We start from the raw sequence: 285,731 nt of genomic DNA on the forward strand, positions 1-285,731 counted from the left end.
TTGTGATCACAGCACATCACACTTCAAAAGAAAAAAACAAAACAAAACAAAAAACTACAAAAGCGTGTGAGCAGGGGAATGTCTGACACCATCTTATTAATCTTCAACCTCAGTGGAAAAAATAGAACCTTTTTCTTGGTGCCATTTTCATCACAACAGTTGTAGTTAGTGTGTGTGTATACGCATATACACACACACATTGTTTTATTGGTTAGTTGGTTTTGAAGTGCAGCAAGAGACCAATACCGCATTGCAGTCAATCAAAGAAAAGAACAGAAGGCCAAGCAGTTTCCAAATGGTTATTTTATCAGATCGTTCAACATTAAATTTTCGTCATTTGCAATTCAAAATAGTTACCTGAAGTTTGCGGTTTTGAGTGCGTTATTTACTTTTATTGTACATTTGTTTTCTAAACTCTTTGGCACAGTGTTCTGGGGCATTCAGACTGCCACAATATAAGTCAGGAGAGAGCTTGTTTGTGATGCCAATTTTCAAGCCTTTAAATTTTAGTTGGGTTGTGGCATTTTCTGTCTTTGAAGTCTGCGTTTTATTTGTAACAACCGTACTTTTATTTTTCTATATCCTCTAACTCCAGAGTTTTCTTTTTTGCCCCCCTCCCCCCCCACAGCTACATTCACAGCTGAACCATATTATCAGGAAAGGCGCCTTGATGAAAAGATCAGGACAGGAGCTCTGACCATTCGTCAGTGTTTTCCCTAGAATAATTAAAAATGAAACCAAACCAAACCTAAAAAGCATCTTTCCTCTTTTAAAAAAAAAAAAAAAAAAAAAAGAAAGAAAGAAAGAAAACAACTCGTCTCTTGTGCTGCATCAGTAGCCCGAACTTCAGTTAGTTTATGAAATGCAACATCAAACCCCTTTGTTTTCTGGGAAAAAGAAACTGCAATGACTGAAGTTGAGAATGTGGGTACCGCCTCACTCACACACACTCATTCTCAGACTGTGAAATCCCCCACGCGCCTTCTCGCCGGCACAGACAGTACCAAGTGCAAAGGTACCGTTAAGGTGGGCTCAAGACCCGGGCTCCATCTTTCTCCTCAGTAGCAGGGGCCAGGCTGCCTTTCACAACATAGCTCCGCAGCTGAACCCAGGTCCTCCTCTCCCAAACCAGTCATCCCATTCGGCACCGGCCAAGACAGGAAAGCTAGTTCTAGCCTTCCCTGGGAAGAGACAGCTTTTTTTTTCTTTTTTAATAAGTAAGTAAATCCATTGTTTCTCTGTTCCAAGATGGCTGATGTTATGTTTTTCTACAAAGTCAGTGCTTACTTAGCTCGCTAACAGCGCTGCTGTTGTTGGCTGTGGCAGGATTTTCAATGTGGTGTGTTTTCAAGCCTCACTCACTCATCCTCTCATTCCCAAACATTCAGCATCCGTGCACACTCCTCACTTCCGGGTTTTTTCAAAAGATTGGAGATTTCCAGTGGGGGTCTCAGGTCATCATCCCAATGGTACCAGATCTAAAAACAAACAGATGAAGAGGTCAAGTCCTGAGCTCACTTGCACCCCCAACTCCCACAACCAAGAGCCCCTAAAGTTAGAATGGGATTCGCACCCTCTACCTGCTGCCATAAATAAGCCTCTATTGTAGTTCAGCAGTAAAAGTGCTTACTTGCCTATGTGAGGTCCTAGGTTAAATTCCCAGCAATCCAAGCAAATAAATGGATACTTAAGGCCATACATGGTGGTACATGCTTTTAACCCAAGCACTTGGGAGGCAGAGGCAAAGGCAGATAGACTTCTGTGAGTCTGAGGTCAGCCTAGTCTACAAAGTAAGATCTAGGCTAGCCAGGCTACACAGAGGCCCCAAACCCCTGCCAAAGTTTTGATTCTCAGCACAAAGGGGCATGAAGAAGGGAACAAAAGCAGAAAAAAATTTGCTATGTTCCAAAAATATTTTCAGTATTCTGGTTAATGAGTTCTGTTGTTCTTCACGAGAACTCAAATGCCTGGCTTACAAAGATTAAGGCTGCCTGCTCAGAAGCAGGTACAGAAAAGTGTACGCAAAATACCAGTAGGCATAATCAGAAATCCTATAGAAAATGTCCCCTTCACAAGACCTAAGGGAGTAAAGACAAGATCTTACTTACCAGGCTTGGTTCTTCAGTTTCCTCAGTTCCTTTGTTGCCCACGTAGCAAGGGTCTTCGCTTTGTTAGTCTTCGATCTCCGTCCTTCAGTTAAGAGTTCATGGATCATGGGCCTAGCTTCTACTAACTTCAGTACATCCTTCCCAAATGCTGTACACAAGTCCCTGCGCAAAGCAAACACACCCAAGAATAACTTCCTCAACACACCAGTACCACAGTTGCTGCCGCCAAACCAGGCTGAGGCAAAGATCCGTTCTTTAGCATTCATTCACTTCTTAAAACTGTAAGAGATTTCCGGAGAATAAAACTGAAGGACTCACTCAAAGTTAATAGCTAATTGAGTGTGATGGCACAACCCTGTAATACTACTAACCAAGAAAGAAGCTGACAAGGATGAGTTCAATGTCAACCCTGGCCATATAGCAAGACCTTTAAGTTAAAAAAAAAAAAAAAAAAAAAAAGGAACCAGGTCTTTGAGCTGTGAACTGCCTCAGGGTCTCAGAAGAGGCTTAGGCTAAGTGGGTAAAGCTGTCGGCTGTTGGGCTGGAGGGATGGCTCAGAGCTTAAGAACACCGACTGTTCCCACAGAGGTCCTGAGTTCTATTCACAGCCATCTAGAACATGATCTGATGCCCTCTTTTGGCCTGCAGGTGTACTTGCAGGCAGAGCACTGTATAATAATAATAAATAAAAGCTGGGAAGTGGTAGTACATGCCTTTAAACCCAGCACTCAGAAAGCAAAGGCAGGTGGAATCCTATCTCGAAAAACCAAAAAAGCCTCTGAGGATGCTCAAACAAAAAGCAATGTGTTGCAGTTAGCAAGACATTACAGCTCTAGGTCTACATCACCTGGAGCAAACCACACAGACTCTGTGAGGGCCTGAGGGGCTGTGACGCCACTTCCTGAGAGATAGAGGGCTACACTGTGAGACCCTGGGCTTTTGTCACCAGCACTGCAAAACAAAAACTCCTGGCTTTCCCGCACACATCCCCCGTTCTGTGGAAGGAGCACTAACTTACCCTATCAATCCAGCAGCACAGGCTACAACTCCATCTGTGTGATCCTCATCTCCAGCAATGTGATCAATAAAAGACAAAATAAACTCTACTCTGGGCTGTACCAGCATTACATCCGCTATAAAGGAAAGAGGAGGTCTGTTATACCGTCCGGTGTTAGACAGGACATAGCATCTTCTCACTAAGGCCATGCTATTCTACCCCCATAGCAAGGCTTCAGTTGGATAACCAGCTACACAGCATGGTACCAAAATCATTCTTCCGTTTAGAAGAACCCACAGAGGAGATAAATATCCCTTCTGTAATCATGTGGCACATAGAACTTTTTTGTGGTACTGAAGAACAGAATGGATCTAGGCCCTACACACAGTGGGGAAGTGCTCCCACACCACTGAACTGCATCCCACAAGTGGAGCTTAGAATGAGCAACCTCCACTGTGGCCTTGAGCTACTCAACACCTGCTGCTCTGGCTGCTGGGCGCAAATCAATAGAGAGTACCCGTACTTCTGCACGTTCCCCAGTGGCTTCATTAGATCCCAGAGAAGACAAAGCTAGCAGTGTGGCTCAGTGGTAGAGCATTGCTACTAAGCCTTGCTGCCTGAGTCTGATCCCCTTCACCACACCCATGAGAAAAAAAAGCACAGAAATGTAGAAGGGTACAGAAATGCCAAATGTCTATATATTGCCTCCCCCAAACCACTCTCGTCATTTGTCTTTTCTTTCTTCCTGTATGTAGCAGGTGATAGTCCACCAGTGAACCACAAAGGAAAGACAGAGCTTGTCTGCCCCTGTGCGCCCTGGTCAGTGCATTTTGGGAGCTGGGCTGTATACTCAACGGTGTACGTTTTCCTGGTCTCCCTTCAATCCCTGGACGATTCCCGTGTAAGCTTCCAAGCAGCTTTCTCTTAGCTCGTTCAGATAATCCACCATGTCAAAGTCTGACTGGAAGAGACAAAGAATAAAACCTCCATCATATTGGCCATCTTAAAAACAAAAACAAAAACAAACAAACAAACAAAAAAAACCCCACCCATAATCAGTCCTCCTACTTCCATTAGAGCTGTACTTAGAAGAACCATCAGGACAGTTCCTAGCTTACCTTGTCCACCTGGGCTTGGGAGGCCTGCTGCAGAGTATTCAATACGACCTCTAGGTATTTCTTAAACTCTCCGCCAATGGCAAGAGCAATGTCACCAAACACAGACAGAATCTGTGGCTTCACAGACCTGTGGACATTCTCATTCTAACAAGAGAAAAAGAAAAAGGAACTTTATAAACACCAAATCTTGTCTAGTCTGAAGACCCAAGAAATTTGAGACACAGAACTTAATGAGTTACTGTTGCAAAGAGAAAGTATGTATTCACCTAACCACTTCCTCCAGGTAGAACACACATTTCCTTTAATTAACTTTGCAACTTAGATCTACGAAAATAAACAACTGTATTCTTCCCAAGCCCATGGACAAGTGTTCTGGAGTTCCTGGACATGGGCCTTCAGGCTTGATTTTTTTGAGACAGGGTTTCTCTGTGTAGCCTTGGCTATCCTGGACTAACTTTGTAGACCAGGCTGGTCAAACTCAGAGATCCGCCTGCCTCTGCCTCCCGAGTGCTGGGATCAAAGGCGTGCGCCACCACGCCCGGCGGAAGTTTAAATTTCTTTCCAATCTGTAACTTCTGCAAAATGCTCACCCCCAAGTTCTCCAGGAGCAGCTGCATAACCTCATCACAGAAAGGTAAGATGTTAGACTGCAGGGCTCGGCACAAGTCTCCAACTAAGCCAACAGCTGCCAAACATACCTGCAAAGAACCAAGGAAATGACTTCCCAAAGAGAAAAGGTTTCCAGCAGGGCACAGCATTAATTTCACTTAGCCAATGGTCCCTCATCATGTGAACCAGAATCAAAGAAGGAAACAACATCCTTCCTTTGTGGAGCTTCAGCCAGATTCAGCAAGAGAGCTAGGGCTGCCTGAGCACCACAGCAAGGGACGGTGGCAGAATACACAAATAGCCCTGCTCTTGAGGGCAGTGATAGCATAACTTGGCAGCTGCACTTTCATTAGGACTGTGCAGGCAGGCATCTTGTGATCTCTATCTGGCAGATCCAATGTCCTGGTTTTCACAGTGCAGATGCTAAGGCTACAAATAATGCAAAAGGGAAAACCTGATTTTGTCTGCTGTATTCTACCCTATATTAATGAGAGTATATGATTTCGGGGGTTGGGCTGGAGCTTAGTGTTCAAGTGTTTGCCTAGCAGTAGCAGGGACCAGGCTCCAAATCTGATTCACATTAATTGAAAACAAACAAAAACCAAAGACACTATTTTGAACAACATATCCTACCTGGTACTCTGCATAATTTTTCAATCCAATGCCCAGGAATGGTTTAAAAGCTTCCATATACTTGAGAAATTCACCACCCAACACTGTCAATGAAACAGACATTAGCTAATCATAGCAACACAGGACACAACAGGAGTTAAGGAACCCAACACACTCACTACTCAACAGGCTAAACAGAGTGTGTGTTGACTAGTATTTCCATCATGAATACAATCAAACTGTCCCATGTTAGCTACATTTTGCAGCCACTGGGAGGACCAAATTCCTATGAGATTTTACTGTAGCTAATAGAACAAAGTAGCATGGACCTCAAGGAAAGAATACTTTTTAATCGTCAAAGTCAGCAATGCGGCTTCACATTCCTTCCTCCATCAGAAGCCACCTTCAAAACAAGGACTTCTATTCAATCATAGCAAGGACATAAGCCACAGCAGGAGAAAGGTGGGGGTGCAGCTCGGTGGTAGAGCGCTTGCCTAACATAGGCAAGGCCCTAGGTTCAATCCACAGTACAGAGACTGGAGAAAGCAGAAGCAGCTGTAGCCCACACAGCTGGAGTGGGCTTCACCCAAGCCCTAGTGGGCTCCACTTTGGTTTAGTCCATCACTTAGCTAATTTTACTTAAGTTTGAAGTGTTTCTGTGTAAGGCTCTCCATTTTTGTTATCTTCAGGTCTCATTCTGTAGCAGAGGTGTCACTGAACTCAAAGTACTCTTGTCTCGGCTTCCTAAGCACCAGGCTCTACTTGGCTTCTTCCCTCTCAAAAAGATTCATGTATTCCAGGCTGGCCTTGAATGTCTATGTAGCCTAGTGCGGCGACGGTGAGAGCTGGGGTAACAGGTGTCATCCCAACTGGCTTTAGTAATGTACTTAAAGATAACCTCTGACAAAGCCTTCCAGAGTTCCAACATGCTGCTTTCATATATTTCAAACGCCTTTAAAAACAGTCTTTAGAGTATTTTCCAAAGCAATTTTGTATGGTCAGACATTTAACTATAATAAAAATCAATTTCAACTGGGCGTGGTGGCATACACCTTCAATCCCAGCACGTGGGAGGCAAAGGCAGGCGGATTGCTGTGAGTTCGAGGCCAGCCTCGTCTACAAAGTGAGTCCAGGACAGCCAAGGCTACAGAGAGACACTGTCTTGAAAAACCAAAATCAATTTCAGCCGGGTGTAGTAGCACAGGCCTATAATCCCACCACTCCGAAAGGCAAAGGCAGGTGGATCTCTCATGAGTTCACTGTCAGCCTGGTCTACAAAGCAAGTTCCAGGACAGCTAAACCCTGTCTTGAAAAACAAGCCAAAACACCAAACTAAAAATCAATTTCTAAAACTCAGGTAATAGTTCATCCACAGCACACCAAGACCCACAATCTATTAGGCAAAGTCTAAAGCATCCAAAGCATTATAATTCATACCTGAAAGTACCAAAGGCAGGAATGAAACCAGAATGTTTCTTCTGTTTCCTTTCCCATCAACAAGAAAAAAAACCGTAATAAAGCAAACTGATGGTCAAGGGAAGTAGGAACCTGATGAGCTTCTGACGAGTCCTAACCATCCTGGGAGGATGCCAATCTGACTCAGGTGCTAAACCTAGCTGGCTATTACCTTAAGGAGGGGATATAATTTACATGTGTCAATGTGACTGTCACCCTCTCTCCTACACCCTGAAGATACAAGCCTGCTTCCAGTGCTCACTGACCTTCCACCAGTGTGCTAACTGCCATCAGGGCATCTTCTTGCACTCCCCCAGACCCAGCTGTGCTTTGGAACATTCTTAACAGGGAGGCCATGACCACATCAGAGATCTGCAAAGCATCTTGATGCTGCACTTTCCGGAGAACATTCTGTGAAATGAACAAGAATTCAGGATCGGTTAATTCCAAATCCTCAAATCAGAATACTATGCCTTTTCTCTAAGATAAATAGTTACTTAAGTCCCACACTTTTTTTTTCCAAAAGACAAATAACATTTTTCTCAAGATGTTTTATGCAGCAAATCATCTGCAATCAAACATTAATTTTAATGATCTCTTCTACTTTTCAATTCACTGGCACTACTATGGAAATCCTATGATGCAAAGCATCACCTCTGCCTGACACCAGTTGGACCCTCTATACACCAGTCTCGCTAGAGCAACACATTATTTTACTTAGAAAAATGTTATGTCATTGTAACCACTCTAACACAATAAAAAGCCTCCAGCTGAAGTTCTGAGGTGACGGTCAAGAACGAGACCCAAACACCTTCCAGTTCCAGGCTCTCTCCAGCTGCTCTCCTCACACCTGCATATGTACTGCCACTGGGTCATTCTAGGGTCTCGTCTGCTGACAAAGTTCTAGCAGCCTTCAAGTATGACAGCAACAAGAAAGAAAGGGAGCTCCCAGGCACAGCAACCAGTGCTAGTGAACACTCAAATCCACTTATCTATGCATGTTTCAGGGAAGCCTCAGAACTCTCCTTTTGTTCTCTAATGGCAAAGGTATAAGCAGACAGTGACATTTTATTTCAGTTTTTCCAGTCACTATTTGAAAAAGACTGTTCTTGGGGGCCTGGAGAGATGGCTCAGAGGTTAAGAGCACTGGCTGCTCTTGCAAAGGTCCTGAGTTCAATTCCCAGCAACCACATGGTAATGAGATCTGGTGCCCTCTACTGGTGTGAAGATATATATGCAGGCAGAACACTATATATGTAATAAATAAATCTTTTAAAAAAAAAAAAAGACTGTTCTCAATAAAAGGCATATCAGGTAATGTTACCTGACACAGCATCAAGCAGTGTTTCAAAGATGATGGCCAAGTTTAAGCCTTTTTGCCTTATGTAGGGACTGAGCCAGGGGCCCCGCATATGTCAGTGCCTGACTCAAGTTACAACACCCTAGCGCCCAGGGCCGTATTTTTAACTAAATGAGCCATTATCTGACCCAGCTAGGTCTGGACAGAAACCAAGAGTCAAAGCTCGAGGCACATGAGGCGCACAGGTGGAAGTGACCATTCTTCTAAAGCGTTTCCACCTCCACAAGAGAAAAGTTACATCTCTCAGGATGGACACAAAGGTGAGAAATTACTCTCTAGTCACAGATAAGAACTATCACACTACTTCAGGGCTCTGTGTGCCCATGCATCTGTCACAGTAATAAAACGAGTCTCTTCCTTTACGGTATTAAGGGAGGAAGTTAGGGATTTGAGAGAAGGTCCAGGTGTTAGGAGCACTGTCTGGATAAACCCAGCACTGACATGACAGCCTAAACACTCAGTGCCAAGAGACCCAGCACCCTTTTCTGGCCTTCCTGGGCGCTTTATACACACAGTGCAGACATACACGCAGGCAAACACCTACACATATAAAAAGGGAAGGAAGGAGGAGGCAATGGCACTGTCATACCTGGAGAGTGGCGCAGAGCAGAGACTGGAGGTCATTGAATTGAATTCTATCCGATGTACTCTGGATATGAGACTGAAGAAAAAGAAACCATGTTCTAGTGAACACGCTGCAACTTCCAGGACCTTCCAGGACCATCAGCTAAGCCGTTTGCAATGCCAACAGTGAATAGCACAACCAGGAAGCAGAAGCTCTGCCACCTTGCCCAGGACAGACTGCTCGGCCGGCTCACCTCCATCTGAAGCACCTGCTGCAGCCGCTCCATAATGACCAGGGTGGTCTTCTGCACTGCAGGGTAACAATCCTTGGCACTGTTTTTTACAATTTCCATGAGAGACTCATATGCAGAGCTTCTCAGGTTGTTCTGGTGTCCATCTGGCCTGCAGGGACAGAACACAAAAGCCTTGGGCCTCCACAGAAAAGGGACAGGAGCTGGAAAAGCAGTGTTTTTCCAGAAACAAGAAACCAGAGGTTGGGGATGCAGCTCACTCAACCTCTACTACGTTAAAATAGGAAGCCATAAAACAATACAAAAGCAGCTGGGTGTGCTAACACACACCTTTAATCACCTCAAGGCCAGTCTAAGCTATAAAGTAAGTTGCAGGACAGCCAGGGCTATACAGTGAAACCCTGTCTCAAAACACCAAAAAAGAAAAAAAAACAAAACAAAACAAACAAAAATTCACCACTGCCACAAAAATCCCCAAGTTCCCTTTAGTCAGTCCCATGCTCCCAGTCTCTGACTTGGCTGTATTTATAACGGGCACTAGTGGGACCTTGGAGACTGAAGGTACTTGCTGTGCAGGCCCGCTGACCCACTCCACAAAGTAGCCCTCCCCACCTTCATGTCTGTAACATAGCACATGTCTATTCTCACTCTAATAATAAGCAAACACTTAGAATGGAAGAGAGAGAAGGCTAAAATTAAAGGGGCAAATAATGGCTTGAGATGGAACGGAACAAATTCAGCTAACTCAAGAAGCTGCTCCAACAAAGCAATTTCACACATAGTAAACACATAAATGACAGTGACTGACTAGGTGAGGTAATTAAAATCCTCACAGGGCATCTCTGTTATCAACTACTCAATAAAAATAGCTGGGCGGTGGTGAAGCACGCCTGTAATCCCAGCACTCATGAGGCAGAGGCAGATGGAGCTCTGTGCGTTTGAGACCACCTTAGTCTGCAAAGTGAGTTCAGGACAGCCAAAGCTACATAGACAACCCATGTCTTGAAAAATGAAAAACAAAATGCCCCCAAAGATTTTTATTTTGCTTTTGAAATATTTATTATTAAATATACAGTGCTCTGCCTGCATGTACACCTACAGACCAGAAGAGGGCATCAGATCACAATCTTGATGGTTGTGAGCCACCATGTAGTTGCTGGGAACTAGACTCAGGGCTCTCTCCACCCCCTTGTTTAGGTTTTTTGAGTCTCCCATATAGCCTCAGTTGACTCTGAACTTGCAACTCTGCTTCAGCCTCTGCAGGCATGGAACCTTAACTGTCATCTCATCAGTTCTAAAGGGAGCAGTCTTCATTATTTTGTTTCTCCATCTTTCATTTAAACACTTAAAATCTACTACAGATGTCATACTTTTAATTTCTTCTGGCATGTCCCACTGTTCTTATCCTCTACACAGGAGTCAGATGTGCTATCTCCAGCTTCAATGGACTATCACTTACCTGTCGGTGGTCTCCAGCAGTTTCTGAACTATAAGTTCAAAGGAAGAAGACAAACAATAGGTGGCTGGTTCTTCTTGATCCTCAGCTATATCTGCAGCTTCATAAGCAGCTTCAGCCAGACTGGAGAAAGCCTGCCAACAAAGATTCCTTTAAGTGGGGCCAGGTGGTGACTGCTCAAACCTCTAAGCCCAGCACTCAGGAGGCAGAGGCAGGCGGATCTACGAGTTTGAGGCCAGCCTGGTCTATCGAGAGAGTTCTAGGACAGCCAGGGCTACACAAGGGCTACAGTGTTTTCCCTTCAAGGTCATCAAGAAAAGTTCATTTCTCAGCACCTCTATCAGGTGGTACAAAATTGAATCTAACTGCAGCTTCAGGGGGCCTGACACTCTCTAAAGGGAGTGCACACATCCTTCAACAGGTTCCTGGGATAATTCATAATGCAATGCTGTCTACCAGGGAAATCATTAGAAACTCCATACCTTGGAATCCATTAGGAACTGGTCATGTATTTGACTAGATATATTAAAATTTTTATATGGAAGTATCTGCTTTAATAAACTTCTTAAACATGTGCACATAATAAGCACATGCTCATAATTTTAAAAAGAAAAGCAACCTGAAAGCTTAATTATGGAGGGCCAGGTTTGATGGTGAATGAGTTTATTTAATCCCAGCACTCAGCAAACAGGCCGGTCGATCTCTCTGAGTATGAGGTTACATTGTAGGACTCTGTCTCAAAATAAGTAACGATGGAAAGTTAAGTATGAGAGAACACTTGTCCTGCAATGGATCCAGGTTCAGCTCCCAGCACGGATGAGGTGGCTGACAAGTATCCCTAACTTCAGTTCTAAGGAACCTGGTTTTTTTTTTTAAAAAAAAACCTCTGTAGACACCAGGCACACACAAGGTACATATAAATTCAGACAAAACATTTACACAGAAAATAGTGTGCCCGGCATGGTGGTGCACACCTTTAATCCCAGCACTCGGGAAGCAGAGGCAGGTAGATCTACAGAGTGAGTCCAGGACAGCCAAGGCTACACAGAGAAACCTTGTCTCCAAAACACAACAAAACAAGAAAAGAATGTTTAAAAAAAAAAATTCAAATGAAACCCTAAATCATTATAGACTGTCTAGTAATCTGCCCACAGGATTCCCACCCCCGCCCCCCTTTCTCTTTTTCTTTTGGTGTTTTGAGACAGGATTCTCTCTGTAGCGTTGGCGGTCCTGGACTCCTTTGTAGATCAGGGAACCTTGAACTCACAGTGATCCTCCTGCCTCTGCCTTCCTGAATGCCAGGATTACAGGCCTGCACCACTGTGCCAGGATCCTTTTTTCCACTCTTAAAGAGTTTTAGTTGGGTGGTGGGGGCAGAGGCAGGCGGATCTGTGAGTTTGAGGCCAATCTGATCTATAGCAGGAAACACTGTCTCGAAAGACTCTCCTCTTTTCCTACACTAGGCCCCTAGTCAACCTCTAAGGCCACACAATCACTGCCTCCCTCCTTTGCTTTCATGCCCTACTAAGCTGTTATAGTTAAAAAAAAAAAAACCTCCATTTTAGGCTGGAGAGATGGCTCAGAGGGTAAGAGCACTGACTGCTCTTCCAAAGGTCCTGAGTTCAATCCCAGCAACCACATGGTGGCTCACAACCATCTATGAGAGCTGGTGCTCTCTTCTGGCTTACAGGCCAGAACACTGCATACATAATAAATAAATAAATAAATAAATGCAAAACAAAACAAAACCTCCATTTTAATCAAAACTTCACAGTTGCTCAGCTGCATGATTGCTTTGGGAACCCATGGGCTAAGTCAACAGCTCCCCCTGGCTTCTGCAGCTGCCACACATTTTGTAATGAAGCTATCAGGAGACAGAATTCTGATCAAGTCTTCCAATAAGGTAGGTACCTTTCTCTCCCACACCTCCTCCTCTCTTCCCCATGGCTCAGGACAAGCTCCTGTCTTCACCAGGAAGAAAATCTCTTACCCAGCACACATTTGAAGCCACTCTGGGTTCAGCACTGAGGCCTTCAATCAGACACTGCAGCAGGGGTGCCAAGTAGACATCATTGATGGCAGCTTCAGGAAGCAGCTCACAGATCCTGCCCACGGTCCAAGCTGTTGTGTCTCGAACAACTACACTGGGGTCTTTCATTAATTCTATTAGAGTAGGCATAGCCTGGAAATGTAATAAAGCCAAACAACTTGAAATTCATGCAGAGTACTATTTAAAAGAGCTACGTACTCATGAGCATTAATGGCACGTGGAGATGAAGGCAGGAGCGTGTGGATTCAAGACCATGCTTGGCTATTCTATGTGGCAAGTCTGATGCAGGCCTGGGTTACAAAGACCCCATCTGAAACATCACAAACTTAAAATATGACCAAGATATTTTGAAAATAAACATTTCTAGAACAAAATAGTAACAAAAACAAACTGTCAAAGGTTCTTTTCCCAGGCTGGAGAGAAGGCTCAGCGGTTAAGAGCACTGTCTGTTCCTCCAGAGGTCCTGAGTTCAATTCCCAGCAACCACATGGTGGCTCCCAATCTTCTATAATGTAATATGATGCCCTCTTCTGGCCTGTGGATATATATGCAGGCAGAGAACTGTATACATAATAATAAATTTGGGGGGAAAAGTTCTTTTCCCTTCACCAAATCCCAACACAGGATTCTATTAGAGTTCTCAGGCGGCGGAGGCAGGGAGATCTGGAATTCAAGGCCAATCATCTCAGCCACATAGCTAATTTGAGGCGAGTCTGACATACGACACGTGGTGTCACACGACTATAATCCTGGCACTCATGAACCAGAGGCAGGCAGATCTCTGCAGAGTGTGAGGCCAAGCTGGTCTACAGAGTTCCAGGTCAGGCAAGGCTAGAGAGAAACCCTGTCTCAAAAACCCAAGTTAAATACACAGAGCACGGGATGGTCTACTTGCTGCCTCCATGAGAATGTGTATTTTGGGTTTGAGGCCTATGCTACCTACCATTCAAGCGTTTGGAAATAACCTTTGTGATTACTCAGTCTCACCGGTCCATACATTCCAGCACCTGCCCAGGCTTTACCTGTATAACTAATGGTTTGAGCTGATTGGGCTCCGGTCCTTCCAGGATACTGCCAAAAGCCATGACTGCTGCATCCCGGTACCGCCAGTCAGGGTTCTTGATGTGCTCTTTAATAAAGGGAAGGACGTGTGGCACGATGTCGTCCTCACAGCAGGTGGACAGAAGCATGAGGCACACCCCAGCTGCCTTGCACGGGTTCCAGTCGTCGTCGTCATCGCTTTCATCCTGGCGGAAGAGCGCGGCACTAGGTTAGCTTTCTGCCTCATGAACTCACTCCAAAGGCTCTCTACACACTCCTAAGAACGTGGCACTAGGTTAGCTTTCTGCCTCATGAACTCACTCCGAAGGCTTTCTACACACTCCTAAGAACGTGGCACTAGGTTAGCTTTCTGCCATGAACTCACTCCGAAGGCTCTCTACATACTCCTCAACATCATTAGAGCACCATGTTCAGGGAATAAAAGCATATAGAAAATTTTTAAAAAGCTGGGCAGTGGTGGCGCACACCTTTAATCCCAGCACGTGGGAGGTAGAGGTAGGCAGAGCTCTGAGTTTGAGGCCAGCCTGGTCTACAGAGCAAGCTCAGGACAGCCAAGGCTACACAGAGAAACCCTGTGTCTCTCACATTTATTTTTCATTTCAGCATAGCCCATGTCAACCTAAGAAACAGGTAGAAGATGACTCAACTTAATTATTATATATAACAAGAATGAAGAGCCTTCAGCCACATACAAGAATGACTGCCTGCCCAAACTGGTAGGACATCCGGGCCTGAGGAAGGAGGGCTGCCTTAAGTTTGAGACCACCAGTGTACAAAGACCCTGTCTCAAAACAATAGGAGCTTGGAATGTAACTCAGTTTGTAGAATGCTTGCAAAGTCCTGCGACTGGTTGTCAATACATTAAGCAGCCATGTTACAACATGCCTCTAATCCCAACACTGATAGGTGGAAGAATGACCAAAAGTTCAAAGCCATCCTGCTATGTATAGCAAGTTTGAGATAAGCCTGCACTACAGACAACCCTGTCTTACGAAAGAAGGAAAGAGGGACTGGTGAGATGGCTCAGAGGTTAAGAGCATTGTCTGCTTTCCCAAAGGTTCCGAGTTCAATTCTCTGCAAAACCACATGGTGGCTCACAACCATCTACAATGAGATCTGGTGCCCTCTTCTGGCCTGCAGGTGTTACATGCAGGCAGAACACTGTATACATAATAAATCAATCTCCTTTTTTTAAAAAAGGAAAGAAAAAAATCTGTTTCAGAGAAAAATAAATATAGCAAATATACGTAGTGACACTAAAGATGCTATTGCAACCTGGGCGTGGTAGCCCATGCCTTTAATCCTAGGCAGAGGCAGGCGAATCTCTGTGAGTTCAAAGCCAGCCTGGTCTACAGAACAAGTGAGGATAGCCAGGGATACAGAGAAACCCTATCCTGAAAAATCAAGATACTATTGTAGGTGCTGAAGAGATGCACATTGGTCTCTTCAATATCCAGATCGGATCTGATGCCCTCTTCTGGCCTCCAAGACTAAATAAAAGGCACCCAGTGGTGTACAGATATATAGAGGCAAAGCACACACACACACACACACACACCTCTTAAAAAAAGATATAAAGCTGTGAAAGCAAACACATGCCTGAGTTACACTCTGAGACTGCTGTGCAGAGATAAACATGTCCATTCCTAAAAGCAATTATATTCCTGCACACAGTATTTCTAGTGCTCAGAGTTCGTTTCAGGAACACCCAGAACCCTGCCAGATCCTTAACAATGTTTCATATACACTATACTATGAAATACCATGAAAAGGAAACAATGGATAATAGCTACAGTGCTCATAAAAGAACTTCTGACATGCCTTTACTCCCAACACTCGGAAGGCAGAGGTGGACCTGAGTTAAACCAGCCTGGTCTACAGAATAGAGTAGAGCACCAGACAGCCAAGGCTACACAGAGAAATCCTGCCTTGGAATAACTTGAAAAGGGAAGGCACCTGCATGTACCCATCCACTAAAACTTCATGACACTTTTTTAAATGTATGCTGGTGCACACCTTAATCTCTGTGAGTTTCAGGCCAGTCTGGTCTACAGAGCATATCTCAGGATAGCCCAGATACACAGAAACCAACAACTACATGACTGTATGTGTGTGGGTTCATGTGAGAGCATGTCTGTGACGGCTAGAACCATCAGGTCTTCCTGGAGCTATAGTTGTAGGCAGCTGAAAGCCTTCCAGGACCTGGCAGTGTCCTGGGCGTTCTCGTGGGTGAGCACTAGATGTATTTTGGGCAGGAATATAATTGCTTTTAGGGAGGGACATTTTTATCTCTGCATAGCAGTCTCAGAGTATAGGTTTGCTCTGACAGCTGCTTTGTGGTACTTGGAAGTGAAACCGGGTCCTTGCCAAGAGCAGTACTGATTGTGCACTCCTCAGTGACCATACTTATCCCTTGTAATGAGAAACAGTAACTGATTTGGATTAGGTTCAGTTGTTTTGACAGAGGATTTCACGTAGCTTCAATTTCTGATCCTCCTTCCTCACCTTCTGAGTGTTGGACCAGACACACCAACACACGTGGTTTTATGTGGAGAAGACAAGCATTCTACCAACTGAGCTAAAATTCCTAGTCCCTAGGGGGTATTTTTCATCAGTTAAATCCTTTATTAAGATGTGAATGAAAGCCGGGCGTGGTGGCGCACCCCTTTAATCCCAGCACTCAGGAGGCAGAGGCAGGTGGATTGCTGTGAGTTCGAGACCAGCCTGGTCTACAAAGTGAGTCCAGGACAGCCAAGGCTACACAGAGAAACCCTGTCTCAAAAAACCAAAAAAGATGTAAATGATTTGCATGCAATCCGGCTTTTAAAGATACATATATCCGGGGGCTGGAGAGATGGCTCAGAGGTTAAGAGCACTGGCTGTTGTTCCTCCAAAGGTCCTGAGTTCAATTCCCAGCAACCACATGGTGGCTCCAACCATCTATTTGTTCTGACGGGCAGGCATACATGCAGGCAGAACATTGTACACATAGTAAATAAATAAATAAATCTTTAAAAAATATATATCCAATTATTTAAAGAAGATATTACAGATACTAGAACTGATATTCAAGTGCCCTATAGGGAGTATATAAAGTCTACATTTCCCTTTTCTTCTTTGAGCCTCAAAATGGCAGGACCTGTGTGTCCGGCAAGCTCCCTACTACTTTGAGATGTTCCACTACCTATAAACTGTCTTTACTGCAATTTGTAGAAAACACAAGTCCCAATAGTGTACTACAGCATTCGAAAATCAGAGCAGCATGAGACTTGCTCACAACCAAGACATCTAAGATACTCAGGCACAGTTTTTCTCAGACAACTCAGTGCCTCAGCTCAGCTACTCCTGCGTCATCTACAACAGAGCATCAGACAGCTGCCCTTGTCCTTGGCTGGAAGCACAATCAAGAGGCTCACCTGTTTAGTCAGTGTCTGTGTGAGAATGGGCACCAGGTACTGCAGTGCTCCCTTGGCGTAAAACTTGCTGGTGTGCTCTGGGGGCCGGCCTTGTTCTGCTGCCTAAGGAGAAACACAAAGCAAACGAGCAGTTACGGATGCTACAGCACACAGCGAGAACGCCAACAGGTATAGAAGGCTGATAGTAATGTTTGTGGTGATATTTGGAGATGCTGCTTACACTTTTATGAACTTCAGTGAGATTTATGTAGCATATATGCAGAACCATGTTATCATATGCATATATATTAAAGGACCAAGTCAGCCTGTAGAATTACAGCCTTGGACTGGGGATGGCTCTCAGCTGCTGGAGTGCTTGTCTAGCATGTGCAAAGCCCTTGCTTTAATCCCTAACACTGCATAAACAGGCATGGCGGTGATACACCTATAATCCCAGCACTGGAGAGACTGGGAAAGAGGATCAGGGAATTCAGCGTCATACTCTGATACATGAAAACAAACAAACAAAACCCTCAAGGGCTAAAGAGGTAACTCAGTTTAGTAAAATGCTTGACTTAGGGTTGGAGAGTTCTACCTTGAGAATCCACAGGGGGAAAACCAAACAAACAAAAACAAAAAAACCTGCCAGGTGATGGTGGTGCACGCCTTTAATCCCAGCAGTCGGGAGGCAGGTGGATCTCTGTGAGTTTGAGGCCAGGCTGGTCTGCAAAGAGAGACCAGGACAGCCAAGGCTACACAGAGAAACCCTGTCTTGAAAAAAACAAACAAACAAACAAACAAACAAACAAACAAAAAAACCAAACCAAACCAAACAAACAAACAAAACCCACCCTAAATATAAAAAACTGTGTGTAGCTAGACATAGTGGTGCTTGCCTTTAATTACACCACTTGGGAGGCAGAGGAATCTATGACTGCCAGGAAAGCTAGAGCTACCCTACTTCAAAAACAAAACAAAGCAAACACACATAAAACAACCAGGTGTGCAGGAAAGGAAAGATGTTTTCTTCAAGGCTGCCAGATACAAATAGTCAAAACACTAAGAATGTAACATTTATATACCAGCACTTGGGGGACAGAGGCAGGTGGATCGCTGTGAGTTCAAGGCCAGCCTGGTCTACAAAGCGAGTCCAAGACAGCCAAGGCTACAAAAAGAAAAACCCTGTCTCATTACAAGGTGGATCGCCCCTGAGGTTATTCTCTCATCTCTTCCCAGTATTCTTTGGCTCAAGAGCTGCACACAAGTTATATAAAGGTGGCATGGGCTGGGGGCTATACTGGCTGGCACACACTGGCAGTGCTGAGCTTCGACCTCAAAGATACCATTTCCCATATCTGACTCCTCCAGAGCTAGTAAGTCGTTAACTGCGCATCTTGGGCTTGCACTAAGACTTCAAAAGGGAAAAACTCCTCATCAGCTGCTACTTCACTAAGCTGACAACTGCTGCCTCCTTGCGTGTACAGCAGAATCATCCATGTGAATACCTGCAGGTGGCAAAACCAGGAGAGGTCCAGAACAGAACCCTCCAGAAGATCAACACCCACAAAGGAAGAGTGTAAAGTTGGCCAAACAGCAGCTCTTCTCAGACAAGCTCATCCCAGGCTCACCTCTGAAGCCTCAATAGCCAAATCCATTTCTTCATCACAGACGTTGGACCAAAATTCTATCCCTTGGAGAGCCACTTCATCAATATCACTTTTCATTGCTTCAATTGTGATCTTAAAGGGGAGGGGAAAAAAGACCCCATGAGCTCAAGGAAGTACAAATTCAAGTCAGACATCCCTTTAACCAGACATTCAAGATTAAAAATATTTAATTTTATGGTAATTTTAGTCAGCACACATTTTCTTGGCTCATAAGCTTAATTCTACCATTCACGGTAGAGATCACAACTGTACTCCCAGCCCTCAACAGGACTGCTGAGTCTGAGACCATCCTAGCCTACACAGTGCAGTCCAGTCCAAATGGAATTACTGTGTAAAACAATGCCTCACAAAAATAAACAAGCGTAACACCTATACTCAAGAACTTCTCTTGACTTTATACAATTATGTTTTAAGCCGGGCGTAGTGGCACACATCTGTAATCCCAGCACTCAGGGAGGCATAGGCAGAAGCAGGTGGATTGCTGTGAGTTTGTGGCCAGCCTGGTCTACAAAGAAGAGTCCAAGATAGCCAAGGCTACACAGAGAAAGCCCGCCTCAAAAAAAAAAAAAAAAAAAAAAAAAACCAAAATAATAGCACTGTCTGCTCTTCAGAGGTCCTGAGTTCAAGTCCCAGCACCCACATGGTGGCTCACCGTTGTCTATACTGGGATCTTCTGTCATACAGATGCACAGGCAGATACATACAAGCACTCATACATAAAAAACAACAAAACCTTTAAGTTTTAAAAAACCCACAGAATTACAAAATAACAATTAAAAATAATGAACACTCCAACTAACTACAAATTCAAATTACACAAAATACTTACTGCAAAAAGGGCAGGACCCATATATGTCTCCATGTACTGGTAATACAGTGACATTATCTTCACTAGATTCTGTAAAGCAGCCACTCGGACCTTTTAAGAACAGATAAAGAGCCACTAAGTAAACAGCTGGCAAAGATAGGCTTACTGACTAAAGGCACCTGAGTAATGCTATCATCTGCCTGAAATCAACCTACCCCTCCATTTTCACTATCTCAGAATCTTTCCAGTCTGTCCCCACCATGCCCCAGTACCAGAAAGCCCACAGGAGGATCAAACCCACCAGTGCTGCCTAGACTGCGATGTTCCTTTCACCAACTGCCATTTCAGTGTTTACAATGAAGAGAATCACTGCAGCAGCTCAAAGCACTAAGTCATTAGCAAAGGAGGTAAGAACAGTCTCAGCATTTAGGGGGGTAGTAGTCTCCATGACATATGTTGTAGAAACTTTCATTAGTAAGATCAGTCAAACCTTGTTTAATTCATTGAGTCCCTAAATTTCACTGGGAGACAGCATTTCCTAGGAAGATAGGGAAAGATAATTTTCAAACATCAACAAACTTACCCTTGTATCCGGACACTGTGTAGCTTCACAGACCACTTGCATGATAAAGTGCCGTTCTGACTGCAGAAAGGTAAAGAGCATTAGGAATGCATTAAATGCAAGTAGTAAAGTTTCAAGACTCTAAAAAGAAAACCGGTCACCCTGTCATGATCCTGTAACCCTCACAATCTAGCATCCTTTCCCGAAGTAGCAAGGATCATCAGCAGTTTGTCTGCCAGACCCTCACTATAGCCCTTCCCTCTAAGGAGGTCTTTTATCTTTTATTTCCCAAGGTGACCTTCCCAAACAAGGTATCAGGAGACAGAAGGCACAGGTCACCCAGTTTAAACTACAGCTAGTGAACCAGGCGTGGTGGGTCCCACATTTAATCCCAGCACTCGTGAGGCAGAGGCATCACTGTGAGTTTGAGGCCAGGTTGGTCTACAAAGCGAGTCTAGGACAGCCAAGGCTACACAGAGAAACCCTGTCTCAAAAAAAAACAAAAAACAAAAAAACCAAAACAAAACCCCAAAACCAAAACCCTCCATGTAGGAAAACTACTTTCCTTATATGTACAGGCAGGGCATGGTGGTGGTACATCCATGGAGGGCAGAGGCAGGAGGCTGGGGAATCTCTTTTGAATTGGAAGCTAGCATGTTCTATAGTGAACATAGGGCTACATAGTGAGACCCTGTCCCTCAAAATAAAAAATTTAAGACTATTTGGCACATGAGACTTCAGAGATAAAATTTGTTTTCTGTGAACTGACAAATTCACATCAAACAATGAAAAGGGAGAACACACTAGTGAACCTCACTGTTAGCCTTACTAAATTATTTGTGATCTAAAAGGAAAATTCCATTTCTGAACCAATTAAAATTTACTCTGAAGCCGGGCATGGTAGCACACTTCTTTCATTGCAGCACTAAGGAGACAGGTGGCTCTGAGCTGCAGGCCAACTTGGCCTACACAGTGAGACCCCATCTCAAACAAAACAGCACACAGAAACACGAGGGGGCATGGCAAGGTGGCGCAAGCCTTTAATCCCAGTACTTTGGGATACAGAGGCAGGACTCTTTCGGGTTTGCTGTGGTACCCTAGATCTCACTAACCAGAGGCCAAGAAATGACAAAACTGAGCCAAAGTGTCAACCAACATAAATCCAAAAATTCTTTCAGACCATATGGTTCAGTAATTCACCTGAGCACAGGCTAAAGAGAACTGCAATCAGCTTTCAGGGATAGCACACAATCATGTTCACAACAGCAGTGTTCACTCACAGCATCCAACAGCTGGAAGCAGCCCAAAATGGATGGTTTGACACACAACATACAGCACATACATAAAGGATTACTATCAATATCCAGCTTCAAAAAGAAAATACTCATGCATGGATGAGTCTTAAAGACACTATGCTAAAACCTTGTCTCAAAACAACAACAACAAAAATACTATGCTAAGTAAAAAAACAAAACAAAAAACAAATAACCGTTCCTCAACAAACCTAATTACAAAAAGTCAGGTATAGAGAGCCGGGCATAATGGCGCACGCCTTTAATCCCAGCACTCGGGAGGCAGAGGTAGGGAGATCACTGTGAGTTCGAGGCCAGCCTGGTCTACAAAGTGAGGAATCCAGCACAGGCTAAACAGAGAAAGCTTCTCTCACAACAACAAAAAGCAAGAATAAGGTGGTAAGATGGCTCAGTGGCCAGGTATGGAGGCGCATGCCTTTAATTCCAGCACTTGAGAGGCAGACAGAGGCAGGCGGATCGCTGTGAGTTCAAGGCCAGCCTGGTCTAAAGCAAGTCCAGGACATCCAAAGCTACACAGAGAAACCCTGTCTCCAAAAAAAGACAACAACAACAACAATAATAATAATAATAATAATAATAATAATAGTAATAATAATAGTAATAATAGTACTAAGGCTCAGCGAGTAATGGCAAGCCTGGTGACTAGAGTTCAACCCTGAAACCCGGGTGAAGGTGAAGAGGGGAAACAAGCTCTAAAGTTGTCCATTCTCTGACTGCTATACTGTGTGTACCACTCCTCACATACCATGCACATATACAATAAATGGTAATAACCCAAAACTTTAAAAGGGTAAATGAAGTCTGATTCCATTTTTGAGTTTATATGAGTTACCTGGAATAATCAAATTCACAGGAAGAGAAAAGTGGAGATTATGATGTCAGTTTTGCCAGATGAGACACTGTGACAAATGCCTCCAAAGCAGATGGATTGACCTTACACTGACAAATGGTCACCATGGCAAAGCTGCCACTTCATCAAGTTCATGAAGGTACCTAACAAGAAACCTCACCTAGCCTGGAGAGGAAAGCTTTCTAATCTTAAAAATAAAGCCAATGCTTTAAGGCTTTCATTCCTCATCCTCTGACCAGGCTAGCATGCCCCAGAGAAACGTACCTCTTTGTCAAAGTTTGCCTTGGTGAACTCCAGCGAGTTCAGGAGTGCGTTGGTCGCGGCCAGCTTCACATTGTTACTAGGCTCTTCCTTCCTCATGCCCTGTATTATAGCCGTCAGGATCTCATTGGATTTATCCTGTAGCTGCTCCGGGTCCTAGAACAAGTAGAGAAATATAAACCCATAGCAACATGTGCTGACTGATCAGCAGCCTTTTTAGTTATAAAATCTACTTACAGGAGCCCACGACCCTTTTCTCACACATTTCCATTTGGGATAGTTCTGCAAAGCAGCCATAAAATGGCTCCAGACTAGCACAATACCGATACAACAAATCAGGCTCGTCTCTCCACCAAACGCACCCTTCTCTGCTTCTTCTTTCTATGCACACAGAGAGGCAGCAGTCTATCTACCGGTTTTCCCCACCTGTGCCAAACAAGGTAAAGCTTTACCACAGCCAGGGACCTGGGTACAGCAACTAAGGCCGTCTAAGCTTAGGTCAAATGTTACGGGCGTGTAGTAAGTCAATGCTGAGCAGACAACAAGAGGAGTACACCTCAGCAGCAGCAGTCCAAGGGGCTGCATCTAAGACTCCTACAGTTCCAGTGGCTAACCAACTAAAGAAAAAGACACCAGAACATTCAGTACCCGAAGAACCCAGTCAGCTCTTAAGAGGACTCTAACTCAGCCCCATTTTGAGTTTGTAAACCTCAAGTTCCTTCAGAGCATTGTTACTTTGAGAATATAGGTCCAAAGTAAATATTCCTATTTTTTAAATATTTATTTATGTCTATGTGTGCTCTAGCTACGTGTACACCTGCATGCCAGACAGAAGAAGGCATCAAGGCCAGGTGTAGTGGCACATACCTTTAATCCCAGCACTCGGGAGGCAGACAAATGGAGCTCTGTGTGTTCAAGGCCAGCCTGGTCAACAAAGTGAGTCCAGGACAGCCAAGGCTACACAGAGAAACTCTGTCTCAAAAAGCCAAAAACCAAAACTAAACAGACAGAAAAGGGCATCAGATCCCAGTATAGATGGTTGTGACCCACCATGTAGTCCCTGGGCATTGAACTCTGGACCTCTGGAACAGCAGCTCGTAACCACTGACCCACCTCTCCAACCTTTTGAGTATTCTCATCTTAAAGGTACTATAGCAATTTGGTGTTTCCATCTTCTGAGAAAGAATCCCACCCAAATGACAGCTAAAAGAATCAAAGTATATAAATTAGAAATAATAGGCAACTACTTACTATGTCTTGGCAAATGTAACCAATAGCTTCCAATGTGGACTCTTTCATGTGCTCTGTGCTGTTGGGGTTCGTGACATTGGCAACCAGCTGAGGAATGAGTTCTGGCCACTGATTTACTGGGATCTCAGCACAAGCAATACCAGCCACACACTGTGAGGCTGAGCTAGGCCGGTATGTCTCTGTGCCCAAAGTCTGCAAAACCTGAGGGGGCAGAGGAGCAGGAAAGGAGAAGGGACACAACAGGCAGAACAACAAGCTGTTAACGTTCTTTGAGAATATTGTACCCACTACCCCCACTTCATCATGTCTCATTTTTGTTACATCATCCCACAAAAAAGACCACTGTAGCAGTATCAATACCAGTCTCCAGAAGCTTTAAGCAAAACCATCCCTCCCCTAGAGCCAAATGGACTTCTTCCCAACTCATCTCACTGCAAAAACATGTCAGAGATTCAAAGTGAGAAGTAGCACTGAAAGGCAAGGCAGGAGCTGAGAACAAAATACATTTTCTAAAAAGAGCAGGCCCACCATGACTTGTAGACAGGAAGGTGGGCTGTGTAATGAGGGGCTGGGAAGCACCAGGTGAGTATAATTCCCGGTACATTTAATCTACTCTGACTCAAGGAAGTGATTTTTCTCACCAATGACACAAACAATCCTCCTTTCCATTCACTGATAATCCAGTTCTGATTTATTTATTTATTTGGTTTTTCAAGACAGAGTTTCTCTGTGTAACCTCGGCTGTCCTAGACTCATTTTGTAGACCAGGCTGGCCTCGAACTCACAGCGATTCCAGTACTGAGATATATATATATATAAATAAACAAACTTGGGGTTAAGAGACACCATCACTTAAATGTTACCAAAATCTAAAAGCAAGCCATTATATAAGTTGCACTCACTCTGACAAGATTAATTCTGTATGCCTAGGAACCAAAATACTGTTCTCAGGCATCACAGAAGTAGTCACTGATGCCAAATGGGAATCTGCCACTAAGCATGTCTCACTGGAAATAGTAGCCACACAGCATTTATACTGGGTAATGGCATAGACTCAGATAAAGGACAAAGCCAGAATTTACCCAGGGTTAACCATTACCATGATCAGCTTATTCAGACCATGAACCCACTAAGAACCATCAGTACACTCAAAGGCAAACAGTTCTTGGCATGAACACAGGACAAAGAAAAGCTGCCAGACATTCAGGACAGCTCTGCTGACTAGGTCAGGTCACTTAGTGACCTGCGGTGTAGCTATTAGCTACACTGTAGATCACTTTTACCCAATAACAAATAATTCTGATCTTAAATGAAAATTTTGCTCTCTAGGAACAGTAGGACTAAAAGGGTTGTCAATAAAAATTGCACATCAAACACATAAAGTGGTAGACACACTGGCCTGTGCCTACTATCACAGCACTCAGAAAGCTGAGGCAGGAAAAATAACTTGAGTCCAAGGCCAGTCTGGGCTACACAGTGAGATCTTTTCTCAAAACCACAGAGGAAAAATGAGGTAAACTCTCTAAAACCTCAGGAGCAAAATGGGAGTCACCCAATCTGACTCAGGTCCCAGCCTAGGGTGCAGACACCCAGCCCAGCACCAGGGAGCGAAAGGTAAGAGGATTACCCCATGTATGGTAGTAGTCAGCCCGGTAACACAGTGTTTGGTGACCACTAGCCCCAAATTATTATTTAAAAAAAAAAAATAGCTAGGCGTGAAGGCAGAGGCAAGGCGAATGGCTGTGAGTTCTAGGCCAGCCTGGTCTACAAAATGAGTCCAGGACAGCCAAGACTACACAGAGAAACCCTGTCTCAAAAAGCCAAAATAAATAAATTAAATTTTTAACAAAGAGAGTTTTAGTGACAAAATATATTTAATTCGTGCACAACAGCTAAGAAGAGGAAGGGATTAAAATGTAATTATCTGTGGCTGGAACGATGGCTCAGCCATTAAAATGCACACATCATTTAGAGAGAACTCAAGCTTGGCTCCTACATGGAGCAGCTCATAACTACCTATAACCCCAGCTCCAGGGGAGAATCTAACCTTCGTCCTCTAGAGGTACTTACACTGAAGTGCACACACCCACACACATATGTATTAACTAAAATAACTCAATCGCTAGACACAGTGGTGCACGCCTTTAATTCCAGCACTAGAGAAGCACAAGCAGGTGGATCTCTGTGCGTCTGAGGCCATCCTGGTCTACACTGTGAGTCTAAGGCCAGCCTGGTCTTCACTGTGAGTCTGAGGCCAGCTAGAGCTACATAGTGAGACTCTATCTAAAGACAATACTTTATAAAAATGTCATTTCATCTGAGCACAATGGCACACATGTATAATCCCAGCACTCAAGAAGGCAGAGACAAGCAGATCTGACTGAAACTGACTAAGAAAAAAATAAATAAAACCTGCCTATGTTTGAGTCTTAGGTTTTCAACAACAACAACAAAACCTCACAAAAATGCCAATGTAAAAACAGCAAAGAGCACTGTATTGTCCTTAAAAATTCATTATCTCTCTCACAATGCTAAGATCTCAAGAAGTTTTTCATAATTAGGTTAAGTACATAAAAGAACCTTTAATAGGACCAGGTGTACTGGCACACACCTTAGATCCTGGCACACAGGAGGCAGAGGCAAGTAGATTGTGATTTTGGGGCCAGCCCAGTCTATATAGTGAGACATGGACCAAAAAAAAAAAAAAAAAAAGAAAAGAAAAGAAAAGAAAAGAAAAGAAAAACAACAACATCATTAATGTTGTACTCAAAATCACTTAATTATCCCTCTGACTTTACAGAGTATCATGTGAAAAAAAAGAACAAGAACTGGCCACCACCGAAGCCATTTGACTGTGCTGGAGAGACAGCTCAGCAGGCAGTAACACTTCCAGCTCACCCAAATGGCCTGAGAGTTCAATTCCCAGCACCCTTTGTGTGATGGCTCACAATGGCACACAATCCCAACTCCAGGGGACCCAACATCATCACCTTTGGCTTCCAAAGGTACCCAAACATGTATAAATAAGATATCTCTGAAAATCCAGGCATGTGGCAAACACCACACTCCAGGCTTCAAGGCAAATGTAGAAAGGCTCAATTCAAGGCTGGGCTGAGCTACTTACTACACCTTGTCACACACACAAATATCAGAGTGCAGTGTGGTGGCAAATGCCTATGATCCCAGTCCTTGACAAGTGAAGACAGGATAACCTGGAATTTGATGCTAGCCTGGGCTACATGAGACTATGTGGAAAACAAACTGCCCTGCTTCAGTCTAGAGACCCCAAATACACTTTCTCTTCCCGGGTGCTAAGAAGAACCTGATGCTTTGTGATTCTAGACATCTCCATCACTAAGATACACTCACACACTAGAAGACACAGTTTCAGTGAACTTTCTTAGGTGGCTATGATACATAGCATCAAAGCCTCTATTTCTCCAATCCTATCTAGGGACCCAACTAAAGTTTCCCAAACTGCTACAGGTCACCTTAGCCAGCTGAACCCAAACTGAACCAAACACCTACAGCCACACTGAGAATTTAATCAAAGTAAATCTTTACCTTCAGGTAAAGTTTAGGTCACAGAAACATATCTGTCAAGCACTACACCACGTAATGACAGAGACCTGGGTCATAGTCCTTAGGCCACATGGCACCAAGATGACAGTCACTTACATAGTTCTTGACTTCCCGCCGAGCGTTTGCATCGATGGCCAGCCACCTCTGCTGGTGCTGTGCCTTGATATCTGGATCTTTCGATGTCAAAGAGTTCTTGATCTGTAGACCAGCTGCAACTCTGGCAACCTGACTGTTTCCTGGATTTGCCAGCACTCTGGACAGTTCCACAAGGAAAGTTGGCTGTGGAAAAGAAAGATTTGTGAATGAGTAGCTCATCAGTTTCCACCTGCTTGTAAACTACTGAGACTCGCACACAAGACACTGGGAAATATTTACTTTAAGGATGCCTGGCTAGATTCAACATTCAAGGTTTCCTTGGGTTCAAAAATTTAAGGCCAGACTAAGCAATGTAGTAAGAACCCACTTCAAAGCAAGTCCTGTAAAAAATACTATTTACTGTATGAAGAGATGCTATCTTCCTACTAAGATCATGCTGTCTAATTAGCCCCCCAGAATTAAAACCCATTTTGACAACCTGGAGGTGGGTTATCCTAGGTACAAGTTTCCCCAAGCACGCACAGGAATGCCCAGTACTACAAATTTGCTGAATAAAAACTTTGTATACTTAACAAAAAAATTTTAAAAATTAAAAAACTAGCCTAAAAACAACAGTCAAGGCAGCCCTCTGATCTCATAGAAGTGATCTTTTCTAACAGATAGATGTGTAAAAATGTAAAACAGAATAAAAGGACCACATGCTCTGCATTTTTAGTTCTGAATCTTCAGCAAAAGGGATTTATAAGTAAAACTGGTAACTAGTACTCAGAAATGGAAAAAAAATAAAATAAAAAATGACACTTCTCAAGATGTACCTGAGGCCCTCAGAGGCCCTACTGTGTGTTGGACCTACTATCAACCAAACAATGCATCTTCCTAATGTCTTGCAATACAGTCCCAAAGCCAGTGTCTTAGGACTCCTAACACATTCATTCCTCTACCAAAGCACTCTCTCTGGGAGTAAGGGGGAAGGAGTCCCAAACAGGGAAGTTAAAAAAGCCAAAACTAGACGCTTTCTCTTACAGCTCTCAAACCTTACAAACATACAAGATAATTGCCCAAGTTCTCTTATGTGCCACTGAAGAGTTTTAGGAGCAAGATAAACAGCTTCTTGCAAATTAGCAAAAGCATAAGTAATACACCATGAACGGAATTATCAGTCTATACTAACAAGGAAATACTTGAAATGCCGTGGTCAGTTAGAGACAAAAGGTTGCTTACCTCTGCACCAAAAAGTGGTCTGTACAAACCAGGTTTGTCCCTTTATGGATGTTACTATTTTGTCAAGCTATCACAAGAGACTACACTTGGTTACAGTGTTTTGTTTTGACTTAATACCTTTAAGAGACTTTCAATACCATCCACCCTGCCCTCCATTCCTCATCCTCCTAAAAGGCAAGGAGAAACATTCTAGCACCAGGCTATTTCAGTTATGCCTCATTTTCCTATACAAAGGTCACTCTTTTGGTAAACATACTTCTTAAATCCGAAAATATGAAAAAAGGGGTTATTCCTCTGTGATTTCATCAGGAACGGGCTCAATCTCAGGAATGAGTTATGTTCAGCCTCAGATCCTTAAGGATGAGGTCTCTGATAATCCAAGTCCAAACATAACATACGTGCACACTTAGCCCAGGAGAGGGATAATAGGGCACGAAAAGGAAAAACTAGTGGCAATGGTTCATAGGTGGTCGGTCGGGGGGCCAGGCGTGGCCATGAGGACAGACCAAGGGAGCTAGGAAATGATAAGTAGTTGCAGGCGACCACAAGAGTCGTGGGACAGGAAGGAGAAGACGGCCCCAGCCAGTACAAGGCAGGCGGCCCAGCGCAGAGATTCCACATGGCCCCTAGGCCCGGCTCCCCAACCCCCACCCTTGCTGAACACGCAGCGCCATGCAACCTAACTTCCCTTCCCTCCCTCTTTCTCCCTCCCGCTGCACCGCCGCCCTCAGGCCGCACGGCGATTGGCCAGCGATCACCCCGGCGCGCCTCGCCATTGGGCAGAAGCAGGGCCCGGGGCGGGACACACCCACCGGCTTCCCGATGGCGGGGTTAGGTTGGACCGGGTTGGGGGGGGAGGGGGAACGAGATGGGGCGGGGTGGGTTCCTGAGGCCTGGGCCTCCAGGAGGGCGGGAAGGGCCGCACGCAGGGATGGGGACGCGGCGGGATGGGGCGCGGCGGGCAGCACGCACCAGGTTCTCCACGGCCGCACGCTCAAGGAACTTCTGCGCCGCTTCCAGCTCCAGCCGATCTGCCGGGAGGAACGGGGTGGGGGAGAAGGCAGCGGGGTCAGAGGGGCCACCCCCCCTCCCCCACCCCAATCACCTCAGCCCGACCCCCCGGCCCTGAGTCCTACCCGGAGATACGGTCTTCTCGAGGATGGTGATCAGCTCCATGGCGGAGGTGAAGGCGGCTCCTCCCAAGACGACGGCCCGGGCCTCTCTGGCGGCGGCTCCGACTGGGGATGGGGGTTGGGGGTCGGGTGGGAAGGGAGGGTGGGGTGGGGGGTGGGGGTCACCACAAGCCCATTCACCGGCTGCCTCTGGACAGGCGCTCCGGCTCCCCTTCCTCCCCTCTCTCTCTCTATCCTTCCGCCTTCCTAATATGCTAGGCGGCGGCAGCTGCTCCTACTGGCGGCGGGGGAGGGACCCCGGGGGCAGCTCAGAGCGCGGCTGGTGCTCGGGCGGCGGAGGGAGAAAGAAGGAAGGGCGGCAGTAAGTGAGAGGCGGATCGCCAGGGAGGGAGACTGACTGAGGGAGGGAGGGGGGGGAGCGGAGGGATATTCCTGCCGGACCTCTCCGCGGCGGCACCGCGCTGCACGGGGATTGGCTACTGCCGCGGCCACGCGGAGCTTCCTATTGGCTGGAAGGTTAGCGTTGAAGGGCCGCCGCGAGCCTATTCGTCCGCGGCCTTCAAGGCCCGGTTAGCTGGGCAGGCGGCTGGATGGGGAGTGCTGATTGGCTGGGGGGGGCGGGACATCGGGGTGGGGCAGGTGAGAGCCGGCCGCTGATTGGGCTGGCCTGGTAAAGGCCTTCGGGCTCCGACGGACTGTGCTCGGGGAGGAGGGTGGGCGGAAGGTAAGTCTCCGAGCGCGCCCGATTGGTTGGGAGACTGGACGTTTGATAGGACGCGGCGCCGGGAGAGCTGGGGGAGAAGGAGTTCGGGGTCGCCGCGAGTAAAGGCGGGAGGTGCCAGGGCGCTTAAAGAGTCTAGCGCGGAGCACGCCGGGATGCCTCCGGCGTGGGCGGAGCCGCGCACGAGCGGCTCGGACCGGGCTCCGCGGAGAGCGGTCACTTGCCGGAGTGTGTGCACTGTGGGTTTCGCGGGCCTCGGAGGGGGCGGGGAGGAGGTGTGGGGGGGGGGGAACCGTTAAAAGTCCTGCGCCGCGCCCACAGGAAGCTGCAGAAATGGCGAGAGGTCGGCTGGCTGCCGAGGGCAGGACCGTGAGGACCACGTGTTTCACCTTCCAACTTTGCGGATTTGAAAACTGTGGAGCCCAGAGTGAGCATGAAGCGTGTCCAAGGTCACACAGCCTATTAAAGACTGGATCGAAGCTGGCCTTCGGGCGCGCCTCGTTGCCGTCCGAGGCTCTACCAGGGACCCGTGCTCTTAAAAAGTTTCGCGGACTGTTCAACACTTGTTAGAATAAACCTTTGGTGCTCAAACTTACTCCGTAGAGATGTGTGTAAGAACATAGTGACCATGTGGATTGACTAGGCGTGGCGACACACCTGCCATATCAATATTCCTAAACCTGAGTTACAGTCCGAGATCCTGTTACAAAAATAAAATAAAATATGGTAGATGTAGTTGCTTGACATTCCCTTCCCCTCCCCAATTGAATACCTGGGCTGCAAGTCAGGATTTAGAAGCAGATGGGTCCAGAATTGCAAGTAGGTAAAGAAACTGCCCTACACTAGCCACACTGAAAACCCAAGAGGATTTACTGTGCTCTGGAAGGGCAGACAGGCTACGTATGGTTTCGTGTTTTGTTGTATTTTTTCAATTTGTTTTTTGACAGCTTCGGGTATGCACAATGCACGTTCTTTCATGATTCACCCTAACTTTGATTTTGAAAACATTTTTTGGTTAGTATGAAAGCATGGATTTGGTTTGGGTGTTTGTTTCGATTTTGGTTTTTCGAGACAGGGTTTTTCTGTGTAGCCCTGGCTATTCTGGAATTTGGTCTGTCTATCAGACTGGCCTCGAGCTCTGAGAGATCTGTCTGCCTCCCCAGTCCTGGCATTAAAGGCGACTGCTTTCTGTTCACAGCCCTGCTTTGGTTGTTGTTAGGACAGAGTCTTACTTGGGAAGCAGAGTCAGGTGGATCTCTGGAGTCCAGCTTGGTCTACATAAAGCAAAGAAACCATGTGTCCACCCTACACACACACACCCAAAAGAAGAAAAGACAGAGTCTCATGCAGCTCTGTCTGGCCTGGAACAAAGTAGGTTGGACCAGGCTGGCCTTGAACTCAGAGATCCACCAAGATCACCCAGGAAATGAGTTTTATTGTATACATATGTATTCTGTTTTGTGTGGTGAGCAGGGGTTATTCTTTTTTTGCCTCTGAGACAGCTAGCCTAGAACTTACTGTGTAGCTCATGCTGGCTTCAGTATTCCCTCAGAGTCCTAAAGGCTAGGATTGCCCCTGCTGCCCTCTCGTCGCTGAAGGCATGTGCACACCTACACACACACCCCTCACTGTACAAATGGTGCACACACCTATACACACACCCCTCACTGTGCAAGTATGCACACACCTACACTCACACCCCTCACTGTACAAGCCTTTGCACACGCCTACACACACACACCCTCACTGTGCAAGCATGTGCACACACCTACACACACACACCCCTCACTGTGCAAGCATGTGCACACGCCTACACACACACCCCTCACTGTGCAAGCATGTGCACACACACACACACACACACACCCCTCACTGTGTAAGCATGTGCACACGCCTACACACACACACCCCTCACTGTGCAAGCATGTGCACACGCCTACACACACACACCCCTCACTGTGCAAGCATGTGCACACCCCTACACACACACACCCCTCACTGTGCAAGCATGTGCACACCCCTACACACCTCACTGTGCAAGCATGTGCACATGCCTACACACACACCCCTCACTGTGCAAGCATGTGCACACGCCTACACACACACCCCTCACTGTACAAGCATGTGCACACGCCTACATACACACACCCCTCACTGTACAAGCATGTGCACACGCCTACACACACCCCTCACTGTGCAAGCATGTGCACATGCCTACACACACACACCCCTCACTGTGCAAGCATGTGCACACCCCTACACACCTCACTGTGCAAGCATGTGCACACGCCTACACACACACCCCTCACTGTACAAGCATGTGCACATGCCTACATACACACACCCCTCACTGTACAAGCATGTGCACACGCCTACATACACACACCCCTCACTGTACAAGCATGTGCACACGCCTACATACACACACCCCTCACTGTACAAGCATGTGCACACGCCTACACACACCCCTCACTGTGCAAGCATGTGCACATGCCTACACACACACACCTCTCACTGTGCAAGCATGTGCACATGCCTACACACATCCCTCACTGTGCAAGCATGTGCACATGCCCACACACACACACCCCTCACTGTGCAAGCATGTGCACATGCCCACACACACACACCCCTCACTGTGCAAGCATGTGCACATGCCTACACACACACACCCCTTTGCCAGTCCTGCGCCTCGGTAACTTTGATTCCTAAGTCAGGGGAAAGACAAAGGGAGCTGTGGCAAGAAGTCCAGGCCGTGGCTGCCAGCACAGTCTTGGAACTGGTTGATTTCCCTAACCCCCAGCTTCTTGCTCTTATCAGCGAGAAGGGCTTTTGTTTTGTTTGGTTTGTTTTGTTTTTTTGAGACAGGGCTTCTCTTGTAGTCCTAGACTCCCTTTGTAGACTCACAAAGATCTGCCTGCATCTACCTCCCGTGTTGGGATTAAAGGCGTGAGCCACCACACCCAGTTGAAGGGCTCTTTTATGTATGGCTTTAAACTGGTGTCAGGTTGTAGATCAGCTGGTGTAGGGTTTTCCTAGTGCGCTAGTGTTCCCCAGTAGCGTTTTCAGTCCACAGGGCTGGGTGGCTTAAGTCTCAAACTGGTGCTGACAGCCTGGAGGACTCCTGGAGAGCTAGCTGCAACTCTTCAATCCATGTTGGAAAACCATAGACGCTGTTGTTTGTTTGTTTGAGACAGGGTCTCTCTGTGTAGCCTTGGCTGTCCTGGACTTGCTTTGTAGACCAGGTTGGCCTCGAACTCACAGAGATCCGCCTGCCTCTGCCTCCCAAGTGCTGGGATTAAAGGCGTGCACCACCACGCCGGCTAGAAGCTTGTTTTAGTATCAGTGGAAGGTGGCAGCGGCTACCTGATAGACTGACCAGCAGCGCACAGAGCTTTCCCCTTTTTGCTACCACTGAAAAGTCTTCACTCTAGGGAGAGTCTATCCAGGAAATATCCTTACAAGCCTGTCCAGAATTTCCATCTCCTCATTGACCTCAGATCTAATCAAGTTGACAGCCAAGGTCAGATTGAGTCCAGGATTGGTTTAGTTGGTGTTTTTGGGTTTTCCAGACAGGGTTTCTCTGTGCAGCCCTGGCTGTCCTGAACTCACTTGTGTAGACTAGGCTGGCCTTGAACTCACAGAGATCTACCTCTCTGCCTCTGCTAGGATTAAAGACATGCACCACCACCACCTGGCATTTTATGTTTTTGTATTTCATGTGTATTGGTGTTTAGTACGCATGTATATCTGTGAGTGTCAGATCTTGGAGTTGCAGATAGTTGTGAGCTGCCATGTGAGGTCTGGGAATTGAACCTGGGTCCTCTGGAAGAGCAGTTAGTGCTCTTAACCTCTGAGCCATCTGTCCAGCCCCCTAGGTTTATGGTTTTTTCCTGCATGTGTGTATGTGCACAGTCTGCATGGATAGTGCCAAAGGGGTCAGAAGAGAGTGTTGGGTCCCTTTGAACTGGAGTTACAAATGATTGTAAGCCACCAAGTGGGTTCCAGAGACTGAGCCTAGATCCTCTAAAAAGAGCAGAAAGTGAGCTTGACCGCTGAGCCATCTCTCCAGGCCCTGATTCTTAGTCTTACACTGCAGCTCCGGCGGATTGGTCTGAACACTGCCTAACCGTTGGCATCTGTAAAATGGGAGGAATCTGCTCCTCTGGAAAGTCTCCATGGAGGGGTATAGCACGTCTTCATGCTAGTGCTGGATTCTTCTGTGAAGCAAAGCTCACCGCTCTCCCACCCACTGCTCCAAGTGACTGGAGGAGAGGTTACTGTCAGTCTCATGGGTGCTAAGAAAGGACGGCCAAGAACTGCCTGCCCTTCCACCGTTAGCTTCCAGAAGCAGAAAGACTTGACTTTAAAAACAAAACACAAGCTGGGCAGTAGTGGTGTGCACAACTTTAATCTCAGCACTTGGGAGGCAGAGGCAGGTGGATCTCTGTGAGTTCGAGGCCAGCCTGGTGTACAGAGTGAGTTCCAGGACAGCCAAGGCTACGCAGAGAAACCCTGTCTTGAAAAACCAAAATAGGGGCTAGAGAGGTGGCTCATTGGTTAAGAACACTGTCTGCTCTTCCAAAGGACCCAGGTTCAATTCCCAGCAACCACATGGCAGCTCATGACTGTCTGTAACTCCCATTCCAGGGATTCTGACACCTTCATACCAATGCAAATAGAATAAAATTAAATTCTTTTTTAAAAAAAGAAAAACAAATAAATAATAAAATCAAAATACGTCTCCATGAGCAGGAGAGGGTTTAGCAGTTAAGCACACTGACCTCTCTTCTAGAGGACTTGAGTTTGATTCCCAGCACCCATACATAGATGTGGGCAAAATACCTATCACATGGAATAGAAACTTAGAGAAAAAAACCCAAAGCACTCTAGCCCCACCTCTTGCCTTTGCTCACTAGGCTGTTCCTTGAATGACCCTGACTTGCTGCATTCCTTTGATTACCACCTACCTGGCAGGGTCCTTTCTATCACTCCAGATGTCAAGTGACATTGGCCCTGACCTCCTTCTCTCATGTGAGCCCCAGATACTGTGAATTGACTGTACTGGACTACATTGCCAGCCCTTGGTTTTTCAAGACAGGCTTTTAGAGGCTGGAGAGATGGCTCAGAGGTTAAGAGCACTGTCTGCTCTTCCAGAGGTCCTGAGTTCAATTTGCATCAACCACGTGGTGGCTCACAACCATTTATAATGTGATCTTATGCCCTCTTCTGGCCTGCAGGTGTACATGCAGGTAGAGCACTGTATACATAATAATACATAAATCTTTAAAAAAAAAAAAAAAAGAGGCCAGGCAGCGGTGGTGATGCATGCCTTTAATCCCAGCACTCAGGAGGCAGAGGCAGGCAGATCTCTGTGAGTTTGAGGCCAGCCTCGTCTACAAAGGGAGTCCAGGACAGCCAGGGCGACACAGAATAACCCTGTCTCAAAAAAAGAAAGGAAGAAAAGAAAAAGAAAGAAAGAAAGAAAAGAACTCAGGATGCTCTTACCTTGAGCCTCCTGAGTCACAGACGACAGGCTTATGCTTCCATGTAGGAAGCAGGTGGTCCAGCTGACAGGCCCTGTTCTTGCTACCTATGAGGATCATTTCTTGTCTCTGCTGCCGACCTCTAAATGACAAGTTGTACGAGGCAAGGACCACGCATTTCACTGTTTAAAGCGGTGCCGGGCACATAGTAGGTCTTCAATGTGCTAAATGCATCAAACAGACATAATTGAACCAGCAGCATGAGCTTGTGACTAGCAGGAAGAGACTTCTTCGTCAAGGATGCCTTACACTTAGCTCGGCACTCCTTTCCATCTTTCAGCTTAGCCCACAGGGATGGGGATCACCTCCTACACTCCTCAGCCTCCCCTTACCTGAGTTCTCTCCTTCAGTTAATTGTACATTAATTGTAATTAAGCAATACTGTACCTGGTACAATCAACTACGTTAATGTAGTTTGATGACTCCCCAAGCCTCCGGGCATTTGAAATGTATTTGAGAGGGCCCAGGCTTTGGAGCAGTAACGTGAGGATCCGAGCTCGGATCTCCAGAACCCAGAATGAGCTACATAGCGTGACTGGCTGTAATCCCAGGGCCCCTGAGGGGAGATGGGAAGTGGAGAAGATACAGAGCAGCTGCGGAGGACGTGATGAGGACACAACACCAAGACTGTCTGGAATGAGCTGGAAGCCAAGGTCCTTTATCTCCACGTGTGTGCTTTAACACACATGTATATATGTTCAGGTATGTGCACATGGTGCAAGGGTATTGGAGATGGAGTCATATGCAGTTGTGAGCTGCCCAATATGGGTGCAGGGAATTAAACTTGGGCCCTCTAGAATAGCCCATGCTCTTTGTTTATTTGTTTGTTTGTTTTTGGAGACAGGGTCTCTCTGTGTACCCCTGGCTGTCCTAGACTCCCTTTGTAGACCAGGCTGACCTTGAACTCACAGCGATCCACCTGCCTCTGCCTCCCGAATGCTGGGATTAAAGAATAGCACTTGCTCTTAACCACCGAGCCATCTCTACAGCTCCCCACACAAAGAGAACAGGAGAGTGTGATGAAAAAGTTATAAACAGACAAACTGGGCCCACCAGCTGCCCCAGCGAGTAAAGGCCCTCGCCTCAAGGCCTGAGAACCTAAGAGTGGACGCTAGGGCCCTCTTGGTGGAGGAAAGAAGTGGCCCATACAAGTTGATCTCTGATCTCCGCAGACTTGATGTCTTACAATCACACACCGTTTTTGTTTTTTTTTCAAGGCACAAACCAGTTGCTGTGTGCTGCTAAAGTCGGCTGAAGGAAATCAGCGCCTCCTCTGAGGATTGGAGAACTTTGCAAACAAAGACATCGCTCAGCGGGCAGAGGCAGGACATTGCAATTGGAAGCCCAGAGCCACACAGTACACAAAGGTGACCCTGGGACTCAGTAGCCAGAAGCAGGAGGATTGTTGTGAACGCTAGGCCAACTGGACTACATGGTGCGTTTGAAGTCAGCCCGGGCTGTAGACTGAGACTCTCCCCATCCCCAAGTGAAAAGGAACGAGGAGATGGCTTTGTTGGTAGAGTGCTTGCTGCACTAGCAATACTTAGAATTCAGTCCCACCCAACACCCACGTCCACCTGCCACGTGCAGCGGTGCACCCGTAACCCAGCACTGAGGACCTGGACGCAGGAGGGGTTCCAGAGGCCCAACTTCAAGGGCTCAGAGAGCAGCCAGTGCTGCTGGCCTTGAACTCACGGTGTTCCACCTGCCTCTGCCTCCCAAGTGCTGGGATTACAGGGATGTGTCATCATGCCGGACTTCCAGCCAGTGCTCTTAACCTCTGAGCCATCTCTCCAGCCCGGAGGAAGACATCTTGACATAGCAGATCTCTGGCCTCCACTTGTGCCCACATGGTTAAAGCACACCTGAATTGATCACACACATACACACACAGACACACACACATACACACACAGACACACACAGAGACACACACACACATACACACACAGACACACATACACACACACACACATACACACGGGAGTGATTAAGACGTGTAGTGGCACATGACTAACTCCAGCACTCAGGAGCTGACACAAAGAGGCTCGCTATGAGTTCAAGGCCTGCCTGGGCTCCATAGTGAGTCTGAAGCAAGCCAGGGCAACTCAGGGAGATCCTGTCCAAACACCAATGGGAAAAAAAAAGGTAGCACAGTTGCTCCAGTATTCAGAGAACTGCCAAGAGGAATGAAGGAGGGAAAGCTGTCCTTGCCAGAAGAATTCAAGAAACTATGTCAAGAATCACAGATCTCCAGAACGGAAGGCTTCTGGAACACAATCCAGAGGATGAAAAGGATCCATAAGCAGTAAGCAGCAGCATGACATTTCTGAACCATGAGGACCCCAAAATGCAGAGGCAAAGAGCTGGAAGATCATGGGCAGCCTCTAGAGACCCTTTCCTGGCCATCTGTCCTGCCACTCATGACCAGTCATCACAGAGATCAGCTGCATAGCGATTCATTTTCAGATGTACCAAAGGAAAACACAAACTCTCTTCCTGGCTATGCATCAGTTCTCAGAAGACAGCCAAGGGATGTCACACATTCAGGCCAGAAAATAAAGCAAACCAGAAAGGCAGCCAGACATGGTGGCTGGGTCCAGTAACAGCAGCATTAGGGAGGCTGAAATAGGGTTCCTGTCATGAGTTTGAACCGGCCTGGGCTACACAGTGAGTTACAGGATCAGCCTGAGCTACCAAGTGAGACCCTTTAGAACAAAAGCGCCGGGCGTGGTGGCACACGCCTTTAATCCCAGCACTCGGGAGGCAGAGGCAGGCAGATCTCTGTGAGTTTGAGGCCAGCCTGGTCTACAAAGTGAGTCCAGGATGGCCAAGGCTACACAGAGAAACCCTGTCTCGAAAAACAAAAAACAAAAACAAAAACAAAAAAAAAGATTTAGAACAAAAGCAAAACCACACTTTAAAAGAAGAAAAAGACAGCTGGGCGGTGGTGGCGCACACCCTTAATCCCAGAACTTGGGAGGCAGAGGCAGGTGGATCTCTGTGAGTTCTAGGCCAGCCTGGTCTACAAAGTGACTCCAGGTTGGCCAAGACTACACAGAGAAACCCTGCCTCTGAAAAAGAAAAAAAAAAAAAAAGACATTTGGTTCAGGAAATAGGATATGTGGGTCAGAATAAAGGTCTCCAAGATAACAATGAAGGAAAGTCCCCAGGGTAGTAGCTTGCCAGGCAGGAGGCCTAGAGAACAGTTAGGACAGGGATGATGTTTCCAGCCAGGAGGGCTCATAGGGGAAAGGTGACTGCCACCCAGTCTAACAGCCTGCGTCCAATCCCTGGAACCAACACAGTGGGAGGAAAGACCCAGCTCCTTCAGTTTGTCCCCAGACAACCACAAACACACAAATAAACAAAGTTAATAATAAAAGGAGGTGATGTAGCCAAGAAACAAGATAAAATAACTATTAGAAGATGGACGCAAAGCAGAGGCAGGCGGATCGATATGAGTTCAAGACCAGCCTGGTCTACAAATGAGTCCAGGATGTCCAAGGCTACACAGAGGAACCCTGTCTCCAAAACAACACAAATATTGTCAAGTCTAGTGTGCTGGCGTATGCCTGTAATCTCAGCTACTCAGGGAGGCTGAGGTAAGAGGATCACTTCAGCCAACAAATTCAAGAAATGCCTAGGCAACATGATATCTCAAAAATAAAACAACAGAGCAGGGCATGGTGGCGCACACCTTTAATCCCAGCACTTGGGAGGCAGAAGCAGCTGGAAGGGCTGTGAGTTCGAGGCCAGCCTAGTCTACAAAGTGAATCCAGGACAGCCAAGGCTACACAGAGAAAAACCCTGTCTTGAAAAACCAAAAAAAAAAAAAAAAAAAAAAAAAAAAAAAACCAACCAACCAACCAAACAAACAAAAAAACCAACCAAACAGATTTGTGTTCAGGATAGCCAGGACTGTTACATAGAAAAACCCTGCCTCGAAAAACCAAAAGTAAAAGAATAAAATAAAACAACAGGCTGAATGTGGTAGTATACGCCTATAATCCCAGCGCTCAGGAAGCAGTGGCAGGAAAGAAGCTAAGTGTGAGGCCAGCTTGATGTTCTACACAGTAGGCACAAAGCCAGCTCTGTGAGTTTGAGGCCAGCCTGATCTACAGATTGAATTCCAGGAACAGCCATCTCAAAAACCTGAGGGAAAAAGTGGCCTGGAGAGATTGCTCAGTGGTTAAGAGCACTGGCTACTCTTCAACAGGACCTGGGTTTGACTTCCAGTTTCTGCATGGCTGCTTACAACTATCTGCAACACCGGTTCCTAGGGAATCTGATGCCCTCTTCTCACCTCCCTGGGAACTGCATTCATGTGGTACACAGGCATAAATGCAGGAAAAACACCTGTACACATTAAATTAAAAATACAGAAGAAAAGCCGGCCGGGCATGGTGGCTCATGACTTTATTAATCCCAGCACTCAGGAGGCAGAGGCAGGTGGATCGCTGTGAGTTTGAGGCCAGCCTGGTCTACAAAGTGAGTTCAGGACAGCCAAGGTTAACACAGAGAAACCCTGTCTCGGGGGAAAAGAGAGAGAGAGAGAGAGAGAGAGAGAGAGAGAGAGAGAGAGAGAGAGGGAGAAGCAAAATATCCAAACAGTTACAGACAAAAGTGTGCACACAAACACATCACATTTTTTTAATTTAATTAATTAATTAATTTTATTTTTTATTTTTTAATTTATTTATTTTTGAGACAGGGTTTCTCTGTGTAGTCTTGGCTGTTCTGGACTTGCTTTGTAGACCAGGCTGGCCTGGAACTCACAGTGATCCGCCTGCCTCTGCCTCCCAATTGCTGGGATTAAAGGTGTGTGCCACTACGCCTGGCTTTGATTTTTTTAAATATTAAATACCTAATGCATTAAACATGTGCTTCAATAGTTGGATACCTTTTGATTGAAATAGTTTGTCCAAGTTTAGAACCAATTTTCATCCCATCACAGGGAAGGGTGGTTGGGTATTTCTGAAGCCAGCCTACAGTAGACTGACCCTTAATCCGCTTATATTGTACATTTTTGTAGGCCTGTGTTTATTTTTCCCACTGGATTGTGAACGATTTGGAGGTGAACCTTTATTCTTTCATCTTAACATGTTGGCACTAAAGAGAACTTGTCCACTCTCCCCCCAGGGCCCAGCTGTTTTGAAATCTAAGCTATATTGAGTCACTACAGAAATGGCAATTTGAGGTGTGATGACCACACCTAAAATTTGAACTGCTTACATTCATTTCACACTGTCTGCCCTGCCATCCCTGCTCTACCTGCAGGATAATGGGAAAGGGCATGTTCCAGCCAGTGCACTGCCGAAGGTCAGAGTCAGCAGAGCCCTCTCAAAATCCAGCTTGCTGCCCAGGCTGGCCTTGAACTCCAGAGCCCAAGTGATGCTGCTGCCTTGGCTTCTGGGATAGCAGGGACTGCAGGTGCTCACCACCTGTCTAGTAATGTTGCTTTTAACCCTCCCTCTCATTTCAAAAATGACTTAAAAAGCCAGGTGTGATAGTGCTTACCTTTAGTCCTAGCACCCGGGAGGAATAGGCAGGTGAATCTCTGAGTTCGAGGCCAGCCTGGTCTACCAAGACACAGAGAAACCCTGTCTTAGAAACAAAACAAAACAAAAAACAAAAACCGAGCCGGGCGTGGTGGCACACGCCTGTAATCCCAGCACTCAGGAGGCAGAGGCAGGTGGATTGCTGTGAGTTCGAGGCCAGCCTGGTCTACAAAGTGTCTCCAGGACAGCCAAGGCTAACACAGAGAGACCTTGTCTCAAAAAACCAAAAAAAAAAAAACAACCCTCTGTTGGCTAGGCAGTGGTGACACACACCTTTAATCTCAGCACTCAGGAGGAAGAGGCCAGCCAATCTCTATGAGGCCATCCTGGTCTGCAGAATGAGTTCTGGGACAGCCAGGGCTAAAACAGAGAAACCTTGTCTTAAAAAACAAAAACAAACAAATAAATAATAAAAAAAAAAGTCAATTGTCATTTGGGGCCACGTGTGGTGGCACGGGACTGTAATCCCAGAACTCAGGAGGCAGAGGCAGGTGGATCACTGTGAGTTCAAGGCCAGCCTGGTCTACAAAGCGAGTCCAGGGCAGCCAGGATGACAGAGAAATCTCAAAACAAATAAATAACAAACAGAGAAGCTGTCATTTGAAGCCAACAGCTTTGTTGTTGTTTTTATAAGAACTGATAGTGTGGCTCAGTGTATCATATTAGCCTAGCGTAGATCGCAAGGCCCTAGGTTAACCCTCAATAGTACAAAAAAAAGGTGTCATGCAGGTCAAGGGGGGGGGGAAATGCAAGTTTGCAGCCTCTACTGCACTGTGTAGAGTTTTTCCACAGTCAGTGGCCTCTGGTAGCTGGCGGGTAGGGATGGGGCACTTGGGTCTGCTGCTTTTTCCTCAGAGCTGGTGAGGAGTGGCAGAGACAGGAGCTGGGTCAAATGTCACCATCTATACCGGAGCACTGAAATGGCCCAGAATGAGGCCAGGAGAGCAGTGTCTTATAGCGAGCTAAGTCCCAGCTCTCTCCTGCATCCCAGACTTGACTAGTTAAAGGTACCTTCTGAGGCATCCTAAGTGTTGACTCACAGAACATTGCCTCTATCTTAATGGCGATGAACCGCTCGAGGGACGCAAGGACAGGGGAACGGGACCGTTTGGGGGACTGCAACACCTTGGAACGACCGCAACGTGTTTAAGCTGGTAGGACGTTGGGAACCAGCTTTGGCTGGAGGAAACTCGGATGACAGGGTGCGCGAGTGGGTCTGCCCAACAGGGTTAAGGCCGAGGAGGGAGTGTTGATCTCTTCTGGGAGTCGTGTTGCGGGACTGGAGTGGAGAAGTGCACATGGCCATAAATGGTCAGGTCCTGCTCAAAGCAGCTGAGCTCACCCCCCTGGGCTTCCGGACCTCACACTGGAAGTTTCAAGTGAAGTATGTTTCCTGCCTTTGCGTCAGCTCCCTGGAGGAACAGGTCAGGAGTTTCCCATTACGGGGAGGAGAAGTGAACCCCTGGGCACTGCCCCTTTAGATAGCAAAGTGACCACTAGTCAATTATATTAGTAATGTTGCTAGAATGTTTTACTTTTCATTTTAAAGTGATTTTTATTATTTTATGTGCATGGGTGTTTCGCCTGCTTGTAACCTGTGCACCATGTACATGCAGTGCCTCTAAAAGCCAGAAGAGGGCATCGGGTTTCCCGGAGTTTTGCCTGCTTGGCAGCTGCAATTGGGCACTAGGAATCAAACCTGGATGCTCTTTGACAGCAGCCCAAGCTAGCAGCCCGAGCTCTTACCTGCTGAGCCGGCTCGCCCACCTGCTTGTCACATCTTTCAGGTCATGCTTTGACATCGTGTCTTCGAGAGGACTCTTCCTGAACACTAAGGCTATGGAATTCGCCAGCGGTGCCCTCAGCAGGATGACCTGAGCTTCCCCGCCCAAAGGGTTAGTGGTGTGGAACAGCGGCTCGGGTGCTTACCTGCCTTACCCGGCAAGCCCCGGGTTCCATCTCCAACACTGCAGGAGAAGAGGACTCACTTGGTGCCTCTTGGCCAGGCTACCTCCCTCAGCTTCGTGCAGACAGAGGCCATGCCTGCTGTCTACACCCCAGGGCCAGATCTAATGCATTCTGGCCTGCGCTTTGGACACCACCATCACGGACAATTTGGTGGGACTCTTCTGACATGATTTCTCTGGTGTCTCAGTGACTGACCATGATCACGATCGGCACCATATGCATGCAGGTACCCTCAGAAGGCAGAAAAGGACATTGGATTCCCTAGAACTGGAGGTCCTGGAAGCTCCTTCCTATGGGTGTGCACTGGAAACTGAACCTAGTAGCTAGGTCCTCCGCAAGTGCAGTACATGCTGTTGACTGCTGAGCCCTTCCTCCAGCCTCCCCGTCGATAACCAGGACTTACCATAGACTTACCGTGTAGCCCAGACTGCTCCTAAACTCACAGAGATCCGATTGCCTCCGCCTCCAAGTGCTAGGATCAGCTGAGGTCTTTTAATCAGTGACTAAAATGTGCATCCACGGAAGGAAATGCCATGTGATTGCACAACGCCATTCTGTCCTCACTAGATTCCTGCTTCTGTGATGTTCACAAGCCCGCCAGCAAGAAACTGTGTCCAGCACACACGGGGTGTGGTCAAGGATGGACCACAAATGACAGTCTTTTAAAACTACCCACATTGCCAGGAGTAGTGGAATAAGCCTTTCATCCCAGCACTCAGGAGGCAGAGGCAGGCAGATCTCCATGAGTCCAAGGCCAGGCTGGTCTACACCAGCTAGTCAGAGCTACATAGTGAGAGGCTGTCTCAAAAACAAAACCTTCCAACACTATTCCTATCTGAGGTCCTTCCTGTCCTGTATGCCCTTTACCCCCGTCTCTCATGCTGAAACTGAATCCAGGAAGTTGCACGTGACAACCAGTGAGCTACACCCCTAACACCAGCCTGTCTTCCTTGCCGGAAGAAGAAGGCAGTCACTGGATTAATGAGGCGAGCAGAAGAGTGGAAGCAGTGGAGTTGCCCTGGACAGGCGTGGCCCACAATCAGCAGGTGAGCATGCGCTTTGAGAGGAACCTGGGCCTCCTTAACAGCTTTGGGGAGTTGCAGTCTCTGCAGTTTGGGACTGTGAAAACAGGTTCTAGTGGTTTCCTTAGCCAGCGATATTTCTCCCTGCAAAAGCTTTCTAAAATCCATCCCTATACAGCTTTCTAATCCAGTTAGTGGTGAAATTAGCCAGATATTTTGGCTGAAGATGGTGTTGACAGTGGTAGGAGGGAGCGTGGGAGGCCTTGGAGTGCTCAGTCTGCATTGTTTAAAATTGTCTAGAAATAAACTTTTTTTTAAATGGAACTGAGGCTGGGCGTGGTGGCGCACACCTTTAATCCCAGCACTGGGGAGGTCAGAAGCAGATGGATCTCTGTGAGTTGGAGGCCAGCCTGGTCTACAAAGTGAGTCCAGGACTGCCAAGGCCACACAAAGAAACCCTGTCTCAGAAAAACAAAACAAAACAACAAAAGAACCACTTAGAACTAACAAACCCAGATGTGCTAAACCTCACTCCTCATTTGTGGGAACTACACCAAACTGACACTCAATACCAGGACGGCAGGCTGCAACAGGTGGCCTTGACTCCAGTTGGAGGGAGACGCACTTCTCCAGGTGTGCCTGCCGAGCACATTGTCGTGTTGCATGTGTGGAGCTTGGAACCTCAAAGTCAGCAAAGGTGTGGCATACTGGGTTGCAGAGGGGACAGGAAAAGGGGGCACAGCCTGTCTCTCTCCCTACAAACACTTGACGTGTTCTAACTAGTGCAGAGAAGCACAGGCAGGGTGGGTGTGGTGGTGCTTGTCCCAGGACTTGACAGAAGGAACTAAGCTAGCCGGCCTTGTCTTGGCTATAAGAGAACGTCTTAAAAGGAGGGGTGGGGTGGGGTGGGCGGGGCAGAGCTGGAGAGACGGCTCAGAGATTAAAAACACCAGCTGTTCTCCCAAAGGTCCTGAGCTCAATTCCCAGCAACCGTACAGTGGCTCATAACCGTCTATAATGAGATCTGATGCCCTCTTCTGGCCTGCATGTGTGTGTGTAGGCAGAACACTGTATACATAATAAATAAATTTTTTTTTAAAGGGAGTTGGCTGATTGTAACTGAGCCAAATCTTTTTTAAAAAGAAAGAAAGAAAAATAGAAAAAAGAAAAGAAAGAAAAAGGCCTGGAAGAATATCTTCTAAATTTACTTGTTAAACAAGGCTGTTCCACAAACACCTTTGTTTTTTGCTTAATAACTTATTTATTTTTATTTTATGTACATTGGTGGTTTTCCTGCATGTATGTCTGTGTGAGAGTGTCAGATTTTGGCGTTACAGACAGTTGTGAGCTGCCATGTGGGTGCTGGGAATTGAACCCTGCTAAATGTGCTTAATCTCTGAGCCATCTCTCCAGCCCTGTGACAAACACCTTTAATCACAGAGGCAGATCTAGTTCCAGGATGGCCAGGGCTACACAGAGAAAACCTGTCTTGAAGTGAGACGGGGGAAACTGCTCCTGAGAGATGGGCTTACTAAGAACTCTCCCTTTCTCCCCTCGAGATCTCTACTTGGGATTACACCCAGGGCCTTATGCATGCTAGGCAAGTACTTTACCACTGAGAAGAAAAAGTATATAGCTCAGGCTAGCTTCAAACAGAATCCTGCCTCTGTATTCCAAGTCCTGGGATTATGAGAATTCACTGCATGTTGCCCCCCCCCCCACTTTGGAGGCAGCGTCTTGTGTCCCCCGAGGACAACACTGAAGTTTTTATCTTCTTCTCCAGAGGTGTTGGGGATTGAACTCAGGACTTTGTGCATGAGAGACAGGCAAGGACTCTACTGACTGAGACACATCTCCCAACCCTTGCCCACCCCACTCCCCACGTACCCACGCCCAGCTTGTTTGTTCTTGTTTGAGATGGGTTCTGTAGCCCAGGCTGGTCTGAAACTCATGAGCTAAGTAATTCTCATGCAGAATCCTGCTATCCTCCGAGGTAGGACACCATTACCTGGTCCTCCCATTCCCCCCACCCCGGAAAAAATGGGGGAAATAAATATATATCATTATCATGTATACAGTAGACTGAACCCAGAACTGTGCCATACTAAACTAATTCTCTACCACCAAGCTCCATTTCTGGTCTTGTGTCACAGTTCAAACAGGAAATAGTTTCGCATGGGCAGAGGTTAGTAACACAATGATCTAAGATGAATTGTTACAATTTGGGGGAAAGAAAATAGTTGTGCACGAATTTTCTATTATCTATCAAAACTACACTTACAGATATCAGGTGTAGAAAAGGGTGGACTTCTAGAAGCTTCTTCAGATTGGACATGATGCCTGTTTCTATTTTGTTCTTTTCTGCTTTTGAGACTATGGCTCATCTTGTAGCCCAGGTTAGCCTCAAAACTTGCCATCCTTGTTTCTCTCAGGCAGCTGCAGTGAAAATTGCCTGTAATCTCCTGATCTGGGGAATTGAGTCCAGAGGATTGCCATGAATTCAAGGCCAGCCTGGGCTACAGAGTAAAAACTTGTCTAAAAGCAAATGAGATCTGTGTAGCCGGGTGTGGTGGCGCACGCCTGTAATCCCAGCACTCGGGAGGCAGAGGCAGGTAGATCGCTGTGAGTTCCAGGCCAGCCTGATCTACAAAGTGAGTCCAGGACAGCCAAGATTACACAGAGAAACCCTGTCTTAAAAAATGAAAACAAACAAACAAAAACAACGAAAAAAGCCAAAAACCCAAGCCCAGGAGGGAGACTAGCCACACAAAGAACAGAGTATGCAGACGAGGACAAGCGAAGCCAGGTCATCAGTGCTCTGGTTTGCAAAGCTGAGGACTGAGGTTGTTGAAGGTGGGAGTGAAGGCCGAGGCAGGAGGATTCTAAGCTTGAGGTCAGTCCCAAAAGCACTGGGGTTACAGTACTCAGCCGAGGTGTTAGTGGGACATAGAACATGCTTAAACACAGGTGCACTTCATATAAGGACTCTTTACAGATACATGGGCAGAGCTCACCAGAGCCAACAAGGAATGAGTAACGCAGAGCGAGCAGAAGAGAAGTGTCCTTTCTATGTCCGCATGTGCAAGGCAGGGTCTTTAGTAGATGGACACCGAGGACTCTCAGGATCTGACAATGAAAGCCAGGGGGTAACAGTGACGTCACTTCTTCATCTTTTTCAAGTTTTAAAAAAATGAGGAGGGGGCGGGGCTAGAGAGATAGCTTAGTGGATAAGAGCACTGTCTGTTCTTCCAAAGGTCCCGAGTTCAATTCTCAGCAACCACATGGTGGCTCACAACCTTCTATACTGGGATCTGATGCCCTCATCTGGCGTACAGGAGCACATGCAGATAGAGCACTCATACATAAAACAAATAAAAATAATCTTTTTTTAAAAATGTGGAGGTCAGCTTGGCACACCTTTAATTCCAGTACGCAGAGGCAGCTGGCTCTCTGTGAGTTCAAGGCCAGCCTGGTCTAGAGTGAGTTCCAGGACAGCCAGTGCTACACAGAGAAACCCTGTCTTGAAAAACAAACAAAAATGTGGAAGGTAAAGTTGTTGGGGTAGGTCCTCTTCTTCCACTGTGTCCCTGGGGGCGGAACTGAGGCTATCAGGTTTGGTGGTAGGTGCTGGGACATTTAGCTATTGGCTTTTTTGTTTCGATACATAGTGTTTTCCAAACAGAAGAGCTCAGGCTGGCCAGGAACTTACTGTACAGTCAGAAAGGTTCTCTCCTGCAGCTCTCTGGTGCCGGAACTTGTGGAGACACCATGCTGGCCTTGCAGTTATAGCAACCCTGCTTCTCCTTTCATGAGCTGGCTGATGAGACCACCCCAGGAAATCTCCCTGTCCGTCCCCTCCCCGAGAGCTAGCTTTACAGATAGATGTACATATGGTCACCTTGTTTTCTTTCCCCCAAACATGGTCTCATTGTGTAACCCTGGCTACCCTGGAACTCTGAGATCTACCTGCCTCTGCCTCCTGAGATTAAAGGCAAGCACTACCACACCTGGCCACATGGCTTCTCAAAATGTTGTTAGGGATCTAAACTCAGGTCTTCGTTTGCAGAGCAGCTTACCCAGGGAGCCATCCTGCCAGACCCTATTTTCTTTATTGTGGCTAGGAACTGAACTCAGGCATTGTAGAAGATAGGCAAATGCTCTTTTCTGAGGTCTATCCCAGCCCTTCGTGTGTGTGGGTGTTGGTATTTGATACAGGGTCTTGCTGTGCAGCCCGTATTACTCTTGAAATGCTCAACCTTCAGAATGCTTAAATTACAGACACAATCATACCTGCTTTGAATTTTCTTAAAACCCAAACAAATCCAAATACCCAAAATAAAACCCTGTGGTAATAATGCTGTGCCTGGTAGTTAGCTCATGCCAATCCCCCTCACTGTGAAGGCTGAGGCAGGATGGCTTTGAATTTGAGGACAGCCTGGGCTGCTCACGGTCTAGTCTAGCAGGGCTTCAGAAGCTTCTGCCTCAGCAACACAAATGGGAGTGGCAAGATGGCTGGCGTAAGGGCTCTTCCTACAAATCCAGATGATCCGAGTTCAACCCCCAGAACTCAAATGTAGAGGGGGTCACAGCTGTCCTCTGACCGACCTACACACACACACACACACACACACACACACACACCACAACACGTGTGTGTGTGTGTGTGTGTGTGTGTGTGTGTGTGTGTGTGTATGTCCAGACATGTAAAGTTATATAAGTTTTCAAAAATCCTATGGTCGTCCAGTTGTTGGTGATGAACATTTTTAATCCCAGTACTTGGGAGGCAGAGGCACCAAGATCTCCGTGAGTTCAAGGCCAGCCTGGTCTACAGAGAGAGTTCCAGGACAACCAAAGTGACAGAGAAACCCTGTCTCAAAAAAACCAAAAAAGAAACAACAAAGATCCTGTGGTGATCAGACTTCTTGTAACTCTACTGAGGCACAGGGAGTTTTAGTTCTTTTCAAGGAGGCTGAAAGAATGAGGACATCAACTTCACATTGACATTTTTATTAACGCCAACTGGTTTTTAATTATTATTTTTAAAAACAATAGCACAAAAATGTTTCAAGGAAGCAATCTCACAATCTGATGACCTTCTGAAATACATTAAGCCACACCAAATATGAATTTCTGTTAACACACACACACACACAAAAAAAAAAAAATTCAGAAAAATAAAAGGAACAGAAAGAGGGGGGAAAAAGGTGGGGGGAGGAAGGAAGGGGCTGAGACTTAGTAAAAACACACTGGGCTAGGTGGCGAGGCTCGTTAGTGGGCACACTGGGGATGCAGTGGGCGGACACCTGGCTCCACGGCAGTCCCTACTGGCCCCTCATCCGTACAAACTGTCGAGCCAGAGCTCACTGATACTGTTCGGAAGGCGCAGCATTTGGCCTGTCAGGTAACTGGGACCATTTTGAGCAGAATCACTCCAGCAGAAAGGCTTGGCTGATAGCCTTTATTTCTACTTTCTCACCTATTATGCGTTTCAGGGTTCTTAAAGGTTATCTTGAAGAAAATAAAAGTATATCAATGCCTCTTATTTAATGTGGCTGTCAAGATGTTTCTCGTTATCTCTAAGGAGAGGGTCAAGGTTGGGGTAGAACTAAAGGGAGAACTCAGGATGGGGGAGGGGCAGGGGGTGGTCGTTTTATTATTTTTTTTAAAAGCTTTTCATTACTTCTTTTAGGTGGGTGGGGAATCACACAGAAGGGAAGCAAGGAAGTAACTACAATCCTTGGTTCAGATTGAGTTTTGCAGGAAAAGATACCTTCCTGGTTAGTTCCCACGCCAAAAAGGACAAAGAAAACCCACTTGGAATTATGCACAAACTGCACACTGTGTGAGCCAGGATTAGCCTCTGGTCAGCATCCCCAGCAATGGACATACCCGGCTTGTCAGGCAGCATGGAGAACCCACTTCACAGAAACCCTCTTCTGGTAGGCTATAAGACAATATCCGTCACTAACAGGAGAGTGTTCAACACTTGGAACCATGACAGGCTTCAGGAAGTTTCACAGTTTCGTTATGCTCTAGTTTATTACTATCATATTTACATTTTTATTTTATTTTATTTTTTGCTGAATTGCTGATTTTCCTTTTTCAATAGATTTTAATTCTGGAGTGTGAGCAGGAACCAGTTAACTACATTCATTGTCCAACCCCCACTGGTGTACGACTCCAAATTCTTGGCATGTGAATCAGCTGTTTGGTAGCTCCACCTCATCCGTGCAGAGAGGCAGCGAGACATGGTGTGGAGGCTTCACACTGAGGGTGGGGAAGCCTTCCGCTGAAGGAGGTACTCGTGAACGCTCTCAGCGTCTCGCTTTAGCCAAGCAGCATTCAGCAGGATATTTTCACAACACTGCTGGATGGTACGCTCAGCTGAAGGAGCTGGGTGACTCTCGAAGAAAGCCTGGTATAAAACAACCCAGAATGCAGAACCACTGTTAGCAACAGTGAGAAGTTCATCATGAGAACTGACTACTGCCATCACAGGCTGGAATAAACAACTCCTTGGGCCTACAATACAGGAATCCTTCCTTAACAAATGAATGCATTAAACCCAATCAAAACCTGAAAGAGATGGAACCTGCTGATTTTTAAAATGCTAACTGTCTTCCAGTGTGTCCACTTCATGGCCCCCGCACAAGCTACAAGCAGCCAAAGACAGCTATAAGCAGAGTCCAGTATGCAATCACAAACCTACTGAAAACATCGACCTTATTCAATAACTTGATTATGCAGTTCTTTCTTTCTCAATAAAATGATTTATTTAACTAGACATAAAAAACATTACTCCAAATATATTTAAAATTTTACATTTTTATATTCTATTTCTCACATAGTCTCCAAAATCTGTTTTATACTTACACACCAGCTGTATTTCCGGCTCTCAGCTGCCACCCGTGGCCCCAGTAGGCTTTTCTCTGCAGAGAAGCACAGCTTTGGAAGGCAAAGGCAGCCCCTCCGGAGCGTGGCTGCCCAGACCCGCTGTGCTCCTCAGGTCTATTCAGCTGCCCTTCCTCTCACTTCATTCACAACATGTGCCTATGTATGTGGAACTCTGTTTCCACACATGTCTGCATGTGAGAAGAGGGCATGGGAGCTCATGGGACTGCAGTTCTAGACAGTTGTGAGCCATCATGTGGTTGCTGGGACTTGAACAAGGCCTCTGCAAGAGCAGTCAGAGTTCTTAATTGCTAAACCATCTCTCTAGGCCCTACATTTGTTTTGTTTTTTTGAAACAGGGTCTCTCTATGTAGCCCTGGCTGTCTTGAACTCCTTTTGTAGACTAGGCTGTGTTTTTGGTTTTTTGAGACAGGGTTTCTCTGTGTTATCTTGGCTGTTCTGAACTCGCTTTGCAGATCCGCCTGCCTCTGCCTCCCAAGTGCTGGGATTAAAGGCATGCGTGCCACCATGTCCGGCCTTGTTTTGTTTTTTGAAGATTCTATATATTTATCTATTTATGCGTACACACACACACACACACACACACACACACACCTTTCTCTGTGTAGCCCTGGCTGTGCAGGAACTTGCTCTAGACCGGGGTGGCTTTAAACTCACAAGCGATCCACCTGCCTCTGTCACCCAAGCTAGGATTAAACGTGTGGCCCAGCTTTGAAGATTTAACTTTATTTAAGTATACATGTGTGTGTGCACATGCATTTTGGAGGCCAGGAACACTGGGTGACCTAGGGTTGGAGGTGTAAGTGGTTGTGACTCAGCCGGCATGGGTGCAGCAAGAGTTCTTAAACCCAGAGATACTATGCTACCTCCAATATATTTAAGGGCTTGGTGTGTCGCAGTGAGACGCAGGTCAGATGGACAACCCTCAGGAGTTACAGCTCACCTTCCACCATATGGATCCTGGGGAATCCAAATTACCATCAGGTTTGGCATGAAGCACTTTTTCTCTGGCCCTAAGCAAGACTCAAAAAGCCCTGACTTGGTTGTCCTTTTCAACAGCCTGCTGCTGGCACTGGAGGGGTCCCCCACCCCTACACTTCATTTCCTGGGAACCTAGTTCTCAGAGTTGTATCTTTTGGTCGCAGGCCCTCCGTGTGTGTAGAACTGAGCTCAAGCTGGCCGACAGAAGGATTTCTGGTGACGAAAGCCAGCATTTCTCAGGATGTTGTGAACTAGGCTCACATACTTGAATGTTTAGCCATGAGGGGGTAGAAGGGTTAGGAGGTGATCTTGCTGGAGGATGTCTATCACTGGGAGAAGAGTTGTGAGGTTTCAGAAGCCCGAGCCAGGCCCAGTGCTGTGCTCCTTCTGCCTAGCGTCAGGCTGCGACTCTCAGCTACAGTTCCATGTTCCCCGCCATGGTACTGGACCAGACCCCTGATACAGCACGTCTCTGTCTTTTATAAGCTGCCTTGGTCATCCCTGTCTTCACAGCAATAGAACAGGGACTAAAACTGCATATTAAAGCATATGTGGTCTCCAGGATCCTTTAATTGCCACTCAAAAGTCAACATTTCAAAGCCTCTAGGCTAGAATCCTAGCCCTTCCCAGCTCTCTAGGCTTCCCTCTGCCTAGACACCCTTTGTTCTCTACATGAGGACAAGGCTTCCCCACCCACGGCTGGGCTCCCCTGCTGCCCCCACTGTGCCCCCTCCCATCTCATCCCTGCACACAGCCCTGGCCATGCCCAGCCTACTGTTTCTCTCTGTTCTGACTCAGCCGAATATCTCTGGGTATTTTCTCCCTCTTACTCAGAATAAAACATTCACCCTAACCATGTGGTGGGTTCTTTACTGCACCCTCTCCTATACAATATGTTAATGGGATTTGGAAGGTGAGGCTTTTGAACAGGGACCGCTTCTGAGTTCATGGCTCTTAAGCATGAATTTTTGTGGTGACCATGCCAAGTCCCAGTGTTAAAGACCTTGAATGACATATGGCACACAGAGAAGCTGAGGGCAGGTTGGTCACACTTAACTGCTCTAAGCTTCAGTTACTTGTCTATGAGAAATATTTGCAGGATAAGAAAACAAACGAGCAGCCGGGCGTGGTGGCGCATGCCTTTAATCCCAGCACTCAGGAGGCAAGGCAGGCGGATCGCTGTGAGTTCAAGGCCAGCCTTGTTTACAAAGTGAGTCTAGGACAGCCAAAGCTACACAGAGAAACCCTGTCTTGAACCTCCCCCACCAAAAACAAACAAACAAACAAAACAAACAAAAAACCAACTTATCCCTAACAACAGCTCCTACAATGAGTCATGGTGAGATCATAGCTCTCAATATTGTCTGGAAGAAGGGCTGAAGAGACGGCTCAAAGGTTAAGAGCACTGTCTGTTCTTCCAAAGGTCCCGAGTTCAATTCCCAGCAACCACATGGTGGCTCACAACCATCTATAATGAGATCTGGTGCCCTCTTCTGGTGTGTAGGTACACACGTGGGCAGAATACTGTATAAATAATGAAAAAGAGCCAGGCAGATCGCTGAGTTTGAGGTCAGCCTGGTCTACAAAGTGAGTCCAGGACAGCCAAGGATACAGAAAGAAACCCTGTCTCAAAAAACCTAAATAAATAAATAAAGTAGATCTTTAAAAAAAATTTTTTTTAGGGACTGGTGAGATGGCTCAGAGGTTAAAAGTACCAGCTGCTATTCCAAAGGTCCTGAGTTCAAGTCCCAGCAACCACATGGTGGCTCACAGCCATCTATACTGGGATCTGATGCCCTCTTCTGCTATGCCGTTGTACATGCAGACAGAGCACTCACACATAAAATAAGTAATAAATTCTTTTTTAAAAATGACATTATGAGCAGGACATAGTGGCACACACCTTTAATCGCAGTACTCAAGGGGCAGAGGCAGGTGGATATTGCTCTGAGTTCGAGGCTAGTCTGGTCTACAAAGTGAGTACAGGACAGCTAAGGCTACACAGAGAAACTCTGTCTCAAAAAAACCAAAAAAATTAAAAAAGATATAATGAAGTTTAAAGTATAATGGACTTAAAATACTGATGTTTACTAGGTCCAGGGTCTACCCCAAACTGATTATCTCTCTAAAGTCTTCAGATATTGAAGACAAAGTCACATCTGTTTTCTTTCTTCCTTTCTAAGATTTATTCATTTATTATGTACAGTGTTCTGCCTACATGTACACCTGCATGCCAGAAGAGGGCATAAGATCACATTATAGATGGTCGTGAGCCACCATGTGGTTGCTGGGACTTGAACTCAGGACCTCTGTGGGAACAGCCAGAGCTCTTAACCTCTGAGCCATCTCTCCAGCCCCACATCTTTCTTTTTCTATGCAACAAGGACACACAAAAGCAGATCATCCCAACACTCATTAAATGAGGTTCAAGGGGGTGAAGAGCTTCAGGTGACAGGCACTTGCTGCCCGAGCAGAGAACCTCGATTTCTAGCATCCAAATGGTGGCTCAACTTCCTAGAACTCTAGATGCAGGGGATCTGATGTCCTCTTCTGATATCCATGGGTACCAAGCAAGCACATGGTACACACACACATGCAAGTAAAACATTCATACACACAAAATAAAGTAAGTTTTAAAGAAAAAAAAGAAAAAAAAAAAAAAAAAAAAAGAAAAGAAAAGAAAGCAAGAAGGAAAACTAGGTTCACTTATGTTCTGGATTGAAAAGTAAAAAGTAAACAGCACCCCAATGGACAGGACATTCTTCACAGTTGAGTGGAGAATGGGGTCTGACTTTCACACAAACTCTGGTGACCCATATTTGACCATGTCCCCTGGATGGGGAGACCTGGTGGCACTCAGAGGAAGGATAGCAGGATACCAAGAAGAGACTTGATACACTATGAGCATATACAGGGGGAGGAGGTCCCCCTCAGTCACAGTCATAGGGGAGGGGAGTAAGGGAAAATGGGAGGGAGGGAGGAATGGGAGGATAGAAGGGAGGGGATAACTGAGATGTAATATGAAAAAGTAAACAGCACTTTCCTTACCTTAACTTCTCCAGCCATTTTATCAACTGCAAATCCCTCAACTGACAGCTAAAAACAAAACCAAAGGTTTTAAAAGGTTTAGAGAAACAACAAAGAGACTAGGAACAAACTTCCACTTCCCTTAAAGACAAACCATCTGTTCTCTCCCACGCTGGTTTGCAGAGATGATAAGGTGAGCCTGCACACTCACAAAACAAATCTTCTTGGCTTGGGCTTGAACTCAGCGCCTAGTCCAGAGCCGGCCTATGACTGAGATGCACCCGAAGCCCTTGAGGACCTCTTGATTCGAGGGCAGGTGTAGGGGTTTGGGTCTTATTATATAGTCCTGGCTAGTTACAAACTCACAGCAATCCTTCTGCCTCAGCTTACAGTGCTGAGTTATAAGCATGGTTCACCATACCTGGCTGAAGAACCTTTTACAGAGCAAAGACCCTAACTGTTGGGTGTAAGACAGAGGGTCCCAGCTTGTGGGTCACAACCGTCACAGGAGTCACATATCAGATGTTTACATTACAGCGGACAACAGCAGCAAAGTTAGCTATGAAGTATCAATTCAATACTACAGCTGGAATCACAACATGAGGAGCTGTACTAAAGAGCTGGCATTAGGGAAGTTGAGAACCACTGTCTAACAGATCGTATTTGTTTGTTTTTTGCGACAGGGTTTCTCTGTGTAGCCTTGGCTGGCCTGGACTTGCTTTGTAGACCAGGCTGGTCTTGAACTCACAGTGATCCGCCTGCCTCTGACCCCCACTCCCACCCCCAGTGCTGGGATTAAAGGTGTGCGCCACCACCGCCCAGCCTTAATGGATCATAATTACTCAATAATTTGAGATTAGCAAGCTCCTCAAGACTCCCACATACCTTTATTAGTCTGGATATTAAGAACCCTCCCTGGTATCGGTTATAAAGCTCTTCCCAGTTGTCCTTTATGAATTTCCAAGCAGCTTTCCTCCCATGCTTGCTGCCTCCAGCTACTCCACCAATTACAGACACAGTGTCCTGTGGACGTACCTCTTCCTAAAAATCAAACAAAGAACAAAAAAGAATTAGAAGTCTGGCTATCAAGAGACTGCTCAGTGGTTAACACTGGCTGTGGGGCTGGAGAGATGGTTCAGAGGTTAAGAGCACTGTCTGCGCTTCCAGAAGTCCTGAAATCAATTCCCAGCAACCACATGGTGGCTCAAGACCATCTAGAATGTGATCTGGTGCCCTCTTCTGGCCTGTAGGTGCATATGCAGGCAGAGCACTGTATACATTATAATAAATAAATAAATCTTTAAAAAAAAAAAAAGGCTACCTTCTGGTACCAGGGAAGACACTCATTTCCAGGGAAGTGAAAGGTATTCTAAAGGCACACTTCCTCCTCAACCTATTTAATTCTCACTCCTAGTGGGAGCTAAAGGGCCAGCACAGCAGCCAAGCCTCCCAGCCTGACTCAATCTCTGGAAACCATAGATGAAGGGAAGAACCACTCAGCTCCTCTTGTACCACCCCAATCCTGCTACAGATGAAATAAAGCCATAAAAAACTGAAAACAGAACCGAAAGCTCACACCAGCACACCCTTTCTTCTCCCTCTCTGGCCTCACTATGCAGCCCCTGCTGTCCCATGGCTCTGTAGACCACACTGCCATGAAATAAGATATCTGCCTGCCCCTGCCTCGTAAGCGCTGGGATTGAGAGTGTACGCTGCTGCTTTTAATCTGAACACCACTTATCTTGAAATGTAACTTATAACTTACTGAAAGTGCAAAAGTGAGGACTTTTTGAATCAGTTCAGGTGAAAGAGTAGCCCCAAGAACTCTTTCAATTCGGTTTTTCTCTTCTTGCATATCAGCTTGTTTGTGGAGCTACAAGGAAAAAAATAAAGAGGAATAGTTAGTGCTTCCCTGGAGTCTAGCAGCTTGTCTTCCAATCAGGAGTAACTTCTGCCCACTCACCGTGCAAGACTGGCGGAACACTACAATAGAGAACTTCTTCCCAACAGTTGGACACCAAAACCGACATCTACCAAAGCAGTGAGCCACTGGATGTGCATGTGCACTAGCTAAACAGTGTCTCAGCTTTACAGAGTCTAACATCAAGATCTAAAGAGCAAGGCTGCCATGGTCAAAATCTTTACATCACTTTGCATGAGATGAGTGCACTATCACCAAACATATTCAATTTAGCCTGTAATAGTAGAAGCTGAAAATAATCTAGACATATAGTAGCTGGCTACAATTATTTACTTATTTAATAAAAGATAAATTAACCCTGGGGAAGTAGAAGCAGAAGGATCAGACACCTGAGGACATCCTGGGTACAGTTTCAGAACAACCTTGGCTACATGAGACCCTGCCCCCAACCCTCAAAAGACAGACTACTGAACACGGCTTACAGTGGTGTGCCTAAGGTGTGCTCATGCTTGCAGCTACGCTCACCCTTAAGAGGGTGGAGGCCAATGCTGAGTCTTCCTGTATTGCTGTCCATCTTGTGTCTTTGGGTCAGCTCTGTCAATGACCCTGTAGGCTAGCTGGCCTGTACGTTCTGCCCACCTCTATCCACTCATTGCTGGGCTACAGAGACGGGCACCACTGCACCTGGCTCTTACACACGGAATCCAAACTCAGGTGTTCTGCTGTGCAGTAAACTTTTTACCTATAAAATGGAATCATCTCTTCAGTCCCTCAGAGTCCATAAGAATATTTGGGGTTGGATAGACAGCTCTGAAGCCACGAGAACTGGCTGCTCTTGCAGGAAACCTGGGGTGCAGTTTGAAGCACCCCATGATGGCTCATGACCACTTGCTAACAATAGCTTCAGAGGAATCAGAAGCCCTCTTCCAAGCTAGGCAGGGCACCAGGCACACACGTGGTACAAAGAAATACATGCAGGCAAAAACACTCATACACATTTAATGAAAAGAAAAAAATAGAAAACCCAGAATATTTATTACCTAATGCTCTTTCTGTTTTGAGACGGGGTCTCACTATGCAGCCCTGGATAGTCTAGAACTCCTTATGTAGATTAGATTGGCCTCAAATTTGAGACAAATCCCCTGCCTCTTGCCTCCTGAGTCTTCTGAAGGTCCAATATATTAAAGGAATATATTTAGGAAGCACTTTTCTCCCAGAGGACATGTAACACATAGCCACTAGATGGCACTCTAATATCACAGTTCAAGACAATAGGAATAATTAATAATAACAACAACAACAACATTATTGTTGTTGTTGTTTTTTGGTTTTTCGAGACAGGGTTTCTCTGTGTAGCCTTGGCCATCCTGGACTCACTCTGTAGTCCAGGCTGGCCTCGAACTCACAGCGATCCGCCTGCCTCTGCATCCCGAGTGCTGGGATTAAAGGTGTGCGCCACCACGCGCGGCTGTTATTTGTTTTTCGAGACAGGGTTTTTTTTTCCTGTGTAACAGCCCTGGCTGTCCTAAGACTCACTTTGTGGACCAAGGCTGGCCTCAAACTCATAGCAATCTACTTGCCTCTGCTTCCTGACTGCTGGGATTTAAGGTGTGCGCCACCTCACCTGGCTAATAGCAACTATTTTAAAATAATTTAAGTTTTGGGGACTCGAGAGATGGCTCAGAGGTTAATAGCATTGTCTGTTCTTCTAAAAGTCCTGAGTTCCATACCCAGCAACCACATGGTAGCTCACAACTATCTATAATTTGATCTAATGCTCTCTTCTGGCATGTAGCCACACATGAGGGCAGAATATTACATAAATAATAAATAAATAAATCTCTAAAACAAAAAAAAAAAACTTAAAATTGTTCATTACTAAATTACCAAGAGAAAATAACCCTCTCTTCCTCCTTTGTTCCCTACCCCAATCTCAGTTTTTGGAAACAGTGTTTCTGTGTACCCAGGCTGGCCTCAAACTCACAGCAATCCGCCTGCCTGTTTCCCAAGTGCTGGAATTAAAGGTGTGTGCTACCACTGTCCAGATAACCTTTCACAGGGGTCACCTAAGACCAGTAGATACAGATATTTATGTTATAATTCATAACAATAGCAAATTATAGTAGTGAAAATACTTTTATGATTGGGGGTCATTACAAATGAGGAGTTATATTAAAGGGTCACAGCATTAGGAAAAGCTGGGAACCACTGATCTAGACAGTTCTCTCTCTGGGGCTTGGTAGTAGTATAAGCTGTGATCCTGGCTGCTTGTGGGGGGCAGGAGGGCTATAGGAGACTTAGTTCAAGGCCTGACTGTCATTAGAGAGTAAGTTCAAGGGCAACCTGAACACCGTGTAAGACCCTGCTTTTTGATAGGTTTAACCTGTGCTCTCTGTACCCTGAGTACTGTGTGGGAAGGTGGAAGGAAGATGAAGAGTTGTAAGCAGCCTCAGTTACAAAGTGAGGTGGAAGAAAAAATAATAATAAACCAAACCAAACAAAACGGCAGGCATGGTTGCATTGCGCATGCCTCTAGTCCCAGCACTCGGGAGGCAGAGGCAGGTGGATCTCTGTGACTTCAAGGCCAGCCTGCTCTACAAAGAGAATCTAGGACAGACAGGGACAGAGAAAACCTGTCTCTAAAAAACAAAACAAAACAAAAAACAAAATAAAACAAACAAACAAACAAACAAAACCTCAAATGAACCTAATTGAGACTGGAGAGATGGCTCAGAGGTTAAGAGCACTGACTACTCTTCCAAAGGTCCTGAGTTCAATTCCCAGAAACCACATGGTGGCTCACAACCATCTATAATGGTGATCTGGTGCCCTCGACTGGCATGCAGGCAGAATACTGTACACATAATAACCACCAACCAAACATTGAAAAACAAACCAAACAAACAACCCTGAAAAGTGAGTGTAGCATCTTTGGAAACAGCGCAATAGACCTTGTGCAGGCCTCTCTTCTCTCCATGCCTTTCTTTCCCTAGGGTTGTGGTACTGCGGGCTAGCCCCTTCAACATGCTGGCCAGCTCTCCCACGCCCCCAGAGCTCTTTCATCTGTGCTGAGGAGGGGCCTCACAATTGCCCAGGCTGACCTTGAACTCATTCCACGGCCAGGCAGACCCTAAACTTTCTGTCCTTCTGCTTCAACCTCCTTAATACCTGCGATTACAAGCCAAATCCAGCACATGTACATCTTTGCCCAGGCTTTCCCCGATTCCCCAAACTATTACGTGGTACTGGGTAGATCCAATTCAAAAGCAAGAATCTGGAAGCCTATTCCAAAGACACTTACCTTTAGCATAACGTCTAAGGTAGTGCCATCACCATGCTTCAACACAGTAAGATAAACCTACAAAACAACGCCAGGGGAAAAGAGAAGCCATTTGAGCGGTCCACATTTTGTTATAAACAGTCTAATGCTAAGATAAGAAGCAGCTGGACATCGTGGTAGAGGTCTGCTGCCTTAGCACTAGGGGTGGTGGGATGGGGCAGGAGAAAGACCGTAAGTCCAAGTCCTCTGTGGGCTACACAGACTCTGTCTGGAAAAATAAAACAACATAGGACACAAGGCCAGTTTAAAAGAATATAGTTATGCCTGGCGGTGGTGGCATACACTTGTGTAATCCCAGGGAGTCAGAGGCAGTCAAATCTCTGTGAGTTTGAGGCCAACCTGGTCTACAAAGCGAGTCCAGGGCAGCCAAGGCTACACAGAGAAACCCTGTCTCGAAAAACAAAAACAAAACAAAAAAACAAAATAAAACAAAACAAAAAAAGAAAAGAAAAAGTTTCATACAAAAGCACAGACTATGGTTATCAATCAATAATAAGACTACTGGCGAGGCTGACATGTTCTGACAACAGCTTGCACCAGTTCTCTCAGAGAAATGCACAAAGTTAATCACCTTGCAGCACATTTGTGTAGGGTCTGAGGGTCCATTCTTAGGTCAATTTTAGCTTTACAGACTAAAACACCTAGAAGGCAAAGGAAAAATTTCCCCCTAGACTGGGTCTCACTATATACACAGCCCACGCTGGCCTTAAGCGCAGAGAGCTCTGCCAGCCTTTGCTTCCTGAGTGCTGGGACTGAAGGACTGCATCACCACACCCAGCGTTCAAGGCAGTTTCCTAAGGTTAACTTACAGGACTCCTCAGATCAGCAGACAGAGTCTGTTTCCCTTCCACGTGCTCCTTAAACCGACGCCGGGCTTCCTCCAAAGTTGCCTTATGGCCTGCTTTCCCCAGTTTGCCCAGCACCAAGCCCCTCAGGAGTGCATCTAGATGACCTGATTGAGAAGCGAAGACACAAGACTACTTGAAGAACCTGCTTTGATAAATGAACTGCCTGAATATTTTGTAACTTTGAACAAACATAATCAATTCCTCTAATACGTAAGTGAACACGACTTAACCTACCAAATTTTAAGAGGGAAGGAATAAACATACTAGACAAGCCAACAAACTTGCTGACTTTGTCTGGACTCACAAGTAGCAGTTGCCAGAGTCTATCTACTAATGCAGTTAAGTATATATACTGCTGATGAATACATGTGAAAAGGAGAGGCTTATATCATGTAGATTTGGCCCAAGATTTTTTTTAAAGGCCCATACGGCACTAGAATGCTCTTTGTACAATAAACTGAAACCTTAGATCTTTAGATGAAAATTTAGTGGCTGCTTCTTCCGCGACATGCAAAGTTACCAGTAAGCACCCTCCCCAGTTCAGCATCACTGTCACCATAAGTGAAGGCTCCCTCAATGGTCACAGATGTAGCTTTGTGGTAGAGCATGCAAGAGGCCTTTGGGGATATAGCTTAGATTAGAATGGTAGTTGGCTACCCTGAAACTGGAATTACAGATAGATGGTTGTGAGCCTCTGTGTGGGTGTTGGGAACCAAACTTGACCCTCTGCAAGAGCTGTGTTTTTAACTGTTGAGCCAGCTCTCCAGCTCCTGTGATGGTTTTGTGTCTGGGTACATATGGGTACATATTTGTGTGACCATACATGTGTTGAGCAAAGGTCAACCTTGGGCGTTGTCCTTAGGAGCCACTCATCCACTTTCTCTCCCTCTTTTCTTCTTTTTCTTTTTCTTTTCCGTTTTTTGAGATGATTTCTCTGTGTAGCCTTGGCTGTCCTGGACTCACTTTGTAGACCAGGCTGGTCTCAACTCACAGACACCTGCCTACTTCTGCCTCCCAATTGTTGAGATAAAGGCGTGCGCCACCAATCCTGGTCATCTCACTTTGTATTTGTTTTTTGAGACAGGGTCTCTCTGTGTCGCCTTGACTCTCCTGGACTCACTGTGTAGACCAGGCTGGCCTCGAACTCACAGACATCCACCTGCCTCTGCCTCCCGAGTGCTGGGATTAAAGGCGTGCGGCACCATGCCCGGCTTACATGTTTTTTTAAGAGAGGATCTTACTATGCAACACTGGCTGGCCTGGAACTTTGTCCCTCTAACAAGCAGGGTTTTTTTTTGTATGTGTGTGGGGGGGTGAGGGGGTTGTTTTTCTGGACAGGGTTCCTCTGTACAACATCTCTGGCTGTCCTGGAACTCACAGATCTGCACCACCACTGCCTGCCTGAGTACTGTTCTCTGATGAGCCTCCTCTACCACACTCAATCCTCCACCAAACCATTTTAGTTTCAGCCTTCCGAATAGTTTTCCTTCAGTTTGTTCTTCATAGTCACACAAATCAAATCATGCTCTTCTGCTCAACACTTTTAAAACTAGCATCTTGTATCACTTGCTATAGCCCACACTCCCTACAGGAGACCAGCGACTTACCATGGGCATCCATGGTCCTGATCTTAGCAGCCTTTCAATGTTTCTTTAAACACTCTGGCCAACTCTTGCTTCAGACTCTTGTGCCTGCTAGTCCCTCTGGTCTTATAATAATCTGCTCTATTCTTGTATCTCTCTTTCAGTTCTGCTCAAAGATCAGCTAATTAGTGATGATTTTCCCCAACTATTTTATAAAATTCCGGCTCAGTACTCCTTATTCACACTCATTTTTCTTTTTGATACTTTTTACCACCTTAATATAACTTGTTGCTGTCTCCCTCTAGAATATGTTATACGGTGCAATGCTTTGTGCACCCGTACCAGCAGCTTCTAAAATAGCACCTTTTACTAGTTACATAAATATTAGTTGAATCAATGAAGGCAAGAACTTGCTACTATTAATGTTCTTATTTAACATTCTCAGATTAATGGTCTGGGAGTAGATAGCTCATTGGCAGAGTTTAGCAAAGACTTAGCCCCTAGGTTTAAACCCAGCACTAGAAAAAGAAAAAAACACCTAGATTAAGATTTGGCAGGAAAGGGGCTGTAAAGATGGGTCAGAGGTTAAATAAGAACACTGGCTGCTCTTCCAAAGGTATTGAGTTCAATTCCCAGCAACCACATGGTGGCTCACAACTGCCTATAATCAGATCTGGTGCCCTCTTCTGGCCTGCTGGCACACATGTGGGCAGAACACTGTATACATAATAAATAAATCTTAAAAAAAAAGATTTAGGGAGCAGATGGCAACAAATAATTGTGTTTAAAACCTGCAAGTCACCATTGTGGAACCCTGGTATTAAGGTCTGGCATTTCTGGATAGCCTCTGAGTGGTTTAAGAAGAGGGACCCTTTCTCAGTGGGGACTCTCTCTTTGCCTGATCTGGGGAACCCTAGGTGCCCCTCAGGACCTCTAGCTCTCAGGGAAGATTACACCCATGACCCTTTCCTGATAAGAAACCTGTTCAAGCCGGGTGTGGTGATGCACACCTTTAATCCCAGCACTCGAGAGGCAGAGGCAGGCAGATCACTGTGAGTTCGAGGTCAGCCTGGTCTATAAAGTGAGTCTAGGACAGCCAAGGATACGCAGAGAAACCCTGTCTGGAAAAAAAACAAAAAACAAGAAACCTGTTCAGTAAGCACCTAGGGATTTCTGGAGATACCCACCCTATACTAATAAGATGTCTTGGTGTATCTGGAGATTCTTTCCAACCTATAGGATAATCAAGTACTGCTTTTTGGGTTTGGTTTTTTGGGACAGGGTTTCTCTGTGTAGCCTTGGCTGTCCTGGACTTGCTTTGTAGACCAGGCTGTCCTCGAACTCACAGCGATCCACCAGCCTCTGCCTCCGAAGTGCTGAGATTAAAGGCCTATGTCCAACCTGTTTTTCCTTCTTATGATAGGGCTGTTTTGTTACATGTAGATTAAGTATCCCTGGTATTCCTAGCCCCTGGGAATCAAACACAATCACCCTGGCAACCCCTCCCACTGCCCAAGGTTTATAATGTCCCTAATTCTCAAAAATAAAGGCCTCACCACAGAGGATCTGAGCCTCATCGTTTATTCTGGGTCCAGGGCAGCGATGGCAGAACTGCGTTGGCAGCCACTGAAGCCCGCTCCATCTTGGGCAAGCTCAGTGCTGACCACCAGTGAAGCCCTTGCTGGGCCTATGCCTCACCTGCCCTGCCTTCTGGCCAGTTTAGGGTATCTGCCCGCCTCCTCTGCTGTGCTTAGCATGGCAGCTAGACAAAGGGCTGTAACAGCTTTGGTATCATCAAGGGCTTGTGGAACTCCCAAGTTTCCACTGCTGTCTGATACCAGCAATCTCATTTTAAAACCACTAACTTTAACACCCAGTGCTAAACCTATTACCATCTCTCCAGGTGAGCCTGGGAGCCTCGCCCAGTGTGCAGGCCTCGCCCTGAGAGCTCTAAGCTGCTCCTGATAAGAGAACCGCTCCTAATAGAGAAAGAGGACCTTTGCTCTCCAGGTTCCTGTTCCCTTATGGAAGCAAACAGCGCCTGGTCTGGCCTGCCAGACACGGAACCCAGGCCACCAATAGACACGGAACACACATCATTCCAACATGTAAGTGACAATTTTTGAAAAAGATACAAGTTTATAGTCATAATCATGGAAAGCACACATAAACACCAAATAAAATCCTTATTTTGGAAAGCTGGCCCCTGCCAGGTGTCATGATCCGTGCTGAAGGAAGAGAGTAAAACCATGGGTTCCAAGCTATTGCTGCTCTAACAATTTCACCAGCAGGTTCAGACCATTTAAGTCCTGGCCAACTGAATATACAGCACCATCTGGATACAGAGATGCTGCTAATTGTTAGCCACAAGTGAACAGAAAACAGCAGCCTCAGACAGACTGTCTCCCGTAGAGTACCTTCTCCAGGCTTGGGGTCCCAGCCCAGTCTCTCTCCTATAGGTGAAAAGACATCTTTCACAAACTCCTGGATTTCCTCATAGAAGTCTGTGTGGGACAAGAGAGTTGAAAGAATCCCCAGGTTACAGCTCAGGTCGCTCCACACAGTATAATTGGGCTCATTCACAAAAGCCTCCATGACTTTTAGAACCTCTACAGTGCTAATGATTCCAGCTCGAGCCTGGGACAGGAAAAAACACAAATTAGCTCAGCCTTCAAACTAAACAAGACAAAAGAAAACACACACACAAGTAGGCGTTATCTACTGCTAGTAATTTTTTTTGTTTGTTTTAAGGAAATGAGGCTCAGTAAGTTCACAATACTGCTAGAATAAAAATCCTATCTTGACAACATCTTTTATAAATTTCTATTTATAAAAGAACTCCTTAAAAATTATACTATACTTCATAATTTGGTACTGATAATAACTAGTTAACTTCCTGTTTCCACTCAGTTTCTGGGGCATCACTTTGATGTTTAAAAAATTTAATACTTTCAGAAAAGCTGTAAAAAGAGTTGGGGCTCTGGTTCTTGACAAAGGCTCTTTCAGGGCTGAACCTGCAAACTGTCAAATTGAGCCTCCCTCTCCGTTACTGCCTTCTAGAAGACCATGTGCGGGAGGCTCTACAGACTCAGAGGCTTTCAGCGCTGACTAACGAGAGCTGGAAAGAGAACTTCTGTTCTGGCAGCCGACTGCACAAACAGCCTGCTCTCCTGGGACAGGTCTCCCTTGGCAATGCCATCAGCAGATGGGAGGTTTTGTCCATCAATGCTAATCTGTATTTATTCAAAGAAGGAATCCAAACAGCAGTCACAGAGGGCAGGGAGATTTCGGTCCAATTTAAAGGAACACTAGAAAGAATGACAATTTTACCACAGGCAAAGACATCCTGAAATTACCTAATGTGCTGGTGTTGGAGTCATAAAGACAACAATATGAATTTTGCTGCTTTAAATCCTTCCTGGAACAAAGCCAAATATGTATGTAATTCTGGGGCTGATATGCTATAATTTGAGTAACAACGTACTGTTAAAATATTCTGGCTTTCCCAGCAAAGTACAAGTACTACTTAAGAAAAACATAAGATCACTCTAAATTAAGTTTTTAAAAAATTCGTAGAAAAATTTGTTTATGACTCATATCCATTTCTTTTGAAAGGATGGACTTTTGGCCTTACAAAGGACAGTTCAAGCAAAGATAGGTTTTGAAAACCGGCTTAGAAGAAGTAAATGGAATTTGCTTCAGGCAAGTAACATAGGTAACAATCTCATCACGTTAATTAGTGATTAGCTATTTGCTGTCATCCCAAATAGTCAACCTACGGGAAGAATCGTATCTTTCTAATATGCTTTATATACTCCAGGAGAAATAGGACCCTTTAACGAACAAAACGCATCACATGACCTAAGTGTCAGATGCTCACCAGAGAAAAGAGGTCATTCTGTAATCCAAGTCGATCCACTGGGGGCAGAGAAAGGTCACGGATTCCTGGTAATAAACTTTCCAGCATGGCAGAGCTGTACTGGGTCCGATAAAACCCGACTGTTCCCAGATTTAACTAAAAAGAGCCAATAAATACTATTAATCACTTTTTTTCTCCCCACTTTTCTTTTCAGACAGGATCTCTATGCAGCCATGGCTGTCCTGGAACTCACTCTGTAGACCAGGCTGGCCTGAAACTCTTAATACAGATCTGCCTGCCTCTGCCCCCTGAGTACTGGGATTAAAGGTGAGCACCACCATAGTCAGCTACTCCATTTTATAAAAGATTTTTTTGAGTGAGCACAGCGGCCAGACTAGTCTACATGAGTTCCAGGACAGCCAGAGCTACATAATGAGACTCTGTCTCAAAAACAACAACAACACAACAAACAAATTTGGGGGGTAATGTTGGGGATCAAACGAATGGATTCCTGCATGCTAAGCAAGTATTCTACCATGGAGCTAAGTCCTATCTTGAAAACCAACCAACCAACAAAACCTATGTAAAATAAAATTACAAAACTTACTACATAAAAGTATTGTAAAAATAGGAGCTGGAGAGATGGCTCAATGGTTAAGAGCATTGGCTGCTCTTCCAGAGGTCCTGAGTTCAACTCCCAGCACCCACATGGTGGCTCACAAATGTCTGTAACTCCAGCTCCAGAACACACAGACATACATGCAGAAAAACACCAATGCACCTTAATAATAATTTGAAAAATTATAAAAATAATCAAAGAATTCTGATCCAATTATTTTGAGTCTCTTTATCTTTTACTCTAGAAGCTACATTTTTATGTAATTAATTAAAACCATAACATATATAATTCTTTTCTAATTTATAAGAAACTTCCTCATTGCTGCTTATTCTTCCAGATCATAATTTCAAATACTCACCAAAGAGTATGCATAGACCAGACCTAGGCTCCTACACATACGTAACCAATGGGAAATTTGATCTTCATGTGGGTCCCCTAGTAAGATGAGCAGGTGCTGTCTATGGCATGGACTCTGTTGCCTTTTCAATCACTTCCCCCCACAGGAGCTGCCTTGCTTGCCCCTCACTGGATGAGGAGGAGCTCAGTGTTGATGCGCCTTGACGTGCTAGGGCGGGTGGTGGTGAGGGGCTCCTCTTTTCAGAGGAAAAGGGAGGGATGGCCGGGCAGTGGTGGCGCACACCTTTAATTCCAGCACTCGGGAGGCAGAGGCAGGTGGATCGCTATGAAATTGAGGCCAGCCTGGTCTACAAAGTGAGTCCAGGACAGCCAAGGCTACAAGGCTACAGAGAGAAACCCTGTATTGAAAAACAAAAAAAGGAGCGATGAAAGGGGGAAGACGGTGGGAGGGTTGAGCTGGGAGGAGAGGAAGGGGGGCAATTCCATTGGATGTAAAGCGAATGTAAAACTTTTTTTAGGGGCTGGCGGGATGGCTCAGAGGTTAAGACCACTGGCTGCTCTTCCAGAAGTCCTGAGTTCAATTCCCAGAAACCACATGGTGGTTCACAACCATCTATTATGTGATTTAGTGCCGTCTTCTGGGCTGCAGGGGTACATGCAGGCAGAGCACTGTATATAATAATAAACAAATATTTTTAAAAACTTTTTAAAAAATGCAAATGCTAATATATTCCATTTTAAATGTTAAAATAGAAAAATGTTTTGTTTTGTTTTATTTGAGACAGGGTTTCTCGGTATAGCCTTAGCTGTCCTTGAACTCAGAGATCTGCCTGCCTTTGCCTCCCTAATGCTGGGATTACAGGCGTATACCACCATGCCTGGGGGAAAATAATTCCTCCTCCCCCTATTCAGGGTTTAAAATAGTTACTTGTTGACAGCTAAAATTTTGGGATAACCAGTAACTGTAAGAATAAATTGTAGCAAAAAAAATTATTACAAAGTAAAATATAATATTTACACATTGGTATTTTTGTAAAATAATATTATAGCAATAGCTAAAAGAATTCCACATTTCAGCCGGGCATGGGGGCGCACGCCTTTAATCCCAGCACTCGGGAGGCAGAGGCAGGCGGATCGCTGTGAGTTTGAGGCCAGCCTGGACTACAAAGCTAGTCTAGGACGGCCAAGACTACACAGAGAAACCCTGTCTTGAAAAGCCCCCCCCCCCCAAAAAAAAAAAAAAAAAAAGAATTTCACATTTCAGCGACAAACGTTTTTTGATATTTCTGATTTCATTTGAGGATAGTTACATGTGGACAACACACTACTTACATTAACAGTCATTAGAAGGGATGGGGGGGGCGCAGCTTCGTTGCATGGCTGGTTTTTCGAGATAGGGTTTCTCTGTACAGTTTTGGTTATCCTGAAATTCACTCTGAGGACCAGGCTGGTCTCGAACTCAGAAAGATCCACCTACCTCTGCTGGGATTAAACGCGTGCCCCACCACAGCCTGACTTTTTATAAAAGGAGGCAGGCAGCTTACAGCTGATAGACTACAAGTGTCCTATGCACAATGTCCTGTTTACTGCTCTAGGTCTCAGCAGCCGAGCCGACCTCTACCTCCCGCTCAGCCTGTGGGTGCTGCAGTTAGAGGTGTGCATGACCAAACCCAGTCAACTCTAATTTTCGATCCTCACAATTCAGTTTTTTCTGCTTAGGACTGTTTTTTCCTTTCAAAGTACTAACCTAAGCTGGTCACAGTGGGTCACGCCTCTAATCCCAGCACTCAGGCAGGCAGATTGCTAAGAGTTCAAGGCCAGCCTGGTCTATAAAGTGAGTCAAGGACAGCCAAGGCCACACAGAGAAACCCTGTCTTGAAAAAACAAAAGAAAAACACTAGTCTACATTGAAAGAATACAAGAGCACCGCCTGCTTTTCCAAAGGTCCTGAGTTCAGTTCCCAGCAACCACATGGTGGCTCACAACCATCTGTAATGTGATCTGATGCCCTCTTCTGGCCTGCAGGTGTACATGCAGACAACACTGTATACATAATAATAAATAAATCTTTAAAAAAAAAAAAGAAGGAAAAAAAGAAAGAAAGAAAGAAAGAATACAATTCAGAGTCAGCCACAAAGACACAGAGCAAGAGTTAAAAATGGCCATGCCTTTCTACACTTACCTTTACCCACTGCTCAGGTTTGACATTCTTCAAAACCACATTCATCTCCGGCTTATCCATCAGGACTTTCAGTTTAGCCTGGCTGGGGTCTTCACTAGTTGAGATTGTGATAGGAACCATCCACTGAGGACAGTCTTCACCTAAGCAAGAAGAGAACAGACAGAACACTTGAAAGACCAGGTTATACTGAAAAGTACAGGTGATTAGGTAGCCCGAGGGCTGCTAGAGCGGTAAGGACATATTCCCAGCCTCACACCTCCAGACGACCTAACAGCATCAGTGCAAGGGACAAGGTAGCTTACTATCAGACTCACAATCATCTCAAGGGTAACGACAGCACTGAGGCTACTGCTAACTGTGAGGAGTGCGTGCTCTAAGGCACTTTCATTAACCGACCCGCGCTCCTGCAACACTGCGCAGGACCAACTCTGGGAGTTACTTTACTTCATCACTGAGGCACCACATCTAAAAGGCAAAGCCAGTGCCTTAGATATCAGACAGCAAAGCAGACGTTATCTTGTGCATTAACAAAGCTATTTAAAGAAGGCACACAGTCGGCATTTAAGTAGCTACACACTTGGTTAAAAGTTAAAGCGCAGCTCAAACCTCCCCAACAGAGACACTCCAGGTTTAATGTGACCTATATCGCTCACATTAGAAAAACATGCACACCTGTCAGACTTACAGTACAGATTATAAATATGGGGCAGAAGACAGAACTATGACACCTTAAGACTTAATTGGATACTAAAGCCATTAACTGACTTGTTTGACCTATTTATTAAATCTTTTTCCTATTAGGCAAGGAGCGCTGGACATCAAATCCAAGGCCTCCACTGAGAAGAGCTGTTCAAAGAGAGACAGGTCAAGGGCAGAAGGCCATACTGCTTTATTGGATGTGAATACAACATGACAAGACATTGGTGACAGAAAGGTAGCTGTACATATATGTGCCCCTGCTGAGATTACTATTTTCAAGGAAATGAAACTTAAGTTTCTTCAATTAATATTTAATTTCTGTCGCTAAGCAGATCTCTAAGAGTTTGAGGCCAGCCTGGTTTACAAAGCAAGTCTAGGACAGGCAGGGATGCTATTACACAGAGAAACCCTGTCTCAAAAAACCAAACCAAACAACAAACAAACAAAACCACAATAATTTCCTGAGTAAAATTTCATGGGTAAAAAGAGCTGAATGACAAGCATATTATTTGAGAAGGTAGTAGCTGATAGGAAAAACAATTTCAACTACCTTAATTGAATTTCCACTCTTTAAAAAAAAAAAGATTTATTTATTTATTATGTATACAGTGCTCTGCCTGTATGTACCCTGCAGACCAGAAGAGGGCGTCAGATCTCATTATAGATGTTGTGAGGCACCATGTGGTTGCAGGGAACTGCACTCAGGACCTTTGCAAGAGCAGCCAGTGCTCTTAACCTCAGAGCCACCTCTCCAGGCCCTGAATTTCCATTCTTTTAAATTCATTGGACAGGTGAGTTTAAGCAATTCTTTTTCCTTTTTCTTTTTGGAGGTAGTGGGAACGACGGAGACAAAGCCTCTCTAGAACTAGCTCTGTAGACCAGACTGGCCTCAGATTCACAGGGATCCTCCTGCCTCTGTCTTCCAAGTGCTGGGATTACAGACATGCCACCACACCCAGGTGACTGAGCAATTAAACTAACCTGGCCATAATCTCAGCTTTTCTTTTATGTGTAAAAGGGAGTTATTACTTTATTCTGAGAAAATACAGACCCAACTGAAGTCCTAGTGTAATGTAAAGTAAGACATTAAGACATATTATCAGGCTTAATTAAGCCCAATAACTTAAAAAAAAAAAAGTAACAGTGATGGTTTTCAACCTGTAGGTCAGGTGACCCTTTGGGAGGTTTCACAGGGGTCACATATCAGCTATACTCAGATATTTACACTACAATTATGATTCATAATATAATATAAATTTATAATTAGCAAAATTACAGTTATAAAGTGGCAACAAAAATGATTTTATGGTTGGGGGTCACCACAATCGAAGCATTAAAGTTCAGAACCACTGACATAGTAAGACTAAAGAAATAATTTCTTGGGTATTCCTATGCTTTTTCACTTTCTTTCAATAAAAGAGCTACAAAATATTTTGTTGTTATTGTTTTTCAAGATAGGGTTTCTCTGTGTAGTCCTGGAACTCACTCTGTAGACGAGGCTGGCCTCAAACTCAGGAGATCTATCTGCCTGTCTCTGCCTCCTGGATGCTCTGATTAAAGGTGTGCACCACCACCTAGTGATAAATACAAAACTTTAAAGCTTGGGTCTAGAACGGGTTCAGTGGTTAAGAGTACTGGCTGCTTTTCCAACAACCAGTTGTAGAAGGGGTTCAATTTCCAGCACACACATCATGGCTAACAACTGCCTATAACTCCAGTTCTAAGAGATCTATTGCCTCCTCAGGTAGTTGGAGAACATATAGACAAGCAGACACACACACACACACACACACACACACACACACACACACAAATATTTTTTAAAAATTAAATCCAAAGTATAACTGAAGAAATAATAACATGGTATTATTTGTTCTTATTTTGAAAACTACTAGTAAGGAATGCAAATTTATTGACCAGTTCCCTCTTACAGCCTATCTGCTCACCGTCATATGGTCCACTGGCACAGAACTTCTTCTGAGACAGCCTTAGCACTCTGTCATCTTCTACCTAAGAAGCGAAGCAAAAGCTATAAAAAACAATGGTGGTTTTGGGTGGGGGGTGTTTCTGTGACAGTGTAGACAGGAAACCAGTACAGACAAACGTCTGCCAAGATGAAGATGAGAATACTGAAGAACAGAAAGAAAAAAGTCACTCTTTAGGGAGGGGATCATGAGCCTCAACCTAGCTGAAAAGCAGCTGCTTTGTCTGTGTGTGACATCTCTCTCTCTCGGGTATGGGTGCCAACTTTCTTCAGAGCTGTGGTCCCTGGTAAGCTGCTCATGCCCCAGTGCAAGGCCCCATACCCATGTTCATGCAGTGAGGTTTTTATTTAATTTCTTTTTTAAAAAATATTTTTATTTAGTTTTAATCTATGTGCATTGGTGTGAAAGTGTCAGATCCTGGAGTTACAAGACAGTTGTGAGCTGCTATGTGGGGTGCTGGGAATTGAACCCGGGTCCTTTGGAAGAGTAGACAGTGCTCTTAACCACTGAGCCATCTCTCCAGCCCCCTTTATTTAATTTCTTAAAAATGTCTTAAAAAAAGAAAAAGAAAGGCCATGAGGTAGGATGTTTTAGGAAGGGTTCTGGGGATACAAGATACACTGTGTATATGTACAAAACTGTCAAAGAATAAATTTAAAAAGTTAAAGTTTCACTTGTGGTTGTGGTGGCACCCCTTTAATCCCAGCACTAGGGAGATAGAGGTAGGTGTACCCCTGTGAGTTCAAGGCCAGCCTGGTCTACATAATGAGTTCCAGGACAGCCAGGGCTGCAGAGAGAATCCCTTCTCAACAAAACAAAACAAAACAAAACAAAGTCAGTCAGCCCATTTCACTGAGACCTCAGAATAAAAATAAGTAAAATGTCCTGCCCCAATGCCGGCCACTCAATATATATACAAAATAGCTTTAATATAACAAGTGAGATGGAGGCAGGAGCAGGGCTCCCAGGTTACCCTTGAATGAAAAGAAGAGGCAATATACATCTTGTGTTAAAGTATAAGTTTTGCAATAAAACACAAATGTGAAGGTGGGGTGACTACAAATAACTAGAAAACCAAAAACAATAGTCTATGTGTTTAAAACAACACTTGGCACTCAAGCTCCAGGACCTGAGGCCAATCCCAGCACCAAGTGAAAACTGGGGTAATAATGACAATTTATAATCCCAGTGTCTGCAAGGTAGAAAGAGCAGATCCCTGAATCCTACTGTCCAGCCAACCTAGCAAAACTGACAAATCCCAGGTTGGAGTGACAGACCCTGTCAAAACACCAAGGTCAACAGCCTACTGACCTCTACTCTTCACCCCTACACACACTCATCTCACCCCTGCACCAAAGGGAAAAAACCTCCAACAAACAGTCAATTTGCCTTACTACTCACCACTGATTACATTCTAAGATATTTCAAAGATCATACACTAACAGATTTGAGCTTACTTAAGTCAACATAAAACTAGACAAATGATGACCTTAGTAATTAAACTTAAGTACAAGAAACAAAATTGAGCTGGGCAGTGGTGGCGCACACCTTTATGCCAGCACTTGAGAGACAGAGGCAGGCGGATCACTGTGAGTTCGAGGCCAGCTTGGTCTACAAAGGGAGTCCAGGACAGCCAAGGCTACACAGAGAAACCCTGTCTCGAAAAACAGAAACAAACAAAAAACAAGCAAGTAAACAAGAAAGAAAGGTCTTTGGTTCAATCCACAGAACCACTAAATAAATTACTTGTAAAAACTAAATTCATAAAAATTAAAATTAAAGAATTCAGCCTAAAGAGATTGCTTAGCAGTTACGAGCATTGACTGCCTTCCTTCCAGAAGACCTGGGTTTCATTCCCATTACCCACATAGTAGCTCACAACCATTGAGCAACTCTAGTTCCAAGGGATCGATGCTTTTTCCAGACTTCACAGTTACCATGCACACGCACAGTGCACAGACATACATGCAGAGAAACACCTATCCACATGAAATTTTTTTAAAAATTACAATATAAAAGTTATTAACTATGGGTCATGGATATCGATTTTGTCCAGCTAAGACTGCATAGTGATACCCCTGACTCAGGAGGAAACAAAAAGACTTTCTGCATGCCCATTGACTGTCCTGGAACTCACTATGTAGAGTAGCTAGCCTCAAATTCAGAAGAGCTGCCTGCCTCTGCCTCCCAAGTGCTGAGGTCAAAGGCGTGTGCCCACGCCACTGGCAGCCTCCTGAAGTCTAACAGTGAGAGCCTCAGGGAAAAGCATCAGCCAGCAGTCTGCATTCAGTGTAAGCGTTAATGAGCACAACAGTTTTGAGACATGAAATCTTCACACGGTCTGGCTAGGTCGCCTCAGTGGGCTCCGACTCCTGGCACCTTCTCTCTCCATCTAAGGACATGGATTGCAGGTATGGATTGCACACCACACTTGGCTGCGCAAGGATTTCTAATAGCTTACCTGTTCAGCTTCCACATAAATGAGAGGGAATCCCATTTGTTTGGTCCAGGTATTCATCACAGCTGCTATAGGTTTACCACTGGCATTTTCCAAACTTTCCCAGAGATCCTCTAGAAGGTAAATGAAAATAATAACCAGAAAAAATGTTTGTTTACTTCCTATATTGGAAAACTCATTTAAGTCTTAACATTGCAGAGCTTAGCAACTATGAAGTGCATCACACAGTGCCTCCAACAAACCCTCACCCACAATGCTACAACAAAGTAAATGCTACTACAAAGTCGGCTCCAGGGACGCAGAGAAGTGTTTCCCACAGCAGCATGAGGTCCCGAGTTGACATCCCCAGCACCCACATGAAAACTGGGAATATGAGCTGGGTGTGGCAGTGCATGTGGGAGGCAGGGGCACAAGGATCTACCTAACTGTGAGGCCAGCCCGGTCTACACAGTGAGTTCCAGGATAGCTAGGACTACATAAAAAAACCCTATTTCCAAAAATAAATAAGTAAGTACCAGCAGTATGTTCAGTAAGTTCTAAAACAGAAAAGCGCAAAAGGATAAGGAGATGACACTGGAAACATAGGCAAGGACTGTACAGTGCCCAGGGCAGTGTGGCTGACACACAGGTGTGGACTCCAACACGAGTGACATGCAACAGAGAGTAACACAGCACTTGTGAGAAGCTGCCTTAGCTCAAAAGATGGAACAGAGCAAGGCTTCAAGTACTGGGTGTGTGGACAATCACAAAATTCTAACAGAGGGATCATAAAGTCATGAATTAAGGAAAGAACAGTGAGGAAAGACAGGGCACTAGAATTTCTGTAAGAGGATGAAGACCATTCCTGGTAGCACATGATATGGGAATGCCAATTATTTTGCATAAATAGTGGGAATAAAAACATTAAATAGCCAGATGGCAGTTGCACGCCTTTAAACCCAGCACTCAGGAGGCAAAGATGAGCAGATCTCTGGGAGTCCCAGGACAGCCAGGACTACACAGAGAAACCCTGTCTTGGAAACAAAGACCACCCCTAGCCCCCATTAAATAGTAGATTTTGCTGCTCCAAGTGTAGTGATGTCTTTTTTCCCCCCTCCGAGACAGATTTCTCTTGTGTAGCCTTGGCTGTCCTAGACTCATTTTGTAGACCAGGTTGGACTTGAACTGACAGCGATCTGCCTGCCTCTGCCTCCCAAATGCTGGGATTAAAGGCGTGCGACACCACGCCTGGCCTTGTTGCTGATGTCTTAATACACTAGATCTGTAAATGACTCATCATAAACGACCATTCAGTGTAGATTGACATTTTATCTCCAGTAACCACTGTCTGGTACTGGGGAATCACACCCAAGGGCCTTTATCTGCACTTCTATTTCAAGCTATTGAGTATTACCTTTGAGGGCAAGGAATAGCTCAATATGGCAGAGCTGTGTCTTACGTGCATGAGGCCCTATGTTTGATCTCTAGCATGATAAAAAGAGGAAAGCAAAGATGGAGATAAAATTAATAAATCTAAAGATTACCTGTGGCTGCATTCTTCTGTTGGAACTTGGTTAAATACATGTTCATTCCTTTCTTAAAGTCCTGAAAAAATATAATTTTAAAATCAAGTGAGTCTGACCTCAGAATTTATAGCAGACACACACATTAGTCAAAAGTAAATGTACTCAAGTACTGAAGTACCAGATATTCTGAAAAGCATGTGTACTTTTGAAGCCCACTACATTTTATCTAAGAGTAACTACCCCTTGCCTCCCACTTTTGCTTTTTCTAAATGCAGTACCTTATCTTTGCCAGGATGGTGGTTTGAGAATGATCCCTATAGGCTCATGTGTTTGCTTTTATTTGTTTATTTTTTAGACAGGGTTTCTTGGCTGTCCTCAAATTCACAGAGACCAGCCTGCCTCTGCCTCCCTAAGTAATATGTCTGGGAAGGATTTAGATGTTGTGGCCGTTTTTTTTGTTTTGTTTTGTTTTTTTGAGACAGGGCTTCTCTGTTTAGCCTTGGCTGTCCTGGACTCCCTTTGTAGACCAGGCTGGCTTCGAACTCACAGGGATCCACCTGCCTCTGCCTCCTGTGCTGGGATTAAAGGCGTGCGCCACCACACCTTGCAGGAGCTGTGTGGCCTTTGTTAGGAGGTGTGTCACTAGGGGCAGCCTTTGTTAGGAGGTGTGTCACTAGGGACAGCCTTTGTTAGGAGGTGTGTCACTAGGGGCAGCCTTTGTGAGGAGGTGTGTCACTAGGGGCAGCCTTTGTGAGGAGGTGTGTCACTAGGGGCAGCCTTTGTGAGGAAGTGTGTCACTAGGGGCAGCCTTTGTGAGGAGGTGTGTCACTAGGGGCAGCCTTTGTGAGGAAGTGTGTCACTAGGGGCAGCCTTTGTGAGGAGGTGTGTCACTAGGGGCAGCCTTTGTGAGGAGGTGTGTCACTAGGGGCAGCCTTTGTGAGGAAGTGTGTCACTAGGGGCAGCCTTTGTAGGAGGTGTGTCACTAGGGGCAGCCTTTGTGAGGAGGTGTGTCACTAGGGGCAGCCTTTGTGAGGAAGTGTGTCACTAGGGGCAGCCTTTGAGGTTTCAAAAGATTCCTGTAATTCCCATTTGGCCCTCTCTGCCTAATGGCTGTGTCTCAATAGCTCTTAGCCAGCAGTGGTGGCACATACCTTTAACCATAAGTGTCTATAATCCCAGCACTTGGGAGGCAAGCCTGGTCTAGAGTGAGTTTCAGGATAGCCAGGGCTACACAGAGAACCATGTCTCAAAAACAAACAACAAAAAACCAAAATGAGACTTCTTAGCCACTGCCATAGTGCCATGCCTGCCTGTCACATGTTCCCCCATAATGGTGATGGGTTCTTATCATTTTGGAACTATAAATCACATTCAGTGCGTCTTCCTAGAAGTTGTCTTGGACACGGTATTTTGTTACATCAACAGGAAATTAACTACTTTGTGTGTTACTTTGTGTGGCCCTGACTGGCCTGGAACTTACTGTGTAGAACTCACAGAGATCCACCTGCCTCTGCCTCCTTAGTGCTGGGATTACATGCCCAACAGCTTTTAAGTTTTATACCAGGCTCCTATTCTTAGTTTTGTTTTGTTTTTTCAATACAGAGCTGGCCTGGAACTCAAATCTGTAAACCATGTTGGCCTGGAACTCAGAGATCTGCCTGCCTTTGTCGATCCTTAGATTAAATGTGTGCATCATCACCTGGCTACCTTCCAATTCCCACAAAAATACTAACTTATATACCATTCATTCTTCTAGGAAACTCTAATAACCAATATAAAAAAGAAACAAGTAAACTAAAAATTAGACCAAAAATTTTCTGTTCATGCTTTATAGGATTAGAATTATAATAATATAATAATTACTACTATTACCTTATCGCCGACGTAGTCGTGCAGCATCCGGATAACAGACGCGCCTTTGCTGTATGATATAGCATCAAATATCTCATCGACCTCAGACGGGTGGCCCACACTGACCTGGCAGACAGTGTGATTCAGGGTTATGACAGGAAGCAGATAGCCTGCAACACTGAATTACATAGAAAGCTTTCTAGGAAACCCCTTCTAACTCATGACAGTCTTCTGCCTTTAACTCACTCATTCATAAAAGTACATGACAATCCTCAAAAAATTAAGAGTGAAGAACCTAAGTAAAACAGGATAGGATAATACCTGATGTATCAGAGCCTAGGTTCTCTCCTTTGAGGAAAGGCAACCTATTAAACCTCCGTTTATTGCCATGCCTGGTGGCCAAAACTTGTAATCCCAGCACTCAGGAGGCAGAGGCAGGCAGATCTCTGTGAGTTCAGGTCCAGTCTGGTCTACAAAGCCCAGTCCAGGACAGTCAGGGCTACATAGCAAAATCCTGACTGGAAAAGCCAAAAACAGAAGAAAACAACAACAACAACAACAACAAAGATCCATTTATTTTTTAGTGTGTCTGGAAATATTAAGATGAAAATAATCTTGCACTAGTTATAACAGTTTATAAGAGCAGTTTTCAACCTATGGGTCACAACGCCTTTAGGAACTGAATGACCCTTTCTTAGAGGTCAAATATCAGATATCCTGCATATCAGATGTTTATATTATAGTTCATAATGGTAGCAAAATTATAGTTATGAAGTCAAAATGAAATAACGTTATGGTCAGGGCTCCCCACAAGCTAAGGAACTGTATTAAAGGGTCACAGTGTCAGGAAGGTTTGCAACTACTTGTTAAGAACAATGGTTAAACACAAAGCAGGATTATAACTTCAGTTCTTTATAAACTATGACAGCCGCCTACGGGATGGAGCCATGAAGAGACTGGGAAACATCAAGATAAACAAAGTGGGCCTAGAGACAATTTACAAGTACTGAGCCCATGGAATGACACTGTTTCTGAGCAAACTTTTCCCCTCCTAAGATTCGGAATTTTGGGAGAGAATCCCGTTTGATCTGCAGGCAGTATTTTGACAATCAGTCAACATTACAAGACTAAGCCCACTCATGGCACTGGGAAAGTGCTAGAGCCCAAAAGGAAGAAAGCAAAAGTAGAAGTGAGAGCCAGTAATCTGGGGACAGATTATAAATACGAGGTTTAAACTACCCACCTGACTGCTTATGACATGACTCTCACAGAACGTTCTGCCCAGTACGCCCACTGCCTGTGCAACCGGCTTTCCATCAAGATCAAGGACAGTTACACAACGCCTCCCAAACCCATGGAGCGATGTGGATACTGGACTATGGCACAAAATGGCCCTGGACTCAGTCCTTACCATACACGAGTGGAAGGTCAGGTCAGTGGGGTGAGTACTGTGTTTGCAGAGATTTTCTTGAAAATACTCCAAAGCAACCTTCCAGAAGGAGTGAGGTTGTCAGTAAGGGAGCACACTGACGATGACCTCAAGGGAAGGTGCAGAGCTCGGCCAGAACTGAAGAACTGTTGGCCAAGTTGAGCTAAACACTGCAAGCCTTTCATGTCATGGTCGGTCTCAGAGAAGCTCTTCCTGTATGACCAGAGCTAAGGAGAATGAATGCTCACACCGGAAATGCCTCCTGTGTCTGTGACATGCTGTGCTTGCCAGTTACCACCTATGTGAACAAAACCCAGGTGTTCTCACCTAATAAAAATCTGTTGTTGCCACTCTTTAAAAAAAAAAAAAAGCCACATAGGTACAGGGGCATATGCCTAGCTCTCAGGAAGAGGAAGGAAACAGAGAATATTACCCACATCTTTAAGGCCAGACTAGTGGACGAGGTGAGTTTTAGGTTAGTCAGGGTCACATAACAAAATCTTATCTCAAAAAACAGCAATCAGGGCTTATGAATTGGCTCAGTGGGCAAAAGAGTTGGCCACAAAAACCTGACAACTTGAGCTAAATCCTCTAAGCCTCTAGTGGAAGGAGAGAAAGACAATGCTTAACAGTTGTCCTCTGGTATCCACAGACTGTGGCTTGTACTCCACCCACATATAAAAATTATAAGTACGATAAAGCTGGCCATGGCAGCACATGCCTATAATCCCAGTACTTGGAAGGGAGAAGCAGGTAGCTGAGTTGGGGGCTAGCTCAGTCTGCAGAGCAAAGATAGCCAAGGCTACACAGTGATACCCTGTCTCACCCCCTCCCCCGCCAAAAAAGGCAAAACACAAAAATGTTAAAACCTAATCTATTGCCAGGCATGATAATACACATCTTCAATCCCAGCACTCATATAGGCAAAGGAAGGAGGATCTGTGTGAATTTGAGGCCAGCCTGGTCTACAAAGAGTCCAGGACAACCAGGGCTACACAGGGAAACCCTGTCTTGGAAAAACCAAACTAAAAAAAGAGGTAAGGACCACCAAGAACTAGACACATGCAGAGGAGTGATGACGACACTGAACTAGGTCCAGAATTGTTGGAACCAGTGACAGTGTTGCTCAATAAGCTGGTTTCCTCATACTAGTCAAACAACAACAACAACAACAAACAAACAAAAAACAAAACCACATAGTTCCTGCCTCTACAAAGACAATTTCTTTATGTTCCCCACCTTAAAAAGAAAGGTTATTTAAGAACTTAGTCTTATCAGGATCAAGCATGGAAATATAAAAATAAATAAATAAATCAGCCATGCAGCCTTCTTTTCAGTTCAGAATCTCAAGCATCTTGAGACATAGTAAATTACTTATTTCACTGAAATGGTTAGAAAGTATAGCTCACTTCAATCGGATGGCTGTTATCTAAAGCGTCAAGTTCCTGGGCACGTGTATAATCTGCAGAAACAAACTGAGTCCAGATATCATACTCTGGGAAGCAGTGGTCCACACAGAGATACTCGATCCAGGATGCAAAGCCTTCGTTCAACCAGAGGTGAGTCCACCACTCCTAAGAAAGAAAAAGGTAGAAACAAATGAAGGAAGCAAGATGAAAGCCCATTACTTGAAAAGCATTTCTCCCTTCTATCATACTTCAAAATTTATAATTTAATAAACTAAAATTCAATGGAAAACGATTTGTAAAGAACTCATATTTAAGAAAAAAGGGATCCAACCAGTAACACCATGGCTAAGTAAGTTCCTGCGGGCAGGAGGGAGGAGAAGCCTTACATGCACAGAAAGGAAACGGCACATTAGCAGGGACAAGACCAGATATAAAGGCCTCTGAGCCAACTATGGCGGTATATCCTTTTTTTTTTTTTAAACATTTTATTTATTTTCTTCAAATTATGCAAATTCATGTATACTGGCCTTTTGCCTGTGTGTGTCTACGTGAAGGTGTCTGGAACTAGAATAACAGACAGCTGGGAGCTGCCAGTGAGCACTGGGAACTGAATCGGGGTCCCCTGAGTGAGCAGCCAGCACTGTAACCCCCAGCCATGCCTCCATCCCCTGTAGGGGACACTCTTAGAATCTCAGAACGTGGGAGGATGAAGTAGGAGGATTAATAATTTGAGTTACAAAGTAAAACCATGTTACCTGGCCCTGTCACAAAGAAAAAAAGTTTTGGCTGGGCGGTGGTGGTGCACGCCTTTAATCCTGGGAAGCAAAGGCAGGCAGATCTCTGTGAGTTCGATGCCAACCTGGTCTATAAAGGGAGTCCAGGACAGCCAAGGCTACACAGAGAAACCCTGCGACAGCCCCTTCCCAAATAAATAAATAAATAAACAGACAAGAAAGAAAGAAAGAAAGAAAGAAAGAAAGAAAGGAAGGAAGGAAGGAAGGAAGGGAAAAGGTTTTGGGTAGGCATGTGGCACACACCTTAATGCCAATACTTAAGAGGCAGAGACAGGTGGTCTCTAGAAATTTTGGGCCACTGGGTCCACACAGCAAGTTCCAGGTTAGCCAGGGCTACACAATGAGACCCTGTCTCAAAAAAGACCAAACCAAAAAATAAAAAAATAAAAAATAAAAAGGAGTTCACTAAAGAACGAGAGTCTCCATCTCCTCCCTCCCGCTCAGCAACAACAGTGTCCTAAGTCCAGGCCACAGGCGCCGGGCTGGGCAGCGTACCAGAGGACTGCTTGCCCAAGAATTGCTCTTAAAAAGCCAAACCAAACCACAGCTATCAGGGCCAAATAAGAAACATGGAAATTATTCACACATGACTAGGAGAAACACTGATTTTGGTTTCTAGTTCTAAATAAATATAAGGATTATGTAAAATTTAACAGAAACATCATGCTGGGAGTAGCTGAAAAAGAAATGGCATTTAAACATTTTTTTGAAACAGAAAATTTACATCTGTTATTGAGGACGCACAGTGAGCCAAATGAACCAAGGATAAAATGGGTAACAAATACTACTTGGAGGGAAGGAAAGGTCCCAGTTTCCCACTGCAATGACAATGTACAGAAGTTAACAGCCACACTGGTCTAGAAATAGTAACCCTTTCTATTCTATTTGTACAGGGACAACACTGTTAACTATGTGACTGTGTGTTCGAGCACAGAAACTAATAAAGAATGAAAGAAAAAATGGGTGACATGAAAAATTTAGGAACTAGCTTTTTTTTTTTTAGCACAGATCAGTCTAATTTTCATTGAAGTTGATTAAATCTCTTAATTATATGAATCCAAAACAAAACCCAGACACTTTTTTGCTAAAGGGCACTCACACAATAGAGGGCGTCAGTTAGGCGTCAGTGAGCCCCACTGAGGTAAGCTGCTCAAAGCTACTGACACTGACCCTCTGGAGTGCCACGCTGTGAGACAACTGGCATCTAATCAAGACAGTTACATAAGCTCAGTAAAAAGCTGTTTCAAAACAATAGCCATGGATTTCTTCTGCTAAAATGTACTGCTGGTAATAAATCAACAATTTTTCTTACAGTTGAGCAAAAAGAGTTGTTAGGAATAGCAGAGTCGCTGATTAAAGGAAAATACCAAGCCAGGTGTGGCAATCCACGCCTATGATTTCAGCACGCGAAGGCAGAGGCAGGAGGATCTCTGTGAGTTCAGGGCCAGACTGAGTTGACATAGTGAATTCCAGGACAGCCAGGACTATATAGTTTTGTTTCAAGAAAAACTAAGCAAAAACAGGGGCAGTGGTGGCATATGCCTTGGGAGGCAGAGGTAGGCAACCAAAAACCAAACCAAACAAACAAAAACAGAAAGAGAGGATACAATTTTTACACATATTAGAACGCAAGCAGTAACTCATATAGTTCCAATGAAGTTATTTTAAAAATATTAAACATTTAACCTATATGAAAAGCTTTAAGCATCCAAAAAAATGTGAAAGAGCTTATTTTCAGAGATTGACTTTCTTTAGAAATACTCTCAGCTAGGTTACAGTTGAAACACAACCTACTTGCTTGCTCATTTCTAAGACTTAACCAACATCCAAGCCAGGCTCTGCTCGCTGGCAGCCTACGGTCCGATGGAGGGATCTGTGAGTTTCCCCTCTAGTTCATTCACTGCACACGTACCTGTCTAATTCACTTATTAAACTCTGCATCTCAAAAGCACTAACATAATTGACTCCCACATATAGAAGTTTACTTATAGTAAAAGTAAGATATCAGGATTAGCAGGTACAAAATACAGATGGTAACTGAAAACTCCCAATTATATAGTTGGAATTTTAGCATGACTTTTTTTTTTTAAAGATTTATTTATTATTTACACAGCATGTACACCTGCATGCCAGAGAGGCCACCAGATCTCACTACATATGGTTGTGAGCCACCATGTGGTTGCTGGGAACTGAACTCAGGACCTTTGGAAGAACAGACAGTGCTCTTAACCTCTGAGCCATCTCTCCACTCCCCTAGCATGACTTTATTCTGTAGATTAAAAAAAAAAAAGTATATTACATCAAAGGTTTTATTTTTTAATTTATTTATCTTATCTGAGGTGACTGCAATAATGATCTATATAACCACTTTAATAAATTTTGTGTGTGTGTGTTTAAGTTTTTCGAGACAGGGTTTCTCTGTGTTAGCCTTGGCTGTCCTAAACTCGCCTTGTAGACCAGGCTAGCCTTGAACTCGAATCGATCTGCCTGCCTGTGCCTCCCGAGTGCTGCCACCACGTCTGGCTAAGTTTTGTGTCTATACATTTCAATTGGCCAGCTGTACAACAAAGGTACCGCAGGGAACTAGAGTCAGCTTGGAATCTCATTACACAATTCATTCCTCCTAGTGTAAGAATTTTTCTCTCACCCAAATTAGCATCTTAACAATTCCTATTTGCCAACAAATTATAGGAATTTACAAAGTATTTCCTGTTAACCAAACACGGTCTCCTTCTCTTCTCATAACCCTCCCTTCCCTCACCTCCTCTACATGCCGAGGAACCTAACCAAGGGCCTTACCCATGCTGGGCAAGGGTCTAACCACTGAGCTAGACACTGGTAAATACAACAACCATTTCTACAGCCTTACAAAACAGACCTTTTATAAGAAAATGTTTCTTTTTTGAAACAGAGTATCTCTGTTTAGCCCTCACTAGCTTTGAACTTATTCTGTAGTCGAGGCTGGCCTCAGACCTGCCTCTGACTCCCACCACTGAAGCACGTAAAAGAAAATGTCTTTTTTGGGGGGCACAATATCATTGCCAAATTTTAAATACTGTGGCCAAAATAACGTGCAGCAGGACATAGATGGATATATTTGAGCACTTAAAAATATTAAATACCATAGTAACAAGATTTCCAAACCATTGATGGGCGAGTTCATGTCCCACAACTAGAGCAACCCATTGGCGTGATGAAGAGCAGGAGTTTTTTGGATCAATGAGCAATGCAGTCTCCCTGTGTTTGAAAATAAAATAAAATAAAATGGTAAAAGCATTTCAATAAAAGCAGCATACAGAAGTGAAGGAGGCTCAGGCAATAAGTCAGATGGCTTTATGTTAGGCTTCAGCAATACCACGTAAACATTTCCTCAGCACAGGTAAGGTAAATGGGGTCCAGGAAGACTGCAGACTACTTTGGTAGACTTTGTACAACAGAAAATCAAAGACATCCAAGCTTATCAGTGTGCTGTCTGCTGACTAGGAAGACTGCTACTATCAGAGAAGACACAGCGAGCAGCAGAGGAAGACAGTCTCAAGTCCCGATAAGGGCACGAGCAGGCTATGCAAAGCTCAGGTCATCTAAAGGCAACTGAAAGTGGAAGGAAAAACTGTTTACAGACTCAGCCTCAGAAATTATGCAACCCACATGTTTGTGCTGTGCTGACAGACATGTAAAACTCTGCCTAGAAAATGCAGACTCAGGGAGGCTCTTAAAGTTGGGCAACAGCTGTGTAACTGCTGGGAAGGAACCGCACTGAATGTGACTCAGCCAACAACACAGCTAAAAACGCTGTCAGTGCCAAACGCTCCCTTCAAAACTACTGCTCCTCAGATGGTAGCACCAGAGAGGGAAGTCCATCTGCATGCTTCAAACACGCATGAAACTCAGGAGAGGTGGAAAATTTTACCCCAGAGTGTAAAGCAAAAGCCACTCAGCTGTGAACAGGAGTCAAGCCCTTAGGAAAGCAGTGGTTGGAAAGAAGGCGGTGACGTGTCATTAACATACCTATAAGTAACAAGGCCCCAGTTCTCCATGGCACCTTCATAAAATAAATATAAACATTTATTGATACATATGCATACTTTTCCTCAAAAATCACAAAATTCAAATAAAGTCATACAATCCAGCAATAAAATGAAATTTACTTTACCAGCTGCAAAGTCAGCAATAGCAATGAGATCAATTTTAGGCAGAGGATAAGGAACATTGAAGTAGTCTTTATAAAAAGGCAAGGTTTTAGCAGCAACCTATAAAGAACAAACAAACACGTTCTATGAATACTTTATTAGGAGTAGCACAGAACTCCACAAAGGAAAGCTGTTTTAAACAAAGTATCATGAGCTTCTAGAGACTAGTCCCAGGAAGCCTACATCCTTGGAAGACTGTGTTGGCCACAAGTTTTGGATCCCTGGTCAAAGCCTAACCCCTTTATAAGTTGATACAAACAATATAACTATGTATTTTCATGGTGCTCCATGGAAAAACAACAATCTGTTTTTATACTCCCCCGCCCCTCCCTCCCTGTTATCCAGAGCCAGAGGTCTGAACCCATGACTTCAAACTGCAAAACAGAATGCTACCACTACCCCACCGCGGCTTCGGTGTTTTCTGGATCACTGCCTAATAAAATGTTAATGCAATTAAGGTTGGCATATCCAAAATTCTAATGAAAGTATCAAAACAACTTTCCAATTAAATCACAAGTAACTGTACTAGTAAATTATCAGTAATGTAAATTCCCCAACCTGGAGGTATGGACTGTTGGAACAATCCTCTTCAATGACATTTACCTCTAGCGCAAATTTTCCTTGCTCTGCTTTGCCAACAGGGGTGTACACACGGACACACACCCCATCTTTTGACCTTGTTTCTACAAAGTCGTATTCACCCACAACAAATGCCACCAGATACGTAGACATAACAGGTGTTCGGGCAAACTTCACTTCCACTAAATTTTCATCATCAGGATATGGTTTCCTGTCAATTACATTCTTAAGGAAAAAGTAAAAACAAGAAAAATTTAACAAGATTTATATTGGTATTTTAGAGTGAATACTAGACAAAAACTATTGGCTTAAATATTTTCCCTTTACCTTCCTTAGAATGACTTATTTTAATCCCAGTTCATCAGTGTTTTGGTTTGGTTTGGTTTTTGGTTTTCCAAGACAGAGTTTCTCTGTATAGCCCTGGCTGTCCTCAAACTCACAGAGATCCCCCTGCCTCTGCCTCCCTATGCTGGGATTAAAGGCGTGCACCACCACGCCCGGTTCTCATCGGTGATTTTTGAGACAGGGTTTCTCTGCGTAGACTTGGCTGGCCTGGACTCACGAGGCTGGCCTCGAACTCAGAGATCCACCTGCTTCTGGCCCGCAAAGGCGTGTGCCACCATGCTGGGCCTCATTAGTGTTTTTATATAATGAAGCTATTTCCTCTTAGGTGAAAAATGATCTGATAAGGTTCTTTTCCATCTGTGGGGTGGTGGTAGCACACACCTTTAGAGTTCCAGCACTCCAAAGGCAGAGGCAGGTGGATCTCTGAGGACAGCCCTGGCTACAAAGAGAAACCCTATCTTGAAAACAAACAAGTTTTTTTTTCCCTGCTTTTGAGACAAGGTCTCCGGATGTGCCCTTGGTTGGCTGGGATCTTGCTACACAGATCAGGCTGGCTTCTGACTCATAGAGACCCACACTGCTGAGATCAAAGGCATGTACTACCTTGCTTGGTTTTTGATAAAGTCTCACACTAAGAACTGGAAGCAAAGTGCTAAAACTCTTAAGGACTTACTTTTTAAAAAGGAGCCAATTTTTCTTTAAAAGCTTACATGGTACACACTGGAATTTTTCTTTTCAGGTTTTTGTTTTGATTTGGTTTTCTGTTTTTTGAGACAGAGTTTCTCTATGTTATCTTGGCTATCCTGGACTCACTTTGTAAACCAGGCTAGCCTCGAACTCACAACGATCCATCTGCCTCTGCCTCCTGAGTGCTAGGATTGAAGGAGCATGCCACCACCCCCCGTCTCAGTTCTGTTTTTTGACTCAGGGTCTTACTATATAGCTCTGGCTGGCATTGAATTCACAAAGATCCACCTGCCTCTGCCTCCTAGGTGCTGGGATTAAAGGCATGCACCAGTATGCCTAGGCCATCATAGAGATGTTAAAAGCAAAAACAAGCAAACAAAACCCCTCAATATCTTTCAAATGAAAATAAGAAGCTGGGAGTGGTGGCTCACCCTTTAATCCCAGCACTCAGGAGGCAGAGGCAGGCTGGTCAATGTGAGTTCAAGGCCAGCCTGGTCTACAAAGCGAGTCCAAGACAGCCAAGGCTACACAGAGAATCCCTGTCTCGAAAAACCAAAAGAAAAATAAGGACAGGAGAAAATGAATCGATAATAAAAGTGTTATGGAATCCTCCACCTTAAAGTGTATTAACTTCTAGATCTCAAATACCCTTTGTACCAAGGGTCTGGATTTCACTGTGTAACAGCCCTGGGTGTCCTGGAACTCACTTTGTAGACCAGGGAAGCCTTGAATTCACATAGATCCGCCTGCCTCTGCCTCCTGAGTGCTAGGATTAAAGGCGTGCACCACCATGGCCTGATTTAAGAAACAGATCCCAAATTCACTCACACTAAAATGTAAATGAATGTTCCATTTAGTGTTATTAGTCTCCTTTCTAGGAATGTTTGAGAAGAGAATGGTATTTCCTATGAAATTCTTTCACCAATAAGTAGGCAAAAAGGAGATGTTTTTGTTTGTTCATTTTTGGCTTTTAATCCAGCTTTTAGCTCAACTGGCCTAACACTCATTATGTTGTGTGGGCTAGTCTTGAACTCGCAATAATCTTTCTGCTTTAGTTGCTCATTTGCTGGGATTAGAGGCATGATTCACTGAGCATAGAAAGCTAGTGGCTAAACCAGGCTCAAACCGAGCTCAAACGCTGGGATTATGGGTAAGAGCCACCATGCCTGGCTTGAAACTCTCTCTCTAAAAACCTAGAGAAAGGGGGGGGGGGGAGGGAGGGAGGGAGGGAGGGAGAAGCAAGCTAGCCAGCGGCTATTAGACATCCAGAGACAGAGTCAGAGACTCCGGTTATTCTCAGTCTTAGACAATACAGTTTAAGCAATGAAAGCTTCTTGTGCTTATGAATGAGATCAATAACAACAGTAAAGAGAGCATATTTGAAAATATAATCAGCCAAAAACCTAAATATACTTTTTAGGTCAGTCATCACTTCTATGATTTAATGAGAAAGCCAACACACTTTCTGTTTTGTTTTGTTTTTCTGTGTAACTGTCCTACTGAAAATAAAGGAAACAATAAAGATGTTTCTATTATGCATTAAGCACTACGATAAGTGGTTCATGGCATCCTATTTAATCAACAAAGCAAATTATTAAAAGTTTATTAGTTCATACATACCATGTTTGATAAAGCCACTCTGTCTTTAGGAACAACCAGGGAGATATCAAAAGTTGCTTTGATAGCAGGCTCATCCCAACAAGGAAAAGCCCTCCGTGCATCAGTAGCCTTAAGGGGGGAAAAATATACATATATATATAAGCTTATAAATATTATTAAGTTAACCTCAGAGGCTATTTCATGAAATCACTGCCATTTTGTTATCATTTATTAGTTTAGTCAATTACTTCTTTTTTTTTCTTTCCTTTTTGTAAAAATTGTATTTAACATGTATAGGTGTTTTCTCTGCATGTATGTTTCTGCACCACATTTGTTGAGTAGCCATATGTATGCTGGGAATTGAACCTGAGTTCTCTTCAAGATCAGCCTGTGCTCTTAACCTCTGAGCTCTCTCTCTAACACTTCTTTTTCTTTCATTTTTTTCAGTACTGATCACTGTGTTGGAGCCCAAGAATAGCCACACAACCACTCAGACTCCATCCCGGGATCACCTGCGGATACAAGCTGCTGAGCTCTGGACTTCCTGAAAGATGATATAATATAAACCAGGCCAGCTGATGTGATTGCTCCCGGTCTTTCAACTGGATCGACTGACTAATCAGATACTTCTGATAACTGCCCCATTGCCCAGGCTTTGAAGAGCATTTCAGCCTTCCTGGACCCTGATAACAACATTACGGAATACTTTGTCCATTGTCCCTTCTAAGAAGTTGAAATGGTAACGTCAAAAGGAGCTGACAAGCAAATAGGTACCTATAATGTCAACTGATGTACCACCCTCATCATGAATCTGATGGTGCCCCTAATCCTATTCCTCCTGGTGATGCAGCATGCCCCTTGCATGGTTACATATAGCAGCCTCCTACCACTCCTGCGGTAAAGTTGTCTAATTCCCTAGGGATGAAAGGACTAACCTTTTAGCAGCTCCTAAAAGTACCTACCTGGTTTGCATGTGCTCCCAGTCTCTCCCTGTCTCTGTGAGTTATTTCAGAAACAAAGAAAAGCCCAAACCATGTGAACTTGTTCATGTAGTACCACAGGTCACTTACTATGAAGAACAGCGGGATGAGCTCACATGGGCCTTTATCCCGGCTCTGTCCTCCGAGGCCTAGCACCAATGTTAATTGCAATAGACATTGCAGGTTCAACAGTCATAAGGAGCACTGCTCTGGTCATGGGACAAATAAACTTTCAACAGCTGAGTGAACAGGTAGATAAAGATGTGACCCAATTATATTCAGCAGCCTCATCCCTAACAAATAGACTCTTTGGCTGGGCTGGACCTGCAAAAATGTTGGGCATCAGACTTGCTGTTCCTCAAGGATAGAGGGTTATGTAGGGCCCTAGGTGAACACTGTTGCTTCTATGCCAATCATTCTGGGATAATTAGAAACACTGGCTAAAATCAAAACTGACCTCAAAAGAGAACAGGGAACACAAGGTACCAATCAGATTAACGGTTAACTGATAATACTTTGTTTAGTTGGCCAAAATGTATTACAATGTATTACTGCCCTCCCCTGTCTTCTGCACTTGGCTTTCCTATAAAAAGGCTGCCTGCCCTAAGAGCAGTTTGGCTCCTGAGCGTCCACTCTGTGTCCCTGATTGTTACAAGTTTTGGGCTTCAATAAACATCCATACCTGACTGACACCAAAGTCTGAGTGGTTTGTGTGGAATATTCTTTTTTTGTTTTGTTTTGTTTTGTTTTGTTTTTTTTTGGTTTTTCGAGACAGGGTTTCTTTGTGTTGCCTTGGCTGTCCTGGACTCACTTTGTAGACCAGGCTGGCCTCGAACTCACAGCGATCCACCTGCCTCTGCCTCCCGAGTGCTGGGATTAAAGGCGTGCGCCACCGCCGCCCGGCTTGTGTGGAATATTCTTGTGCTCTAACACATGCATAACAGACAAGCCCTCATCTATTGATCTGTCCTTGGGCTTCATAGATTTACTTTCTACTCTGCCAGAAAACGAGCTAGGTGCTGACTACAAAGCAAACACAATGCTGCCACCACTGTCACACTAGCAATTATTTGTGAAATATTCTGCTACAGATCATGAAAAAATGGGACTCATTTGTGGTTACATTTTTGCTTTTATTAAAATATTTTAACATTTCAGATTTAACAGGAACAGCTTTACTAATAGTGTAGACACAATACAATGCACAGACTATTTAATCCCATGCTGTAAGGATTCAAAGTAGGGAAAATATGAGAGAAGGTGCCTCTGGGTTTTATTTTAAGTTAAAAATAATCAATACAGCAATAAAAATATGTTGGGTACTATAATAAAGAAATAAAAATATTCCCAATCTTTAATATACTCTGTTCTTTATCTAGAAAGAGAATAAAAACGGATGCTCTATCAATTCAAAACAAGCCATTTGTTTAATGGCATTTCTATATACTGTACATCAAACTCACTATCTGACCTACTTAGAGACATCATTCTTCCTATAAAAATTAAAAATGGGACTAGGGAGAAAGCTCAGCCAGGAAGTATAAACTGAGCAAGCAAGCAGGATGAATTAAATTTGATCCCCAGAACCTGTTTGTGGTGGTATTTGTAATCTCGATGCTAGGGAAGTCAAGATAAGAAGAAGCCTGGGGCTCCTTGGCCAGCTAGTCTAACTAATCAAGGCGCTTCTTCTTGGCTGTTTATTATTTTTTGGTAGAGTTATACTGTGTGGCTCTGGCTTTCATGGTATTGCTCTGTAGCCTTGCCTCTCTTCTACACCCTGAGTGCTAGGTTTAAAGGCATGTTCCACCACCACCTGGCTCTATTTGAAACTCTGGGAAGAAAAAAAAAAGTAGATAACATCCTGAAGATTGATTATCTGAGGCTGAACTTTGACCTCCATGAGCACATGCACATGTATCTGCTCACATGTGTGCCCGCTCACACACGAGTAAGATAAATAATGAATAGTCAGGCATGGTGGTACATGCATGTGATCCTAGCAATCAGGAAATAAGATTAGGAAAGAGCTCAAAACTAAACTCAGCTGCACAGTGACTTTGAAGCCAGCTAGGACTACATATGACTCTGTCTAAAAGGAAAAAAATAAGGCAAGGGTGTTGTCACACTTAGAGCAAGAGCACTTGGAAGGCTGAAGCCAGACATCAGAAGTTCTAGGATATTTTCACCTCCATGGTAAGATTGAAACCATACTGGGTTACATTAAGAGCCTGTCTCAAAAAGAAGTAAGTGAATACAAATTTTTACTAGGCTGGGCATGGTGGCGCACACCTTTAATCCCAGCACTCGGGAGGCAGAGGCAGGGAGATCGCTGTTGAGTTCAAGGCCAGCCTGGTCTACAAAGGGAGTCTAGGACAGCCAAGATTACACAAAGAAACCCTGACTCAAAAACAAGAGACTTATTTACTATTTATACAGTACTCTGCCTGCATGTGTACCTGCATGCCAGAAGAGGGCACCAGATCTCATTATACATGGTTGTGAACCATCATGTGGTTGCTGGGAATTGAGCTCAGGACCTTTGGAAGAACAGATAGTGCCCTAACTTCTCAGCCATCTCTCTAGCCCAATAAAAATTTATTTAAGATTTAAGATATAAATTAAGAGTGCACATCCCGTGACGACTGGCACTGAGTGTACTCCATGCACAAATTCTCAGCCTAGGACATCAATAGGCACATGATTTGCCTGGATAAATACAAAGGTTTCATGTATGTCACCAACATAGCCTGGCAATGAGGCAAAACCGATGTAAACCACACTTGGCTAGTCGATCTGCATGCCCAATATGTGCAGAGCAGCCTCGAGGGAGTCCTGAGGGCCTGGCGTACATGCCGCAGAGGAGGCCCAGATGCCTATGGCCGCAGAGGAAGGCCCAGATGCCTATGGCCGCAGAGGAAGGCCCAGATGCCTATGGCTGCAGAGGAAGGCCCAGATGCCCATGGCCACAGAGGAAGGCCCAGATGCCTATGGCCGCCAGAGGAGGCCCAGATGCCTATGGCCGCAGAGGAAGGCCCAGATGCCTATGGCCGCCAGAGGAGGCCCAGATGCCTATGGCCGCCAGAGGAAGGCCCAGATGCCTATGGTCTCCAGCCTGAGCTTCACCTTGCCTACCTTGTGGGATTAAAATGCAGAAATGTGAAAAAATGAAATACAAATATAAATAAAAGTGGGGCTGGAGAGATGGCTAAGCAATTAAAAGCACTGATTGCTCTTTCAGAGGACCTGGGTTCAATTCCTAGCACCCACACAGCAGCTCAAACTGTCTGTAACTCCAAGGCCTGATTATACCCTCATAGATATAAAGGCAAGCAAAACACCAACGCATATAAAATAACAAATTAAAAAAAAAAAGCCTGATGTGGTTCTACACACCTTTAATCCCAGCATTTGAGAGGCAGAGACAGGCAGATTTCTATGAATTTCAGGCCGCCCTGTCTACAAAGCAAGTCCAGGACAGCTAAGGCTCTTGTTACACTGAGAAACCCTGTCTCGAAAAACAAAAACAAAACAAACAAACAAACAAAAAGAATGAATAAACAGAAAGAACAAGCTTAAAGCAAAATACAGTTCTAACAGTTTTGCATGATGCCAAATATAAAAATAAATCAATGTTAATAAACAAAAAACAAGGGGCTGGAGAAATGGCTCAGAGGTTAAGAGGACTGGTTGGCTCTTCCGAGGTCCTGAGTTCAATTCCCAGCAACCACATGGTGGCTCAAAACCACCTCTAACGGAATCTGATTCCTTCTTCTGGTGTACCTGAAAACAAAGCACTCACACACTTAAAATAAATAAATTAATATTTTTTTTAAAAAAATAACAAAACAGCCAGGCGTAGCAGCGCATGCTTTTAATCCCAGCACTCAGGAGGCAGGGGCAGGCAGATTGATGTGAGTTCAAGGCCAGCCTGGTCTACAAAGTGAGTCCAGGGCAGCCAAGATTATACAGAGAAACCTTGTCTCGAAAAAAAGAAAATAGAAAAAACAAAAAAACAGAACAAAACCCCAAAGTGGAGCCTATGATACTATTCTGAATCATGGAAAGAAATAATGAGAACACACAGAGCAAAAGACACATATTTTTAAAAGAATGGCATCACTTCTTTTTCTTTTTTGTATAGCCTTGGCTGTCCTGAACTCACTTTGTAGACCAGGCTGGCCTCGAACGCACAGAGATCCCCCTGCCTCTGCTTCCTGAGTGCTGGGATTAAAGGTGTGCACCACCAAGCCTGGTAAGAATGGTATTCCTTCTAAATGATTTATTTATGCAATTAATGCCTCTGAGTGCTCTGCCTGCATGTACACCTGCAGGCCAGAAGAGGGCATCAGATCACATTATAGATGGTTGTGAGCCACCATGTGGTTGCTGAGAACTGAACTCAGGACCTCTGGAAGAGCAGTCAGTGCCCCTAACTGCTGAGCCATCTCTCTAGCCCCTAGCACACATTTTTTTCAATCAGTGTTGGGGAATGAACCCAGCATCTCACATTTGCTAGGCAAGTGCTCTACCACTGAGCTATGTGGACTGAATTCTCAAAGTAAACTATGAATTCTATCAGTGAATAATTAAGACACTGACAAAAGAGAATGTAAAGAAATAAATTATAAGAGCTGGGGTGATGGCTCAGTAATTAAGTGCTCTTGCATTAAACTCATGTTTGGTTCCCAGCAACCTTTAACCTCAGCACTCAGGAGGCAGAGACATACAGATCTCTTGAGTTTGAGACCAGCCTAGTCTACAGAACAAGTTCAGGCCAGAGAGACCTTGTCTAAAAAACAAAACAAAACAAAACATTTTATCTATTTTTGTTTAGATTATTTGAGGAGGATCCAAGGAAACAGAGCACTTTAAATTGGGTACTATCAGAAAACAGAAGTGAGCCGGGCTAGTGACACATACTTGAAAACCCCACAGTTGATAAATTAAGACAGGAAGATCATGAAGAATGTAAAGAAAGACAAGCCGAGCTAAACCACAAAAGTTCTTGTTTGGACGTCTAGCAAAATGACTCAGCTGGTTAAGGGTACTTCCTGTCAAGTCCAAATCTGAGCTCAATTCCAGGACCCACAAGGTAGAAGGAAACAATCAATTCCCCCAGGTTGTTACCTGACTTCCACATGAGTGCCACAGCATACTATAAATTTTTGTTTTGTTTTAACAACAGTTTGGGGATGAAGCGATGGCTCAGTGGTCAAGAGCACTGGCTACTCTTCCAAAGGACCGAACACCCACATGGTAGCTTACAACCATTAGCTAACTCTAGTCCCAGGGGATCCAACATCCTCTTCTGGTCTCCAAAGGCACTTACACAGATATACATGCAGGCAAAACTCCCATACAGATAAAAAATAAATCAATTAAATTAAACAAACAAGCGAAACCCCAGCTGTTTATTCTGGGGCAGGGCCGGTCACGGCTTTCAGTTGTAGGCCAAACAGTAAGCCCAGCAGGCTCCAGAACAGAGTTCCAACCCCATGGCCACACAGACAGTGCTGGTTAAGACCAGAGTCAGGCTACAGGGACAACGGCACAGACAGTAAGAGCAGGTATTGTTCATGCAGAACACCTGATTCCGTTCCCAACACCTATCAGGGGCCTTGCAACCTCCCATAGCTCCACAGGAACCTGGAGTGGAGGAACTTGGCCTCTGTGGACACCTGAACCTGTGTAGGCACACACACAGACACAAAATCTAAAAATATGTATATAAAATCAGAGTCACCAAGTAAAACGAATAGGCATGAACGTGGGGAAGAGAGCTGGGGTGGAAGATAAAAAAGGGAGAAATATGTTATATACATGTATGAAACTGTCAAAGAACAAATTTCATAGTAACATTTAAACAAAGCCAGCTGGAAACTGTGGCACACACCTATAATCCCAGCAGTCAGGAGGCAGAGGCAGGCAGATATCTTCTGAGTTTGAAGTCAGCCTGGTCTACATAATGAGCTCCGGCACAGCCAGAGCTACGCACTGAGACCCTGTCTCAAAAAATCCTCAAAGGCGTGAGACTTTTGGATAGGTAGCGAAGAGAGCTAAATCCAAGACAAAATGCAGCTGGTGCCTCCCCAGGGCCAAACACCATGCCTTAAAACCCGAGGAAATCAAGGGCTTTCTGCTCAGAGTCCAGCAGAAGGAAACCAAATCCCTCAAGATCAATAACAAGGATAACGGGAAGTTGGCGGCTCATCGCGCAGGCACTTTCACAGCCAAGGAGGAGGCAGGGACTATGAAGCAGCCCGTACCTCCTGGTTTGGAAGTGATGGAGCTGAAATGAGCCAGGTCTCCGCATTTGACTATTAAAAAGAAACAAAAACAAAAAAAAACTCTTGAAAAGTGAAAATAAAAATAATAAATTTTTAAAAATTGTAATAATAAAACAGTGGTGTACTGCAGCCAAGAATCTAGAATAGCTGCAAATAAACAGGAACACATAAATGTGGTGTGTATTTTTGTTTTGGTTTACTTCTCATAGAGTAGCACCGTGTGGCCTTGGCAACTCTTAAATTCACTATTCAACCTAAAACAACAATAACAACCAAAGCCAGTTCTGATTGTGTATAAACACCCGACTATGACATCGTTCTACAGCCTGTATCCTTCATTCCCTCCTTCTTTAAAGATCTCAGCACTCGGGAGGCAGAGGCAGACAAATCGCTGTGGGTTTGAGGCCAGCCTGGTTTATAAAAGTGAGTCCAGGACAGCCAGAGCTACACAGAGAAACCCTGTCTCGAAAAACTTAAAAAAATAAAAATGTTTACTTTTGTTTGTAAGTGTATGTGTGCATGCATGCAGGTGAGAACAAGTGCCATCAGAGGCCAGAGGGTGTCAGATCTCCTGGAGTTACAGTTGTTCAGATGCCCATTGTGGAAGCTAGAAATCAGCAAACTCAGGTCCTCTCGCTGAGCAGAATGGTCTCTTAAACAACGACCTACACCTCCCGAGTCCTCGGCTTTTTAAGGCATGGTGCTGAGTGCTGGTGACTGCACCAGCTGGAGACTGTCTTAGAAGCTACTTACCTTCTTTATATAGATAGAAATAATCCTGAATATAAAATACAAACTCTAGGGCCAGGCATGACAGTACATGCCTTTGATCCCAGCACTCAGGAGGCAGAGGCATACAGATTTCTGAGTTTGAGGCCAGCCTGGTCTATAGAACATGTTCCAGGGCAGCCAAGGCTACACAGTGTGACCCTGTCTCAAAAAGCCAAAAATAAAATGAAAAAGCAAGACAAAAAAAGTTACATTAGTAATAAAGTAGCACATACCTCAAACTGTGTGACAGCAGCATAGCGCACCTCTCCGGCGGGGGTGGTGTATTTGCTTCTATAGAAGCCTTTCATTTTGTCATTCAGCTCGCCAACAAAATCTATCTTTAAGGTTCCTGTGCCTGTGTTGAAGACGAATAAAGATCTTTTTATGGAGACGTTAATCAATACCGTATCAAAGACACTATGTTCAACTGGCTATTACTACGTTCACAGCATTTCCTTTCTCAAGTACTCCTTCTGGCACCGGAGACAATAGTCTACTGATTGACATAAGTGGCAAACTAATCCTAAAAGTCTTATTTAGGGGGATTGCTTAGAAAATAAGCTTAAAAAATAATTTTACTAAGTCTAAAATTACCATAACGCATGAAGGCAAGAGTAAGGAAGAAGCATTTAATAATGAAGTCTGACACAAGTTTCTGTGCATGGGACTTCTAAAAATATTCATGAATGTTTATAAAGTTGGAAGTATAGTCCCCTTTTTTAGAAAAGGAGACCAAGGGGCTAAAAATTTAAAGTGACTTTCCAAAGGTCATAAAATTATTAAGCAGCAACAATGTTTTCTTCTAGAACATGCTCTCTGCCAATTATACCGTGCGATTGGTTGTTTTAGATGACTTGAAGCACACAGAGAGATGTAGCCAATCACTCCACCACTAAAGACGGTGTCTGCTTGGTCCAGACAGAATATTGATTGCATACTCTTGTAAGGAATTATAAGGAAGAATAAGTATTTGATCAACTAACGGGCATGATGTTAATTCTGAAAATTACCTCAATCATTTGAGCATGGACACTAAACCCAAGCACAAATGCAGCCTAAATACCAGGTTTTGCCTATACATAAAACCTTTGCTTTCGTGTACTATTTTTAATAACAGAATAAAGACAACTGTATCTAGTAGTCACCTGCTAAGTTCAGATGCATTGTAAAATGATAATCCCATTCTACATCTTACAAATCAAGTCCCCACATAAAAACTGTTTTGAAAAAATGTTGACTTTGGAGCGGACCGTCTCCACGGGTCTACTTGTAAGCAGATCTAGAGTATGTGGCTCTAACAAGTCAAGGAAAGTGACCGGCCAGTCATACCCTAATATTCCAAACTTTCCTTCTGAAATGCTATAAAGTAATGGTGTCTGACATTGATTCCTTAGTGTGTCTTTTTGTGTGGCCTTAAAGTCAAAATGTCATGCCTAAAACTGAATTTGCTCTTTGGGAAGGTTGAAAGGCACACAAGTACAATTTTATACAACAGGTAAAGGACAGAAGGCACTGCTTCCACTTAAAGACAAGTGTGTCCATCATGTAGCTAAATCTCATTTTCTCACATGTCACTGAGTGATTCTGGCAATTATTGAAGACAGAATTTCACACTCCTATAGCAAAGTCCTAAAATAATGTAACAATCTTAAAACAGTCATGCTGGAAAACAACACTAACAGCTTAACTGACGCTCAACTGGATAGCTCAAATCTATATAGTTTGAAATAAGACGTTTGATCTGTGTCATCTCAAGGGACAATGACGTTCTGGTGTGTATGCTAAGAAGGTCCTCGGCCACTGAGCGTCTCCAATTGCAGAGAACACTTGTTCTTTAACGAAAACAACAGGTTCTAGGACAGTAACTTTCAATGCAGTTACAGCCTGGAAGCGTTACTAACGGTGGGTACTCGAGTAGTGAGTAATGCAGACAGATAGCAAAGTGACAGGTGGCCTACTCTCTATTTTCTATAGGCTTTTATCTATTTTTTAAAAGCAAATGTATCAACATTATTAAGATTTTGCAAATATAACACAGTATTTTTTTTTAATTCCATTACCCTTAGTGGGCATTGTGTGATGAAATTGCCTGCTGCAGTCCCACAGGTGAAATTGGCAGTCTGTTTCCACTGTCAAGATGTTTCCTAGTATAAGTCATATTCATAGTAAATCTACTTTCAGTTTTTCCTACTTGGAACAAAAGTGGATTTAAAACTCATAACTAAATAAGAAAGGCTGCTTACACTTTTACTTGGTTTTAAATCTCCAAGGCCATCAAACCATAACAAGATACTGACAGTGACCACTTCCAAAGAGTGGCTTACTAAACAAAATACAAAGTATTGGAAAGGATAATTACCTGAAATTCAAACAAAACACAAGTTAAAGGTTTTTTTAAAATCATTAATAAATTAATTAGTTTCACATTATATAATACTAATGACAATGCGTTGCTATTAACAGAATTTTAAAGTGACTAGAAAAAGTCTTTTTGACAAATTTCATTTACCAAATGCCATGATGAACTAACTGCCAGCTGACCTTTAATTTTACACCTATATGCACATTAACTACATTGTTTTTTCAAATTAGATACTTAATTTCAATATCTAACCTACTTATATTTAAACCTTTAAAAATATAATATAAAGCCAGCTTAATGGCTCACATCTTTAATCCCAGCACTTGGGCATATCTCTCTGAGTTTGAAGCCAGGCTGGTCTACATAGTTGAGAGGTCCAGGTCAGCCAAAACTACATTTCTTGAGACCCTGTCTCAAGAAAACAAAACAACAGCCGGGCAGTGGTGATGCATGTCTTTAATCCCAGCACTTGGGAGGCAGAGGCAGGAGGATGCTGTGAGTTCAAGGCCAGCCTGGTTTACAGAGAGAGTTCCAGGACAGCTAGAGCTGTTACACAGAGAAGCCGGGCTGTGATGGCACACTCCTTTAATCCCAGCACTTGGGAGGCAGAGGCAGGCAGATGATCCCTGTGAGTTTGAGGCCACACTGGTCTACTAAGAAAGCCCAGGACAGTCAAGGCTAAATAGAGAAATCCTGCCTTTAAAAACAAACAAAGAGCAAAAAGCCAAAATAAAAAACAAGCCATAAAATAATTATTAGAATCAAACAACTATAGCCAGGCGTGGTGGCACTTGAGAGGCAGAGGCAGGCGGATCTCTGTGAGTTCAAGGCCAGTCTGGTCTACATAGTGAGTCCAGGACAGCCAGGGCTACATGGTGAAACCCTGTCTCAAAATACCAAAACAAAACAAAAACAAAACAAGCAAAAACCAAATAAATAAATAAAATAATCACAACATTCATCAAAACCACAAATGCTGAAAAGTTAGACAATTACAATTATGAAACCAACATATCTTGAAGTAATTTAATAAGCTTAATAAATGCTATAAAGCTAAAACCAATTTATATAAAAGATAAACACTAAGAGCAACTGTGTTTTGCTATACTGATGCCATTTGACAGGTCTTTTAAAACTGTTCTCAAACTCTTAGGCCTTACAATGATCCTGGGAGATTAACCAATAATAACAGAATGATGCCAGTATCAGATATGTTTTACTTAGTTATCTGATAACTGGTATAATTGTTAAGTTTGAAGAAACAAAACACAAAGACTATTAAAAATCTCATATGATTATGTTAAATATTTGCTCCATCATCACCCAGGACCAGTGCTATAATCTGATAAAAATCTGAAAACATAAAAAAAGTTTTTCTTGGGGACTGGAGAGATGGCTTAGTGGCTAAGAGCACTGGCTGTTCTTCCAGAAGTCCTGAGTTCAATCCCAACAACCACATGGTGGCTCACCACCATCTCTAAAGTGATCGGATGCCCTCTTCTGGCCTGCAGATGTACACGCAGGTAGAGCATTCATAGACGTTAAATAAATAAATAAAATTTTTAAAAATTTTTCTTAAGATTGGTTGTTCTTATTTCTTCCTAATTCACAGATTTATTTGGGGATTAAGACCCTTATTTAAAGCAAAGAATGACTGGATAGCTGATCCTAAGGACTTTGGTATAATATGGAAGTCAGTGATTTTCCAACAGACATTACCACAGATATTCAGTAACAACATTTAAAACTATCATCATCATCATCATCATCATCATCATCATCATCATCATCTAGAGGACAACTTTGTGGAGTTGGTTCTCTCCTTCTACCTTTACAGGGGCTCTAGGGATTGAATCCAGGTCCAGGCTTGTGTGGCAAATAGCTTTACCCACCAAGGCATCTTGTCAGCCCAATATTAAATAACTTAATATAGTCACACCTGCAGAGTTTTCTAGCATTTTTATTAGTTGTTGTTATATTAGCTTAGGAATTCACTGCAGTTAGAGAGATGGATCAGTAGTTAAGAACACTAGCTGCTCTTCCAGAGGATGCATGATTGCCAGCACCCAGAGTGGTGCACAACCATCTGTCACCCCACTAACCTTCTGGTCTCTAAAGGCTCTGCACATACATACATACACACACACAATCATAAAATATTTTTACATTGTTCTATTAACTTAAAAATCTCAAAAACTATATAAAGTATTTTACGAATAAACTCAATTTCCAATAAAATATGAAACATAAAAAAACACTATGCTGACTTATAGTATATTGTGTATATGTAATTTTCTGTTATTACCATGCACTTTATGAATGTCCAGAATGAAGCGGTCTAGCTAGGCCATGGTGGCGCTCGCCTTTAATCCAGCACTCGGGAGGCAGAGGACGGTGGATGTCTGTGAGTTCACGGTGAACCTGGTCTACAGAGCTAGCTCTACAACAGCCACGGCTATGCAAAGGCTATGAGATAGAAACCCTATCTCAAAAAAAAAAAAAAAAAAAAAAAAAAAAAAAAAGAGTGATGCAGCCTGGGACCGGAGAGATGGACCAGCAGTTAAGAGCACTGGCTGCTCTTCCAAAGTACCCAGGTTTGATTCCCAGAATTCATACAGCAGCTCAAAACTGTGTGCAGCTCTAGTTATAGAAGATCTGATGCCCTCTTCTGGCTTCCTCAGACACCAGGCACAGATATACACAGATGAAACATCCATACACATAAAATTATTTAAAAAAAAAACAACAACAATTTTAGTATATATAAATAACTACAAAACTATGGTAGTGTTTCTAACAATACACAGGAAACTGGTTTCAGTGCTGGGATTAAAGGCCCGTGCCACCAAGACTCAGCCTAAATTTACTTTATTTTTATCATATTTTTAAATTGATACAGCAGCCCCAGGCATACCTACAAACTACAAGTCCTGGCCAGTGTGCCTACCAGCCAATGGTTTCAACTCTGATTTCTAGACACTAGCTTATATAACAGGATTCACTTTTTAAAAAATTGTTCATTATACCAGGCAGAAGTGAAACACACCTCTAATCCCAGCACTCAGAAGGCAGAGGCAAGCAAATCTCTATGAGTTCAAAGGCGGCCTGGTCTAGAAAGTAGCCCAGGATACCTAGGACTGTAAGAGAAACCCTGTCTTGAAACACACACACACACACACACACACACACAGCCGGGCGTGGTGGCGCACGTCTTTAATCCCAGCACTCAGGAGGCAGAGGCAGGCGGATCGCTGTGAGTTCAAGGCCAGCCTGGTCTACAAAGCGAGTCCAGGACAGCCAAGGCTAACACAGAGAGACCCTGTCTCGAAAAACAAAGCAAAAAACAAACAAACAAACAAAAGAAACACACGCGCGAGGGGGGGGCGCCCCAAAAACAAACAAACAAAGGAAAATCAGATTTACTTCATATTTTAAATAAGCAAGCATTTATTAGAGTATGGTTTCCATTGGTCCTGATGAAAGTCTAGTGCTAGGGCTGGGATATAGCTCAGTTGGTATGCTTGTCTGTCATGCACAAAGCCCTGAATTTGATTCCAAGCACCCAATAAGGTGGGCATGGTGGCCTGAAACCCCAGCACTGGAGATGAAGGTAGCAGGATCAGTTCAAGGTCACCCTTGGTTATAGTGCTTGAAGCCAGTTCAGGCTACATGACACCTTGTTTCAAAGTATAAAACAAGCCTAGTGCTAATCTGATTCCCAAAATTTCTAAGTAATACCCCAGCTTCCATGCCATACCAAGAGTCTCTGAAAGCTTCGCTCATGCCCAAAGTACTAAAATCTGCTTTCGGTTGCAATCTTTTCTATTTTCTGAGCTAGTCTCTCTCCAAAGGCATATTTTTGTAAACTGAAAGCCCCTGTGTTTAATTCAAAGAGATTTCTTAATTTATTCCACTTCTTTAAGTTTTTTGGTCTCCCCGCCCCCATCTCTTTTCCAGACAGGTTTTCTCTGTGTAGCCCTGGCTGTCCTGGAGCTAGCTGCGTAGATAAGGCTGGCCTTTATTTTATTTCAAGAGATCCACCTGCCTCTCCCGGGTGTGGAGATTAAAGGTGTATGCTACCACTACCACTGCCAGCAGCAGCAGCTGCTGCTTTTGGTTCTGATAAACTCATTCCCACTTTTCCTACTTTCTGCTTTGCATGTCTTGGTTTTCCCCAAACTTTTACTTCAAAGGAAAAAGAAGAGCTGTAAAAATAGCTCAGTGTTAAAATGACTGGCTACCTTTCTAGAGGTTCAATTCCCAGCATCCACATGTTGGCTCACAAACTTCCGTAACACCAGTCCTGGGTGATCCAACATCCTCTTCTGACTTCCATGGGTACTATATGCATGTGGTGTGCATACATACATATATATATATGTTCAAATAAAACACCCAGACACATAAAAACTAATTTACACTTAAAACATTTCAATTCATCATAGTAGGACTTCTAAGCCATATTCTGTATATACATACATACACTCCTCACACCATACACACCATTCCCCCCCCCCCCCCAGACAGAGTTTCTCTGTGTAGCCTTGGCTGTCCTGGACTTCACTTGTAAACTAGGATGACCTCGAACTCACAGCGATCCACCAGCCTCTGCCTCCCAAGTCCTGGGATTAAGGCCATACCCAGGCCCAAATTTTTTAAAAATATTAAAAATTCTGGAAACTAGATAATAGAAATAAATAAGTATAAAAGCAACAGCTACATAAATATTTATACATAATCCAGGAATCTGTAAAATGAACAGCGGGGAGGCATTAAAACAGGGTCTTGGGCTGGAGAGATGGCTCAGAGGTTAAGAGCACTGTCTGCTCTTCCAAATGTCCTGAGTTCAATTCCCAGCAACCACATGGTGGCTCACAATTATCTATAATGTGATCTGATGCCCTCTTCTGGCATGCAGGTGTACATGCAGGCAGAGCACTCATAAAATAAATACATCTTTAAAAAAACAAAACAAAACAACCCCACCAGGGTCTCACCTAGCCCATATGACTTCCTGGTCCTCCTGTTTCTATCTCCCAATTGCTGGGACTATAGGTGTGTGAGCCACTATACCCAGCTAAGCATCATTCTATTTGTACTTGCCTGTCTGTCTGTCTATCTGTCTGTCTGACTATGTTTCTCTGTATCCCTGGCTGTCATGGAACTCTCTTTGTAGACCAGGACAGCCTTGAACTCACAGGGGTCTGCCTGCCTGCCTCTGACTCCCAAATGTTGGTATTAAAGGCATGCGCTACCACTGCCCAACCCTATTTGTACTATTTTAGAGACAGAGTCCACCAACTTGAGTATGTACTTTTATGTTTTTTGTTTCTTGTTTTTTTCCCAGAGCTGAGGACCGACCCCAGGGCCCACTGAGCTAAATCCCCAGCCCCACTTCTATGTTTTTAAATTTTTTTGATCTAATAAGTACTTTATTATGTTAATAAGAATTCACAAATGTTTACCACTAACCCAACTATACTCATGTATCATAAGGAATTTGTTAACTCAGTGTTGAACAGATATATTAATTCTAACTCTTTCATCAACACATGTAAAGTCTCAGTATTTTTGTTACAGCTTTTCCTTAAAATACATTCATACTAACAGAACTGTTGAACTAAATGTCATGAACACATTTAGACCCTTTGCATGTATTGACAAGCTGGTTTTCAAAGTAATTACATGGGTTTATCTGTAAGTAGTATCTCAAAGACTTTATCACCAACAATCTTTTTTCGTTTAAGATGTATTTTTATTTGGGGGAGGAGAGAGATCAAAAGAGGGTGTTGGCTGGAGCTGCTTCCTAATGGGGTGTCAGGAACTGAGCGTGGCCCCGTGGAAGAACAAGCAGCACTCTGAGCCACTGAGCCAGCTCTCATGCCCATTAGCAATCTTTTTAACAGCCGGGCTTGGTGGTGCACGCCTTTAATCCAGCACCGGGGAGGCAGAGGCAGGTGGATTGCTGTAAGTTCGAGGCCAGCCTGGTCTACAAAGCAAGTCCAGGACAGCTAAGGCTACAGAGAAAAACCCTGTCTGGGGGGGAATCTTTTTAACTTCAGCTTACATGACAAGAAAAAAATTGGTTTAGGATATAGTAATTTGTTTTGATAGCTCTGATTACTAGGGACCTAAATATCTCTTCACACAATTGTTTTCTTATGATCTCTCCTTTTCATCGCATTTATCAAATTCCTAGAGCTTTCCTAAGTAATTTGCATATAATTTCTTCTGTATTAAGCTCACAAAGTTTACTTTCTTAGTGCTTTTATGTCAAATAATAGTAGCATTGCAAAAATTCTTCCTTTCTATGCCCTTACCAGAGAAGTGTCTCTCTGGCTGTACACTAAACCATAATGTGGAACACTGTTCTCAGAGATTTCATTCAACAACAGATGGAATGAGCTAATTTTTAATAAACAAACTGAAAAGTTATACATCATATTCTACAGCAAATGTTCTTCTGGGTTTTGTTTTGTTTTTCATTGTAGTTTTATGTTTAAATAAAACCCCAAAAGACAAGATTTTGAAACTTTTCTTTTCATAATCCAGTTTTTTAGTTTATTTTTTGGTTCTCAAGACAGGGTTCTTCTGTGTAGCCCTGGCTATCCTGAAACTCACTCTGTAGGCCAGGTTGGCCTCAAACTCACATAGATCTACCTGGTTCTGCCTTCTGGCTGCTGGGATTAAAGGCGTGTATCACCACTGCCCAACCATAACCCAGAACTTTTAAAGGGGAAGAAATGTTGTTGGGTTTTTTGTTTGTTTGTTTTTTGGGTTTCTTTGTTTTTGTTTTTGTTTTTGAGACAGGGTTTCTCTGTCCAAGACAGCCCTGGCTGTCCGAGACTCACTTTGTAAACCAGGCTGGCCTCGAATTCACAGAAATCCTCCTGCTTCCCGAGTGCTGGGATTAAAGGCATGTTCCACCGCACCCAACTGAAAAGTTCTTAAAACTTAAATCTGTAAGCAATAATAAGGGGACAAATGGCATGTATATCTTTGGAAGCAGTAAAATGCATCATCTCTGGTAAGACTCACAAAAGACAAGTTTCTCACCTGTTTGGAGAGTACTAGGAAAAGACAAGGTGACCTTTTCATCTTCATTCTGATAGTTAAATCCTGTAGCATGGATTTCTGGAAAGAAGATAAAAAAATTACTTCACAAATCAAACTACACTGGAACGAACAAATTTCAACTGCCACAATTAACAACTTTAACAAAATTTCTACTAAATTGTATGAAATATTCATTTTTTGTGAGACAGGTCTGGCCATATAGTCCAGACTGCTCTTGATCTCATAGCAAATCTCCTGCCTTAACCCTCTCCAAATGAAATTAAATGTGCCTTTTGTTTATTTGTCTTTTGGAGATGAGGTCTTACTATGTAGTTCTGCCTAGCCTGGAATTCAGAGATCCTGTGCTGAAATTAGAAGTGTGTAGAACCGCTGGGCGTGGTGGCGCACACCTTTAATCCCAGCACTCGGGAGGCAGAGGCAGGAGGATCGCTGTGAGTTCGAGGCCAGCCTGGTCTACACAGCAAGTCCAGGACAACCAAGACTACACAGAGAAACCCTGTCTCGAAAAACCAAAGTGTGTAGCACCATACTAGGCAAATTGCAACATTATTTTCTTCTCCCTCCCCAACCAAGACAGGGTTTCTCTGTGTAGCCTTGGCTGTCCTGGATTCACTTTGTAGACCAGGCTGGCTTTGAACTCACAGGGCTCTGCCTGCCTCTGCCTCCTGAGTGCTGGGATTACAGGCGTGCGCCACCATGCTCGGCTCCCACAACATTCTTGATTTAGCAAATCAAGTTTCAATAATGAGTTAAACATGCTCCTTAAGAATAAACTCCATTCTCAAAAAAACAAAATAAAATAAACTCTATGTTGGATGGTGAAATGGTTCAGTGGATAAAGGTACTTGCTGTACAAGTCTGGCAGTATTCAAAACTCTCAGAGTTCAGCATGTAGACACAGGAGAGCACCAACTCCACAAAACTGTCCTCTGACCTCTACACACACACACACACACAGTTTCAAAAATAATTACATTTCTTTATAAATTTTCCATCTTTGGTATTGTAGGGAAATAGGGTTACTAAAAATGATACTGTTTTCTTTTCTATTCACTCATGCATACTGTGTTCATCTTGTGAGATAGGGTCTTGCCACAGCTCCCAGAATTGTGATGGTTTTGTGAGACTTACAGAAATGCTTCGTTCTAATCTTACATGACTGTGGTACTATTTTCCAAGCTGCATCTACTCATGAATCGTTGGAAGTTTCACAGATTGCCAAGAATTCATTGTTAAAGATATGAAAGTCTTTTGCACCTCGCCCCCATTAAATAATGTAAAATAAGAAAGAAACCACACCCTTTTCTGGATTTTGTGCTCTTGGATTTAACAAAAATAAATAGAAACCTGTTCAGATAAATTAAGACTCTAGTTATTTACTTTCCACCACCCAGGAGTGAGACAAAACTGCTGCTTTAGTGCTGCTTAAGGAAGTTTATTTGACACAGTAAGAACTCATAAACTAATTCCAACCAACACATTCCAAGTACATCCCAGATGAAAATGATAGTTAATCCGGGCATGGTGGCACATGCCTTTAATCCCAGCGTGGGAGGCATGCAGAGGCAGACAGATCAGTGTGAGTTCAAGGCCAGCCTGGTCTACAAAGTGAGTTCAGGACAGCCAAGGCTACACAGAGAAACCCTGTCTCGAAAAAAAAAAAAAAAAAAAAAAAAGAAAATTATGGTTAAAAGGCCTGGCATGAGCCAGGCGTGTGTGTGTGTGTGTGTGTGTGTGTCTGTCTGTCTGTCTGTCTGTCTGTCTGTCTATCTGTCTAGAACTTAAGAGGTATCAGGTGTCTTTCTAGATAATCTCATGGGGGGGGGAGTCTTTCTTTTTTCTAGACAAGATATGTGCTTGTCTACATGCGTCTGGCTGTTGTAAAACTCACTATGTAGACCAGGCTGGCCTCAAACTCAAGAGTTCCACCTGTCCCTGTCTCCCCACTGCTAGGGTTAAAGGCTTGCATCACTACACTCGGCTGTCCGCCTTAGTTTTTGAGACAGGGTCTCTCCCTAACCTTGGATCTTACTGGTTTCTCACGGCTGGCTTCCAGAGATCTACTTGTCTTTGCCCAGTCAGTGCTTAGGTTATCGGAGTGTGCCATGCCTGGTTTATGAAATTGGTGCTGAGCTCAAAACTCAAATCCTCCTCCCATGGCAGTCTACTCAATGAGCCACCCCACTGTTTGTCTTTCTCTAAGCACCCTACCACTGGGCAATAGTCCCAGGCCTGAGAAACTTGGAACTGAACATATACCAAGTTAAACAAGACAAACAAGTACAAAAGATATTCATATGAAATATCCAGAATAGGCAAATCTACAGAAACAGAAGCTCTATGAGAGCCTTGGGATGTGGCTCAATAGGAGTGTGTTTGCCTTATGCGTGGAAGGCCCTGGATTTAATCCCATGTACTGCCAAAAACAAAAAAACAATAGCTTCGACAGCCGGGTGTGATAGTACATGCTTGTAATTCTTGCACTTGGGAGGTAGATGAAAAACAATCAGAAGCTCGAAGCCAGCCTTAGGTACACTAAAGGTTCAAGCTAGCCTGAATTGCATGAAACAACTGTCCCAAATAAAGTAAAATAAATAAATAAATAAGTGAGTAAAAGATTGAGGGGAAATAGGCAATGACTACTAATGAATACTTTCTTCTTGGAACTAGGAAATGTTGATTGGGTATGCTGATGGCCACAAAGTCTGTGAACAAACTCAAAGCTGAAATCACATACTTTATTCATTTTTAAGCGTCTGGTTTTCTGAGGCAGCACTCACTCATGGCTGAGGTTAGTCTGTAACTTGCAGTGGTCCTCTCAGCTCTGCATCCACATGCTGGGATCACAGGCATGCACCGCCATATCAACAGCCCTACATATGCTTGCAATTCACCAGCAGGAGTTCAAACATTTTTATATTATCACTACGGTTCACACATGTGTCTGTAAAAATAAAATCTTAACCAATAAAAACAGTTAAGTTCAGACTTTGAAAGACCTTTCATTGATCCCCTAAGTAAAACTTACTCATTTTATCATAAGAATAAAATTAAGTATAAAAGGCTAAGGATTTGATGAAGACTGCATGGTGAGATTAGAACTCAGTTGTCTTCCTGTACCTATTTCTAAAATTCTTTTTGCTATCCTAAAATTTAAACAGATACCCAAATTTGGTATAAAGAGAATTGTTCAGTTCTAGAACAAAAACTAAAAATATGCTGCTGTCAGGAAATTCCCTAGAATACAATCATAATAGCCTGAAGGGAAGGCAATTATCACCTCAATGCTTAAAAAACGTTCATTCTGCCAGGTATGGTAGTACACACCAGCCGTGCCAGCGCTTGGGGCACTAAGACAGGAAGATCACAGTAAGGGTAAGGACGGCCTAGAATGATAGTGAGACACTGTCTCAAATGATCAAACAGACAAGAAAACAATCTTCTTTCCTCTGTATGTGGCATGAACATCTTCAGGTGGATATATGTACATGTGTACATGGTGGGTATGCATGTGGAGACCAGAGGGCAACATGAGGTGCCTTCCTGGGTCACACTCCACCGCATGTGACTCAAGGTCTGGCCAGGCTGGCAGCCACTGAACTCCAAGTGCACTTGTGTGTGAGTGCTGTGGGTCTGGATCAAGTCCTCATGCACACTGTGCAGCAAGTGCTTTGCCGGCGCAGCCACCTCCCCGGCCACAGTTCCGGCTTAAGAGAAAGTGGGATTCTGCCAGCTCTGGGCTATTATAACCAAAGATTATGAAAACCAATTTGTTCTTACAAATCTACAGAAATACTTCACACTGGCAAGAAGTTAATGACACACAAAAGAGCAGCAGCCTGAGAACAGAAGAGTCCAGCACTGTGGTTGCTACATCCCATTCCACAGTACATGCTTCTAACAACAAACACAACTGGCCTACATATTAAGTTCAAGGCCAGCCTGAGCTACACTCCACCCTGCCTCAGAAAGATGGAGATGGTTTCATTTCCTTTGTTTTTTGTTTTGTTTTGTTTTACATTTTTGATTTTCTGAGACAGGGTTTCTCTGTGTAGCCTTGGCTGTCCTGGACTCACTTTGCAGACCAGGCTGACCTCGAACTCACAGCGATGCAACTGCCTCTGCCTCCCAGGTGCTGGGATTAAAGGCATGCGCCACCACGCCCGGCTGATTTCATTTCCTTTGTACCATATTATCCAGAAATTACAGTCTTTGGTATTTATTTTTTTTAAAAGGGCCGGGGCTAATGATGCATGCCTTTAATCCCAGCACTTGGGAGGCAGAGGTAGGCAGATCTCTGTGAGTTCGAGGTCAGCTTGGTCTACACAGTGAGTACAGGACAGCCAGGGCTCCACAGGGAAACCCTGTCTCGAAAAACAAAAACAAAAACAAAAACAAAAACAAAAGGACTAAGAACTGAAAACTTTTAAATTAAAAAAACAAAAACACCTGAATATGGATGTTTACAGAAGCTTGATTCATAAATGCCAAAATTCAAAACAGGCAAAACATTCCAGTAAGTGAATAAATTGTATCATATGCCAAAAGCAGACATTTTTTGTTTGAGACAGGGTCTCTATGTAGCTATGGCTGGACACTGTTGTGTAGATCAGGCTGATAAAACTCACAGAAATCCACCTATCTCTGACTCCCAAGTATTGGGATTAAAAGCCTGCACCACCACACTCAGCTGGAATATTTATTCAGTGCTAAAAGGAAGCAAGTTACTAAGCGACAAAAAAACATACACAAAATTCCAATGTGTACCATTATAATGAAAAGAGCCATTGGGAAAGATTGCATACTGCACATGATTCCAACCCTGACATTTCAGAAAAAACAAAACTATGAGCACAAGGATGGAGATGGCTCAGCACTCAGCACAATTACTGCTCACCCAGACAACAATTCCCAACACCTACACCAGGCAGCTCACTAGCACTTGTAACTCCAGCTCCAGGGGTATCCCACACTCCTTGGCTACTGTGTACACTTAAAATCAGATACATATCCCTACAGAGAGACACATACATATAATTAGAAATAATAATGATGATATGAAAACCTACGGGCACGGTAACAGTAAGATTAGTGGTTGTCAGGAGATAGCTAGGGAGGAATGAACAGGTACCATACAGATGGCTGGGTTTTAGGGTAGTAAAGCAGTTCCATATGATCCTAAAATGGTGGACACTTGTCCTCATTCATTTGTCAAAACCCACAGATAGCACACCACAACAGAAGCACAAACAGACAGTAGATGACGGTGTTTCAGTGGGCACTTATCAACTGGGACCACTACATCCAGTGCGGCACAGCGTGCTGGCGTTAGCAGAGCTGCTGAGTGCCTGGGAACACTCAGGGTTTCTCTATGTAGCCTTGACTGTCCTAGACTCACTTTGTAGACCAGGCTGGCCTCGAACTCACAGGGATCCTCCTGCCTCTGCCTCCTGAGTGCTGGGATCAAAGGCGTGCGCCACCACGCCCGGCTCACCTTACATCTTATACTGAGGTCCATGTGATGAAGAACATGTATAATATAACAGTTCCTTGCAATCAGTTCCCAGGACTCTTTCAGAAGTTCCAAATTTAACCAAGTTCAGTGGAACCTTCAGAAATTGTTTGGTTTGGTTTTCTGTGACAGGGTTTCTTTGTGTTGTTTTGGCTGTCCTAGACCAGGCTGGCCTCAAACTCAGAGATCCACCTGGCCCTGCCTCCTTGGGTGCCAGAATTAAAGAAATGTGCCACCAAGCCTGGCTCAAAAGTGTTTGGTGCTAGACCAGTTAGTTGCCTAACATTCACGAAGCCCTAAGATCAATCTTTAATACTGCTAAAGAAACTAATAATGGGCTGGGCACAATAGCACATGCCTGTAATCCTAGCACTCTGAGAGGCAGAGGCAGAGGCAGGTGTGGGTTCGAGGCAAGCCTGGTCTGCAAAGCTAGTCTAGGACAGCCAAAACTACACAGAGAGACCCTGTCTGGAAAAACCAAAAAGAAAAAAAAATGAATAATATTTTTAAATGTTTTTTAAAAGTGTTTGGGAGAGTAGGAAAGATGGCTCAGAGGTTAAGAGCCCTGCCTGCTCTTTGAAAGGTCCTGAGTTCAATTCCCAGCAACCATATGATGGCCAACAACCATCTATAATGAGATCTGGTGTCCTCTTCAGGCCTTAAGGTGGCCTGCAGGTGTTACATGCAGGCAGAACACTGTATACATAATAAATAAATAAATCTTAAAAAAAAAAAAAAAGAAGTGTTTGTGCTAGAGAGGATGGCTCAGCTAGCTGTTAAGAGCACTGTCTGCTCTTCCAGAGGTCCTGAGTTCAGTTCCCAACAACCCCATGGTGGCTCACAACCATCTCTACCCTCTAATGCTCTCTTCTGGAATGCAGGTGTTCATGCAGATAAAGCACTCACATACATAAAATAAATAGAACCCTTTTTTAAAAAAAGAAGTGTTGCCGGGCGTGGTAGCGCACACCTTTAATCCCAGCACTCGGGAGGCAGGGGCAGAGGCAGGTGGATTGCTACAAGTTCAAGGCTGGCCTGGTCTACAAAGCAAGTCCAGGACAGCCAAGGCTATACAGAGAGACCCTGTCTCCAAAAAACCAAAAAACCAAACCAAAACAAAACAAAACAGAGTCTTTTGACTCTGTTTACTTGAGACAAGTCTCATATGTAGTCCAGGCTAGCCTTAAATTGCAATCCTTGTGCCTCACTGTCCTGAGTGCTGGGAATAGAAGTATTACCATATGTAGCTTCCTGAAATTTTTGTTTTGTTTCTTTAATATATTTATTTTTAATTGTTTGGTTTACTTATTTTGCTGGGCTGGAGTCAATAACCTGGAGCCTCATGAATGACAAGCACTCAGTGCACCATGAGCTGTGTCTTCAAGCTTTGAGCATGTTTTTATGAGACAGGTACTATTTTTAGTTTGGCCTCTGTCCCATCAAATGTTCCTAATCCTAGCCCAATTCAGTAATTTTCTTATTCATTTGACCACACAGGAACTTTGACGGAATCCCTTAACCTACATCCCTGTCTTAGAATTGAAGTTACGAGCCAGGCGGTAGTGGCGCACGCCTTTAATCCCAGCACTCGGGAGGCAGAGGCAGGCGGATCGCTGTGAGTTTGAGGCCAGCCTGGTCTACAAAGAGTCCAAGACAGCCAAGACTACACAGAGAGACCCTGTCTCGAAAAACCAAACCAAACCAAACCAAAAAAAAAAGAATTGAAGTTACAATCAAATTCCTCCCACCAACAAGATCTCCATGAAACTCTCTGCAGCAATAGTATATACGTTTTAGAGTTAGTTTGCTTTCATTTTCAGTCTTCCCATTTAAGAGCCACATGAGTTTTCAGAATTAAATAAATAAATAAATATTAAATAAATATTAAATAAATCCACTTCAAAGAGATGGTAGCTAGTGTTATTAATCCATACATAACTATAATGACATAACATACATTACTGGAAGTTGGAGAAGGGCTTATGATCAAGTGTGAAGAACCATTACTTTTGTCAGGTTTAACAATTTGTTCTGATGATGTATTTGGCGATATCCTTTTATTAATTAAACATGTGCACATTTGCATAAGCACACATTCCAATACACAGCCATACTTCAAGACCAATGTAAGCTAGGCTGTTATGTAGATGAGCGAAGTGATGCTGGGAAATGTGGACTGTGCACGAGAGCTTTGTGTGGCGCGCTTCACCAGGGCAGCCCTGCCTCACACCTCGTGCTGCGGGCAGATTATCTGGTAGGATACACTAAGGGAGAAGCTGGCATAAACCTCTCCAATGACCACTGCTATGTGGCTTTACTCAAGCTGTCTATTAATGATAAATTAAAAGACTCTTTACCTGTCAGGACCTGATTCAGGCACTCAAGAGTTTCGTATTTCTCCTGCAGAAGCTGATGACAACACTAATCCCTGCACTGTGTAGGGAGGTGCACTTCTTGCACTGGCTTAAGTGCTAGTGATTTCACCAACCCTTGAAGTGCAGAATAGTAAAAAAAAAAAAAAAAAGTTTTCAGCCATCTTCGCTTACTGGTTTCTCATTTAAAAATATATACATATATTACAAAATAAGATCTCAAATAGTTTTGTAAGATTAACCATGCCTTAGAGTCTAATGGTCTCTCAGGATTATTACATATAACAAAATATGGCCTTTCTTCACCCAGTAAAAAACTTACACTGCAACAACTTCATGGCTTCAAATATTTTTCTGGTTGGCATCAAATTTTAGTGGCTTCTGTTATCTCCATCAAATTTTTTTTTTTGAGACCACTACTGCCAGGTCTCACTGTGTACCCTTAGCTGGAACTCACTATGCAGACCAGATTGTCCTGGACCTCAGAGATCCACCTGCCCCTGCCTCTCCAGTGCTGGGATTAAAGGCTCCCAGCACCACGCATGGCTGCATCAATCTTGCAAAAGGTATCAATGGTAAGTACTAATGGGTGCTTGGTGTGATTAGCTAGGTTAAAATGTTTCCTTTTACCAGCAGATAGCTCTGAAAAGAGCTGGGTCAAATTTATAAGCACCAGTTTCTAAAGAAACAACATGCCAGCCAGCCACATCTTTAATGCCAGCACTCCACGAGGCAGAGGCAAGCATATCTCTGTGAGGCATCTGGTCTACAAAGTGAGTCCAAGGCTACACAGAGAAACGCTGTCTCAAAAGACAAGGAAGCAAGGAAGGAAGGAAGGAAGGAAGGAAGGAGCTGAGCGTGGTAGCGCATGCCTTTGATCCCAGCACTCGGGAGGCAGCGGCAAGCGGATATCTGTTAGTTTGAGGCCATCCTGGTCTATGGCGTGAGTCCAGGACAGCTAGAGCTGTTACACAGAGAAACCCTGTCTCGAAAAACCAAAAAAAAAAAAAAAGAAAAGAAAAGAAAAAGAAACAAAGAAAGAAAAGGAAAGGGAAAAAAAATACAATATGCCATACTCTCCTGTAAGGTAAAAATCATAAAATGCTATTAGGTCCAAGGGCAACATTAAAATTTGCCTGTTTGAACAGAGGCCAAATCTATCCCTGTTCCTTACACAAGCCTTAAAATACCAAATCAAAAAAACTACCATTTTGTAAATTATATTCCAATATCAGATGAGCTTCCAAGTGACTCTGGGTTTCTCCTGGTGCTACAGGAGAAAAAGACTGGGGATTGTGCCTTAGCTAGTTCTGGGAGGGAAAATGCTGTTCAGCCGGGTGGTAGTGGCTCGTGCCTTTAATCCCAGCACTTGGCAAGCAGAGGCAGGCAGATCTCTGAGTTCCAAGCCAGCCTGGTTTACAAAGTCCAGGACACTCAAGTTACACAAAGAAACCCTGTCTCAAAAAACAAAAAACAAAAACAAATTGTTGTTCTATTTTTCTGAGACAGGGTTTTTCTGTATAGCCTTGGCTGTCCTAGAACTCTCTCTGTAGACCAGACTGTCATCAAACTCAAGAGATCCATCTACTTCCATCTCCCAAGTACTAAGATTAAGAGCGTACACCACTACTGCCAGGTGGAAAATATTTTAAGTATCCAAAAAATGTAATGTTTTGGGCCAGGAGTGGTGGCACACGCCTATAATTCCAGCACTAGGTAGCAGAGGCAGGCGGATCACTGTGAGTTCGAGGCCATCCTGGTCCACAAACTGAGTCCAGGACAGCCAAGGCTACACAGAGAAACCCTGTCTCGGAAAAACAACAACAACAACAACAACAACAACAACAACAACAACAAAAGGTAATGTTTTATCTGAATCTCTCTATAAATTCTACTTCCTTAAGTATACAATGTGCCGGGGATGGTGGCGCACGCCTTTAATCCCAGCACCTGGGAGGCAGAAGCAGGTGGATCTCTGTGAGTTCGAGGCCATCCAGGACAGCCAAGGCGAACACAGAGAGACCTTGTCTCAAAAAACCAAAAAATAAAAATAAAAATAAAAAAATAAAATAAATAAAACTAAGCTCCTTTGATGAAACTCTCATGTTCAAAATATTTAATTTAAAAACTAATTCATCAGCTTTCTTATGCTTTTCTCTTTTTTTGTTTTTGTTTTTGGAGATAGGGTTTCTCTGTGTAACAGTCCTAGCTGTCTTGGACTCACTTTGTAGACCAGGCTGGCCTGGAACTCACAGGGATCCACCTGCCTCTGCCTCCCGAGTGCTGGGATTAAAGGCGTGTGCCACCACGCCCGGCTGTTATGCTTATTATATTCATCTTACATATATAAAATGTGATTTCCAAAAAAAAGAAATGTGATTTCCTAGGTAACAACACAACTTGTTTCGAGCAAAATTTAAATTCTGTTTTTGTTTTTTGTTTTTTTGTTTTGTTTTTCGAGACAGGGTCTCTCTGTGTAGCCTTGGCTGTCCTGGACTCGCTTTGTAGACCAGGCTGGCCTCGAACTCACAGCGATCTGCCTGCCTCTGCCTCCCAAGTGCTAAAAATTTAAATTCTGATGCTTCTTTGTCTCAGAATACACTTAGATAATACTATTTAAATAGTCCTATAAACAACTAACAAACTTGCTTTGCTTTGTTTTGCTATTTTTTGAGAAAGAGCCTCACCACATAGAGCAGGCTGGTAAGAAACACGCAGTTCTCCTGCCTCGGCCTCCCAGATTGCAGGTCTTCACCACACGCCTGCACATTTTACAGAGATGAGCACTGAGCCTCAGTCTGGAAATCTGAGTTGGTCAGTCTCTTTCAGGGACCAAGTTAGTTAAAGTTGAAACAGTTCTTACCTTCATCTCCTTCTGGCGCGTAAGAGGCTGTAATAATGTCAATGTCAGCACAATTCATCACAATCTGATTGGTTGCCTGCCTTACCTAAAAAGAAAAGAAAAACCAGCTGTTAGTAGAAAATAGCACACAAAATGTTTACCTTCAACCTGGGCTAATATTTCACATAATTTCTAAAAGCCTAGACTGGACGGGCATGGTAACACACACCTTTAATCTCAATACTCCGGAGGCAAAGGCAGGCAGAACTCTGAATGTGAGGCCAGCCTGATTATAAATGGAGTTCAGGACAGCCTAGGATACATAGAGAAACCCTGTCTCAAAAAACCAAGATTATGACTTCTGGAGATGGGTTAATGGTAACAGATGCAAGTTTAACATATATACACATAAGTGTGTCTGTTTGTTTTCAAGTCAGGAAGTCACTGTGTAGCCCTTGCTGTCCTAGAACTCACCAGGTAGACCAGGCTGCCCTGGGACTCAGCGAGATTCACCTGCCTCGGCCTCAACTGGGTTTAAAGGCATGCACTGCCACACCTGGCATGGTCTAACTAATCTGAACTCTCTTTTAGTGTTCCATCCTATAAATAAAGCAGTTATTTATCCAGATTTCCTAAAGAAGTTTATTTCCATTTTTAAAGAACACACTACTTCGTTGCTTGTTTGTATTACATATAAACAAGATCCTACTACAATAAACATCCTGGTCTAGTGTTCCTGTGCCCATGCAAGATTTTTTTTTTTTTCCAGAGAAAGAAACCTAATGACAGTCTTTCTGGACAGGATATATTTGCCAAAAATACCAAGACCTGGGGCTGGAGAGGTGGCTCAGAGGTTAAGAGCAGTGTCTATTCTTCCAGAGGTCCTGAGTTCAAGTCCTAGGAACCACATGGTGGCTCATAACCATCTATAATGTGATCTAGTGCCCTTTGCCCTCTTTTGGTCTGCAGGTGTACATGCAAATAGAGCACTCATATACATAAAATAAGTCTTAAAAACAAAAACAAGACTTGACAAATTTCCTCCAGAGTAGTTCCAACTGACACTACTATATAAAGAATAAAGAAAATTCGCCCAGCATGGTACACTTGGGAGGCAGAGGCAGGTGGATCTTTGTGAGTTTGAGGCCAGCCTGGTCTACAAATGAGTCCAGGACAGCCAAGGCTACACAGAGAAACCCTGTCTCGAAAAACAAAAAAAAGAAAGAAAGAAAGAAATCAGTACGTTCACTTAAAAATGCCCAACAAGCCAGGCGAAGTGGTGCACACTTGTAATCCTAGCAATCAGGGAGGCAGAGGTAGGGTCTCTGTGATCTACAAAGCAAGTCCAGGTCTGGAGAGATGGCTCAGTAGTTAAACGCACTGTCTGCTCTTCCAGAGGTCGTGAGTTCAATTCCCAGCAACCCCATGGTGGCTCACACCCATCTATAATAAGATCTAATGCCCTCTTCTAGAGTGCAGGAAGAACATTGTATACATAATAAATACATAAATAAATCATTTTTTTAAAGTGCCTAATAATCTGGTGAACATTAAATGGCATTCTATGGTTTTAATTATAATCCTCCTAAATAACTAACACTGATTACTAAGCATCTTCTGTTTTCCCCTGGGAACTTGTTTAAACTCTTATCACTAGAATATACAAGGTCCTTAATTCAAGCTACAACACACACACACTTTTTAAATTTTAGTTCTTGTAAATCTATTTCAAAACAAAAATGTAACCTAGTTTAACTTTTTTAAGTGGCAATATTTCTTCCTATTGTATTGTATTTTATCAGAATACACCCAATCAATACCTTTATGCCCAACTGGTAATGACTAATAAACCTTTTCCCTATTCATAAACTGAATTTTTTGTTGGTTTTTGTTGGTTGGTTTGTTTGTTTGTTTGTTTTTCAAGACAAAGATTATGTGTGTGTAGCCCTGACTGTCCTGGAACTCCCTCTGTAAACCAGGTTTGCCTTGAACTCAGAGATCTGCCTGCCTCTGCCTCCCAAATGCTGGGATTAAAGGCGTGTATACTCTACCCCCCCAGTCTTCATAAAATGACTTGAAGGAGGAGGCGGAAGCCAGGAGTGGTGGAGCATGCCTCTAATCCCAGGGCTCAGAAAGCAGAGATAGAAGGGTACGAGCTAAAGACCAACCAGATCACCTAAGAAGAGCTTGTCTTCAAAGCCTAGAAGGTGGCATCACATACCCCATGGCACCCCAACCCTCCCCCACAAATAATGAGTGTGGTTTTTTTAGAAAAAGAAATGCAGGGAAAAGAAAACACTTAACTAGAGATTGTTCCAAAGAGAGAAATGAGTATTTCTCAAAGTTTGAAGCATACGCCAATGCAATGACTGGCTCCGCTGCTGTCTTAATCCTCATCTAGGCAACCGTTTGTTACCCATCAACACACAGAGAGAACTTTCATGGCAGCCACGCATTTGATCTACCAAGGTCAACAACATACCTCAGCTATATTACATCTGCAAGCCACATTTAGTTAACTAGTACTATAACCACCTTAAAGATGCTCAAAATGTTTATTGTAAAAGCACTGTACATTATCAAATAACCGTATGTTCTAATCCCTCCTGTTGTTAGGGGAAAATCTACCTGTTTGTACTAACAAATCAAGCAATTTGTTATTTAACCGCTACTTTCTTGTCTCGGGGTACTGACATTTTTAGAAGAGTAAAAAAAGCCAGAGGAACAAAAATATGTTATCTTAAAAATAAAACTCCTGCTGGGAGTGATGGCGCACGCCTTTAATCCCAGCATCGGGAGGCAGAGGCAGGTGGATCACTGTGAGTTCGAGGCCAGCTCGGTCTACAAAGTGAGTCCAGGACAGCCAAGGCTACACAGAGAAACCCTGTCTCAATCCCCTCCCCCCCAAAAAAAACCTCCTGGCAGAGACAGGCAATTCTGAGTTCACGGCCAGCCTGGCTTATATAGTAAGTCCCAGGACATGCAGGGCTACACAGAGAAATTGGTCTTACTCCATTAAACCTTTTAAATATCAATCAATATATTTTGCCCTTTATTAGAGATGTATTTAAAAAAAACAACCAAGCTGGACAATGGTGGCTCACCCCTTTATTCCCAGCACTCTGGAGGCAGATGAAGGCAGCTCTGTGAATCCAAGGCCAGCCTGGTCTTGAGCTCCAGGACAGCCAGGGATACACAGAGAAACACTGTCTCAAGGGGGGAAAAGATGGGCATGGTGGCACCTGTAACCCACAGGCAGGCAGATCTCTGTGAGTTCAAGGCCAGCCTGGCTTACAAAGCTCATTTCACGACAGCCAGGGCTACACAGAGAAACTTTGTTTCAAAAAATAAACAAGCAAACAATAAAAAAGTGAAATGCACCTGGTGTGGTGGCTCACGCCTTTAATCCCAGCCCTTGGGAGGCAGAGGCAGGAGGATTGCTGTGGTCTACAAACAGAGTCCAAAATGGCCAAGATACATAGAAAAACCCATCTCGAAAAAACCAAAAAAAAAAGGGGGGGGGGAGTGCTTAAATTGGCCTATAAATTGTGCTGATAATAAACTCACTTTCAATTTTTCTATTTAATGGCATAGAAGAGCAGAATGTCATTTCTTTGTTTCAGGCCCCTGATTAAGTCTTTGGATTTCTGTCCTTCAAACGAACCACATAAAAGTAAGGCTATACTAAAGTAGTAGCATGGTCCTTGGTAACAATAATACAATGGAAGATTCCCAGAGCTAGAGAGGTAGCAATGGACAGTTTTTCCTGAATGAGCCTTCTCTGCAATCAAATAGCATGCTACATCATCAGGTCCTTGCTGTTAGAAGACTTCACACAGTGCTATAATCAGATGCATAGTAAATAAACCTTATATTTACTGGAGTAAGACTCAATAGTTTTGTTTTTTTTCCTAATTGGCAAATCCAGATAAGTTAATAAAGAAAAATGTCCCATGTTATAACCACAAACAATCATTTGAAGCCTGAGACAAGCCATTCCACAGTTAGCACTTTGTAATAGGGGCTGGAGAGATGGCCCAGTGGTTAGGGCACTATCTGCTCTTCTGAGGTCCTGAGTTCAATCCCAACAGCCACATGGTAGCTCACAACCATCTACACTGCAATCTAATGCCCTCCTCTGACATGCAGGCATACATGCAGACAGAGCATTCATACATAAAATAAATAAAAAAACAAAAAGAAAAAACTTCAGTAATTGTTGTGTTGAGCAGAACTATAATCTCTCAAGTCAATGAGACACAAATAATCAGTCAACTCTAATTTAGCTAAATTTCTTGCAAGAGATGCTGAAAAGAGCAAGTCGAAGGAAACCAAGTAAGTTCATGGTCTCCCTCTCCCCTCCCCCATCTCTAAGATAGTTTGCTTTGTAGCTCAGGCTGGCCTCAAACTCACTATGGTAATTCTGGCTGGAACTTGAGAACCATATGTCTATGCCTCCAAAGAGCTAAGATTACATGCATGCACCACCACTCCCAACCATCAATAACTACACACACACACACACACACACACACACACACACACACACACACGTATATTTAGCCTAGTGCTTGAGAGGCAGAAACATGTGCCTCAAAAAAAAAAAAAGTTTAAATACACAGAATATTGACATTTCTATTTTGTGACTACTGTTTTGTTTTATTTTGTTTTGTTTTGTTTTGTTTTTCGAAACAGGGTTTCTCTGTGTAGTCTTGGCTGTCCTGGACTCACTTTGTAGACCAGGCTGGCCTCGAACTCACAGCGATCCGCCTGCCTCTGCCTCCCGAGTGCTGGGATTAAAGGTGTGCGCCACCACGCCCAGCTTTTGTGACTACTTACAAACATTATAAAGTTAAAACTGTACATAAGTATATTACACACTTATCTCTAGGCAGGCAACAGGAGTTACCTTTGAACATGGTAAGACATGAAAATAAATTTTAGTGCTATTCATGACTATTTATCCACCCCACCCTGCTTTGAAACAGGGTCTCTCTTTATGGCTCTGGCTGTCCTTGAATGAGCTTGGTCTCAAGCTCCAGATCCACCTGCTCTGCCTCCCATATGCTGCAATTAGAGGTGCGTGCCACCATACCAGGCCTTTTCCCCTTGGTGGTGGGGGGCGGGGCTAGGGTCCAGGAGGGCAAAGCATCATATAGACTAGACAGGTCTTGAATACTGTGCAGACAAGAGTAACATTAAACTTGTGGTCCTCCTGCCTTTAGTTTCCAAGCACTGAGATAGCAGAAGACGTCACTCAGGGCCGGACAGTTCTAGGGGACAAGCTGCAAACCGGCACACTGGAAGAGCACTCCGAGCAGCTGTGAACCTGGCACCCTGGAAGAGCACTCGGAGCAGCTGAGTTGCAATTCCAGCTTCTATCTGTGACATTTTCCAAAAAAATAATAGAAACAGGCTGAAGCAATGAGACAAAAATAGTAAATCTAGGTAACTTGTTTGTATTTCTAAAATATTTCCTGATTAAAGTACAATTTCAAGGGTCTGGAGACATGGCTCAGTGGGTAAGAGCACTGTTTGCTCTTCCAGAGGACCCAGGTTCAATTCCCAGCACCAACATGGCAGTTTACAATTGTCTGTAACTCCAATTCCAGGTGATCTGACATTGTCACACTTATGCACATAAAATAAAATTAAATAAATTTTAAAAATAAAATAAATAAAAATTTTAAAAGATTACAAATGACCAAATCAACCAAAACCACAGGATCAAATGTTGTTCAAAAGAAAATCTGGGGGCTGGAGAGGTGGCTCAGAGGTTAAGAGCACTGGCTGCTCTTCCAAAGGTCCTGAGTTGAATTCCCAGCAACCACATGGTGGCTCACAACCATCTATAATGGGATCTGGTGCCCTCTTCTGGTGTACACTAGGTGTACATGCATTCAGAATGCTGTATGTATAATGAATAAATATTAAAAAAAAAAAAAAAAAAGAAAGAAAATCTGTGGGCTGGAGAGATGGCTCAGAGGTTAAGAGCCCATCTGTTCTTCTGAAGGTCCCGAGTTCAATTCCCAGCAACCACATGGTGGCTCACAACCACCTATAATGAGATTTGGTGCCTTCTTGTGGTGGGCAGGCACACATGTGGGCAGAATACTGTATAAATAATAAATAAATCTAAAAAAAGGAAAGAAAAAAAGAAAATCTGTAAAATCTGGGGTGTTGAGCTCAGTTAACAACTAAACAGTGGGCCAGGCATGGTGGCGCTCGCCTTTAATCCTAGCACTCAGGAGGCAGAGGCAGGCGGATCGCTGTGAGTTCGAGGCCAGCCTGGTCTACAAAGCGAGTCTAGGACAGCCAAGGCTATACAGAGAGACTCTGTCTTGAAAAACAAACAAAAAACAAAACAAAACAAAAAAACAACTAAACAGCTATCAGAAGACTCAGTTCTTTGCCACTGGCTCGTGTACAGATTAGAACAGATTTACTTTACAATAAAAACCGGCTCACTTATGAAACAAAGTTCAAAGAAGCTTCATAGATAAGCTGCTACTCAAGACCACATTTATCCAGGCTGTATAATTGATAATCTAGAACCAGGAAGTTAAAGAAAACAAAACAAGGCTTGTACACAATGTCAGAATAGATAATACAAAGTCCACACAGGAAAGCCCACACTGTTCACTTAGAAGAGAATCTATCAAACTCTCACTTAGCAATTCATTGTTAAGTTCAAACCAGCTTGCCTGACTCACTACATAGCCTTTCTGCTCAAGATCAGTGAAACAGAAGAGAAGACCAAGTACCCCACAGGCAGCGTGACAAGACGCAGTCCACAGCAAGAAGCAGCGTGCTGGGAACACACAAAGCAGCTTTAAAGGACAGGTACTAAGTTAACGAGTTACACAGTGCCGCGTTTCAGGTAACTCCTTTAAGTATTCTAGCATCAACGATGGGCATTCAGAATGATCCAGCACTTAGAAAAAGAAATCCAGGGGCTGGAGAGATGGCTCAGAGGTTAAGAGCACTGACAGCTCTTCCAAAGGTCATGAGTTCAATTCCCAGCAACCACATGTTGGCTCATAACCATCTATAACGAGATCTGTATACATAATAAGTAAATAAATCTTTATTAAAAAAAAAAAAAAAAGAAATCCAGAGAACAAATTACCCTTCCAAACCAGTGAATATTTTTTAAGAAGTTAAATGTTTCAAAGGTAAGTATGGCTTATATACAAAATTCACTACACAATTCAATGCCAGGTAACTTCAGACAAAAGCTTAGTAAATGAAAGAAAGTTGTATTTTGGGGGAGTAGTGCTGCTGAGAACTATGCACTAAGTTCCTGCACAGCCTAAATCCTAAGCAAGTACTCTACCACCCAGCTGTGGTTTGCTTGTTTTTTGGATTTTTTTTTTTTTTAATCTCTATCTTTCTTTCATGTGTCAGTCTGTCTGTCAGTTTGTCAGGGCCATACCCTGGCTGATTTGGAACTGGCCTTGAACTTGTGGTAATTAATCCTCCCACTCCCTAAGGGCTACAATTACAGGCATGAGCCACCATGCCCATCTTAGTGCCTTATATGTCTTTTTGTTGTTGTTGTTTTGTTTTTTTGTTTTTTCGAGACAAGGTTTCTCTGTGTAGCCTTGACTGTCCTGGACTCTCTTTGTAGACCAGGCTGGCCTCGAACTCACAGCGATCTGCCTGCCTCTGCCTCCCGAGTGCTGGGATTAAAGGTGTGCGCCACCACCGCCCGGCTTATATGTCTTATTTTATAGATACATTTTTTTTTTAAAGCTGAACATAAAAACGTGAGGAAATTCCTTCTTCCCATCTTCTAAGCTCTATTCGCTGGGCACTGAACACAGGCCCTTGAAGCAGACATTTTAGCATTAAGCTACACCAGTAACACCTCAAATTTAAGACCAATTAATGAGCTAACATAATGCTAACGCGTTATTAATTTCTCTTTTTCGAAAGTAATTACAAACTGTCACCATGATTACAATAAAAAGACTTGGAAAAAAACTGGGAATAAGTTTTCACAACAGAGGATTAACAGTAACATTTACTTAGATGGCAAGCGTTTAGCCAAGCCAACCCCTGTAGCTGTCACTCTCCTCTTACTGCCAGTGTAGTCATCAGTACACGGATAACTTGTTGGTAGAGCCCAGAAACTAGCTGGTACAACCTGATTTGGGGGCTTCATGGATGAAGTTAATTTCTTGAGACAGAATATTTCCACAGGAGAGTGCCCACCTCCTGCTCTAGTTCCTCAACCAAGGACTTCAGTCACATAGGCCTATAATCCAATTTAATCAATCATCAAGAGTGGCAGATCAGATTTTGAAATTTCTGAAGACATCTATTGATCAAAAATATCCAATATAAAAGTGAAAATAAAATTATAAGCCTAAAACATCTCTCTAGGCCCACAAGACACTTCAGGATCTACTGAAGCTGAGCATGGTGGCTCCTGCTTATTGTCCTGGCTTCCGAAGGCAGGAGGAGGGCTGATGAGCTTTGAAGGTGGCCAGGAGTACACAGCTGGGTTCCAAGTCAGGCTGGGCCGCTGAGTATAAGACCTCATTTCAAAATCACAAGAAAAACCCACTTAACAGCAGGGCCTGGTGGTCATCTGTGAGTCAGCACGGCTGTGTCACCCAGCTTCAATCTCAGCACCCAGGAGACAGAGGCAGGTGTATCTCTAAATTCAAGGTCAGCCTGATCTACGATCAATCTACAGGAGAGCCAAGACTACATAGAAAAACCCTGTCTAAAAAAAAGAAAAAAAACTCATCTATGTAAAATGACAATTTTTACTACACCATTAAATATTGTCTTTTTTTCTTTTTTTCTTTTTCTTTTTTTTTTTGACCTTTCAAAGGAGTCTGAGGCCAGGTTAAAAATACACCAGGTTTCTAATGTATAACCTGTACAAATACTCTGCCATAAAATTTTGGAAGCACCAGGCAGTAGCGACACACACCTTTAATACCAGCACTCAGGGAGGCAGAGACAGGTGGATCTCTGTGAGTTCGAGGCCAGCCTGGTCTACAATGGGAGTCTAGAACAGCCAAGGTTACACAGAGAAAACCAGTCTCAGAAAAAAAATAAAACAACTAAGGCAATCATGCAACTTTCTACACACATACATACACACGCGCGCGCGCACACACACACACACAGGGTTTCTCCATACAACTTTCAAATATGATATCAATTGCTAAGCAAGTGATCTAATGTCAATCTAAATTTTAGAATATTTTTAATTTCCACAGTGATACCACCTATTGCCACAATTTAAGCATATGGCTTCAATTCATGGATCTAGTTGCTCTAACTACTGAAATTCTCTTATACTTCCAAAGGAACAAATGAAAGTCCAATTATCCCTTAATTAGCTTATGATAGTTGGATTCACTATCACTCCATCTTTGTGTTGCCACCTAGTCTTTTTGTTTGTTTGTTTTGAGACATGGCCACCTAGTCTTAAAAGAATTTCTGAGGGAGAAAAATATTTTTTTGAAGGCCAGGAAGATGGATCAGTGGGTAAAGGCATTTGCTGCCAAAACTCTTGTCTTGCGCTCAATCCCAGAGCCCACACTGTGGAAAGACAGAACTAATGCCAAAAGTTGTCCAATGACCTCCACAGGCACGCCACAGCACCCCACAGATGAACACACTCACCCATACCCACACCCACAGATGAACACACAAAATAGGTGAAAGAAATATTTTCTTAATTTTTGTAAAGTCTATTCTATTAAAAAGATCCACTTACTTCCTTGTATGAAATTCACAAAACAGACAGACACAATAGCCCATGCTTAGAATCCAAGCTGCTCTGAAGGCTGAGGACTGAGACACAAATTCAAGGCCAGCCTGGATAACCAGAGCTCCATCTCAAAGAAACCTAGTCTGTCCTGCTGATGGTTGGCATAGAACCTTGTGCTTCCTCAATGGCAGAAACCAACCTTCCACATAGTTCATCTCCTTTTTTTTTTTTTTTTTTTTTTGGTTTTTCAAGAAAGGGTTTCTTTGTGTAGCCTATGGCTGACCTGGAATTCCCTCTGTAGACCAGGCTGGCCTTGAACTCAGAGACCTGCTTGCCTCTGCCTCCCACAAGTGCTGGGATTAAAGGTGTATGTTAGGCTTGTTTTCTTTTTCCTTCTCTCCCTCTCTCCCTCTCTCTCTCTCTCTCTCTTTTTTTTTTTTTTTTTTTTTTTTTTTTTTTTTTTTTTTGGTTTTTCGAGACAGGGTCTCTCTCTGTTATCTTGGCTGTCCTAGACTCACTTTGTAGACCAGGCTGGCCTCAAACTCACATGGATCTGCCTGCCTCTGCCTCCCAACTGCTGGGCCTGCCTCTGCCTCGGCCACCACCGCCAGACTGTGTCAGGCTTGTTTTCAACTCTTCAGAAATGTAGAAAGTGGTAAAAGTGATTGCTATGAAAGCCAAACAGCCTGAGTTAGAACCCAAGATCCCACAGTGAAAGGGTAAGAGAAGGAAGGCTGTCCTGGGACCATACACGCCAGAGCGCCCACGCACCCCCACCCACTCACACACACATTTTTTAAGGGGGGGAGGGAAGCAGCATATTGCTGCCTGTTGCTCTAACCCTTCAATAAAGCTCACTTAAAAACCAGTAAAAAATCTGCACTATTTTTTTCCCTAAAATTCCTTCGCTCGATATGCACACCTTCCAGATTTATGAACTCATGTCAACTTCTTTCCGGTTACTCTTTTCATGTAATTCGAAGTCATCCACGGCTAGGTCCTTCCTCCAAAGGTCGCAGACACTCTACTACTGTTTACAGTCCCTTCTATCTGACCCCTGCCAATATATATCAAACTGAAGTCACTTGGCACACACCAGAGTTTCCTAAACGACACTTGCAAATCCTAATCTAGACCCAACATGCATTCATCCTCGTTTCTATCCTTGACAGAAAAATATAAATCTTCCCTGTCACAAAAGTTCCCCTTTTGAGGCTGCCCAGCGCCTAGAACCGTCAAGCTTTCAAACCAATGCCCCAAATCTAACAAGCGGGCTTCTAAATTCCGTCTTTTTACACCATTCTTTAAACTGAGCATCCTACTATCTTGGCTTTCAGTTCATCCGAGTACTAGTCTTCACTTCTGGCATCCCACTACAACACACGCCCTATCTTTCAGGTTGAGGCCTACTGTCCTGGCTTCCTCTACCGCTCCTGCTTCCCCACCCCTAGTAGGAAAAGAAACGGAACCAATTACATCTACCACCACTCAGAGAGAGCTATTAAACAGCTCCCAGTTTTCATGTCTGATTTCCCAGCACATCACGCACCTCGGCCTATCTATCATAAATGTCTGTTTGGGGACCTTTGTGAGCCATCTACACTAAACGGTCTCCAAAAATCAAACAATACTGCCAGATAAATACTTCGGCGAGGAGGGAGGAGTGTATGATTCACCAGATAAATAAATAAATAAATAACTGCAAAGAAGAGTAATGGAGTATTTTCAACCAGTGGCAGGCTAAGACTGAGAGCTTTCTTTCAGAAGAGGGGACTGCTAAGCAAACCATCCCTGCAGAAATAAATCCACCAGGTTTACATGTTTGGGGAGCAAGGCAGGAAGGAGAAGAGGAGCTGGGGTCCTCCTTCAGCTTCTCTGGAGGTTAAGGGAGAACAAAGTCACGGCTGCACTGTCATTTGAGGGGAAGGGGGGGAGGGGGCGGATCATCCTGGAAACCCGGCCCCTTGGGCAGGATCAGGCCGAGAGAACTCGGTGAGGCTGCCTGGGATTAACATTCTCGTTCCACTGCCCCCCCCCTCCCCGCCACGGACCTTCCTAGACGCCCCCCTCCTTGCTCCCAAGTGCCTGATGACCGCCCCTTCCAATCTATCCGCGGTGGAGTGAAGGGACAACCAGAACAGAACCCAGTCCGCAGGGCTGGGACCAAGCAGGCACTCCTATCCCCTTCTTAGCTCCCCACCCCCCACCCGACTTCTCCCAAAGCCCAGGGCCCCGGAAGGCGGGGACCGGGGGGGGGGGGGGCGCTACAGGCAGGTGTGCTGGCCCCCGAGGGGCGCACAGATCGCTTGGCCGCAGGCTCCCGCAGCGCGATCCCGCCCGGCGGGGCCCAGCACTCCAGCCCCGAGGGGTGCGCCGCACCCACCTCCCGCTCGGTCCCGCGGCCCACGCGCCCAGCCCGCCCCGGCCTCCTGCCCAGCCCGCGGGCGCGGCCTAACTGCTCGCCCCTGGAGCCCGAGGGTCGCCGTACCTGGGCGGCGGCCTCCAGCTTGCCCTCGAAGGTGAAGTCCAGCAAGTCGGGCTTGAGGCAGAGGCTGTAGTTGATGGGCGACACCTCGGCGGGCAGCCGCTCGAAGGGCCGCTTCTCCGGCATCGCGGCGAGGCCCTGGCGGTGGAGGAGGCGGCGGCGAGAGGAACGGCTGAGGAGGAGAAGGAGGGGAGGAGGCGGAGGGCCGAGGAGGAGCAGGCGGCGAGCGAGGGAGGGGGCGGCGGCTGCCAGCCACATCCACCGGGCGCGGGCGACCGCCTGCGGAGAGCTGCCGGGGAGGCTGGGGCGGGGGTACAGACCCAGCGGGCGCCTGGGCCGGGCGGGCGGCGGTGCGGGCGGGTTGGCGGGCGGGCTGCCTACGGGGAAGGGGGCGGAGGGGAGGGCAGGGGAGGAGGGCAGGGAGGGAGGCGGCGGCGGCGGCGGCGGCGGCAGCTGCGTGCGCGGCCCCGCGGGGCGAGCGCGCCCCCGCTGGGTGCGCGCGCCGGGGGCGGGGCGGGGCGCCGAGGGCGCGGCCGGCGGACGGGAAGGCGCAGGGCGGCTCTACGCGCTGCACCTGTCGGCGGCGGCGCTCGGCCTGTGGCCCGGAGGAGCCACAGCAGGAGCGCCTGAGGTGCTGAGGGAAGTGGAAGCCTACGCAGCGGTCAGTGCATCCGGGGTGTGGAAATAGCCGTTCTTCCTCAGCGGTGTAATCCCGACCCGAGGCTCCTTTCTGTTAAATAGCTAGTTGAAGGGATGATCTGAGAACAGTTTTACCAGAAAACCTTTAGTTTATCCAGGTCCCTCCAACCAGTGAAATCTGGACCTCTGGGAGGGTGACGTCAAAAATTAGAAAGACTGGATCCCATGGTTTAATGTTAAAAACACGACGCTTCAGAGCTGGGCACGGAGGCTGAGACAGGAGGATCACCACTGGCCAGCCTGGTCTCCACCGTGAGCTCCAGGATAATATGGGCACAGAGTAAGATTTTGATTTTAAAAACATAGATAATAGAGCCGGGCGTCACGCCCTTAATCCCAGCACTTGGGAAACAGAGGCAAGTGGATCTCTGGGAGTTCGAGGCCAGCCTGGCCTATAAAGCGAGTCCAGGATAGCCTAGATAACACAGAGAAACCCTGTCTCGGAAATCCAAAAAATAAATAAAAATAATCATATCTGTTTCCAGATTTTTCTCTTCCTGTGGTGCTGGCCGTTGAGCTCATAGCTTCCACACAAGGTAGGCAAGCGCTTTGCCGCTGAGCCACACCCCAAACTTCTTGTTTTTGTTTCTACTTTTGTGTGTGTGTGAAGACTCCTTTACCATTGTAACTTTCAGGAAAGCGCCCAACTACTATGGCTTTCTCCACTATCGTTATCTCTCTAAGTTAGACTTATGTTTAAATCAGGAGAAAAATACTTAGTCCTAAAAGCATATTTCTTTATAGAAACCTCAAAGTTAGAGGCAAAACTTAATTCCCAAAACTCAGTGGAGAATGTTATACCAGACAAGCACTGTCCCATAGATATTAGACCATGAACCACTAAATAGAATTAAAACAAGAGAAATTAATGCATCTCATCTCATTTAACCCAATTTATCCAGAATATGGACGTATAATGAATTGTAAAATCATTCACGAGAGGCCTGGCAGTGGTGGTAGAGGTCTTTAATCCCAGCACCGGGAAGGCAGAAGGGGGATCTCTTGAGTTCGAGGCCAGCCTGATCTACAGAGTGAATTCTGGGACAGCTAGGGCTACACAGAAGAACCCTGGCTAAAAAAAGAAAGTGTTAATTAGGGGCTAGGGAGATGGCTCAGTGCTTAAGAGCACTGGCTGCTCTTCCAGAGGTCCTGAGTTCAACTCCCAGCAACCACATGGTGGCTCAAAACCATCTATAATGTGATCAGATGCCCTCTTCTGCAGATAAAGCACTCATATACAATAAATAAATATTAAAAAGTGTTAATTAGATATTGAATAGACTGACTCATTGTGTGTTGTATATTTACAGCCCACCTCAATTCTGACTAGACCCATTTCAAGTGCTTAGTACACATGGCTAATAGCTATTGTATTGGGCATCACAGTTTTATATACTCAACCGGTTTTTGTCTAAATCCTACATGCTTTTTTAAAAGGAGGATTAGAAATATGCAATCCTTAAGAAGATGGGCCTTTAGCCTGGTGTGATGGTGCATGCCTTAGATCCCAACACTTAGGGAGGCAGAGACAGGCTGATATCTGTGAGTTCGAGGCCAGCCTGGTCTACAAAGTGAGTCCAGGACAGCCAAGGCTACACAAAGGAACCCTGTCTCAAAAGAAAAAAGAAAAAAAAAGATGGGCCTTTTTAAGTTAGTTTTTGTTTTTTTGGTTTTTGGGGTTTTTTTGGTTTTGTTTTTTGTTTTTTGTTGTTTGTTTTTTTTTTGGTTTTTCAAGACAGGGTTTCTCTGTGTAGCCTTACCTGTCCTAGACTCAGTTTGTAGACCAGGCTGGCCTCAAATTCACAGCAATCCTTCAGCCTCTAGCTCCCATTTGCTGGGATTAAACGAATCTGCCACCATGCCCAGCTAAGATTTATTTATTTTATTTATTGCATATGAGTGCTTTATCTACAGAAGAAGCCATCAGATCACATTATAGATGGTTGTAAGCCAACATGTGGTTGCTGGGAATTGAACTCAGGACCTCTGGAAGAGCAGGCGGCGCACTTAACCACTGAGCCATCTCCCTATCCCCTTGTTGAACAGTTTTTGGACATTCATTTAATTTCTCAGAAGCTCTGTGAGGTGGACATCATCCTGTTTTATATATGCAAAGGCAAATGTATAGAAGTTTCATGACTTGCCCAAGACCGTATACAGCTAAGCTAATAATTGGCTGAGCTGAAGTTGCACCCCATTGTTTCTTTTTTCTCTTTGAGAACTTTACAACACCCTCCTTTTTCATAACTCTGCCACTTTGTTTTATTCTAAGCCAATTGTATATCAGCTCCTCCTCAAAAAGAAACAGGGTCTCTCTGTGTAGCCTTGGCTGTCCTGCGCTCACTTTGTAGACCAGGCTGGTCTCCAATTTACAGAGATCCTCCTGCCTCTGCCTCCCGAATGCTGGGATTAAAGGTGTGCGCCACCACGCCCAGCTCTCAAAATATTTTCATTGTGAAAGCCTTCCTTGTGTCAAAGCAAACTAGATTTATAACCATCTAAGGCTGATCATGAGCTGTTTTCTCAGGCTTGTCTTTTCCTTACCCTTTAATAACATAAACTCTCCAGTCTAACCTATTCACGGTCTAGCCCTTGCAGCTCGCTCCTGGCTTTCCGCCAGTGCTCAGGAGTTAGTGCCCTAATGGCTTCCTCATCCTTTTTTTTTTTTTTCCAAACCCGGGCCCCTCCCTTCCTCACCTTGCCAGGAAGAGGCCTCACTCCGTGACCCCACCCAGCTCCTAGCCCTTTCCCATTAGCTCCGGTACTCACTTGGCTGATTAATTTGGACTTGTTCTTACATTTTGCAACTGAATATTTATGGCTAGCATGGAATTAGCTGTGTAAACAGCCTGGCTCCTAACTCTCAAAGGTCTGTTTTCCAAGTGCTAGCGTTAAAGGCATGAACCACCATGCCACGCCATGTGGTTTCTCTTTTTTTTGAGACAGGGTCTCCTACTGAAACCCCAGCGGCCTTAAATACACAGTCATCCTCCTGTCTCAGCCTCCTGGGGGCTGGGACTAGAGGCTTGAGCCACCACACCTAGCTCTGTTCATTTTCTCTTGGCCTCACTTACTTCTTCAGGAGCTCACTCTGGCAGTTTTATTGCTTTCAGCTCTAGGCCCCGAACAAAGTACACCTCAGTTGTTATTAAGCCAACTAACCACAAGAGAGAAGATCTTATACAATCTTTCCTGCACCAGATCTGTGCCCCACAGAGCAATTGTGAAGCTAAGATTATATTTATTAAATCACAGGATTAGAAATGAAAATGCAAATTGGCTGGGGTGTAGGCTTAGTGGTGGAGTGTTTTGCCTGTCATGTGCTTAAAAAGGCCTGGGTTCACCAGCCTGGTCTACAGAGTTCCAAGACAGCCAGAGTTGTTGTTACACAGAGAAACCCTGTTTCAAAAAACAAAACAAAACAAAACAAAAAAAGGCCTGGGTTCAATTCATAGCACATACACACACCCAAAAAATCAACTTCAATCAGTGATGACTTTGAACTTGCTGAGAAGAGAGCAAATAACCGAATTCAGCCCCATCCCTGACCCCATAACTCAGGAGGTTTCAGATTATCAAGCCATTTCCTGCCTGGGACTAGATACCCGCTAACATGTACTTCACTGAGGCTTCTCTAAAGCAGCTGAAACGGAGAACGCCAGGGGCACTTGGAAAGTCTCTCCGGTACTTCTGATGGAGTAGAAAGGCAATGCCTTACTCTCACCAGGTTCTAGGTATCTGTCTACCAAGCCCTTGAAAATGTGAAAATTAAAAACAAACAAACCAGGCTGGAGAGATGGCTCAGAGGTTAAGGGCACTGACTGCTCTTCCAGAGGTCTTGAGTTCAATTCCCAGCAACCACATGGTGGCTCACAACCATCTATAATGTGACCTAATGCCCTCTTCTGGCATGCAGTTGTACATGCAGGCAGAGCACTGTGTAAATAATCAATCAATAAATAATTACAAAACAAACAAACAAAATCCTCTTCTAGTCCAAAAGCTTCAATTAAAAAGTTAAAGAGGACCAGGTGGTGGCGCATGCCTTTGCTCCCAGCACTCCGGAGGCAGAGGCAGGCGGATCGCACACACACACACACACACACAAACACACACACTCACCACGAGGACCTACAGGGTGGGGTGTATGAGAAAGAAAAATGTAACATTAAAAGCTAGGGCTAAGAGTAGTGGCTTATATCTGTAGTTCAACTACTTAAGAGAGCTGGGACAGGAGGATTGCCAAAACAAAAACCCTAGCCTGTTGCCTGCACTGGCCAGGTGTGCTGGTGCAACTGTAATCCCAGCACTTGGGAAGTGGAAACACTAGCTTCAGAAGTGAACAGGGCTGGGCGTGGTGGCGCACTCCTTTAATCCCAGCACTCGGGAGGCAGAGGCAGGTGGATCGACCTGAGTTCGAGGCCAGCCTGGTCTACAAAGGGAGTCCAGGACAGCCAAGGCTACACAGAGAAACCCTGTCTCAAAAAAACAAAAAAACAAAACAAAAAAAAAAAAAACAGAAGTGAACAGGGTCATCCTACCCTGCAGAAAGACTTTGAGACCAGCCTAGGCTATGTGAAAGCCTGCCTAAAAAAAAAAAAAAAAAGAAAAGAAAAGAAAAGAAAAGAAAGAAAGAGATTGGTATAGTGTCTTATACCTTTAATCCTAGCTCAGAAGGCAGACGCAGCTGGGTCTTTGGAAGTTCACACCAGCCTGGTCTACAAAATGAGTCCAGAACAGCCAGGGCTACACAGAGAAACCGTGTCTCAAAAAAAAAAACAAAAAAGAAGAACATTTAAAATAGGCTAGGGATATAGCTCACTGGTATAGTGCTTGTTTGCCCAGAGCTCAAGACTCTGAGGACAGAAGGAGATAATTTCAGTGTCATCTCTGTCCAAGAACAAGTCATGTACCTTTCCTGCCTTGGATTCACCATCCAAAAATGACATATGTGCTTCAGTTGTGGCTTGAAGTTTCCTATGAAGAAGTCTCAGCATTTTTGTACTATGAGTGGGTAAAGGGCTAGCATGTAGATACATAAAGGAAATGTAGATCTCTGAAAGAGATGATTCCAAGCAAAGACAGTACAAAGGAGCTAGAGGAGGGAGCCAAAATCTCCAGCGGAGAGAGCCCCTGCTCTGAAGCATGGAAAGAAGAGCCGTAAGGAATGTGGGAGAACATAGCAGAAGCCACCATGTTAGATCAAAACAAAACATCGCTGCTCCTGACTTGGAAATTATGGCCTCAGCGTCACTTTCAAGGGTGGAAATTATAGCTCCACTTCTCCTGACAGGACTCTTACCTGTGGGATATGATGAAGGAGTTCCAAAAGCCAGGGCTGGGGAGATTTGGAGACAACCCATGAGAACCAACACCAGCCTTCTCGACTCTTCTGACAGTTAAAATGGCTGTTGTAATGACACTTAGAAATGTAAATAAACGATGCTGCTCTCCTGTGTTCTTCAGGGAAGGGAAGTAGGTTAATTCAATATGAATTAAACAGTTTAGCAGCCAGGAAGCAGAGGCAGGCAGATCTCTGAATTCGAGGCCAGCCTGGTCTACAAAGTGAGTCCAGGACAACCAGGGCTGTTACTCAAGAAACCCTGTCTTAGGGGGGAAAAAAAGAAAAGAAAAGGAAAAAAAAAACAACAACAACAGTTTAGCAAGGCCAGGAGGGAGGCAGAGACAGGTGGATCTCTGTAAGTTCAAGGCCAGCCTGGTCTACAAAGTAAGTCCAGGACAGCCAAGGCTACACAGAGAAACCCTGTCTTGGAAAAAAACAAAACCAGAAAACAGAAAAAGACAGAAACACAGTATACTCTCAGGGTATGTGTTGGTGCATGCCTTAAACCCCAGCACTCAGGAGGCAGAGGGCAGCTGATCTTTTTGAGTTTGACGCACAGGCACAGTTTTTCCCAAGACATGGTTTCTCTCTGTAGCCTTGGCTGTCCTGGACTCACTTTGTAGACCAGGCTGGCCTCCAATTCACAGAGCTCCACCTGCCTCCCCCTCTACCTCCCAAGTGCTGGGATTAAAGGAATGCACCACCATGCCTGGCTTGATGGCATACATATTAATCCTAGCACTTGGGAGGCAGAGGCAGGTGGATCACCGTGAGTTCGAGGCCAGCCTGGTCTACAAAGTGAGTCCAGGACAGCCAAGGCTACATAGAGAAACCCTAACTCTAAAAAAAAACAAAAACAAAAAAAAAAAAAAAAAAAAACAAAGACAAAAGATGTGTGCCACGACCACTTGCTGGTAGGGGTTGATTTTCAGGGTTTTGTTTTTCCTTTTGTTCTGTGGTGCTGAAGAGTCTAACAGAGCGACCTGTTTTAACAGAGCGACCTGTTCACGGTAGGAGAGTGTTCTTTTCTACCTCTGAGCTACACCGCAGCCCAGATTTATTTATTTGAGAACTGGCAATGCTACTCTAGATCTAATTGAGGCCAAAGATTGGTCCCATGTCATCCAGAAGATTTCTGTTTCTCCTGGTATCTTTCCATCAGGAAATTGAAAGAGTCATACATTTCCACCTGCCTTGTTTCCTTTTGAGCCCTGCCCCCACCCACCCCCGCCCCACCTCGGGCACTTCTGGGCCGATGTCATTATCATTGCTTCCAGCTCATTTATCCCCCTGAATGACTGGCAACAACGTGACAGGCCCAGCCCTCTCACTGGTGATCTTCAGCTCGATCGGGTTGGGCCTGTTCACCTCCGTTCTCTTGGGAAAGGTGAGGCACCAGGGCTTTGCAGAGTGTGTGTGCTAGGGAGCGAAGCCAACAGCTGCAGGCGAGAGTGCAGATATCTGTGTCTGCCCGCGTGGGTTTCTGGAATGCTGCTGCGAAGCCGCGGCTGCTCCTGGAATCCCAAGTCTTTAAAGGTTACAAGTGTTCTGGTGCTGGCTGGCAAGCTGGCATTGGATTTCAACCACATTTGCATTGACTTTAAAAAAAAAAATCTATCCAGGAATAGGCTCAGTGACCCTTGTCACTCAGGCCTGGCAGCTTGAGTTCCACAGCCTTAGAATCTATGTAAAAAGTAGGAGGAGAGAGCAAACTCCACATGGTGTCCTCTGACCATATGCATAGGACTTGGCACCTACACCCACACACATGAATCACTCATGCACAGACTCACACATGAGCAAATAATAAATAAATGGGGGGGGGAGGTGGGAAGGACTAGGGGAAGAGGAGGGAGGGGAAACTGCAGTCAGGGTATAAAATTAATTAATTAAAATAAATTAATAAGCCAGGCAGTGGTGGCGCATGCCCTTAATCCCAGCACTCGGGAGGCAGAGGCAGGCGGATCTCTGTGAGTTCGAGGCCAGCCTGGTCTACAAAGCGAGTCCAGGACAGCCAAGACTACACAGAGAAACCCTGTCTCGAAAAACCCAAAAAATTAATTAATTAATAAGCCAGCCATTGTGGGCACTGTCTGCTTCCTGCTTGGACTTAGGTGAGCAGACCCACCTGCTGATAACAACCCACCAGACCCAAATGTGTTAAAAAAAAAAAAAAAAAAAGATAGTTTCTTGCACACCCTAACCCACACAAAAGGTGTCAAAAGCTGGCTCTTTGAAGAAAAACATATCAACGGTGCCCTGGAGACAAGCCCCCTCAACAAGTGTCCTGGGATTGTCTCCTGCTATTCAAGTACACTTAGTTTAAAAACCCAGAAGTTGGAAGGTTTAGGGAGCACACACCCCACTTCTCCCCGTAGCTCTCACCCCTTGTCTTTCTTTTATCATTAAGCTCAGTGAATTAAAATCTAGTCCTTTGACTCTTGACTGTTTTCATTTTAATCAAGTGCTGTCTGGCCCTTCACAAGCCAGAGGCTCCCTTCCCCCTCTGGAAGGGACGCAGATTTCTATTGTCTCAACCCTGGCTGAGCCTGCGCTCCCTCCCAGCCCAGAAGGCCTTCTTTGTGACCAGTCTCAGGACAGAGCCTTCTTCAGCTAGCCTCCAAAAGGCTGAAGAAAACTCTGTGACCAGATTCTCTGCCCAGCCTCTCCGAGAAAGGAACCGACAGGCCATGGCGGTGCACGCCTGTAATCCCGGCACTCGGGAAGCAGAGGCAGATGGATCTCTGTGAGCTGAGTTCAAGGACAGCTTGGTCTACAAAGCGAATCCAGGATAGCCTGGTCTACAAAGAGAGTCCAGGACAGCCAGGCTCAAGGAAAAAAAAAAAAAAAAGAATAGGGGCTGGAGAAATGGCTGAGAGGTTAAGAGGAGTTATTGATCTTTCAGAGGACGCAGATTCGGTTCCCAGAACACTCATGGTAGCTAACAACCATCTGTAGCTACTAGAGAATCGAATTCTTTTTGTTGCTTCCTTGGGAACTATTCATGTGGTACACAGACATGCATGCAGGCAAAAAACAAACAAACAAACAAACAACAAAAAAAAAACACCAATCAAACAAAATCCCAAACCACACACACAAAATAAAGATAACTTCTTTAAAACCAGGGCCCTGGTGTGACCAAGAGGATTAGAAGCTTCAACAGTATGACAGTCGTCACAGGGCCTCAATGTATCCACCCTCAGCTCTTCTTCTGTTTGTTTCTTAAATCCTTGTCAAGAAGAGTTGACATCAGAATTAGGCCTCCCCCAGTATCTGATGCCAAACCCAGCAGAGAGACCAGCTCTTGTCAAACCCCAGGTTAAGGGTGTGGTGGGGGAGAAGAGCCAAGACACAAAGGTCTGCCACCACCCTTAGAATCGAATCTCACGGGGTGCGACTTTATAGCAGCAATTTGCCTTGGAGTCTTAGCCACATAAATACCTGAGGAGGACAGTCCTCTCCTGCCAACCTCTCTAGGGTCGATATGAGAGACAAGACCCTTAAAAAGCACCAGAGAGCGGGGCACAGCAGTTAACGCCTGTAGTCCCAGCACCGGAGAGGCGGCCACGTAGAATCAGAGTTCAAGAGCATCGTCAGCTACACAGTGAATTGGCCACTTCCTAGGTTACATGAGGCCCCACCTCAAAACAAAAAGTGGAGAGAGAGCTGGGACTCGGCTCTGGGACTCAACTGAAAGTTGTCATGTCCCTAAGAAACAAACAACAGCAGAGGTAAATAAAGAGAGGTTGTAAGGCCAGCATCTGGAGCGCTCTCATTTTCAGATATGAATTTTTCAGGGAGAGTCTTGGCATGAGCCCTGCTCTTTTTTTTTTTTTTTTTTTTTTGAGACATGGTCTCTCTGTGTAGCCTTGGACTCAATTTGTAGACCAGGCTGGCCTCGAACTCACAACGATCCACCTGCCTCTGCCTCCCGAGTGCTGGGATTAAAGGTGTGCGCCACCACGCCCGGCCGGAGCCCTGCTCTTAAGAATCTCTCTCTCTCTCTCTCTCTCTTTTTTTTTTAATTATAAATGCAGCATCTCTGTATTCTGAGCCAACTCAAAGTGGGGAAAAGTGATTGAACCTGCTCATTAGCCCTGAGGAACCTGCACAGGCAGGTTTCTGGATATGGTCTATTTTAGTTCAAAGTGTGATCACACTGTATAAAATACACATGCACTGAGAACTGAGACATAGCAAGAATAATGTAGGGACCTGACATCTGAAATTGGGGCAGGTCAAAAAAAGAAAAATTCCTTAGTCAAGAGACAAGACACAATTTAAACCATTGGAGAGAGTTTTTATTTTTATTTTTCCAAGGGTGGGGGGAGGTTCTCTGTGTAGCCCTGGCTGTCCTGGACTCTTCGTAGACCGTGCTGACCTCAAACTCACAGAAGTACGCCTGCCTCTGCCCCCTGAGTGATGGGATTACAGGCCTGTGCCACCAGGCCCAGCCTGAGATTTGTGTGTGTGTGTGTGTGTGTGTGTGTGTGTGTGTGTGTGTGTGTGTGTGTGTGTGTGTATTTTAAAGATTTATTTATTATGGCCGGGCGGTGGTGGTGGTGCATGCCTTTAATCCCAGCACTTGGAAGGCAGTGGCAGGCGCATCTCCGTGAGTTCGAGGCCAGTCTGGTCAACAGAGTGAGTTCCAGGATGGACAAGCAGAGCTGTTACACAGAGAAACCCTGTTTCGAAAAGCCAAAAAACAAAAAGTTTATTTATTATGTAAACAGTGCTCTATCTGCATGTATGCCTGCAAGTCAGAAGAGGGCACCAGATCTCATTATAGATGGTTGTGGGCTACCATGTGGTTGCTGGGAATTGAACTCAGGACCTCTGGAAGAGCAGCCAGTGCCCTTAACTGCTGAGCCATCTCTCCAACCCAAGATTTATATTCTTATTACCCCATACTGCAAACCACAGCATTATCCAGTCTGCATAAGCAAACACTTGAGTGAACGCTGAGGTGTCCTGCCCTAGTGTGTATCTGTGCCAAGAGATGCCAAAATGTGTCACCTGTCTTTAATGCTGTGTACTTCCGCTAAGTGGTCATTGTTTTCTTTCTTTTTTTTTTTTTTTTTAAGACAGGGTTTCTCTGTGTAGCCTTGGCTGTCCTAGACTCGCTTTGTAGTCCAGGCTGGCCTCGAACTCACAGCGATCCGCCTGCCTCTGCCTCCCGAGTGCTGGGATTAAAGGCATGCGCCACCACGCCTGGCTCCATTGTTTTCTTATGATAAAGCAAGAAGAGCTCAGTAGATGCGAGGAAGGAGACAGAAGATGCTAGTGCAAATGTTGGCCAGCGGAAAGCATTGATTGGCCCTGTCCCCTTCCACCTTCTCAAGGAATTAGAATACTGGAGCTCTATTCAGGTTGGGTTCCCCGCACATGAATTTTGCAAGTTGTGATTCTAAAACACAGGCATTATTTCATCCTTTTCCTAAAAACGGAGTTGGAATGAGGAGAGGAGCACATTGGAGAAATAGCTCGATGCTCTTGCCAAGGACCTAACACGCCCACCGGGCCGCTCACAACCACCTGTGACGAGTCCACTACTCTCTCTTATGGCCTGCCTAGGCGGTACATTCATGTGTACCCTTGAGGCTGAGAGTCTGGTCTGTGCGGCCAGGAACAACAAGAGCGACCCTGCCTCAAAGAAGGTGAAAGGCAAACTGACACCTGAGGTGATCTTACAATCTTCACAGTCAAGGGTGGCATGTGTTCTCGTGCGTGTACCCACGAATGCGCCCTAGGACATGCACGCACACACACACACACATACACACACACACACACACACACACACACACACACACACACATACAGATACACAAACAGGAGGAATTCAGCGGGGAATAAAGCTTATTTTCCTAGCCTGTGTGAGGCCCCGGCTTTCATCGCCACATTGCCAAAATGAAACAAGACCCCCCACTACAGCAAAACAACGCAGAGGTGAAAACCAAGGAATTCAGATCCGGATGGGAAGATTCCTCAAGTCTCTCTTGTTCATAACTGTTCTCCCACTTTGCCGTAAAGGGCCGTAGAAACACAGCCTGCTGTGTCAGAGCCTTAAGGTTCTTTGCGTGCATTTCAAGACTAGCCAAACTAAGTTGCAAACTAGGTCATTTTTCTTTTCAGCATTGTCACTGGTTCTTCAAACAGAAGGGAGAGAAAACCGGCCCAGGACAAAGATTCAGTGATCTGCCAAGGTTGACCACAAGCGAAGACTTAAAGCATAAAGAGAAGGGGTTCGGACCCCCACCCCACCCCACCCCCACTGCCCAGCGCTATCTGTTGTCCCAAGATCCCTGCCGTCCTCTGTAGCTGACAGAGAACAAGTCTCCAAATATTAGAGAAGCCACATAGGACACTCCTGACTGCAGCCACGCGCACGAGTGCACACACATGCTCTCTTCCACTGTTGTCAGAAGGCGGGCCAAGGTCTGGGAAATTCCAATACTCTGGCATTTGAGTTTAAAAATGAAAGGCTTGAACGCCTGGAGTCAAGGCAAAGAGGGCACATGAATAGGTAGTGTCAAGGTCAGGTAACAGGAAGGAGACAGAAAGATCTGATTGCACAAATAACCAGGCTGCTCAAATGAGGGTAACAGAATCCTCCTGCAGAGTGCCAGCTGATGCTGAGGGGGGTGCTCCAGCTGAGCGCAGCAGGGCTCTTTCCTTTTTCCCTTCTTTCTTTCTTTCTTTCTTTCTCTCTTTCTTTCTTGCTACATAGCCCTGGCTGACCCAGAACTGATTTCATAGACCAGGCTGGCTCCTTATATCTCTGCCTCCTGAGTGCAGGCATGACAAGTTTCTGTGCCACCAAGCCCAGCCAGGCCCCTTCTGGAATAACAATGTTCCAGTCTCTGTTTGGCAGGCTTCTCTCTTGGAGGTCTGACAAGTCCTAAAAGGCCAAACAATAGGGTACTCCATTAGAGAAAGAGGCGGGATGACTTCATCGGAACAAAATATTCTCATTCAGCATCCGTGGAGGCTTGAGCCGGCTTTACAAAGTGGGATTTACTCATCTGTCAGTAGGAACAGCAGACCTAGCAAGAGAAGCGAGTTTTCTAGCCGTAAGTTTCTGTGGCTAATCTGAGGCTTTTATAGCCCTTACACAGACACTAACTGAAGAGCCTCGAAACAAGTATCCACTTTGTGTAATAGTTGATCCATTACTATACCAAGTGATTAAAAGTGCATCTACATGGTTTTCACACTGCAAAGGGGGCAGAGTGAATATCCAGGGAGCGGAAGGTTCTATCAGCAGCCAGGCAGAGGTTTGCCAGGGAAGAAAAAAAAACGATACTTAATTAAATTTGAATTGTTTTTTTGTTTTTTTGGGGGTTTTTTTTGCTGTTGTTTTTGTTTTTGTTTTTGTTTTTGTTTGTGTTTGGGGAGAGAAGGAAGGGGGACATAAACAGACAGGCGGAGAAAGAGAATAAGAGACAAGATAAGAGAGACAAGGTGGCAGGATGGTCCCTTTATAGTCTAGCACACACCTGGCTGCAACAAGCAATGATGTCATAGGTTGCTAAGCAACCTGGAAGCAGCTGCCTGTATGCTATCAGTAATGCTTTAGTCACTGTTCTATTGATCATGACCGTGGCAATTGTTTTTTGTTGTTGTTTTGCTTTTCGAGACAGGGTCTCTCTGTGTAGCCTTGGCTGTCCTGGGCTCACTTTGTAGACCAGGCTGGTCTCGAACTCATAGCGATCCACCTGCCTCTGCCTCCTAAGTACTGGGATTAAGGACATGGTGCACCACGCCTAGCGGTGCCCTGACCAGTGCAGATCTTATAAAAGAAAACATTGAACCGGGGCTGGCTTTACCGTTTCAGAGGTTTGGCCCATTATCATCATGGTGAGAAGCATGGCAGCATGCAGGCAGACGTGGTGCTGGAGAAGGAGCTGAGAGTTCTATACCTTCATCGAGAGGCAGCAGTGTAGCCGGGCGTGGTGGCGCACGCCTTTAATCCCAGCACTCGGGAGGCAGAGGCAGGCGGATCGCTGTGAGTTTGAGGCCAGCCTGGTCTACAAAGTGAGTCTGGGATGGCCAAGGCTAACACAGAGAGACCCTGTCTCGAGAAAAAAAAAAAAAGCAGAGGCAGCAGTATGTGACATCCTGTGCATAGCTGGAGCATATGAGACCTCCAAGCCTGCCCCCACAGTGACATGCTTCATCTAACAAGGCCACGTCCGCTCCAACAAGGCCACACCTCCTAATGGTGCCACTCCCTATGTGCCAGGCATTCAAACATGAGTCTATGGGGGCTGTTTCTATTAAAGTACCACAGATACCATGATCAAGGAAACTCTTTATTTATTAATGTTATTATTTTTTTGGTTTTGTTTGTTTTTTGAGACAGGGTTTCTCCTGTGTAGCCTTGGCTATCCTGGACTCACTTTGTAGACCAGGCTGGCCTCGAACTCACAGAGATCCACCTGCCTCTGCCTCCCAAGTGCTAGGATTATAGGCGTGTGCCACCACACCCAGCCAAGATAACTCTCATAAAGGAAAGCATCTGACTGCAGGCTGGCTTACAGTTTCAGAGGCTTAATGCAGTATCATGATGACATGGAGCATGGCAGCAGCACACATGGTGCTGACAAGTATCTAGAACTACTTCCTGATGCATACCTCAGAGACAGGGGGAGAGAGAACCACTAGGCTGGATAGGCTTTTTAAATTTCAAATCCCCCAGCACTCGGGAGGCAGAGGCAGGCGGATCACTGTGAGTTCGAGGCCAGCCTGGTCTATACAGCGAGTCCAGGACAGCCAAGGCTAACACAGAGAGACTCTGTCTCGAAAAACCAAAAAAAAAAAAAAAAAAGAAACTTCAAATCCCACCCACCCCCAGTGACACAATTTCCTCCCACAAGGCCACACCTCCTCATCCTCCTAATCCTTTCAAAATGCTCTGCTCCCTGGTAACTAAGCATCCAAATATATGAGCCTATGAGGGTCACTCTGGTTCAAACCATCACAGTTAATTTCAACCAGCTCTAGAAAAATCATCTTGTCAGCCAGGTGGTAGTTAACATACACACCTTTTTGGTTTGTTTGTTTTGGGTTTTTGGAGACAGGGTTTCTCTGGGTGCCCTTGGCTGTCCTAGAACTCTCTTTGTAGACCAGGCTGGGCCTCAAACTCACAGAGATCCGCCTGTCTCTGCCTCAGGGTGCTGGGATTAAAGGAATGGGCCACCACACACCTGGTTTTTATACCTTTAATTCCAGAATTTGGAGGCAAAAGCAGGTAGAGCAGCCTGGTCTACAGAGGGAGTTCCAGGACAGCCAGAGCTACACAGAGAAACCCAGTCTTGAAAAACCAAAACCAAATGAGCTTGTCTGTCTGCATATTTCAGATACTTCACATACTATTTCTGAAACTAGATACTTGTGTTCAGAATAGGGTGGCGCTCATTCTGTGTTTTATGAGAAGTCACTTTGAGAGCGATCTTGGCAAGGTTATGGCAGCTGGCATCCAAGAGCTGGCACCCCACACCGAGAAACTAGTGTTGGGTCTATTTTGCTCCCTTGCCACTGGTTCTGTCTCAATATACTTTGAGCATGCCCATTATCTGACAATGATTCAGGGTGACATTCTAGACCCGCTTCTGCCTCTCCTGGGAAAATTAAAGCTTCAATTTACTTATTTTATTTACTTATTTGGTTTCTTCACCCACCTAAACCCCGCCCCACAGGGTTTCTCTGTGTAGCCTTGGCTGTCCTGGACTTACTTTGTAGACCAGGCTGGCCTCGAACTCACAGCGATCCACCTGCCTCTGTCTCCGGGGTGCTGGAATTGGCATGTGCTACCATGCCCAGCTTGGTTTCTTCCCCCCCCCCCAGCTTGGTTTCTTAAGATAGAGTCTCTCTATATAACCCTGGCTTTCTGAAACTCACTATATAGAAAAGGCTGGCCTTGAATTCACAGAGACCCAACTGCTTCTGCCTCCATGGTGCTGAAATCAAAGGTGTGCATCGCACACGTGGCTTTAAAATTGTTTTAGGCGGGTGGTGGTGGCGCACGCCTTTAATGCCAGCACTCAGGAGGCAGAGGCAGGAGGATCAATGTGAGTTTGAGGCCAGCCTGGTCTACAAAGTTAGTCCAGGACAGCCAAGGCTACACAGAGAAACCCTGTCTCGAAAAACAAACAAAAAACAAAAAATTGTTTTATTACGTTTATTTACTTATTCATGAGCAAGGGTGTATAAATGCCATAGTGCACTTGGAGGTCAGAGGACAACTCACAAAAAGAATCAGTTTTGTTTTGTTTTACATTTTTATGTGTATGGGTGTTTTCCTGCGTGTGTGGACTGTACAAACAGCATGAGTGCCTGGTGACTCGGGGACCAGAAGCGGCATCGGATGTCTTGGAACTGGAGTTACGGATGCTTGTGAGGCAGCCTGTGAGAGCTGGGGATTAAACATAGGTCCTCTGTAGAAGCAGTAGAAACTAACTCGTTTCCCCCTCCCCTCCGCCCCCCCCCTCACCCCCTCTCTCATAAAAAATCTTAACTGCTGAGTCATCTTTCTAAGGCCAGGAATCAGTTCTGGTCTTTTCCCACTTTTTGCTCTCCGGTTTGGTGGAAAATGCCTTTACCCACTGAGTCACCTCACTGGCTCCCAAAACAATTTTCTAATAGGGAAGGGAAAAAAAAAATATGTGAAGGGTAGAATGCTCATGGAATTTTTTTTGTTTGCTTTTAATTTTTTCTTCTTTTTATGTGTATGTGTGCTTGCCTGTGCGAATTTTTATGTTGTACCATGTAGGCGCTCATGAAGCCAGAGAGTATTGGTTCCCACGGAACTGGAGTTACAGAGAGTTAAGAATCTGATGTGAGTGCTGGGAACTGAACCTGGGTCCTTTGCAAAAGGTACTTTAATTACTAAGCCAGCTCTTCTGGCCCTGTTTGTTTGATATTGAGGCAGGATCTCACACAGTAACCTAAAGTGGCCTAAAACTCCTTATGTAACCAAAAGCTAATTGAATTCATGGAAATTCTATTACCTCTGTCTCCCAAGTACTGGGATTATAGAAGTAAGCTATCACACTTACCCCTATCATATAATTTTCTTTTTGAATATAGTATGTGTTTGTTTGTTTGTTTGTTTTGAGACTGGGTTTCTCTGTGTAGCCTTGGCTGTCTTGGACTGGCTTTTGTAGACCAGGCTGCCCTCCAACTCACAGAGATCCACCTGCCTTTGCCTCCAGAGTGCTGGGATTAAAGGCATGCGCCACTACACCCAGCCCTGAAGATAGAGTCTTTTTTGTTCTGTCTTAGGTTTAGTTTTGGTTTTTCGAGACAGGGTTTCTCTGTGTAGCCTTGGCTGTCGTAGACTCCCCTTGTAGACCAGGCTGGCCTCGAACTCACGTTGATCCACCTGCCTCTGCCTCCCTAGTGCTGGTATTAAAGGCGTGTGCTACCACGCCTGGCGGCCCTACCTTCTTAATCTCACCTGATCTTCACTTCTTCCCAGGGTCCTACTGCCACCTACCATTAAGATGATGAGCTGGGGGCTGGAGAGATGGCTCCAAGGTTACGAGCACTGGCTGTTTTCCAGAGGTCCTGAGTTCAATTCCCAGTAACCACATGGTGGCTCACAACCATCTATAATGTGATCTGATACCCTTTTCTGGCCTATAAGTGTACATACAGGCAGAGCACTGTATACATAATAAATAAATAAACCTTTAAAAAAAAAATCCAAAAGGTCTCTGTCTCAATTATTTGGGAACTAGCTGGGATAGAAAAGCCCTTGTGGAGCTGGAGAGATGGCTCAGCAGTTAAGAGCACTGACAGCTCTTCCAGAGGTCCTGAATTCAATTCCCAGCAACCACATGGTGGCTCACAACCATCTATAATGTAATCTAATGTACTGTATACATAATAAATAAATTTAGAAGAAAAAAAAAAGAAAGAAAAGCCCTTGTAGTCTAATATACCATTCCACAACAGCCAGGGCTGTTACACAGAGAAGCCCTGCCTCGAGGGAAAAAAAAAGAAAGAAAAAGGTGATGAATTGGGAGATTGTACCAAAATAATGGCGGATGGATACTTTATATAGTACAGAAGACAGGTTGGTTTAGCTCTCGGTTGGGAAGAATGTGACTTAAAAATCAAGCAGCTCCATCTGTTCAGACTGTCTGAGAAACCCCGTGGCTATGTTGCAACATCACAGAGACTCAGAAAGGGAAAGGGTGGCATGCAGGAGGCCTGAGCATGCCGCATGCATAGCCTTGCTTTGTGAGGACACGTACTCTACAGGATACTTTGATAACTACGTGAATCTCTCGAGACTTGGAGGAGGACGTGTGTGTGTGTGTGTGTGTGTGTGTGTGTGTGTGTGTGTGTGTGTGTTTAAAATCTGAAGTATAGCAATGGTTAAATCTCTGCAATGTAGATTTTGGATGGCAGAGATGGTTCAGTGAGCAAACCTCTTGCTGTGGAAATATAAGAACCTGAGCTGGAGTTGCAAAAGCCACAGTCAGTAGTATACACCCATCCATGATTCCAGCACTCCTACTGAGAGATGGAGAATACCCAGAAACCCTTGAGGCAGGCCATCTGGTCTACTCAGCTAGGAACAACAAAGAGAGACCCTGCCTCAAAGAAGGTGAAAGGTACCAGGCGGGCATGGTGGCGCACGCCTTTAATCCCCGAGCACTCAGGAGGCAGAGGCAGAGGCAGGTGGATCTCTGTAAGTTCAGAGCCAGCCTGGTCTACGAGTCCAGGACAGCCAAGACTATACAGAGAGACCCTGTCTCGAAAAACAAAATCAAGAACAAAACAAATAAGAGGAAAAGCAGACTAACACCTGAGATTACCTTACAACCTTCACACTCCTTGAAAAACAAAAACAAACAACAAACAAAAAAAGTTGGGGAGGTCACACACACACACACACACACACACACACACACACACACACACACACACACACACACACGCCTGTACTCCCAGGGGAGTTTCCAGGGGATCTAATGCCCTCTGAAGACATAGACTTGCATACAAGCAAAAGATTCATACACATAAAATAAAGTAATAAACAACAACAAAGGGCCAGTTATGGAGGTGCATCCCCTTACCCTCAGCACTCAGGAGGCAGAGGTAGGCAGATCTCTGTGAGTTTGAGTACAACCTGGCCTACACAGTGAGTTCCAGGACTGCAGGGCTACACAATGAAACCATGACTTGAAAAAAAAAGAGGTAAAAATAAAAATAAAATAAAAAGCTGGGCGTGGTGGCGCACGCCTTTAATCCTAGCACTTGGGAGGCAGAGGCAGGTGGATCGCTGTGAGTTCGAGGCCAGTCTGGTCTACAAAGTGAATCCAGGACAACCAAGGCTACACAGAGAAACCCTGTCTTAAAAAAACAATAAATAAATAAATAAATAAATAAATAAAATAAAAAGAAAGGAGAGGAAAAGTGTAAAAGTCAGTAGTGGGGGAAGAAACTGAGCTATCGCTGTCTCAGAGGGCTCAGCTGACCTTCCAGGAAGCAATGAACCTGGATAACTTTCAAGATTTTCTAAGTTCAGGCAATGGGCTGGGTCTTTATACACCTAAGCTCTTTAGTATCTGGATACTGGCCACCGGGAGGAAAGGGAGTGACCTTAAGACAAGCTGAGGTAATCACAAAGTGGACTGACAGTTGAGGGCTGTTTTTTGGCTGGCTTCCCAACAGCTGAGGACAAGGGCTTTCGTTCTGAAAGGAGAATCCCAGCCATTACTGGAAGTGGCTGTTCATGGCTTATTGTTCATTCATAAGTCTTTGTCAAGTGTCTGCTCAGTCTTGCAATTCAATGCATCAGCTCTTTGTTGTTGATTTATAGCTATTCTTCGTATTATCTGGATATGAATGCGTTATCAGGTATGTGAATATGTATATTTCCTCCTTAATGGTTAATTCAGTTTCTTTGTTTTTAATCTTTTGGGATTTTGGTTTGGCTTTGTTTAGGTTTTAGGGTGTTGTTTGGTTTGGTTTGGGGTTTTGTTTTTTGTTTGTTTGGTTGGTTGGTTTTTGTTTTTGTTTTTCGAGACAGGGTTTCTCTGTATAGCCTTGACTGCCCTGGACTCACTTTGTAGACCAGGCTGGCCTCAAACTCACAGCTATCCACCTGCCTCTGCCTCCCAAATTCTGGGATTAAAGGTGTGTGCCACCACCGCTCCGCTTTTTTGTTTGTTTGTTTGTTTGGTTTGGTTTTTTGAGACAAGGTTTCTCTCTGTCACCCTGGCTGTTCTGGGCTCACTCTGTAGACCAGGCTGGTCTACATAGAGATCCACCTGCCTCTGCTTCCCAACTGCTGGGATTAAAGGCATGCACCCCCACATCCCCAGCCATGGTCACATTTTCAGTTTCTTCTTTTCTTTTTCTCTAGATTCTTTTTTTTTTTTTTTGTCTTTTTTTAGATTTATTTATTTATATGTATACATTGCTCTGCATGTACACCTGCAGAAGACGGCACCAGATTACGTTATAAATGGTTGTGAGCCACCATATTGTTGCTGGGAATTGAACCCAGGACCTTTGGAAGAACAGCCAGTGCTCTTAACCTCTGAGCCATCTCTCCAGCCTTTCTCTAGATTCTTTACTGCGTTCATTCTCTACTCATTCCTGTAGAAGCTATAGATACCCAAAAAACCTAAAAATATAAAAATTGGTTTATTTTAAGGAGTGAACTAGTGATAATGTGGGGGTTTTTTGTTTTTGTTTTTTTTGTTTTTTTGTTTTTTGTTTTTTTTTTTTTGAGACAGGGTTTCTCTGTGTAGCCTTGGCTGTCCTAGACTCACTTTGTAGACCAGGCTGGCCTCGAACTCACAGCGATCCGCCTGCCTCTGCCTCCCGAGTGCTGGCATTAAAGGCGTGCGACATCATGCCCAGCTGATAATGTTTTATTTTATTTTATTTGTTTTTCGAGACAGGGTTTCTCTCTGTAGCCTTGGCTGTCCTGGACTCACTTTTGTAGACCAGACTGGCCTCTGCCTCCCGAGTGCTGGAATTAAAGGCGTGCGCCACCACGCCCGGCTGGCAATAATTTTTATTGGCTATATAGATTCACTCGGTGAAAATCAAAGATAATCAACTTGAAAGCATCAAAAGCCTATTTTCAGAGCTGGACAAATGCTGTGCTAGCATTTCAAACACAGAGTTGGCTCAGCATAGGACACTAAGCATTCCTGAAAGGTGACCACATAGCATATCACTACTGAGCATTCCATCTATTGTAACACTCACAAGTCTTTTATTATGTATATTCATCTCTTTCCACTCTTTGTTTCTTTCCTTTCTTTTTCTTTTCTTTTTTTTTTTTTTCGAGACAGGGTTTCTCTGTGTAGCCTTGGCTGCCCTGGACTCACTTTGTAGACCAGGCTGGCCTTGAACTCACAACGATCCACCTGCCTCTGCCTCCCGAGTGCTGGCATTGGTTTTAGTTTTTCAAAACAGGGTTTCTCTGTGTAACCGCTCTGGCTGTTCTGGACTCACTCTGTAGCCCAGGCTGGCCTCCAACTCATCGGCTTCTAAATGTTTTTTAATAATAAAGCTTGTCACTGGGTGTGATGGCACATGCCTTTAATCTTAGGACTCAGGAGGCAGAGGCAGGTAGATCTCTGACCTCCAGGCCTGCTTGGTCTTCAGAGTGAGTTCCCTGACAGCCAGGGCTACACAGAGAGACCCTGCCTCAGGGGAACAAACAATGTCTTCTCTGTAGACTCTGTCTTCTGTCTGCTAGACTCCAACCGCCAGAGTCTATTCCTGGAGGTCTGACTGAGAGCCAGAGTCCAGAGTTGATGCAAAGGCAAAGGAATTTTATTGAGCCGTTGCACCGGGGTCCACCAGGCTCCGAGGAGATGGAAGACCTCATTCTGTAAAAGCGGAGGGTTTAAATACAGAGCCAGGCATGGCGGCGCACGCCTTTAATCCCAGCACTCAGGAGGCAGAGGCAGGCGAATCACTGTGAGTTCAAGGCCAGCCTGGTCTACAAAGTGAGTCCAGGACAGCCAAGGCTACACAGAGAAACCCTGTCTCAAAAACCCAAACCAAAACCAAACGACCAAAAAAAAAAAAAAACCAAACAAACCCTTTACAGAAGCAGAACTCAGCAACGGTGGTTAGGCTAACAATAGGTGACCTTTGAGGTGAATGGGGGTCTGAGGTAGTAAATATCAAATAGAGAGAGAGATGGGGAGGTAAATTCCGAAGGCAGGGTGGAGATATGGGCAGGGGAAGAAAGCTGTTGTTCTGATGGCTAGCCGCCGAGCCACCTGAAGTCTCACAGTCCAGGGCTCTTTATTCTTCTTCTGGTTAATATTGAGATCGTAGCTCATTGATTCACTGCTTTTTGTTTTGTCTTGGTTTCTTCTTCTGGTTTTTCGAGACAGGGCTCCTCTGTGTAGCCCTGGCTGTTGTAGACTCGTTTTGTAGACCAGGCTGGCCTCGAACTCAGTGATCCGCCTGCCTCTGCCTCCCGAGTGCTGGGATTAAATGCGTGCGCCACCACGTCCGGCTGGTTTCTTCTTTTGATATAGGGTTTTTTTTTGTGTGTGTAGCCCTGGCTGTCCTGGAACTCACTTTGTAGACCAGGCAGGCCTTGAACTCAGAGATCTGCCTCTACTTCCTGAGTGCTGGACCTTCTCAGACTGGAGAGATGGCTCAGAGGTTAAGAGCACTCTGTCTGATCTTCCAAAGGTCCTGAGTTCAATTCCCAGCACCCACATGGTGGCTCACAGCCATCTATAATGGACTTCTCAGCTGAGCATGATGCTGCACACCTATAAATCCCAGCTCCCAGGAGGCAGAGGCAGGAGAGCAGGAATGTCGCTGGGAATGGGAAGGTAGCCATGCCAGCCTGGTCTGCATAGTGAGACTGTATCTCAAAAGGAAACATGAACCTTCCTCTCTCCCCAAAACAAAAGAAGTCAAACAACACTGTGAGTTCGAGGCCAGCCTGGTCTACAAGGTGAGTCCAGGACAGTCAAGGCTACACAGAGAAATCCTCTCTCGAATAAACAAAAGCAGAAACAAAAACAAAGAAGTCAAACAACAACAAAAAGGCGGGACGGTGATGGCGCAGCCTTTAATCCCAGCACTTGAGAGGCAGAGGCAGGCAGATCACTGTAAGTTCGAGGCCAGCCTGGTCTACAAAGCAAGTCCAGAACAGTCAAGCCTACACAGAGAGAGCCTGTCTCGGGAAGAAAAAAAAAAGCTTTCCAAAAATTAAAAAAAAAAAAATCACATGAGCATGAGAGGAAGAAAGAAAGGAATTGAAACAGCAGTAATCTGCCATAAGGAATGGCTCAGGTGATAGCCAGTTACCTAGAAGCAGGGAGCAGGGCTGTGGTTACTAGTGCTTTTTCCCACCAGTAGCTGTCATCACAGTTTCCAGAAAAGCTGCCAAGAAATAGCAGGAATTAGCATTTCACACAACCACTCCCACATGCAGAAACACACACTCAGAGGCCTTGGAACTTTTCCCAAGTGCTCTTTGCCCTCCAGCCTTCCCTTCCCTCCCGCCATTCCAGATCAGCCCGCGAGGAGTTTGACTCACCTTGACTAAAAGCCTGCAGCCTCCGAGGGTGCCTCCCTCTGCATCTCAACTGTTCCTAAGAACAAAAATAAATAAATAAATAAGTAAAACATTGTACCCTACTTTCTCTTCTCCCTTCCTCCTCTGGCTGTCTCTCCTTTACACGATATCCTCCACTCTGTGGTTGTTTGGCCACTGAGCACACACATTCCTGCAGCCAGCAACCCAGGCACTCCGTTTCCTTTCAACAAAATGTGAGTGATTCAGTTCTGCTCCAACACCGCAGTAACCTCCGGCCCATTGTCAGGCCTTAATGGATGTTTGAATAGCCTTGCCTGAATTGGCCTCGAGTGCCTCCTGAATTTCACAGTGTGCTAGCACTGGGGAAATCTACCCAGAGACCTGAAGACAGAGGCTCTACCGCCTCAGAGAGAAAGAGCTTGCCGCCTCCCTGCCTGTACTCTCACATCTCACGCGTTCTCTGCCACAGGCCGAAGGAGACCAGAAGTTGTGCTTTTTAGAATTGGTAAGGTCTTTTTTGTTTTGGAGTTTATTTATTTATTTACTTATTTATTTATTTGGTTTTTCGAGACAGGGTCTATCTGTGTAGCCTTGGCTGTCCTGGACTCACTTTGTAGACCAGGATGGCCTTGAACTCACAGTGATCCGCCTGTCTCTGCCACCACCGCCCGGTTTAGAATGGTAGGGTTCTTTCGCCAGGCAATCAGCTAACAGAACAGGGTATGTAGGCTTAGGTTGAGGCAGGGCATAAAGTATAGCACTGGGATGCCTAGGACAGTAAGATTAGAATTTGGTAAGGACCCAAGGAGCTAGTCCAAGAGCAGAGCGTGCACTAGAGTTAAGAATGATGTCTAGGGCTGGAAAGATGGCTCAGAGGATAAGGGCACTGTCTGCTCCTTCAGAGGTCCACAGTTCAATTCCCAGCAACTACGTGGTGGCTCACAACCATCTCTAATGTGATCTGCCACCCTCTTCTGGCCTGCGGGTGTGTGTGCAGGCAGAGCACTGTATACATAATAATAAATAAATAAATATATTTAAAAAAAAAAAAAGAATGATGTCTACGGGGCTAGAGAGATGGCTCAGTAGTTTGGCCTGTTCTTCCAAAGGACCCCGGTTCAATTCCCAGCACCCACATGGCAACTCACAACTGTCTGTAACTCCAATATCTGACACCCTCACACCAATGCACATAAATTAAAATTAAAAAAAAAAAAAGTCTACAGTGGGGCAGTGGTGGCGCACGTCTTTAATCCCTGCACTTGGGAGGCAGAGGCAGGCGGATCGTTGTGAGTTTGAGGCCAGCCTGGTATACAGAGCGAGGTCCAGGACAGCCAGAGCTGTTACACACAGACATCCTGTCTTGGAAAAGAAGGAGGAGGAGGAAGAGGAGGAGGAACCAAAATAAATAAATAAAATAGAAAGAATCTATGTAATGGTGGGACTGGCTTGCTTTAATGGGTCAGCCACAGGTTGCAGTATTAGCAAGTCAATATAGAATAGAAAAGGCACAGGAATACATGGATCAGAAAATGAGCTGCTGCTGGGGGCTGGAGAGATGGCTCAGAGGTTAAGAGCACTGGCTGTTCTTCCAAAGGTCCTGAGTTCAATTCCCGGCAACCACATGGTGGCTCATAACCATGAGATCTGGTGTCCTCTTCTGACATTCAGGCAGAATACCAAATAAATATAAATAATTAAAAAAAAAAAGAAAATGAGCTGCATGGCTGTGGACAGCTCAGCCAACAACACCCGCCCCCCAATAAAGATCTTAGAAACTAAATTGTCTCCTGATCTCCCCCCCAGCTGTGTTTTGACCCTCGCAAGCTCTCCCAGGCAAGCCACAGAGACTGCAGGAAGCCTCCTTTCCCAAGGTATGACAGGAGATAAACCTGCCCTTCCTCCCAAAGCCAGCATGTGATCTCAAAATGTTACAGGAGCTTCCCCCGCCTCTCTATGTACACTGACTATAAAGAAACTTACGCTTTACGGTTTGATTATAACCTATCACCCCACCCACCTGTAAGGAAGAACATTGCACTGGCGAGGAATCTCAACAGACAGGCCTTGCTGGGTTTTCCCCCTTCGTCTATTACCCCTGGCACACCCTTTGTGTTCAGTCATCTTTCCGCACTGCAGTCCAGGCTTCATAGACCATGTAAATGCATAGTTCATATTGGATCTTACACACACATACACACACACACATACACACACACACACACACACACACACACACACACACACACACACACACGGGAAGAGAGAGAGACTAGATTGAGATAAAGCAGAACTCCTGGGGCCAGCAGTGGCACAAGCCTGTAATCCCAGCACTTAAGAGGCAAAGGCAGTGGATATCTGTGAGTTTGAGGCCAGCCTCGTCTACAGAGTGAGTCCAGGACAGCCAAGGCTACACAGAGAAACCCTGTCTCAAAAAAACCAAAAAAGGAAAAAAAAAAAAAGGTAAACTAACTAACTAACTAAATAAATAAATTAAGCTGCTGGGTAGCCATAGCAGCACAGGACTTTAATACCAGTGCTTGGGATTCAAGGGCAGTGAGATCTCTGTGAATTCCAGGCTAGCTTGCGCCCAAAGAGAGAAAATAGCCGGGCTGTGGTGACCTTCGCCTTTAATCGCAGTTCTTGGAAGGCAGATCTCTGAGTTTGAGGCTAGCCTGGTCTACAGAGCGAATTTCTGGGCTGAACAGAGAAAGCCTGTCTTGAAAAACCAAAAAAAAAAAAAAAAAGAAAGAAAGAAAGAAAGAAAGAAAGAAAGAAAAATAGCTTTGGTGTTATTGTGCTAGTTTTTTTTTTTTTTTTAAGATTTATTTATTTATTATGGATACAGATCTTGTTATAGATGGCTGTGAGCCAACATGTGGTTGCTAGGAATTGAACTCATGACCTTTGGAAGAGCAGTCAGTGCTCTTAACCTCTGAGCCATCTCTCCAACCCCTACTGTGCTAGTTTTTTGTTTGTTTGGCTGGTAGGTTTTGTTTTGTCTCTCTGTGTAGCCTTGGCTGTCCTGGACTTGCTTTGTAGACCAGGCTGGCCTCGAACTCACAGTGATCTGCCTGTTTCTGTCTCTGGAGTGTGTCACCAGGCCTCACTGCCCTAGGTTTTTTTTTGTTTTTTGTTTTTTAAATGGTGGAGCCATCTCTCTAGCCCCCTAGTTTTTTGTTCGTTTGGGGTTTGTTTGTTTGTTTGAGTTTTTTTTTTTTTTTTTTCAAGACAGGGTTTCTTTCTGTTAACAGTCCTGGCTGTCCTGGACTCACTTTTGTAGACCAGGCTGTCCTGGAATTCACAGCGATCCGCCTGCCTCTGCCTTCCGAGTGCCGGGATTAATGGTGTGCGCCACCGTGCCCAGCTCGCCCCCTAGTATTTTGGTTGTTGTTGTTGTTTTTCAAGACAGAGTTTCTCTGTGCAGCCTTGGCTGTCCTGGACTCACTTTGTAGACCAGGCTGGCCTCAAACTCACAGCTATCCACCTGCCTCTGCATCTCGAGTGTTGGGATTAAAGGCATGCGCCACCACTGGGGGGTTTTGTTTGCTTTTATTTATTTACTAATTTTTTTTTCTTTTTTTGGTTTTTTGAGACAGGGTTTCTCTTGTAGTCCTAGTTGTCCTAGAGTAGCTTTGTAGACCAGGCTGTCCTCGAACTCACAGCGATCCACCTGCGTCTGCCTCCCAAGTGCTGGGATTAAAGGCATGCGCCGCCATGCCCAGCTGTTTTTAATTTTTATGTTCTTTTTTAAAAGTATTTTTAAAAGATTTGTTTTTTTATTTATTATGTAGATAGTGCTCTGGCTGCATGTACATCTGCAGGCCAGAAGAGGGCACCAGATCACATTATAGATGGTTGTGAGCCACCATGTGGTTGCTGGGAATTGAATTTAAGAGGTATGGAGGAGCAGTCAGTGCCTTTGACCCCTGAGCCATCTCTCCAGCCCAAGTATTTTTATTTTTAGTGTGCGATGGTGTTTTGCTGTGTGTATATCTGTGTGACGGTGCTAGATCCCCTGAGATGCAAGTCACAGACAGTTGTTAGCTGCTATGTGGGTGCTGGGAATTGAACCTGGGTCCTCTGGGAAAGCAGGCAGTGTTTTTAACTGCTGAGTCATCTCTCCAGCCCTAGTTTTATTTTTCAAATTTTATTTGCCAGGCGTGGTGGCGCACGTCTTTAATCCCAGCAGAGGCAGGCGGATCGCTGTGAGTTCGAGGCCAGCCTGGTCTACAAAGCGAGTCTAAGACAGCCAGGGCTACACAGGGAAACCCTGTCTCAAAAAACCAAAACACAAAAACAAAAAAACAAAAACAAAATCAAATTTTATTTGTTTTGGTTTTTCAAGACAGAGCTTCTCTGTGTAGCCTTGGCTGTCCTGGAACTCACTCTGTAGAACAGAGGTCTTGAACTCAGACCTATCTGCCTCTGCCTCCCAAGTTTTGGGACTAAAGGCATGTACTACCCAGTGCTTTTCCATTTTTTTTTTTTTAAACCTAAGCTCATGAAGAGCCCCCAAGGACACAGAACAATTTAAACAGCAACACATTTCTAAGGCAAATTTCCTAAGCTAAGACTTAGCAAGGCATTTTTAAAACTTTATTTATTTATTTTACGTACATTGGTGTTTTGCCTGCATGAATGTCTGTGTAAGGGGGTCAGATCCTCTGGAACAGCAGTTACAGACAGTTGTGAGCTGCCATGTGACTTCTGGGAATTGAACCTGGGTCCTCCGGAAGAGCAGTCAGTGCTCTTAACCCCTGAGTCATCTCTCCAGCCCTGTTAATTTTTAATTATGAATGTGTGTGTGTGTGTGTGTGTGTGTGTGTGTGTGTGTTTCAAGCACTCTTAACCAATATGCCATTTGTCCAGTCCCAGTGTGATGTTTTAATATGTATGTTTACAGTGTGGTCAAATCATTTTAATGGATTACGAAAGTGCCAAAATCAACAAGATGAAATTTTACAGGGATAAAGTCAAGAGTTACAATGTAAGTTTAGAAAAAATAAAATAAATCAAGTCACACAGGAAAGAGCTCAACTGGCTTGACAACAATTTAGGTGAAAAGGTTCAAGTGTCAACAAAACTCAGCCGCGGCTTCAGGAGAATGTCAGGTAGTGAGAGGTCACAATCTCACCATGTGTCCCGATGACTGGCTCTGGCCTAACCAGTTAAGGAAGACACGGGGAACACGTAGGATGCACTTAGTGAACAGTCAGGGTGGGAGAGACCTCAGGAATTAATAAAGGGAGTTCTGTGAGTGACACATGTCTGTAACCCCAGCACTAGCGAATTAATGTGTGAGAATCAGTAGTTCAAGGGGAACCTTAACTACATAGCAAGTTCAAGGCCAGCCTGGGATACATGAGATCCAGTCTCAAAAAAATAAAATAAAATAAATTTTAAAAAAAGGAAAAGGCTGGTTGTAATGGTCTGAGCTTATGATGCCAGCAGCACTGGAGAGGAAACAGGGTGGGAAAACTAAGGTGATGAATAAAACTTGTTCTCAAATATCTGGTTGTCCAGTTGTTGAAATATCAGTTGTTGTTGTTTTTTCTTCGAGACAGGGTTTCTCTGTGTAGCCTTGGCTGTCCTGGACTCACTCTGTAGGCCAGGCTGGCCTCGAACTCACAGAGATCTGCCTGCCTCTGCTTCCCGAGTGCTGGGATTTAAAAGGCATGTGTCACTACCACCTGGCAAAATATCAGTTGTTAAAGGCTGACAAATTGAAATTCTCCATATTCAACTGTTTTAATCTACAATAATAACTATTTCTCTTGGTTTGACCTAATAGATAAAGGGTATAGTTCAGCTGGGCATGGCCAAAAAAAACCAAAACAAACAAACAAACAAAAAACAAACAAACAAAAAAACACCAAAAAAACCCAACCAACCAACCAAACACCCCTATCCACCCAAAATAAAAAACAACCAAAAAGCAACCAAACAAAACTCAAATAGGGGCTGGGCATACTGGCGCATGCCTTTAATCCCAGCACTTGGGAGGCAGAGGCAGGCTAGTCTCTGTGAGTTCAAGGCCAGCCTGGTCTACAAAGCAAGTCCAAGACAGCCAAGGCTACACCAGAGAATCCCTGACTTTAAAAAAAAAAAAAAAGGCAGGCATGGTTGGGCATGCCTGTAATCCCAGCACTTGGGAGGCAGAAGCAGGCTGACTGATGTGAGTTCGAGGCCAGCCTGGTCTACAAAGGGAGTCCAGGACAGCCAAGGCTACACAGATGAAACCCTGTCTTGAAAAACAAAAAGAAACAAAAAAGAAAGAAAGAAAAGAAAAGAAAAGAAAGAAAGAAAGAAAGAAAAAATGTTACCTCAGGACCTCAGACTGCTACAGCAATCGTCATTGAATCTAAGTGATTTTGACCACCTGTCTAGGAGGCAACACATGTCAATCTCACATTTTGCACATGACAAATAGCAAAATGCACATATTAACTCAGGAAGCATAAGACAATTGGTTTCCCATAGAATCCACAGGAGTGAATTTACAACATAAGACAGGACAGTCTTTTGTTTTTTGTTTTGTTTTTTTGTTTTTTGAGACAGGGTTTCTCTGTGTAACCTTGGTTGTCCTGGACTCACTCTGTAGACCAGCCTAGCCTTGAACTCACAGCGATCCTCCTGCCTCTGCCTCCCAAGTGCTGGGATTAAAGGTGTGCGTCACTACGCCTGGCCCAGAAAGAATAGTCTTGTAAACTCCAGAAAGCCTGGAATATCACTGTGGAGGAAAAGAATGGAATTTAGGGCTGGGTTGGGAGTTATGTCCATGGATGAGGCCTGAGTCACCCTGCTGCTTCCTGGCCCTGTGTTTCCCTCTTTCTTGCCCTGCACAGTTTCTTTTACAATTCTTATTTTGGATAAAGTTAAGCAGGGTTGTTTCAATGATTTAAAGCAATCTGGAAAAATATCAAGTTCCTTAACGTAGCAATATAGGATGGGCTTGTTCGTTTTATAGCCCCTAGTACAAACTTTACATTCCTTGTTGGGGCAGACAGACGGGAATGAAATGAGTAGATGGTCTGTTTCCTCGTCTTTGGAGTTTCCTGTCTGAGATGACACGGCCGTGTGGCTAACACAGAACCCTGACGAGATACTTGGAGAGATACAACCCCCGAGGAGCACTCAGCTAGGACAGAGAATGAGTCAGGGACGGAGGACTCAATACCAACGTCTCCCACTCCTGCCAGGAAAATTCTGGGGTGAGACAGCAACTGCCGGAGCCAAGGGGCGGGCCTGTCAGCTGCCTGCCCTGCGGCCTCTGCTTTGCGGTTTCACCCTGGGCTGCCCTGCAGCTGTAACGTGTCTACTGACACGCAAGCCCTGGCCGCTCTGTCCCTCCCTCTTGCCCAAACCTTCACTCAACTGGGTATCTCAAGAAAGGGTACATGAGAGAGAAGAGGTGAGCAGGAAAGGGTTAGGACAGGACGAGGTGGGGCTGTGGCAGCTCCAGAAACAGGATAGGAGAGGGTTCTCACGGAGGCGTGAGTAGGAAGTAGAAATTTCACTCACCTCCGTGAAACACCAAGATAAAGGACAAAGGGACGTAGGCTGCTATGGTGGTAAGATACGCGGAAGGACGAGGCGGAGCAACCGCGCGGCATCAGCCTGCAGAACTGTAAGACTGAAGGATAAAATGGCAAAACAAACAAACAAAAAACAAAAAACCACACTTCTGTGTGGAGGGACGGTTATAACACCCCATCCCCAGTCTGCAGTAGGTTCCAGACCTTTCCTCTAGCACAAAATAACCCCAGTCACCGCGCTCTACCGCTCACAGGATCCACAAGCTAACACTCGGTGAAGTCAGTTTTGCAATCCCCGTTTCACCAAAGGGTATGGGCCACAACAGGTTTAAGTCATTTGCTCATAGAGTTTGGAAATCATACAACAAGTCCGCGGCAGTTGCCAGAACCCCCACGGCTTCCGTCATACCAAGCTATGCTTGAGAAATAGTGAAGGCTTTTTAAGACTTTTTTTTTAAGCTCAGTAAAGAGCAGACCAGGTTGATGAGCACTGAATAGGAGTCCTGACTTACACAGGCAGGGCTTGCCTCGGTTTGAGATCCCAGTGCAGCCCTGGTGCCCTCTAGTGGAAGTTTCCTGAAATAGCACAAATGGAGCTACTGAAGGTCGTCTCAGAAGAATGGGGTGTTGTCGGGGGAGAGCATGCTTGGGTATTGTGGGGTCTGTGGGTGTGGAGGATGAGGTACAGGTTAGAGGAAATGTCAGTCAAGCACACAAGACTTCCTGGCGGTCCACACTCCTGGGCTCTGGCTTCTGTATCGGAGATCCACAAGGGAATCTGGGCTTTTAGGACTCACGGGAGAGACCTCCATCCTCACCTTCTTCCTGAGGAGAAGTTAGTGATCAGAGATGCAAAGGAACTTCTCCAAAGCCACAGGACAAACGGAAGCCAGCGAGAGTGGGGCCAGCGCTGGGCGGTGGTGGCGCATGCCTTTAATCCCAGCATTCCGGAGCCAGAGGCAGGCGGGTCTACAGAGTGAGCTCCAGGACAGCCAAGACTACACAGAGAAATGCTGTCTATAGAGGGGGGAAAGAAAAACAAAAAGAAAAAACGAGTGGGGCCCCAAGGAGAGCTTTCGCACCACGTCACACTTATTTGCTAATGGGCTGATTTTACCCATAACTTGAGAGCATATAAAGACATGAAACTTGTAGATACGGACAGGGGCAGTTTTTACCTTAATCTTTCCACAAGCCATCAACTTTTCCACTCTTTCATTCGGTGTCTATCACTGCCAAACACAAAGGCTCTGCCTTTCCAGCCCGCCGACCCTGGGGAGGGAGGGAGCTCCGGGACCCCCAGGATCCCGGAGCCTTACAGCCCTCTAGGGCAGCGCTGGCGTGTCCTCCTCACACTCCCAGCATTAAGCGTTGATTTCTTTCTTTTTCCCTCTCCCCCCTCTTAGAAGTAATCCCTGAGAATGGAACTGGGTTAGAAACAGATTACTCTGATCTCAGTAAGGGCTTTGCGCTCTCCTCCCAAAACCTGGTGCGTGTCGGGTCGGGTGGAGGGAGTCAGAAACAGCTTGAAATTCCCTTTCAGGATTAGTGCTTGATTTAGCCAGATGGGAGAAAGTGGAGCAAGGCGAGGGATTAATTCTAGACCTCGCTCTCCAGCAGCGGGAGATGAATAATATCCCTCCCTAACATGCCTTCAGAATGAGGAATCTAGGACGAGCACAAAGGCAAGGCTCCGTCCCAGGCAGCCGAGCGGAGTGCAAGGATTGAAAGAAAGGCAGCTTTGAGAAGGCAGATGCAGCGGGGACCTTTGGAATCACTCGGGGGGCGGGGCACTGAAATTTCCGGTGTGTCTAAGGCTAGGCTTCAGCAGAGACAGGGAAGTGCATGCTAGGGCCCCTGAGGAGCCAGGTCACAACTGGAAAATTCTTGTTTAGGGGCCCTGCACTGGGGTGGTCTCTAGGGTAGGGACTTCCCTCTTCTGTGTCCAACATAAGGGCCTGCTTAGCATCCTACTAGGCTTCCCCATACAGATCCACTTCTGGAATATCAGCAAGCCGGGACACTGAAGCCATAGCTAACCAGAGTGGAACTCATTTGATCTTAATGAACGAATAATTCTGTAATTTAGGCGTCGAATGACCGCCTTTGTATCGGAAGAGAATCAGGTGTGGCCAAGCTGCTGCGTCCAGCACTTGTGACATCCCTAAGCACTGTGAGAGCCACCGGGAATTACTCTGAGTGACAAAAGAAGCATTGCTAATGTTGTTAACTAAAATTAGCTGAGACTGTGTGCTGGGAGGTCACAATTCTTGCTTCCTCTGTGGCACCTGGCCTTGAAGAAGTCACTTCTCTTTGTAGTCTCCCTTCTGTTGGAGAAGCACACGTGACATTTGTCAAGCTTATTACTTGTAGTAATCCATGAAGCATCACATTTAGAACCAGAGTCTTTCTTTCTTTTTTTTTTTTAGAACCAGAGTCTTTCAATTCCCCAGGGGAAAAATAATGTTCCTGTTCAAAACAGCTGTGCTCTTGTAGATGTAGGTCACTCAGAGAAATTTCAGAATTTCTAAAAAACAAAACAAACAAACAAACAAAACCAAAGCCTGGCTGGTAGGGCATGCTTTTAATCCCAGCACTAAGGAGGCAGAGGCAGGTGGATCTTCGTGAGTTCGAGGCCAGCCTGGCCTACAAAGGGAGTCCAGAACAGCCAGGGCTACACAGAGAAAGCCTGTTAGGATTCTGCTTCAGTCCCGCCTACTTGTGATGTCGTCATCTCTTACCTGCCACTGTGAAAGACCCTCTTTGTGCCCGCATGTGCACCTTCCCACCACAAGAAGGCACTGGATCTCATTACAGATGGTCGCGAGCCACCATGTGGTTGCTGGGAATTGAACTCGGGACCTTTAGGAAGAGCAGCCAGTGCTCTTAACCTCTGAGCCATCTCTCCAGCCCCCTCTCTCTAGCCTCTCTACCTGCTCTACCCTCTTACTTTCTCTCTCTCTCTCTCCCTCTTCTTCTCTCTCTCTGGGGTACACCTCCCCCCTTTTTTCTCCTCCCATGCTCATTTAATAAACTCCTCTACAACATAATCTTATCACCTTACACCTTACTGCCTTAATCTTTGATCATAACATTGGTTCCGAAACCCCACTCTTGCTAGCTTCCGTTTGTCTCGTGGTCTTGCAGATGTTCCTCTGCATCTCTGATCACTAATGTCTCCGCAGGAAAAAGGTGACCGTGGAGATCTCTCTAGTGAGTCCTAAAAGCCCAGATTCCCTTGTGCATCTCCGACACAGAAGCAGTGATCCGCCTGCCTCTGCCTCCTGAGTGCTGGCACTAAAGGCATGCGCCGCTGCCGCCGCCGCCACCACCACCACACCTGGCCTTAAAAATTATTTTTAATTCTGTGTATGTGTGTGCATGTTTAGGTATGCATGTGTGCGGGTCGGTGGCAGCAGAGACCAGAGATTTTGTATCCCTCTTGAGCTGGAGTTATAGGCAGTTGCGAGCCTCTTGAACAGGGTGTTAGGAATCACACTCAGGTCCTCCACAATAGCAGTGCACGCTATTAATCACTGAGCCATACTTTCCAGCCCCTTAAATTTCAGTCCTGATGTCATCTGCCACTGGGAGGGATATGTATCCCAGTGCTAACAAGGAGTCCTATTCTCCTTAGGCTCAATTTGAATGTTTTACTAGGGAAAAAAATGGTTCCAGGAACACCTTGAGTTATTGAGAGAAATGGGAAAGAAACTTCTGCTTCCCTCCCCCACCCCCGCCAACCCCTCAGGCCAGTCGGTTTCTCTGTGTAACAGGTATGGCTGTCCTGGGACTTGCTCTGTAGTGCAGGCTGGCCTCTAACTCACTGAGATTCACCTGCCTCTGCCTCCCAAGTGCTGGGATTAAAGCCGTGCCACCTGACTTCATAGTATTTCTTTTCTTTTCTTTTTTTTTTTTTTTTTTTTTTTTGGTTTTTCTTTCTTTCTTTTTTTTTTAAAGATTTATTTATTATTTATACAGTATTTTAACTGCATGTGTGCAGAAGAGGGCACCAGATCTCCTTATAGATGGCTGTGAGCCACCATGCGGTTGCTGGAAATTGAACTCGGGACCTTTGGAAGAACAGCCAGTGCTCTTAACCTCTGAGCTATCTCTTCAGCCCTGTTTTTTTTTTTTTTTTTTTTTTTTTTTTTTTTTGCGCAGGGGGGCGGGTTCAAGACAGGGCTTCTCTGTGTAGTCTTGGCCGTCCTGGACTCACTTTGTAGACCAGGCTGGCCTCGAACTCACCATGATCCACCCGCCTCTGCTGGGATCAAAGGCTTCTGCTACCACACCTGGTTTACTGTGTGGTTTTACTTGAACCACACAGAGAGGGTAGCACACGCTAAACTCATCTGTGCCTGACCTCTGGTCAGTTTCTCAGCTACTGCAAGCTAAGCCCATATCAGCCTGGATGAAGAAAGGGTACTCAGTATGGCTTAGTTCATTGGGGGATGGATTATAAGTGATCGTTGCACTTTTGATCAGCTGTCTTGGAAAATTTTTATTATCCTTCTACCTCATTAAATTCAAGGTTAATTGCCAGCTGTCTGCTGAGGAAGTAACACCAAAGGATATTTGGTAATCCTCTAACACTTAATAATCTGCATTTCTCGGAATACAAGAGAAAAAGAAATTTGCCCCATGCTTCCTTGAGCAGCACACACACTAAAATTGGAACAACACAGAGATCAGCATGGTCCCTGTGCAAGGATGACTCTTTTTTTTGTTTTGCTCTGTTGGTTTTGTTGTTGTTGTTGTTTTGAGACAAGGTTTCCCTGTGTAGCCTTGGCTGTCCTGAACTCGGTTTGTAGACCAAGCTGGCCTCGAACTCACAGCGATCCACCTATCTCTGCCTCCTGAGTGCTGGGATTAAAGGTGTGCGCCACCATGCCTGGCACATGGATGACTTGTAAATATATGAAGTATTCCATGTTTTAGTTGCCAGGATTAGTTTTTGTTGTTGTTTGTTTTGGGGGTTTTTTGTTTGTTTGGTTTTGCTTTTTTCTTTTTGGTTTTTCGAGACAGGGTTTCTCTGTGTAGCCTTGCTGTCCTGGACTTGCTTTATAGACCAGGCTAGCCTTGAACTCACAGAGATCTGCCTGCCTCTGCTGGGATTAAATCTTTAAAAACAAACAAACAAAAAACAACTGGTACATCAAGTCTTTGTCATTACAGCACTAGAGAGGCAGAGGCAGGCACGTCTGAGTTCAATTGAGGCCAGCCTGATCTACAGAGTGAGTTCCAGGATGGCAAAGGTTACACAGTGAAACCCTAGGACAGCTGAGGCTACACAGAGAAACCCTGTCTCAAAAAACCTAAAAAAAAACAAAACAAAAACAAGCCAAACCAAACAAAACAAAAAACCAAACCAAAACAATAACAAAAAACTGCACAGCAGAGCCCGTCCAAGAAAGACTGTAATAAATATTAGGTAGCAATCAATAGGCACGCATCTGGGGAATCAGGTTTTCTACCCTCAACAGATATATCAAATTAATAAAAGAAAATTGCATTTTATTTCAGAATGAATAGAGTAGATATATAGGCGTCTGTAAAGAAGTATGGGGCATCCCTGGCCAGGCAGGGTGGGGCACACCTTTAATCTTAGCACTCAGGAGGCAGAGGCAGTGGGAAGATTTCTGAGTTTGAGGTCAGCCTGGTGTAGAGAGTCCCACAATAGCCAGAGCTACACAGTGAGACCCTATCTCAACAACAAACCAAACCAAACCAAAACCCCAATAATATCAGTGAGTAAAAGAAATCATAGAGCTGGGCAGTGGTGGCAACACACCTTTAATCCCAGCACTTGGGAGGCAGAGGCAGGCGGATCGCTGAGAGTTCCACGCCAGCCTGGTCTACAAAGCAAGTGCAGGACGGCCAGGGATACACAGAGAAACCCTGTCTTGAGCCCCTCCCCCAACCCCCCCTAAAAAAAGGTTAAGATTTGAGGCAGGCTGTGGTGGCACACACCTTTAATCCCAGCACTGGGAAGGCAGAGGCAGGCACATTTCTGAGTTCAAAGCTAGCTTGGGACAAAGTTAATTCTAGGGCAACCAGGGCTACTTAGAGAAACCCTTTCTTGAAAAACAAAAAAAAGTGAAGATGTGAAATGCTACAAACGATTCCCAAATCTGTGCGGAGTCTTGCACTTCCTGTGGTAATAGCCCTTAGCACTTGAAGCTATCAGCAATTCTCCTTCAGCTTGGAAGTTTTTACGTGCAAGCTGTAAACCCTAATCTACTTCAGAATATTGTAAGATAAAGGTTCAGTGAATAGTTATCTACAAGGTGGTGCCGCATGCCTTCGATTCCAGCTCTCGGGGAGGCAAAGCCAGGAAGATCTCTGTGAGTTCGAGGCCAGCCTGAGCTACAAAAGCGCGTCCAGGACCCCCAAGGTGACACAGGGAAACCCTGTCTTGAAAAAAATGAAAAAAGAAAAAAAAAAAAAGAAGTAATCTAAAGAATATATGATAAGAAAAAGTGTAGACAGTGTCTGTTCTTCAGAAGTATTTCCGGTAGTGGATGTTCCAGGATAACCTGATCATCACATTCTGATTATTTATTTATTTATTTATTTATTTATTTATTTATTTATTTATTTATTTCGAGACAGGGTTTCTCTGTGTAGCCTTGGCTGTCCTGGACTCACTTTGTAGACCAGGCTGGTCTCGAACTCACAGCGACCCGCCTGCCTCTGCCTCCCCAGTGCTGGCACTTACATTCTGATTCTTTTAACCACTGAACATGAAGCAATTCTGGAGTGTTTACACTCCCCATACCTGACTCTCAATTCTGCCAGTATTTGAGTTCTCTAAATTTGAATTACAGATTTACTATCTAGCCCAACCACATATGTGAAAACAGGAATATTTGTTATTTGTTGTAAGGATTACGTTGATATATGTAAAATGTTTAAATTGCTAGGTACCTAGTAAACAATTTTGAAATACCAGTTATTATCAAATTTGGTAAATGGTATTTTTGGAAATGACATATTTTGGGACATGACCAAAAGGGGGGAAAAAAAAAAGACAGATTCTTGTCAATCTACGTGCCTTTTGCTCTTCAGTAACCACAGAGGTCAGTTTCCCTAAAGGAACAGTAAGAATTTTCACATATAAAACTCGGTGGGTTTAAGGTTTAAGGTTATACAGCATTTTGAGGTCAGATACACACTCAGAAACTATAATTTTCACACTAAATTCCAAGTAATGAAAGAAAACATTTATTCATTTTTCGAGACTGGGTTTCTCTGTGTTAGCCTTGGCTGTCCTGGAGTAGCTTTGTAGACCACGTTGGTATCGAACTGATAGCAATCTGCCCGCCTCTGCCTCCCCCGGGATTAACGGCGTGCGCCACCACGCCCCGCAAGAAAATATTTATCTTAAAGTACTCATTTCAGAGGGAAGCACTTTTCTTTTCTTTTCTTTTTTTTTTTTTTTTTGTTTTTCGAGACAGGGTTTCTCTGTATAGCCTTGGTCATCCTGGACTCACTTTGTAGACCAGGCTGGCCTCGAACTCACAGTGATCCGCCTGCCTCTGCCTCCCGAATGCTGGGACTAAAGGCGTGCGCCACCACGCCCGGCTTCTTTTATTTTTTTAACCGAATGTAAATAAATTGTTACAAAGTGCTAAGAAACCAGGAAGGAAACAACCCTGAGTCCCAGAGAGAGCCTCACGCGCAGGCGCAGCTGGCTCTCCACCAGCCTCCGCCTGGCGCGTGACAGCCGTGCGTTTTACCCTACTTCCAAAGTGGTCTCACTGCGCACGCGCGAACACATTGCGCGCGCGCGCCCCCCGCCCCACCTCCCCATGAGAGCGTGCGCGTGCACGCGGCTCACCTTTTGGCCGAGGGCTCGCTCCCTGGAAAATTCCACTCCCAGGCTCGCTCCACCCTACGAGCCTTCCCTCCCCCTTCCCCCCCACGGCTGGTTTCTCTGCGGCTCAGCTAGCATCCCGGCGGCCTTTGCGTGAACAAAATGGCAGCCCCCGTGTGGCGGCGGGGATTGTCCTCCTTATCCAGGGCTTTGGGATGGTGGTCTCGACAGGTGGGTAGGGATGAGATGAATGAAATTTTAGGGACAGAAAGAGGAGGACAGAGTAGAGGGGAATAATCATTTCAGTGGCCGTTGGTGAATTTGGAGGATACAAGTCAGACTTTGTGGAAGAATTTGAGGTGTATGTGATTCCTCTAGGTCTCTCTAGTGGCTCAGAGAAGACAGCCTGGGCCCTTAAGGGCGAGTAAGATTACTGGCATTAAATTCCACATTAATTCTAGTGTCTGGCGAGAAGATGTTAAAAGAAAATTAGTGACTTAGAAGGTGGACCCGTTTCTTATGCATTATTTTTGTTTGTTTCTTTTGGCTTCTTTTTTTGTTTTTGTTTTTTGAGGCAGGGTCTCACCACGCCTGGCCATTCATTCTTAAAACTGGAAAAGATAGGGGTTTTGTCTTATCCTGGCGCAAAAACTCATGATCAGAGGGAAAAGGTCACCTGACTTCTCAGAAGCGTCTTGGTCAGTTAGGTGACAGAAGGACAGAATGAAGGCAAGCTGGGTGTGGTGGCGCACACCTGTGATCCCAGCACTCGGGAGGCAGAGGCAGGTGGATCGCTGTGAGTTCGAGGCCAGCCTGGTCTACAAAAATGAGTCCAGGACAGCCAGGGCTACACAGAGAAACCCTGTCTTGGGAAAAAAAAAAGTGTTGTCTGATACTAATGAATGTTATTATTGGCTTGCTGGCCTGTGGTAAGAGCCGTTAATAGGTGTTCAAGTCCTAACATCACTTTTTCCGTAATAGTTGCTTCCTAACTTCTCCTGAAGCCTTCTTTGGCTGTCTTTCCAGTAAGCCTTTGCATAGAATTTGCTCAAATAGATTTTTCTGCCCAAGTCACGTATATGCTAACCTTTCTTTTTATCTCCCAGCCCTTTCTGGTGACTCAGTCCACCGCTGTAGTTCCAGTAAAGACCAAAAGCCGCTTCAGACCCCCTAATCCTCAACCCAAGTACAAAACAGAGAAGGAATTCTTGGAACATGCCAGGAAAGCAGGATTGGTTGTTCCACCGGAGCGGTTGCAGCGTCCTATACATTTGGCCTGTACAGGTGAGGAACAGCATTTCTGGAATCCTGACGCAGTTGTCTACCCAGAGATCTGGTGCTTGGAATGCCTTAGACTCCAATGAATAGCATTCAATTAACTACTAAGTTGGACCTCAGTAATGATTAAATCAGCTTTCTGTAGACTGTATTTCATAAAATCTGTTTTTTTGTTTTTACAGTACTTGGGATTAAATATAGGGCCAAACAAGCACTCTGCCATTAAACTATACCCCTAGTCTCCCTTGCTTTTTGCCTTTGAGACAGAGTCATTCTTTTTTTTTTTTTTTTTTTTCTTCCCTGAGTGACAGGATTTCTCTATATAGCCTTGGCTGTCCTGGACTTGAATTCACAGAGATCCACCTGTCTCTGCCTCCCAAGTGTGCTGGGATTAAAGGCGTGTGCCAGCACACCCAAGTGAAGCAGAATCTTTCTAAGTTTTTCTGGTAGACTAAGATTTACAATCCTCCTGCCTAAATAGTAGTTGAGACTTAGGGCTTTCCCACTAGTCCTGTTCCTGAGGTCATCTGTTGCCCTTTACACTTCTAGAAAGAATGAAATTTCTCCAGTTTGTAGAAGTAGAAACAGACTCTAGGAGGAGTTAGATTCTTCTCCTTTTTTTTTTCCCCCTTTTTTTCAAATATAACAAAAAGATGTCCAGTCGTGCAGTCACTTAGTTCCTGGTACTTCCACAAGTATACCAAACTTTCTTCTATGTGCAGGTCTATTTGATTATCCACTTTATATCCTGTGTCCTTCCCAGTTTTATCTGACCTCAAGATGATGTTTTCTAAATCTTTCGGCACTTTCTTCATTTTCTTCTCTCCTTACAGCTGGTATATTTGATCCCTATGTCCCACCGGAAGGTGATGCTCGAATGTCATCCCTTTCGAAGGAAGGACTGACACAGAGAACTGAGCGATTAAGAAAGAATGTGGCATCCCAGTTGGCGTAGGTATCCGAGACAACGGGGCTTCAGCATTCTAGGCTGAGGAGAGCATGCGATAGTTGATCCTCATGTGGTAGATGGCGTATTGCATTGATGAACTTCCCTCTCTGTGTTTGTGTTTCGCCTTCGTGTAAGTGTGTCACATGTGTGCAGGGCCTGTGGAGGGCAGGTCTCTTAAAGCTGGAATTACAAGTGATTTTGAGCTGACATATAGATGCCGGGACCCAAAGCCTGGTCCTCTGCCAGGGCCGCAGGTGCTCTTAAACACTGAGCCATCTCTCCAGACCCTAAATAGAGTCAAGGTCTTGCTAGGTAGTTGAGGCTGGCCTTGAACTTGGCAATCTCCTTTTCATAGTCGTGTTCTTTCCCCCCCCCCGCCCCCAACAGGGTTTCTTCGTGTAGCCTTGGCTGTCCTGGACTCACTATGTAGACCAGGCTGGCCTTGAACTCAGACATCTGCCTGCCTCTGCCTCTCGAGTGCTGGGATTAAAGGCGTGTGCCACCACACCCGGCTTCCCAGTTTCTTTTCTTTTCTTTTTTCTTTTTTTTTTTTTTTTTTGTGGGGGTGGTTTTCGAGACAGGGTCTCTCTGTGTAGCCTCAGCTGTCCTGGACTCACTTTGTAGACCAGGCTGGCCTCGAACTCACAGTCTGCCTCTGCCTCCCGAGTGCTGGGATTAAAGGCATGTGCCAGCACTGCCCAGCCCAGTTTACTTACTTGTTTTGTGTATGTGCATGTGCACTTGCTAGCTCATTCCCCAGCACAAACTTGGAGGTCAAGACAGCATGTGGGAGTCAGGTGTTTCTTTCTACCCTGTGGGTCCCTGAGGTTGAGCTGGGGTTGTTAGGGTCCGGGCTTAGCACCTTCACCATCGGTACGATGGTTTCATGCTTAATTTTACAGAATTCGAAAGATAAAAGAATTCGATGTTAATTTTAAAATAAAGGACTTCCCTGAAAAAGCAAAGGATATTTTCATCGAGGCTCACCTTTGTCTAAACAGGTAAGTGAACACCGTTTGTGCGCGTCCAGTCTCCACAGCTTGTGGAGGTCACTTTCCTTCAGGTAAGAATTTTAGAACTTTCTAATATGACAAGTAGTAACTGTAGATGTTTATCTTTTCTCCTGCCTTTTCAGTAGTTCTTTGTTGTTTGAGGCAGGTCTGTCTATGGAGTTTTGACTATTGTGGATCTCTCCACGTAGACCAGGCTAGTCTCAAACTCACAGTGATCCACCTGCCTCTGCCTCCCGAGTGCTGGATTAAAGGCGTCTGCCAACACGCCTGGCTTGAGGGCCTTACTTTTATTTATTTTCATTTTTGATTTTTTTGAGACAGGGTTTCTCTGTGTGACTTTTGCTGTTCTAGACTTACTTTGTAGACCAGGCTGGTCTCATAGATATCTGCCTGCCTCTGCCCTCTGCCCTCTGCCCTCTGCCCTCTGCCTCTGCCTCTCCAAGTGCTGGCTCCTTGTTTTCTTTTTAGAAGAAGGATCTTACTATGTGTCCCTTTTTTCCCCCCCTTGAATGTGTATAGTCCAGGCCGGCTTTGAACTTTTTTTCTTTTTGGTGTTTGTTTGTTTATATTTTCAAGACAGGGTTTCTCTGTGTAACAGCCTTGGCTGTCCTAGACTCACTTTGTAAACCAGATTGGCCTTGAACTCACAGAGATCGCCTGACTTTGCCTCCCGAGTGCTGAGATTACAGGTGTGTGCCATCACACCTGGCTCTCTTTTTGTTTTTTTGATTTGTTTTGTTTTGTTTTTTCATGTAGCCCTGGCTTTCCTACACTTGCTTTGTAGAACAGGCTGGCCTCCAATTCAGAGATCCACCTGCCTCTACCTCCTGAGTGCTGGGATTAAAGCGTGTACCACAACCGATTGGCTCAAGAAACATATTTTTTAAAGATTTATTTATTATATGTACAGTGCTCTGCCTGCATGTATTCTGGCAGGCCAGAAGAGGGCACCAGATCCCATTATAGATGGTTATGAGTCACCATGAGGTTGCTGGGAATTGAACTCAGGACCTTTGGAAGAGCAGCCAGTACTCTTAACTTCTGAGCCATCTCTCCATCCAACATAAACTGTTAAATGCTATTAAATATCAGTTTTGTTGTAGATCACAAATTAGCATATCATGTGGCTTACAGTACATAAGCAGAAAACATTTGTGTAAGTGCACTGTTTTCTATCTTCAGGACCATTTTAAACTAAAGCCTTTGTTTATTTGTTGGGTGCATATGTGAATGGGAACACATTTGTCATGGCACGTGTGTGGAGGTCAGAGGACAATTTTAGGAGTCAGTTCTTATCATGTGGGTTCTGGGGGTTGAACTCATTTTATCAGCGTGGTGGCAGGCTCCTTTACCCACTGAGCCATCTAACGAGCCCGTTTTCATATTTCATAGTGGGTACCATAAAAGTCAGAATCAGTGATAAATATATCTCTTCTTTTCCAGCTCTGACCATGACCGGCTTCATACCTTGGTAACTGAACACTGTTTTCCGGTAGGTTCTCGCCTTCAGAATGCTGGGATGCCTCGGCAGGCAGATTCTAGATACCATGTCCTTAGGGTTTGAGACTGGGAAGAATCCACTATGAAAAGCAAGTTGGAGCCAGCAAAAGTTTCTCTCTTTTTTTGATTTTGTTTTTGTTTTTGTTTTTTTGAGACAGGGTTTCTCTGTGTACCCTTGGCTGTCCTAGACTAACTCTGTAGACCAGGCTGGCCTCGAACTCAAAGTGATCCACCTGCCTCTGCCTCCTGAGTGCTGGGATTAAAGCCGTGCGCCACCACTGCCCAGCTCAGCAAAAGTTTCTTTCTTTCTTTCTTTCTTTTTTTCTTTTTTATCTATTTATTTTTATACAGTGCTCTGCCTGTATGTACACTTGCAGGCCATAAGAGGGCATCAAATCACATCGTAGATGGTTGTGAGCCACTATGTGGGAGTTGGGGAGAGCAGACAGTGAGTGCTCTTAACCTCTGAGCCATCTCTCCAGCCCTCCTCCCCCCTCCCCCCCTTTTTTTCTTTCTTTTTTCTTTCTCGAGACAGTTTCTCTGTGTAGCCTTGGCTGTCCTGGACTCACTTTGTAGACCAGGCTGGCCTCAGAACTCACAGAGATTCACCTGCCTCTGCCTCCCCGAATGCTGGGATTACAGGCTTCTGCCACCATGCCAGGCTGTGAACAAATTCTAAATAACTGGCTTACTTAAAATACTCAAAATTCCCCAGGACTGGAGGGATTGGTGACAGCTGGACTAGCGGCCAGCCCACAGTTGCAATGGTTACCATGGTGGGGGAAGAAGCTGAGAGCATTGAACACTGAGGTAGCAGGAAGGGAGTGAGTGTAGGGAGAACCGGGGCGTGGTGGAGGGCAGTTCTCTGATACACAAGAACAGATTCAATTTGATGACAACACTACAGAATCGTGTCCTTCAGTGGCTTTAAGAGCTTGGGACATGCTGGGTGTGGTGGCGGCGCATGCCTATAATCCCAGGATTCTGGGAGGCAGAAGCAGGTGGATCTCTTGAGTTCGAGGTCAGCCTGGTCTACAATGTGAGTCTAGGACAGCCAAGGCTATAGAGAAACCCTGTCTTGAAAATTTAAAAAAAAAAAAAAAGGAGAAAAGAAGAGAAACAGCTTGGGACCACACCCCCCCCCAAAGATGGTGCTATGGAATGGATCTTCTTTTGTTGTTGTTGTTGTTTGTTTGTTTGAGACAGGGTATCTATGTGTAGCCCTGGCAGTCCTGAACTCACTATATAAATCAGGCTGGCCTTGAACTCAGAGATCAGCCTGCCTCTGCCTCATGAGTGCTGGAATTAAAGCCATGTGCCACCACATCCAGCCCTGGGAGGGATCTTTTTAGCACACAAAGTGAAAAATTAAAGACTTCTACAGAAAAAGTTTCAGACTTAAACATAAAAGGTAGAATAAGATTTGAGCAGTTACATCCATTGTTAAGAACAGACCCAGCAGCAATCATAGTACTTTATGGTAATGCTGAGATTGTGTCATTATGGGTAATCAGTGAAGACTGGCACAGAACTTATAGCAACTGTTTGGGAGAAATTAACAAATACCCTAAAAGCACGCATCTTCAGTTTATCAAAAGAGCTAGTTGGATCCAGTGACATGCTGTAAAAGGAATGCCAATTCCTAAAGCACCGACATATGGATGCAAATAAGTTGGGAATGCCTGGCTATAAGTCAGACAAGATGAACAAGATAATTCAAAATTCATATACTTCGCCAGGCATCGTGGCGCACACTTTTAATCCCAGCACTTGGGGGCAGAGGCAGGTGGATATCCGTGAGTTCGAGGCCAGCCTGGTCTACAAAGCGAGTCCAGGACAGCCAAGATAACAGAGAGAGAAACCCTGTCTGGAACTACCAGAAATAAAAAGAAAGCCCGAGTCAGCATTACAGTCTGGTTACAGAGTGAGTCCCTGGCTCAGCCTCCATTTCCTCCCTTAGACGGGGAGGAAGAAAGGACAGCACTGCCTGCTGACTGCACCGTTGCAGAAGGCAGGCTCGGCAGAGCCTCACAGGAGGGAAAGCCTGGTGAACTCTTCTCCTTCCCTCAGGACATGGTCTGGGACCTCAAGTACAAGACTGTCCGATGGAGCTTTGTGGAGTCTTTAGAGCCGGCCCAAGTGGTTCACGTTCGTTCTTCAGGTTTGGTGAACCAGACCAACATGTACGGCCAGGTCACCGTGCGCCTGCACACTCGGCAGGTACAGTCATTCTTTTTTCACTCCAGCTCTTCTTTACTCCATGTTAAGTACATTAAAGAGAACCTCAGAGATACCCTATGCATCGGTGTTGCTTTAAGGAATGAAATCTCAGCCTTCCTGTTGGAGCAGTTAGACCCAGACAAGCCCAGTTTGAATTCTCCACTTCTCTCCCAACTGTGTGTGTTCTTGGCCTACTCAGTGTGTCCTGTGAATGTTGTCTGTCCCTGCCTGGGTGCTCTCTGATGTCTGTCCCTAACAAAGGGCTTTGCTCGTATTTATTGGCTAGCACAGAAAACGGGATGGTGGAGTCTTGAGAGAAATCTTTGTAACAGAGTTTTATCGTGGAACCAACATTGCTGACCCCCATCTGACCTTGAAGCACTCAGAAAAGTAAATGGTACTGTAGATGCCTTATCAAGCGACACCCTCAGGTTCTCCCAGCATTTTTGTTGGGTATTTGTTGTATAAGGCTGCTTTCAGCAAATCACTGCCACACCATGCACATATTCTGGGCCTAGGTTGTAAAAACAGGTTACGTGGGAAGCCCAAGACACCATACTGTTCTCTTAATGCCTAGTTGAACTTAGGCTGTGGCTGGAGAGATGGCTCAGAGGTTAAGAATACTGTCTGCCCTTCCAGAGGTCTTGAGTTCAATTCTCAGCAACTACATGGTGGCTCACAACCATCTACAATGAGATCTGGTGCCTTCTTCTGCCACATATGCGGGTTGAACACTGTATATATAATAAATTAAAAGCAAAACTTTAATCAGGCTGAGGACACAGCAGGACACCAGGCTAAGTCCTGAGGAGACTAAGGGTATTAAGTGGGCCAGGGATCCAGTGAAAACCTTCTTATTAAATTGTATCGTTACAGCTCTCTGGGTGAGCAACTGTCTCTGGATTGTTCAGTCCGGGACTGTTTGTTTTTTGTAGTTTGGGTTTGAACCCAGAGCCTCATGCATGCTAGGGAAGTGCTCCCACCACTGTGCTCCACCCTTGGCCCAGGTCTGTAGGGTCTCAGGAACAGTTCGCCACAGTCTTTGTGCCCCTGCTGAGACATGGTAGGAGGGTTTTTAGTCTTCCTGTTGTTGATCCCCACCCGTCCCCATCCATCAAAGAACCCTGAAGAATAATATGGCAGCAGCTGGGTAGTTCTAAATTCAGAATTCTGAAATAATTTTTATTTTCTTTAAATTTTTTTGTTGCCAGTCATGGTGACGCATGTCTGTAATCCCAAGACTCAGGGAGGCAGAGGCAGGCGGATCTTTTGAGTTTGAGGCCAGCCTGGTCTACAGAGTGAGTCCAGGACAACCAGGGCTACACAGAGAAACCCTGTCCCAAAAAACCAAAAACAAAACAAAACAAGCCAAGTGTGGTGGTGCACTCTTATAATCCCCGCACTGGGGAGGCAGAGGCAAGCAGATCTCTAAGACAGAAGCCAGCCTGGTCTCGAAAAGCTACACCTGTTTCGAAAAACCAAAAACAAAAATACCAAAATTTTTTGTTAAAATTGTTTCAAAAATGATTGTGTGGCAAAAAATAGAATAAAACAGTCCAGATTTTATTTCATCCTTGCAGACTTTGGCCATCTATGATCGGTTTGGCCGGTTGATGTATGGACAGGAAGATGTGCCCAAAGACGTCCTGGAGTATGTGGTGTTTGAAAGACACTTGGTGAACCCGTATGGGAGCTGGAGAATGCATGGCAAGATTGTGCCCTCGTGGGCGCCCCCTAAGCAACCCATCCTCAAGGTAAGTTAGCAGCTTGCTTTATTTTATTTTTTATTTTTGACAAAGAACATTGAACTTTTTTGGGGGGAGGAGGTATTTTCCTTTATTATTATTATTATTTCAATAATTTATTCAGATTACATCCCGATTGTTATCCCCTCACTTGCATCTTCCCATTCCCCCCTCCCTCCCTCTTTCACCCTATTCTCCTCCTCTAGGCCTGTGACAGAAGGGGACCTCCTCCCCTACCATATGGTCACAGCCTATCAGGTCTCATCCAGATAGCCTGCTTCCCCTTCCTCTGAGTGCCACCAGGCCTCCCCGCCAAGGGGAAGTGATCAAATAAGGGGCGCCAGAGTTCATGTCATAGGCAGTCCTCGCTCTCCACACAGCTGTGGAGAATGCACTGTCCATTGGCTAGACCTGAACAGGGTTGTAGTATACAGTGCTGGCATCCTAAACCTCTCCTCTTGGGCTCCACCTAGTGGAGAGAGGGAATGAGGCGACGCTAGGGAAGGGGAACTGCCTGGTTGCTTGGTGAGGGAGTGAGGCCGTCCTGGGTAAACAGGAGGCTTGGCTGGTAACTAACTCCAGCCTCCCTGTTCTTCCATTCTTTTCAGACCTTGATGATTCCTGGTCCTCAGCTCAAACCATGGGAGGAGTATGAAGAGACACCAGAGGAGGCCCATAAGCCTCAGCTAGCCTAATGGCAAAAATGACTCCTGAGGAGCCTGGTGGTGGCAGCGGTGGTGGCAGCGGCAGCAGCACACGCCTGTAATCCCAGCTCTCAGGAGGCAGAGGCACGTGGCTCGCTGTGAGTTCGAGGCCAGCCTGATCTACAAAGCAAGTCCAGGACAGCCAAGGCTACACAGAGAAACCCTGTCTCCCTGTCTGGGGTGTTGGGGGGTACTCCTGAGGAGTGCCCCTATGATGGGGCTACAGAATCACCTAAGCCTTGGAGGCTTCCCTTGCTCTCTCCTGCCCTGCCTGGGTCTTTAAGCACGCATACCCCTGCCTATTACAGTCATGGCTCATATCTGGCCCTGGTCGGTGCCTGGGATGCCCAGCCATGGTGCATCTTCTTTTAAAAGTCATACTTAGCTTCTGAGTTGAAATGAAAAGCAGTATGAGAGAGAGCAGCCATGTGGTTCTGGGCTTTTCACAGCAGGAACTGTGGCGACAGACAACTTTCTTTTTCAAATTAGAGGGTGGAGATCAGCATTTGAAATAAAGTACTATCAAAGTATTGGCTAAATTATGTGTTCTGTACATTTTCCCTGGATCAAACTGGGAATAGAGTGGTTCTGTGCCATCAGGGAAACCAGTGCAGTGTGAGCGATGCCATTTCCAGGAGCTCTGGACTGGGAAGGGTACGTAGTGTTTATAAACCAGGTATCCAGCGCTAACCCCAGCACTTGGGCAGTGGAAGCAAGAGCATGATGAGGAGCCGGATGTCACGCTTGGCTCCACGCAGCTGAAACTGCCTGGGCTACCTGAGATCACGTCTCAAACAGCAGAAGAGCTAGGGCGGCACTTTATGTGTATGAGCATCTGTCTGCATGGATGTTTGTGCAACACATGCTTGCCTGGTGCCCCTGGGGGTCCAAAGACATGTTAGATGGCCCGGACCTAGAGTCACGGATGGGGGAAACCACCATGCAGGCTAGGACCTGGATCTGAGCCTTCTGCAAGAGCAGCAAGTACTCTACTGAGCCACCTTTCTGTCCCAGTGTGTTTTCCAGACAGAGTTTCTCTATGTAACAGCCCTGGCTGTCCTGTAACTTGCTTTGTAGACCAAACTGGCCTCCCTTCACCTCCCAAGTCTTGTGATTAAAATAAATTTTTAAAAGATTTTTTTTTTGAGACAGGGTTTCTCTGTGTAGCCTTGGCTGCCCTGGACTCGCTTTGTAGACCAGGCTGTCCTCGAACTCACAGCGATCTGCCTGCCTCTGCCTCCCATAAAAGATTTTTAAAATGTATTATTTATATAGTATTCCTCCCGCCTATGTGTGTGAACTCAGGTCCTCTGGAAGAACAGACAGTGCTCTTAACCTCTGAGCCATCTCTCCAGCCTCTATTTATTTTATATATAAATCCAAAGAAAAAATTTTCCTTCAGATTTTATGTACTTTGTTTTGTTTAAGATAAGATCTAGACCTGCCTTGCCTGGAACTTGATATATAGCCCAGGCTTGCCTTAAACTTGCAGTGATCTCCTGCCTCACAAATGTTGTCATTATAGGTGTGAACTACCATGCCCAGCCTATATTTTATCCTTAATTATTAGATTTGTCTCCACCCCACTGCTACCTTTTTAGCCCTGGAGATTAAGCCCTAAACCTGCCCAGCACTTGGGAGGCAGAGGCAGGTGGATCGCTGTAAGTTCGAGGCTAATCTGGTCTACAAAGCGAGTCCAGGATAGTCAAGGCTACACAGAGAAACCCTGTCTTAAAAAACAAAACAAAACAAAACAAAAACAACAAAAAACAAACCCCAAGCCTGGCTCTTTCCAACTAGACCAGACTACCAAAGCAATGTACAGCACTTAGGCAGAGAAAGGTGGGTGTCTGTGAGTTCAAGGCCAGCCTAATTTACATTGCTGAGTTCCAAAACAGCCAGGGCTGCATAATAGACACTATTAAAAAAATAAAAAAAAGCCAGGCGTAGTGGCCCACGCCTTTAATCCCAGCACTAGGGAGGCAGAGGCAGGTGGATCACTCTGAGTTCCAGGACAGCCAAGGCTACCCAGAGAAACCCTGTCTTGAAAAACTAAAAAGAAGAAAAGAAAGCTGTGTGGCTCCAGGAAGTTTGGGAGGATACAGGGGACAAGACAGAGTTAGTACTTAGGGGGAATCAGTAAGATTTGATTCTGATTTCTTGCATCTCCCAAAGATGCTGGCTCCCTCCAGCCCAGGACTGAATACGAATGCACCAGCGCACATGCTTATGTGGAGTGCAGCAGCTCAGCCCCTGCTCCTTCCTGGCTCCACCAGGACTGTTTGGAGAAGGGGGTGGGGGAGCTGAATGCTCAGTGCCCTGGGGTATCTGGGCATGACAAGAGCAATCTCACTTTTCCAGCAACAAGCTTGGTTTATAGTGCTTTTGAGTTCCTCAATCCAGTGTGAGTTCTTACTTAAAATCAGGACTTTAGGCCAGGCAGCGGTAGTCCACACCTGTAATCCCAGCACTTGGGTGGCAGGGGCAGGTAGATCTCTGAGTTCAAGGCTAGCCTGGTTTACGAAACGAGTCTAGGACAGCAAAACCCAGAGCCTGCTGGAAATGTAGCTTAATGAGTAGAGTGGGTTTTTTTAATATTTAATTTTAATTTATGTGCGTTGGTGTGAGGGTGTCAGATCTTGGAGTTACAGACAGTTGTGAGCTGCCATGTGGGTGCTGGGAATTGAACCAGGGTCCTTTGAAAGAGCCGACGGTGCTCTTAACCACTGAGCCATCTCTCCAGCCTCGAGTAGAGTGTTTTACTCTGCAAGTATGAGGCCCTAGGTTCAACAACACAGGAAAAAAAAATGACAGCGTAAGTTCTCATGCTTAAATTATCTTTGTCACTGAAGGTCAAAATCTGGTCCAACCGTGTCTAGAGTAGGGTAAAAAGAAACTGGAATTGGGGCAGAAATAAGTAACCTAATTCTGTTCTCTCTAAACCTGCCCCTTTCAGCAAAGCTGCAAACAGGAGAGGCTTTATTGGGGGGGAGGGCGGGCGGTATCATTTATTTATCAACATTATTATTGTTTTTATTATTATTTTTGTTATGTTTTGTTTTTTTCAAGACAGGGTTTCTCTGTGTATCAGCCCTGGCTGTCTTAGACTCACTTTGTAGACCAGGCTGGCCTCGAACTCACAGGGGTCCTCCTGCCTTTGCCTCCCGAGTGCTAGGATTAAAGGCGTGTGCCGCCATGCCTGGCTCAACATTATTATTCACCTATAATTTATTATGTGTGTGAGGGTGGTTGGATGTGATGTGTTCGTGGTACGGCTTTTGGATGGAGCTCCTGGTCTACAAAGCAAGCCCAGGACAGCCAAGGCTACACAGAGAAACCCTGTCTCAGAAAAACGAAAACAAACAGAACAGATGGAGGTTAGAGGACAAATTGTGCCTTCCAGTGTGGACTCCAGGAACTGAACATGGGTCAGGTTTGCGTGACAAATGCTTTTCCCCATAGAGCCACCTCACTGACCCAAGCCGGATATTATTTTTTTAAAGATTTATTTATTATGATGATGATGATGATGATGATGATGATGTACATACACCTAGGCCAGCAAGAGGGCATCAGATCACATTATAATGGCAGCGAGCCACCATGTGGTTGCTGGGAATTAAACTCAGGACCTTTGGAAGAGCAGTCAGTTTGCTTAACCTCTGAGCCATCTCTCCTTTTCCCAAGCCTGGTATTTTTATTGTTATTATTTTTAATGTATACAGTGTTCTGGCTGCATGTACACTATCACAGCAGAAGAGGGCACCAGATCACATTATAGATGATTGTGAGCCACCATGTGGTTGCTGGGAATTGAACTCCAATTGAACCTTTGGAAGAACAGACAGTGCTCTTAACTTCTGAGCCATCTCTCCAGCCCCAAGCCTGTTTTTTTTTTTAAAATATATTTTATTTGTCTGTCTGTCTTTCTTTCTTTCTTTTTTTGAGACAGGGTTTCTCTATGTAGCCCTGGCTGTCCTAGACTCACTTTGTAGACCAGGCTGGCCTCGAACTCACAGTGATCCGCCTGCCTCTGCTTCCTGAGTGCTGGGATTAAAGGCATGCGCCACCACGCCCAGCCTATATTTTATTAATTTATTCATATTACATCTAAATTGTTATCCCATCCCTGGTATCCTCCCATTCCTCCTTCTCTCCCTTTTTCCCCTTACTTCCCTCCCCTATGACTGTGACTGAGGGGGACCTCCTCCCCCTGTATATACTCATAGGGTATCAAGTCTCTTCTTGGAAGCCTGGTATTTCTATAACAGCATGTGGATAGGACTTGGGGTATATGCTTAGGGAAGGGATGCTGCTGGGCTATTCTGAAGCCCAGTCTCATGCTGTTTAGTTTCACCCCCCCCTCCCCCCAGCCTCCCCCCCCCCCCCCGCTTAAAATGTACATCAGTTTTCTGCATTACTGTCCAAGTAGGGCTTGGCTTGGACACATCCTATTTGCCTGAGCCCTGGATTAAGGCAAAATAAGAAGCACTTTGAGCCAGATCCATAGCTGGGGAGTCTGAGGGAAGAGACATAATCCAGCAGGGAAGAGAAGGCGAGAAACAAAAAAGCACACTTAGTAGGCAAATGTTACATCGATTTGTCTTGAATTCATGAAAAGCGGTGACTCAGATAAGCTATTTCATCCCATTGCTGGGGATCTGACGCGGGGTTTCTAGGTAATCCTAAATCGCAGCTAAGCAATAGCTGGCACCAGGAAGCCAGAGGCTAAGTGCAATTTTCATTTCCACTGGGATCAAATCGAGCTGAGCAAATGGCCCCAGATGTGCAGGGTTGGCCAGGAGAACCAGGCAGAGAGCATCTGTTGGCTGTGATTCTGGGCTCTGGCAGAGAGTAAGCTGGACCCCCCCCCTCCCCTCAAGTCCGATCAAGTATGAGGTGGCTTTGCAGGAGGCATTGTTATCCCGCCGTTGACAAAGGAAACTACTATTAAAAATAAGCCAGAGCAGAGTACAGAAGCTGAGAACAAGCGTTCTTTATTATTTTCCTGGGTGGCTATTTATAACAGTCAATGTGGGTGTGGGGGTAACTTTGCTCTTCCCAGCTAGACCAGACTCGGCGGGATTGCTCTAGGGTGCACAGTTAGTGAAGTCTACCTTAGCTTAGAAGTTGTAGGGTTAAGTAGCCACAGCCCAGAGCAACAATACCGCTGTTGAAACCCTCAGTGTGGGAATGAGGGCAAGTGGCCCCTAAAGGAGACTAGGAGAATCTATTATGTTCCCTTTTGGAAATGGAACACTTACCCACTCCCAACCCCCAGCCCTGTGAGGCCCTGTATCTGTTCAGTATTTGCATATAGACTCCTGGTTTCCTCACTGGGCATTTGGTCTCGTTTGGAGTTTTCTACCTCTTAAATAGCACCAATATCTGTAGGTGCATATATTTTAAAATCTATTTTGCCAGGCATGGTGGTGCACGCCTTTAATCCCAGCACTTGGGAGGCAGAGGCAGGAGGATCACTGAGTTCAAGACCAGCCTGGTCTACAAAGTGAGTCCAGGACAGCCAAGGCTACACAGACTCTGTCTCAAAAAACAAAAACAAAAAAACTATTTTATTTATGTCTCTACCTCCTTTCTCCACCCCAATTCCTTCCAACACCCCAACACTAGGTAGAAGAGAAAGAAGATTGATTAGTGGGGAAAGGGGGCGTAGGTTTCCTTAGCTACTTCTTGCTGGTTAGGGTCGTTGGGTTCCTAGGAGCAAGTCCAAACTTCATTTTAGGTTATCTCCAAGTCCTCATCAAACTGTATCAACAAGCTGGGCACTGTGACACACACCTGAGTCCTTAGAGAGTCAGAGGCAGGACACACACCTGTAATTCCAGTCCTCAGAGAGGCAGAGGCAGGCAGATCTCTGTGAGTTCCAGGACACCTTGATCTACAAAGTGAGTCCAGGACAGCTAGGGATACACAGAGAAACCCTGTCTTGAAAAACAAATAAACTGCATCAACAGCAACCAGAAGCAGCAGCAGAGGGAAGCAGCAATCTTCTTTCTCTAAGCCCCCTGTCTCTCTCTGGGCTCTCATATTTATTCCCGCTCCAGAGTCCTCAGAATTAAACTATCTGCAGCTGGCAAAGATCATGACCCTCTTAGAGCCTGCATGAGGCCAATGGTTTGCTGCTCTGGGCAATCTGAATCTACCTTATATCACATACCTGGAATTAAAACAAAAGCATGTTTACATAACATAACTGAGGTTTTTGTTTGGTTGTTTGGTTGTTGGTTGGTTTTTCGAGATAGGGTTTCTCTGTGTAGAACTCACGGTGATCCACCTGCCTCTGCCTCCCAAGTGCTGGGATTAAAGACATGCGCCACCACTGCCCGGCTATAACTGAGTTTTTAAAGACGCCAAAACTTCAGCTACATATGTCAGTACTGTTAGAGGGTGGGTCTTTAACGCCCCTACCAGCTCTGCTACATTATTCTGCCTGTCTTCACCCGGTCTCGCTCTCCCGAGCCAGAACATCTTTGTGTGTTTTTCTCCTTCTTAGTTTCTCTCTGGTAATGTCACCTAACACCAACCCTCAGTTATCTCCCAGTGCTAAAGCCAGGTAGCCTGAACTGAGCCAAGCTAGGAGGGGGCCCGCTAATAAGGAGGCTTTGTACTCACGAGGTGCCCTTCCCAGCCCTGGGGCTTCTCCCTTGTCTGGGAGCCCGACTCTTTCTGAATCAGGCCCAGATCCCACACCTGGGTGGGATTCTGATGGAACAGGACCTCTTTTCTTTCTCAGGCCCCCTCTGGGAAGGAGTCCAAGTGAGTCCAAGTGGATCTTGCCTGAGAACCAGAGGTTTCCCCCTGGGCTCCAGTTGCATTTACTGAGGAGAGGGGTCCTGTTGCTGACTATAGAAAGGACTAGGAGAAGGAGGCAGTGAGGTGAGGCCTGGAGATGCCAGGAGCTGGGTCAGGAAGATGGGAAGATGGCTGGAAAAGCCAGTAGGTTGCTTACTGGGGACATCTGGAAGAGGGAACACCTTGTCCGGTGTGTGTGTTGGTGGGGGCGGCAGAGGGAGGGGGTTGGCGACAATGACACCATGAGAGAGTTGCCTTTCCTTTCTCTGTTCTCTGTTGTCACTTTGGCTACCGTTCAGCCGACAGTCAGGCATGAATAAGAACTAAGAAAGCAGAGATAGGAGGAGTCAAGTCAGAAGAGGAAGCCCTCGAGCTGAGGGCGAGGCTGAGCAGGAGCGTGCTTGCCTAGTGTTCCTGAAGACTGGGGTTCGGTTCCCAGTACCACACATACCCACAGAGAGGCAAAGGCTGCCTGGGGATATGGTTCAGGTGTCAGAGTGCTTGCCTAGTGTTCCTGAAGACTGGGGTTCGGTTCCCAGTACCGCACATACCCACAGAGAGGCAAAGGCTGCCTGGGGATATGGTTCAGGTGTCAGAGTGCTTGCCTAGAACGTAGGAAGCTCTAGGTTCATTTGCCACCACGGAGGAAATGGGGGATGGTGATGCACACCTGTAATCCTGGAACTCAGGAAGTGGATGCAGGAAAAAACCAGCAGGTTAAGGTCAGCCTCAGCTCCATATTGAGTTTTAGCCCAGCCTGGGCCCCATGGGCCATGTGTTGGAGAAAGGGACGTGGCGGGGGGCGGGGGGGAGAAGGACCAGGTCTAGGGCTGTGAGATGTTTTCCAGGCACAAATTTTGTCTTTTTCTACCTCTGATTTATCTTTCCTCTCCCCACCCCCCACCCCCGGTTTGGTTTTTTTGAGACAAGGTTTCTCTGTGTTAGCCTTGGCTATCCTGGGCTCGCTTTGTAGACCAGGCTGGCCTCGAACTCACATCGATCTGCCTGCTTCTGCCTCCGAAGTGCTGGGATTAAAGGCGTGCTCCACCATGCTCTGCTTATCTTTCCTCTTTTATTTTTTTTATTTTTTGGTTTTTTGAGACAGGGTTTTTCTGTGTAGCCTTAGCTGTCCTGGACTCACTTTGTAGACCAGGCTGGCCTCGAACTCATAGCGATCCGCCTGCCTCTGCCTCCCGAGTGCTGGGATTAAAGGCGTGCGCCACCACGCCCGGCTTCTTTCCTCTTTCAAATATTTCTTTTTAATTGTGTATGTATCTGCCTATCTGTCTGTCGGACTATGTGGGGCTATGTGCACATGAGTGTAGGTGGCCTCAGAGGCAAGAAGACAGGGTTTCTCTGTGTGGCCTTGGCTGTCCTGGACTCGCTTTGTAGACTAGTCTGGCCTCGGACTCACAGATCTGCCTGCCTCTGCCTCCCGAGTGCTGGGATTGAAGGCGTGCGCCACCACCATCGCCTTCTGCACCCTTCCTGTACAGTTCCTTGTTCAGTAGCCAAGTGTCTTTGAATCAGCTCTTTGGGGACACTGGGACATGGGAGGTGGTGCTGTCATTCACAGTCCCAGGGATAGGCAGGCGGGGGGCTTTGTTCCTCAGCTTCAGCTTCACAAGCCATTTGTCCTTGGCCTTCGATTAGGGACAAAATCTTCGGAGCCTCTGGTTTTTCAAGACTTGGTTCTGGAGCTGGTTCAGCTCCAGACTCAAGTCCCGAAGGGTCTTGTTCCTTGACACCTCCCAGAGGGAAAGCACCGGCTAGCTTGCTCCCTTCCGGGTGGGCGCTCTTGCTCTCTGACAGAAAGCCCTCCAGAGGTCTGTGTACTGAGAGGCAAAGTGATTTCTCAGGGGCAGCAGGGACGACTCTCTGGGCTGTTGGTAAAGCCTGGAGGTTAGAGTCATCAGGTCCGGCTCTAGCGTCTTCCCATGGACAGATGTCCGCCATGGTGCCCTTGGTTTTATTTCCTTCTGGGTCTGTGACTTCCCATTGACAGACTTCCGCTAGCCTTTTCCCTGGGCTGCCCACTCCATGGGGGCTGATCTTGGGGTGCTCTGTGTCCAGAGTGTCTGTCTGGGGAAAGAGCCCTGCTAACACTGCGCCTTCCGAGGGGCAGTCTGCCTCTGCTGCCCCTCCAGCCCCGTGTGACTCTCCATTCTGCCCTCGGTCCAGTGGCCCCTCCCCACATCCTCCTGGCCTTGTTTCCGAAGGGCAGACCCCCACTTCCTTAGCAGAGGGGACCTCTTCCACTTCCCAGGGACACAGTTTTGCCACCCTGGTCTCGACACAGCTCACTTTCTCAGAATCGCCTTTGCTCCCACTAGAAGCACCTGTGGCCGCTTGCACCCCAAAGTCCTGACTCTCCCCGGGACACATAGCTTCCTGCCTCCCAGAGTTGCCCGCCTGTGGTGTTTCCTGGATGGCCACACCTTTGCCTTCTGGCTCTTCAGGGGCCTTTTCTTTTTCTTTTTGAGATTTCTCCTTTTCCTCTTGTCTTGATGCCTCCGGCTCCATAACTCTCCCAGTCTCCTTCCAGGGACAGATCTCAACCTTGGTGTCATTGTCAGGTTTATTCGGATCAGGAGCATCCCCTGGGTACACCTCAGCCACCCCATCCCCAGCACTGACCGGTGTCAGGGTGCTGGTGCTAGGTTGGTCTGTGCACTGGCTGTGTGAGTGGGAGGAGGAGCCTGCTGAAACCAGGCTTTCCGGCAGACAGACAGACTGCTGTTTCTCGCTTGCTCCTCCCTCGTCAGCGGGGAACTGTGATTTTAAAGCTAGAGCTTTCTCCTGGGGTGCGTATTCTGGGAGAGAACGTGTTTTCAGGTCTTGTCTCAGGTTTCCCTTCTCTGTTGCCCCGTCACTTGCTTCTGAGGACTGTCCCTCTCCTGCTCGACCACTGCTGCTGCTGGGCAAGTCTGAGACCTTGGAGACCTGAGCAGAGTCCTTAGCTTTCCAAGGACAGATAGCTTCCTCTTCCTGTTCCTGATGGAGCTTTGCGTCCCCTTTGGATGTGCCTTCTTCTTGGAAGTGGGGTCCCGCCTTTTCCAGAGTCTTCCTCCTTTGCTCTGCTGGCTCTGCTGGCTCACTCCCCGTCTCTTGCTCCAGTCCTTTAGCCGCGCTTTCTTCATTCACTTCCCAGGGACAGATCTTGGCTTTTTCACTGGTAGGAACTTCCTCCACTTCCCAGGGACACACCTCTATTGGCCTGGAACTCCCACGGTCCAGGTTCCGGAGTCCTTCTTTCAATTTCTCAGTGTGTGGAGTGTCTGGCCGCTGCGAGGAGTCCCCTGGGCTGAAGCTGTCCCAGGGACAGACAACCTCTTCCTCCAGGCCTGGCCCCTCTGGCTTCTTTGGAGCAGGAGCAGCTCTCTGGCTGGGTCCAGAAGCTACAGAAGTCTCGCCCGTATCATTTGAAGCGGTCCCCGAGGCTTCTTCAGCTACCACAATCTTTTCCTCTGCAGCACCTACTTCCCAGGGACAGATCTTGGCCTTCTCAGCTGTCAGGGTTTCCTCCACGTCCCACGGGCAAATCTCATCAGCTTTGCTTCCCATACTGCCTTGCCTCTGGAGAGCGGCTTGGGGTTTCTCTGTGTCTTTTTGTGGGGCGCTACCACGGTCCATGCTCTCCCAGGGGCAGACTGCTTCCTGCTTTTGGATCTGCCCCTCAGCCTTTTCCCATGCTTGGATTCTCGCTTTTTGGGGTATTTTCTCATCTTCCTGGAAGTCTTCTTCTTCTGGGATGTGTTCTGATGTCCTGGTATCTGTTCTTCCGCCTACTTCCCAGGGACAGATTTCTGCTGTTGAAGGCATTGCCTGCTTTTCCTCTGGTTTGAGCACGTCCGAAGGACACACTTGCAGTGCCTGGCTGCCCCCATTGCTTGGGGATTTCCCAGCAGCCTTGGATGAGGAGTCGCCCGGATAGGAGATGGTCTGCCCAGGAACTGCGTCCTCCCAGGGGCACACTGACTCCTGCCCTTGACGGGTTGTGGGCGTTGCCCTCACAGTTTGCTCCCCGGTCCCTATGGAGCATCCCTTTCTGGAGGTAGAGGTCTCCTTTCCTGGGAGAGATTTCCCATCTGCCCCCTGATTCAGTATTTCCGTCCCTGCTTGCTCATCACCCAGCTCCCAGGGACAGACCTCAGCTTTCTTATCATGAGATATATCTCCTGCCTCCCATGGGCATACCTCTGCCTTGACACTGCCAAAACTCCCTGAGCTTCCTGGGTCCGGAAGTGAGACTGCTGAGGGACCCCGAAAATCGGTGCTTTCCCATGGACAAAGAGACACTAGGTCTCTACCTAGATTCTGTTCTCTCCAGAACGTTGCCTTCTTGGGGGATTTCGGCCTTTCCTCAGGGAGTGTCTGTACTGTCGGTGTCCCCGTCCCCTCACCGACATCACTCATCTCCCACGGGCACAGCTCTGCCTTGACGACATCGCGTGGAGGAGCTTCTGGATGCTTTCCCCCGTCCCTCACTTCTGTACTGCCCACCACAAATCTGCCTTGGGTCCTGTCAGAGTCCTGATGGGCCAAGTGAGGAGACAGACCTCCAGGGTCGGCACTTTCCCAAGGGCACAGCACCTCCTGGCTCCGGACCAGCCTCTCTGGCTTTTTTCGAGTAATTGCCCCCTCACCTTCAGGCTCTGATTCCTCCAAGACTTTCTCCCTCCTTTCCCAGGAGCTACTTGGAACTTGTCTTGTTGTCTGCTTCTTCTCGAAGCTGCCTTCTGTCCCCTCCAAGGAGGACATTTTGGTCTTGTTGGTACTCTCTGGCTGGCACATTCCTGATTCAGTTACTTCCCAGGGGCATACCTCTGCCACCCTGTGGTCAGCACTGCCTAGGGGTTGGAGGGCACTGTTGGACACCTCTTGGTGTCCCACAGGACATTCCTTTGCTTGTTCAGCATTCTTGTCTCCGAAAACTTGCCTCAGTGTGGCAAGCGCGGTTTTGCCAGTTTTCTCAGCTTTCCGCTCCCCGACACCCTGGGGTGCTCTCTTGTTTCTCTCTTCTTGCTCTCTGCTCCCTTCCTTCTGACCAACATGGAGCATTCTACTGGTGTGAGCATTCTGTTGGTTCTGGAGGGTCTCCTCATCCTCACAGGGGGTGAGGGCAGCCTGTTTGCTCACTGCTTTGGGTCGGCCTAGCCTGGGAGATCGGGGTGGTGCCCCCGCGCTTGTGTCTGTAGGCTTTCCCTTCCCAGTCTCAGGGCCGCCCTCTCCACCTTCCTTCTCTTTGTAGCTGCTCCTGGACCGGGTCAGAGCTTTGATGGCCAGGCCCAGGCTGCGCACGGAGCCCTGCTGCAGAGGAGTCTTGAGGCTGTGGGATTTTGAGAAGACCTTGGCCTTGTCCTCCTCCATATTGTCGGCTTCCCCCTGGACGTGACCACCCTCTGTGAGCGTCTCACTCTCCCCTGTCCCTCTTTTCTCCACTGCCACAGAGAGGGCCCTCCAGATCTTGGTACGAGCTGAGGCAGGTGAGTGGCTGCTTCGCTCTGGCCCTGTGGGGCTTTCCTGGACCACATTTTCTTTCTTGCCTGGCAGTTCTGCGTTCTCCCAGGGGCAGATGAAAGTGAGAAGGGTGGGGCTCTGGGGGGGCTTTGGGACTGGTGCCAGGACAGGGGTGGGAGTCGGGGCCAGGGCTGGCAACAGAACGGGAGCCAGTGTAGGGGTTGGGGTGGGAGCCAGTGTAGGGGTTGGGGTGGGAGCCAGCATTCTTGCCTCACCCAGACAGGCCCCGGACAGGGCCAAGATGGGCGTGGAGACCTGGTGCCGGATGGGAGGGTGAGGCAGCCTTCTCCCAGCCTCCTCAGGAGGCCTCCCAAGGGTATGAGAGCTGTCCACGCTGCTGCTCTTGGCAGGGGAAGGTGGGGCTGACAGAGGAGCCCTTAGAGGCCGCTCCAGCCTCCTGGTCGATGGCCTCCGCACAGGGCTCACCATGGCTGCCTCAGCCTTCTTTCTCTCCTCTCTCTCTTTTGCCTGCCTGTAGGTTTCCTCCAGGTAGGCCTGACTGGCCACAAGCAGGGCTCTTTCCCTGGAGCCAGCCACGACACTGAGTGACTTCTGTAGGGAAACAGGCCTGGCCCTAGGGAGCCTCTCTTCCACTGTCAGGTTGTGAACACTGGCCGACTTGAAGGCCAGGGCAGGGGGCTCCTCTACTGACTCTTGGATCTCTGCTGGCGAGGACTTCCTGGACAGGGTCCTCCTCAGCGTGGATTCAAGGGGAGGTGTGGTGTGTTCCCTGTGGTGGTCATAGGTGCTGCGGGTCTTGCGCAGGGCTGGCGGCTTCTCAGTTTCTTGAAGGCTGGAGCTGAGGAGCCTCCTTCGAGAAGAGCCTGGCAGGCTGCTGCGGCCTGCAGAGCCTGAGTCTCGAGAGTGTTGCCTAGCCAGGGCCTCTGGGAACTCAGCCAGGTACCTTATGAAAGAGCGGCCCAGGCCCTGGCGTGAGCTGGCCCGCTTCTTGGGCAGGTGGGGGTTGTTAGCAGTCATCTCCTTGGTCTTTCGGACCTCTAGCTGGGCGTACAGCTTCTTTAATTCATCCTACAAGGAAGTGGGGGGAAGGGGGAAAGCAGCAGAGTCACCTCTGAGACAGCTGAGCCCCCCACTTCCCTCACCAACATGCTGCTCTCCTCCTCGGCCCTTGTTTAAACTGTTTTTTTGTTTTTGTTTTTGTTTTTGTTTTTCTGGAGGAATCACCTCTCCAACGAGCTGTGTCCCTTTCTTGTTTCTAAAATTCAGAAGTCATGACTCTGTTCCTCAAGGCCAGAGCCAAGCTGGTTCTGAGCTGGTTCCAGGCAGCCCTGAGGGTTTAGAGAGCCCTCACTTCTTTGGGGGCCCTGTGATCTCATGGGAAATGGACTAGCATTGGGAGGCTGGACTGGGTATGAGACCCATGTGTATCTCAAAGGTTTGTGTTTTTTTTGTTTGTTTGTTTGTTTTTTGGTTTTTTGAGACAGGGTTTCTCTGTGTAGCCTTGGCTGTCCTGGACTCGATCTGTAGATCAGGCTGGCCTTGAACTCACAGAGATCCACCTGCCTCTGCCTCTGCCTCTCAAGTGCTGGGATCAAAGGCATGCACTACCAACACCTGGCTTCAAAGCTTTTTTGTTTGTTTGTTTGTTTGTTTGTTTTGTTGTTTTTGAGACAAGGTTTCTCTGTGTAGCCTTGGCTGTCCTGGACTCGCTTTGTAGACTAGGCTGGCCTTGAACTCACAAAGATCCACCTGCCTCTGCCTCCCGAGTGCTGGGATTAAAGGCGTGCACCACTAGGCCCGGCTTCAAAGCTATTTTTTAAAAGATTTATTTATTATTTATACAGTATTTTCCCTGCCTGTGTGTCTGTATGCCAGAAGAGGGCACCAGATCTCACTATGGATGGTTCTGAGGCACCAAGTGGTTGCTGGGAATTGAACTCAGGACTTTTAGGAAGAACAGACAGTGCTCTTAACCTCTAAGCCATCTCTCCATCCCTCAAAGCTATCTTATTGACCTCTCTGTGCCTTTGTATCTTTGTTTGTTTATTTGTTTGTTTGTTTCTGAGACAGGGTTTCTCTGTGTAGCCCTGGCTGTCCTGGAACTTACTCTACAGACCAGGCTGGCCTCGAACTCAGAGATCCGCTTGCCTTTGCTTCTCAAGCACTGGGATTAAAGGCCTGTGCCACCATCTCCTGGGGCCCCTACATCTTCTATGTGACCAGTGTTCACTTCCTTAGAACATTCTAGGAGGTGTTACATGTCAGTGTCAATGAAACACTCTCACGCTCTGACTTTCTCCCCAAAGCCGGCACAAGGGTAAAGGATTGGTCTGTGTCCTAAAAAGTGAGGGGCAGAGGTGGCATGGCTGTGGAGCACAAAGGCAGATTAGGCAGGACGCAGAGGATGAGGAAGCCGTAGGGAGACCTGCAGAGGCTGCTGGGTGGCTTCCCAAAGATGGTTTCTTTGCCTTGGGTTTATGAGATCACATGGTCTCCTGATTCTAGTGAAAGAAAGGGGATCCTGGAGGCTGCTCTTTGCCGAAACTTCCTAGCCCCCACAGCTGATGTTTAGAGGCCAGCAGCCATTCAACTTGGCTAGTCTGTCCCCACCCCATGATAACATGGGGGGTTAAGAGTGAACTCTTGGCTGGCCCTGGGCCTTAAGAGACTGGGCATTTGGGTTTTGGGGACTTGTTTCAATACCATTGTATTGAATACCATCTCTGAATTTGAGGCCAGCCTGGGCTACATAGCAAGTTTAGGATAGCCAGGGCTCTGTTAAACATAAGAAACCCTGTCTTAGGCCAGGCGTGGTGGTACACATCTTTAATCCCAGCACTCAGGAGGCAGAGGCAGGTGGATCTCTGTGAGTTCGAGGACAGCCTGGTCTACAAAGTGAGTCCAGGACAGCCAAGGCTACACAAAGAAACCCTGTCTCGAAAAACAAAAAAGAAAAGAAAAATAAAATAAAAGAAACCCTGTCTTGAGCCAGGCATGGTGGCTTATGCCTTTAATCCCAGCACTCGGGATGCAGAGGCAAGACAGATCACTGTGAGTTCGAGGCCAGCCTGGACTACAAAGTGAGTCCAGGACAGCCAAAGCTACACAGAGAAATCCTGTCTGGAAAAACAAAAACAAAAACAAACAAACAAACAAACAAAAAACAAATCAACAACAAAAGAAACCCTGTCTTGAAAATCCAAGCCAACCAAACAAAGAAATTGATATCAAAGGAACTGCGGTGGGAGAGGGAGACCTACCCGAATATCCCCTGGGTCCAGGCTGCGCTCGCTCCAGGCTGAGGCGATGCTGCTGTTGAGGTAGGAGCCTGAGCGCTGCAGGTCCAGCTCATCCTCATACACTTCCTCCAAGATCTCCTCCCGGGGAGGCGCCCCTGGCTTCCAGAACTGGCCGAGACAGATGGAGGGGACAGGAGACACCGTGGTGTCCTGTCCACTCGTTCCCTCACCTGCTCTGCCTTCGCCTCAGGAGGCTGCAACCCTACTCCTTCTCTGGTTTGGAAACCAAGGCTTCAGGGAACTTAACTCGCTGTCATTCTTCCTCAGCAGTGACACAGGCACAGTGTCCCTTAGGCGTGGCCCTCCGCTCTCCAACCCACCTCTCTGAACTGCTCCCCACATCTTTAGAGTCTACCAGATGGATTAAAAGGATACCATAAACACACACACACACACACACACACACACACACACACACACACACACACCACACTCACACACACAGAGAAATAAATAAAATAAAAATAAATAAATAAATAAAAAACAAAATAAAATTTAAAAAAGGATACCAGGCATGTTGGCACATGTCTTTAATCCCAGCACTTTGAAGGCAGAGGCAGGGGGATCTCTGTGAGTTTGAGGCTAGCCTGGTCTACAGAGTGAGTTCCAAGACAGCCAGGGCTACACAGAGAAACCTTGTCTCAAAAAATCAACCAACCAGCCGGGTGTGGTGGCGCACGCCTTTAATCCCAGCACTTGGGAGGCAGAGGCAGGTGGATCGCTGTGAGTTCAAGGCCAGCCTGGTCTACAAAGCAAGTCCAGGACAGCCAAGGCTACACAGAGAGACCCTGTCTCAAAAACAAAAACAAACAAACAAACAAAAAATCAACCAACCAACCAAACCAAAGCAGCAAGAACAACAACTAATCTCCCTCTGTCCCTAGCTTTACGCTTGCATGGGAACTGGAAGCAGGGACTAGCTCCCTCTTCCTACCAAGTCCTTGCCTGGTTGCTCATTGCTCTTCCTGTTATGGAGAGGATGCTGAGCGGGCGGGCCTACCTCATGCAGTAGGGGACAGACCTTACCTTCGGGATGAAGATCAGAGCCAGTGTGGCCGTGACTGTACTGTGCGTGTGGAGGAAGAAGAGGAGAAGGGTCCAGTCTGGGTGCAGGGAAGGAACTAGCACAAACCTGAGGGCCAGAGGGGACAGGGTGACCATCAGTGTGGTGGGGGGCAGCCATCAGGGCAGTGGGGAGAAGCCATCAGTGCAGTGGGGAGAAGCCATCAGTGCAGTGGGGGGCAGCCATCAGGGCAGTGGGGGCAGCCATCAGGGCAGTGGGGGGCAGCCATCAGGGCAGTGGGGGCAGCCATCAGTGCAGTGCGGACAGCCATCAGTGCGGTGGGGGCCAGCCATCAGTGCAGTGGGGGTCAGCCATCAGGGCAGTGGGGGTCAGCCATCAGTGCAGTGAGGAGAAGCCATCAGTGCAGTGGGGGGCAGCCATCAGTGCAGTGGGGGGCAGCCATCAGTGCAGTGGGGGCAGCCATCAGTGCAGTGCGGACAGCCATCAGTGCGGTGGGGGCCAGCCATCAGTGCAGTGGGGGGCAGCCATCAGTGCAGTGGGGGGCAGCCATCAGTGTGGTAGGGGGCAGCCATCAGTGCAGTGGGGGTCAGCCATCAGGGCAGTGGGGGTCAGCCATCAGTGCAGTGAGGAGAAGCCATCAGTGCAGTGGGGGGCAGCCATCAGGGCAGTGGGCAGCCATCAGTGCAGTGAGGAGAAGCCATCAGTGCAGTGGGGGGCAGCCATCAGGGCAGTGGGCAGCCATTAGGACAGTGGGGAGAAGCCATCAGTGCAGTGGGGGGCAGCCATCAGTGCAGTGGGGGGCAGCCATCAGGGCAGTGGGCAGCCATTAGGACAGTGGGGAGAAGCCATCAGTGCAGTGGGGGGCAGCCATCAGTGCAGTGGGGGGCAGCCATCAGTGCAGTGGGGGGCAGCCATCAGGGCAGTGGGCAGCCATTAGGACAGTGGGGAGAAGCCATCAGTGCAGTGGGGGGCAGCCATCAGTGCAGTGGGGGGCAGCCATCAGGGCAGTGTGGACAGCCATCAGTGCGGTGGGGGGCAGCCATCAGTGTGGTAGGGGGCAGCCATCAGTGTGGTAGGGGGCAGCCATCAGTGCAGTGGGGGGCAGCCATCAGGGCAGTGGGGGTCAGCCATCAGTGCAGTGAGGAGAAGCCATCAGTGCAGTGGGGGGCAGCCATCAGGGCAGTGGGCAGCCATTAGGACAGTGGGGAGAAGCCATCAGTGCAGTGGGGGGCAGCCATCAGTGCAGTGGGGGCAGCCATCAGTGCAGTGGGGGTGGGGCTGGAGGAGGGAGGGGGGAGCTGCCTGCCTGCCTCGCCTCACTAGCTCTCCACCCCAGGCCCAGCCTGGTACTCACCAGCAAGGTACCCTTCCATCCCTCTCGGGATTACAGGTGTAATCTCAAGGTTTCCTCGGCTAAGGAGTCTTCCTAGGTAATTTTACCCCACTGCCGCTGTCCACCTGGTTATAGAGCTGTGCTCCGGACCCTGCTAGGGTCACCCTGTGGCCTGCTTCTTCCTCTACCACAGGCCCAGGTCCCCACAACCACACAGAGAGCCTGCTGCTCTGAAGGTTAAGGAATAACGAGGGAGTGAGGGCTTGAGGGGGAAAAAAACCACTTAAGACTGAGACATGGAATTAGGAATTAGACACACTTCCTCTTCTTGTGGATTGGGTCTCTCTCTCTCTCTCCTCTCTCTCTCTCTCTCTCTCTCTCTCTCTCTCTCTCTCTCTCTCTCTCTCTCTCTTTCAAGATTTATTATTTATGATATATACACAGTGTTTTGCCTGCATGTACACCAGAAGAGGGCACCAGATCTCATTATAGATGGTTGTGAGCCACCACGTGGTTCTGGCAATTGGACTCTGGACCTTTGGAAGAGCAGCCGGTGTTCTTAAACTCTGAGCCATCTCTCCAGCCCTGGGTATCTCTCTTGAACAAAATATAGGGTGTTGGGTATAGGAAGGTTATATATGGAGTCCTGTTGGGCAGAGCAGCATCTCGAGGATCATTGTTAGCTGGATCCCCTCCCCTGGAGGCGAGAGGCATTGGCAGGGTGGGAGGAGTCTGAGGAAGGAGGGTTAGTCCTTACCGGGCTGTGTGGAAGGCAGTGGAGAGAAGCAGCTCGTTATGCAGGGCGATGCTCATGTAGCGAGGTTCATGGAAGGCTGAGGGGACAGCCCGGGTGGCATAGCAGAGGAAGCTGCCTGAACAGAGCAGCAGCATTTCCGCTGTGGAGAAAGGGGGAGAGAGAGAGAGAGAGAGGGGGGGGGGGGAGAGAGAGAGAGAGAGAGAGAGAGAGAGAGAGAGAGAGAGAGAGAGAGAGACCTTACTACCTCAGCAGCCCGCTGACCCTCTCCAAAACCAAGGGTGCTGAGCAGCCCAGACACAGGGGCACTAGTGCAAGAACACCCTGGAGGTGACCAATCAGAAGCCAGCCGAAGCTGGACTCAGCAGAAGCAGCTCACCCACAACCATGATGTAGTCCCAGTGGTCATGGTGACAGAGGGAGAAGTGGCGGCCAGTGGGAGTGTGGCCTCGGGTCACCAGAGGTGTGTCCTGCATGCCTGACTCCAAGACGCCGGCTGTCCACACAACCAGGAAACCCAATACCAGTAGCAGGAGCTGCCCTAGACGCCGCAGCAGCTGCCCGCTGCTTGGGTGCGGGGCCCGCTGGGCAGTTCGAGACAGAAACAGCTGGAGCACCCTGAGGGGAGTAAGGTACATGGAGCAGGAAAGGCTGAGAGATCGTGGCTGGTTGTGGGGTACGGGAGAAGGTCTGACTTTGAAACACCCCCCCTCCCCGCCTCCGTGTGAATGAACTGGGTGGCCTGGGGGCGGGGAGCGGAGCAGTGATGGCGGTAAGTCAGGGCCCTACCTGTGAAGCTTCAGTGTAATGGTCCCATAGACGACGGCAAAGCCCAGCAGCCGGACCCAGCGCAGAGCGATGCAGCGGAACACGCTGGGCTTGAAGTAAAGAATGAACACCTGGTGGCAAGGGGACAGAAACAGCTGCTCTCCGCTGTGCGTTTCCCTCCACGCTAGATCCGCGTCATATGACCAATGCTCCCGGCATCTCTACAGCGGAGGCCTCACGCTGCCCTTTTGCAGAGTTGCAGCTTAAGTATTGGGAAGGGTAGGCGCCTGGTCCTAAACCACACAGCAGGTCAGAGAACTCTTTTAAGCCTGGGTCTCTGGCTCCAGAGCTCACTAGGCCAGCCTGCTGTTTCTGAGAATAGGTAGGGGGAATTTATTTATTTCTTTTTCTTTTTTCTTTCTTTCTTTCTTTTTTTCTTTCTTCTTTTTCTTTTTCGAGACAGGGTCTCTCTGTGTAGCCTTGGCTGTCCTGGACTCCCTTTATAGACCAGGCTGGCCTTGAACTCACAGTGATCTTCCTGCCTTTGCCTCCCGATGCTGGGATTAAAGGCGTGCGCCACCACACCCGGCTTGGTAGGGGGAATATAAAGTCTCCAAACCTTCCTAAGAAAGCAGCAAAGGATTCTGGAGGACGGTGACAGTTTTGGGGGTGGGGGATACGGAGAAGTAAGGCCAGCTACCGGGTACAGACTCACGGGAAAGTAGAGAAGTAAGGATCCAAAAAGGATGGTTTCCAGCAGGAAGATTCCAGATGCCCGGATCCTCTGTGAGCCCAGGGGGAAAAGGTAATGAGAGCATCAAGCACAGCCTAGGCCTGTCCGGAGGCTAGCTCTGGTCCTGGGCTTCCCGCTCCAGCACTAGCTCCACCCTCTGTGCACAGCCTCCCGTCTCACCCCAAGGGCCAGGCTGGGCTCACAGCAAAGGTGGCTGGAGTTAGAAAGGGCCTCTGGCATTCCTCCAAGCCTTGGGTTCAGACTGCACTTTGATCTAGAATAAGATCCCTTCTTTTCCCTATAAAAGCCAGACTCTGGTATAACATTTTCTAGAAACTCTCTCCAATGCCATCCCCTCTGGGCTCCTGCAGCACCCGACAGCCACCTCCATCCTTGCCCTTGTCTCATTGCTTCCTCCATGGCATGGGGGACCCAGATTCCTTCTCTTGCACAGTGCTTATGTAGTGGTTGGCTCTGAGTAGGCATTCAACTGGTATTTGTTGAATCAAACACAGTGCCTTCACGTTGCAGAGTCATTGCCTAGTGTCACACATTCAGGTGCAGAAAAGCAAGGCGGACACCCACTCTCCCAGGACTTAGCTCTCAAGCTGAGATGGGTTGGGTGCCGGCACAGAAGAGAGATGTGGGGCCTCCCTTGCCTTGCTCCTGCGGCAATGGTAGGCGACCAGCATACTCAGGAAGACAGCCAGCATGCAGCAGGCCTGGCATGCCAACACTGCCGTCCTCAGCGCCAGGGCCTCCTCCACCAGGCACGGTGTGGCATCCAGACAGCTGGTGCAGCCTTCAGGACACGGCTGGCACCGCAGCAGCTTCCCTAAGCTGCCTCGTGGGGACCCGATTTGCCCAGCGGTCTGGGTTGTACTCTCCTCTAACCCTGCAAAGAACAGGATGGGAGTGAGGAGGGGAGCTTGCCTAGAGACTTCTGAGGTTCTGGACTTGGGTCCTGAGAGCTAAAGGCTCTTCTGTAGCTTATGCCCCAGGAGTAAAAGTGAGTTACCCCATGTAGGGGTAACAGGACAGGGTAACAGGAAGAGCTGCTGCCGGGTTGAGGCTCACTCGGAGGCTACCATCTCAGACCTGCATGTTTGGGTTTATTCTCAGAAGGCACATGCCTACAAACAGCCCTGCTGATCTCTCTGTCTCTTTTCTTTTCTCCTCCCCCCACCCCTGACTCCTGCTTTTCTCTTAAGACAGGATCTCAGTATGTAGCCCAAACTGGCCTTGAATTCATGGCAATCCTCCTGCCTCAGCCTTCCAAGTCCTGAGTCTACAGGCATGCACCACCATGCCCAACCCCTCCCCGTGACTTTCTGCTGTTGAACGCCCCCACTCCCCCCACCTCCCCACCCCCCACCCCACCTCCCTCCCAGGGTCACCTTCAACCTACCTTTCTTCTATAGATGTTCCATCCCAACTTACCTTGGCTTGCAAAACCTCTGCTTAGCCCACTCCACGCTTACGTACCCCCAGAACCACTAGTCCCGTAGAATCCAGGTCGGCAGCGGCAGAGATAGCGGCCAAGGACAAAACCCCGACTCTCCAGAGGGACACACTGTGGGGGTGGGGTGACAGATGACTTCTGTTTGCATGATGTTTTTCTTGGGAAGCGCTCCCTGCTGGGAAGAGCCCCCTCCATGCATGGCTTCTGGGTTTACATTAGGGGATTTCACCGGAAGCTTTCCCTGCTTCTTGCCCCGCCCCCCTCCCCTCGGGGAAACTTCCCCACTCCCTGCTGTTAAGTCTTTTCAAGGAGTATCCAAGAAAAGAGCACAGGATGCATAACTTTTTATTCAGACTGGCAGGAACAGAAGCCTAGTGTCCCATTTCCTGGTGCCTAGCTGTTGCTAGGGCTAGGGGTACTGGGGGAGGTGAAGCTAAAACTCAGGGCCCAGTCCTACCTTGTGTACCTATACCTGCTTCAAAGGGTTCCGCCCCACTTGGCACACAGGTGGTGTGATGGCTAGGTGTGTGTGTGTGTGTGTGTGTGTGTGTGTGTGTGTGAGAGAGAGAGAGAGAGAGAGAGAGAGAGAGAGAGAGAGAGAGACAGGGTTTCTCTGTGTAGCCTTGGCTGTCCTGGAACTCACTCTGTAGACCAGGCTGGCCTCGAACTTACAGAGATCCGCCGGCCTCTGCCTCCCGGGTGCTGGGATTAAAGGCTGGTACACACCTTTAATCCCCGCACCGCCCAGCTATGATGGCTAGTTTTATGTCATCTTGACATAAGCTAGAGTTTTCAGGGGTGAAGGGAGCCCCAAATGAGAAAAATGGCTTCATAAGATCCAGCTGTTTAGCCAGGCATGGTGGCGCATGCCTTTAATCCTAACAGTTGGGAAGCAGAGGCAGGTGGATTGCTGTGACTTCGAGACCAGCCTGGTCTACAAAAAAACAAGTCCAGGACAGCCAAGACTACATACACAGAGAAAGCCTGCCCAAAAAAACCAAAAAAGAAAAAAAAAAGTCCAGCTGTTGGGCATTTTTTACATTACTGATTGATATGGAAGAACCATCCCTGGGCTGGTGGTTCTGGGTGTTATAAGAAAGCAGGCTAGCCAGGCATGGCGGCGCACGCCTTTAATCCTAACACTGGGGAGGCAGAGGCAGGTGGATCTCTGTGAGTTCGAGGCCAAGACTACACAGAGAAACCCTGTCTTGTAAAACCAAAAAGAAAAAAGGAAGGAAGCAGGCTGAGCAAGTCACGGTGACCAAGCCAGCAAGCAGCACCCCTTCACGGCCTCTGCGTCAGCTCCTGCCTCCAGGTTCCTGTTCTCACTGCTTTCGATGACGAACACAGTTATATGAAGCTGTGAATGAACCAAACCCTTTCCTCCTCCGGGTCTTTTGTTCATGGTAACATGTTCATGTACAGCAGTAACCCTAACTAAGACAGGTGAGTTAAAAAGACCCCCATAGCCGGGCGTGGTGGCGCACCCCTTTAGTCCCAGCGCTCGGGAGGCAGAGGCAGATAGATCGCTGTGAGTTCGAGGCCAGCTTGGTCTACAAAGTGAGTCCAGGACAGCCAAGGCTACACAGAGAAACCCTGTCTCAAAAAACCAAAAAAAAAAAAAAAAAAAAGATGCCCATCGGGACCTATGTGGCTTTAACACGGGACTACTTTCCTCAGCCTAAGGCCATGCTGGTGGCATGCCAAGGCCACCTCTTTATTCTGCTCCCTCCTATGGCTGTTTGTTCAGCAAGGGGACAGCCCTTGGCCTCAGAGATGGGCAGGGAAGCTAAGGACATGGCTGAGGTCAGTGGCTGAGAACAGATATCCGCGAAAGGGCATTGATCCTGCGCGTGGCTTGGAGTTTGTCACCCTTGCCAGTCCCAGACCGGTTCAAGCTTTGGCTAGACCCCTCTTACACCTACCAGCAGTTCTGTTTACTTCGGTGAATACCCAAGGAGCGTCCTCTCTCCCACGAGGCGCTCAGAGCTGTGCCAATGTGAAGCATGTGGCTTAGGGAAAGCTCAGAAGTTTCCCTAAAGGGGAATCCTGGGGTGCCGAGTACCAGAGTGGAGGGCAAACAGGGAGGTCCACTGAGGTCTCACAGGCACAAGAAGTAGCTTTGGGGGCGGGGAGTGGAAGGTATAGATAGAGTAGGCTGTACACTGCCCCCTCCCCCCTTTACAAAAGCCTGCTATTCCACCTCTGCCAACCCCAAGATGTCAGGGTGGCTTTTGTCAGCTGTTCACCGGAGCTGGGTAGGGGCAGTGATGGGAAAAGGGACTCTGTGGACGCATCCTCCTTGCCTGAGTGCTGTTGAGATCACACAGGTGTGTGTTAGAGTACCAGCCCGGACCGCTTGCGCACTGATTGATGTCCACGCTTTGGAGGTCGATGTCCATCTGCACCTGCCCCCTAGGGCAGCGAATGAGCAGTTAGGGGCACAGTGAGGATGCTGAGGCAATCACTAGATTATGGGGCAGTGCGGTCTTTGCACACTTTAGCCCAGGGCCGGAAGGGCACACACACAATGCAGATCTCCAGTGACATTAACTCGGTCTCTATGGCAACAGTCCCCCTCCCACTAGGTTTCCTTCCCCACTTCTCCACTCTTCGGCATCTTAGGCTTTTCTGCTTTTCATCAGTGGGTAGTGGGGAAAGGCCTGTCAAAACACGCAGGAGCCAGGGCTCCGATGATCACTAGGAAGGGATTCTTCACACTTGCCTATAGCATCTACACACATAACATGTGCAGTTCAGCTATCTACCACCCCTTTTACTCTGCCCAAGCCAGGTCTGAACTAATCGCAGCAAAGGAGCCCTGGAGTGGATTAAACCCTGTTGGGACTGAATTGGGAGAGCTCTGGCCAGGAGCCAGGATTCCTGCTTACAGGAGGGGAGCCCAGCTAGGAACAACGCATAGGGACAGAGAGCTGCATGCCTGGCCGTGCTGTGCTCCTTTGCCGCCCGCTCCCCATGGGCACTGGGCCCTTTACCGTAGCTGAAGGCACAGTTACTTCTCTGAGGAGTATCACAAGTTACTGGGGGCAGCATACAGGATAACGGGGCCTGCTCGACCAAGAGCCTGGTCATTGGCAATGACACTGGGGACTGAGACAACTCCTGGACAGGAAGAGAGGGCGTTGGTTCCAAGCCCCTGTCCAGGAATGTTTTCTTCTCCTGGGAAGCCTCTTAAAGTCCACGTGGTTCCTCTGAGAAGCCAGGAACATGGCTTATTACTGTCAACAAGTTCTCTCCTACCTCTGCAGTCTCTCTCTCAGACCTGAGAACCAAGTCCTGTCCTTTCCTGTACTCACCCATCTGCACCCACCCCCCCACCCGCCCATGTACAGATGCATGCGGACCTAACTGCATGTGTGCATGCTCACAGACATACTCATTATGCTTAACATATAAATAACATCAACAGATCCACAGGCACACCCCTGTAATCCTAGCACTTGGAGAGGGGAGGCAGGAAGATCAGGATTACAGGTCAGCCTTGGCGACGTGAGAAACTGTCTTTTTACAAAACAAAGTGAAACGAAGACAAACACACACACACACACACACACACACACACACACACACACACACACACACATCTGTGCCCCCTAGACACACACATGTTCTTGCCAAGTGCCCTATACATAGCACAGTAGACTTGTGTCCTCCTCATCCTCACAAGCCCATCAGCTCCTTCCCAGACCCACTTACCTGACCTCTGGGGTGAGGTCCGGCTTGAGTCCATAGAAGGTGGCGGAGACTGTGACTAGCCAGCCAGGACGGAGCCGGCCGTCATGACATTCCAGGAAAGGAGGAGACAGCTTCACCTGCCGTATGTCCCCCACGTATCCATCTGCCCGTGGCCACTTGGGACTGTCGAGACTCCTTAGGTCATTGGTCAGTACGCGCTTCTGCAGGTCGGGGCCATCCGGGTCTTCTTCTGGATTCTCTTCCTGTACCGTGTTCCCAGACAGGTCCTGAAGGATGGTCTCATCCCCCATCCGAGTGGCCTGCAGGGCCAGCCGAAGGTGGCTGGCCCCTGGTGGAGGGTTAAAGGTCAGCAGAGCCCTGTAGGCTTTTGGGTCCCCCTCTGCCACGCTGCGCACAAGGGCCTGATACCACTCCACGTCCTCCTCCACGCTTGACTCCCGGATGTCATTGGCTTGTAGGAGCATGTTGAGGAAATTGGCGGCCTGGGCCAGGGTCCCCGCCGCTCTCTGGAGGACTGGGGGCATGCCCGCTCTGCCTTCCGCCCCGAGGACTTCGTAACTCTCACTGCAGTTAGCTCCCGACAGCTGTTGGACATCTCCAGAGTAGAGAAAAGCCAGGGCTGCTTCAGCCCCCTTTGGGGGCCTCCACACGGTCCCAGATCCTGGCTTGCCTTGCGGGGGAAGCGGAGGCAGTGAACGCAAGGGCCTTTGGCTCCTCAGAGCCCAGCTACACAAGAAACAGTAACTCAGAAGCCCCCAAACAAGAGAGGGCGTGGCCGTGACCGCTGCCCTGGTGCCCATGCTGCAGCTCTCAGATCCCTGGAGTCCAGGCTGCCTGGAGTTTGGGTAGCTCAGAATGAGATGCAGGCAGAGGCTGGTATGTAGTCTGTCCCCACACTTCTCTTCTCCCTCTCGCCCGCCCTCCTTCCCTCCCTCCCTTCGTCCTCTCTCTCACATTAGTGCCATCTAGTCTTTTTTTTTATATGTGTGTGTGTGCGCGCGCGCCTGTGTGTGTGTGTGTGTGTGTGTGTGTATGTGTGTGTGTGTGTCCCTTCTCTATGCCATCAATTAGCTTCTGGATATAGTATGAGGGTCCTGCCCTTCCTCACTCAGGGTGTTCCCCACCTCAAAACCTCTTAATCCTGGCATACTACTCTTTTCTCTACGTCTGGTCCAGTATGCAGACATCCCCCCGAAACACACACACACACACCCCACATCTGCTCCAGAGAGAAAAGAGGGGAAGCGAGGGGACCGGTTGTTCTCTCTCTATCCCCCTCCTCCTTCTACCCTTTGCTCCATTAGGAGAGATGGGCAAATCCCGTCTGGGGCACCATAGCAACCACAGACAGAGCCATGTGTCTCCCTCCACCCCTCTGCCCGACTTGGCCTCTTGGCAGCGACTGCAATGGGCATAATAAAGGGCTAGCTGCGTGTCCTGGCAGTGTGTCCCTGATGCCCGCACCTCTGCCACTGGGCTGCTTAGTGGTGTTGAGATGGGGGAATGACAAAGGCAGGTCAGAGCGCCCAGGAAAGCCAGAGGCCAGCCTGTGAGCAGACGGTGGCAGTTCAGGAATTAACGAGTCCTGTTCCACAGCCACGTATGGTGGCTCTTCCTAGCCCCATTCCTCAGATGTGACACTAAAGCCCGGAGACACCCCGAGAACGCAGCTGCCCGGAGTTATGACTCCTCTGCTCCAGCTGTCACTCAACCTCAGAGCCATAACAACACCTCCTTACAGAAGAGTAAATGGAGGCTCTGGGATGAAGCCACATCCTTTGGGCTACACTGCGGGACTGTGACCGAGCTGGAGAGTCACAGAGGGTTCCTCTCCTGACCTCACCCACAGGATGAACAGGCACAGCAGCATGGGGGTGGGGTGGGGGTGGGGGTGGGGGTGGGATGGGGTGATAGGCAGGGAGAAGAAAAGGAGCAGCTTTGCCTCCACTTCTCCATCTTCCTGTTAGCCTCCTAACTTCTCCGTGCCTACTTTGTGAAAACTACTTCCTCTCATTCTCCTCTCCCTCTTTCTTTTCTTAAAAATTAGTTTTGTTAAGCCGGGCGTGGTGACGCTCACCTTTAATCCCAGCACTTGGGAGGCAGAGGCAGGTGGATCGCTGTGAGTTCGAGGCCAGCCTGGTCTACATAGTGAGTCCAGGATAGCCAAGGCTACACAGAGAAACCCTGTCTTGAAAAACCAAAAAGTAAAAGAAAATAAAATATAAAAAAGCTGAGCTTCATCCACTGATTCTTGTTTTTTAAAACAAGGTGTCAAAAAATAAAATAAAATAAAACAAGGTGTCCCTCTGTAGCCTAGCCTGGCCTTGATTTCTCCTGACTCAGCCTCCCAAGTCCTGGGATTATAGGTGCGAGCTACCATGCCCTGTCCAGACTTTTCTTTAAAAATAAGGAAACTAAAGTCCTGAAAGGTAAGGGACATGCCAAGGTTCATGCAGCAGTGAGTGCCACCTCTGGGAACAGAATTCTGCACTGTGTTATCTATAGGGCTTCCCTTGGCCTCTCTGATATTCCTCCCCCATTCTGTGGTATGTGTGTGTGTGTGTGTGTGTGTGTGTGTGTGTGTGTGTGTGTGTGTGTGTTCATGTGGTGTCTCTGATTCTGTGTGCTGACTGACGTGGGGAGCGAGGAACTCATTCCATTACTTGGTACCACTAGAATTCATTAACACCCTTCCCCCAAAGCTTTTTTAAAAAGCTTTTTCTAAGAGTACCTAACATTTATGTAGTATTTTAGAATTTGTCAAGTGTTTTTTTTTCCCTCTACCTAATCCCCACATAAACCCTGTCAAAGCGGGATTGTGACTGACCCACTTTGACAGATGGCACTGTGGTCCAGAGATGACTATGACCATCAGGCCAGCCTTTCACCGGGTAGCCCAGGCTGGCACTGAATTCTCAGTATGATTGTCCTACGTGTGAGATTTGAGGTATATGTTGTCATGTTTGGCTTTATTAGGTTTTTTTAGACTAATATATTTTTATGTATACAGTGCTCTATCTGCATGTATACCAGCACGCCAGAACAGGGCATCAGATCAAAGTATAGATGGCTGTTTGTTTTCTTGTTTTTTGAGACAGAGTTTCCCCTGTGTCGCCTTGGCTGTCCTGGACTTGCTTCCTAGACCAGGCTGGCCTCGAACTCACAGCGATCCACCTGCCTCTGCCTCCCGAGTGCAGGGATTAAAGGCGTGCGCCACTACACTCGGCTAGATGGTTGTGAGCCACCATGTGGTTGTTGGGATTGAACTCAGGACCTCTGGAAGAGCAGACAATACTCTTAACCACTGAGCCATCTCTCCAGCTCCCAGGCTTTCTTAATTTTACTTTGAGATACAGTGTCACTGCCCTGGTTAGTCTGGAACTCTAGTTAGTCTGTGAGGCTTGCATCTGCCTCCCAGCTGCTGGGATGAAAGGAGTATGCCATTACTCCCAGCCTTTGTTGTTATTTTTGAAGTGAGGTCTTGCTCTGTTGCCCAGGCTGGTTTTGAACACCCAGGCTCTAAAGATCTTATTGTCTTAGCAGGAACACATATGTTTGGATGGTCATATAACTCTAGGCCATGGTATAATTAGAAATAAATGAGCCATAAATGTTGAGAGGGACAGGAACCGTATCTGTTACATCACAAACCTTGGCTATTGTAGATGGACTAGGGGGAGCTCAGCATTCCTAACGGAGCTCTAAACCATTGTTCTTACAACTTTTTAATTAAAGTTCTAAGATCCGACCACTGTAGTACGCACGCACCCGTCCCCATGTATAGTTTAGGCTGGCGTAAAACTCACAATCCCCCTGTCTCAGCCTCCCATAGGCTCTGGAGTTACAGGAATGGACCACCATATCTGGCTTATAAGAACCTCTTTTATAGCCTTTAAGAGATGTGAAGGTAGCCGGGCGTGGTGGCACACGCCTTTAGTCCCAGCACTCGGGAGGCAGAGGCAGGAGGATCACTGTGAGTTTGAGGCCAGCCTGGTCTACAAAGTGAGTCCAGGACAGCCAAGGCTACACAGAGAGACCCTGTCTCGAAAAACCAAAAAAAATAAAAAATAAAAAAAAAAGAAAGAAAGAAAGAAAGAAAAAAAAAAGAGACGTGAAGGCGTGATGGGTGGTTTTAATGTCAGTTTGCCACAAATTAGAATCACCTAGGTAGGGAGCCTCACCTGAGGGATTGTCCGGGTTGCGTTAATTGATGTGGGGGAGACCCATCCCACCCAGAATGTGCGACTGCACCTTCTGGTAGCAGTCCAGATTAGAGGGGGGCATGACTGAACGAAGGTTGTTCATCTTTTGCTCAGTTGGTCTTGTCTCTTGTTGGAGAGTTAATTTACTCTGTTGCTGAAGCTGCTGCTGTTTTCTTGGCTGGTTTTGACCAGCAGCTCTTCTGGTTTTTGGCACAAGATTGGAACTGCTGAGGCACCCGGGTCCATGGACTGAGAAGTGATGGGGTTCTCAGCCTTTCAGGTGTGAGACAACTGTTGTTACTATTTCAATATATGCTTATTTAATACATTCTCTCTCTCTCTCTCTCTCTCTCTCTCTCCTCTCTCTCTCTCTCTCTCATCTTGATTGCATAGGGAGACCTGTCTCAAAACAAAACCCAATTTAAGCCAGACATGGTAGCACATGCCTTAAATCCCAGTATTCAGGAGGCAGAAGCAGGTGGATCTCTATGAGTTCGAGGCCAGCCTGGTCTACAGGGTAACTTCAGGATAGCCAAAGCTACATAGAGAAACCTTGTCTCAGAACAAAAGAAAACAAAACAAAACAAAAAAACAAACCAAAAACTTAACTGTAGTCTAAGTCATACAAAAATGTATTTTAATTTTATTTATCTATATTATTATTAATTATTATTATTATTAATTATTTTTTGTTTTTCGAGACAGGGTTTCTCTGTGTAGCCTTGGCTCTCCTGGACTCACTTTGTAGATCAGGCTGGCCTCAAACTTACAGTGATCCACCTGCCTCTGCCTCCTGAATGCTGGGATTAAATGCATGCATGAGCCACCACGCCCGGCTTATTTATATTTATTTTTTGTTCGGGGTCTCACTACTTATCCCTGGCTGTTTTGAAACTTACTATGTAGATCAGGCTGGCCTCAAACTCATAGAAATTCACCTGCCTCGGGGGGCTGGAGAGATGGCTCAGAGGTTAAGAGCACCGACTGCTCTTCCAAAGGTCATGAGTTCAATTCCCAGCAACCACATGGTGGCTCACAACCATCTATAATGAGATCTGGTGTCCTCTTCTGGCTTGCAGGCAGGATATTGTATACATAATAAATAAAGAAATCTTTAAAAAAAAAAAAAAAAAAAAAAAAAGAAGAAATTCACCTGCCTCTGCCTCCCTAGTGCTAGGACTAAATTAAGGTTCCTTCTTAAATTTTTTTTTTCAGACATAGGGTATAGGCCTGGACTGTTAAGGAAATGCAAGAGAGGTGATATTTCCTTTCTCTTGCTTTATTTTCTTTGTTTCTTTGTTCTTGTCCTTCATCTTACTGAGAGCTGTGCCCTATACCTCTGTGGGCTCCCTAAAACTTCCATTACCACATGGGTTTCATAGTTGGCCTCTTCTTAGGAGAAAAAGGAAGCAGCTGGACAGCAGGTGGCGCTGCAGAGCTGCAGTCCTCGCCTTTGTGACATGCTCCCCAGGAGCATTTCCCAGAGAGCCAGGGATCTTTCCAAGCTGGCTTTTATTTTAGGCACCAAGTAGTCTGTGGTTCTGTAGCACCTAACTTTCTTTCCCTCTCTCCCTCCCTCCCTCCTTCCCTCCCTCCCTCCCTCTTTCCCTTCTTTTACTTCTTTCTTTCTGTCTGTTTCTTTCTCACTCTTTTCTTTTATTCCCTTCCCTTCTAGAAGGCAGAAGTAGCTAAGGGGAGCAAGGATAGAGAAGAAAATCTTTGCAACAAGACGGTTAGTTTTAAATTCCACTGCATCTTTTTTAATGGATTGACCATAGATGAATGGTCGGTTTGTTTCTTCATTTACAAGAATGACTGCTAATCCTTTCGTGCAGGATTAGAGGTGGATGCAAATTAGGGGTCTTTCATGAGGCTTAAGGTTGCACAACAATTCTGTATTTCTGTAATCGAGGGTCTACTCCATGTCAGACAGATTCTAACACTAGCAAGTCCATGCGGGACAGAGAACAAACGAAGCCTTCCAGAATTTACATTTCCCGAGGGGAGGCAGATTTTATTTTATTTTATTTTATTTTTTTTGGTTTTTTAGGACTGGATTTCTCTGTGTAGCCCTGGCTGTCCTGGAATTCACTCTGTAGACTAGGCTAGCCTTGTACTCACAGAGAACCAGCTGCTTCTGCCTCCCTGAGTGTTGAGATTAAAGACATGTGTTATGTTATCACGCCTGGCTGGGAGGCAGATTTTTTTTTAAAAAAGACTTATTTTATTATTACTAGTTTTGTTTTGTTTGGTTTGGTCTCTGGCTGTAGCTCTGGCTGTCCTGGAACTGTCCAGGCTGGCTTCGAACTGACAGAAATCTACCTGCCTCTGCCTCCCAAATGCTGGTATTAAAGGTGTGCACTACCACACCCTGATATTTTAGGGGGAAAAAAAAACTTTTAAAATGTGTTTGATGGCTGGTTTGTTTGTTTGTTTGTTTTATGGTTTTTCGTAACAGCCCTAGTTGTCCAGGACTCACTTTGTAGACTGCCGGCTGGCTTTGAACTCACAGAGATCCACCTGCCTCTGCCTCCCCAGCGCTGGATTAAAGATTCGTGTCACCACGCCTTTAATGCCAGCACTCAGGAGGCAGAGACAGGCGGATGGCTGTGAGTTGGAGGCCAGCCTGGTCTACAAAGCAACTCCAGGACAGCCAAGGCTAAACATAGAGAGACCCTGTCTTGAAAAACCAAGAAAATAAAAGAAAAAGAAAAAGAAAAAAGATAAAAGGGTGTGGTAAATAACAGATGGTGTTGGGAACGGGAGTGTTAGTAGAACTGAACTGCACCGGAGAGACAAGATACAGCTTGGTGGGCAGTGTGAGCGATATGGCAGCCGGTAGACCATCAGGGCCCTAGATATCTCCTTAAGGAGCGCTCTCTCTATCCTAATTACACTTGCAGGCTGTGGCGCTGGAGGAGTGGCTCAGCGGTTAAGAGCACTGGCTGTTCTTGCAGAGGTCCTGAGTTCAATTCCCATGCAACCACATGGTGGCTCACAACCATCTGTAATGGGATTTGATGCAGTCTTTTGGTATGCAGGTGTACACGCATGCAGACAAAGCCCTAGAATATATATGTAAATAAATCTTTATAATCTTTACAGGCTGTGAGTAAGCTCCTATCTTGAAATGGCCCCACTGGGCTGGGAACATGGCTCAGTCGGCAAGGTGCCTGCCTGCTCCTCACTGAGCCCAGAGCACATCCATTTGGATAAGTGGGCTGGTCAGTGAGCTCCAGGGATCTCTCTACTCCTAGGCCTGCTCTGCCTGGCTTTTATACTGTGCTGGGGATATAAACTCAAGTCTTTACATTTGTGAAACTGTCTAAAAAAAAAAAATGGGTGCATGAGCTCAGTGTTGGTGGCGTGGTGGCACACGCACACCTTTAATCCCCCGCACAGACACATCTCTGAGTTCGAGGCCAGCCTGGTCTTCAGAGTACATTCCAGGACGGCCAGAGCTACACAGAGAAACCTTGTCAACAGCAAAAGTGGTATATGATGGAGAATACACACACAGACAGACAGATAGACAGACAGACAGACAGACAGACAGACAGACAGACAGACACACACACACACATGCACACGCACACACGCGCGTGTGCCACCACTCCCAGCTTCCAACCCCAGTACTTTATTTAAAGTAAAGCTCAATTTTTTTATTACAGATTACATCATAATTTTTTTCATCTTGTACAATCAATAGAGCATTTAAAAATCAACAGAGCAAGAAAACAATCTAACAAAAATTACAAACAGTTCTGTATAATCTTCAATAAAGCATATAGTAAAAATCAATCAACTTCCAAGCAATGGTCAGCATGACCTGATTATTATTTCTTTTTCTTTTTTGGCTTTTTGAGACAGGGTTTCTTTGTGTAATAACCCTGGCTGTCCTGGAACTCTCTTTGTAGAACAAGCTGGCCTTGAACTCACAGCGATCTGCCTGCCTCTGACTCCTGAGTGCTGGGATTAAAGGTGTGTGCTACCACATCCAGCTTGATTATTATTTCTTAAACAATACTGGGAAAAGTTTGATCATAAATTTCCCTGGGCTTTAAGCCATTGTGTTTACATGATGCAACATGGCTTGAAACTAAACAGTCTTAACACAGAAAAAACTCGACTTACTTCCTATCCCAGACCTACAGGTGTGCTATCCATCTTTATCCAAGCCTAGGCTAACTGCCAAGGGGTCCTCCATTGTAAAACATCTGTAAAGCAGGGTGTTCCAAGTTCACCTTCTATTGCTCTCAAAGCAGGTTCTAAAGAAACTTTTGATTTACTATAAGAACAACTTTTACTTTTCTACAGCTAACAATATCTAACCGGGTACTGTTATGTTAAAGTCCTAACTTTTTTTTTTCGAGACAGGGTCTCTCTGTGTAGCCCTGGGCGTCCTGGACTTGCTTTGTAGACCAGGCTGGCCTCGAACTCACAGCGATCCATCTGCCTCTGCTTCCCGAGTGCTGGGATTACAGACATGCACCACCACGCTCCTAACTTTCTTTTCAAGAAGTTTCTGCCTGGTTGCTCATGATAGTCAGAGCCAAAACTCTCTCATTGTCTCAAGCCTTTGGCCAGATGCCTTCTTTCAACTTTCTCTGTGGGGAAAAGTCTTCCAGTGTAAATTTCTTTCTTCCTTCCTTCCTTTCTTTCTTTCTTATTCTTTTTCTTTTTCTAAGAATTATTTATTATGTATACAATGTTCCATTGTCATGTGTGCTTACTCTCCAGAAGAGGGCACAAGATCTCATAACAGATGGTTGTGAGCCACCATGGGGGTGCTGGGAATTGAACTCAGGACCTCTGGATGAGCAGCCAGTGCTCTTAACAGCTGAGCCATCTCTCCAGCCCTGTAAATTTCATTAGGGCTAAACTCAAAGTGAAAAATAGAAAGGCAGTTTTAGGAGAAAAGGCAGATTTCAAAGGACTTTTTAGGCAAAATTAGACCTGGACCATAGATACAGATAATATTTAAGGGCAGTGGTGATCAGCCAGAGATCTTTGGAACTTTGTCAAGCAAAGCCTTTACAACTTGTCATCATGTCTCTGACATCCCTTGCCAAGTAAGCAAGGCTACAATGCGTGCCTTCCTTTTTCATTGGTAGAAGTGGAGTCCAGTGGTGTTAGAAGGCAGATTTATGCCCGCTTCTGAAATTCAGTTGCTATCATTTCTGGGATTTTGTATGCCAGTTAGTTGTTAGACATAATAGAGTCTTAGTCTTCTGACTAAGATCAAGTGCTGTTGCGGGGCAGTGTTGGCACACGCCTTTAACGCCAGCATTCAGGAGGCAGAGGTAGGTGAATCTCTGTGAGGCCAGCTTGACAGACAGAGAAACCCTGTCTTAAAAAACAAAGAAAGATCAAGTGCTTTTAAACATAGCCACTGGGCTGGAGAGATGGCTCAGTGGTCAAGAGTGCTGGTTGGGTTCCCAGAGGACCTGTGTTCTATTCCAGGCACAAGTCTGTAACTCTAGTCCCAGAAGTCTGACACGCTTTTCTGGATTCTGAGGACACCAGGCAAGCATGTGGCGCACAGACAATACATGCATGAAAGAAAAACACCCAAAATACATTTAAGAAAGGGCTGGAAAGATGGCTCAGAGGTTAAGAGCACTGGCTGTTCTTCCAAAGGTCCTGAGTTCAATTCCCAGTAACCACATGGTGGCTGACAACCATCTATAATGTGATCTGGTGCCCTCTTCTGGCCGGCAGGGGTACAAGCAGGCAGAACATTGTATACATAATAAATAAATCAATAAATCTTAAAAAAAAAAAGAAACAAACCAAAACCAAAACCAGTTACTATTCAAAATTAAATTATATAAATTTATAGCAATAGAGATACAGCATAATGGTAGAGTGCTTGCCTGGCATGCAGAAGGCCCTGGGTTCAATCCCCAGCAACATATATACATATGCATAGATGTGTGTTATATGTATGACATATATACATATACATACATATGTATACATGTCTGTTACATGCATATATACATATATAAACTTATACATTAAAAATACCCCCCAAAAAGAACACCCCCCAAAAACAAATGTACTACATTCTCAAAACTTGTAACTTTTTATTACATTTACTTATTTATTTCGTGTGGTGTGTGTCTAATGTGTCATGGTACATACGTGGAAGCTAGAGGATGATTTTCAGGAGATGGTTCCCTTTTCCACCGTGTGAGTCACACGGACAGAACTCAGGCTTAGGCGACAAGTGCCTTAACCCATTGAGCCAGCCTGGTGGATCCAAACTCATAACTTTACCTATGCTCCTGGGATCATTTAAGCTCTCACTGCATGTGACGGAACCACATAAAGACTGGTACATTGAACTCATGTCTCCCTGAATTTAGTAAGGTCGGGTGGATATTAGCTACCGAGCAAGTGCTGCAAACCAGTGCTTGATTGGTTGTTTGCTATTCACCTTGACTTTATTTATTTATTTTTTAATTTATTTATTTATTGTGTGTACAGATCTCATTATAGATGGTTGTGAGCCAATATGTGGTTGCTGGGAATTGAACTCATGACCTTTGGAAGAGCAGTCAGTCCCTTAACCTCTGAGCCATCTCTCCAGCCCTCACCTTGAGTTTAAAAATGATGGAGGAGGCTGGACAGATAGCTCAGTGGTTAATAGCACGTTCTGCTCTTGCGGAGGAGCAGAATTCAGTTCCCAGCACCCGTGTCCAGTGACTCACAACAGCTAATAATTACAGCTGTAGGGGATCTGATGCCCTTTCTGGGCACCTGCACACATGTTCATACATGTACACATACATATACACATACATCTTTAAGTGATGGCGGCTATGAGTGATTCTGATTTACACCTCCTGTTGATCAGTAGGTGTTGCATTAGGACTAACATGAAAAGCTGAAGAAACTTCCAGTGGTTGAAAACTGTCCCGATCCAGCAAAGTTATCTCCGTTATTGACAATTTGATCAGGTTTGTCTTTTTTTTTTTTCTTTCCTTCACTGTCCTCTTGCATCAACAGAGGAAAATACCGGTAAAAAGTCTTGTGGCAGCATATAACTGAAAGACGCTCCACCATACAACACGGACTTTAGCTCAGCTATGTTCGTAGCAGCTTTATATGTAATAGCCAGAATCTAGAAACAACCTAGATGTCCCTCAACCGAAGAATGGGTAAAGATGTAAATGTGATACACTTACACAGTGGAATATCACTCAGCTGCCTAAAAATCTTGAAAATTTGCAGGCAAATGGACGGAACTAGAAACAATCATCCTGAACGAGCTAACCCAGACCCAGAAAGACACGCATGGTATAGATTCACTTATAAGTGGATATTAGCCCAACATAGATGTGCTTTGAGAGACCCCACCCGGGGTGGGGTGGGGGATTGGGACAGATACTGGAATTCTGGACACCGGGCAGAACGCTGAGAGTTGTACGGGAGAGTTGGGGGAGGGGATGGAAGGCCTGGGAGTCAGGATCTCTCCATGGAGACCATCAAGGCTGGCAGATCTGGACCCAGGTGGCCTGCGTAAACTGATGCATCAACCAAGGACAATGCATGCAGAGAACCTAGATGCCCTGTTCGGATGTAGCAGATAGACGGCTGATTCTCCAAGTGTGTGTGTGTGGGGACGGCTGCCACTGAACCTCTAACACGCACTCTGGTGCTCACGATTTGGTCACTGCTCCTTGGCAGGACGGCTTTGCGGGCACACAGGGAAAGGGGATGCAGGCTTATCCTGATGAGACCTGATAGGCTGCGGCCAGACAGTGGGGTAGGAGGGTCCCCTCTGTCAGAGGTCTAGGGGAGGGGACTAGGGCAGTAGAGGGAGGGGGGATGGGAACGGGAAGATAAGAGCGAGGGGATAACAATAGGGATGTAATATGTGAATAAGTTACAACAAATTTATATATAAAAGTGACAATTACACTTTTTTGGTCACTTGTCACCAGTCTGGAAAGGGCTGGGAGACTGAAGCCGGGGGGTTGAATTCATGCTTAGCATGTGCCACATCTTGGATTCTATCCTCAACATGACACACACACACACACACACACACACACACTATGACAATAAGTGGAAGTACGCATTTGGCAATCAGAATTGGCCATCGTATTTTTTAAAAAAAGACTTATTTATTATGTATACAATATCCTGCCTGCAAGTCAGAAGAGAACACCAGATCTCATTATAGACGGTGGTGAGCCACCATGTGGTTGCTGGGAATTGAACTCAGGACCTCTGGAAGAGCAGACAGTGCTCTTAACCTCTGAGCCATCTCTCCAGTCCCGGCTATCATATATTTTTATTTCTTGGAGATTGTGTACCACATCCTTGATACCAGTGGAATTCATGATAACGTGATGTAACTATATACACACCTTTTCTTTCCCTAAAGAACCAGTTGCTTTAACAAGGCACAGCATGCCCACGCCGCTGGGTCTAGAACACCTTTCCACGTCGTCATTCCAGAATTCATTGGATTCCAGGAAAGAGGACTCAGAATTTTTTTTTTTTTAAGTTTTTCGAGACAGGGTTTCTCTGTGTAGCCTTGGCTGTCCTGGACTCACTTTGTAGACCAGGCTGGCCTCGAACTCACAGCGATCCACCTGCCTCTGCCTCCCGAGTGCTGGGATTAAAGGCGTGTGCCACCACCACCCAGCTCGAGGACTCAGATTTAATGAAATGACTTGGCCAAGGCCACACACCCCAAGCAGCATGGATAGGACAAGACCCACAGACGGTGCCCGGGGCTCCCAGGTCCAGACCCGGGTCCCAATGCCTGCTCCGCTCTAAACAGAGGAGTGGATAGGGCCCGAGCGCCCGGGAAGTGAAAACGCAGGGGTCGGTGCTGGAGACCAAGGAGGCCACAGAACCAGCTACCGGCCAATAGCGAGCAGGGCCGAGACAGCGTCAGGCGTAACGGAGGCAGACGCTGCGCACCTTAGGGCAGGGGGCGGGACCTATCCAGGAAGTGACGTCTTGGGGGTGGTCCTCGGCGGCGGCGCGCTGCCTGGGCTCGCCTTGGGCTCCGCGCACTCCCCCCCCGTTCCCCCCGCCCCCTCTATGAGGCAGAGGCCGCGGCGGCCGTTAGCGCTGTCGCTCCGGGGGCAGCGGCGGGCGGGGCTCCGGCGGGGCCCGGCCTAGTCCCCACCCAGCCCGGCTCCCAGCCGCCCGCCCTCCCTCCCTCACCCCGATGCAGGGGGCCGAGCTCCGGGATGGCGAGGCGGCGGCGGCGGCCGCTTCGTACCGGGTCCTGAGCCGCCTCCTCGGCTATGGAGAGGCGGCCCCCGAGCCAGGCCCGCCGCCGCCGCCGCCGCCGCCCCCGGGCCATGGCCCATCGCCGCCGCCACCCTTCCTCGCTCGGCCCGGCCCGCGGGGCGCCCGGCCGCCGCAGCTGATGGTGTTCCGCAACGTGGGGCGGCCGCCGGAGGAGGAGGACGCGGAGGCGGCCCCGGAGCCGGGACCCTCGGAACTGCTGTGTCCCCGGCACCGCTGTGCGCTGGATCCCAAGGCCCTCCCGTCGGGCTTGACGCTCGAGCGGACCTGGGGTCCGGTGGCTGGACTAGAGGCGCAGCTGGCGGCTCTGGGGCTCGGGCAGCCGGCGGGGCCGGGCATCAAGACTGCCGGCGGAGGCTGCTGCCCGTGCCCGTGCCCCCCGCAGCCGCCGCCGCCTCAGCCCCCGCCGCCTGCTGCCGCTCAGCAGGCCGGGGAGGACCCCACGGAAACGAGCGACGCGCTGCTGGTCCTGGAAGGCTTGGAATCGGAGGCCGAGAGCCTGGAGACTAACAGCTGCTCCGAAGAGGAGCTCAGCAGCCCGGGCCGTGGAGGAGGAGGAGGGGGCGGCCGGCTTCTGTTGCAGCCCCCGGGCCCCGAACTACCCCCGGTGCCCTTCCCGCTGCAGGACTTGGTCCCTCCAGGGCGTCTGAGCCGAGGGGAGCCCCAGCAGCAACAGCAGCTGCAGCAGCAACAGCAGCAACCTCCCCCACCGCCGCCGCCTCCCGGGCCCCTCAGGCCCCTCGCGGGCCCTTCTCGGAAAGGCTCCTTCAAAATCCGCCTCAGTCGACTGTTTCGCACGAAGAGCTGCAACGGTGGCTCAGGCGGTGGGGATGGGACCGGCAAGAGGCCTTCTGGAGATCTGGCAGCTTCAGCTGCGAGCCTAACGGACATGGGAGGCTCTGCGGGCCGGGAGCTGGATTCGGGGAGGTGAGATTGATTGGCTTGGGGGGGCGGGCAGGCGACAAACTTCCATTTCTTTTCCCCTACTGCTAACACGATACTGTCAGTTCTCAAGCTGTGGACTTCTGGAGGAGGCAGACACTTGGGACTAAAGGTGGTGACATCTCCCATTAGATCAGAGCTAATTGTGGAAACAGCTTTCACTCTTGGAGAGTTCACACTCGGTGACACTTCTCAGTGGGTTAGCGTCTCTTGCTGGGGATGATTTGAAGTCCTCACCCTCTATCTCTGTACCGGTCCCACTTTTTAAGCCAGGCCCCCCCCCCCATGTCTGTCATTACTAACAATGCTGGGAGGTTGCTGCATCTGTATGGCCTTGGGGCCAACAAGCTGTGTCAAGCACCTGCCTGTTATTTTGACCATCTTGCTTATTCTCGCAGCGCACCTGCCCCCATCCACTTCACATGTACATGCCTGCAAATGGCCTGAGGAGTTTGGCCAGCAATTAGCCGGACATCTCTATTCATAGTATTTTCCTGGCTGTTTTTAGATATTTGCCATGTAAAGCCTGTGTGCTGACCACATTCTGAGATTAGCTTTAGGCTTGCTCTCTCTTTCACACAGACCTGAGAATTCCTGGTGAGGTATACACGTTGACATCTAGGCTAGTTAATGACAATTCCAAACTTAGATGTAGAGGTTCCCCCCACCCCTGAATTTCTAAAAAGTGGCTGGACTTTTGGCATTAGGACATAGCTCTGCTGTGTCAGTTTATATAAAGCTGCCAGCTTTTGTATCCCTGAATGAGATTTACCTTGTGATATATCTGTGAATTGTAGTTCTGAATTTGCCTTAGACTTGAATTTGTGGCTTTTGTTTTGTTTTGTTTTTAGACAAGGTTTTATTATGTTGATCAGGCATTGAATTCACTATGTAGCCCAGACTGGTCTAGATCTCTTGATCTTCCTCTCTCTCATCCCCCTGAGTCCTGAGTCAGCCTCCCAAGTGTCAGGACTATAGGCCTGTTGCCACCATGCCTGGCTGGAATTTGTCTTGGTGTAGTTTATGTGATGGATTCTTGAAACATACTGACAGTGACAAACCAAGGCCAAAAAGCAGAGGGATTGATAACTTTGCTGAATACTAGAATCTGGGGGTGGGGTGGAGGTGTTGAATTTTTAAAGCTCCCTAGTTGATCCTGGATTCAAAACCATTCATTCTTGGATGTGGGTTTCTCAAGGAAACTTGAATACTCCAAGATAAAGGTGTGGGCTCAATTTGGCTTTGTTGCCAATGGATGCCATGGACCAAACCCAGATCCCTGGTTGTTTGCCCCAGTATGTTGTCCCTTTAGGTAGGACCCATGTTATTTTATTTTTTACTTTTTTATTTTTTATTTTTTATTTTTTGTGAACTGCTGAGGGCTCAGGTCTTGAAAAGTGTGTGACTGCTGAAACCACATTTTTCTCTCCAGTAGTAGGTTCTGTATTTGATGCTCCACTTACCAGTATGGATGAAATTTGCCTCAGCTGTGGGTGGAGGGCAGGATTGAAGCTGAGGGGGATGGCACAGGGTGGATTGATGGTTTTTTTGTGGTTTGTCTTGTCTTTGTTCCACATTGACCAGGACTTCGTCTAAGATTCCCGAGACACCAAGTATGAGGTGTGGCGTGAAATTAGCTGCTAGGTCTAATAGATTAGGAAGTGGAAAAGGCGTATAGCATGGTACGGTGTTTTGCCTTTGGAAGCAGAATTTAATGGCCATTGGCTGCTGTCACCAACCCTCACACCAAGCACAACACCGATGTCTGCTGCAGAGCAAATTAGGCTGCACCTCTGCAAAGAAGCTTAGTTCAGGGCACTGGAGAAAGACGTTGTTTGCGTCTAAGAGCTTTTTCTGATGAATTGGAGAAGAGCTAGGTATTTGTGTGTAAACGTTTGGTTGACTTGACTGCTATTTGGAGGCATCATGTTGTGTAAGAATCAGCAAGCTCAGCATTAGCTGTGGGACGGAGGGCAGATCTGTCCTCTTCATCCAGCCCTTTTCATCCGTGAAATGGGACAGCTATGAACTGTCCTGTTCATGTCCTTACAGGGGATGTGAACACTGCATGGAATATTTTGTGCTTTTTGGAAGAGAAGTAGTAGATTGAATTGGTACTTTCCCCTGTGCTAAGCTTTGGTGTTGCTTGCTATCTTTTCTGCACTTAGCATGTGCCAGTCTTGCTGGCAGCCTTGAGGCTGTGAGAACCTTGCTAAGTCTGGCCAGGGTAGTTGTGATGCCTGTGGATCTGTGTCTCCTAAGCGAGTCCTCCCTTGTTAGGAAGAGCAGTGGCTTGGAGTTTTCACTCGTCGTCTTGTTTGAAATGGTGGGACCCGAAGCACTGAGAAGGTCTGTCTTTGCCAGTTCTGAGGCTTCCGGAGCCATGTGGGTTTCAGTTAATTATGGGCCTCCGCTGCCTTTGCCATGTAATTTGGGGCGTTTATGGTAACCTCTAGGCATATTTCTCTTTGCTCTTCTCAACATCTAACTTTCCCATCTACACGTTTCCCACAGCTATCGCTTTCGGTGGCAAAGTATTTCCTAACAATCGCTTTTATAAGGCTCAGCAGTCTGCATTGGTGAACAACTCAGCTTCCTTTCACATGCTTTGGATTTGCTTAAGTGGACCTGCCCAGATGTACACGTCCTGAGAGTCTAAGTATAGGCGGGATTGGAGAGACGGCTTAGAAGTTGAGAGCTCTTGCTGATCTTGCAGAAGCTCGGAGTTTGGTTCCCATGTCCCCAGGTTGGGCAGCTCCTCCTGTAACTCTACCTTCAGGGGATGCAAGGTCCTCTTCTGATCTTAGCAGGCACATGTACACATGCCTGCACATACATGCACACACATATGTAAAAATCCTAAATCTGTAGAAGCAAAAAGAGTATGAGGGTCAGCAGGACAGCTCACCGGATGGAGGTGTCTGTGCCGAGCCTCATGATGGCTTGAGTTTGAACCAGTCTGGGATCCACGTGCTGGAAGGAGAGAAATGCCTCTCACAAGTTGTCCTCTGACCCCCACATATCTGCACCCACCCCAAACTTCTTAAACATAAATAAACGTTGCTGGGCACACCTTTAATCCCAGCACTCGGGAGGCAGAGGCAGGCAGATCTCTGAGTTGGAGGCCAGCCTGGTCTACATAATGAATTCCGGGCCAGCCACAGCTACATTCGAGACCCTGTCTCCAAAAAATTTTTTTTTCTATTTAAAAAAAAAAAAAAAGAGTGAGTTAGCTTTGAGAGCTCTTTAAAGTAAGATTAAGCCTGCCAACTAATCAGATTTCTGTTCTTTAGGAGCTGGGCTAGGCCTTATATCACACATATGTCAGAATTCAGAGAGCTGGGCTTCATGCCTGTGGGCCTTGGTATAATATAGAACTTTGCTATTTCAGGAAAGCTAGTGGAGTTCCCTTGTCTGTTTCACATGTGTTGAGTTGATTGTCTTCAGATTTGGTGAAAAAAGGCATTTATCTGCCCTGTTAGAATCATCACATAATACTCACCTGGTCGGGAGCAGCACTGTCCTCAGGGGTTTGCGTACTGAGTTAAACAGATGAGTTGTCCCTGGCAGTCTTCATGGTTGTGAGATGCTGAGATGGAGAGCAGTTCTACAGTGATGTTTGATTTGTTGGGGGAACGGTGCAATTCTGCATCGGAGAGGTTCTTTGGCATGAGTTTGGGGCCCTGCTGTCATGGGTAGACTTGGCTGAGAGCAGAAAGTTACTGTTTTTTTGGGTCTTGAGAGCCAGGGGGAGGGGTGTATTTTGCTGCTGTTTTTTTTTTTTTTCTTACTTTTGGTTTTATTAAAAAGGATTTTAAAAAAATGTGTATGTCTGTATGTATGTGCACATAAAAATTGTGCCTGATAAGGTCAGAAGAGGGCATTGGATCCCATAGATCTGGTGTTACGAAAAGTTGTGAGCTGCACAGCTTGGGTGCTGGGAACCACACTCAGCTCCCCTGGAGGAATAGCAGGAAAGAGCTGAGCCATCGCTCCGGCCCCTTTTCTCCACCTCCCCATCCCCCTTGTTGTCCTTTTAAGATGCAGTCTGCACTGGCCAATCACCTTCCTGCCTCAGCTTCCTGGAGCTCTGGGATTACAGATGTGCCTGGTCTTGGATAGCCCAGGATGGCTTCAAATTTACTGTGTGTTTGCTCAAGGCTGGCCATGAGCTGATCCTCTCACTTCCAACTCCCACGTGCTCAAATCACAGGCATGCTAAAGCCACCATATCAGCCAGGCTCAAAGGGGCCTTTTTGAGTCATAACATGATATGCCGAAAGCAAGGTGATACTGTGGTGTGTGAGCTGTGTTTGGGTTTTTGTTTCATATTTTGTTGGCCTTTTAAATTATCTTTTTACAAACTGCTTGTGGCTGTCAGCTCTCTCAGAACAAGTTCCCTGGCTTTTAAGACTTTTGTCTGTCTAGTGGAGTCTTGTGCAGTTAATATTCTCCTTGACAACATCATTCCTGAGGTTTTCAACATTGTCAGGCTCTGCCCCTGGTTTTTCCCTAGAAGTTCCCTCCATCGGTTTTCTAGTTGGTTTACGACAGAGTTTTGGATATGACCTTGCTGCACAGATGTCTGTGTATTGGAAGTAAAAATGAACACATGGTTTTTGTGCTTGTAGCTAGCACATGAACAGACACTGCCTTGTGACGTGTTGGAAATGGCACAGGCTGCCTGGCTTGGCACTGGGTGCCTTAGAGGGGCAGAGGTGTCTTGGAGGCACACAGGCTAGTATGTGAGCATCCTAGTTTGAAAGGTGCTTTAGCAAGGATACACGAAGGTTTCAACAATAAAGGGATTTATGGACAAGAGTGGTAGATATTGCGGTTCATTGTTTATATTATGCGTTCCAAGGATTTTGAAAACTGGCCAATGGTTACATCTATGTGCTGTTGTCCTGTTTAGTCTAGCGCTTTTTTAAATTTTATTTTATTTTATTTTTCCTTTTTGGAGACAGAGTTTCTTGTGTGCTAGCCCTGGCTGTCCTGGAACTGTCTTTGTAGACCAGATTCACCTGCCTCTGCCTCCCGAGTGCTGGGATTAAAGGCGTGCTCCACCACGCCCTGCCTAGAGTAACACTTCTAATTCCTTTTATCTCATTAATCTGTTGCAATGCAGATAATTTGCAGAGTGAAAGTGGACAGGGGTGTTCTCTTGCCTACATCTCAGGCCATGACATACTTGACTCAAAGGATAGCAGTCACCCCAAAAGACCTTTGCCTGAAGCCTTCTGTCTGAGGTCACTTGAGTCATGACCTACTAAATCCTTAGCCTGCCTCTCCAGTGAGTCTGTTCTAAGATGCAAGTGGCTCACTGGCAAAGTTAAAGTACTGTAATTTAGTCCTGCAGTGTTTTTCGAGGTGATGTGGGAAGGTATCAATAACCCATGGATATGGTATGGAGGGTTAGTTAGGGTGCTTACCTGGGCTGGGGAGGCAGCTCAGTTGGTAGCCTGCTTGTCTGGTATGCTCAGAGCCCTGGGTTGGGGTCCCAGCATTGGAGAATATGTTTCTTTGGAGGCCTGGGCTGTATGGAGCTTAGCTTGACTTTAATCCCCAGCATTGACTGCATAAACCAGGCGTGCTTGTAACCCAGCACTGAGGAGATGGAAGCAGGAGGGTCATCCTCAGCTGCTTCTCAGGTGCAGAGAGCCCTGTGCCAAAAAGAAAAAGTCACAAAAACCGTCCTATCAGCTGAGAATTGGGCTTTTATCATCCCAGATGTTTACTATATCTAAAAGGGGATACAGGAAATGTGTGCACTAAACGCATAAGCAGCTACTCATCGGTAGGCTTAGTAAGTAGGCTCGGTATATCCATACTTTACCTACACTCAAGTGTTGCTTTCCTCGTGGTCTGTCCTCCCCCAGCCATCCTCAGTTTTATTTTATTTTTTGTTTTTTCGAGACAGGGTCTCTCTGTGTAGCCTTGGCTGTCCTAGACTCGCTTTGTAGACCAGGCTGGCCTCAAACTCACAGTGATCCTCCTGCCTCTGCCTCCCAAGTGCTGGGATTAAAGGTGTGCGCCACCACGCCTGGCTGCCATCCTCAATTTTATGTTAAATTATTTCCTTGCCTTTTTTTTTTTTTTAAAGTCATCTAGATTGACCTTTTCATGAATGGTAGACCTTAGAATCCTCACAGGGTCTTGGGATAGGAAATGGGTTTTCAGTTAGGCAGCGTCTCCCTACAGAATGCTGCACACCTACTGTCATTTCAGCCTCTCAGACCCTTTACCTTTAGCTTCCAGCCCTGAAGCGCCCATCTCTGCCAGGAGGAACCATACAGCACTATCAGATGGCTCTGCCTGGGTTTAAATTCAGATGGTTTCTTTTTCTAGATCCTAGAAACTATGATTTTCTTCAAAATGTCGGGGGTGGGGGAGAAGATGAGCTGAAGTGAGAAGGCCCCCGCAAGACGTGTGCACTTGGGTACTGCTGTTCTTCAGAGCTTGGCGCTGGAGAGACTCGTCCCTAGCATGGGCAGATGGCAGAGTGATGCAGTTTCCTGTGAAAAGAGGCAAACTGCCAAATGGCTGAGGTGTGAACCTTTTGAAAGGCCAGTGCTTTGGGTTTCTACTTGCTGAGTTTAATGTTGTACCCACAGTTATCAAATAAAAGTCAGCCTAGATGCTCCTCAGCTTCTAAGTTCATGTCCAGTGGGATTAACTTTCCACTCTAGGCCTTTGGGCTGTTGGCACTAAGCTGTAGGCATGAGCAACTTTTATAAATGGATACCATGTGTGGTGGTATCTTGTTTTTTTGTAGCCATGTCCCCAGTGTGGGCTGTGGATATATTCAAGTGTGGGTTGTCAGACCTCTCAGAAGGAAGCCGCCTGTATTTCATCTCTTTCTTTGACACTGGGTGTATGTAGCCCTTGATGGCCTGGAACTCAACTATATAGATCAGGCTCGCTTGCACTCACAGAGATCTGCCTCTGCCTCCCAAGTGCTGCTGAGACTAAAGGTGTGTGTCTTTTTTTGTTTGCTTTGTTTTTTGAGTTATGGTCTTGTTATGTAGCTTTGAACTTGAACTTGAACTTGTGACGGTCCTGCTTCTTTTCCCACGTGCTGGGAATAAGTATGCAGCACCACATCCGGGAAGCTGAGAATGAAGACCAAAGTTTTCATTGTCTGCTTTTGAAATTCTGTTTGCATTTTGAGAAGCTCAGGTTTTACATTAAGACAAAAGCAGGAGTGGGAGAGAGATGGCTCAGCACTTAAGAGCACATGCTGCTCTCACAGAGGACCTGAGATCATTTCCCAGTACCCATGTGAGGCAGCGCAGGACCACCTGTAACTCCAGCTCCAGAGAATCTGACACCTCTGGCCTTTGATGACACCTGTACTTACGTGTGCAAACAAACACACAGACACATAATTAAAATTAATAAAAATTGGGGCTGGAAAGATGGCTCAGAGGTTAAGAGCACTGGCTGTTTTTCTAAAGGTCCTGAGTTCAATTCCCAGCAGCCACGTGGTGGCTCACAAGTATCTACAATGAGATCTGGTGCTCTTGTCTGGTGTGCAGGCACACACTCGGGCAGAATACTGTATAAATAATAAATAAATAAATCTTTAAAATTTTTAATAAAAATTGAAAGCTGGTGTGGTGGCCCAAGCCTTTAATTCCAGCACTTGGCAGAAGCAGGCAGATCTCTGTGAGTTTGAGGCCAGCCTGGTCTACAAAGTGAGTTCAGAACAGCCAGGACTACACAGAGAAACCCTGTCTCAAAAAACACAAAAAACAAGCAAGCAAGCAAGCAAGCAAAAAATCCAAAAAGTTAAACAAGAATGCAAAGGTGGGCATCTTGTCGTGCACCTGTGGTCCCAGCACTTGAGAGACAGCAGAGAGAGTTCAAGCTCATCCTCAGCTCCTTAGCGAGGCAGGGGCCAGCCTAGACTACGCGAGATTCTGTTTCAAACAAAACAAAAACAAAGCACAAACACAGCTTTTGTTTTGAGGCTGGAGAGAGATGGCTCAAGGGTTAAGAGCGCTTGCTGTTCTTCCAAAGCACCTGAGTTCTGCTCCTAGTGTCCAGAGTAGCTCGCAGGAGCCTAGGACTCTTCTGATTCCAGGGGTCCCATCTCTTGCCTCAGTGGACACCCCACATACGTGTGACAGACAAGCATACACATGCCTATAAATAAAAACACATTAAAAATTTAAAAATTTAAAAATTTAAAAATTTTTTAAATTTTTATATGCATTGGTATTTTGCCTGCCTGCATGTCTGTGTGAGGGTGTTGGATCCCCTGGAACTGGAGCTACAGACTCCAATTACAGTGAGCTGTCATGTGGGTGTTAGGAATTGAATCCAGGTCCTCTGAAAGAGTGGGCAGTGCTCTTAGCTGCTAAGCCATCTCTCCAGCCCCCAAATACACATTAAAGAACAAAACAAAACAACAAAAACCCCTAACCCCCCCACATGTTTTTGCTTTGTGTGGGGGCTGGTGCAGGGGTTGACTTCAGGGCGTTGTGCGTGATTGGTGGCATTTTACTAACTAGGCTGTACCATGGGTCCTGAAAGCAAATACTTTGTTTTGTTTTGTTTTTGGGTTTGTTGTTTTTGTTTTTCAAGGCAGACTTACTCTGTGTAGCCCTGGCTGTCCTGGAGCTTAGAGCCCCTCCCCCACTTTCAGTTTCCCAAGTGCTAGAAATAAAGGAGTGCACCACCACACCTGTGAATACAAATGGTTTTAAATAGGATTTCATTTCAGATTTTTTTTCTTCTGTAATAAAGGGTTTGCTTTGTGTTTTAGGACATTTGAAAGCCAGAGTTTTAGACATGTGTGTTCGCTTCTCCCCTTATTCTCCGTGTGTTTTCTTTTCTTTCTTTCTTCCTTTCTTCTCCTTTTTTTTTTTTTTTTTTTAAAGACAGGTTTCTCTTTGTAGCTCTGGCTGTCTGAGAACTCACTCTGTAGACCAGGCTGGCCTCAAACTCGGAGAGCCTCCTGCTTCTGCCTCCCCAGTGCTGGGATTAGAGGCGTGCACCACCACCCAGCTTCCTGTGTGCTTTCTTACTCTGTTGGTTCAGCTGAGAGTTAAAAAGAGTTTACTTTCATTTATTCCTTTGGATCACAGTATTTCTGGAAGGTGAGCCAGCTGTGATATCTGGAGTCATACATTATGTAACTGTAATTATAATGTCTAGAGTCAGTCAATTGTGGGATGGGGTTTTAAATATTTTTAAAAATATGTATATGTTTGTGTGTGTGAACATAGGCACACTGGTGTGTGGGTGCTGAGGCCATAAACCCCTACAGCCTAGTCAGTGCAGGTGCTGGAAATGCAACTCAGGGCCTTTCCAGCTCTCCAGCTGCAGATAAGACTCTTTAAAAAGTCTGGTTTATTGGACTATAAGTTTGGCTTATTTGCTTGCCTGGTTTTTGTTGTTGTTGTTTGTTTGTTTGTTTTTGTGTTTTTTGCTTTTTTGGTTTGGGTTTTCAAGACAAAGTTTCTCAGTGTAACAGAACCCTGCCTGTCTTGGAACTCAATTTGTAGACTAGGCTGGCCTTGAACTCACAGAGATCATCTACCTGCCTTTGCCTCCTGAGTGCTGGTGTTAAAGGCGTGTGCCACCACACACAGCTGGGGTATAAATTTTATGCTACAAAATTCACCTTTTTTAGGTGTCCAGTTGTATTGATTTTGGGGTGTGTGTGTGAGACACTTTATTTCAGACAGTTTCTGACTATGTAGCTTTAACTAGCCTAGAACTCACCATATAGACCAGGCTAGCCTGGAACTCCCTTCAGGTGGTTGGTATTAAAAAGGTGTATGTCTTCATGGCCAGATGATTTTTCTTTCTTTTCTTGCATGGGGTGGGGGGTGCCTCCCTGTTATGTAGTCCTTACCTTTGGCTATTCTGGAACTCACTATGTAGGCCAAGCTGGCTTGTCTCTGCCTCCTGAATACTGACATTAAAGGTCTACACCACCATGCCTAGCCTGGCTGATTTCTGACAAATTTATGTAGTCATCACAACCGACTTCTTGCCCTTTGTGAGCACATCGCTTGTTTCTACCCCCTCAGTAAAATCTTTGTCATCTTGAGGTGAATGAAAAGATGTTTTAAGCCAGGCAGTGGTGGCTCGTACCTTTAATCTCAGCACTCGGGAGGCAGAGGCAGGCTGCTGTCTGTGAACTCGAGGCCAGCCTGGTCTACAGAGTGGATTCCAGGGCAGCTGTGGCTACACAGAGAAACCCCATCTTGAAAAACCAAACCAAACAAACAAGAAAAAAAAGATGTTTTAAGTTTAATGCATTTCAGCTGCAAAGTCTGTGTTGGCATCTTTTGTTTTTCATTGTTTGCTGAATTGTCACCTTGGTGTGTAAATGGAAGGTGGCTTCTGGAGAACACAAAGGCAGAGCTGTGTGACTCAGGGAGGGGAGGGTACACTTGGTGCCAGGCAGAGCTGCCCACCTGTTAGCCATGGCCTTGGCTCACATCCCAGGGCCATGGGCAGAGAAGTGGTCATGGGTGAAGGTGGATTTTTTAGTGTTCTTTTGAGTCTGGGGTGTGCTCCCTGGTGCCCTGGCTCCGTTTGGAACCTTGTCTTAGAGTCAGGCCCATAGGGAAGCTATTGCTCCAAGCTGGCAGCTGCTTAGGCCTAAAGCCTTTGGCATGGCTTTCAGATGAAAATCAAGTCTGCATCCAACTTTGTTCCTTGTGAAATAGACTTAGTAATTACCCCCTCAAGGTGTTTAATGTGCTGGGCATGTTAGGATCCAAAGGATTGCTATCGCTTTGGAGGCTGGATTCAGTAGCCAAATCTATTTAAGGAATTGCCTTAATTATTTCATTCTCCTTTAAATTTTAGGCTTTATTACAGAAGTGTTGCCAACATGTCTGTAATAAAGGGTTTGCTTTGTGCTTCAGGACATCTGGAATCCAGTGTGCTAGTGATTTAAGTGCATATGTGCTCACTTCCCCCTTTATTCTCTGTGTGCTTTCTTGCTCCCTAGGAAACCCAGGTTGACAAGAACTCAAAGTGCCTTTTCTCCGGTCTCCTTCAGCCCCTTGTTCACAGGTAAGGATCATGCCTTTCCTTCTCTGTTCTGACAACTGACATTGGGAATGTTCTGAGCCCTTTCAGGAAATGATTGCTGGGGGAGCTCCATGCACCTCCCCGGCTGTCTGCAGTAATTTCCTTCATCCCATGCCCCCTGGGTTGGGATGGCATGCGGAGTGTGTTCTTTTTTGTTTGTTTGTTTGTTTGTTTGTTTGTTTTATTTTTTGAGACAAGGTCTCTCTGTGTTAGCCTTGGCTGTCCTGGACTCACTTTGTAGACCAGGCTGGCCTCGAACTCACAACGATCTGCCTGCCTCTGCCTCCCGAGTGCTGGGATTACAGGCGTGCGCCACCACGCCCGGCTGCGGAGTGTGTTCTTGATTTCAGGTGCTTTACCTTGAAGATGAAGGCTGCTTCATGGAATTGGGTAGCCTTAGAAGTTGCACAGTTTAGTGCTATTATATATAAATTAAAGGCAAGAATTTAAAAAATATAAGCTTGTGATGCATAAAAGATTTCCTTGAAGTCCTAATTCCTGTCCCAGCTTCCAAGGAAGTCCATAGATTACCCATGAGTGGCTGGTCTGGTCTAAAGACTTACGGCAAATGGGATTATGTGAGCTCTTGTCTTACTGTTTTAGGGGGTGGAGTTCTTGCAGCTGTTGGTGTTCTTCATTGTGTCTATTTTAAGTCTGTCCTCTTGCAGCAGGGAACACAGTTGCTAAAGTGAGAAGGCTGTTGAGTGTCCTCTTGGTAGCGGGTTACTCCCATGCCATCTCATATTATGGGAAACGTTTCGGAGAGAGACCTTCTGTCTGTCAGTCATGGGTAAAAGCTCCTGGTTGAGCAGAAGCTGTAAAAAGGTCTTTTTCACGTTGTCTCAAGTCTGAGAAGCCAGCTGCCCTACTTGGTTGTGACTAAGAAGCCCTTTAAAAAATAGTCTTTGGTTGGGTGTAGTGATCAACTCCTGTAATTCCACCACTTGGGAGGAAGGATTGCAAACTTCAAGGCTGGTGTGGTTTATGTAGGGATTCAGGCCAATCAGCGCTAGGTGGTGAGAGACCCTATCTCAAAAATGTAATTAACTAAATTTAAAATGCCAGTCTCTAACTTCTTTGGATATTATGGCCCCTTTAAAGGTGATTAGAAGAATTGATTTAGAATGGGCATTTCCAGGTCAGTGGGTCCCCCCACTGCATAGGTTCTAGTGAGTTGTTAGAACAAATGACGTCATGTAGACATGTGCTGTGGTAGGTCTCCGTACACAGACTTGCTTATCTTATTGGCTACATACTTTTCTAGTTAATGGGGACATGCACATTTGTACTTTTGGGTTAAGACCGAGCCTTAGCACTTTTAAATGACATCCTAGACTTTCCTGACCGAGACGTGCCTGTGCCTATTGCACTGTTCACAGTAGTGAGGCTGACAGTTGTCAATCCATGGCCAGTGTCCTAGAACTTTCACTGGTGCCCCAAACACCCAATGAGGAGCAGAGGCTGGCCTTGAACTCCTGCCTCTGACCACTGAGTGTTGGGTGCCCTGCTACCCTGAAGTTCTTCCTTTTTTAAACATTGACTGTGTGTGCATGCACATATTTGGGAAGCCGGAAACAGTTTGTAGGCGTTGACCTGAGGTCTTCAGGTTTAGAGGCGAGCACTCTGTATGCTGAGCCGTCTCACTGCTCCTTACCCAGTTGTTAGTTTTCTGGCTCTTGCTTTTGTCGTGTCCATATGGCATATAGAAAACTACTTGCTTGCTCCACGTTAGCATGTTAGTGTGCAAAGACAAATGGTATGGTTTTATTTGATAAAAAAGATTTCTTTTCAGAGTTAGAGCCCTTATTCAAGGGAAGTCAGCGGCCCAAATAGCATTGCATAGCTTTCTCACGGTCAGGCCAAGCTAATGCTTTTCTCCTGAGGAAATCTGGCCCCTCGTGTAGTAAAGGGGTGATAGAATTTTTATTTTATGTGTGTATTTTGTCTACATGTATGTCTCTGTGATCCTCTTCTGTAGCTGGTGTCTGTAGAGCCTACACGAGGGTGTCAGATACCGCAGAACTGGAATTACAGATGGACGTGAGCTGCTGTATGGGAGCTGGGGAGCAAATCGTGGTCCTCTGCAAGAGCAGCCAGTGCTCTTAACCCCTGAGCCATCTCTCCAGCCATGAATGATCGGATGAAAACATTTAAAAATTTTTAATATTTTATTATTTTTTATTTACTTCTTATTTATTGATTGTGTGCCACATCATGCTTGTGGAGGTCAGAGGACAATGATCAAGAATCAGTTCTTAACGCAGGGCATGGTGGCGCACGCCTGTACTGTAATCCCAGCATTTGGGGGGCAGAGGGAGGCAGATCTCTGTGAGTTCGAGACCAGCCTGGTCTGCAAAGTGAGTTCAGGACAGCCACTACACAGAGAAACCCTGTTTCGAAAAACTAAAAATAAAAAAAGTCAGTTCTTTTCTTCCACTGTGCAGAGCTTAGGGATTGAATTCAGATTGTCAGGTTTGTTGGCAAGTCCCTTTACCTACTGACCCATCCTGCCACCCCTCGTCCTTTTTAAACTTTATGTATATGAGTTGATTTGCCTATTTGTGTATACTCTGTGTTTCTGGTGCCTACAGAGGCCAGGTGGCTGCGCTGAGTGTCCTGGAGCTGGAGTTAGGGTGGTTATGAGCCACCATGTTGGTGTATGAAAACAAATGTGGGTCTGCTCAAGAGTAGCAGGTCTTGTAACCTCCAAGCCAGCTCACTAACCTGAGGAGGACTGGAGAGTCTTCTTTTTTTTTTTTTTTTGGTTTTTCGAGACAGGGTTTCTCTGTGTTAACCTTGGCTGTCCTGGACTCGCTTTGTAGACCAGGCTGGCCTCGAACTCACAGCGATCCGCCTGCCTCTGCCTCCCGAGTGCTGGGATTAGAGGCGTGCACCACCACGCCCGGCTTTCTTTTTTTTTTTTTTTTTTTTTTTTTTTAAGACAGTTTCTGTGTAGCCTTGGCTGTCCTGGAACTCACTCTGTAGACCAGTCTGGCCTGGAGCTCACAGAGAACTGCCTGTCTCTGCCTCCTGAGCACTGGGATTAAGGTGTGTGCCACCACGCCCGGCAACAACTGGATTTTAAGCCAGTTAGTGTTGAGGGTAGTTCCAGCCTGGAGAGATCAGACTCTGAGCTTTGGGACCCTCGGCCCTCTGGCCTCCCTTGCTTGCCCTGCGTTCCCCTTTCCTTTTGGCCTCAGCTTTGGGCATGGTGCTTCTGTAACATGCTTGTTATATGAATCCCTCAGGTGAGACAGTGTCGCTTGTGGACGTGGACATTTCTCAGCGGGGCCTGACCTCTCCACACCCTCCAACTCCCCCTCCTCCTCCAAGAAGAAGCCTCAGCCTCCTAGGTATAGTTTCCGACCTGCCCTTTTGCCATCTTACCCAGAGGGAGGGTGGGCTCTAGGGACTTGTTCTTTTTGTCAGGAGCCAGAGACGTGTCTGGGTTTCTATTGATGACCCAATTACTTCCCGACCCTTTCTGCACACCCCTGTCATCTCTGTAGGCACTTGGGTGGGCGGGCATTTCATCCGCACGCAGCAATAGTTACTGTCCATGTTGGCTAGCTGCACATTCCCTTGCCCTCAGTCTGTCGCTGCTGGGCTGCTTTAGGAAGACCCTCATTCTCCTGCTTTCTAAGCAGAGCAAAGCTGGTTAGGAGGACTTGCCCGCCATGCATAAAGATGTCCTCAAGCCTGGCCTCCGGGGCGGGAGAGCAGCCTGAGATCCTGGCCTCCTCTGCCCTCACCTCGCTGCTGTATGCTCCTGATGCTGAACCTCTTGCTTTTCTTCTCTCTTCTAGATGATATCAGTGGGACGCTGCCTACATCTGTCCTTGTGGCTCCGATGGGGTCTTCCTTGCAGTCTTTCCCCCTACCTCCGCCTCCTCCACCCCACGCCCCAGGTTAGCTTAGCTCAGAGGCAAGACTTCTAAGAGTGGAAGGACGGGAGAAGTCTATTTATGGAAATTAAAACTTAGAAGAAAGCCTCAATTTTATTCCTTGGCTGGACTAGACCTTGAAAATGAGTCTGAAAATTTTTTTCTCTAACCTGTTCCTTTATGGAAGTAAATCTTATTTTTCTTAGAGATGAAAGACTGGGGTTTTTGGTCCCTTCTTCTGGGGCTGTTTTGCAGCTTCTCAGTGATTTCACTTAAGAAACTGCCTTAAGTTCAGCTCAGGGAAGAGGGTTAGTATGTTGCTGATTATCAAATTCTGTGGTTTGGTTGTTTTTTTGTTTGTTTTTTTTTCCTCTAAGCTTTTGGTATTTACTGCAGCCTTGTAAATAAGTACCAAGCATTTAGTAGCCCATACCTGCTTTGCCAGCCTCCGGTACCCAAGGACTAAAATGAATGAAATCAGCATTCTTTTCTGCTTGCCTGGCAAAGTCTTTACTCTCCCTGGGCAAGTAAGCGAGTCACTATTTCCAAGGCTGCTTTACCGGCACTTCACTTCGAGGTGGGAGAAGTTGGACTCGCTCTAGGCTGGTGAAGCCCCTGAAGTAGTCACCTTAGTCAGGTTAGTGAGCGGCTCCCTACCGCCCCACCATCCTTCACAGCTTACACGAGCCCACACAGCTTTTTGTTCCAGCCCATTCAGCTCTTTCCCACTGCTTTGGCTTCACCCTCTCGCTCCAGCTTAGCTTCTAATGCCTTGCCCTCTTCAGTTAGCATCTCTTTTTTGGGGGGGGGGAGGGGTGTGGTGCGGGGAGTCGGCCTGTGGGTAGGAACAGTGTAGGTAAACAAGTGGTCTCCACTCTTGCCCTGCAGATGCATTTCCCCGAGTTGCTCCCATCAGAGCCTCAGAGCCTCTGCACAGCCAGCCCTCGCAGCACCTCCAGTGCCCCCTCTACCGGCCGGACGCAAGCAGCTTTGCAGCCAGTCTTCGAGAGCTGGAGAAGGTGGGGTGCCTGAGGGTTGGCAGCTCAGCTTTCCTCCCACACCTGAGTTCCATGCCTGAACTGTCCTTATACTTTTAGAGGAAGAGGTGTTTTTTGCTTCCGTATTCACAGTGGCTAGACAGTAGGCTATTGTTCATTCCATAGGAAATGTAAGAAGGCTGAATTTGAGTGGGAAAAAGTTAGACACAATGGAGGAGGATTGTAGAGAAATATTTGGAATAGTCTAAGGTGGTTTGCTAGGTAAACTGACCCAGTTCCTTCTGGTCCTGAAAGGACCGTTGGTAATGAAATGTAGTCTTTGGGGGACTCAAAAGTGTAAGGAGACCGGCGTTCACTGCTGTGGTTGGCACAAGAGTTAGTGGCTTTTGCCTTCTCAGATAGTTTAGAGAAAGGGGGACATCTCTGCTGTAAGACAGATTGTGCCCAGGATGTTGGCATTTCTCTGTTAGCTACCTTACTATTTCCTACCTTTTATAGTGTGGTTGGTACTGGGGGCCTATGAATTGGGAAGATGCAGAGATGAAGCTGAAAGGGAAGCCAGATGGTTCTTTCCTGGTACGAGACAGCTCTGATCCTCGTTACATCCTGAGCCTCAGCTTTCGATCACAGGGTATCACCCACCACACCAGAATGGAGCACTATAGAGGTAAGAGGCACCGTCCGGAAGGACGCCTTTCTCCAGCATCGCCTTTTCTCCTACCTTTGCTGAGCTAGTCCCCTGCCCTCCTTTTAAATTTTTATTTCATCATTTTTATTTTATGTGTGTGGGCTGAGTGTATGTGTATGCACCACCTGAAGAGGGCATTAGGTGTCCTGGAGCTGCTGCGGGATATGAACGGTAGCCACCAAACCTGCAAAGGTAGTGACTGCTCTTAACCTCTAAGCCAGCTTCCAGCCTGTCTGCTGTGTGTGTGTGTGTGTGTGTGTGTGTGTGTGTGTGTGTGTGTGTGTGTGAGAGAGAGAGAGAGAGAGAGAGAGAGAGAGAGAGAGAGAGAGAAGCTGCTCTTTGCTACTCTGTGAGTTCTTCTTTTCCCCACCCTTTATCACTCCCCCTCCCCCATCTCACCCCCTGTCACTAGCTGGGAGAGAAAGAGATAGCGATCCCCGAATCTAATTTCTTTCCCTTTGTTTCTTTTTTGAACATGACTACTAACAAGCTGCAACCAACCCCCCTGAATGACTAACAACCACTGACCATGTCTATGGGGCTCTAGCATTTATATACCCTCTGAAAAGTTCCCTGAATTCCAAATGTCACACAGTTGCAGAAATTATCTGCAGCTGGCAAAACTATGCTTCTGCTAGAGCACGAGGCAAATCATGGTCAGCTGCTGCACACAGCCGGAAGCGGCCCCACATCTCCACATCCCCACATCCCCACAGCTCACTGGGGTGGGGGGAGGGGTAAGTGCAGGAATGTACATGCTACAGGGCGCCTGTGAAGTTGGGGACACCTTGAACATCTTGAACGTCAGCCTGTACACTTTCCCTTGAGACTGTCCTGCTCACTAGTGTAGCATACATCAGCATAGTTGGCCTGAGCGTCTAAAGACTGTCTTATTCCTGCCTCCCATCTTGCCGCGGGCGTGCAAGACTGGACTTGAACTCCTGCTTTCTAAGTGCTAGGATTGTAGGCAGACGCCACAACATTCAGGGGTTTTTTTTTGTTGTTGTTGTTGTTTGTTTTGTTGTTGTTGTTCTATTCTGTTCTGTTTTAGTTTTTTGAGACAGAGTTTCTCTGTGTAGCCTTGGCTGTCCTGGACTCACTTTGTAGACCAGGCTGGTCTTGAACTCACAGCGATCCGCCTGCCTCTGCCTCCCGAGTGCTGGGATTAAAGGTGTGCGCCACCACGCCTGGCAACATTCAGTTTTAAATATCTGTCAACTCTGAAAAAATGTTGGTGTTCCAAATCCTGCAGTAGCAAACATTCAGCCAAGACTTAATTCTTTTTGTTTGGTTGGTTTGAAATTTTTTGTTTGTTTGTTTGTTTTTGGTTTTGTTTCTTTTTTTTTGAGACAGAATCTCTCCACATAGCCCTGGCTGTCCTGGAACGTACTACATAGACCAGGCTGGCCTAGAACTCAAGAGATCTGATGCCTGCCTCTGCCTCTCGAGTGCTGGAATTAAAGGTGTGCTCTATCATGACCAGTCCAGGATTTAATTCTTTTTATAAAAATAACAGACATATTCATCTTAGCATGCAAATGTTTTTGTCTTTAATAAATAGTAAAATTGTATGTTCTAAATAATTAAAAAAAAAAAGCTTGTGGTAAGAGGAGTTGGAGAGATTGCTCAGTAGTTAAGAGCACTGGCTGCTCTTCTAAAGGACCTTGGTTCAATTCCCAGCAACCACATGGCAGCCCCCAACTTTTCGTAACTCTAATTCTGGGGCATCTGACACCCTTGCACAGATAACATGCAGGCAGAATATCAATGTACATAAAATAAAGATAAATAAAAACTGAAAACTAATAATAGCTGGGCTGTGGTGGTACCCATCTTTAATCCTAGCACTTAGGCAGAGGCAGATGGGTCTCTCTGAGTTTGAGGTCTGCTCTATAGAGTGAGGTCCAGGCAGCCAGGGCTATAGAGAAACCTTGTCTTTAAAAACCAAAAACCAGGGCTAGAGAAATGGCTCAGAGGTTAAGAGCGCTAGCTGCTCTTCCAAAGGTCCTGAGTTCAATTCCTAGCAACCACATGGTGGCTCACAACCATCTATAATGAGCTCTGGCTCCCTCTTCTGGCCTGCAGGTGGAACACTGTATATATAATAAAGTTAAAAAAAAAAAAAACAAAACAACAACAACAAAAAAAACCAAAAACCAAAACAAAACAACAAAAAAAGACGCCATGAATTAGCTTAGGAAAGATGGCTCAGTGGTCGTGAACACTTACTTGCTGCTCTCCCAGAGTTCAGTTCGCAACATCCTGTCAGGAGGCTCACAACTGTCTGTATCTCTAGTTCTAGGGAATGTGGTGCCTTCCTTTGCCTCCATGGGTACCCGTACATACATGGAACACACACGCAAACATAAATAAAAAATACAAATAGGGCTTTAAAAACTAAAGAAGGTATGGGTTAGGTAACTGTTGGGAGTGGGGTGTGGTAGGAAGTCATTGCTGCCTGTTTTTCTGCTGTTCCAAAAGAGCAGAATCACAGATAAACCAATACAAAATGAAGCAGTTCAGAGTGAGGCAACTGTTTTTTTTTTTTTTTTTTTTTTGGTTTTTCGAGACAGAGTCTCTCTGTGTAGCCTTGGCTGTCCTGGACTCACTTTGTAGACCAGGCTGGCCTCGAACTCACATCGATCCGCCTGCCTCTGCCTCCTGAGTGCTGGGATTAAAGGCGTGCCCCACCACACCCGGCCCCAGGCAACTGTTAATACTGAGAATGGTAGAGGAATGCTTCTTGAGCGTTAGGTTCACGGGAGGTGAGGAGGACGAGCTCTCCGAAGTACTTCTGCAGTGACTGTCTGTTTAAAGGCCCTTTCTTCTTAAATAAATGGGGTTTTTAGTAGAAGGCAGCTTTGTGCCTGTGCCTGTGCCTGTGCCTGTTGGCAGTGGGACATGCCTGCTTCCTTTTCAGTGATATGTAAGAGCGCTGCAGGGACTTGAGTCTGCAGTTCCCTGGAGGGTTAGTGACCCCAAACTGTGCTCTTTCTGTGGTTAAGTCTTTTGGAACCTAGCTTTGGGTTTTGGGGGTTTTGTTTGCTTGTTTGTCTGTTTGGTTTAGCTTGGTTTTTTGAGACAGGGTTTCTCTGTGTATCCCTGGCTGTCCTGGACTCACTTTGTAGACCAGGCTGCTCTGGAACTCATAGAAATCCACCTGCCTCTGCCTCCCTTTGGAACCTAGTATTAAGTCATAGGAGTTAGATTCCCCTTTCCCTTTGTGACTCTGGAGTGTGAGGTAGAAACTTCGCACTGTTGTGGGCATGGGGTTTTAGAGGCTTCAGAAGGAAAGACCTAGTTTGCTTTCTCCGTGCCTATTACACAAGAAGGGATACTTGAAGAGTGAGTAGTGTGCACACTTGAAGAGTGAGTCGTGTGCACACTTGAAGGCTGAGGAGATCTGAGCTCACGCACACTTTTACTATAGTCCTTGCTCTCACATCCTTTATAGCATGTGTGTGTCTTCATTATATGACCAATGTATTTAGCATTTATAAACCTAAATATGCGAAGTAAGACATTTAAGGAGTAGTAATACATATGGAAGAGAAAGTCTTTTATACTTTTTCTAAATGTAATTTTTAACAATTCTTTTTAATTTATGCATTTTGTGGCTGATTGTGTGCAAGCCTGTGTGTATGCTACCACATGTGTATGGTAGATTGGGCAACCTGAGGGAGTCAGTGTTTTCCTCCTGCTGTGCTGGTTCTCAGCTGAGAACTCAGGTTGTTATCTTTGGTGGCAAGTGCTTTTACACACTGAGCCATCTTGCTGGCCCTCTATTTTTTTATCTTAAGATTTTTGAGGTTTTGTTGTTGTTTGGTTTGGTTTTTGGTTTTTCAAGACAGGATTTCTCTGTGTAGCCCTGGCTGTCCTGGGACTCTATAGACCAGGCTGGCCTCGAACTCAGAGATCCACCTGCTTCTGCATTCAGAGTGTGAGGGCTAAAGGTGTGTGCCATCATCCCCAGCAAAGTGAACTTATTTTTTAAGTTTATTTTTATTTTTATTTTTATTATTTATGTATTTATTTTGGGTTTTTGAGACACGGTTTCTTTGTGTAGCCTTGGCTGTCCTACACTCACTTTGTAGACCAGGCTGCCCTCAAACTCACAGTGATCTGCCTGCCTCTGCCTCCCGAGTGCTGGGATTAAAGGTGTGTGCCACCGTGCCCAGCCGCAAAGTGAATTTTTTTAAAAAGTTGTTTAAAATGTATTTTGTTGTTTTTTTCAAGATGATTTCTCTGTGTACCATTAAATTTAATTTTTAAGAGTTTAGTTATTGGGCTAGAGAGATGGCTCAGCAGTTAAGAGTACTGACTGCTCTTCCAGAGGTCCTAAGTTCAATTCCCAGCCACCACATGATGGCTCCCAACCATCTGTAATGAGGTCAGGTACCCTCTTCTGGAGTGCAGGCACACATGCATGGCACAACATTGTATACATAATAAATAAATAAATAAATAAATAAATAAATAAATAAATCTTTTTTAAAAAAATAGAATGAGTTATTAAAACCATTAAAATGTTCAGCCAGACAGTGTTGGTGCACACCTTTACTCTCAGGACTAGGGGGCAGAGGCAGGTGGATTTCTGTGAGTTCGAGGCCAACCATGTCTATAGAGAGAGTTCCAGGGCAGCCAGGCCTACACAGAGAAGCCTTGTCCCAAAAAACAACAAAACAAACAAAAAATTTTGTTGTTTTGTTTTTTTAAGTTTTTTTTTATTATTTATACAGTATTCTATCTGCATGTGAGCCAGCAGGTCTGAAGAGGGCATCAGATCCCAGTATAGATGGTTGGGAGCTATCATGTGGTTGCTGGGAATTGAACTCAGGATATTTGGAAGAACAGCCAGTGCTCTGAACCTTTGAGCCATCTCTCTAGCCCTGGTTTGTTTGTTTGTTTGTTTGTTTGTTTTTTAGAGTTTTGCTACGTACTTCAGTCTGTCCTCTAGCTTAAATCTTCCTGCCTTAGACTCCTGGGTGCTAGGGTGACAAGAATGTATTACCATACCCTACCAAAAAAGTTTGTAAATTTACTCTTTAACATTTCCTTTCAGGAACCTTCAGCTTATGGTGCCATCCCAAGTTTGAGGATCGCTGTCAGTCTGTGGTAGAGTTCATTAAGAGAGCCATCATGCACTCCAAAAATGGGAAGTTCCTCTACTTCTTGAGATCCAGGGTCCCAGGTAAATCTGTAGTTACAGTAATTATTATTGTAACTTTTGTGAGACAGGACCTTACTGTGTATTTCAGCTGGTCTTGAACTTTTGATGTAGCCCAAGCTGGTCTCAAATATATGGTCCTTTTGCCTCAGTCACCTGCTAGTTATATTAATTATTAAACCCAACTTGGATATGATCTAGTATCCTACCATAATGTTCCAGCCCCTAAACAAAACCACAGCTGAAACTTTGTCCTGCAGAGTTCATTGACTAATCCCAGCTCCTGTACATTGATCCTACAATGTTCTGAAGAGTGGTGTCTGCTTCTCTGAGCCCATGAGTAAGAAAACTGCTCCATCTCTGATGCCCATGCACCTTGTAACATTTGACAGTGAGAACGGCTCCTTGTCACTGCTAAGGCTTCGTAACTCTTACTTGTGAAACAGAGCAGTGTGAACAGTCCTTTCCTCAGGGACAGGGGTGTGCGAGTGGGCTCACCAGACAGGCAGTGGTAAGTAGGTCCCCGATGCTGGGCACAGTTGTAGTTTATAGAGACGCCCGCTGTGGCTTCACCAGTGTGGCCATACAGCCAGCCCATGCTAGAAGGTATCTCTGTCTGGTCTCAGAGGAGGTGAGGGAGCCGTGTAGAGGAGCTTGGTTCTTAGCATTTGATGTGAGGAATTTGTAGGATACAAACAACTTAAAGTGAGAACTTCCTGCTTTCACTTTGAATCAAATTAGCTTCCTAAGCGGGTGCCAAGAAATTGCTCTAAAATGTAGGAGTTGTTGGGGAGCCTCGGGCAGAACATCAGGAACAGGATTGGGCCAGGTGACAGTGATGTTTGTGTAATGTTGGTGATTTAAATAAGGCAAGACAGGGTGTGAACTGTATTAATTCTCACTTCATTTGGTATTCGCTGCCACGCTGCCAGCACCGTTGGGGGACTCATGCGCTTGCTTGTCTTAGTTGAAGGAAAATGTTAGAATTCTTCATAGGATTGACTCTGCTTAGCAATTTTAAACATTTGTGGATATGATGGATATTTATTTAACAAACATTTATTTGTAACCCAGTATAAAAGTAAGCCAGGTGACGCCCTCCAGGAGCACATAGACTTAAGGAAGGGATGGTATAGGAAGGCAAAGACGTGATTGCAGAAACAGGGTGATGCGCTCTGCTTGTTGATGAGCGAGGCAACGCTCATCAGGACTCTGGAGCATCTCTGCGAGAGACTTGGTGGACTCTTGGGCTCCACCAGTACAGCTCTTTTTATCCCACAAGTGTACTTTATCATCAGAAATTGCAGCTAAGATTTCTAACACTGTGCACGGGGCGGAGTATTTGCTACAGTGTTATTGAGTGACTGTTGCATATCTCTTAATTCTTAGGCTACCCTAAAGGTAGCTAATGGATTCCTCTAGTAAAGTTATAGATAAGGGGACTGGGCATTAGCCCGTTTGGTAGAATGTTTGTCTAGCATGCGTGAAGCCCCAGCTCAGCCTCCACACAACATAAACTGGGCGGCGTGGGCATATTTGTGATCCCCACATGAAGCATGTGGACTGAAGCCAGGGTCTTGAGCACGCTGAGCAAGCTCTGCAGTGCAATCGCACTCTCGGCTCTTTCTCTGTGTATCCGCATTTGCTTTGGGAGGCGGTGTCTCATGTGTCCCAGGCTGGCTTCACGTACACTGCCAAGCTGAAGGTGAACTTCTCATCTCAGCACTCAGTGTGTAGCCCAGATTAGTCCTGAACTTGTGCAGTTCCCTTGCCTTCACCTCCTAAGCACTGGAATCATAGGTGAAAGCTGCTCTACCATATTTTTTTTAATAGGTGAAAGTTGTTATGCCTTTTTTTTTTCTTTTTTGGTTTTTGGAGACAGGGTTTCTCTTGTAGTCCTGGCTTGTTCTCAACTCACTTTATAGACCAGATTGGCCTCGAATTTACAGAGATGATCCGTCTGCCTCTGCCTCCCGAGTGCTGGGATCAAAGGCGGGCGCCGCCACTGCCTGGCTGAAGCTGCTATACCTTGCTGGGACAAGATTTTAAACATATCAATGTATACTCTAGGATGAGACCCTAACTCAAGAATACTTTTAAATAAAATATCATTCTGTCTGGAGTTTACCTAGTATAACCCCATGGTAGCAGTATGGGGCTCTGAACTTCCTGTAAAATCATTATTGAATCTAAAGGTTTGACTGGTCCAGTTTGGACAGTTGGTGGAGAAGAGGCAGCCGTGCCTCTTCTAGGCATAAGGTGAAAACCACGCAGGCAGAACTTGAACACCGCCAGCCACCGCACAAGCCTCCTGGTTTCCATTGATAGTTGAGACTTTCTTCTGTTGCTCTTTCTTTTTCTAGGCAATGTCATGCAGCCCTTGACTGTTCAGCTCCCCAGTGCTCGCATAAGTGTGTGGTTTTCATTTTTCTATTACCAATAATTGGATATTGAAATGCCTATCCCCTCAAAAAACCAAAAAAAAAAAAAAAAAAAAAAAACCAAACAAACAAACCAAAACAAAACACAAAAATGTTTATCCCTATACACTAAAGTTTAGTCATACCCCTTTTTCCAAATTTGATGTTTTTTAAATCTTTCTCTCCTTTTGAGTGATGGTCTGTCTATAGCCCTGGCTGTCTTAGAACTCACTAGGCCTGGCTGGCCTCTCAAACTCACAGAGATTTGCTACCCTCTGCACCACCCCGCCCCCAATGCTGTGGTTAAAGGCTTGCACCACCAAGGCGAACTTTTAAATCTTTAATTTTTAAATGTTTTTGGTTGCTTTCCCCCGCCCCTTTAGATTTATTTACTTATTTATTTATTTTTAGTTTTTCAAGACAGTGTTTCTCTGTGTAGCCTTGGCTGTCCTAGATCAAGCTGGCCTCAAACTCATAGTGACCCTCCTGCCTCTGTTTCCCAAGTGCTAGGATTAAAGGCGTGTGCTACCATGCCTGGCTCTGGATTTATATATTTTATTTGTATAAATGTTTACCTGAAGGGGTCTTTCTGCCTTAGTTAAAATAATCAAGACTGGGCAGGGCTATACAGAGAAACCCTGTGTCAAAAAACAAAACAAACAGAAAATAATCAAGACTGTCCTACACAGGCATGCCCATTCTAGGTGATGATAGATTGATAAAACGACAGCACTAGAGTCCAGGACAACCAAGGCCACACAGAGAAACCCTGTCTCCAAAAACCAAAACAAACAAACCAACAACCAAGCACACGACAGCACTAACCATCACAGTTCCACCTCTTGTCCCCACAGGCTCAGGGCCGTATTATAACACACATAGCATAGTGTCTGCCTTCCAGCTGACTTTAAAGATCCACATTGCCTGTAACAATTTAATCTTTCTTGGTTTTTCAAGACAGGGTTTCCCTGTGTAGCCTTGGCTGTCCTGGACTCCCTTTGTAGACCAGGCTGGCCTTGAACTCACAGAGATCCGCCTGCCTCTGCCTCCCGAGTTCTGGGATTAAAGGCGTGCGCCACTGCTGCTGCTGCCGCCGCCGCCACCACCACCACCACCACCACCCAACCAATTTCTTTCTTTCTTTTTTTTTTTTTTTTGTTTTTTGAGACAGGGTTTCTCTGTGTAGACTTGGCTGTCCAGGATTCACTTTGTAGACCAGGCTGGCCTCAAACTCACAGCGATCCGTCTGCCTCTGCCTCCTAAGTGCTTGGTTTAAAGGTGTGAGCCACCATACCTGGCAACCAATTTCATTTTTTAAAAATATTTTTTATTTAATTTTAATTTATATGCGTTGGTGTGAGTGTGTCAGATCTTGGAGTTACAGACAGTTGTGAGCTGCCATGTGGGTGCTGAGAATTGAACCCAGGTCCTTTGGAAGAGCAGGCAGTGCTCTTAACCACTGAGCCATCTCTCCAGCCCCCCAATTTCATTTTTTAAATTAAAAGATGTATTACATTTATTTATTTGTGCTTGTGTACACACGTGTTCCTGTGCCATAGTGCTCATGTAAAGGTCAGAGGTCAGCTTGCTGGAGTTGGCTCTCTCCTTCCACCGTATGGGCTCTGGGTGTTGAATTCACGCTTGGCTTCAAGTGCTTTTACCCCACCCAGCCACCTTGCTCATCCAACTCTTGTTTTGTTTTGTTTTTCGAGAAAGGGTTTCTCTGTGTAGTCTTGGCTGTCTTAGACTCACTTTGTAGACTAGCCTGGCTTCGAACTCACAGGGATCCACCTGCCTCTGCCTCTCCAGTGCTGAGATTAAAGGTGTGCGTCACCACCGCCCAGCCATCAACTCTTTAAAAAAAAGAAAAAAAGCCCCAAAGTCTTAACTGTGAGCTCCTATAGAATCAAACAAGCTACAAACTTGGAGCTTTCTAGGTCCTGGTGTGCTGTAAGCTTAGGCTATCCTTTAAAGCTAGCCCAGGGCTTCACAAGATGGGCCCCGAGGGCGACCTTTCCTGTTAGGCTAGTGCTGATAGGAGGTGCCTCTTCAATGGTGCTGATCTCTTTAACAATTGCAGCTTCCCGTGCCAGACAACTTCCTCCATTAGCTTTCCACGTTTCTCGGGCTCTCAGACATAAAAAGAGTGAAGGCACATTGCTGGCTAATTTTAAGTTCATGAGTGGCCTCTTGCCCAGCTCCTGGGAGATCCTTGTTCCCTCTGGGGCCTGGTGAGTGGCCCACTGCTCCTCAGTGCTCCTGCCTTCCTAGTTCCCACGAGAAGGCCAGTGGAGCTCTGGTTCCTGCACTCTGGAGCTTTCCTGTGCACTGTTCAACACTCGTCCACATCCCGGCCACAGAGCAGGTTCAGTGTCCCTGTTCCTGGTACCAGTTTCTCACTTAGTTTCTTTTCTTGTTGCTATGATAAAATGCTCTGAAACAGCCTAAGGAAAGCCAGAGACAGGGCTTGTGTTTAAATGTCCTTGCTTTAGCGGAGAACCTGGGTTCCACTCGCAGCACGCAGATGGCACTTCACAGCTGCCTGCAATTCCAGTTTCAAGGGATCTAGCTCCCTCCTGACCTCCTCAGGCCAGACACGCATGCAGCGCACCTACATACATGTAGGCAAAACACTAATACACATGAAATAAAAATGAATAAACCTTTTTTAAAAGTACGCACTGCTCTTTTAGAGGGCTCACACTTCGTTTTTAGCACTTGTATCAGGTGGCTCACAACTGCGTGTAGCTCCAAGTCGGGGTTCTCTGCATGTGTGTGCACACGTGGTACACAGAAACTCAAGCATGCACACATACATACACAGAAATAACTAAAAGTGCTTTGTAGGCTAGCCAAGGGCTATATAGTGAGAACCTGTCTCAAAAAAAAAATAAAAAATATAATAATATCTTATAAAAAAGCAACCGAAGGCCAGGCATGGTGGCGCATGCCTTTAATCACAGCACTGCCCAGTGAATCAGAGGCAGTCCTCTCTGAGTTTGAGACCAACCTGGTCTACAAAGTGAGTCCAGGACAACCAGGATGACACAAAGAAACCCTGTCTCAAAAAAACAAGGGATGAAGTGTTTATTTTATCTTTGAAAGGTTTGTTTATGTGCATCTTAGTTAGGTTATTATCAAAATATGATCAAAAGCAACTTTGGGGAGCAAAGAGTTTATGTGGCTTACCTATCCTGAGTCACAGCTCACTGAGGGAAGCCAAAGCAGGAGCTCAAACCAGGTGAGAACCCGGAGGCAGGAGCTAGTGCAGAGGCCATGGAGGGTGCTGCTTACTGGCTTGCTCCCTATGGCTTGCTCAGCCTGCTTTCTTATAGGACCCAGGACCACTAGCTCAGGGATGGCACCACCCACAATGGGCTTGTGTCCTCCCCTACCCCCATCAGCCACTAATTGATAAAATACCCTACAGCCAAAATGGTCTGCCTACAGTCCAGTCTTTAGAGTAATTTCCTCATTTGAGCTTCCTTCCTCTTAGATTACTCTAGCTCGTGTCAGGTTGACAAAAAAACGTCCAGCACAATGTATATGGATGTTTTGCCTGCATATGTCTGTGTACCACAGGTATGCCTGTATGCCTAGTGGCTGACGAGGCCAGAAGACGACATCAGATCTTTTTTTTTTTTTTTAATAATCTTTAGTTTATTTTATGTGCATAGACCTTGAAACTGGAGTTATAGACAGTAATTAGCTGCCATGTGGGTGCTGGGAATGGAACCTGGGTCCAACGGAAGAGCAGACAGTGCCCTTAATCACTGAGCCATCTCTCCAGCCCGACATCAGATCTTTTTTTTTTTTTTTTTTTTTTTTTTTTTTTTTTTTTTGGTTTTTCGAGACAGGGTCTCTCTGTGTAGCCTTGGCTGTCCTGGACTCCCTTTGTAGACCAGGCTGACCTCGAACTCACAGCGATCCGCCCGCCTCTGCCTCCCGAGTGCTGGGATTAAAGGCGTGCGCCACCACGCCCGGCTAGATCTTTTTTTTTTAAAGATTTTTTTATTTATTAGGTATACAGTGCACGTTAGATCACATATAGATGGTTGTGAGCCACCATGGCGGTTGCCGAGAATTGAACTCAGGTCTTCTGAAAGAGCAGTCGGTGCTCTTAACCGCTGAACCATCTCTCCAGCCTCCTCCCCCACCCCCACCCCCTACCCCCGACATCAGATCTTTAATGATTTAAAAATTAAGAAATAAGATGCGCCAGGCATGGTAGCGCACACCTTTAATCCTAGCACTCAGGAGGCAGAGGCAGGTGGATCTCTGTGAGTTCGAGGCCAGCCTGGTCTACAAAGCAAGTCCAGGATCGCCAAGGCTACACAGAGAAACCCTGTCTAAAAAAAAAAAAAGCCAGTCAACAGATACTAGATGGAGATGTTTATTACATTGAGCTTGGGAAGAGAAAGAAAGGGAGAGCGGTACCCCAGAGAGACAGAAGACGAGAGGAAGAGAGGAGGGAAGAGAAAGAAAGGGAGAGGGGTACCTCAGAGAGACAGAAGACGAGAGGAGGGAGAGAAAAGAGAGAGGAGCGAGTGGTTTGTCCTTTTATACACTGGGCAAAGCCATGCCCAGTGACAGGTAGGCAGTGACATCACAGGTAGGCAGACTGAAGCAGAATCCTAAGATCCCCTGAAACTGGAGTTGTGAGCTGCCGTGTGGGTGCTGGGAATTGGTCCTATGGAAGAGCAGCCATTGCTTGTAACTGCTGAGCCCTCTCTCCAGCTAGAGAAAGAGTTGTGGCTCACAGTAATGTGGTCAGCTTAGGGGAGGCTTGAGGCAGCTGCTCACATTGCATCGAGGCCCAGGAACAGAGCAGGAAGTGCCTGTGCTGCTCAGCTCCTCTGTACTTACACAGAGGAGGGACAGGTCTCTCCTCCTCAGCTAATGCCAACAAGACAATCCTCGGCGACCAGGTCCACAGGTAACACTGACCAGCACGGCTGCACACTCTACTCTCATCTCACTTCTCTATTTTTTGTAAACCTCATTTATTCATTTTGGGTTGCTGGGCATTAACTAAAGCTTTGCACATGCTAAGCAGGTGCTGTACCACACTGTGCTATACTCTGAGTGCCCCACTTTATTTTTCAACTGGAGTATATTATTTTTATTGTTGAGTTTTTAGAGTTCTTTGTACATTCTTGGTATAAATCTCTTGCCATATCTGCAACTACAGCCTCTCATTTTGTGTTACCTTTTTAAGTTTTTTGTTTGTTTTGATTTGAGTCAGGGTATGGACATGCTGGCCTCCAACTCAAGAGATAAATCTGCCTCTATTTCCTGAGTCAGTACATCACTATGCCTGGATCCCAGCTGTGTTTTTACTTCCTTGATGATATCCTTTGAAATGCATACGTTTTTTTGTGGCATGTTCCTTTGCTAACTCTGTATTGCCTCACTAAGGCATAAAAACGGTGGGACCAGGCAAGCGTGGACTGGAGCTTCTAAAACCAGAAGCCAAAGAAACTCTTTGCTTTATAAAACATGGGCTTTCTTGTGTTAATGATCTCCCATTTGTCTTGTCCCCCACCCCTTCCCCCTTTCCCTCCTTCCCTCCCTCCTCCCCCTCCCTTGATTGCTTCCTGACTTGGGAGGTAGAGGCAGAAGGAGCCCATCCCAGACTATATGAGACCTCATCTCGAAAACAAAAACAAGGGACTTAAAGAGATGGCTCAGTGGTTAAGAGCAGTGACTGCTCGTCCAGAGGACGCAGGTTCAATTCCCAGCACCCAAATGGTAGCTCACAACTGTCTGTAATTCCAGTTCCAGGGAATCTGATACCTTCACACCAATGCACATAAAATAAAATTAAATAAACTTCAAAAACAAGGCAACAACAACAAAACTAAAGAAAAGGGCTGGAGCCGGGCGGTGGTGGTGCACGCCTTTAATCCCAGCACTCAGGAGGCAGAGGCAGGCGGATCACTGTGAGTTCGAGGCCAGCCTAGTCTACGAAGTGAGTCCAGGACAGCCAAGGCTACACAGAGAAACCCTGTCTCAAAAAACCAAAAAACCAAAAAAAAGAAAAAAAAGAAAAGGGCTGGAGTGAAGGCAGAGGGGTTAAGTGTGTTTGTTACTCTTTAGAGGACTGGTTTTTCTCTTCCCAGTGGCTCACAAATACCTGTAAACTCCAGCTCCAGGGGACCTGACACCCAGCTCTGGCCTCCTAGGAGTGGGGGTCATAGAGACATACACAACACATAGTTAAAGATAAAACTTACAAAAAAAAAAAAAATAGCCAGGGCTGGAGTGATAGCTCAGAGGTTAAGAGCACTGTCTGCTCTTCCAGAGGTCCTGAGTTCAATTCTCAGCAACCATATGGTGACTTACAAGCATCTATATGTGATCTGGTACCCTTTTCTGTCCTGCAGGTATAATATAATAATATATAATTAAATATATATAATTAATATAATAAATCTTTTTTAAAAAATGAGCCACCTGGATGGGGGAAGAAGAGTAAAGGCTTTCAAAGAGAGAGGAGGGACCTTAGTCTGCCAAGAGTGAGGTGTCTAGCAGAGGTTGGTCATGCATAAAGTGCTGGCTGCCATGGGTAGCTCTTACCAGTGACAAGTGCTCAGAGTCCCCCAAGAAGGGAATTAAGGTTCCCTGTGTTGTGTTCCTTAGGTGGAGAGTGCTAAGGGCAGGCTGTCTGTTAGTGAGTGCAGTGCTTGGAACAGGTTCTCTAAGTGCAAAGGCACTTAGTGTCTTCATGTATGGGATGGAGGTAGGAGCATCTCTTGGTTTTGAATTAAATGTTGGTTCCTAAAGGTAAACACGAAAGCTTTTCTGTTGACTGCCATGCAGAATGGTTGTTTTGTGATTGATTGGCTTTTTGGAGAATGTCAGTTGTCAACAACCATAAAATGGCTTTTTGAGGCAACCTAAAAGCTTCACTTTATTTTTTTCTCAGGCCTTCAATCAAAAAGATTTTAAAACTGTTTGAAATTAAACCCCAGTAATGATAGGATTTTATTTTCTAACCAGTTGTGTTTGCAGTATTTCTTTGGATATGACTGTGGCTAAGGAAAGAATTCCTAGCTGGGCGTGGTGGCACACACCAGTTAGTTCCAGCACTCAGGAGAAAGACGCAGGTGGATCTCTGAGTTTGAGTCCAGCCTGGTCTACAGAACAAGTTTCAGGACAGCCAAGGCTACACAGAGAAACTCTGTTTTGACAAACCAGAAAAAGGGAGAAAAAAGAATTCCCTCCTTCAGTAACTTTTTAGCTTTTTCCTTTCACTTATAGAAACCAGGGCACTGTTGGTTCATTTGAATGTGTTTTGGTGTCCCTGCTGTTCCTGGTGGTGTCTGTTCTGTGACACTGACTGGGGGTTGGACTTCCCCTGCCCAGAGCTGCTGCTGATCCTGGGGGTGGGGGAGATGTTTGCTTGGAGCCTGGTTGGCACAAGTCCGCAGGCTCGGGAGCATCGTGTTGCACTAAGCCTGCTCTTTCAAAAGCATCATCATCATTTTTGTTCTTGTAATCCAGCTTGATGCTCCAGTAGGTAGAAAGGAGAGTAATGGGGGCAGGAAAAGTACCAAGGTGGCCTGGCCTGAAGAGACAAGTGCCGGAGTGGCAGCTTTGACATCAGCTTCACCTCCTGCCTGCCCTCTTCCTGTGTGCCAGCTGGAATGTTGTAGGGCCTTTCATAGCGTGCGTGTTCTGTGCCAGCACTGCCATAGACATGGCTAACCTTTTAACACATGACCCTTCCTGGTAATAAAGGCTATTCAAACCATTGTACCTCTGAATGCCCGAACCTGGTCTTCAGGACACTGCTGGACACTGCTGAACAGATCTCTCCCCTTACCAACAGGGAGGCTTTGGGGTCTTGTCTGTCCCTGAGAGCCTCAGGCTTGGGCTTGGCACCTTGGTCCCAAGCAGTCTCTGGCTGCCTTGTTCATTGGGCTATTTTCTACAGTTAAGAGTGATTCTAGAATTCAAGTGTGATGGCTCACACCTATGGTCCCGGTACTCAGGAGGCTGAGGCAGGAGAATTGCTTTAGGTTGAAGTTAGCTTCTCTACCTAGTGAGTTTCATGGCCTATGCTATGTAGCAAGGCCCTGTATGGAAAAAAATGAAAACAAAGTGTTGCTGGAGAGGTTATCAGAGGACACTAAACTCCCTGGAGTAAAATGTGGTAGTGGTGCTTCCACAGATGGCCGTCAACAGCCCTCTTAGCACAGGGTACATACATGAACTCTAAAACAGCTCCACGACACCCCCTCACTTCTGTTCCTGTAGAAGCTGTAGTTAGCTGCTCTATTCTCTCTGAGGATTTTCCTTTGTTTTCATTCTTGAAGGACTGCCACCAACTCCAGTACAGCTGCTCTATCCAGTGTCCAGATTCAGCAATGTCAAGTCCCTCCAGCATCTTTGCAGATTCCGGATCCGGCAGCTTGTCCGAATAGATCATATCCCGGATCTCCCACTGCCTAAGTACAATGGGGTCCAGGGTTGTGCTTGGGCTGGGGTGAAGGGAAGTGGTGTGAGCAGAAAAGCCGTTGAATCTTGCAAGTTGTTCCCAGAGGTCAAACCTGACATAAAATATTTGAAGGCAGTGTTCCTTCGTTTCTTTGTGTCTTAGCACTAACATTAGAGCTATGAGCAAAAAGGGAGGAAGATCTGTATGTCGGCCTCATGTGCAGGCCTTGGGCAGCGTGCGGTGCAGTAGAGTGGGGGAGACAGAAGTGTGCACCGAGGGAGAAGGTGAGAATTGTGTCAGGTTGGCAAAGGCTGTTCAGTAGTCACAGCCATAAGGAGTGGGGAAGGGAGGAGAGTTCAGCAAGAGGTGTTTCTTAAAGGGAACAGCAGCCAAATACCCTGAGAAGCGCCCTGTAAGAGGTGCACTTTGTGTCTCCTTGCTTTCCACAGACCTCTGATCTCTTACATTCGAAAGTTCTACTACTATGACCCTCAGGAAGAGGTGTACCTGTCCCTAAAGGAGGCGCAGCTCATGGCCAAACACAAGCAAGAGGCGGAGCCCTCCACGTAGCAGCACGAAGGTAGGGACACCTGCCGCGTTCTCAAGCCTAGGCACCAGGTCACTTCCTGGCCCACAGATGTGTCTGATAATTGGTTCTCTAGTAGGTACATACTTGGTTTGAAGAAAAATGCAACAGGCACGAAGGCCTTAGACCAGTGGTTTGATCTTCCGAATGCTGCAGGCCTTTAATAGAGTTTCTCATGTTATGCTGACTCCCAACCATAAAGTTGTTTTAAAAAATATTTTATTTAGCCAGGCATGGTGGCACACGCCTTTAATTGCAGCACTTGGGAGGCAGAGACAGGCCAGCCTGGTCTACAAAGAGAGTTCAGGACAGCCAAGGCTCTGTGAAACAGAGAAAACCTGTCTTGAAAAACCAAAAAAATAAAACCAACTTATTTTTATTTTTAATGTCCATGGGTGTTCTGCTTGCATGTGTGTCTATATGAAGGTGTTGGATTTCCTAGAATAGGTTGTAAGCTGCCATGTATTGAGGGACTTGAACCTGAGTCCTCTGGAAAAGCCGCTGGTGCTCTTAACTGCTGAGCCATCTCTCCAGCCTCCATAAAATTATTTTGCTACTACTTCATAACTGTAAATTTACTTTTTTGGATAAAGATTTGCCAAAGGGTCACGACTCACAGGTTGAGTGAGAACAGCTGCCTTTCAGAGTTTGCTGTGCCGAGCTTTCTGAGCTGCAGAGCGGATCCAAGGCGACTCAGACGCCATCTTAACCTGGAGAGTGAAACTCGAGTTGGGGATACAGTGCCGTAGGAGAACACTTGGCAGCATCCGTCACGCCCTAGCCCTGAGCTTAGTGCTGTACACACCTGTGATCTAGCACCTGGGGGAGAGCAGCAGGAGGATCACGAGGTCAGGTCCAGTGTAGGGAAGGAGTGACATCTATAAGCAGTGTGCAAGCTAATCACCGAGTGTAACTGCACACATGTGCTGCAGCTGCTCCAGGACGCTGCACGCACAGACACGGAAAGCAAGAGCCCCGTCGGGGGGATAAACTTAAAGGAATTCACAAATGCCTTTATTTTAAAAGTCTTGCATTTCAGTAAGAGTTCCTCCAAGGCCCACAGCTTGAGCTGGGGCATGAGAAGGAGCAGCCTGCCTTTCCTGAGTCACCACAAAGTAAATGTTCAAAAGGACAAAGTAGGCTGCCCATGGTGGCACTCACTCATAATCTCCCTGTGGTGAAGGCATAGGATCAGTATTTAAGGTTGGCCTTAGTGTGCCACTGCAAGATTGAAGCCAGCTTCATGAGACCATGTTCAAACTACATAACCCCACTCCCCACCCCCCAAAAATGACCAGGTAGTGGTGATACATGCCTTTAATCCCAGCACTCAGAGGCAGAGCCAGGCAGATCTCTGAGTTTGAGGCCAGCCTGGTCTACAGAATGATTCCAGGACAGCCTAGGCTACACACAGAGAAACCCTTTTCAAAAAACCAAAGAAAGAAAAAAGAAAGAAAGAAAGAAAGAAAGAAAAAAGAAATAGAGAAAAGGGATGGAAAATCGGGTGGTGGTGGCACACGCCTTTAATCCCAGCACTCGGGAGGCAGAGGCAGGCGGATCGCTTTGAGTTCGAGGCCAGCCTGGTCTACAAAGCGAGTCCAGGACAGCCAAGGCTACACAGAGAAACCCTGTCTCGGAAAAAAAAAAAAAGAAAGAAAGAAAAAGAAAAAGAAAAAGGAGGGAAGGAAGGAAAAAATAAAACAAGACAATGTCTGGAAAAATGGCTCAGCAGTTGAGATCACATACTGCTTTTGCACAGGACCTGAGTTGAATTTTTCCAGCGTTCATGTCCAGAAGCTTACAGCCTGCTATAACCTGATCTCCAGGGGGATTCAATACTATACTCACGTAAACCCATACAGACACATCACATAATAAGGAATTAAATTATTCAAGTTAGATGCCATTTTTCCACTGCCCTGCTGCGATCTACTGTTTCTTTATAAGTTGTCTGATTTGTGTTGGAAATTCTCTCCCTCCGTCCCTCCCTCCCTCTCTCTCTTTCTCCCTCTCTTTCTCTCTCTCTCTCTCTGATTTGTTTTTCAAGATAGGCTTTCTCTGTGTAGCCTTGGCTGTCCTGGACTTGCTTTGTGGACTGTCTTGGCCTCGAACTCAGAGATCCACTTGCCTCTGCCTTCCAAGTGCTGGGATTAAAGGTGTGGGCCACTGCACCTGTCTTATGTTTGAGATTCTTATCATGACTGGTAGTTGTAGTGTGCTCATATGGGGGTCAGAGGACAGCTTGTGGAGTTAGTCCTCTCCCTCCACCTGTACTTGGAGTCTAGCAATCAAACTCAAGTCACCAGGCCTTCTAGGCAGTGCCTTAACCCACTTCTTGAGCTATCTTGTCAACCCAATTTGTTTGTTTATTTTGACAGGCTCTCATGTGTTACATAAATTGTATCTGTTCAGCCTAGGAAGCCAATAACTGACACAAAAAGACTGAAATGTAATTTAAAGCAAAGCTGCAAGCGCTACTGCTGGGCAGAATCTAAACTGCTACTAATCTAACAATAAACTAAAATAAACCTACATGTATCCCAAGCATTTGCCAATCTGATCCTCCTCCGGCGGCTTCTTTCCCCAACTCTCCCATCCACTGTCAACCATCAACTCTTAACTGTCAACCTCCAGGTGCCTCCTACCTCTCGCCTTCCACTTCCTGTCCTTCTGCCCAGCTACATGGCTGAACAGCGCTTTATTGACAACTGCTACATCCACTCAAGGCATTCCTCCACAATTCCCCCTTTTAGTCTAATAAAAGCCCCCCTTTACCTATACATTTATATTATTACACATATGTAAAATATACACATATATACAACAAACCATATACAGCAAGAACCCTGAAATAGTCAGAAATTACATTAATGACATACTTACAGTGTTTTGCTGTCTTCAGCCCCATCAGAGACTTGAGAAGGAATAAAATTAATTACCTGAGTAAAAAGGAAGTGCTAGTTAGCAGCTTCCAAAATAAAAAAATGACTTTGCTGCCTGAACAGTCACTCAAAGCTTTCTAACATGTTGGAGCATCATCTTCAGCCTTCTGGTCCAGTATATCTGACAAACATATTTGTGAAGCAGGGACTATTGAGGACTTGCCTACCCTGTCTTGGCAGAGTTTGGCCGTCAACTCCACCTGTATCCAAGCTTGCCCATCTCAGGTAGAATTCTGTCTGTGGCAAAAAAAACAAGGACATTTTTGCCCAGTGGCTGCTTTGCCATATCTGAAGTCATCTCCATAAGGAGGTTCCTTGATGCTCATTACTTTCTTTGAGGCAGGCTGGGTGTTGCCAGGAGTCAACATATCTCATTTTCAAAGAATCCTCAAAACAATTTTTAAAAAAATCTTTTATGCCATATTCTGTAGGTCTCTGAGATTTTTGAAGACCTTATCTTAAATATTTTACCTTATCTATTTATTGAACCTAGGATATATATTCTTGTGATAGAATTGAATAGAATAATGAATTAAAAATAAGCTTATTTTACAACAATATACATTAATTCTATACCAATGAATTAAAAATAGCCTTGTGAGTGACAATTAAGGCCTTAAGTTGAAGAGTAGATTCAGTAATCTACCTTTTGTCCTATTGTCCCTATATATTTCTATATTCTCAGAGAAAAATCCCTGAATCCAATCTCGTTCTCTCTCTGAATAAGACCAATAATAACATAACCAGTGAAAATAAACATCCATAGCCCAAAACCTTACCCGATCCCCTTTAAAGGAAATGAGATGTCATTCTCTTTTTAAGGCTTCTTCTGGCTGATTTGGGATGAATAATACCTATGTAGGGTTCCACACACACACACAAAAAGGGAAAATGGTTAAGCAAGTTAGAGATAGCATTTGTGGTCCAGCCTCTAAAGGTTGAGAAATTTCCAGACTTAATAAAAGTCTGTGTGGGGCAGTCTGAAATGCTGGACCAATTGGAATCAGGAGCTTTCTTCGAAGCTGTCCAGGGAGATGTTCTGTTCTGATGACGAACAGAACACTTGTGGATGGAACATGAGGAATGCAGGATGCTGGAGGATGAATCCTGTCGGGTCTGATCCAGCATCAGTGTCCAGTTCTTTTGTTCTGAAAATATATAATTTCTCACAAGCGTTATACAGTTCTAAAATTATAAATGTATGAGGTGTGCAGGATGCACAGAACAATCGAGGCTGGTTCAGTAGTTTGAATTCATGTACATATAGACTGACTTAAATTAGCAGTCTCCTTTTCATCCAGGTCTGTTTCATTTGACCTCTTTCAAAGAGGAATATAATATTACCATTACTAAAGAACATAAATCACTATTTAGTTGAAATCAAAACAAGTCTTGGCTCAGTTGTGCCAATTTAGGCTTCAGTAAGTGAAGCCCTGTCCACCATTCCTTGGAATTTAGTTATTGCTAATTTGCGTAGGCGGACCCTTTCCAGAGAGAGCTGACAAACAGCTTGCAGCTAATAAGTGCTGAATTTCAGCCACTGTCAACTGTTAGGAAAAGAGTTTGGTTCCTTCTTCCCTTCTCTTTCTTGGTAACTTAGCCTGGCATCTCTCAGTTTTCTGCCTTTCTCCCTGAACAACAAAAGCCAAAAAAGAGCCAAAAGGGATCCAGGAGCCTTCTGCCATAGAGACTTGGAGAGGGGCCGTAGCTGTCTCTATTTTATTATTTGGGTTATTTCTTAGGGAGCTATTCCCCACCAAACTATAACAAAGTATGCTTTTTCAAGAATATAGATACACTAAATTAGTTGGGCACCAATTTGTTACAATAAATTGTATCTGTTTGGCCTAGGAAGCCAATAATTGACACAAAGAGACTGAAATGTCATTTAAAGCTGCACTAAGCTGGGAGCACTACTTTGGGAGCATCACACTGGGTGCACGGTGCTGGGCAGAATCTAAACTGCTGCTAATCTAACAATAAACTGAAATAAACTGCTTTAATCCACATAACCTGCATATATCTCAAGCACTTGTCTTATTGTGTGTCTCCTCTGGGTCCTGGAAGTCCTGGTTCCTTTGCTGTTATGGGAAAGCATGCTAGTGGCTGTTAACCCAGAAACAGTAGCTCTGCACGCTGTGGGGCTCTGACCTAAGGGCTCTGGACTAGACGTAAAACTGCTCAGATCTTCAGTTACATGCAGGTTATGTGCCCTGGGAGTGGGTTCTAGCATATCTAAGTGTTTAAGCATAACACAGCATAAGCACACAGAAGAGTTTTCTGTGTAATGGCTTTACATACAACATTGGAGCAGGAGCTGAGTATGGTGACACATATCTGTAATCCCAGCAGTTTGAAGATAAGAGCAATAGAATCTGTTTGCTTTTTGTTTTGTTGCCATTGTTTTTATAAGATTTATTTATTGTTTTTATTATTATGTATACAGTGTTCTATCAGCACGTACATCTGCATGCCAGAAGAGGGCATCAGTGAGCCATGTGGTTTCTGGGAACTGAACTCAGAACTCTCCAGCCTGCTCTCCGCCCTCCCCCCCAGTTTTCGAGACAGGGTTTCTCTGTATATCCTTGGCTGTCCTAGACTTTCTTTGTAGACCAGGCTGGCCTTGAACTCAGAGAGATCCACCTGCCTCTGCCTCCCAAGGGCTGGGGCATGCGCCACCACACCCAGCCCTGTTTTGTTTTTTTGCTTTAAAGGTGTTAATTACTATATTTTCTAGAGTATAAGACAACCTCCAACTTTAACTTTTTTTTTTAGTCTATATAGTGTTTTACCTGCATGCACACATGCACACCAGAAGCGGAGACCAGACCTCATTATAGATGATTGTGAACCACCATGTGGTTGCTGGGAATTGAACTCAGGACCTTTAGAAGAGCAACCAGTGCTCTTAACCTCTGAGCCATCTCTTCAGCCCTCCCAACTTTAACTTTTTTTTTTCCCCTCGAGTCAGGGTCTCTGTGTGTAGCTTTGGCTGTCCTGGAGTCTCTTTGTAGACCAGACTGGCCTTGAACTCACAGCGATCCACCTGCTTCTGCTGCCCAAGTGCTGAGATTAAAAGCGTGTGCCACCACACCTGGCTTGGCCTAGAACTTTTAAAGACCTGCTTACATCTGCTTTTTGAGTGCTGGAATTAAAGATTTATGCCACTGTGCCCAGCTGCCCTGCTTTTTGTGTCAAGATCCTGTCTCAAATATAAAAATTGAAAAAATGAACTGTAGTACGGAACTAGAAGCCCGATGGACTCACTCTGTAGACCAGGCTGGCCTTGAACTCACCGAGATCTGCCTGCCTCTGCCTCCCGAGTGCTGGGATTAAAAGCGTGCTCCATACACCGGGCTTGATTCTGTTCCTTTTAAAAAGTATTTCCCCAAGGACAATACGTGCAGTAAACTTCGAACCCCTACCCAGATCTAGCCAATGGACAGGACATTCTTCACAGTTGAGTGGAGAGTGGGGTCTGACTTTCACATGAACTCTGGTGCCCGTATTCCCGTGTGTGTGTGTGTGTGTGTGTGTGTGTGTGTGTGTGTGTGTGTGTGTGTGTGTGTGTTATGCATGCAGGAGCCTGTAGAGGCCAGAAGACCAGAAAAGACCATTGGGTTCTCTGGAAACAGAGTTACAGGATGTCTAAGCCACCATATGGTGCTGGGAGCCACGCCCAGTTCCTCTGCACTAGTAAGCGCTCTGCGCCATCTCGACTCCCTGCTGGAAAGTACTAGGACCTGCCAACTAGAATGTGATTGCTGTGCTCGCTGTGCCTACAAGAAACCCACATCACTAGTAGCACCACCTCCAGAAAGCCTGGGGTGCTGGGGAGAGAGGGGGCTCCAAACATCATCATATGGAGGGCGCAATCAGACTGAAAATATAACTAGCTCAGAGCAGAGTATTACAGTGGCAGCTAAAAGAAGGCCTTGGGGTTTTCAGGAACAGCATTGATGTTTGTGGGACAGAAGAATGGCCGAAATGACCAGAGGCAGTGCCACAGGTGCTGCTGTCACAGTGTCACAGTGTCAGCGGAAACATCTGGTTGTCCCGCTGCTAATCCCTTCTCCTTTGACTCTGGCTCTGCTGCTGTGATTGAAGTGTGGGTTTTGTTCTTTCCCCATTTACCTAGGCATTGGATTGCCAAGCTCCAGTGTGAAGAACCAAATGACGCTACCACAAAAGAAGAATTGCCAGAAAGAGGAGAGCGAGAGGGTTGTGATTCCTGGCACAGACTGTGGTTCCCCTGCAGCCCTGGGGCTTGGAAGAAGCACATAGCCACCGTCCGAATGGGGCTCCTCAGTCCCCACCCCGTGCGCCCCAGGACTTGATGAGCTCCTTGGAAAACTGGAAGAAGTCTTAACACTGTTTCTTTTCAGAAGTTATGTTTTGGTATTTACATTTCTCAATGTAGAAAACTCAGTCGAAGGCAGCTGGGGTTTATACCCATGACTTGAAAGTGGTGTTGGGGATGAGCTGGTTAGGGAAGAGGCCGGGAGGGGAGGGCTGGCACTCAGCTGGCTCCAGAGGCAGCGCTGAAGTCTTTCCATAAACCTGGGAGGAAGGCATGGGGAGGCAGAGACCTGCAGAGGAGTGAGATTGGAGCTCTCTGAGGAGACTGCCTGTGCTCTCCAGCCTCAGTGGCGAGGAGAGAAGGCTGCTGGCTGAGAGGGAAGCCGGCTAGTCCCATTTCTCCAGGAAGTGATGACTCCCTACTCCTTTCCTTTTAAGGTTTACAAACCTGATTTCAGAATTGCCTCTCGTGGAATCAGTGTTGATTTTGTTGTACTGAATTCCTTAAGCTCAGTGATCTGAGGCAAACCCTGTTCTCCCTCCATCCTCAGCCCTCTCCCCTCAGTAACTGCATTTCACTTAGGTCAAAACAATGTTCTTATTGCTTCTACCAGCTATCAAGGCGGTGGTGTCCCTTGTAACCGGGGCAGCTCAGGGCTCCAATCCTGGGCTGCTGAGGTTAATGGAGCATGCGTCCAGATTCTTCGCGGTAAAGCATACCCACAGCAGAGGAGGCAGTGTTGCCCTGTCTGTCAGCTAGTGAGGAGATGTGGAGGAAGTGAGAAACAGCTGTTGTGCTCCTAGAGGGGTCTGCGTGGCTCAGCCTTAACAGGATTTCTATAGTGCAGAGAGGGCATCAAGTCTCATGATCACAGGCTTATCACTGTCATCCCCCCTCGGGGACGGGTGGTGGCAAGGGCTTCTCCATTTCCCCGTGTTCATTATTTCCTGAGTCAGACCCCACTGCCTTTCACTTACTGGGAATCTGTCAGATGCTCGTTTGAAAGTTGCTTGCATGTGGAGACAGGAAAGAACTTGGGTGCTTGAATGGCTGTTGTGTCTGAAGATGGCCACGGCCACTCATAGGCCACAGAAGTTTATTCTCCTAAAGGGCTACACCAGAAGTGACTGTCAGGATGGGCGTGGAACTGTTGGGTCTTCACTGCTCGTCTGTAGTGTTCCACATGACGGCCTTTTGAGTTCCCTCTGCTTGTATCTGCCGCAGATGATAAACAACATCGTCGGGCTTGGGGTTCCACATGGTTTAGCGTGAAGCCCTATGTCTAGGTAACTTAGAGGATGGTATCATCTAGAAAGTGGCCTGTGTGCTCCCTCTGTACAAGGAGTCACCTTCCTCATCCTCCTGCAGCTAAACAGACAGGAAATGGGCTTTCTCGGCTGGCTGTAGGAAATGAGCCCAGAATGGACTGTATATGCATCTGTCCATGTCTCATGATAGCCTTTTCCTCCGTGGCTTCATGTTGCCAGCAGCTTAAGATCAGGGTTTAGAGACTGGCATCCCTGTAAGTTCTGCCTCTTGGGCACAGGTCACTCGCCATCTTGTAGAGAGGGCCATTCTACAGTAGAGCCCAAAATCCATAGAGGTCTTCAAGTGGTTAATATGCAGTTTGGAGGAATTCTTTCTCCCGTTTCAGCCACCCAGAATTTAAAAATTCGTTTTCAGCCTGTGTTTGCATGGCTCCGAGCTGCGTAGTGTGAAAGAACTTACGAGGTAGAAGACAAGATCCCTGCTGGAGGGAACTGTAAAATGACTATTGCATATGAAGGAACTGGAAAACAACTCATTGCAGGAGAAGATTAAGGGCTGTCTTAGATAGAGGGTGTGATCAAGGTAGACCAGATGGTCTAGGAAAGCTCCGTGGTGATGATGCTTTGGAGTGCAGGTGAGGGCAGTGTGACAGAGCACTCAAACTAAAGTACAGAAGCAGAAATCCATGTGGCAAGTGTGCAGCGACCTTAAGTACCAGCATCAGGGTCCTCCTTGACAGCAAAGAGATCTAGACTGAAACTTCCCAGTCATTGGACAGGTCTGAAGGCTAAGAGGGTGTGAGGATGTGGTGACAAAGCCAGAAGTCAGCAGTCACCTCTGTGGTACTGGGGTTACCAGTGGAAAATATATATACTCAGGTGGAAACCAGACCTGCCGCAGAGCATGGGCAGCCTCCTGACCTTTCTGTCCTGGGAAAGCGTATTGCTCTGTGCTTATGATCTGCATGTGTTTCAGTCATAACCAACTGGCCTGACCCTCAGTAGAACAGCAGTGTGGGAAACAGTTGTGTGAGGCCTGACCTGGTACCCAGGAGGCCTTGTGTAGAAGGGAATGAGTGGTTGGGGAGTCCGTCAAGGCAGGCAGACAATGCTGCAGGTTCACTGGAGAAGGGAGCAGGAGCAAGGCCAGAGGCAGCACTGGCCTTTATCCTTTGTCCATGGTGGGCAGTACCAACGGAAATACAGTCTACAGAGGGGACTCAACTTGTCTTTGGTAGTTTCCTGCCAGCCTCAAACTGGGAAAGGCCACCACTTCTAGAGACCTGCTGTGGATTTCTGAGGTGTGGTTGGGGGTGTCACTACTAGACCCAGCCTAGTTGATCTACTGTAACCTTCCTCGAGACAGGTACGTGTCAGTGTAAGCTAGTGACAGTTACTGCCACAACCTGTTGTTACTTGAAATGCGTATCTGTGCTGGTAGCATAGGCATGGAGCAGCAGGGCCTGGGCTGTGTGGTCCAGCTTTCCTGGTTTGATATTTAGCTGAACATGGCCTCATCTCCTGCTAATGCCTAGGTGAAATAAATGTGAATGGCAGTGCCAGCCTCTTGGAAGTGTCCCATAGTTATTGTTTCTCCTGTCCCACTGTCACTTGGGCTGAGCCACTGTTTGAGGCCAAGCAGGGAGTGGCTGTACATACCCATAAGGACTAGGAAATAGATCAGAGGCCAGCCCTGGAGGCGCCCCAGGGAGCCACCCCCTCAGGCTTCCCCATGCTCCTAGGAGGGCACAACCTGTTTGAAGCCCCTGTCCCCATGTGAAGTAGGACAGGAGAAACTTCCCTCAGGTAAGGTCTTTCCCTTCCTTGTTGCCTCTCTCTGACCTTTGAGCCCAGGAGTCAGAGGCTAAGTCACTGAGATGTAACGAGCTGCCACAAGTTCTAGAAGTCTGAGTGAGCGTGTGCCCTCATTTGTAGAAGTCTTGTCTACAGTTGGGGTGTTGGGAACATCTCCACTAGTGGGGACTAGGGTTTGCTTTCCACTTTAAGAGAATGGCATGCCCCCTGTGTGGAGGGGAAGAGCTTGGAGTTACACATTTTCCCTATGGGAATCCTCTTGGTTTGGTTTGTGGGGAGAGGGGATTGCATAAGTGGTTTTCATTTCTAGTCATCAACACAGCTGTCCTTACACTAAATTTGTGCTATTGCATACATGTAGCCATCTTTCTTTTCACTGCAGCAGTGTTTATCAGTAGTTCAAAATTATTTATTTGCTCCTGGGGAGCAAAACCTTTTTTTTATTAAAAAAAAAAAAAGAAAGAAAAAAGAAAAAAAAGCAAGAAAGAGAGGTGTGCCCCATTATGATAGCTGTGGAATCACTGGGCCACAAGAGTCAAGTCTGCAAGCCCCCTGGTACATCTATCTGTTAGGCATTGGAGCCCTTGTGCTCAGTACAGGGTGACGGGAAGCCTTCCTTGAACAGATGGAGAATAACATTTTGGGGCCTGAGGTTGGGTTGAATCACCCTGGGGCTCTGGGACGCGGTACTGCAGTTGACGATAGAGTGCTGACCCTGTAATCTGCCAGGGAAAGGGGCCTTTCTTTACATGCAGATTTCCTTGGTCTTTCATTGCTTCCTGGTGTTCTGGTAGGGATCACCTAGTTTCTTTCCTGTCCCTCTTGTCTGCCTGTCCTTTGTCCTGCCCATCCCACTTCATCTACCTCCCAGAAAGCCAATCCTGCATGCTGAGTTTGTGACATGCCTTTGCTCCATTTCATCCTCAGAGGGTTTTTAAGGGTCCCTGGTGCTGCTTCCTGCCCCACTGATCCCTCCTCAGAACGCCAAGAGGCAGCAAGGAGCAGACAAAAGCAGCCAGCCTTAGTGGGGAGACAGCAACATTGGATCGCAGCTGGACTGCGATGGCAGCTGCTCCTGAGACAGATAGGGAAACCAAGACACTCTTCTTCAGCCCACTTGGGTTTGACCCACAGCTCCGTGGACAGTGGGCTGGTGTGACCACTCCATCCCTGGTGCTCCCAAGAGGGACAGGCAAGATCCAGGCACCGCTCTGGGCAGGCCAGACATTAGGATGCCCACACTGGTGCTGCATGGCACAGGTGCTGCTGTGCACTCTGGTGGTGTTTCAGAAACTCCGTGCTGAGGGGTGTCATTCTGGGCTCAGTGGTTGGGGGATGGGTTCTTCACCACAGGGGAGCCATACCCCACAACCACTCGGTCCTGCTATGCCACCCCTGCCCTCCAAGCCAAAGCGTGGCCTGGCTTTTGTCTTCCCATTTAGTTTTCCTCCTTTATTCTCCCCTTTTGTGCTTAATTTATTAAAATAGTTGCTGTATAATTTATTTTCATAAAGTATAAAAATAACTAAATGGTTAAAATAGACTTGCAGGCCAATCTTAAATGGGGGGGGGGTCTGGGGTGGGATGGGGAGAGGGAAAGATGTTTTGATATAAACAAAACAAATGCACTTTGGGTGTGTTTTCGTATTTTTCTGGGCATAGAGGGGTGGGTGTTGGGATGTCCCTGTAGATTAGTCCCAGAACGGGGTGTCTGTAAATACTGTAGTAATAGCATGTTTGACTCTTGTAAAGGGACATTAGTAGCTGCTGCAGGTCCTGTTTGGAAACCCTGTGTATAATTCCCGGTTTTTGTAAGTGTCAGTGCGGGAGACATTTGACTCTTGTGTTTGTATCTCCTTTTTATGATTGCTGTACCGACCCATGTCTTTTTGGGGAGGGATGAAAAGAGATTTGAAATAAAAACGTTTAGAAATGACCTGTCACTCGGATTGTGTTCTTCAGACTCTCTCCTGACCTTTCACCCCCTGGCAGCCATGTAGAACAAATCCACTGTTGTCTCTAAAGTAAGTTGTTGGAAAGTTCCTGAGGCTGATAGCAGCCCACTGCCCAGAGCTGCCCTAGGAAGTGCAGGAGCATTCCAGAGAGCCTTCCTGCCAGGGTTAGCAGTGGCACAATATGGAATGGCACATTTTATGCGGCGCAGCCATCCTGGTCAGGCTGGCCATAAGGGTTTCCTGCTGCTTTCCCAGCCTTGCCCTTCCATCTCTTGGGTAAGGCCCTGTTGCTTCCTTACATATGCTGGTGTGTTCTGGGAACCACTGTAACCTCCATTTACCCTTTCCTACTGAATCTTCTGGTTCCTGTTTAAGGAACCAGTGTGCCAGGGGGTCTCCTAGAAGTGTCTGCTAGCCCCAGTTGGCTCCGGTGGGATGCAGTTCCTGTTCTCCGTCCTGATAGTGCAACAATGGCATTAACCCCCAGCATTGTTCTTGAAAGAAAAGGTGGCTCCAACAATAAAGTCAGCAACATTACAGGGGAGGGAGCTTCATCTGGGAGCCCATCACAAGAGAGCTCAGCCAGAGCACGTGAGCTTGGCAGGCCTCATCCAGAGTGTGGTGTTAATAGCCCCAGATGCGGTGATGCACTTGGGAGGCCGAGGCTGGTGGAGCTCTGTGAGTTTGAGGCTAGCCTGGTCTACATGGTGAATTCCAGGCCAGCCCGTGACACAGCCCCGTAGGTATTAGTAAATCCCAGCATGGTGGCACCAATCTGTAATGCCAGTACTCAGGGGTCGAGGCCCTATCTAAATGAGAGGAGGTAGGGAGGTGAGGGTGGGGGCAGGGGGCAAGGGTTTAGGGAGAGGGGGGTACATAGATCCCAGCACCCATGGAACAAGCCAGGCATCTCAAAACTTAAAAGTCCAGCTTTGAGGAACCAGGCTTCCTCCTGGCCTCTGTGCACATACAAGCAGCACATGCGTCTGCATACACACACACTGCATATTTATGCAGACACATAAGTTTGAAGTATGTTATTAGGGTATACTTTCCAAATGTAGCAGGTCACCCAATGTGGTGAGGCCTGTTGGACTCTAAGCTTGGGAAAGCTAGGTCCAGGTCGCCTCTGACTTGGGCCATAAGACCCTTGGAAGAACGAGCATCCTTTTGTAAGTGTGGATCCAAAATGGTCTTCACTCTACAACCTGAAACCACCTCTTCATCTCCTGTTGTTCACTTGCAGCTACTGCCTTTTGTCCCAAAGACTGTCACCCGCCCCCTACCGTGGCCGAGCGCCCTGTACATAGGCTTAACTTACAGACAAATAGGGAGTGAAAGATCACCCTGCTATTCCGTCCCATACCCGTGACAGAACTGAAGTAAGGAAGTGTGTTTCCTGTCTCTCTTGGCTGCTCCCACATCTCAGAATGAGAGTCTTACATCTCATGACTACTGTGGATATTTGTGCCAATTGGACTCTGAGCACCCCACTATTTAAGCCAAAGCTCAAAGAGTTCAGTCAGGTTCACAAGTGGCTTGTCATTGGAATCCCTTAAAGGATTCAGAAGATTTTTTTTTCTTCCCGAGACAGGGTCTCTCTGTGTAGCCTTGGCTGTCCTGGACTCACTTTGTAGACCAGGCTGGCCTCGAACTCACAGCAATCCACCTACCTCTGCCTCCCGAGTGTTTGTTTTTTTGTTTGTTCATTTGTGGTTTTTTTCCTGTAGCCCTGGCTGTGCTAGAACTTGCTCGGTAGATCCAGGCTGGCCTTGAACTACTCTACCCAGACTCTACCTCTGCCTCACTGGGGGTGCTGGGATTAAAGGTGTCAGGTATCCCACCCACCCACCCCTTTAAAGATTTATTTTATTTTATTTTTTGGTTTTCAAGATAGGGTCTCTCTGTGTTAGCTTTGGCTGCCCTGGACTCGCTTTGTAGACCAGGCTGGCCTCAAACTCACAGCAATCCGCCTGCCTCGGCCTCCCAAATACTGGGATTAAAGGCGTGCGCCACCACGCCGGGCTTTAAAGATTTATTTAATGTGAGTGCATACACCTGCATACCAGAAGAGGGCACCAGATTTCATTATGGATGGTTGTGAGCCACCATGTGGTTGCTGGGAATTGAACTCAGGAATTTTGGAAGAGCAGCCAGTGCTTTTAGCCGTCAAGGCATCTTTCCAGCCTCCAGGTATTTCCCCTTTTTAATCCAAACAATTTCAGCAATTTCCCAAAACGGATTGCTTCCTGTTTCCTCCCTCTCATCCTTTCAGAAGAAGCTTCTAGAGGGCCTGCCTCTGGAGTACTGGGATTAATGGCGAGTGCCACCAGAGCGCCTGCAGAGGCAGGCGGATCTCTCTGTGAGTTCGAGACCTCACTTGTCTACAAAGTGAGTCCAGGACCGCCAGAGCTACACAGAGAACACACACCCCCCCCCAAAAAAAAAAAAAGAAAGAAAGAAAATTGCCCTCCCACACAGAGTACAAGTCGGGGTAGTAGCAGGGAGATCCTCCTGGCTGAAATCACCTCTGGGCTTGAATAGGGGCCTGGACTGGAACCCAGAAGGGTTCTGGGCCCCTCTGGCCAGAGGAGAACCCAGCATGTGTGAGGAGGATGGCGGAGAGGCGGCGAAACGTGGTCTCGGGAAGGACAGGAGCTCTGAGCTGCAATTACACTGCCAACTCCCTGAACTCGCCTGCCCAGGTTGGTCCTCCTAGGTGATTGGAAAGATCAGGACAGGGCGCTGCATCTCGTCGGTGCCAGCGCCTACCTGTAACACTTGGTGGCCCAACTGAACCGCGTAGTGAACCTTCAGTAGGGAAGGGAATTCCAGCTGGACGCAAGACAGGAGCTTCGTGTTACCTGGTTCTGGGGCTCAGGGGTCCGGGATCCGGGTGGGCAGTCAGGGCGAGGAGTGAGCGGAGCCCCGGGTTAGGGGAGCCCTCGGGCTTCTCCTGCCACCTAGTGGCTGTTCTGAGCCACCCAGCTGCCCTCTCTGGCTTGTAGTGGTTGGTGAGGCTGGGATATTCACAGTCTGCATTTCCAATCCTCTTCTGAGGATTTTGCCTTGGCCAGGAGGGGACCGTGGTTTGTCCTGAATCCTCTGCCTGACGTGAGGGACAAAACCTCTTTCTAAGATGAAGGGAGAGCCGTGTTTTCTAAACTCACTAATGATTCGTGGCGATGAGACTGACAACCCCACACTGCAGTGGGTACCAACCTACAGCCTGCCCCGACTCCCACCCCGCCCCCTCGCCCCAGCCCCTGTCACTGGTTTAGATGATGGCCAGTGACAGATGCCGGATCCCTGCCTGGCTTGGTGTCATCTTAGGATTCAGTGCAGTTCTCTAAATATGTGCTGTTTGGGGGCAGGCCTTGGGGCCTCTCTCTGCATCTCCTCTGGAGGATTTGCCCTCTTGTTTATAAGCTAATGAGAGAGAGCAGGCACCCTGAGGCTTGCTGGGGAAGGACAGCCTGGCCTGTGTTACTCCCGGGCCTCCTATCTAGGTTGTACTGAGGTCTTCATTGCATCATGTCAGAAAGCAGCTGCAAGGATTTGGGGAGGGGCCAGACTCTGGGTGAGGAGCTTCAGAGTGTATCCAGGAGTCTTATGGCGGGGGAGGGGGGGGGGCGCATCGGGATGGGCTGTGAATCTTGAGTCAGGCGTCCAGGGACACCTGTGTACACTCTGGTGCCTGCCACCTTCCCCAACTGACAGCCACTTTCCCTCTCCAGGCCTGGCAGCCTCAGCTGCACCAGGCCAGATTGCATCATGCTTGGCTTTGTTCTCAAAGAGGCAGGTGCAGGAGCGCAGCCGATTCCGGCTCATCCCTTCCACTCCCCTCCTGGGTCACCCTTCTTTCTCTCTTTGGGGGCTCTCAACTCCCCATTAGAGGGAGGAAAGCAGAGTGGGCTATATCACTATGGCCGCCCCCCCCCAAAAAAAAGGAACACCAGGTGGCATAACAGGATACAGACTATTAGAATTGAGTGACAAGGTCAGAAACGTTCTCCTGCTTCTAAAGCTAAAAATAACATAAGCTGAATTAATTCAACCCTTGTAGGGAGTACGAAGTGTGTGTGGCTCATTCATGTGGACCCAGGGCTTCCTGATCATACTCGTGAGTGTCCTTTACTGAAACCCTGTGGGGTGGGGCCACTGTCACCTGTTCTCTGTGAGGACGCAGACAGATGGCATGACCAGACCTTGGACTTGAATCTTAAGTCAGTTTTGTTTTCTTTTTTTGTTTTTTTGAGATAGGGTTTCTCTTGTAGTCCTGGCTGTTTTGGATTTGCTTTGTAGACCAGGCTGGCCTTGAACTCACAGAGATCCGCCTGCCTCTGTCTCCCAAGTGCTGGAATTAAAGGTGTGCGCCACCATGCCTGGCATCAGTTTTTCATTTTGACAGACTTGAAGCATCACCAAGAGATGGGTGGAAAATTCCATGCTGTCCAGACCTGAACATTTTCTTTTAAAAAAGGCGGGCCTGGGGCTGGAGAGGTGGCTCAGTGGTTAAGAGCACTGTCTGCTCTTCCAAAGGACCCGGGTTCAATTCCCAGCACCCACATGACAGCTCACAACTATCTGTAACTCCAAGATCTTGACACCCTCACACCAATGCACATAAATTAAAAGAAAAAAGAAGAAGAAAAGGCCTTTAAAAAATAGTAAAAATAAAAATAAAAAAAGGGAGCCGGGCGTGGTGGCGCACGCCTTTAATCCCAGCAGAGGCAGGCGGATTGCTGTGAGTTCGAGGCCAGCCTGGTCTACAAAGCGAGTCCAGGACAGCCAAGGCTACACAGAGAAACCCTGTCTCAAAAAAAAAAAAAAAAAACAATAAAATAAAATAAAATAAAATAAAATAAAAAAGGGGGCTTGAAGCTGGGTATAGTGACTCATGCTTACATTTCTAGCACTCAGGAGAGAGCTGCAGGAGGGGGTTCAAGACCAGCCTGAGCTTCATAGTGAGTCTGAGGCAAGCTTGGATTACAGAGTGAGACCTTGTCTAAAAATATTAGACAGCCAAAGGGGTGGTTGAGTGACCAACACACTCATCAAGAGACAAGAGTGCTTCCTTGTCTTTTAATTTGAGCGAAGAAGTAATGTAAGTAACCAAGTAATCTGGCTGTGGCAGCCCCATTGCCCTCTGCTCTATCCCTCAGGTGTGGCTGCTGCTGCAGATTCTGGCTTAGGCAGGGTATGAAAGGGTAAGAGTGGGGCTGGAGAGATGGCTCAGAGGTTAAGAGCACTGTTCTTCCAGAGGTGCTGAGTTCAATTCCCAGCAACCACATGGTAGCTCACAACCATCTATAATGTGATCTGATGCCCTCTTCTGGTGTGCAGGTGTATATGCAGGCAGAACACTATACACAATCATAAATAAACAAATCTTTAAAACTAAAATAAAATAAAAGGGCTAGGTGGTGGCGGCGGCACATGCCTTTATTTAATTCCAGCACTTGGGACAGCCAGGGATACACACAGAGAAACCCTGTCTCAAAAAAACAAAACAAAACAAAAAAGAAAAAGAAAAAGAAAGGGTAAGAGCATGTCCAGAGATGCCCTGGCCCTGCCAGGGGATATAGTTGGCTAGGGGACTGCGTATAATGATCCCAAACGCTAGGCAGAGATGGTAACCACTCCTTCTTGGCTCTACTTGTAAAGCTCTCTGTGGTGTTTGAAGTGTGTGTGTGTGTGTGTGTGTGTGTGTGTGTATCTGGTGTTTGTTTGCTTGTTGGTCTGTTTGTTTCTTCCATGACAGGGTTTCTTTGTGTAGTAGCCTTGGCTGTCCCAGAACTTGCTCTGTAGGCCAGGCTGGCCTTGAACTCACAGATCCGCCTGCCTCTGCCTCCTGAGTGCTGGAATTAAAGGTTTGTGGTAGTACTGCATGGGGGTTGATAATTTGACATTGGGGTTTCACAGTCAAGCTGCCATGAATTTGGCTAATAGAAATCTAGTTCTCAGAGCCAGATCATCTTTAGGGATAGACCTCGCAAAGCCCCCCGGCCAAGCAGCAGCTATTTCAGCAGCTTGGAAAATGGGTGGCTACCCAGCTTTCCTTTCCTGGTCTTTGAAAGAGAACAAGAGGGAATCCAGTGGGAAAGAAGACAGTCTAGCTTCTGCAAGCAGAGGGCAGCTCTTCCAGGGTCTGGCAGAGGCCATTTGGGGTGGGTGGGGGTGGGGGTGTGAGGTCATGCTCGCTTGCTGGCACTCCTATCTTTTTAGTCCAGGACACACTTCATATAAAGGGACAAAGGGTCTATTGACCCCCATAGCCTTGTGACACCACCCAAGTCTGCCCTCCCTCCCCAGGCAGCCAGCAAGGGCCCTTGGGTAGCAGACAGGGGCCATGAGGCCACCTAGAGGGCATGGCAGTGAGGCTGAGAGAGGCTACAGTGAGCTGGATGGGGAAAGTGGGGAGGACATGGGTGGTGCCAGGGTTAGCCAAGGAGGGGGGGGCAGGTTCAGGGACAGCACTGCTATGCTTGGAGCAAAGATCCTAATATCCTGCTGTGTGGAGGCATGGGAGGGGCTGGAGACTCCAACTGGAATAGCAAATAAACGAGCTGAGTGCTTGCTTGGGTCTCCCTGCCCCCATGTACCCCCCTCAACCCCCGGCCGATAAAGCCCCCTTTGTCTGGTAGACTGAGATCTTAAAATCTCCATTTCAGCTTCCCACTCGCTTCTCCCTCACCCTCTGGTGCCTGACAGAGAGAGAGAGAGAGAGAGAGAGAGAGAGAGAGAGAGAGAGAGAGAGAGAGAGAGAGAGAGAGAGAGAGAGACCAGGACTGGGTGGAAAAAATGTGAGGCCAATTTCTTGCCAGCCTGGACACTGGCTTGGGCATCAGCAGCCAGCTCCCAGAGTATGAATGTTGGGAATTCTACTATTCCATTCAGGGCAGGTGACTGTCCTCCCACGGCCTCTCTGGACTCCACTCTCGCCTTGGGGGCAGAACACCCACTTCATCTATGCCTATTCATGAGATGTCTCTCTCAATTTGGTCCTGATGTGTCTGACAAGGGACACCCTGCTTTGGGTTGCCAAAGAAAGAAGGAATCCATTTGGTACGCCTTGGTCTTCACCAGGATTGGTGGGCCTTGTACTTTTGTCATCTGGGGCAGAAAAAAAAACCCCTTCTTGGGAGTGGGTAACCAGGTCATCATCCAGTTTGGCACACGGCTGGGGCATGGCATGCTGGGTGGGCGGCTGGAATCTCCATCCATCCCTGTTCCCCACCCCCACGCCCCAGCCAAAGTCCTTAGGCACATTTCCAGAAAGGCTGGACCTTGGCAAAAAAGGAGCTACCCCTGCCAGCTGCCTGTTCTCACCGCCATCACCCCGTGGAGTGGCACAGTGCCTCCCCTGTGTTCCGCACTCTGTGGGTATGTCTGCAGGCTCTCGATCTCGGAAGTGGCCCATTGCCATTTGGGCCATCGGGTCAATTCTGGCACCAGGCTTCTTGGTTCCCTTGGCCGAGCTCCTTTCTGGAGCTTGTGAAAGAAGAAGTGGGGCCCTCTTGACTGGGCTAGCCTCAGGAAAGTGACAAGGGTCTTCCTTTGAAGAGGAGTCTTCTCTCCACTGACAAGACCCTAGGGTAGGCAGGCAGCACTGGGGGTGAAGGCAGCCCTGATGTATGAGGCCCTGGGATGTACTATGTGTGACAGCGTGTGTGACTCCGCGCAGCTGCTAGCCGATGCCTGTGTGCGAAGGTGAGCTCGTGGATCGCAGCCCCCACCCGGGCCGGGGAGAGACGGCTGAGCCCGCGGAGGGGCGGAGTCTGCGGCGGGGCGGAGCCCGCGGCGGGGAGGGCTCGGGCGGCGGAGTCCAGGCGCTCCTGGCGTGGCTCGCGGTCGCCCCGTGCAGCTGCCCGGCAAGGGTGCATGGAGGGGCCGCCGCCCCCTACGCCCCCTGGGGCCGGCACGAGGAGGACGGCGTAGCGGTCGCAGCATGGAGCAGGTCAGCGGATGCCGGGTATGGGCGCGTGCCTCAGAACCAAGGCTGCGGGTGCGGTGACCCGGCGAGGGTGGGCGAGGCGGGAGCGAGAGCCAGACCACGAGGGAGGGGTGCGGGCGCAGGAGCTCGGGGCGGGGCCGAGCTTGAGGAGAGGGATGGGGCCCGACTGACACCAAGCTGGTGCACACATGCACACACGCGCGCTCTCGGGGCACTCCCCCATCGCTGATGACCAGGGAAGCACGCGCAGAGGGTGCACTCTGCGCCCCCTTCCCACATTTAGAAGACCCTTTCATCTCCAGTCCGGAAGGGAAGCCCCTAGCCCTTGCTCCTTAAACCTAGGCCTGAGGGGACACGGGCTCTGCAGAATTGAGGGGTGGCCATACAACTCTGTTGTCCCCCAGGTCCCCACCCTCCAGTGGGACTTAAAGATACAGCGGCCCTTCCCCCTACGTGTCAAGGGACTTCTCCCAGCCTGTCTGCCTCTTCTCCCAGTTACAGCAGCTGCAGCAACTGCTGCCACCATTTCATGGCAGTGAGAAGGTGGGGTGGGCTAGGAGGCTGGCCACATGCGCCCCAAATGCAGCGCAGCAGCACGGGCCAGGTGGGCGGCTGCTCACCTCTTTACCCAGGTTCCTGGCAGGACACTGAGGGTGTGGGGCTAGGCACAGTGGCCAGGGAAAGGCCCCCTGCTAGAGCTGTCACTCTGCAAACCCCAGAGGGCCTTGCTAGTCAGATCAGTGAGTAGAAGGCCCAGATTTTGGCTCACAACCCTGGCTCTAAGAGGGACAGCAAAGGATGGGGTGGAAATGCCAGCATCCCTCTGTGAGGTCTTTGGGTGGGGTTTGGAGTGATGGGGTTGGCTTTTCTGTCACTGGATGTGCCTGAGGTGCTGAACCCGTCCATATAAGCATCTTTTCCCTGCTCTGGGCTCCTTTCAGTTCCTTAGCCTCCACCAGATGGTGTAAGGTCCAGGCCTCTTAAGATCTGCCCCCCTCCCAGTGAGCTCAGCCCCCTGCCCCCCCCCAACACTGTTGCAGAGGGTTTGGGGCATGTGCCACTTGATGAAAGGGAGGAGTCAGCAGATGGCTGATCCTAAATTCTGGAAGGTTGGGAGGCATCAGTGCTCTGGTTTTCTTTCCTGGGCTGTGCTGTGAGGTTTGGGGCGGGGTCATGGGCTGCTCCAGGCTCGAGGCCTGTTTGGCATCTTGGCCATTAATTTAAATGGTCAGTGGCAGCTCCCCAGCCACCAGGCTTGGTAGGGGGAAGGGGACACAGCTCCTCATTTTTTTCTTTTTCCTTTTTTCTTTTTTAAATTTTATTTTATGTGCATTGGTATGGGGGCAAGGGTGTCAGATCCCTTGGAACTCGAATTACAGACAGGTGTGAGCTGCCATGTGGGTGCTGGGAATTGAACCTGGGTCCTTTGGAAGAGCAGACAGTGCTCTTAACCACTGAACTATCTCATTTTGCGGCTGAGTATTGATGGAAGCACCAAAAGAGGGTCACGAAATGCCGCTGGATTCTTTAATATAAAATTAGTTTTATTTTGTTCTTTGTTTGTTTTTTGAGACAGAGTTTCTCTGTATAGCCCTAGCTGATCTGGAACTTGTTCTGTAGACCAGGCTAACCTCGAACTCACAGAGATCTGCTTGCCTCTGCCTCCCTGAATCCATTTTCTTTCCTTCTTCTTCTTCTTCTTCTTCTTCTTCTTCTTCTTCTTCTTCTTCTTCTTCTTCTTCTTCTTCTTCTTCTTCTTCTTTTTTCTTGGCTTTGTTTTTGGTTTTTCGAGACAGGGTTTCTCTGTGTAGCCTTGGCTGTCCTGAACTCACCTTGTAGACCAGGCTGGCCTTGAATTCACAGCAATCCACCTGCCTCTGCTTCCCGAGTGCTGGGATTAAAGGTATGCACTACCACGCCCGACCTTTTTTTGGTTTTTCGAGACAGGGTCTCTCTGTGTAGCCATTTTTTTTTTTTTTTGGTTTTTTGAGACAGGGTCTCTCTGTGTGGCCTTGGCTGTCCTGGACTTGCTTTTTAGACCAGGCTGGCCTCGAACTCACAGCGATCCGCCTGCCTCTGCCTCCCGAGTGCTGGGATTAAAGGCGTGCGCTACCACGCCCGGCGCCATTTTTTTTTTCAAGAGGGGGAGGCTAGGGCCACTGCTGCTTCCTGTCCCCTGCAGCCCCACTCCTACCCTAGTGCTCCTCCAAGTGACCTCTCTGCCCAGACATCTACATGCTCTACCTTTTCTGGTGTCAGCAGCTTCTGCTTTCCCAAATGACCGGTCCCCCAGGCCCGCTGCCATCTCTCCCTAGAAGTAGAGCAGGACATTGGACTTTCTTTTCTTCTCCGCTTCCTTCTTTTTGGTGTCACTATGATCCCCAGGCTGGGTTCCTTAGTGCTGGTGTTACAGGATTGTATTGTGAACCTGGCATTAGGCCAGGGGACTCCTGACCTGGCTCCGTGGAGCGCTGTTGGTAGGCCTGGGACGTATATTTCCAGGCTGCTATGAGAGCTGCCAGCTGTGGAGAGGGATGGCCTCTGTGGAACAGCAAGAGGCTACTCAGCCTGGGGCCTTCCAAATGTGAGGGCACTCTTGGGATGGGCATGGTGTGCTGGGATTCTTGCGTGCGTTCAGAGTGGAGGTGCCAGCCTGACCTATCTAAGACCTTGGGGTGTTCTATGCCCAGAGGCCTGCGATCCTCTCTGCCAAGTGCTGGTGTTCGAAGGTGCCGGAAGCAAGGTTTGGAATGGCCGTTTCCGAAACCAGAGCTGCAGCAGCTCCTATTTTAAGTTCCCCATGTGCTGAGCCCTCTTGTAAAGCTGAAAGAACCTCCCTGGTGTGTCTGTTTGGTATGTGTGGATTCTGGCATGTAGGGTTGCCTAAAGGGGAGCCTGTCTGGACTCTCTCCCGAGGGGGCTGGATTTGTCAGGTTTCCCCAATCTTGTGGCCAGCCCCGCCCCCCCCCCCGCCCTCCCCATTGGACTCCCTTCTCTCCACCCAGGGCTGGCTCAGGGCCAGACAAAGGAGAGAGGGGCAGCTGCTGGGGATTTCCAGGGCTTCCAGGGGGGAGTTGGGAGCCACCCACGTCTTTCCTCCCCTCCCCTCCCCTTCTTTCCTTTCCTTTTTCCCTGATCACGATCCAGCACCACCTTTACTCCCTCTCTCCTTCCAGGAGGGTAGCATGAGAGTGGAGCAGGCCCCTCCTATGTGGGGGCTAGGCAGGGTCTTGGTCTTTATATAGAACTCCCTGGAACAGGAAGGGTCTGGCTGGCCTGACAGCCCTCCGCCCCTACCCTACCACCCCCCCCTACAACAGAGAGCAAGGACTTACCATCGGAGCTTGCTTGAGTCCTGAGTCTGAGCTGGGAAAAGCTGGATACATCGCTCACCCTCTCTGAGCCAGTTTCCTCATTCGCAGCGGACCTAATTATATCCATCCCTCAGTGTTCTCATGGGGTTAAATAAAATTAGATTGAAAAGACTATGAGACCGTCACTGGCACTCAACACAGTTCAGTCCCTTTCCCCTCCATCTTGGTGTTCCAAAGCCCTGCTAGCAGGTGCCACGACCTTTGTGAACCACTGCATTATACGCCTGCTCAGCTACTCTGGCCCAGGAGTGACACTGGCTGATGACTGAAAGTTAGGACACCCTACTGTAGGGCAGAGTCCTTACCCCAAGGCCTCATCTCCTAGCAGTTGGGCAGTTCTGATGGAGCAGAGTAATGGCTTCCTGCTGTGACACTTGCCCAGGCTTCACGGGAGGGGGGCAGGGGCGGGGAGCTGCAGCCTCCTGCTTCTGCTGGCCTAGGGGCTCCCAGCTGTTTGGCAAGGCCCTAATGCCTTTGGCCCCAACCTAGCCAGAGAGGTCTTTAGTCTCCCTTCCCAAGGTGTGTTCAGATAGGATTTCTGCCACAGGGACCTGGCATCCGGGATCAACTGGGGACTGACATATTTTTGAATGAATAATATCCCCCACAGACACTTCAGGATGCCTCTTGCCTTTAATCCTAGCACCCAGGAGGCAGAGGCAGGCAGTTCTCTGTCAGTTCAAGGTCAGCCCTGGTCCACATAGCAAGTTCCAGGCCAGCCAAGGCTGCAACAGTGACAGTGTCTCAAGAGACAAAGCAAGTGGGCTGGAGAGAAGGTTCAGTGGTTAAGAGCGCCGCCTGCTCTTCCAGAGGTCCTGAGTTCAATTCCCAGCAACCACATGGTGGCTCACAACCATCTATAAGGTGATCTGGTGCCCTCTTCTGCAGATAAAGCACTCATGTGCAATAAATAAAATAAATAAATCTTAAAAAAAAAGGAACAAAGCAAACAAACAAAAGGCTGTGAGTCTGCTGAGTAGGGGTGTGGGTTTGCCAGAGTCTGCACCCCACTCCTTCCTCTGCCATTTGCCAGGCGAGGGCCTTCAAGGGTCTAAGCTAGCCTCCCAAGGCCATGGCTTTCTATTCTCAGTACCCAGCCTCTCTCTTGTTTTGCTCAGAACTGTGCTTGCCCCCCCACCCTCACCCCCACCCCTCTGTCCAAAAGCACCTTCTGTGGATCCATTACTCTCCCTAGAGTAAGGGTTTCTTGAGAGAGCACATCTTCTGTTTCATCAAACTGTCCCCACCATTCTGTCACACCCCCTCCCACATGCTTTGCATAAGCAAACTGCGGTGGGGGGGGGGCAGTGTTTCCTTAGGGAGACTTAGGGAGACCTAGGAGCCAAAAGCCAGGCTTGCCAAGACCAGCTCTCCCGTCTAGCCCTGCCCTCCTCTCTTTGTCCACCAGGGGGCACTCGTTTTCCTTTATTGGAAGAACCGCTGCAAGCTCATGCCCTTAAATCCACCGGTCCCATTTTACAAACAGTTCCCCCATATACAGTGGCTCAAGCGACAGCTTCTTAATTTTTTATTTTTGTGACAAGGGCTTGTTTTTTTGTTGTTGTTGTTGTTTTTGTTTTTTCGAGGCAGGGTCTCTCTGTAGCCTTGGCTGTCCTGGACTCACTTTGTAGACCAGGCTGTCCTCGAACTCACAGTGATCCACCCGCCTCTGCCTCCCTAGTGCTGGGATTAAAAGCGTGCGCCACCACGCCCCGCTCGACAAGGGCTTGTTATGTAGCCAGAGCCGACCCGGTACTTGAAGTGTAGACCAGACTAGCCACCCTCCTGCATCGGCCTCCTGTGTTGTTGGATGTACTACCCCACCCAACTCAGTTGACAAGGTTGACTTTACCATAGTGTAAAAGCAATACAAATTCAGCAGGAACCACATTAAAAAAATAATAAGATCTCATAGCCAGGCACGGTGGCACACATCTTTAATCCCAGCACTCGGGAGGCAGAGGCAGGAGGATCGCTGTGAGTTTGAGGCCAGCCTGGTCTACAAAGTGAGTCCAGGACAGCCAGGGTGATACAGAGAAACCATGTCTCAAAAAGCCAAAAATAATAATAATAATAATAATTTTATTATTATAATTATAATAATCTATAATAATATTGTTGTTGTTATTGTTGTTGTTAATAATAATTTTATAATTATAATTATAATAATCTATAATAATAATATTATTGTTGTTGTTGTTGTTGTTGTTGTTGTTCTTCTTCTTCTTCTTCTTCTTCTTCTTATTATTATTATTATTATAGATGCACCTCTAAGCCTGATTAAGCAGGTGGTATCCAGGACTCCAGATATGCTAGGAGAGCACTCAAGCACCTGAGTTAAATACTCCCTGCGTGTACTTCAGCTTTTGAACTCTGACCCTTTCCTGAGGTCAGAGGTTATATGGCCCTGTCCTCTGTAGCAGCAGGATACAATCTGCAGCAGCCCTCAACCTAGGAGGAAACTATCTGGAATCTGCACTGTTTGACTAACTCAGGATGCTCTACAGGATGGGACCGGGGACAAGCTATGTAGACCAGGCTAGCCCGAAACAAGCAATGTAGACCAGGATAGCTCAGAACTCAGAGATGTCCCAGCTTCTGCCTCCCGAGTGTTGGGATCTAAGGTGTATACCACCATGAGGGACTTAGGATGTTTTTGATGGAAGTGAAACTGCGTGGAGCGTTTTCCTTATAGCTGCAGGGTGCTTCGGGTCTGTTATTAAATATGCGCCTCCCTGCCTCTCTCTCTCACAGCCAGATGAGAGATAAGGCCTTACTGATTCATGTTAAAGGGCGAGAAGGAAGTTCAGAGAATGTCTTAGTCCTCAAAGTCAGACAGCTGCCTGGTGAGGCGGGGGTCTGGGCATCTCATCTCAGAACCCCTCTGATGCCACTGTTAACTCCTGGGCGACTCAGGATTCCTTGGCCAGCTCAGTGCTGGCCTCCTGGCTTCTGTCCACCAGCTCAGAGCTGCCCTCCTGGCCGCTGTCTCGTCCTAGCGCCGCTTTTCCTCCTTCCACTCAGCCTCCCACTTTGGGTCCTCAGTCTCTTTCCCAAACACAAAGCTTTTTTCAAATGCTTGGTTTAGTTTTTAATTATATTATATGCAAATGGGTGTTTTTGCCAGCATGTGCGTGCGCCTGCGCACCATGTGTGTGCCTAATGCTAGCGGAGACCAGGTGAGGCCATTCAGTCCTCCGGAGCTGGAGTTGCAGATGGTTGTGAGCCACTGTGTGGATGCTGGGAACCGAACCTGAGTCCTCTGGAAGAGCAGCCAGTGCTCTTTTTTTGTGTGGGTGGGGGTTTTGAGACAGAGTTTCTGTGTGTAACCCTGGCTGTTCTAGATTCTCTGTGTAGATCGGGCTGGCCTCGAACTCACAGAGATCCACCTAGCTTTGCCTCCCAAGTGCTGGGATTAAAGGCGTGCACAAATATTGTTTTCTTAAAACAGTTATTTATTGATTTTTGTGTGTATACCTGTGTATGCATGCATGCATGTCTGCCACCGTGTGCATGTGGAAGGCGAAAGACTGTTCTCAATTGATTTTCACCATGAGAATTCTGGGAATTAAACTCAGGACACTTGCTTTGGAGTCTTAACCTGCTGTACCATTTTGCTTGGCCCTATATTTAAAACAACAACATTGTTTAAAGGGTATATTTATTACATGCATGTGGATGCTTTATCTGTACGTATGTCTCTGCACTCTACATGTGTGTCTCATCCCTGTGGAGAGCAGAAAAGTGCATCAGATCCCCTTGAACTGTACTTGCAGATGGTTGTGAGCTGTTATGTGGGTGCTTGGATCTGAACCCGGGCCCTCTACAAGAGCTGCTGAACCATCTTGGCACCCTGAAAGTACATGTTCTATGCTGGGTGTGGTGGCACATGCCTTCAATCCCACAGAGATTAATCTACACCTTTAATCTACACAGAGAAACCCTGTCTCAAAAAACAAAACAAAACAAAAACAACATGTTCTAAAGATTTATTTATTTACTTATTTATTGAGACAGGGCCTCACTATGTAGCCCTGGCAGTCTTGGAACTCACTCTGTAGACCGGGCTGGGCTCAGACTCACAGCGATCCACCTGCCTCTGCCTCCCAAGTGCTGGGATTAAAGGCGTACGCCACACAGGGCCAGACTATTTATTTTCATTTTAGATGGATGAGTGTTTTGCTGGATATATGTCTGTGCACTTCATGTGTACCCACGGAGGCCAAAAACAGGGGGCTGGGGGCCTGGTCCCCTAAAAGTAGAATTACCAGGATGATGAGCTGCTACGTGCTAGGTACTTTTAACTGCCAAGACATCGCTCCAGTCCCTCCCTCTAACAACAACTTCTTCTTCTTCTTCTTCTTCTTCTTCTTCTTCTTCTTCTTCTTCTTCTTCTTCTTCTTCTTCTTCTTCTTCTTCTTCTTCTTCCTCTTCTTCTTGAGACAGGGTCTCAATATGTAGCCCAGGCTATCCTTAAACTTGCTGCTAGACTGCTAGACCGTGATGACCTCTGGCTTGTGATCCTCCTGCCTCAGCTCCTAAGTGCTGAGGTCACAGGCATGGGCCACCATACCATCCCTGTCCTCAGCCTTTCCCACGTACCTGTCTCATCTGATCTGTGACCTGTTTCATCTTTACCACTCAGACAGCAGCCTGCCTGGCTTGCCCTGCTCCTCCGTCCAACTTCCCGCTCAGCTTCCCCCTCTCCCTGTAGCTCTGCCTGTCTGCACAGTTAGACCTCTGTTTGGCTCCAAGCAACCTGCTGGGAGTTTTCTCTGCCCCACACAATGCCATGCCACCTTCCTGTATTTCTATCCTGCCTGTCGCTAAGGCTGGTCTTCCAGATAACTGTCTTATCATATGGTCACCTCATCCCTTACTGTCTCTAGAGACTTTTTTTTTAAAAAGAGAATTTATGTATTTTCATGTTATGAGCACTGCTCTTTTGGTTGTATGTCTGTGTGAGGGAGTCAGATCCCCTGGAACAAGAGTTACAGACAGTTGTGAGCCGCCATGTGGGTGCTGGGAATTGAACCGGGGTCCTCTGGAAGAGCAGTCAGTAATCTTAACCATTGAGCCACCTCTCTAGCCCTCTCTAGAGACTCTTGAGTTGCTTCCCTGTCTCACTAGACTTCCACAATCAAGACTCTAATTCAAGACGGACCAGACCCAGGGTTTAAGCAGCCAGTGAATCCACCAAGTGTAGATTATGTATGTGGACTCTGGAGCCTAAGTGCCTGGGTTCAAATCCTGTGTGGGTTTTATTTTTTAAATATTTATTATTATTATGTATACAGTGCTCTGCCTGCGTGTACACCATAAGAGGGCATCAGATCACACTATAGATGGTTGTGAGCCACCATGTGGGTCCTGGGAATTGAACTTAGGACCTTCAGAAGAGCAGGTGGTGCTCTTAACCACTAAGCCATCTCTCCAGCCCATGTTTTGTTGTTGTTGTTGTTTTGTTTTGTTTTTTTAAAGATTTATTTATCATGTATACAACGTATCTGCATGTACAACTAGAGAAGGGCACCAGATTTCATTATAGATGGTTGTGAGGCACCATGTGGTTGCTGGGAATTGAACTCGGGTCCTCTGGAACAGCAGTCAGTGCTCTTAACCTCTCAGCCATCTCTCTCCAGCCCCTTGTTTTTTATGGTTTGCTTTTTTTTTTTTTTTGAAACAGAGTTTCTCTGTGTAGCCTTGGCTGTTGTCTTAGACTTGCTTTTAGACCAGGCTGGCCTCGAACTCATAGCCTGCCTCTGCCTCCCGAGCACTGGGATTAAAGGCGTGCCTTTAACCATGATATTATACTTGAGAAGCTGAAGCAAGCAGATCATGAGATCCAGGGTAGCCTCAGCTGCTTGGAGAGCTCCCAGGCGAGACTAAGCTGATTGGTTGAGGACCTGCCTGAAAACTCAGCCCCCAAGCCAAAGTAAAGGGAGCCTGCGGAGATGACTCAGTTCAGTGCTTGCCGTACAAATGTGGGGGCCTGAGTTCAGACCCCGAGTGCTCAGGGAACCAGGCACAGCTGGGTGCAGCAGCTCACTTCTGTAACCCAAGTGCCCGGAAAGAGGAGACAGGGAAACCCCAGAGTTCTGGGTTCAGTGAGAGATCCTGTCTCAGGGAACAAGGTGAGGTGTAATTGAGGAAGATACTCAACGTCAGCCTCAGTCTACACACACACACACACACACACACACACACACACATTCACACACACTCTCACACACACACATTCACACACACTCTCACACACACACACACATTCACACACACACACACACATTCACACACACACACATTCACACACACTCTCACACACACACATTCACACACACTCTCACACACACATATTCACACACACTCTCACACACACACACACACACATTCACACACACTCTCACACACACACATTCACACACACTCTCACACACACACACACATTCACACATACACACACACACATTCACACACACTCTCACACACACATTCACACACACTCTCACACACACACATTCACACACACTCTCACACACACACACATTCACACACACACACACATTCACACACACACATTCACACACACTCTCACACACACACATTCACACACACACACATTCACACACACTCTCACACACACACATTCACACACACTCTCACACACACACACACACATTCACACACACTCTCACACACATACAGACACTCACACACACATACACACATACTCACACGCACACTCACACACACATACAATACACATACACACTTGCATGCATAAACACTGTATACACATGCACCACCCACGAACCAGACTAAAACAAAACCCACAAATGTATTTAAGTTGGTTGAAGCCTAGTTTCCTTACCCATTAAACAAAACTGTAGCCGGGCGTGGTGGTGTACGCCTTTAATCCCAGCACTCGGGAGGCAGAGGCAGGCGGATCGCTGTGAGTTCGAGGCCAGCCTGGTCTACAAAGCGAGACCAGGACAGCCAAGGCTACATAGAGAAACCCTGTCTCAAAAAACCAAAAAAAAAAAAAAAAAAAACCAAAAAAAAAAAAACTGTAAATACTGTCAATGGCAAGGCCTTCATAAGTGTTAACCAAGGCAGTAACTCACCATTTGAGGCCCGGCCTGTTTACTCTCCTGGGAGCATCCTGCATCTACGGTCTAGCAGTCTAAGCCTTGAAGTTGTTCTAAATTCTTCCATTTCCTTCCCTCTTCACTTAGTAGGTTACCCAGTTCCAAAGCCTCTGGTATTTGTTACTCCCTGCCCCTCATTCCGGTAAATCCCGCTCCACCCCTCATCCCTAACCTCCTCTCTTACTGTCTTCAGTTCCTGTCCTCACTACGTGTCAGAGGGAACATTGCACACCGCTCCCTCAAGTTTCTGCCAGACCGGGCCAAAACCTAAGTGCCTGAGCCCAGTCTCTCACATCCTCCTGTTTCCTTCCTCATCCCTTCACACATCCTGTCCACACACCACTGGAGCCCTCCCTGCCTCTGTCCATGGAGAACCTTCTCCTCAGCTTGCTTCTCCCTCCCAATTCCCCTTATCCAGGTCTGCTCAGCTCAGAAGCCCCATGGAGCACGAGGCCGCTCCTGCGGACAGCCCTTCCGTCTCTCCAGCCTTCCATGGCTGCCCTGGGGTCTCGCCCTTCTGTCTCTCCAGCCTTCCATGGCTGCCCTGGGGTCTCGCCGTGGAATCCTGGAGTTAGGATGACCAAGCAACTGAAGGGAAGGAGCAGGGCTTGATGCCTACATCCTCAGGGCCACCTGCCACACCCTTGCAGGTCTCATGTGTCCTGGGGGTACGACTCTGAGTCAACAAGCCATGACAGGAGTGGCGGAGGGCTTTAGAAAGATGAGTGTATAATAGGGGATCCCCGGGAGAACACTCAGCGAGACCACCCTTGTCCCAAACCCCAGAGTAAGATCATACAAGGAAGAAAGTGGGTCTTCTTTGGGCAGAAGGCAGGATGTGCAGACAGGAGAGAGACAGGGAGTCAGGAGAGATAGGATGGGGGGGGAGGGGGGGAGGAGAAGGCCGGAGGGGATGGATAGAAATGACTGGCAGGAGGGGGAGGGGGTGCAGGAAGAGGTGGGAGGGGCAGCAGGGTGGGGGAGAGTACACTTTCTGGGAAGTGGGAGGGGGTGCATTGTGGAGGGAGGAATTGGCCCCGGCGCTTGGCGTGAGCTCACTTCCTCTTAACTGCCTCCTGTAGGGTCTGAGGGCTTCAGGCGCTGGAAAAAGTGAGCCAGGGGTACCCAAGGGGCCACCACCTCCTCCCTGCCCCCACAGCCTCAGCTCAAGTCTGCTCTCCTTACAGAGACAACCCTTTGTTCTGGAAGGGAAGGACCCTTGTGCTGGGGGCGGGGGGGGGGGCAGCAGGGGGGTGTCAACATGCCTCTGAACACTGGAGCTACAGGCAGAAGGGCAGGAGCTGGTTCTCTGTTGAAACGGAGAGGATCCAGGCATTGTGACAGGTTACAACCGGTTGGTAGGGGGACTTTTAGGTGTAGGAGGGTTATTCTGGCTTCTGACCTTGATGGGATAAAAGAAGTTAGAGAAATCTTTCTAGGAGAATCCTTTTAAGTGCAAGGGACTTAAAAGCACACAGTGTGAGCCTGTCAGTGTGCCTTCGGGCTCTCGGGCTCTCAGGAGTAGGGGTGGCTTGGTTGACGTCTCACCAGTCCCACAACCTGCATTCCTGAGCCTGAACAAGTAGCAGGGAGTGAGTGGCCTTGGGGACTTGGGTCTGTCCTGCTGGAGCTGGTGGTAAAGTGAGCATCCTTATGTGTTCTCCCAGCTCAGGGGCTGGTTTTCCAGTAGACGGTCTTTCTGCTTTGCCTGCCTTTCTTGAAATCAATGACTAAGCCTGGCGTGGTGGCGCACGCCTTTAATCCCAGCACTTGGGAGACAGAGGCAGGTGGATTGCTGTGAGTTTGAGGCCAGCCTGGTCTACAAAGCGAGTCCAGGACAGCCAAAGCTAACACAGAGAGACCCTGTCTTGAAAAACCAAAAAGAAAAAAAGAAAGAAGGAAAGAAATCAATGAATATCTCGGGGGAATATTTAATATCTGCTTTTCCTCTATTACATAGTCTGGGGCAAGGAATACAGAAGCCTCTAAGACTGCAAGAAGGAGCCACGTGTGGTAGCTCATGATTATTATCCCAGTCGTCAGGAAACTGAGGCAGGGGGATAAGAAGGTTCAAGGCCCCTCCACCCTGTCTCAAAAACATCAAACCGAGTCATACCAAAGAAAACCCCCAAACACCAACAGGCGTGATGTTGTACCCTTTTTTTTAATCCCATCGCTAGGGAGGCAGAGGCAGGTGGATTTCTGCGAGTTGGAGGTCAGCCTGGTTCACATAGTTCCAGGCCAGCCAAGTCTGCATATTCTATAAAAAGAAGAAAGACGCAGACCCCCTAAACAAACAAACAAACAAATCCTGTAAAAAGGCTGAGGAAGAAGTTAGCATAGGCTAGAGGAAGAGGAAGGATGAAAATTCGACAGCAAAAAGAATTTCCCAGCTCTACGAAGGACGTAGTGGTCCTCACTGGATTGTGTGGGGGCATGTGGGGGGGGGAAGGCGGGGGGGAGTTCTGTCTGAGGCCTGGGAAGTGAGTGGCTGGCTCTTTAGGCCTAACTCCCAGAGAAGCAGGAATGGTGGCTGGGGTGGTGCTGTTTCTTCATAGGTGTGCTTCATTGGGGGGCGGGGGGACGTGAATCTGCAGATCCAGAGGTGTGAACCATAGTACTCCATTGCGGTGGGCGCCGAAAGTCTGGGGTGTTTGTTGGACCTCCCTTCCAGCCTTGACTGACGCCGTGGGATCCTGTCTGAGAGTCCTCCTGAGAGGGGGCTTTTCTAGATGAGGAGCACACCCCACACCATGTCTGGTGCGCCTCAACTTCCATGAGCCTCTGGTGCAGTGGTTCTCAACCTTCCTAATGCTGCAGCAGTTTAAAACAGTTCCTTGTGTTGTGGTGATCCCCAACCATAAAACGATTTTTTTTTCTCCTGGCTGTCTTGGAACTCTCTTTGTAAACCAGGCTGGCCTCAAACTCACAGCGATCCACCTGCCTCTGCCTCCCGCGGGATTAAAGGCGTGCAGCACCACCACCCGGCTTAGTTGCTACTTCATAACTGTAATCTTGCTACTGTTATGAATCGAAATGTAAATATCAGATGTGCACAATATCTGATATGCGACCTCTGTGCAAGGTTCTTTCGAGGCCCAAAGGTGTCACTGCCCACAGGTTGAAAACCGCCGCTCGGGCGAGCGAGATGGCTCAGAGGTTAAGTAAAAGCACTGTCTGCTCTTCCAGAGGTCTTGAGTTCCAATTCCCTGCAGCCACATGGTGGCTCACAACCATCTATAATGTGATCAGATGCCCTCTTCTGGCCTGCAGGTGTACATGCAGACAGAGCACGGTATACATAATAAATAAATAAATCTTTTTAAAAAAAGAAAGAAAACTGCTGCTCTAGAGTCTTCTCCCTAAGCCTTGTCCG

At 46.4% G+C, this 285,731-nt stretch overlaps 6 protein-coding genes, 3 long non-coding RNA genes and 1 pseudogene across 19 annotated transcripts in view; 6 read left to right on the top strand and 4 right to left on the bottom strand.

Moving 5' to 3' along the window:
- Positions 1-285: 285 nt before the first annotated feature.
- On the bottom strand, positions 286-30,126 carry KPNB1 (karyopherin subunit beta 1; the record flags this gene model as incomplete). 2 transcript variants are annotated; one of them, XM_084748737.1, is made up of 22 exons in its annotated part: positions 29,785-30,124; positions 29,621-29,679; positions 27,428-27,610; positions 23,750-23,950; positions 22,502-22,654; positions 20,096-20,155; positions 19,534-19,623; positions 18,666-18,776; positions 17,059-17,160; positions 13,603-13,827; positions 12,521-12,712; positions 10,534-10,664; positions 9,078-9,225; positions 8,849-8,920; positions 7,166-7,310; positions 5,466-5,548; positions 4,814-4,921; positions 4,224-4,367; positions 3,961-4,066; positions 3,127-3,241; positions 2,109-2,270; positions 286-1,478 (listed from the first exon to the last, which is right to left on the bottom strand). In XM_084748737.1, coding segments are annotated over exons 1-22 (2,631 nt in total). In that variant the 5' UTR covers positions 29,825-30,124. The 2 variants fall into 2 exon arrangements, with proteins under 2 accessions (XP_084604863.1, XP_084604862.1); XM_084748736.1 differs by lacking the exon at positions 286-1,478 and having other exon boundaries at positions 2,105-2,270; positions 29,785-30,126.
- Positions 30,127-30,257: 131 nt separating this feature from the next.
- Positions 30,258-31,237, top strand: LOC311578707. Its single transcript, XR_014772937.1, has 2 exons — positions 30,258-30,505; positions 30,824-31,237. It is a non-coding gene; the product is annotated as an uncharacterized lncRNA (long non-coding RNA).
- An 18,353-nt stretch (positions 31,238-49,590) lies between these two features.
- NPEPPS (aminopeptidase puromycin sensitive) lies at positions 49,591-130,567 on the bottom strand. 2 transcript variants are annotated; one of them, XM_084748734.1, is made up of 23 exons: positions 130,186-130,567; positions 117,983-118,067; positions 107,215-107,292; positions 98,030-98,151; positions 89,780-89,887; positions 87,152-87,352; positions 86,512-86,608; positions 86,367-86,400; positions 85,481-85,595; positions 81,565-81,729; positions 78,748-78,852; positions 76,894-76,954; positions 75,374-75,483; positions 72,874-72,937; positions 70,229-70,368; positions 67,092-67,226; positions 65,629-65,848; positions 61,590-61,732; positions 60,742-60,798; positions 57,285-57,392; positions 56,405-56,560; positions 55,541-55,588; positions 49,591-51,014 (listed from the first exon to the last, which is right to left on the bottom strand). In XM_084748734.1, exons 1-23 carry the CDS (start codon positions 130,438-130,440, stop codon positions 50,862-50,864), a joined length of 2,760 nt encoding a protein of 919 aa, XP_084604860.1. In that variant the 5' UTR covers positions 130,441-130,567; the 3' UTR covers positions 49,591-50,861. The 2 variants fall into 2 exon arrangements, with proteins under 2 accessions (XP_084604860.1, XP_084604861.1); XM_084748735.1 differs by lacking the exons at positions 107,215-107,292; positions 117,983-118,067; positions 130,186-130,567 and adding an exon at positions 100,040-100,155.
- Positions 79,652-81,556, top strand: LOC311578706 (large ribosomal subunit protein mL48-like; annotated as a pseudogene). The gene has a single exon. The product of its transcript is annotated as a large ribosomal subunit protein mL48-like (transcript).
- Positions 130,568-130,715: 148 nt separating the features above from the next.
- On the top strand, positions 130,716-149,389 carry LOC311578708. The gene is made up of 3 exons (XR_014772938.1): positions 130,716-130,843; positions 131,367-131,417; positions 147,711-149,389. It is a non-coding gene; the product is annotated as an uncharacterized lncRNA (long non-coding RNA).
- A 2,128-nt stretch (positions 149,390-151,517) lies between these two features.
- On the bottom strand, positions 151,518-161,721 carry LOC311579802. The gene is made up of 3 exons (XR_014773251.1): positions 161,304-161,721; positions 153,780-153,834; positions 151,518-153,622 (listed from the first exon to the last, which is right to left on the bottom strand). It is a non-coding gene; the product is annotated as an uncharacterized lncRNA (long non-coding RNA).
- Positions 161,722-169,227: 7,506 nt separating this feature from the next.
- On the top strand, positions 169,228-179,084 carry MRPL45 (mitochondrial ribosomal protein L45). Its single transcript, XM_084751058.1, has 8 exons — positions 169,228-169,367; positions 170,243-170,420; positions 171,248-171,365; positions 172,266-172,364; positions 173,820-173,868; positions 175,947-176,096; positions 177,677-177,850; positions 178,450-179,084. Exons 1-8 carry the CDS (start codon positions 169,299-169,301, stop codon positions 178,534-178,536), a joined length of 924 nt encoding a protein of 307 aa, XP_084607184.1. The 5' UTR covers positions 169,228-169,298; the 3' UTR covers positions 178,537-179,084.
- Positions 179,085-186,428: 7,344 nt separating this feature from the next.
- GPR179 (G protein-coupled receptor 179) lies at positions 186,429-204,729 on the bottom strand (the record flags this gene model as incomplete). The annotated part of the gene is made up of 11 exons (XM_084751059.1): positions 186,429-191,907; positions 194,100-194,246; positions 195,165-195,270; positions 197,253-197,391; positions 197,629-197,867; positions 198,039-198,148; positions 198,733-198,801; positions 199,410-199,645; positions 200,236-200,323; positions 202,519-202,627; positions 203,930-204,729. The coding sequence occupies 11 exons, from the start codon at positions 204,727-204,729 to the stop codon at positions 186,925-186,927; spliced, it is 7,026 nt and encodes a 2,341-aa protein (XP_084607185.1). The 3' UTR covers positions 186,429-186,924.
- Positions 204,730-217,163: 12,434 nt separating this feature from the next.
- Positions 217,164-263,858, top strand: SOCS7 (suppressor of cytokine signaling 7). Of its 2 annotated transcripts, XM_084750788.1 has the most exons (10): positions 217,164-218,337; positions 229,328-229,392; positions 232,659-232,763; positions 233,217-233,318; positions 234,183-234,313; positions 234,791-234,959; positions 240,043-240,171; positions 250,889-251,024; positions 251,460-251,590; positions 258,677-263,858. In XM_084750788.1, the coding sequence occupies exons 1-9, from the start codon at positions 217,328-217,330 to the stop codon at positions 251,578-251,580; spliced, it is 1,968 nt and encodes a 655-aa protein (XP_084606914.1). In that variant the 5' UTR covers positions 217,164-217,327; the 3' UTR covers positions 251,581-251,590; positions 258,677-263,858. The 2 variants fall into 2 exon arrangements, with proteins under 2 accessions (XP_084606914.1, XP_084606915.1); XM_084750789.1 differs by lacking the exon at positions 233,217-233,318 and having other exon boundaries at positions 217,165-218,337.
- A 21,865-nt stretch (positions 263,859-285,723) lies between these two features.
- Positions 285,724-285,731, top strand: part of ARHGAP23 (Rho GTPase activating protein 23) — a 331,343-nt gene continuing 331,335 nt past the window's right edge. For 6 of the 7 annotated variants that reach the window (XR_014773313.1, XR_014773314.1, XR_014773315.1 and 3 more), the window contains exon 1: positions 285,726-285,731. This exon is cut by the window's right edge and continues 536 nt beyond it. The gene's annotated coding sequence lies outside the window, so the exon portion shown is untranslated. The other variant, XM_084751071.1, reaches the window with a different exon arrangement.

This window comes from Acomys minous (assembly GCF_964271855.1).
Source record: "Acomys minous genome assembly, chromosome: 12".
Classification (NCBI taxonomy): domain Eukaryota; kingdom Metazoa; phylum Chordata; class Mammalia; order Rodentia; family Muridae; genus Acomys; species Acomys minous.

Coding starts and splice junctions, on each gene's coding strand:
- NPEPPS (XM_084748734.1), bottom strand. CDS start 130,440: ATGTGGCTGGCAGCCGCCGCCCCCTCCCTCGCTCGCCGCCTGCTCCTC. Junction 81,730..85,480: donor TTGGAAATCTTGTTACTATG/GTATTTAATATT, acceptor TTTCTTTCTTAG/GAGTGGTGGACTCACCTCTG. Junction 61,733..65,628: donor GGACCCCAAGCCTGGAGAAG/GTACTCTACGGG, acceptor CTTCTCAATCAG/GTCATCTAGATGCACTCCTG.
- SOCS7 (XM_084750788.1), top strand. CDS start 217,328: ATGCAGGGGGCCGAGCTCCGGGATGGCGAGGCGGCGGCGGCGGCCGCT. Junction 234,314..234,790: donor GTCTTCGAGAGCTGGAGAAG/GTGGGGTGCCTG, acceptor TACCTTTTATAG/TGTGGTTGGTACTGGGGGCC. Junction 251,025..251,459: donor CCGGATCTCCCACTGCCTAA/GTACAATGGGGT, acceptor TGCTTTCCACAG/ACCTCTGATCTCTTACATTC.
- MRPL45 (XM_084751058.1), top strand. CDS start 169,299: ATGGCAGCCCCCGTGTGGCGGCGGGGATTGTCCTCCTTATCCAGGGCT. Junction 169,368..170,242: donor TGGGATGGTGGTCTCGACAG/GTGGGTAGGGAT, acceptor TTTATCTCCCAG/CCCTTTCTGGTGACTCAGTC. Junction 173,869..175,946: donor TAACTGAACACTGTTTTCCG/GTAGGTTCTCGC, acceptor TCCTTCCCTCAG/GACATGGTCTGGGACCTCAA.